The following is a 286,511-nucleotide window of genomic DNA, read 5'->3' as shown; positions in this document are numbered from 1 at the left end:
CCCGACTCCTGATAAGTTAATTTGAAAATAAAGTTAGTTTTGCCTAAATTTTGTGACCTACCTTCAGCTCAAGGATCAATTCATATGATCTTGGCACGGGTCTCGATGTGACATTCCTATCATCATTTTGGATTGTAAAGCTCCTTCATATGAGGATGGAAGATATTTCCATGATAACTAACTCCGGTTCTTACATACAGTACACTAAATGCACAAGTTATAATAATATGTCTAAGAAGAAGAGTAAGACTGTACATTGCATTTCAATCTTCAGAAATGGAATGCAATTTCCATTTATTAAAAGTTTGGCTCAGGCTGGGAAAGAAGAACACAATATTTTGTTGGGGCTAATTTCTTTAGTTGGAAGTTAGTCTCTTTAGTTAGTTTAGTTAGTCTCTGTGTTAATAAAAAAAACACCTTCGTTAAGTCCACAAACGTTCTCCCATATGACATTTCAGACTCATTGGTAGGAACATACTGTGACTCCATTACTTAAAAGAAAAATTCAGGGTTTTGGCCACAGCATGACTTGAGCTGACATTTGAGCTGCCATATACAAACAAACAAAAAACGATTTTATACAAGCCTAGTAAAAATAGACATACTAAATGTAATGCAAGTGTTTTTCACCTGACAAAATATGTCATGATAATCAAATATTACATAACAAGAAAAAGAGAAGATGCTGAGGAACATTTTGGTAATACAACTCTTAAGTATTAAAGCATTAATAATCACGCATATAAATTAAAATTGCCAGGTCAATTATAGTTACAATAAAAACTGTCAGTTAAATAATTATGAGGTTCTCGACCAGATTTGACTGTCAGGGTTAACTGCACTGCAGGCTAATTGGTTATTTTGATGTATTTCTTTCATTAATTTCTATTATTTGTTAACTCTGGGGATGATTGGTGTGTATGTGTGTGTGTGTGTGTGTGTGTGTGTGTGTGTGTGTGTGTGTGTGTGTGTGTGTGTGTGTGTGTGTGTGTGTGTGTGTGTGTGTGTGTGTGTGTGTGTGTGTGTGTGTGTGTTTGTGTATGTGTGTGTAGAGATAGATAGATAGATAGATAGATAGATAGATAGATAGATAGATAGATAGATAGATAGATAGATAGATAGATAGATAGATAGATAGATAGATAGATAGATAGATAGATAGATAGATAGATAGATAGATAGATAGATAGATAGATAGATAGGTAGGTAGGTAGATAGAGGCACACAATTACCCTCCTATTCCACAACTTAACAACAGCAAGGAATGATGGGTAATGGAAAGAATTGCCTATAGCAGCTGAGGACCAAACTGCAAAACAAAACCAAGCTTCAAATTAGCTTTTGATGTCCAGTTCACTCGATTGCCAAGCTCTCTCTCTCTCTCTCACACACACACACACACACACACACACACACACACACACACACACACACACACACACACACACACACACACACACACACACACACACACACACACACACACACACACACACACACACACAAACAGGAGCGCATACATTACACTCACTGAAACACACACACAAATGCGAGGACACACGAGCGCAGCAATCACTCCTACACACACTTGCCCACACGGACTGTAGTGGAGACTCACACACACACACACACGTACACACATACAGATGCAAGCACTTGGCCCTGTTTCTGGGGAGAGGCGCCCTGGGCTGCAGGGGGGAGGAAACCAGCTCAGATCAAATACACACTGAGCCTGTCACTACTCCTTCATTCCTCTGGCTCTCTTTTTTCCCCACCTCCACCCCCTTCTCCTGCGTATTCCTCACTTTCTCTCCGCATATCCCTTTTCCTTCCTCACTCTCCGTCTCTCACTGCCGCGATCTGCTCTCCACACTGCAGTCGACAGCAGCCAGAGAGAAAAATGGGGGGAGGGGGAGGTTGTGGAGGAGGGAAGAGAAGAGAGCACAACGGAGGAGGGCCGTGAGGGGTGTAAGAGGAGGAAGAGATGGAGGAGGAAGGGGGAGTTCAGTCAGGAAGGGCTGGGGAGGAGGGGAGGAGATGAAGCGACAGGAAGAGAAGGAGCTGAGAGCATTGACCGTCCCTTTCTTTGTTCTAATACTCTCACTTCTGTCCTGATGTCCTCAGCCGGCCTCACACATGCCTCATATCTCCAACACACACACCACACCGCCCCTCACATTATCTATCAGAAACCTCCAATAATGTTCTATTGCAGCTCAATTACAATAATTACAACCCTTAAGGTGATCATTTTCCATTCATTATGTTGGCAAAATAACTATTAGTAGCAGACTGGAGGGGATGGAGGTGAGGACGGCCCTCATTTTCCTCCCTGAACCAGAGATCAGCGCCTGCTCCAATTCTATACATCCAATTAACATTGTAACTATAACTATGTTGAATCTAACTAACAGTGTTTTCATTGTCAATCTGCTGTTTGTCATTAATTAATTGTGTGTTGTAGTAAATTTCTGAAAGTAGTAAAAAAATAAATAAATCAGTTTGCACATCAGACAGAGAAAAGGAGCAATTAATCACAATTCAGAGGCCGGAAAGAGGGAATTTCATTATCAATAAATCAATTATCAAAATAATTGCTTTTTTATTGTTTGTTGAATTACTAATCAATCAATCAACTTATCAACTAATTGTTCAAGACCTGTAGACTCAAGAAATGACCCAGTGGGAAACAGGATAGTGCATTTCAAGAGGTTTATACTGTATATTAAAACAATAAAGTCACATATAATGCACCACCAGGTTATATTTCACAAATATGTTAGTCCTCATACTTAAGCAAAACAAAACAAACAAAAAAATATATATATATATATTGTCAAAGCAAAAACAATTCTAGTTAAATTACACTGACACAGACTTTTAGCTAGATGGGAGAGAGTATAGTCAGACACCTGAGACCAAGAAGAGCTTTAACAACACAAGGTGAAAGAAATGTAGCCTGTTTAGTTTAAGCAGAAGAAATACAGTTGAGTGTTTTTGTACTGATGGAAGAATTTTCTGAGAATTGTTCACACTGCTACAATGAACTGTAACATACGAACAAGTGGCTCAACCAGCTTTAAATGGAGGCTACTGAGAGAGAAGCAGGAGAGCTCTTCAGTTAACAATGATAGACTGTTGAGCATCAGTTATCTTTGGCTGAAATGTGGAGGGCTTCAAAATTACAGATCTGTCCAGTGTTAATTACTAAACAGTAAATGTGAATCTACAGCTGAGTGCTTTGAATGAAGATCAGTAGTACAAACTGTTATTAAAAGGTTTAGCCTGGAAATTAATTTATCTAATTTTTTTTTCTTGGAGCAGAAGAATAAACATTTTTCACTAAATTCCACTAGACTCTCTTTTTCACTCCTCTTTGAGTCTCTTCAACACAGAACATCCAGGACATAAATTAAATTCAAAGTTGGTCTTCGTAGAAGCTTTTTTATGCACCACAGTCCACCAAGGTGCCCTTCAGCAATGCGGGACAATATGTTTACTCAAACCAATAACTGACCATTGCATCTACCTACCACAGCTTTAAGCGTAAATAAATGAACAATCCATTTTCAGAAGATGACTAAGATCTCTTTTGGACACCTGAGATGCAGACTGGAGAGCCGGAGATGAGACAGCCTACAAATATAGAAAAGCCTCCCACATACAGGAACAGTGCCTTCTGATAACATCTATTTCCTGATGTGAAAGTTCAGATATTGTGTGCGTGCATTGAGCAAATTAGTGATTCCAAACATTTAGAACATTTCTGTTTGGGAAATGGCCGTATCTTGAATGAAGAGAAACCTGCTGGCCTGAGAAGAAACCATGTTGCTTTAGAGGATCTCAGGCTTCCATACGTGTGTCAAAGCCCTTCCCTTCATATTTTGATATCAGTCCTGGCTCAATGTTAGGCTTGAGCATATGTGTCTCTGCGTGTGTGTGTGTGTGTGTGTGTGTGTGTGTGTGTGTGTGTGTGTGTGTGTGTGTGTGTGTGTGTGTGTGTGTGTGTGTGTGTGTGTGTGTGTGTGTGTGTGTGTGTGTGGTACTGTATGTGTGTGCTGTGAGTATAAAAAGGTAAATGCTTGAGGGTTAATGAATAGAACAAGTTTGTGCATGTATGTGTTTGTGGACACCTGAAAACTGTGTTGCAGATGTGTGTGTGGGTGTGTGTACTCGCATGCCTCCATGAATGATCGTGTAGCAGGTGTGTATACATGCATGGGTGTGTGCATCCATCTGTCCTATTCTCTCTATTCTCTCCCTCTCCATCAATAGAATAAAAAACACCACCACTGTGCTTTTCAGCAAAAGCGTCTCAGCGCCAAAACACACACACACACAAAACACACACACACACACACACACACACACACACACACACACACACACACACACACACACACACACACACACACGCACGCACGCACACACACACGCACACACACACACACACACACACACACACACAGGCTGGCTAAAGGCCAATCAATAATTCACATAGTGCAGATTGAATGTAGATCAGTGACTCAACATGGGGGGAAAACACTATAGCTCTCCACCTCTACCACTCCTCAACTCTCCTCCTTTCTCCACATTTCAGTCTCTTTGTATTTGTCTCCACCTCTTTCTTCTTCTCTTCACCGCTCACTGCTTTGCCGACCTTTTTTCAGCTTTCCTCTTCTTCTCTCTACCTCTGTTTTGTCCCATTTTTCTCAACCTCTACGTTACTTCATGAAAGGCCTAAATAGTTCTGGTTGATGGTACACAAGCTGCAGTTCTCTTTTGTCAGATAGCTGTTTCAGAGAAACAGACACCAGTCTACAGGCGCAGGTGGACTGTGTTTTAGTCCAACAAGACCAACACGAGTCTTCACTGTTAAACACTGTTGGGGAGTCACATGTAATTCAATTACAAAATATAAGTACTTGGAATCTGTTGCAGTTAGTGAGAAAAAAACATGTAAGCTAGTTGAATTACAATTACTATTAGAAATGTTGGTGACTCCAAGGAGGGGAAATCTTCTATTTATTGCTTTTCGTAAGAAGCTAACATGTGGAATATAATCATAGTTGTAAGAACATAATTTTGTTGGTTTGCTTCCACATCCACAGAGAGCTTAATTCATTCGTCAGGATGTGGTTGAAGTTTGAGTGTTGTTTTTGATTGGTTCTCTTGTTTGAATTTGCCTCTCGTCTGTCAATCAAATCAATGTGCATTGCTCTAAACAACCATGCAGACAGTTGGCCTTGTCATTGGACAATAATAGTTTCATCCTAAAATGAGTGAAAGATGAACATTACTGTACAGTTCACCAGAGGACAAAATACTGTTAACATCGAAACGCTCTAAATCAAACCCGAGAAAACATCTGTGCAGTCAGTCACAAATAAAGAACCTTCCTCCCCTTCATGTTATTTATGTGTTCAGAACATAGTGTAGGATAAATATCTATACAATATAATATGCATCCTGCAGGTTTGCATGGAATAGTTCAAATCTTTTCAATTTCATTGTTGCTGTATTTATTGTTGGGAAAGTAATCTTTGTTTACTTGGATGACGTAATTGAAGCAGTTACATTACATCATGCAATTTTGACAGTGCTATTAGTGAACTGTAGATATTCAAAGTAACCCTCTTAAAACTGCTGTTAAAACACTCCAACTAATCATGACAGTTTCAGTGTTTGAAACTTACCAGTTAAACTTCTGTGTACCATATTTCATCTCTCATCTCTCTCTTTATGAACATCTTCATTTAGCTCTCCGTATCGGCCACTATATCCTCCTGTTTTCTGTTTCTCTTGATCTCTACTTTTTCCTTCTCTTCTTCATACATCTGTCTTTTTACTTACCTCTTAACACTGCTTTATTTTTCTCTTTCCTCATTGCTCTCCACCTCTCACATATCCATGTCTGAATCTTTTTCACTCACTCTCTGTCCTTCTCTTCCTCTTGTCACCATATTCTTCTTGCTTCACTCTCCCCATCTCCTCTTCCTTGGCCTCCCTCATCTGCTGTTCTCTCCTTCATTTCCCTTCCTCCCAGCTTCATGCTACACGTTTCCTTTCTTTCCATAACCATCTTCTCTATGGTTGATTTACATGATGATTTTCCCTGTCCGAAACCTCTTCAAACACATAACACATGATCATAATATGCAACACATTTATAAACACACACACACACACACACACACACACACACACACACACACACACACACACACACACACACACACACACACACACACACACACACACACACACACACACACACACACACACACACACACACATGGGGATGGCAGCCCACAATCAGAGTTGAGTAGAGGACAGCAGGGGCATCACATTTCACCATAGTGAGCTCCATCCACGCACACACACACACACACACACACACACACACACACACACACACACACACACACACACACACACACACACACACACACACACACACACTGAGGGAATTGACTGAGGATCACATATCTGGAGTGGAGTTCAGTCAAAACAAGCCTTTCTGTGGTGCTTGTTTGTCTGTCAGCATATGAACATCTGTATGTGGCTGTATACATGAAGGATGTAAGTATTACATCAAGACATCAAGTCGAGTTGTTCCTCTGGATCAAGTGTCATGCTTTTGTTTCCTTCTATAAAAATGCATTTTGGACAAATAGACAACTTGTTTTGATATTTTGTCATTGTCAATATGTTTTGATGGAGTTTTGTTTTGGTTATTCATCCATTTTCACTGTTATATAATGTTGTCATTATTATCAAATGTGCCATTATGTCACAGCGTTGTATTACAGCAAATGAGAGACAGACAAAGACAGACAGAGAAGAGAGATTGCACATTGAAGTGTGAACATCCCAAATGGTGCTTTTTCTGCCAACCACTGGGCTGCACTGACTATGCATGTGTGTGTGTGTGTGTGTGTGTGTGTGTGTGTGTGTGTGTGTGTGTGTGTGTGTGTGTGTGTGTGTGTGTGTGTGTGTGTGTGTGTGTGTGTGTGTGTGTGTGTGTGTGAGAGTTTTGGGATGCAGTAAAGCCCCCTGAGGTAAGTGATCCTGCTGAACAGGTGTTATAGTATCACCTGCCCCCACCCACTCACAAACACACACACACACACACACACACACACACACACACACACACACACACACACACACACACACACACACACACACACACACACACACACACACACACACACACACACACACACACACACACACACACACACACAGCTATCAGAGCCTCTGTCAGCCGTGACTGATCTGCACAGATCTGCTTGCTCCACGCCAGACGAATGAAGCCAAGCCACCAGCTGATCTGTCAGTGTGTGCGTGTGGGTCCATGCATCATGTATGTGTTTATTTACGCATGCATAAGTGTTAAATCAAAATGATTTCAGCAGCAGAACAGTGTGCATGTTACTGACTTCCAGTCTTTATCTGCGTAACTGTAACTGTATCTGTGTGGAGTGTGTGTGTGTGTGTGTGTGTGTGTGTGTGTGTGTGTGTGTGTGTGTGTGTGTGTGTGTGTGTGTGTGTGTGTGTGTGTGTGTGTGTGTGTGTGTGTGTGTGTGTGTGTGTGTGAGGTTGTTCATGTGTCCTTCCAGTACCTTATCTGATTATATGGGTCTCATATTCATCATTATTCTGTAACAGCCGTACTTACTGTACATATTCTCAACACACAAAATCTCTCAGACAAATTGTCAACGTTTTCTAGTCAACTGGTCATTCTCATTGTCACAATGTCATATCTTCTCAAATACACAACAACATCTGTAAACATCGTACCAGCCGCTTCAACCCCAAGCATCATTTTCTTGAAACTGATGCAGTCATCTTCAGCCTGGTTCAGAGATAATGATGCTGACTATTCTAGTTGGCAGCTTGAAAGAGCTTGAACTATCCCAACTGGCAGATTCTGATCTTGTTTGGCCGTTTTTGTCTTGTTTTAAAGGCTGAATATGAATCAAAATGACTTGTTGAGACAAATATTGCATCCACTTGCAAACAAGAAGTTGCTCATTTACAGACACATTTAGATGAACAAAATCTCAAATCAAAGCTTTCATGAGTCGATTTATTAGTGGAACAACAGAACATGTTTCAATAATTCATATACAAATATAATAAACCCATGAAGTGACAATAAAATGACCATTGTGTTTTGGGAGTAGGGTGTAGGTCTGTCTTTAATCTCTTCTTTAATCTCTCTTGCCGCCCCACACTGCCCACCTCTCTCCACCCGTCTTCCCTCACATGACGCCAGGCAGTGCAGCCAGAACCCAGCCGGGAAAGTGTGAAACTCACACAGACAACGAACGCCCAGGACAGATGGTCAGAGAGAGAGAGAGAGAGAGAGAGAGAGAGAGAGAGAGAGAGAGAGAGAGAGAGAGAGAGAGAGAGAGAGAGAGAGAGAGAGAGAGAGAGAGAGAGAGAGAGAGAGAGAGAGAGAGATAGCCATGTGGAATATATTAGTATTGTCACCTTATTTGAAAGTATGCTGCTTTGGCAACATATATAAATGTACTTCTTTTTAGGCAGATTTGAAAAAAAAAAAAAAAAAACTAATAGAAAAAGTAAAGGAAATCATGTTGGACATTTTTTTCACCAAAATTTGGACTTGTTATATAGAAGCACAGGTGTTGTTGATAACATTAAAAATGACTGCAGTCCATTTAGGTTAAGCTCGTTGCAGGATCTTTGTTTTGTTATGTCTAACTGGGTCACTCGATTTCATTAACAAAGAAAAATGAAAAATGAATGGAAAAATCTAAATAACTGAGTGGAGACAAATAAGAAATGTAGATGTTGTCAAGTATCGAAGGTGATGATGTGGATGATTGGGTTGTCTGTTTTGTTGTTGTTGTTTCTTTATTTTTTTGTTTTTTTGTCTTTATTAGGTTCCAATAAATAGCTTGATCAAAATGTATACGAACGCATCCCACATAACCCAGTTCTAAGCTATGTGGTAGTATTGACAAAGTTTTGTTCATTTTTGAAGCCTCCACTGTATTATTGGTGGGACAAGCTAATATTACAGTAAGATAGTTGCCTTATTTTTTTATGGATGGTGCTAAATCCAAAATACTATTTCATGGTTTGGTGATGATGATCATCCGTTCAGAGAGCCTATTGAGGAATCGATGGTTTGGACCAGTGTAGCTGTTCTGGAGGCTTGTGGTGGAACACCTCACTGTAAGTGTGTTGCCATCCATCTGTTTTCATGCATATCATCAATTTGCTCAAAAGGTGGTATATTGAGAAAAAGTTAATGCAATGGAAACGGTATAGAATTTGGCTATCATGTGTGATAAAAAAAATAGTGGTAGATGAAAAAATAAACACACAATGTGTGTGGAGCAGCCAGAAGGCCATCACCTTCCTAAAATGAACACATGAAACCAACAGAAAGGCCACGTCCATCATGTTTTCAACACACTTTTCATTTGTCCACTGCCTCTATTAAACTACATCATTCTGTAGTGACCTTTTTGTCTGAGTAGGGTTAATGACACGACAGCAGAGAACTGGGGCATCACCAGTTTTTCACTTTGATGTTTAGAACTCCTGAAGATGCACGAGTTTCCTTTTTTTCCCTTCATTTTACAGATTTTCTGTTAAACTTGTGTTACATTTGGATGGAAACTCAGTTTTGTGGCACGTTATGTTGGTTTTTGTCTTCCATTTGTCAGCTATTTCTATTTTTTATGTTTTGTATGACAATACTGCCCCTACAGTAAACTCAATTAAATTGAGAGTGACAGTTGTGTAAAGATAAAATGGGCAAGAGGAGAGAGAGAGAGAGAGAGAGAGAGAGAGAGAGAGAGAGAGAGAGAGAGAGAGAGAGAAGATGGAGGACAGAAGATTTAAAACAGGATTGCAGGGAGAGAAGACCAGTGGGGAGAAGGAGATGAAAGCAGTGCAGAGAAAGACTGCGAGAGGGAATGGGGAAGTGCAGGCGGAGGGAGGGAAGGGAGGTATAATGAAGTCCTCTGGGTCTCTGGTGGAAGAAGCCACAGCGCCTGCCAGCCAACACAGCCTGGCTCTGTACAGATGGCAGCATGCTGGGATATGCTCAGTTCACTTTCAAATCAGGAAGTGGATGCTCTTTACATTTGAAACTGTTTTGCAATAAAACTTCCCTCATACTGAGCAATAACTGTGCAGATTCCACTTTATGCTGATGTTTTAAAGGCTATTCCACATCCACAATATTTGGACTGAATACTTAAATCTATGAGTTGTTTTGTTGGTTCAGGTCAAGATGATGCTTTTTGAACTCAGGTGGGACCAGCCAATAATGCTTCAATGAGAATCTAATGTGAAATTACAAGTAACTTTTTTTCCCATGAGAAAACAACTGTGATCTCTCGTATTTTCATTTTTACAAACATATTGAGGGAACTTTGAGATTTGTGTACTGTTAACTGCCAATGCAAAAGATTCATACTTCACGTACATGCATAACACTCACTGCTAACAAATGTTTTAGCCGCTGAATACAGGTTAGAGAGCTCATGGTCTTCATTTCTTGTTGAAAAGCTCTAACCTATATATGAAGCATTCAGGACTCCAATCCTGGTCTTCAGCATCATAGTCGTGTGTTTGTACAACCAAGCTTCCGGCACAACATCCTCCCAGCTACATCTCTGAGCTACAGAAACACTACACTTCCTGAAACGGAAGTGAACGTGATTTGGCTATACTCCAGGCACGAGTTCTGTGCCCCAATCACCACAAACACATACTTGGAAAAGCAAATGTACCATATAGAAAACTATTTTGTTGCAAAACTGGCATAAAAATGTCACAGAAGAGGCATGCAGATTCATCCATTCATACATTTTGCTAAGAACTCTCTTCTATCTAGTAAACAGGTTACGAAAACCCTGAGACATTTTAAACCTTGTTAATCAGTCAGCTTGGAACTGAATTAACTCCATCCAAAAATCACTGGTATAAACTCCAAATGTTTCACCCTTAAGCATGTGTGATTGTAAATATATGATTTTAATGATGTCTTTGTTTAACCCTTTAAAGGCCAACTGATCAGCTGTGGTTTCTGCCACTGTGGCTGTTTATCAGATATCTTGGGCGACCAAAGTGCTTTGTTTCCTTACGAGCTCCCATGTGACCATGTTGAGAGTTGTAAGTGACATTGATTCTTTGATACTGCCACCAGCCTTGCAGCCTGGACACTAACATTAGTTCTAGGAGCTGTACGAGTAAAACTTTTCTTTTTGTTTTTTTATTTGTTCCATCTGTATTTAAGTCCATTTGTTCAAATTTTTTTATTTTTGATATATTTGTCAACTGAATAACATTTGATCACTAATAACAGCTCATCCTTAGTTCATCGTAGCTTAGGTATTACAACAGTCATTGGAAAATGTATCAAAGGCAAAACAAGATGTTCAGCATTATGAGTCACACATTCATCGTCTCACAAAAATACCCCTGAGCATATCACTCACCAACCGTTTTAGACCCTGAATCATGAGTGTGAGGTTTAAAGCAAAAACAATTTCACCTTTCAACCAACATGAAGATCAAATTCAGCTATTTTTTTTAACAATTGTGGAATTCCTAAAAAAAAACATTTTATTTTCTGCAGTAAGCCAAAACATTTTGGCAGAAAAATGAAGAACCTTTACGAAGGCTCTCGGCCAAAACGCAAAGTGCTCTCTATTCCAGTACAGTCGCTTTTCTAACCTGCACTCAAAAGTCTCAAAAAGTGCTTAAACCAGTAGATGAAGTTTACAAGACTGATTACAAAATGTCTTCTGATTAATTTGTTTATTTTTACCATGCTTTAAATTTTCTGGATGTACAGTATTTAAGAGTTTTATTTCCCTTCTTTAAAACTGAATTTGATCAGACCTATTCTGAAAATTTAGAAGTTTTAAATCTGCGTATGAAAGATGAATGGCAACTAAAGTGGCTGAATTGTCTCCATGTTGTATTAGGAACTCTCTGTATACGGTAAGATCACCTTAAACGACCCACCGGGGTCCAGCTCACCCTTTCTCACTGTCCCAGTGTGCCGTGTTGCCATGTAAACCGTCTCTGCATCGAAACCAGTCACACAAACTGGAATATTATAAATGTGAAGTACTGAGGTGAAATGACCTTTTCAGTAAATGATGACCACAGCTGCAACTAACAATTATTTGTGTTATTGATTAATTAGAAGATGATTATGTTTTTGATTAATCACTCCACTTGGTTCTATCAATGGCAGAAAAAAAAGAAAAATGTGCATCAAAATTCATTGATGCTTAAGAGTATGCCATTACAGATCTTGTTCTGTCAGATTAAAAATAAGAAACCCCCAAATATTCACGTTATTAAGATATAAGACAAAAGAAGTCCCCAACTTCTTGCAATTAACAGACTACAGTTTGGGATTATTTTGAATTTTTGCTTGAAAATGATTTACTTGAGTATTAGAATAGTTGGTCTGTCAATCAGCTGATTGATTAATCAAGTAATCCTTTCAGGACAGATCATAACCTTCATCATCTCTAAGGTACTTAATCTGTTCCCTACACTTCCCATAAGGCCTGGTATCGCATGCAGAGTCATTACATTTAGCTTTTGCAGTGCAGGTGGAGAAAGTGATGAATGAAATCAGGAGTGATGTTCAGCGTAGAAAAGCTTTACAAGTTGAAGAAAAACAAGCGCTACTTAAAAGCTTTCTGAAACTGCCCCGTGTCTTCTGACTAAACTCTGTTTTGAACTTGAAGTGAAGCGACAGCTGAAAGTTTCACTCTTAAAAATGTCTCTACGGTTGATGGATATTGGTGCAATGGCAGAACATACTAGCTGCCACAAACTAACAACCCCTGTGACACGGTAGCTTCAAGCACATGACTTCCAAAGTTGTTGTTTTTTAGTGAGTCAATCTATACGTGTATTTATTTGCTGTTATCAAAATCTATGGCAGCTGCTGAATATGCCTTATCTTGATGTCAAAAAGGGTATACCAATCTGATGTAAAAAAAAAAAAAAAAAAATGACACCGTTTTGCGTGCCCTGGTGCCCCTGTGGACCTAACAATGACTGTCTAACGCCCTTCGCTCAATTCAGGCCAAAAATATTGGTCACATTTCATCCTCTCGTTTCAATTCAGGTTGCGAGTATCTATACAGGGAAAAATTCCCAATAAGTACCAAATATGATGAGACCAAGACCAACATTAATTTTTTTTTTTTTCACCCGAGACTAAATACCAGGATAAATAAGTGCTCAAACAGTACTCTGACCTGTTCTCACAATTTCAGCTTTTTCCACTGCTGTCCTGTTGAAGGAGCCAAAGGCCACCCATATATGGTCAGTAGTAATTAGAGAGAGAGTTGGGAGAGAGTCATTTCCTCTCCCTTCTGGTTGCATGGTGCTTAAGCCTTCATAATGCTGACATCAGCACTCAGCTCTGACTACAACAGCCAAACATGCACATGCACGCGCGGCGCGAGCGGCGCACACACACACACACACACACACACACACACACACACACACACACACACACACACACACACACACACACACACACACACACACACACACACACACACACACAAAGGTCAGTAACAGGTTCAATGCTGTATTCAATATGCATCTTAATCAGCAGCATCAACATGCGTGTGACTACTGGTGTCATGACAACCGCCATCATCATCAACATCATCTTTCATTCCATCAGTGGAAGTGTTATCAGACGAGCCTGCGGCCGGCAGGGTTTGGACTGGGCAGAGGCAATGACATGAAAAGTCATGTATCAGTCAACATATCACACATACTGTGAGAAAAGCACATCATGTTACATTTCACAGCAGCAAAAAGAAAAGAAAAACATCACATCTTGTAAAAAAAAAAAAAAAACACAAACATACCATATAACACACTGCAAATCACAACACCAACCTCAACTTTCACAGTGCTCGCTTATTCAACACCAAACCACTCCACACATTATGCCACACCTAGGCAATCACTCCATAAACACACCGCACCACTGGTACCTTGGTAGTCTGCTTGGCAATGCTTTTGAAAGGATATGGCCATTCGGTGATCTTTTTGGCGTACTTCCTCACAAAGTTGTCTTCACTGAAGAGGAAGAGGGAGCGGTTGACCGTTAGGCAGCTCTGCCGGACGGGTATGGGGTTGTACAGGGCCATGGTCCGGGCTCTCTGGGCCATCGACTGCTTGTACATCCGCTGCGCTCCGGGGGGCCCCCCTTGCCTGCTACCGCCGCGGCCGGGCCCCCCTTGTCCGCCGGCACCCCCGCCACCACCGCCACCACCACCTCCTCCTCCTCCATACCTGTTGGGTAGCTCGTCTCCAAAACGCGCCATTCTGCAGACACCAAACGCCAGATGTTAGGAAGGAGCCGGGGGGGAACCTCAGAGCGACACCTCCACATGCCACCACCCCATCAGCCTCGGCTCCAAACACGCATGCAGAATGGAGTTGAGATTTCTCTCTGGCTCTTCTCAGTCTGTTTCTCCTTCTATCTAGCTCTGTCTCTTTCCCAGATCTTCAGCGCCGAGAAGATACCTCCATTTGTGAGTGGAGAGGGGAGGGAGGACAGGAGGGGAGGGGGGAGGAGAGGAGCGGGGAGGGAGAACAGAGCAGAGAAGAGGAAAAGCGCACGGTGTCTCTGATCGTGTGTTTGGAATTTGAATGGGAAATAGAGCAATGTATTTATGTAATTTCTGGCAAATCAGTTCTCTGACAAAAAAAAAAAAAAAGTATTTGTCAGGAATCTGTCAAAAAAATGTATATCTTGTCAGACCATCATGGTTTTTCTCTCCGTCGAAAAGCAAGGCATCCTTTTTTCAGGTTTTTGGTTGGGGAAAAACCTCTCCAAGAGTGAGCCAGTTCTTGTACTTCAGTATGCAAACAAATCGATCACTTTAAATAATGCGATAAGGATGCATAGCTGTGCGTTGAGATAAATATTGCGATCATCAAGCATCATTAAGTAGGCTATCTTAGATAGAGACTGCGTCTTTTTTCCCTCTCAACAGCATCTTGACAGGATCTGCAGTTGTCTTCCCCCCCTCCCCAGGTCCCCTTTTTCAGCGGGATAAAAATAGAAAAAGATAAGAGTGAAATCTTTAATAATTCATTTATTCTTGTGTCATATATCCGCAATATTTGACGTGGCGTGGCAGATGTCCCTGCTGCCACCTCTCACTGCCACCACACCACTTGGGTTACACGCAAACGCCAACCGAGGGGGGCTTCCCCAAAATCCGAGCCTGGTGACATTTGTTGATGTTTGGTGATGGACGGTGCGGCATTCCCCCTCCTCCTCCTCATCCCCCTCCTCCTCACCAAGGCGTCGGTCACTGATTTTGGGCGTGATTGCGCGCACTTGGAGACGCAAATACACCGGTCCTCAATCTACCGATTTAAGTCTTTCCCACTTCCCTTCGAAAAACATGAGCTGATGAAATGAAAATAAAAATAATGTCCACAACAATCATCTATAATCCAGTGTTGGGAGAACAAGAAAGCCGGACAAACAGGATCCGGAGGGGCAGAAAAAGACCACTGGGGGAGGCAGCATCATCACCATCATCAATTCTTGGTCGTCAAATAGGACGGCGGCGGTGCGGGTGCGTTGTAGCAACAGCTCGCATCTTCACCTCCGCCACCAGGCAGAAAACCGTTTCCCTTCCCCGCCCAGCAGCATCGCCCCCGAGGCTCCCCGAACCAGAGAGAGGCGGCCAGCCCCGCAGAGCCAAAGCAAGTCCAGCTTTTCTTCTCTCTCTCTCTCTCTATAGTGCTCTCTCCCTATTCCTCCCTCTTTCTGCTTTTTTTTTTCCTTTCCTCCCTCGACCCCCAAGGGGGACGTGAGCCAACGCGCAGTCGGTCCGGAGGCTGTATTCCCTAAGAGATCAGCCTTGGAAACGAAGAAACCCGACGACCGGAGCGCTTCTATGGCTCTCTTGCGTTCCGTCAGCCGTCGGGATTGAGCCGCGCACTGAGCATCTGATCAGTCTGACAGGAACCGAGCGCCGCGCGCATATCCGTGGTCAAGCCTTGCAGCGCACGACGCACGGCGCCTCCCCGGAGCCTCCCCCACTACAACCCACTCCCCATAGCGCACGATGGAGATGTATGGCCGCCACTTGGGTATGGCAAGGTATGGCACCCCGCCTTACCTTTAGCCCCAGGAAAATCTAAATCTAGTACAGTGCAAATGTGGAACCCGCAAAAACATCCAATTTCTGGAATACTGTTACCTGTGAGATTGTAGTTGGTGATCTAGAGGTCTGAAAATTAATGATTACTTCACTTATTAAAGGACTTAATAAATACTGGTCGCCGATGACATTATAGATGCATTAGACTTTAGTGAAATGAGATCTCTTGAGGAAATGCCGCTCACGGTTTCCTCTCATGGTCGCCAAGTTTCAAAAGCACTAAGAGCACAGTCCAATTCGCCCTCTTAACTGTTTACTCAAACCAACCCGGCAGAGCAGAAGGCTTTGCCATGATCAGAGGGGGTGGAGCGAGGAGGTGGGGGGCATTTACAAGACACTGTAAGCTCAATTTAAGACGATCCCTGTCAGATTTATGACGATCCTCTCAGCAAATGAGACCTAGGTTCTTTCAGTGTCTGTTGGTGAGTGTACAAAGATGATTACTGTAGATCAGAGTTTCCTGTCAACTACTTCTACCCCCCCATATGACAGTATGGACAGTTATGTAATCCTGTACCAAACCAAATCTAACATTAACTTCAAACTCAAATGGTATTACTTGGACAAGGTAAGATACAACTGTTCCCTCTTTGTCTATATGATTTTGAGTTTATTGTGGACATCTGAGAGGGTTTTGGAGCCAGTAATATATATATATTTTGTCTTTTTATCATTTTCTTTACTGATAAATGTATGAAAAAATATGTTGCAAATGAACTAAATTGGATTAACTTTTCAAATCCATGACCAGGAGGAAAGTTGAAGTCTCATGTTCTTTTGTTTGTTTTTCCAGATTTTTTAAAATGTAATTTATTATTTTGAGGACATACTGTTATTTTAAGGACAATTTGAAAGAGGTTTTATCTCCCTTCATTCCTCCCTTCCTCCATGCCGGCTGTCGGCCTGGCTCCGGCATCTGAGTAGTCTTTGATGCAGTTCAGCAAGCTGTTTGCTTGGGCTAAACCGACCAAGCTGTCACCTCTCCAGAACAGGAAAATGAAGGTGGTGGTGGAGATTGGAAGGGGATACGGGTATCGGCATGGGGGGAACATTTAATAAAACCAGTAAAAGTACAGTGGCCAAGGAGTCCCTATCAAAGTATTTTTTTTTAAGAATATATTTTCATTTTTAATGACACAGGGAAAATAGGAACAACAATAGAGTTAAATGATGCTAAAATAAACTAACTGTGGCCACGTCAGCACTTTGAAGCTGTCCTTGGTCCTGAAACAGCTACTGACATGTTTCCAATGCCTGTTGGCGCTGTCCAACGTGCTGAAACCAGAGAGTAAGGCACCAAACACCACCTGCATGCCTTTGGAAGAGATGCCCTACATTGTCCATCAGGGTGGGTTAGTTACTGTACCTCCCACCATCTGTTAAATGCTGAGAACTGTTTGCAACTTCTGCTCACTGTTTGTTTCCTCTACCAGCGACTTTGGCAGGTAACCACCCATCATTTGGAGGTCTGATTCTGTTCTAAAAAAAAAAAAAGCAGTTGGTGTAATAATATGGTGGGCCATATGGTGGATTTCTGGGATGAATCTGAAAGCAAACTGTCTAATCATACGTTGAAGCCAAAAAAGTCTCACCAAACTTTATGAAAAGGGATAACCTGGTTCATGCAACCTAAAATGTAACATGTGTATTCCTATTTTTTCTCCCAATGTTTTTTTCCTGACAAACTCTTGCGCATAATATGTTAAAAAAAAATACTTTAAAGTGCACACAAATGAAGGTTATGTTGGTCCACACACTACACAAATAAATTAAGATCATTTTGTGACAGTATTAAACTGGACATAACATTTTCACACACTTGTGACATTAGCTAATTAAAAGGTTTCAAGAAGTTATAACGAAGAAAAGAAGAAAAAAACAGGGATCTTCTGTGCTGCAGTTTAACATAGAACAGCAAAAAAAAGAAAGCCAGCTGAGTCTGTTTGTTATTTTGTTTGACTGTTTACAAGAAGTAAGTTCGGTACACAAAAAAAAGAACTGACAAAACAAATGTTAGCAATAAATAAAGCAGTTCAAATAAACCCCATCTACACTGTTAAATCCATTGTTGGGCCTTTTTGTGTTGATCTCAAATGAATCTGAGGATGGGAGAGTTCTTCAAGGGTCCAGCTCGATGCTGTGTTACCCTGAGGTCAAACAGTATGTATAACCCACCCGCTGCATTCACTCTGTAGTCTCAGAGCTATGCTCGTATTTACAGGATGCCTTTTCAATGTCATAACAGGTGTGCATCACTGGATTTACTCGTCATCTGATTCCCACAGACCAGTGGCTACTAACAGGCATGATAAAAGCCTGTTCCCGCTGACAGCATGGGAGAGCGAGTGAAAGTGAGTGAGTGTTGGGAAGAGGTGGGTGGTGGTGGAGAAATGGTGGGGTGGGGGTGGTGCTGGTGGCCAAGCCTGACTGTGATTTACGCGATCATGGAAAGCACGCTGCGGTCGGATGACAGATGACAAGCTGCCTCATCACTTATTGATAATGAGGACGGACGGAGCGGAAGGTGACGGCCGGAGACATTTTGCTCTCTGCCTCCATTCCCTTTGCGTTATTTCTATACACTGGCATGCTTCTGTTACTGCTGCTGCTGCATAGCATGCAGCTTTCCCAGGCTCTCTCCCTGTGTGTGTGTGTGTGTGTGTGTGTGTGTGTGTGTGTGTGTGTGTGTGTGTGTGTGTGTGTGTGTGTGTGTGTGTGTGTGTGTGTGTGTGTGTGTGTGTGTGTGTGTGTGTGTGTGTGTGTGTGTGTGTGTGTGTGTGTGTGTGTATGTGCTGCTGAGGGAGTCGTGCTGAGGCCCTGATGCGCAGCATTGTCATTCAGGGAGCGTTCACACAGGCAACCCCCGCAGGAAGTCCTGGCACCTCCCCCTTGAAATAACCCCCCCCCCCCATCCCTCCCCTCCCTCCCTTTCTATTCTCTGATCTCCCTCAGCAGGCCAAAGCTACCAAACTGTCTGAGAGGTAGAGAATGAGAGCAAAGAGAAACAACACAGCAGGATTTGGACCAATTCATGTTCAACTCAAACAATGAAAATAGACATTATGATTCACTCAGGATGGGCGATGAAAGTTTACTTCCAAAATTAGATTTACTTTTCCTCTTTGCAAAGGTCTTCAGCAAATAAATGTATTATGGCAAAGAGTGTAAGTGGCAATAATTATGATTCTTATGTATTGAATTTAAATTGAAAATGAAGTGGTTCCCTCAAACAGCCTGGGAGTTTCTTCGAACCGAAGGGCACTCGGAAAGATTTAGGTTCACAAAAAAGATATCCTCCATCTTTTTTCCAAAGTGAAGCTGAGTGCCAGGCTCCCAGTGCCAGCAGCTCACTGACTGCTGCAGCTGCAGCTGGTAAAATGGCAGTTTTATGTTTTCTCTCCAATGGCTACAACTTACAGTAAATCCTGCTGAAATGTAAAAAAACAACAACCACAAAACACAAAACAAATTTCCTGCACTGACCAAACAAACATATAACCAAAAAGATAACGATAAAGATTCAGTTGTTGATTCTCAGTGAGATCAGCGACCTTTGCATGTCATACAAAGTCATATTTCCTGGTTAAAGTTAAAAATACAGCATATGGAGCATATACCAAGTAAAAAAGGAAGAGAAGTCCAGTAGTATTTAAATAATGTACTACTTGATTATTATTGAACTGGAATTATAAATAACAAAAAAATTGGTAATTTGCTGTAGTAGTTGATAAAGAGAACTACAGAACAGCTGTACAACTAAGAGTACAACTCTACTCCTTACTGCAAAGGAAGCTGGAATGATATTAATCATCAAAACAACCTGTCAACATTATTGAAAACTAGTTTTGATTTCATTAGGAATACAGAAAACAAATAATAATCCCTGCAAAACAACAACGAGTTTTTAATATTTCTCATATGGGGCAATGATTTGCATCCTGTTTCTGGAGTGTTCATTGATTTCAAAAAATTAGCAAATAGAGCTTCTCATCTTTTGTGATTTTATGAAAAAAACAAAAACTTAATCTATTATAACAACCCCTGGGTTATCATGGGATTCCTTTTTTGTAGTTGAGTGAATGGATGCACAGTGAAATGGAGTCGACTGAATGATTTCAGCTGAGATGGTCACGTATCTCCGAATAACACCCACTGAACAGCTCTTATCTCAAAATGTTACGGTTACTGTATGACTGGAAGATTCCAGGTGTGAAGGTATAATCGTAGGAACATCAGGCAGGCTAGTGATAAAATCAGCCTGCATGATCAGCAGATCTCTGCCCTGGATACAGGAAGCAACATTTGTGGGGATAAGAAAGAAAAAAAGTGGTGACAACAGTAAACCCATGTGGGGTCACCGACACTAAATCAGCATGAAGACGCTGCTATAAAAAGAAAGTCACAGAGAAACGTACCCGAAGGAGTAAAAACATTTGGATTTGGTACCACAAACTATTCGCTAATACAAGTATCAACCATTACAACTGCTGTGTAGTACATGTCATGTAACTGTTGTAACATATCATATGCTGCATCACATCTTTACCAGAAATTAATCTGGTTTAATGCAAAGTTTAATGCAAATCCAATTTTGAAATGATTTGCTGACAGACAGACCAAACCAGGAAAAACTATTACCTATCATATATAAGTAGTACAACTACGACTATTAGCACATCAATTACAAAACATGTAATTTAGTAGCTGAACACAATCTGTGGTTACTGAAACCCTGACAAACATGCTTCTTCCATTACCTGTAATCAATTCACTTATTTCCAATTGAAGAAGTGTGTTTGCGACGTTATGCAAGTGGATTAAAAACGTTTGACTCTCCATATTCATGGTAGGAATTTATATTAGACACCAGACAGATTAGTAAACTTTACAGCTGAAACGCACACACACACACACACACACACACACACACACACACACACACACACACACACACACACACACACACACACACACACACACACACACACACACACACACACACACACACACACACACATTGATTTTGAAAGAAACAGGAAGATAATTTTGAAAGAAACAGGAAGATACTTGTTTTAATACCACACAAGTTACACACAAACATTAACACACTACACTTCTGTTTTTGTCATCAGTTCAAATAAATCTTCTTTGACCTAAAAGTAATCTGTCCTGAAAGGTTTTTGAAATGCTGCCAAATATGGTACTGGAAGAAATGTCCAGCAAAATACTCCCTGTAATTAATGATCTAGTTCATTCTGTGGTATCCAAATAGATGGAGACAAACTGACTGAGCATCAGAGAGCGAGCGTCCTCACAGTTTAAACTAAAGAGACTGGTTACGATTAATACTTAAAATTACAACATAACCAAAGCTCAAAATGTGACAATGAAGAAGGGATCAGTGTCTGTGAACTTTTTCTCCATGTGCTCATATTTGTGATTTTTTATTTTTATTTTGTGACACACCCCAGTTTAATCTTTTTTTGTCTTGAGCATTAACAATGTAAAAACAATGTGGCAATAATGAATTCAGAGTTGTATGATGAGTTCCAGTTTATTATTAAGCTTTACTTTTGGTTTACTGTCACGACTCTCAGCTGTACTGTACCTGCTCAGCACCAAATGGCAGATGGACACAGGTAGAGAGTAGCTTATGAACATCGCAGCCTTCAGCAGTCAAAAAGCCAAATACTTTTCTAAGGAGATGGTTAACACCAAAAACAAGTTAATGTTAGATTTCCATTATGGATTAAATAAATGATAATGCTGCTCCATCGCTGCTGTATGTGTAAATAGGCCACTGTTTGCTAGCGAGCTCTAAGAACATCCACAGAGTCACGTGGAAGAGCACAAGTATGACCACATGACAGATGATCGGTGGTTGATGGAGTTTTCCTGGATAAAGGTTGGCGCTGATCTGTTCAACAAATCAAAGCTCATAGTTCTTCCAGTTGGTCACAAACTTGCAACTTTGTCAGTGAGAACACGACAGATTAGATTTTGCTTGGACGGATTCTTAGAGCTAACACACACATGAACGCATGCACACACACACACACACACACACACACACACACACACACACACACACACACACACACACACACAAGGCTTCCACACACACACACACACACACACACACACACACACACACACACACACACACACACACACACACACACACACACACACACACACACAACATTTACAAGGCTTCCCTCATAATGCTGACTGGCTGTTTCACTAGACTTAATGTGTCAGATGAGAACAAGGAGCGTTTATGTAACATTTGGTCTCCTGGTGCTTCTTTGAAATTACAAGCCTGTGTGAGGGAGGGTCGCCGCTCAATGCTCATGATCATTATGTGAAGAGTGTGTGTGTGTGTGTGTGTGTGTGTGTGTGTGTGTGTGTGTGTGTGTGTGTGTGTGTGTGTGTGTGTGTGTGTGTGTGTGTGTGTGTGTGGTGCGGGTTATGCAGACAGGCAGAAGGATATAGCGAGCTGATGTAGCGTCTAAGCTAATTAGAGGATTGCTCTTTTTTTGGCTCGTTCTCACGCCGACTCAACCTGTATTAATTGATTGGCTGGTTAATGGAAGTGGAGAGGAGGAACGCAGGAGGGAGGAGGAGGAAGAAGAGGAAGAGGAGTGTGCTGGTCTCAGCTAATGGGCCTGGCGTGTGGAGTAAGCATTCTAGTCAAAGAATCAGCACTACAAGACGGGTTGAAAGAAATAGAGAGCGGCACAGTGATACATCCGCCCCACGCAATGGAAATCTTTGGATTATTTTAACAGTTTTGAACAAGCAAATATTCAATCCTCTTTGAAAGATCATCCATAAATATTGGTAATAAATTCTATTTATTTTTTTATTGGCATTTCCATAATTTAGGTAAATAAAAAAAAAAACTGATAAGGTCTATGAACTGCACAAAATTAGAATCACAGGTTCCAGATTAAGTGCCAATGATTAAAAGCTTCTTTCCAGAGTGACAGGTGGAATCTGTCTGTTTCAAACTGCTGACATCTCAGGTCGAGTCCTCTCTTTGCTACCGAGGTGTGTGGTGTCAGCAAGCCAAGCTCTAAAGAGCTCTCTGAGGCCTTCAGAAAAAAAAGGCTGTCAAGGCCTAATAGTCTGGAAAAAAATGATCTCCAAATTGTTTGAAATCAATCATCCCACTGTAAGGATTAACTACAAGTGGTGTAGATTTCATTAGGCTGCCAGTTTGTCCAGTACTGGCCACCCCAGCAAATTCAGCCCCTAGAAGACCCTTTGGTGCAAAAACAAGTGTTAAAGAACCCCAAGATTTTATCACAGGATCTGGAGGTAACTATTTCAGCTGCTGGAGTCAAAGTTCATGCATGTGCAATCACAAAGAGGTTGCACAAATTTGACCTGCACGGGAGACGTGCCATGAAAAAGCCCTTTCTGTCTAAAGAGAACATTAGATCAAAGCTACAGTTTGCCAGTGAGCATATGAACAAAGACCGGGCCTTAACAGAATAATGTGCTTTGGACAGACGAATCAAGGACGGTAACAGTAGACATGGTTGGCACAGACAAACGGCAATTTTTCAACTGTAAAGCACGGTGGTTTGGGACTTGGACATTTGCAGTCATATAAGCCACACAAAATAGGCCACCTTCCACAGAAAAAAATGATCTTAAACACAAGCAAATTCATCAAGGAATGGCTTAAAAACAAGAAAATGGATGGTGTTGGAACAACCAAGTCAAACCCCTGGCTTAAATCCCATTTAAAATACAAAATGTTGGGAGGATTTGAAACTGGAAGTAGCCCACATGTAAGAACATTCTCTAACATCTCGCAACTGAAGACATTTTGCACAGAAGAGTGGCCAAAATTGTCAGAAAGCTGATGTTGGATATTTCTGCTAAAGGGGGAAATATTAGCCTAGCTTCAATATCCCGGTGGAGTTACCTTTCCAAAGGGATATTACATCTATTGATATTTATGTTGAGTAGATTGGAAAACGATGTTTCTTGTATTTGCGTTCCAGTATATCAATTTTATCTGTAAGCACTGTTTCAAAGAAGATCAAGTGTTTGCTTGTCTAAATACAGAAAAAGAGCCATCAATTTCTATGAAATGTACTTATGACTGTAAGCTCTCCCACACAAAACTGAAGCCCCAACAGATAATCAATTCATTATTGGAGCCCAGCGCAAGTTCAATGAGGAAGAAGATCTATCAACCATTCAGGCTTAACTGTCTGTCTTTCTGTCTCCCCACTTCTCTGTCAGCTGACTGTGGGTGTGTCTGGTAAACCAATCAGATCTGGCAAACGATCTCAATCAGCCAATCCCGCTGTACCTGTCAAACTTTAAATATGTTCTCTTCTCTCTAAGTCAGATCTCATCTCAGAGTGTACTGCTGCGACCAACCTTCACCACATTCACCTACAGTCTCCTCATCCAGGCCCAGGCCGAGTCCATCAGAGGCCATTCCTCATCTCAGCAGATCTTCAGCACCACCAGTCACTAGACCCCTGGGGGGTGGGGGTGGGGGGGGGGGGTTCTTTTTCAACAATCAGCCTCACCCTCACAACAGGGTCTAATCACCAAAGACTTTACATTTCTCACATTCTCCTCTGTTTGTGGACTTGGCAATAAAATTACTTATTTGTTCACTCGAATAAGTGTCTTCTGATTTAATTGCTTTTGGCATGGTTGTGTGTTTTTTGAGTAAAAATGCTATCGTTCAGCTCTTTAAATTGTCTAAAACAGGACTTGGATCACATAGATTCCAAACCAAGAGCTGTAATTTGCTGACAATACTTCTTGATGGTTGCCAGAAGAAGCAGTTCTGTAACACTGTGACATAGTTCATCATCCAAATCTATGCCACTAGGAAATAACATTTAAAATAAATTAAGTTGAACAGTTGGCAGAATACACAAAACTCTTAATAACTCACTGAAAAGCAGACTTGTACTGCCCTCGTGTTGAACGTTTCAAGCCTTAATCTGCAAATTCGCCCAGCATCATTGATAGGCATGCAAATGTGTTCTATTACATCTGTACGACACTCAGCAATGATGACACCAGAAACTGGGAGATTCACTGTACATCCATTCAGCCAGTGATGCTGTCGCCATCATATTCATAATGTGCCACCTGCTGCTAGTTTACCTGAAGTATCTAGGCTCACTCTGGTGAACAGCTTTACTGTCACCTGTACAAGCTAACTAAAGCGGTCTTGCTAAACTCATATTATTCCAATTCTGCACCGTCTGTGTATCACAACCCTAACCATTTTAATCAGAATATATATCACCTTTCCATCTTGTGCACTTATAGTTTTGAGTCACAGCCTATTTCATGTCAGCTTTCTTTATTTGTCTGTATTGAAATGTTCCAAAACTAAATATTTAAAAAAAATATATATATATAATTTCTACCAATCCTGTTACTCCTATTTAATTTGGTTGCTTTGTTCTTAAAAGTTACCAAGGGAGAGGGCATGCTGGGAAATGTAAAAGGAGAAGCCTAAGAAAAGTATACGCCCCGGGGCGAAAACAATTATGTTACTCTGCAACGAAGGCGTCTACTAAGTGAGCGAGTGAGAGAGTAAGAGACATTGATACATGTTGTACAAACGTGACCATCACAACACCACCATAAAGCTCTGATTAGTCTACTTGCATTATAACGTCAGTGAGTAGATGCAGCCAAATTACGGACAGGTTCTGCTTTTAGTTAGCTGTATTAGTACTGTAATGAGGACAGAGTCTACACATTCAATAATAAGAAGTGCATATTTTCTATGAGACCATTGAAAATTAAATGCACTTAGCACGTATTTGTATGTTTTGATAAATAATAGAAAAGCTTAAACTTCTAATAAGGCTGGCATCATCTTTTACATCATTCATAATTTCTGTCACTTCTACTGTATTACATGTTGACAGTTTTCTCCAAAATGCTGCCTGTCCTTCTATAATGTAATATCCTATTTGAATATAATAATCTATTCCATTAGCTGAAATAATCCTCTCTCTCGTGTAAGGGAGTGGCAGCTTGGAGAGAGACAGAGAGACGGCTTTATCCACTGGCATAAAATCAGAGCAATATACTGTAAAGCATGCTTGCCTAAGATCACCAGTAAATACAATATAAAATCCCTCACAGGCCAATCCAAGACCCCAAACCTTTTGGGAAAGAACCCAAAATGCTCATTTCATTGCAGCACAATATGTGGCAACCTGCCAGAGTCTGAGGGAAGGCCAACAGAAAGGCAAGTCAAGCACGTCATCCCCATATGTCCACGGATGTCTAATACCCCACGAGGGGCTGCATTAGCCATCCAGTTGAATAAATGTTAAATTAACAGGAGAATCAACCCAAATAGGGCCAGTAAATATGTTTTATTCCTGTTAACTCTTTCACAGTGTTTTCGAGAGGGGCCATTTTAAAAGAGCAATCTTTGATTGATGTTAAAAATAACTCCTCAATAGAGCTGGAGCCGGTAAAGAGGTCTGCTGGAAAATCCACTAATTACGGATATGACAACCAAGAGCTACCTGGGTTCAGGAACCAGCTGGCCAATTTACTCAGACACAAATGTATTTAGATTATTAGTGAGAAACAATTTTAAGCAAACACCAAACATTATTTAACACAATTAAACTATCCTTCCGTCATGCCATTTTGACAGACCAGCATTCTGTCTTCAAGTCTAAAATTCCTTCACTATGATTACAGTTAATACGGTTACTTTAGATGATGTATACGTGAAGGAAACATCACGATTAGTCATTTTAAAGAGGCTGAATGTGGGAACTGCTGCTCCTCAATCTGAGGTAGTAAATTAGGACTCCCGATATGCTGACTGATTAGAAGAGCACAGTCAGGGCGATGATACGATCCAGTGTTTTTTCTTCCCCTAATGCATCTTTTTCATGTCCAAAATCAGCTCTGTCATTTGGGTGAGATGAAAGAGAGGAGAGGAGAGGAGAGGAGAGGAGAGGAGAGGAGAGGAGAGGAGAGGAGAGGAGAGGAGAGGAGAGGAGAGGAGAGGAGAGGAGAGGAGAGGAGAGGAGAGGAGAGGAGAGGAGAAAAAAAATAGAAAAGAAAATAGGAAGGAATAGAGGAGAATGGATGTCAATGACCCACCAGATATTTTGTAACAGAGAAGGTGATGAAGCAGGACAAGAGAGTGGAGCAAGGAGCGAGATGAGAAAGTAGATGGATGGAGTTAGATAGCCAAAGTGGGTCAGCTTGGAGTCCAGTGTCAATTAAATATCTTAACACAGACTAATGGGGCATGTTTATACAGTGCAGTCTGAGAGATTGACACAGAGAGATCCTACTTTACACAGTCGGTTGCAGGAAGCTATACTTCCCAGTTATAATTTTATACATGTAATTAACTGTCTCCACCTCTGATACTGTGTCAATGAGTTAAGCCTATTAAATAATTAACAGCATATTCGTGGCCACAGATGGAGCATTACACCTTCAAAAAAAGTAGGACAAAGCGTTGATGATCCCAGTGGTATTTTGTGCAATTTTTCTTTTCTTGACATAAACATGTGCCCAAAGCTTTGTGAGTCCCAGAAGACAAGTGTCGTCTGTGCACATTAATGAAGCTGCTGTCAGAAAAAGGTCTGTTTGTCTGAAACTGAGGAGGCATCAGGCAAAAGGAAGTCGGCAGATCATTAGTTACCTATCAACACATACGGATATAATTGTTTACAATACATTTTCTGAGATGCAAAAAATGCAGGAAATTAAATCCAAGACTATATCACTTTGTTAGGGACATGTGTGCACCTGCTTATTCAAGCAACTGATTTGATTGCTTCAGTTAATGTTCACATCAAACATCAGAATGTGGAAAAATGTCATCTCATGTCATCTGTGATTTTGCGTTTTTAGTATATCTGAAAATGCAATCTTTAGAAATGTCCCCTGGAGTTAACTGACAATGTGGCTAAACAAAAAAAAAGAGTCAGCAGCTCCGCATTCAGAAACATCTTGTTGATAAGGGAAGTCACACGGTTAAACTGATCTAAGAAGGAATGCAGTAACGCTAATGTTGTGTTCAGACCAAACGCGAAGGGAATATCCATCTTACTCACGCAAGTACAGGCGCTCAAGTCAAAATTTTCAATTTGCGCAGTCGAACTCGAGTTCTTTCGCGTCGCCCACCGTGATGTCGCGCACACTCACGTCTTTGTATGTGATCGCTCTGCAGCAACAATTTGCTTCATGTTTGGTCTGAACACACCATAATGCCTCTTTGTTCAGCAGAGAAACATCTCAAACTGCGAAACATATTAAATCTTCAAGTAGATGGGTTACAACAGCAGCAGACCACATCGCGTTCCTCAAAATAAATCTGAAGTTATGGAGGGTACAGGCTAGACACTGCCGAAGAGTGGGAAAACGTGGCCTGGTCGAACAAATTTCTCTTTCCACAAAGACACCCACCAAACTAAGGTGACTATACTTTAGTTTCATATTACAATTTCTAACCCAATCAGGTAGTATTTTTGCTGAGCTAAGTAGTTCTGGTGCCTAAACTGAACCAAACTGCAACCGTGTCACATCTAACTCGAACCACCATATTTTCCTAACCTTGACCACACATGCCTAAACCAAAACGCATCTTACTTTTCATGTCGATGTGACCGGGCAGATACCAGTCGAGCACTAGGACCCAGGGAGGAAGGGAGGAGAGGCTATAAAGGGAGACAGGAAGCTCACCTGGGCCTCTTTACGGCACACCTGAGCTCAAGCTGAGGCTCATCTTCATGGTGATTTTGATAGGCTCCCTTTATTTTAAATTGTTTGTTGAAGAACATGGTTTTACTAGATGCACTGTGCCTTTTAGACAAAATAAAAGATGTATTAATCAATTGTCTTTTTAACATATTAACTTGGCCTCTTTTATTTTTTATAAATAGTCTCCAGGCACCTGCATGCTCCCAACTGAGGGGAAGGGCTTTGTTTCAGGCCAGGACTGTATTTGCTTTTGTTTGTAAAATGTGTTTGTAAAGTTTATTTTGTATATTAATTTGTTTGTTTGTTTTCTTTCTTAGTTCTTTTTCCAGAGACTTCTGAGAAGCCAGCCACTGTTCTTTTTTCCACCATTTGTTAGGTTTTAGTTGGTTTTAAATACAAAATTGTTTGGGCCGTTTGTTGTTTCATTTCTGCCAGGAAGAACAAAATGGTGGCGGTCTTCATGCATGTTTTGTTTGAGTTCTTTTAAGTTTCAGCATATTGTAGTGCTGTGAAATAGTTTGTTTTAGCTCCAATTAGTTTGTTCTGCAGTGGTGTTTATTTGTTGTACACCTTACTTTCCACCAGTCTCCCTGTTGGTGCAGTTTTGACTCGCATTCTTTATTTCTTTGGATGTTCATTTATGATTAATTTGATTTTGTTTTTTGTATTAACCCTTGTGTTGTCCTCGTGTCAAAATGACCCGCAGCTGTGTTCAACCAATTTCTATTTTATTTTCATATTTTTTTGGATCATTGGTGGCAAGGAGGCTGTGAGGGTTTCTTTAAAGAATGATGACCAATGATCCCAAAAAATACAGAAATAAAATAGAACTTGGTTGAACACAGCTGTGGGTCATTTTGACCCGAGGACAACACGAGGGTTAAACATAGTTATTTCAACCCCTTCATCTGTCCCTGTGTTTTAGTTGGATTATCCAGTCAACTGGAGATATGTTTTATTTTTTATAAAGTAATAAAGCTCACATCTTGGTCTACTTCAGTCGTGGTTCCAGTTTATTCTGGCCCCTCAATATTATCACCTGGTCACATCGAGATGAGGTCAAATGTGACACTGACATGGTATCTTCTAGCGGACAGATATGTCTGTTAACTGCTTTCGCATGATACTGGGTTTGAAATAAAGTGAACACACGTCACTGATGTGAGCTTTTGTCTGATTCTGGTACTGTGCTGTTTATAACATTTAACTCTCCGGGTGGTTTTCCTTGACAGGTAACAAAAATAGGATTGTTACAAGTATCAACGGCAAAGAGAAAGTATAGCTACTATAATTAATAATACATTAATTCTTTATCACTGCCAAGAAGCCCACATGTACAATCACCTCTGAATTCCTCTGACAACGGAGGGAAGAGGACAGACAAGAGAGGAGTCACTGATAAAACATTTAAAGCAGAGTAGAGAGCAGGACACGAAGGATAGGAAAGAAGAGAGCATGAGGAAAGATGAAAAGAGGAGAGGTACGAAGAATAAGGAGGGCTGAAAGGACGGAGTAGGAGAAGAAAAAGGAGAGCAGTACAGAGAAGGTGAGACTAGTCGACCTAAGGAGGACAAAAACCTAAAGTGAGGAGCTACAAATTAGTCGAAAAGCAGCTGAGTGGAAGGAAAAGAGGAGGTCGAGTGGAGATGCAGAGGAGGCAGAAAATAAAGTCAGATAGGAAGTGAGAGAAGAGAGATAGTGAAATGACAGAAAGGATACAAGGAGAGGAGCAAGTGAGCGATTGAATGGGTATGATAAGGAGGTGGAGGAAGGTGAAAAGGAGGAGAACGGGACAGAGAGGGAGATAGTGAGAGGGTGAGGAGGAGGAGGACAGCAGATATGAAGGTGGGGAGGGCGGGGGAAGGAACAGACAGTTTCCTCTGTTCCCTCGCTAACCTCAGGACACATTCCTCCTTGGTATGCATGCATTGTGTATGTCTGTGCTTACTGTGCTGTTGCAGTGCATCAGTGTATTTTGTGTTTTTCCATGTCTCTCAAGCAATGTTCATGTGTCAGGGTTAAAGGACAATACCGGGTAAATTCAACCTGGTGTATTTCAGAGGAATGTGGTTGAATCATGTCCGATCCATAGTCAGTGATGTGTGTGCGCGCGCGTGTATGTGTGTGTGTGTGTGTGCGTGCGTGCGTGCGTGCGTGCGTGCGTGCGTGCGTGCGTGCGTGTGTGTGTGTGTGTGTGTGTGTGTGTGTGTGTGTGTGTGTGTGTGTGCAGTAAGTAGACCAGGACACAGAAGTAAACCAGGCAGTGATAAAGTGACTGGATCTTTCTTTTCTCCCTTCTTTCTTCTGTCTGCCCTTCTCTTCTCTTCTCTCCTCACAGTTCTCTTCAGCCTTTTCTTCTCTCTTTCGTTTTTTCTCTTTACCCTCTCTTTTTTCTTTTCCTCGCAACTTTTTAAACTTTTCTCCACTTAATTTTTCCTTCGCCATCTCTCTCCCTTCTACACTCCCCTTTACTTTCATGCCCATTTCTTCCTATTCCCACTGTGTTTCTTTCCCCATCTACTTCACTTTAATAAACCTCCCTAAGCGTCTGCCTCCATTTTCCCTCCCTGCTTCTTCCTTCCTGCCTCCTTTTTGGCTTTTTAATGTATTTTTCCTTTTCTCTGCTGCTCCTTCGAGTTCTTGGTAGGTACATGTTTTTGTCCTGGTCTTGACCTGAGCAGGACAGACTTGAAACAAACAAACAAAAAAATGGGCAACTTCAAAAATCAACATGCAAATGATCTCTACTTCATACTGCACCTCACTTATGAGGTATTACAAATCAAACACTTGAATACTAAAGCAAAACCCAAACCAGCCTCTTCGCAGAGAAATATCAGTCACTTCACATCAGCAATGTATGTAACATTTAATTTATGTTAATATGATATTACACATGAAAATAGATTTAACATTCACATGTGTGCTTGGAATTGTTCTGGGAAGTTTTTAATTTGATTTGGGAAATTTTTTTCTACACTAAATAGTAGGATTTAAGTCCAAACAATTGCAATTAAATTACACATAAAGGGGTAACGATTCAAAAGCCTTCTCACATACTCATCTGGTTTAGTAATCAAGGCAGCCATGCCAAGATCACAGAGTGTGACACTGTGTAATTTATGCTGAAAAGGTTAAAGCAATTTAAACACAACCGCTTAGGTCATTTAATGAATGAGTAACGTTTGGAGCACAGCGATCTTTATCTGTGTTGTTAATAGATTAATTGTGAGCGTAATTCAATCCTACTCCTCAACGTCGTTCCAGCACCTGATTTCACTACGAGGGTGGATCCGTATGTTCCGAGACGGCTCCTCTTGCACGCCAACGAAGCGCAGCATCGTGACGTGCACGGAGCAGAGAAGATGTGCCCATCGTCAGCAAGTTTCGTCGCTTGATCAAAATCAGCACCTGAGTTACACTTCGCCTCTGAGATGCTGATTTGATTGACCATGATTGAGGTCGGCTGTGACACACCTTCTAATTATCCATTCCTCTTACTTCGTAAGACGTGCCGTGTTGTGCCAGAGTTGCACTTGCGGCTGTGTTCACCAAAACAAGTCGTTTTAACTACTATACAGTTTTAAAGACAGGGGGGGGAAAAAACAACTGAAAGTGAAGCAGCACTGGCCAACACCCAAAAACAATGAAGACAGATAAGAGGTTGCACTTCAAAGTTCTGCAGGTTTTCTGTCAGAAGTCATGTACTGGGGAATTTGTTCTTAGTGACTGACGGTGGTAAAAATGTTTGCTGATGATGTTCACTATTTGGGGGACTGTTTGGATTTTATTCGTACTGTAAGTCTTTGTTTGTTGCCTGAATGTAATCAAATCAACCTCATCTAAAAGTGGGAACGTGACGCTCCTCTTCAATTCAGACACCATTTATTTTATTTAAGAACACAGGTGGAAATTTACATTAAAATCTTGCTTGAAGGCTGCTTTTATATGTTTAAAAGCCATTGGAAGTTTAAAGTAATTTACTAAGTCTATATATCACACCTATACAGTAAATGTGTGTGTGTCATAAATGTCTCCAGTGTAAAGAAAAGGAATGAAGGGTAAGGCGTGCCCTCACTAAACGGGAGTGGCTGGCAGCTGGCCAATCGCAAAGAGGGGGAGACTGAGAGACAGAGAGAGAGAGAGAGAGAGAGAGAGAGAGAGAGAGAGAGAGAGAGAGAGAGAGGGGGAGAAAATGTCACCTAAATGATGCAGTCACCCTTGAACCAATCAGCATGGAGTACTCCCTTTTTCACTCATTCATTATTCCCTTCATGACATGCTCTCTAGTTTACATTGTAGGGGGAAATAAATTATGAATCATCATCATTTTGCATCATCAGTTAGGCACAGTGTTGCATTACTGTAACTTTTACATCTGTCACATGCAAAGTACTGCATTCCTGCATTTACTGGAAATGACTGGAACATTCGAAAGCATCACCTGCAGACATATCTGCCGCCTTCGTTTGGTTATTTTACTTTAAAAAAAAATCAATGTGTATTAGTGCCTTCTGGTTCATTTGCACAAGAAACAAACTCATGACTGGTATCCAATAGCAGTATAATAAGACTCAAAGAAAAAAGAAAACCCCTTTTTTTTGTATTGTGCAGCGTTCTGCAACAGCTGCAGCTGCAGCTTTGTCAGCAGAAGTAATTTCTGGAAACCGTCAACGTTTGATTCTTTTAATGGTGACTCAACCCTACCTCAACAAAATCATTTCAAAAGGAGCATACTCACAACAAACCAGTTTGTGCGATATGTCCTCAGAAGACAGAAGTGCTTGTAGCCATTACAAACTGCCACATTTGAAGGCGGGCTGAAAAGCCTCCCATCCTAGATACGAAATGAGATGCAATGAATCATACAAACAGGAAGAACTGTAAACACTTTTGGTCAGTCACTTCATAGGCAGTCATTGTGTTGCTCTTGGTAATGCATGAGTCGTAGTTTTAAAAGTAGGTAAAAAAGAACTTGGCTTGAGAGAAAGGTTCAAACTCTGATTGCTAGCTCATCTCTAGCTGACATGCATGTAGTGGATGTTGCAGGTCATATTAGAGAGGAAGGATTTAGATGTTTTTCATGTATTGTTTTGTGGACATTTTTGAAGGCCTTATACAGTGAAGTAAATATAAGGTGAGAATTGAGGGTGATTTTGGAAAGGGTCTATGCCACCTAAGTTGGGACAGTAATTGTATTACCTCTCTTCAGACTGTAGTTATGTAATGAAACAACAGCAGGTTTTACAACACAACGTTTTTCAGTATGTTAACACACATTAGCATTTCAAAACTTTTAAGTGGAATTGTATGTCCTTGGAATTTTATGGCAGTTAGTTTTTGGGTTGTCTTTCCATGTATCACATAGGTCCATCCATCCATCCATCCATCCATCCATCCATCCATCCATCCATCCATCCATCCATCCACCCAAGCTTGTAACTTCTGGTGCACTGCAGCACAGTGGTGAAGTAGGAGAAATAGATCATTATAAATATATATAAATTATACATTATAATAAAAATAAAATTGAATTGAATAATTAGAAGGTGTGTCACAGTCGACTTCAATCATGGCAAATCAAATCAACTCCTCCCGTTCCTTTTAAATTACTTTGGCACAGCGTATTATCAGTTTCTACTGACTGACGAAGGAGCAGACGGGCACCGCAATCCGAACTTTATACCGGAAGAAACTGACATACTTGTAAGGAGGTTCAGGATCCAATCATCAAATTAATGGTACTATAAGTTGGCCTCCACGGGCTGATTAGCTTTAATTGGCTTAGAAAGTTGTAACTTGTATTTTAAATGGCTCTTTCCCTGGTATTGTAAGAACTGCTGCCCATGGTAGAAAGCTGTTCAATGATATAAGACAAAAACCTGCGTCTTATAGACGCCACCACTGGCATGAATTACATTTCAAAGTGAACAAAGAACACTCATCCAATATATCAAAATCAGGAGCTGGAACGATGTTGAGGAGTGAGCCTCAGTACATTACACACACTTCAAGTTCAGAATGCATTTGATTTATTCAACATAGAGAGAAATGGACTCCAAACATCACAGATGTTGTGGTGTTAATAAATAAACTGCATCGGGAGCTTTGAGTGTGCCCAATCTACTTTCCCATCATTAATGAAATGGCCTTAGCTGCCGTGTGTGAATTTTGTGCATAAATGACGTAGTGTCGGCTGGCTAGATTACTAAACCAGACCAAACCTGTCTGTGGTATTTTTAATGGGACTGTTCATGTGCGCTCTTGCCCAACAAAGCCACACAAATAGCTCTCTGTCAGCTGCACTGTGCCTGCTTTGAGTTGGTGGAGGCACAGGTGCAAGTTCACTTCAAAATCAACAACAAAATAGCAGATCCATGAAAACGGCAACTTAGCACAAGCATGGAAAATAGCCCCTTGTGCCTGGATTTGTGCTACACCAGGTACAAAAATAGGGTCCAACATCTTAAGAACCCTATGGGGAAAATTCTTCAAATTTGACACAAATGTTTACTTGGTTCCAAGGATTAAATGATTGGATTTCATTAGTCAAAGGTCAAAAGTCACTGTGACCTCACATCCTGTACAGTCTATCCATTCCATTATTGGAAATGCACAAGTAATATCTCAGGAACACCTTGATGAAATGTATTCAAACTGAAGAAAGCATCAATTACATTTTAATGGTCAAAGTTCAAGGTCACCATTACGTCACATTGGTCCCATTCTTGTGACCGAAATGACATAACTCAGGAACAGAGATTGTGACCATATTTCACATTTGATCAGATACTGGTGATACTGATCTTGGGTGTCCACATTGAAATTGTGGACAGATGATAAATGTGTAGTATGGGTTAATGTAGGTTAAGACTTGATTGATTTGATCTGTAATTGAATTGAGAAAAAAAAAGTGGCCTTCCAAATCTCCACCACTGCCATTATCACTTGCAGCCTACCCTTAAACAAATCCCCATCCAAGGCCTTTTCTCCAAGCAGAGAAATGGCTGTGTCATGACAAAGATAGGGACAAACACAATTAGCTAATTGATAGTCTAACTGTTTTGGCCACTGCCGTGGCTGTCCATCCAGGCTGACACTACAAAACGAACACACTCAGCTTCTGATATAATCATCTCAGACTCCCACAAACGTCCCGGTTTTCTTTGAGAGAAGACAAACTTGAGGAGAAAAACCTAAACTAAAAAGGATATAATTTTCTAAAATGTATATGTTGCACTAATATATTTTTTTACAGGACATTTTAACTCCTAGCACAGTGGACAAAAAAAAAAATGCTGAAGATGCAAACCTGCTCTTACAAGCCAGAATGTGGATGGGGTCTAATGGAAATAGTGTATGAAGTAGCCAAAAAAAAAGAAGAAAAAAACCTCCTCCCACAAGAATCCTCCACCTCTGAGTCCATGGTGTGATTTACCAGCACAAAAGTATTGAAAAAAAAGTTATTTTTAAGGTTCTTACTGGCAGGACACTGACTTAATATAAAGCATACAGAATTAACACATGCGAGGGATTAAATTTGTGTTTTATACAAAAATGCGTTCCTCATATGGTATGGGGTTAAGCGTTTCAGTACTGTCTGACCGTGTGTATTGAAGCATTAAGTACATATATTTCCCTCTGCGAGGTTTTGGAGGAGGATATGTGCTTAAACCGCCGCCTTGTGCAGCGTTCAATCCAGAGAGAGAACAAACATCCTCCCAGTGGATTCCTCCTCATTAAAATAAAGGATGAATCAATGATTTCTAAACCTTCTATTTATCCAGGAGAATAAAAAACTGCTGAGCTTTCATGGTTTTTCTGCACAAAAACATCAGTGTCTGCTGCTCATTTACACACTTTAATTCTCACACATATTTACATCTGAAATGTTCCCACTCTAAACAGCTGAATGTGATTGATGTAGGTGCTTTATCTTGATGGTGAAGACTGTGACAAATAACAGCAGCATTCTGTAGCTTTAAGTCTGAAAATGACTAAAAACACCTCAAGTTCACAGAAAACATGTTATGGCCTTTGTGAAGTCAGAAGTTGTCTTTTCTATCATCCCAGTCGGTATATCTTGAGAACGTGGTAGTTGTACTGTGTGTTTGTTAAAGAATCAGAACAGACTGATCTGGATGGGACTCTGCTGACACTCTGTGGTCACATGAGATGCTGCAAGTAAATGCAGACACGGCCACTTTACGTCTTCCTACATCTACATTTGTTATTACATTTTTTTTTTTTAAATCTAGCAAAATAAATAATTTTTCTCTCACATAAAACTAATGCAAAATCCTAAAACTACCTTTGCTGAAAGTACTCAGCATTTATTAACATTAAACTAATAGATGAACATTCTTTTTTTATTTTCATCAAATAACCTACAAACTGTTTGCTGGTTGAACCTTTATTAACATGAATCCCTATAACTGTTCATATGAACCCTATGAAGAAACGACTTTGTGGTCTGGTGACCTGAATATGCAGTTGTTTTAATCATCCTTTAAACCACAAAAGGATGAAAGAAAAAAACAAATTAAATATCAATGAAAATTTTCTTTGGACTTTGGATATTTTTTTCTTTGCATTGTTTCTATTATTCTACTATCAATATCGGGCGGTTGAGTGGTTAGCAGTGTCGCCTCACAGCGATAAGGTTCTGGGTTAGAACCTCGACATGGGCCTTTCTGTGTGGAGTTTGCTCTCCCTGTGCCTGCGTGGGATCTCTCTGGGTACTACGGCTGATTCTGAAAATTGCATAGGTGTGAATAGTCTTTGTTTCTCTGTCTCTATGTTTTGGCCCTGTGGTGGACTGGCGACCTGTCCATGGTGAACTCTTCCTGGGATGGGCTCCGTGTCCCTGTTCGGGATAAAGCCGGTATAGATGATGGATGGATTATCAATTTCTCATGTTTATCACCACCATGATTATTTTCGAAGATGTATTTTTAGGTGTTGTTGATTAGAGGTGTTCCTGATATTTAGCTCTCCCTCATTATTACAAATGGAGTGGAAACAGCGGTCACTACAATGCAGTGCAATTCAACCGCACAGCAAATTGCAGTCTCTACAATGACCACAGTCAAACCTCTCTGAGACAATTTCAACAGAAAAAAGACTATTTAACCTTCATAACAACAGGATTTACTGCAGACTGCATAAGGGTATTCTAATAAAATGGCAGATTACTGTAGTTTACGTTAACACAAACTCAGCTGCATGTGCAGGTGTCTGCTGGCACCTAGTGGTCTTAAAAACTACTGCAGTATTTCGTAGTTCTTTTTTCTGTACAATCACAGTTATCGGTGTATTAGCCACTGTATTGTTGCACATATGCACCCAGTCACTACACTTCCGGGTGTTAGAAAATAGATGAGTCAGCATCCATCTCCGTCACACACACATGCAGTGACTGCTAATTAACAATGGCTCTTTCTCTTTAATCCGTCTCCTCTCCCAATACTTTATCTGTTACACCACACACTTTTTCTGATTACAGCTCTGTAATTCAGTCAATTCAATCAAGTCATTCATCTTTACATCCCTGCATCTTTGCCTTCATCACTCCATTTTCCTTTACAGCAAAGAAATCAAATAAATAATAATAAATACAAAGTTTTGCAACAAACTTACCGATTTCAAGATATGAGGCCTGAAAGTTGAGGTGATTAATAAATATGTCAGTGGCAGAAGTGAAATTAGTATCTACCTATTCTAGTTTGTCCAGGCTGCAGAGTCAGCACTTTTTAAGTTAATGAAAGTAGCTCACAAGATGTAAAAGTGATGAAAACTAAAACATCGTCATGACATTCGCACTAATGAAACTAAGAAACCTGTTGAAACTAATCAATCTTACAACAAAAACAAGACCTTACTATGACAGCAGTGCTGTAACAACATGCAGCCAAGTCAGACATTTTTTTTCATTTCAGCCGCTTTGTTGAAAGTGAGATACGACACTCATTTCTGAGAGCTATGAAATCTCCCATTTGATTTTACCAATATCACATGAATGAAACATAAGTCCCACTCTGATCTAAACATCCAACAGCTCCGAACCTTTGAAACGCTTTTTTTTGTTTTTTTTTCTAAACCCTGAATCATGTCCAGTGTGTGGGCACAGAGCCCACCTGCGTCAGCGTGTGTGTCAGCATGACGCATTTAGTCTGGTATCACCTTGCTGTTACGAACACACACACACACACACACACACATTGCAAGGAACTGTGATTTATTCTCTTGAGCCCATAAAGCCAAACACACATCATCAGTAATGAGATCACTTTGTCACCATCAACACAGGAGGGCAGCAGTGTCCCACCTCAGGACTCCAGCTCCTCCTTCACACTAAGGTTTGGTCCTGTCTGCCTGTGTTGGTCTGGATGGTTGTTTGTCAAAGAACCATCAGAGCTTTGATCAAAGTGACTTGTCAGGCAGGTGTGGTGAGTGTGTGTGTTTGTAGGTGCGCAGGTGGAAGTGGAATAAAGGACAGGAAGTGAGGTGAGTCAGAGAGGATTGGGATTTGGTGACAGAAATGCAGAAAGAGAGGAGTAGATTAACAGAGATTGTAACCGCCGCAGGAGTTTTCCCTCAGACGGGACCCTTTGATGGGACACAGTTTTCTTAAAAGGAAATAGAATCTTATTTAGGTTCTCCAACGACAGTTTACCCCTGAAAAAGGCCTGGGGCAGAGTTACAACTTGGTGAAGCTTGTGGAGGTATTTGCAGTGTGAGCCTTGCAGAGCAGAATGGTTCTGATTTATTATGCTAGAATTTTCCACAGCACTGTTAAACAATCTGTATTTTCAATAAGCCACAACTGCAAACATCTTATTTTTGCCGCACTTTGTGGCAAACGATAATCCAGATTTTATGACTGATGAACTGACTGAGTTTGTGGGCTTTGGACAAAACGCTGAAACAATGAAAAGTTGTTTTGCCGGAATCATTTTTATAGTTTGTTGCGACAACAGTGTACAGCAGAAATCCTCCATTCACGTTACAAAGTCATTCACTGGAAATGTACGCTTTTAGATATCTGATTGGCCAGCAGACTGCTTTTCCAGATGAAATAATGACATCGCTCGTCGACAGACAGCGTCCTGCGTCGCTGAGTCACCAGACGTGTTCCATTCAAATGAATGAGGATGCAGCGTCAGTCTGAAGGTGACCTTAAACTCCTAAAAGTAATGGGTGTGTCAGTAATAAATTTAAGGCTCCTAAAAGTTTGGTCTGAGAGAGATTTAAATAGCATTTTAGCTCTAAAACAAGATCCAAAGCCTGAGATTCTCTCCTAAAATTCAGCAAGTCAAAGTCAAACAGGCAATGCTATTAGTTTAACAAGTTTTTCCACGCAAAGGCTGAACTCAGGACTTCCTGAGCAAAGCTTTTTGAGTAGGTCTTTAAAAAGAAGCTTGTTATGAAAGTAAAGTGACATTAGTTCAGTGTCATTTGGGAGGACTCTTTTTAGTAAAATGATTTGTGAACATGGTCTTAGGAAACCAGCAGGCGCTGCCAAACATGGCGATATATACAGTTATATGTAAACAAAGTGTCTAAATTCAAGGAAAAACTTTGACAAAGGGGTACAAAGGAAGCATTCATCTTTTCAAACTGTAAGCGACAGTCAATGAGTTTTAAGTCAAAAACTGTAACTCGTGTTTTATAGTTTTTCATTTTGGGAGAAGGAAGTCAGAAACATCTAATTATGTGTGTGAAGAGTGAAAATTGTGGGAGGCTTCATGTATAACTTTGTTACAATCACTGCAGATTTAGTAGCACCGTTCCCGACAGACTCGACCCGCCTGTGACACAGAAACAACAAACTGACGGCAGTTTGTTCAGAAGATTCATCCGGGCAGTTCATGTGAGCTCATCTGCACGTTAACAGAATGAGCCTAAATGTGAATTACTTGCTCACTTTTAAATTGAATGCAGTTAATCAGGGATCATGAATAATGCTGTAGCCTAGATTATTGTTTATTAAAAAAAAACAAAAAACAACGCAGCCACTTCATTAGATGTGGGTATTTGAACAATTAAACCATATTTTCATGTAACCAAACAACGTTTCGTGGAAAACAAATTTTACCAATATGCTGCATAGACATACGGTCACATGACTGTGTCACAAAAACGCAAATGATGGAAAACACAAATTCTCAGACTGATTGAAAAAAAAAAATAGGAAAGACAGAAAGAGAAGAGCAGACAAGTGAGGGAGGGTGATGTGCATGAAAGAGTGACAGAGAGAAAAGAAAGGATGAAAAATTGATAGAGGAAGAAGGAAACGGCGATAAGGGTTATTTGAGCGGTCGGGAGATGAGAGGAAAGAGTAGAGGATAAGAGGGGAGCGGTGGAAGGACACACGAGGAAAAGGGTGGATGGGAAAAGAACTGATGGATGAATGAGGGAAGGAGAAGTGGAGGGAGAGAGGGAGAAGGAGGAGAAGGGTAAATATTAAAATGAATGATGTGCACTCTCCAGTCAGAAGTGCAGCTGGCAGCAGAGTGGCGTCGTCAAGCCAGCGTAACAAACTGACTGATGCTGGCACTAATATAACACAACAGAAAGACAGCCACTGAGGGAGCGGCAGAGAGGGAGATGGGGGAGGAACCTTTTACTTTCTCCCTCCTTTATTAAACCCGACCCACCAAGTGGCACTCGCACAACCCCGTCTCCGAAACATTAAACGTCTGCTGCTTATGTTAATGCTTTAAACAAATGTGTTTTTGTTGAATTGTTAATGTGATCGTGCTCACTGGCAAGATTTTGTTCAGCAAAAGGTACATTTTTGTTCTGGACAGAAGCTGTAGGGAGATGCAGGCTGTAGGTCGACAACTATTCCTCCAGCATACACTGTTTGTGCGTACACTGTACATTTCAGGTTCTGTGTCACTGCACACTGACGTTATAACCTATTCAAATATTTTAATATATTAAATTGGGAACAATTCTGTGCCTTTAATGATTATCTTAAGCTTGGCACTAATGCAAAACCCCAAAACTCAACTTGTTCTCATTTGCAGGGTGTCAAATATTGCTGTTTTTTCAAAGACTTTGGCGTTAGTGAGATATGCACAATTACCTCCGGTGTTATGCACCAAAAAGCATTTTCCAAAAAGGTGAGCGTGTGTGGTGTGTTTTCAGATCCATTCGAGAAAAAAAGGTTTTCTTCAAAAGAAAATAAATCCAGCAAGGACACCTTTGAATGTGCTGGACTGAGGTCTCTTACTTTTAACCTCGATGCTGAGATATTAGTTATATGAACAAGTCATGAAAATGGTGAAGTCTGAGAACCAGGTTTCATATCGCTCCTGTGCCCAGAGTTTGCTCCTACGTAGTTAGGTTCAGTCAATTGGTACAATGACCAGGTCATACACAGTGTGTAAACATTTTCTTTCTCTTTTTTCGTAGCTTGATTTATTCCTGTAACCTTGTTTTTGTCTGCATGTAAACATATTGAACAGACCTCTGTTAATGAAAACAATAAAAACTGCACTAAACTTACAATACAATACTTTTACATGTTAATAACGTCCGTCACATTCAAGCCCTGCCAAACAAGTTCACACAATGCTGGTTCAGCCTATCAGTACCAGCTAAATCTCTCATGGACACCACAGACTACCACCAAAACTTAAATGTGAATAAAATAATTATATCGTGCGGCTCTTCTGGGCTTTCCAAATGAATGGATCAAAATGTGTTTGTAAAACGAGTGTTTTAATGGAGATCAAAACAATTTATCCACCTCTGACAGCCACAACAACAGGCTGCTTGGAGCCTCTGATGGAGGAATGTGTCAACAGTGTTTCAATATTTTACTCTCAATGAAAGAAGGGTGAGACAAAAGTTAAACTAGGTTTAACGGGTTTAACTGTCGACCTTCAAACTAAACTGGTCCCAGCATGCAAATGCAGGATGACGATTATCATGCACTTAAAAGAAATGCGTTCAACCTGATGTGTACCATCACACAGACACATTCACAAACATGCACACGCATACATAGCAAAAGTGGTTTGTGGGCGTGTGCTGGTGGTGCGACAGATTTATGTTGGACATTGTAGCTGTGGCGTGAGGGTACTGCAAATGGCTGAGGAAAAAGAGGGGGAGAGATATGAAAAAAAAAACATAGGAGGAGAGGGGAAGACAACATTTTAGAAAGTAAAAGAAAGTGAGTTTTGGTTTGGTGAATGTTGTTATTATATAATGTCATTTATTGAGTTTCTTCATAAATAACATTCAATCACTTGAAATGTCATATTTTGAACTTTCCAAATTTAATGTAATCTTTAAAATCTTATAAACTACAGACAAATAACAAATTAAACCAAACTCATTTGTGCATTCTGTAACTATGGTTAAAGCTACATTTATATATTTGTATATACAGAATATGTATTGTATATTCATATTTGTCACTTATTCGTTTAAAGGTGATCATTATTTAATTGAGTTGGAACCAGTTTCTACTCGGGACAAACTCAGTCACGTTGTGGGTGTTCTGTCTTTAAAAAGCAGGAAACAGCTGATTTCATGATGACTAAAAGCTTGTTTTGATGTCCAGTATTGCTGCTGCAGTCAACCTGAGTTCACTGAACTGAACCTGATGTGTAATTATTCTTCTAAACAATTAAAAAAAACGTGTGATTTTCATTCATACACAAACCAAACCTATTTGTTTGAATGTTACTGATATTAGGTTTGTACTGTATGCTAATTATGTTCAAAGAACAGGTTGTTGTTTTTTGTTTTTTACTTTATTTTCTGAATCAGAGTAACTACCAGGAAATGGCTGATCAATTATCAATGTTTATACTTAAACATACGTAGTGCAGTGATTCTCCTGTTTTTATATCATTTATTGTCATTCAACAAATAAAACCTTGTCTGTTGTTCCAGCATTCTTCGACAGGTCAAAACCGACAGCAGTCAACTCTTCCCTCTGACCCTCCCTTCCCCTATTTTTGCCTCATGTTTTCCAAACCACAAGCTTTCTCAGCTTACTGTGACCTTAAGCAATGTCACAACCTAAAAACACATCTACAGTAAACTGAGTGCTAGTGACAGCAGAGAGTCAGCAGGAGTTTGGCCAGGACAGCGTCTGGTTCGACTTCCAAGGTTGGCTTTATAAAAATATATAAGTTAAGGAAATGAAATGACACGTTGCTTCTCACTAACACACAAACATAAAACACATGTTTAAGCCCACAAGTTGTGCTATATTGTAAAGTGGAGATAATTATTCCATGACCTCATCTAATAAAAAAGGTTATCAGAAAAAAAATATATATATAATTGAATAAATCAATAAATAATCAACTAAAATATGAACTAAAAATACATTAAAAAATATTTATTTCTACTTCATCTTTGCCCTCCAATCAGTTAGTAAAAATAACAAGTCATGATCCCTTTGCTTTTCCTCGATAGAGGTAAAGAGCGAGTTAATAGTTATTAGTATTTAGCTTGCAGTACTGCTGTGCCTACAATCATACAGCCTCACGGAGCCACTAAAATGACCCTTGGTAAAATGATGAAAACTAATTTTTATATTTTAAATGTGTGCAAGTACAAAAAAATAGGAAGTCTGAATAATTGAGTTAAATACATATTGTATTGAGTGTTATGAGTATTGTAAATAAAACCCTCCCCACATTTTGACCTGGTGATGGTCATGAGACATGAACACCAAAGCTGATGGTCTGACAGTAGTGACCCAATCACCAGACTGACCGGAACTACCAGCCTTTGAGCCCTGCCGCTAAAAGCATCATGCTCCTTCCACTTTTGCTTCTTACAGTGAACAGTCATGATTCTCTGGCCCGTGACGGGATTCTTGTCAGGAAATCATAAATAACTGGTTGTTGATTTAAGCCTTTGAACAAACAAGTAGTGCTGAGTCAGGACAGCGACCAGATATATCTTCAATACAACAGTGACCTAGAGTCATCCTCATACATAAAAAATGAAGCTGTCAACAAGGTACCACGAGGTTACCATTACAGAAAAAACACGAGTTTCACATGTTTTCCATATGAGACACATGTGATCACGTGTATGACAACCATGTATGTTTCCCACATGTTGCAAGATGTGATAACATGGGGGAAATATGTGGAAATGGGCTTCACATATTACAAAAATGTTCCAAAACCATGTTTCCCATGGATAAAATACATGTTTCACATGTGATCACATGAGTTTCTGCACGTGAGATCCATGTGGTTTTTCTGTAAAGTAATGCAAAACAAAAATTCTGAATAGTGAAGTGGGGTCATTTATTATTTATACCTTTTTTTTAACTGTTCTTTCACTGTTGGTGAAAATAAATTGTATTTCAGAAATCTTCAGACTCAACTACCAACTCTTTAATTAACTAATATATTCGCCAACCTTTTGATTATTGGGAAGTCTGTTCTACCATTTGAGCCTTAGCCTCATACTCCTGTATTAAATCAGATTAAATTATATCCGTTTATTATATTATATTAGTGTATTTATGACCTGTAAATACTTTTCTGCCCTTAATTTTTTTGTCCTGTTTCTCATGCTGTTGTAACACTAATTTCCCTCCTGGGGTTGGTCTCACTTCTCCTCTCAGTCTAATAACCTACAGTGTTTTAATTCAATTGCGGTGTATCATTTGATGGATTTGATTAATTTTTGGCAACATATGGAAGTCTGCATTTTGCCAATGATGAACTCACTCAGTTGAACTGTTGCCAGAGAGAGTGAGATAGCAGAGACAGGTGAAGCAGCAGCGGTAAACATGCTCTTTATCACAATTAGAGGGGAATAATAACAGATGAGCTGCTATTGGTCCTGTTGCAGAATGTGGCATTTGGGTGTGATCAGCTAGTCGCCATGTGCTACCTTAGCTAAAAGAAAGGAGGAGAGGCAGTCCAACACACAGCACCAGAGGGTAATAACATCTATCTAGTCCATCGGCAACCTTTCCATCCACAGATCTACTGCTGGACAGGGTAAGTGGGGTTTTAACCTGTCATGTCTGATAAAAGTCAGCTTCATCCCCTCAGGGTTCGCTGACACACCTGGTCTGATCTGCAGCTGGGTCAGCAGCTGTCTGCCTGCCCATCATTCTGCTTGTTTCTCTGTCAAAAAAAAAACAAGGCAGTATAAAGTTTCTATCTGTCACGCCTACTGCCTCCGTTACAAATCTCAGTGCTCGGCAGGCTCAAGGACATGTGACGGACGGAAGTCAAATTTTGCCAGCGGGTGGCTGGAGGGTCAACTCAGGTAACGATTGCAGAAAGTATTCTGTACTGTTATCAGCCAGGGGGCATGGCGAGTGACGAGTCTGCGTGGTCACATTGCTGCCTCACTCACTTTCATTTCACTGATTACTTCCTCCTCTCTGAAGGTGTGTTACTCAGTGAAATCAGCTTCTGTAGTGTTTGATTGCAAGAAAAAACTGCAGACACACTTTTCTGTGAAAGAGAATTGAGAGATACAGCACAAAGAGCAATAAGGTAGCTCCAAAGTGACAGGTTTTCTTATGAAGATATACAACACTGGATTCTAATTTTAAAAAAAAAAGAGGCGCAAAAAGTGTTTTAGTGCACCAGTTCACATGACATTTTGAACCAAACAGAATTCTTAGACCGGAGTTACACTTGCTTTAAACTGGCTCACTCGCGTCTCCTGCCTGTTTGGATTATTGGTTGTGCACTTCCTCGGAAATGTACACAACACGTACGGAAGATACAATGTACACATGACCGGTAAGGGTGGTGTCGGGGCAGTATGAGACCTGCAAAACTAAATGGAAACAATTCATTGGTGCACGGTGGAAAATGTTGGAAATAAGGAGTGAAGACGGTGCTGATGGCACGTTTTCTCCCCGTGATCTCTGAATCAGCAAAGTAGTGACCACCTCAACTGTCCCCATGTTTATTGTTTACGTGAGGCTCCTCAGAATGTTCTAACAGTATCCTTGTTTCTCTGGTGTGTCATCTAGTGGAGTCCCGTCGTAACATTCAGAGTATAAAGGCTAGCGTGTGAGCAATAACGGTTGTAAATGCAAATGCAAGGCCCACAAGTATATATCCAGTCTTAAATGCTGTTTCAAGACTTTTCTGACCCACCTGGTAACAGTTTCTATGTGACGATCAAACTTATAATACAGCCTGTGTGTAAAACAACATCTTCCTCATAAACTGTGACAACAAACTTTTTAAGAAAGTATGTATTTTCTCAGGTTCACATGACTGCTGTACAATCAGTGCAGACATACAGCTATTTATTTTCTGGGTTGTTTCAATCAGGTTTTTGATGAAAACTTCCAACACCACTTGGAAGTGATGTATTGGTCTGGAAACACATTTATTCATTCCCATTCATTCTTGTTAGCCAAATTACCATTTAATGCACTCCTGAAAGGTTAGATCAAAATATTCTTAAAAGGAACCCCAGCTATTAAGATATGTATTACTTACAAAGCTCTTCATGACCAGGCTCCATCATATCTTAGAGATCTTATAGAACCATATAATCCTAGCAGAGCACTTCGCGCTCAGAACGCTTGTCTACTTGTGGTTCCCAGTTTCCAAACGTAGAATAGGAGGCAGAGCCTTCAGTTTTCAGGCTCCTCTCCTGTGGAACCAGCTGCCGTTTGTGTTCGGGGGGCAGAAACTCTCTCTAGCTTTTAAGATTAGACTCAAAACGTTCCTTCTTGATAAAGCCTATAGTTAGGGCTGGCTCAGGTGGACCTGAACCAACCCTTAGTTATGCTGTTATAGGCCGAGGCTGCTGGGGGACCTCGTTATGCACTGAGCTTCTTACCTCTCACTCTTTAACTCTCTATACACTCATATCTCACCATCACATCTTATTAACTTCATGCTTTAAAAAGTGTTTCATGGTCTGCTCGGTTCTTCTGTTTGTTTTGTCTACAACACAGAAGAGAACACTTGGTTTGTCTCCTGATCATTTCATTCTTCAAAACGTCTGCAGTGTCAATTACCACAAACAAGACATTGAAACTACAGTTAGTAGTATTTCAAATTGTGAACATTGTCTTGGTATTTTGAGCTTGTCTTCCTAAACATATTAAAAAGTTTGTTTGATGAAGCTTTAATTTGGAGCAGCTTTGTGTTGAATGCCAAACTGCTTCTATTTGACATCAACCTTATATGACCCTCCTTTGCGGCGAGTACTTCAATATTAAAATCCATGAAGGGTTTGTCTACTTATAATAACAGCTGTGATGAACTCAGAGTTTATTAATCCTTGATCCTGGATATGATTATGGCAATTAGTGATAGAACAACAATATTGGATTATGTATTATGGCTCTTCCTTGTCTCTAGGTGACCCATACAGTTTGGTTGGCAACAGATAAGCAGGAAGTGTTTTGCACATATGAGATATGAGGTGTGCAGGAGGATAAATAATGCCTCATGGGGAAACGGGAGGAAGAGGAGGAGGAAGGGTGAGAGGCAGATAGAGGGATTGACAGACAGATGCAAAGGTAGAGGGAAAGCACTCCTTCATATTCAGACTGAAGCTGATTAACTGACACCACACTGCAATTACCCTCAGTGTTATTCCCACATTGTTTTCAGCTCGTTATGTTCAGAGAGACTCGCTAAAACATTTACCTCCTTAATTAACGAATCAATCAACTAACATTTCACTTATAACAAAGACAGTGTCAGCTCGACTTTCAGACTGTTGTGGTTTTGGCCTTTCTGCCCTGAGAGTGTTGGTTCATTCCTTGTGTCACTCCCTCCACCCACCACATGTCCCAAGTCTGTAGCTGTGTCTAAAATCAGGTAAGGTATTTCTGATAATACACTTACATGTAGTACACTCGTGTAGTGTGTGAATTTCAACAGGGTGGAGTTGATTCATAACGCACACAGCCATACTGCACTTATGACTGTAATATCTGCCAACATATATTCTCTGCTTCACACACAATAAACACACTGTTGACTTCTATCCAACAGCAGAAGTGAAAAATAAACAATTGTGTGTGGATGTTTAAATCTTGTATTTGTATAGTGTGGTGTTACGCAACAGCGCAGCTTCCTCGGATGCTGCAGTTTGGTCCGTCCTATTCTGCTACGCAGATGTGATGGCACCTGTTGAGGGTAAAAAGTGTCCAGAGTTCTCTTCTTACTCAATTTGTGGACCGGTACACCATCTGGTGTTTAGATACCTGCAAGTGTATCATACCTATGTGGTACACTCACAGTATCCAAGTAGCCTTTATCCACAAGATGAGTTTTCCCTTGAGTTTATTTCTCTATAAATATTTGGTAAGCGTTGTACCTTACTTGGACTTTGGACTTTTGTTTTCTTGCTGTTGTGTTCACTTGCCTTTTCTTTCTTCTCTTTTTTTGCACCAATCATTGTAAGTTATTTGTGTTCTTCAACTTGCATGTCACACATTTGGTTCTTTTCCTCCTTGAATTGTTTCTCTGAACACTTTGGCATTGGCATTATGTTTTCAGGTTGTCCATCCGTCTGACCGCACAGCCATGAATCTGCACATCCACGAGATCTCAGAAACCTTTCAAGGGAATTTTTTTTTTTCAAATTTGGCATAAAATGTCAAACTTTCAGCAATATAGAATTTTGTGCTGTGAGGTTCAAGCTGTGTGTGAAACATCTCAAATTTGAAGCTTCTTTGCAGCAACATCCATATTTGAAGCATTGTCCACTGTCATGGCTCCAATTTTTTTGCTTGATCAGAATTAGATTTGTAGCCATGTGAACACACAAGGAATTTGAATGTGTTTTCTGTTTTTCCTCTCAATGAATTTCCACACTAATATAGTCGACATACAGCATAAATAAAAGAATAAAGCTTAATTAAGTCAAGTCAAATCAATTCCATTTATATACCCCTATATCACAAATCTTAAATTTGCCTCAAGGGGAACAACAGTCTCGACAGCAAATTACATCCTCTATTCTTAGATCCTCAACTGATGAGGAACAATTGTCATTAATGGGCAAAATAGTTTCTAAGGGAAGACAGAGTGTTTCTCAATTTTGTGATAACTTACATTTCACCACAACATGTACTAAATAGCTTTTATTACATTCCAAATTCACCACATTTAATGTATGAGTCTGGACAGATATGGATATAAACAACCACTTCACTGGTTCGTAGAGGCACACGGCTGAGGTGGTATTCTGGATGATCCTGAGTCACTGTTGTTAAAAATCAGTGACTGCGGTATAATGTTTTGATCCCAGTTACAATGAAGCATTCACAATTCAATATAGCAACAATCACCAAAGGCTAACGGGCAAAGTAATATTTAGAGCCACTTGTCATACCAAACCGACAAATAGGAAAAGTTTAACAATACCGAAGGTGGCGCAGCGGAGTGATGTGCACCGACCAGTGGGAAGCAATACCTTTTGCGAGTAAGTACTCCGAGTAACATTGCTTGACCGACATCAGCACCTGTGTAACTTGTGTTTTTTGTGACAATTGTGTGCATATTTGCATTTTCACCAAGGACATGAGCAAAGAGCACACATCAAATTCTGTGTCAAATTTCTAGAACAGAAAGGAGTTACAGAGAGCCAAATCAGGTGAGTAAGGGTGGTGGGGAGCAAGGATTGTGTTGGTATGGGCAAAACATTTTACTGAACATTTTGCGTTCGCGCCACAATTCTAGTCGTTCTCACTGAATTTCTGCTCTCAGGCTTAATTCACAGAAGGCACCCTGAGAATCTCAAAGAGATCTCGCTCCTGACCCGACATGCATCTTTGGTCTTGGACAGTGATGTTCTGCCTTCTTGAGACAGAATGGTATTCAATACCTCTTGCCTGGCTCATTGCTTCATTGATGATGAAGTCAATGAGTTTTACATCAGAAGTGATGTGCACTCTCTGCTCCATCCATGCTGAAATTGTGCTTATGTCACAAAAACGAGTGCAACTCAAGTGCTGATGTTGACCAAGGGACGTAACTTGGAAAACTTCGTCACAAAGGTTTTTGCTTCTCCCTGCTCAACGCACATCACTGTACTGCACTTTGTTCAGGGGCAACAGAAACAGTTTCAGTTTCTTTTTGATTTCCCCTCGTATTGAGGAGGAACAAATTACTTTCGGAGCCGGATACTTGCCCCACTTCAGAACCCTATAGTGACCTTTAAAAGTGAACTGTACTCACTCCCATTGTTTCCTCCTGGCCTGAGGTGTGTTGTGTCGCTTGTGTGCCTGGTGGGCCAGGATGACATCCCGGTGATCCACCAGTCCTCCCCTCCGGCGGATCAGTGGGACTGTCGGGTCATTGTTGCCGTTAACGAGAGACAGTGAGCCCCGGCTGGACCGAACCCCATATCCGTTACCTGCACCAGTGAAGGGCACTTCGCTGTACTGCTCCACCCGCATGTCATACACAGTGTGATAGTATGTCGGGTTGGGGCCGACACTGCTGCCGCTGATTGGCGGAGGATGGCAGCGTAGCGGCCGGTGGAGGCCCTGAGAGGAAGAGGAACAAACCACCGACCCGCCATGGTCCTGATAGAGGGGAGACAGCATGGAGCTGGACCAGGAGGAGAGGGAGATAAGAGAAGGACGTGCAATCGGGAAAAAGAAGAGAAGCATTGGGGGTGAAGGAGGAAGAGAGGGAAGGGAAAGAGAAGAGAGAGACAATTTAATAATCAAAACAACATTCATTATCTATGTTGTAATCAGCAGAGAATTAATTGACAACTATTTTGATAATTGATGAATTGTTTGTCAAACAAAATATCCCTCTAAAAAGCTCACATTTTATGTTTTTTGTGTGAATGTTTTGGTTTTGGATGGATAAATAAAACAGGCCATAAAACTGATCATCCTGGGCTATGGGAAATATCGTTTTACTCACATTATATAGATGGAACTTTTTGAATGAAGAAAACAATGAGAAGATTAATTTGTAATGTAAATGCATTCTGAACCAGAGTGACTGCCGTTGAGTTCAGTAACTGTATAAAATGAATAAATTGCATTTTCAACAGTCCAAGTAAACGTCAGAGCCATCTGAAGACAAACACGCTGTGCAGTAAGTGAATGCATACATTTGGCATTGCAGTGAGAATATAGTGTTGATAGAGGGAGGGCTGAAAAGATGAAATAATAATATTAAGCTTAATAAATGAGTCAATCAAAAGAAGATCAATAACATTATGAATTAATCGATTCAGTTTTGATAAATAACCAAATATTTGTATACCGCTCCAACATGAAGATTTAGAGCTGTTCTTTTAACTGTTCATCAGACGAGACAAAATTAAACAACTTACATCTCATGGACGATAACTGTCTGTAACTTTTCAAAACCAACAATTTTACAAGCACGACCACTTTGAGACAAGCTAGCTGTGCACAAATGATGGCCACATCATGAATACTTTTAAGGAAACATTGTTCAAAACTGCAAGAATATGTTATAGGCTTCATTGTGTGGAGAAAACAAAGACACAATGTTTTCTAATCTCTTCAGACCATGGCCATGATGGCAGTTTTTTTTTCAATGCTTTAAATGTGGCCATTAGAAGGTAGAAACACCTTGTGTCGACATAGTTGGACAACATGATACATGACCAAGTTTTTTTTTCAAGCATGAGGTCATATTTGATAAAATAAGAAAATGAAAGAAATGGGATTTACAATCTGAAATTAGAATGCGATGTGTTGCAGACAAACACAAAAACAGTCACGATTGAGTTTCAGTGAAAAATGAGGATTTACTAAATGCCAGGTTGGATTTCAGAGTCATTCTTGTCCCCATGTACTTTTATATTCTTGGCACAAATCTGTATGGACTAAAAATGTTTCCTCAGTAATTTAATTTAATAAAAACTACACCAAAAGTTCCAATAAACTTTTGTTTACTCAGCATAAAACAATTGTGTCTGATAACAAAATGCACTAAATCTGCAGTGTGGAGATACTCTTATTCAAACAAGGTAAGACGTCATCCCATAATCTGCTAAAACCCCATACCACAAAGCTTTAGCAGCTTCACATGTCCACTAGTGTTAAAACAAGGTCATGTCATTAGAAGCAGAATTACGGCACTTTAAGATTACACACTTGTGTAAATATAACAGAAGTAGGATGTTTTCTGTTATTTATGTTAGGGGAACAAATGATAAAACAAATTACGGGGCTGCTTTTAAGTGAAAAAATAAATAAATAAGGGAGTGAAGGTCAGTTTCAATAGGGAGATACTGTCCATTTGAAAATGTTAGCATTGAACATTAAAACCACGGTCACTGAATGTAATCAGGCCTTTTGCGGAATACGTCTTCTTTGGAGACAGGATCACTCTGACAACCAGCCAATGCTCAGCTTCCGGTTTTATTGTAACAAATATCCGCCTCAGCAGCAAAAGCAGGAATAACAGTGGGTTACATTGTGGGATTTATCAGCCACTCTACTCAATCATGTTCTCAGCTCTTTTAGTGCATTTTAGCTCCCTGTGAACCACAAGTACATATCAAGTAGTTTCAAGATGAGAAAACACGACACATTGTTCTGATGTACACTCCCTAATTCAACAGAGAAAAGGTCTCTCAACTTTCTGTCTGGAAATGAATCTACATACAGCTCCAGGGATACATTTGGACCATTTACACCTCTATAACATTTCAGTAACCTTTCTTCTTCTTCTTGTGTGACTTGACGGTAAGATGAAAATGTCGCAGGATTTGGATAGCATTAAAATACCATGCATAATAGGCTGTCAGCTCAGTTGGAGGGTTTATTCAAGGGTCCTCAGTGAAACTGCAGGTTGATTTGGTTGGGCAATGCTGTGCTTTACACTCCTAACTTTATTCATTAGAGAGAAGTATAAGCCAGAGGGAGTAAAATAATGCTCTTAGCGAAGAAAAAAAAAAGAGTGAGAAAAGGTGAAGAATATGAATCCACACAGTGAGAGAGGGCGACATTAATAAACCAGCCAATCCATAAAAGTGCAGAGGACAAACAACAATGGAAAGAATCGTAGGAAAAAAAGCGAGGGTGGACGGGAAGATAAAGGAGAAACACTCTTAATGAAATGCCTGCAGAGAGTAATGACATTAACCTGGCATTTTAATTTTTACCACATAATTACAAAAAAGATTGTCCTATTTGTGTGTGTGTGTGTGTGTGTGTGTGTGTGTGTGTGTGTGTGTGTGTGTGTGTGTGTGTGTGTGTGTGTGTGTGTGTGTGTGTGTGTGTGTGTGTGTGTGTGTGTGTGTGTGTGTGTGTGTGTGTGTGTGCATCTGTGTGCATCTGTGTCTATAGATGTGTGTAAGCGTATTGGAAACAGCATTTTTTTTCCTCACTGGCTATCTGCTGAGAGTGCATTACACATTATTTCTCCCTGACATGGTGTAAAGTGAAAACTAATTCACAGAGACAGCCGCACACACACAGATTTACGTTCACACGCTGCAGGTACAATGATGAGACATACTGCTATGGTAAGGACTTTGTTGGGTGATTGAGGGTGTGTGAGAGAGAGAGAGAGAGAGAGAGAGAGTGTGTGTGTGTGTGTGTGTGTGTGTGTGTGTGTGTGTGTGTGTGTGTGTGTGTGTGTGTGTGTGTGTGTGTGTGTGTGTGTGTGTGTGTGTGTGTGTGTGTGTGTGTGTGTGTGTGTGTGTGTGTGTGTGTGTGTGTGTGTGTGTGTGTTTGAGTGTACGCCGCGGGGCTTGAATAACACAGGTCTAGTTGTATTAGTGGTAGCAGCAGAGAACACAAACTCAGGACCATGCACATAACACGGAGCAAGGTCAAACTGCAGAACTAACAAGGACACAGAGGATTCCCAAAGAAGTGAAGTAGAAAGGGAGATTATGAAGGGAGGAAGAGAGCATGATGGACAGATAAAGAGGAGGAAAGAGGGTGAGTGGGTGCACAAATGAGAAACAAGAGGAAAGAAGAGCATCGTAGGGTAGGAAAGGAGTGAGACGGTAAAGGAAATGGGGAAAACAGGAAACCAGCAGCAGCCACCCCAAAGGCATGATGGTGGAGAGAGCACTTCAATAAAAGGTACAGAGGCAGCAAAACCCAGCAGGATGAGAGAGAAAGAGAAGGAGAGATTAGCGGGCATGACAGATGAGTGGAAAAATGACTAATTGCTGAGCGAGAAAGACAGAGCAGAGCCATGCAGATTAAGCAAAATCCTTTCTCGCTCTCACTCGTGTCTGTCTTTCTCCCCCCGGGGTTTGACAACAAGAGGAGACAAGGAGGTCTCTGCATTCCTGGTTTGGCAGGGAAATACAACAACTCTACATACAGAAGATATACAGGACAGAGAACCAGTCGAGGAAGACAAACAAAGCACAGTCTCAGTCATACATCATATCTGTCTCTCTGAGACAGTGTTAGACTGGAGACCAACACCCCCCCGCTGTCATCTGAGTACATATATGGGTTTTACAAAGTTGCTGGGTTCAGTAGGCTCAGCGCAACACAATAACTGATTGGTAACTAAAGGACCCGTTATCACACACCTAAGTGAATAAAGTCATTCATCCTGCTGACCACATTAATGAATGTTAAATCAGTATGCAGGATAGCAGGACAAAAATGAAAAGGAACACACTTCAAGGGTTCCCTGAAATGTTAAGAGACTGTCCGACTAACAACACTATTAAGGCTGCGAGCAACAAATACTATCCGGGATTGATTGCAAATTACCGCCAAAGGTAAAGTTTTCTTTAACATCATTAATTCTGTCTGTGACCCCCTAATTAAGTATGGTTCAGCACAGTGTGACATAGTTCTGAAATACTTACAAGATAAAATTGTTAAACATAGGTTGGATGGTAAGTCTGGTACCCATTCATTTTGTCCCGCCAGTCATTGTGTTGAATCAGGTTGAGCCTGTTTCCCTCTCAACCTCAACCAACATTGTTAATCAACTGAAAACCACAAAAGTGCAACTTCCATCTGGTCTCTTTAAATTGTTATTGGTGTAATCAAGTCATGTATACTAGCTTTTATAAATAGTTCTTTGGCTACTGGTTTCATCACCATCATATTTTAAACATGCAACAGTGCATCCTCTCATAGGGAAGGCTAATCTAAACCCGACAGATCAGTTCTAGCTAAATTCAGACCAATCTCTACCTTGTCTTTTTATGTAAGGTAATGGGGAGCATTGTCCAACAGCAACTTCACTTTCCATAAACACTAATGCCATCTACGAGGTTTTAAAGTCTGGTTTTAAATCACGTCATAACCCTGAATCTGCCCTTTTAAGAGTTTTTAATGATGTTCTACTCATTGCTGATGATGGTGATCTTGCTGTCATTGTGTTGCTCGATGTCACTGCTGCATTTAACACCGAGCAGCACGTCAGTATCCGTAGCAATGCTCTAAACTGGTCTAAACTCTATCTGTCTGACAAATCCTTCTCGTTTAGCATTGGTCAATACTTCTCTTAGTCGGCTCCTCTCACCTGTGGTATAACTCAGGAGTCCAGTTTGGGTCCTATTCTGGTTTCTTTTTATTTGCTGACTCTTGGGAAGCTGCCTCCTCTGTAAATGTATTAATACGTTCTTGAGCGATGTTAAAACTTGGCTCATCTGCTGTAAAATGTAAAATGTCAAGCCCTTCCTTAAAAAGTTACTAATGCTTTTATTACTTCAAGGTTGTATTTTAATTATTTTCATGTTGGAATGGGACATACACTCATATCCTGGTTGGGGTTGTTTCAGGAGGCTGAATAAGTAATAGCATAATTTACCTAACGTGGCATGTTTACTGTCTGTTCAGTACATTATTAATTTTTAAACTTTATTGTTTTTGTACAAGTGCTTAAATGGAGCATCAGTCTATCTATCTGCTCTGTTGCACCCCAACCCTCATTGTTTGCTCAGGCCACTGGATCAGCAGCTTTTAATAGTTTCTAGATCCAGACTGGCTCTTAGGGTCGACCAGTTTTAAAATCTAGATTGAAAACATACTTGCATTTCCTGATCAGGCCCAATTTATATTTTAATCTAATTTAAATTGTATTTCTATTATTATACATTTTTATATTAATGTACCGTTATTGTACATTATGTATATCCTCATGTGTTGTTTGCTTGATATTATTTACATTTTCTTTATTGGTCAATTGTTTCCATTGCATAATTTTTGCTTTTAATTACTTATTTATTTTAAAGTCATTTGATTTGTTTTAATTTCACCTGATGTTGTGCATCATTGTTCAACTTTTGTAGTGTATAAGTGTGCTATTTAAATATGTTTGACATGGCTTGACATTAAAAACAACAGTACAAATGAACAGTGAGACAGGGGCAGGGAGCTGAGGTAGTCGTGCTAATATGATCATACCTGTAATTTGTGTTACTTGTAATGAGAGCAGGCACACAGCTGCTGGAGACACTGGATGCAGAAAAAGGGAGCATGGGTTCGGTGCCAATAAGGAGCAACGCCTCAAAGTCACAGAAGTAAGTTTTGATAGGAAGGTCATTAAACTGAATCTCTGTCCAGCTCTGGAAATATCTGGCCAGAGAAAGTAGATGAGTAAAACCTTTTCCTACCCTTGAAGCAGCTATTTGGGCCATAATTCTTTCAAATGTACTGCTAAAAACACTGTCAGTACAGAAAGGAGCGGGCAGTCAGCAGCTGACTGGAAAAATGCATTTTGCATGTGTAAGTTCTAAAGAGGACAGTTTGCATAACAGTTGCATCAAAGTATCTCCAACCTAGTAGTCCACAACGTGTTGTTAATCCTTTAGCACTTCTGCTTTCATAAAAAGATCAATAAATAAACAATATATAACAAGTGCATTGAATGGGACACGTGACGCTATGGAAACTTTAGCAATTTTAATTTGTGTTTAGTTTCTTTTACAGCCAAAGAAAAAATAAGTTGGTTGGTTCCCTACAGAATTTAGTCCAAAATTGGATTAATCAAAGTGCCAATCAGTACTATCTTGCACCTATGGATTCTTCAAGTAACGGATGTGAATATTTGCTCTACTGCTGCATATCAGTGCTTTCTGATGGACAACTTGTAATGAGTGATCAACTGATTTTAGAAACAGTTTATGTCAGGATTGTGTCACCATAAAAAAAAAAACAACCATACTTTGAAGGGTTCTCAAAGAATATAGTGTTGAAATTTCTGGTTTTCATAGGAATTTGAGTTTAGGAGCGCTCCAAGCACTCCTGGCTTTAGAATACTGTATTTCCGTCTTTATAAATATGTTTACAGGTTGTACTGTCAGGATCAATTTCACATGTTTCTTTCTTTCAGGTATTTCGGGCAGTACCCTTTGGTGCTGTTTTTAGTGGCCCAAATCAGTACGGGAGAGTTGCAATGAAGATGCAGCACACAGACCTGTCTCTCAAACTCCTCAACTCTGAGAAGAACCAGCTTCAGGTACGTTACCGCAGCTGATCATTTTATTTCACAACAGCTTGTTTCAGACCTCTTTACAGTTTGTAGAATATAATATATGCTATCTGTCATTCCTCTTTCCAGCAGCTTATATTCAAAGTGGAGGGCAGCCGGAGAAGAGAGCTCAAAAGGAGCAGGAGGAGAAGAAAGAGGAAGAGGAGGAGGACCATGACAAGCAAATAGAGAGAGAAAAGACGCAAGAAGACGGGAGAGAAAAAATGGAGAACAATTATATTAAGGTCGTATATGATCAAAATCTATCAGTCAGAGGGACCACACTAGTACTTTTATTTTAGTACTAGCCCTTGCTGCTAATACTTAAGTCCTTTGTCTTCAGTAGGATTTTTCATGTGAACCTTTACTTGTATTGGAGTATTTTCACACTGCTGAAACGGTACTTATACTCAACTAAAGAAGCTGGATACCTCTTCCACCACTACTTTTTCTTGTGCAACCACATTAGCAAGTATCAAGCCAGTGACCTGGATGTAGCGTTATGTTCCTGTATCAGTATGTGCCATCATACTATCAATATCAGTTCCTGTTCAAATTTAGATAATAGATAGACAATTGGTACAGTCTACTACATGTGTTGGATTTATGTAAGTGACAGTTCATAGTACATAAAATGTCTTTCCCTTATATATACATATACTAATTATACACTGTTTAACTCCCCTTAGTGCTGACTTGAATATGACGTCAGAGCAGCTGGACATGTAAGCCCCGAGTGATTAATTATGCTAACATTTAAGAGCTCCCGTCCTAGGAAATTAACAAACAACAAGAAGCTTAAGTCACATTGAATTGAATTTAATGGATATTCAGTTTGAAAAGGGCAGGGCAATAACTTCCTATAATCATTTATCATGCCCCCACACGAACTTGTGATATTATTCAGGAGCTGTATCGCAGGTAACACTATTCGTCAGTCTTGTAAATTAGTTATAAACATACCAGACAGACAGGTGATCAACCCATCACTCATTAAGCAGTGATAAAAGTGATCCAGCCTTCCCCTTAGCAGTCAAACATAGCGTCGAGTCTGATGGTGTTCTGACTGTCTGACTGCCACTGACCTCTTTCTGCTTGTCAACCCCCTAAAAACTCTGAACTCTCAGGTCACAGCTCTCTGACTGCGACATCCATCAAGGAGCAGGTGGATTCTAACAAGCCGCACTGTTTCTCCCTTCGCATCGTGAGGCGACGTCTAAACAACACCACACAAAGTGTCTTTTTTCTTTTTACTCAAAGTGACATTAATGTGTTCAAAACAACTACTGCACTTCTATGAATACGTTTATAATATTTTGTCCATTACATTTTTATCAGAACTACTGATATTATGTGCATATTATCCATTACATCTGTACGATGACCCACAGCAGGTGTAATACTTGTGCCTTGTGTGCAATGCTATATCACATCTGCAGAAAGGTCCCAGGTGGAAACACTGAAGAATAAATGTAAAGCGCTATAGGAAGTATGAGTGTTTGTCTTGGACCACTGGACTGTGAAAAGATCTTATGTGTTGTAGAATGACTACTTATGGGTGTATGTTATCCAGACACTTGCTTGCTGCAATGGGTATGTGTGAGGGGGGGGGTGTAATTGTAGGGGGGTCCCAAGTTTTTGTGCAAGCCATTAGAACTGCCCACCACAAACACAGGAATAACATAAGCTCAGTATTCTTCTGCAGTTATAGAAGGGGACGCTACCAACAGGGATGATTCATCAGCTTTATTCTAATTTAGAAACTGAACTGGACTGAATACATTATAATTGGTTGTCACCAGATCACGCCACCAGTCTGCCACTAAACAAAACAAAAGCTGTTTCCAGTTAACAAATGGAAATCAAGCAATTTGGCTCAGAAAAGTGTAATTACATTGTAAACTGTCTCAATGAGTCACCACATCAGCTTTGGACATGAAAAAAAATTGTCTGGCAACATGTAGAGATCCATTATTCTGGCAGGAGAGGAGGCCAAAAATATGGGAGGCCGAGGTATTGTTGCAGCTTATGAATTAGAATTTCTGATAGACACACAAAAAAGGCAGACAAAAAAAACATAAGGTGGGGCAAGGTGCCTCTTCTTTTATCAAAACAGTAACAGGCATGCTGCTACTGTCCGCATCAGTGAACTGAACCCTGCAGTGGAAGTAGTTACTTTGGGTTTCACCCAAGGGTGCAGCGACACACTGACTGACTCCTGCTTTCATCCCAACTAGTGCATTAAACCCTGAACACAAGATGTTGTTTACTTCGCTGAGCCTGGTACACCCATAACAACCAGATTTGATTGACGTCATAGCAGGCAGACCTACCTGGATAGGGGATATAGATATTATTTTAAAAATAAAAAAGGCATCCAGTCATTGAGCTATAAATGTACAGTGATACGATTCAATTAAAATAAAACCTGCTCTTCAGGAAGAGTAGCAACAGCGCAGTGTGATACAAGTCCACTGAATCTGAACGATTTTCAGCACAGTTGCTACTTCAAAAAGCTTTATTTACCCCTTCATTAAAAAAAAACATGTTGGACTGTCTCAGGACTACCACATTCAACTGTAACCCAGTAGGATGTCATGCTAAAGGTTTCTCACCAGCTTTCTTGTGCTGCAGGAAATGTGAACCCGGAATTCATGCCTATTTACACTTCCTGAGAGGCGATGGCATGTATTTTGACATTTTTCCTGAAGAGGCTAGTTACATAGGTTTTTGCCTCTGAAAAGTTTTGGGTTATTTCTAGACAAACTTGTACTAAGTCTTTTTGGTAGAAACTACACTCCCCCACTATAGTTCAGTCATCTCCAATTAGACAATAAAAGGCTATATAACGGGGTGGCTGTGTGGTTGTTGGTGTTGGGCAACATCATAGTGAGGCACTGAATGCGTATCAGAGATTTAGGGTTCATCACACATTGCGTTGGCCTCAACACATTGCCATGTACCGTTTCAGCAAATAGCCTGGAAATTAATTTTCCACATTACACACAAACCCACTATTAACATTACGGCGCAAACATGGGCAGGCTATGAGAACACGTGCCCTGGGAATGGGCATCTGAAAGGCCCGTGAACACTCCTACAGAGACGCAAGAAACCCAAACTGAAAGTAACAGCTTTGCTTCCAGTTGTTTTGTGTCCTTGTGATTACGAGAGAAAATAAAAACAGAGACGGCCGCTGTCGTGCGCAAACGGTGATGTGCTCTGAACAGAGGGAAGCAATAGCATTCGTGAGTAAGTATTCCAAGTTAAGTCGCATGATTAATATCAGCAGATGTTCTCCACATGCTTTTGTGACCAGTGATTTGTGCCCATTTGCGATTTCAGAAATCAGGTGAATAGGGGTGGTGGGGAGTCACAATTTTGTCGTTACAGGCGAGAAACTCATTGTTTTTCGGTGCGCTGCGAGCCGACGCGGTGTCACGTTGGAGAACCCGAGTACCAATGTGTCATAAATTCAGTTTCCCTCAGCTGCCTCAAAACAGCTGCTGAGGCCAAGGTTGAACTGATTTTTCCACTGAAGAACATTGTATCTCTTTATAACTTCGCTTTGTGAATCTTTAGGCTCTGTTTCTAAGAGGATGGACGTTTCCAAATGTGTCTAAAAAGCCAACAGTTTCCAGTAAGTGCACTTATTTTTCCACGTGACTGTAAAGGCTAACGTGACCTTCAATCACCTTCAAACAAATAGTGTGAATGTCAACACTAAATCCACTATCTACTGTATGTTGTCTGCTTATACTTGGTGACTTTTTTTTTATTTATTTTTTTTATCTTTGTTTACCCCATGGACTGTATATTAAGTCTGTAGTTTGTCCCCACTGTGAGATATTGTTGGCTTTTCATCTTTGGCAACTTCTGTTTGTTGTTACTTTATATTGACAACTACAGGCTCTGGTAGCACCACTGTTTAGTCTCATGCCAATAAGGCAATAAGGCTCTATTCACTCGAGTAAAGCTGACAAACAGAGAGCCGGAAAACACTGGGATAAAGTGAGATATAAAGAGACGGATGCTACATAGAGACAGGAGGGTCATGAGAGTGATGACCCAGAAGCAACAGGCAAGAGTGCAGGTGTGAGTTTGCATTTGGTAAATGAGTAAACAAAGTCACATGCTCGCACATCTGTCAGAATGACTCTAATCCTCTAGCTCAGGAGGATCCAGTGACATTTAGGTCTGATGAGCTTTCACTGATGTTTGGGCCAGCACTTGCCAAAATAGTAAGGAAACAGATAGATGGGAGAATATTTTAGGTACAGTAGTACTTTCAAGTGATCCGTACATAGAGACTTTACATAACTCTCTCATCCAATAGCAGATTTGGCACTTGCTGAATGCACTCAATAATAGACTGGGAAGAAAACCTCGATGACTATCACGATCTTGACTCCTATAGAAGGAGAGAGGGATCTGAGAGTCACTGTTTTTCTCTCTTCAACAGCGGTAGGTTGGCTGTTTTTTCTTTATATAGCGATAGGATCTTCTTAGACCTGAAGCGTCGGTTCAATTTGACCCCCTCATGTGGTTATTTCATCTGAAGTAATGAATTTTATTGACAATTCAATACCGGTAAGACTAAAAAAAAATATTATTTACTAAATATTTTTTCCTTTGAAATTATTAGTGATTGTAGATTATCAAATCAATTTGACATGTTTGCATGTTTATAGTTGGTTTGACAGATCTAAAAAACAAATATATTCTCCTCAGCTCGACTGTGGCTAAGGGTAGACAAGCCTCGTGTAATGTGGTATCTGAAAATGTTATGATCCTGTGAGCTCATTCTGGCATTAGTTGTTCTGCTATAACGATTTTTGAGCAGTGAAGCGAAAAGGTGACAATATGTAAGAGCTTTATTTACAGGTTGTTCCACTAAAGATGTTTACTGATTTCTTGATATTGCATTTATGCATTTAGTGGTTACTCTTCAACTTCCATGTAAAATAGGCTTCACTCTCCTTGATCCAAGGACCAAGCAACCAATAAAAAGTCCAAAGGTCTCGGCTGTGGACGACTACAGTAAACAGACTGCTCTCTCTCCTCTGTGGGTCCTTTATCAACGGTGACTGAGCAGAAGGCAAACAGTTATTATTACATTGAGATGAAGATGCTCCAGGGTCTGTGTAGCTCACTGCTTCCTGTTTCAATCTGGTTTGAGCCTTATCCGTCAGTCAAACATCATGTCATATGGTGTGAAATCGCTCACCAACTGGTCTGATTTTGCACAAATATGGAGGTCTGATAATTCTGATGGAAAAAACGATGCAAACTTTTAATGATTTGGAAACAACCCTGGTTCATGTTAATTCAGGGCTGGTGAAAGGCTGATTTAACAATACCTACGCTTCAGTTATAGAAGAAACTAACCACAAATGTAGTCTTTCCTTATGATTTACAACAGTTGGGATGAAACAACATTAGAAGTATTGGTTACGATGTTTTGTTGCTCTCATTGCACTACTTCTGACACAAAACACGCTGACTGGCGATGCCATCAAACATTTAATAAGTAATTTCGATCTGACTGTGACATGGTGTTAATGAATACATAAGTCATTTTTAATGAGTAATGTAGGATGTTTTTCAAGAGATGAAGCAGAAACCACCAAAAATATATGTAAAAAGGTTCCAATTCCTTAACGTCAACGCCCAGAGGGCTGAGTTTGGTAGATATGTGACCATTATTGGTCTTATAATCAAACTGCAGTCCGTTATTATCAATTCAATTTCAATTCAAAACTTTAGAATGGACTCAGTGTCCAGACATTTTTGACATTTGTCCTCTTCGGTTTTAATGATGACAACACTCTTATTGGCATTGTATTTGATCTTGTATTTCATACCATACACAAAACATAGGACACCAGCATGAGGACCACAAGATCATATGGTTCACTAAAATATTACCAATCAAGCATCCAGTATAACAAGTTTTCAATCATTTGGACAGATCATCAGTATCACCACCCAATATTTTGTCCCAATGACCAAATAGCAAATCGGTTATTTTATTCATTATTTTGTTTATGTATTTAAAGATGCAAATTAGAAAATATAGGTTAAGACAAATCTTAATATTGACTAAAGAATAACCCTAATGTTAGGCTTGTTTAAGGCTAATTCATAATCACATTATTTTTCACTGAAAAATGATGTCCACGTTCATGTGTATGCATTTTCTTCACAGCAAATGATGTAAAGTTACTGAGCTGATGTTCCTCCAATAATGTGTTTAGTAAAGTGCGTTAAACGCAGCTGTCCTGCCCGGGAACATACAGTCTTACCTGCCTGTCAGGTGCTCTGCTGTCCAGGGAGCACTAAATCTGCGGGCTCCTGTGACTCCAGACCCGCCCACCGGCTCTCCGGTGGCCCCGATGACCGGCTCACCTGACGGGCGGAGGCAGCTGGAAACCAGTCAGCGGACGGACTGGGACGACTGGACCGGCGGAGGAGAAGCAGAAACGAATTCGCCGCAGGAGGGGAGGGAAACTCCATGTTCACATCCAGAACATCCCGACAAAAGTGATGTCCGCCGTTGAGTGAAAGGCAGCGTGATGCAAACTAAAGAATAAATCCGAGAATATCGGGGACGCCAACACGGAGCTGTCAGCAGGGAAACTGGGAAGATGTGAGGGCGTTTTTCGATCCAGTCGCGGTCTGTTGTTCTTTAAAGGACGTTTGGGTCAGTTCCTCTTCTCCACCGGACTGCTCTCTCTCTCTCTCTCTCTCTCTCTCGCTCTCTCTCGCTCTCTCTCTCTCTCTCTCTCTCTCTCGCTCTCTCTCTCTTCTCTCTCTCTCTCTCTCTCTCTCTCTCTCTCTCTTTCTCTCTCTCTCTCTCTCTCTCTTTCTCTCTCTCTCTCTCTCTCTCTCTCTCTCTCTCTCTCGCTCTCTCTCCTCTCTCTAATTTGCAGTCTTACTGTCTGTCTCACTCTACCTCCCTCTCCTCCTTTCACTCTACACTTCTTCATCCTCCTCCTCCTTCCTCTATATTCACATTAATTTAGCCTGATTGAAATGTTACAAGGTTTAGGTAAACTGTGTCCACACTGGTTGTCTTTATTGTATACAGAATTTGATGTTTTAAAGGTCCCATATTTCATACTTTTTCTGTCTTTTATTAGCAGTCTTTATATTCATAAGAAGAAATATTTGCAGTTTTTAGACCCAAAAGCGATCTCAATATTATTTTTACAGCTCCTCTCAATATTCTCTCAGGGGCTCAACCACTGGCAGCCTGTTTTCCTCTCATTAGTATCAGTAGCTCTCTCTTCTGATTGGTTCACCAGGCCAAGGGATTTATTTGGTCCACAGCAAAGTGACCTCGGTTAGACAGCGGGCCATGCCGAGGGCCAACATGTGACACAAGTGTTAAATCCAAACAGCTGGTACAAATGGTATAGTTGCTAAACACGGAGTATATGTATTTCTCCTCGTACTGAGCATTTTGACACTTGCACAGTATTTATACAGCACTTAGACCTACTTAATCAAAACAGCAAAAAAAAAATCTGAATTTGTACAATATAGGACCTTTAAATAATTTGCACCTTTATTGTTTGATTTACATCATATTAGTCTATATGATATATTGTCGTGCTGTAATTTGCCTACTGCTGTGTCCCTGTTACCTGTTTGTACATTCTTCAAGAGGAATATTCCACATAGTTTCTATTGAGGTTTCTCTCCCCACTTCCCCTCCCCTCAGTTATTTGTTGTTGTTAGTATTTGTTGTTAGAGGTCTGCTATTGTCTGCTCGTTTGTTGAGATTAAGAACTCTTTTTGTCACGTCAGAGCAGCCTGGTAGTTCTCACACGTAGTTTTAGTTTCTTGGTCTGATCTGGTCCGTTTACAGGGTGTGTCTTTAAAAGAGAAAGTCATGAGATTAAGGAGGCACGTAAGAGAAATACCGAGATTATTTCAGGTTACTCGGCTAAAGCTGCAGCACCAATGTCACAGAGATCTGACTTTGTTTCTATTTTTTAGATTCATCATCAAACTGTGAAGATGGAAAACTCACCTCATAATACTGGTGGCACTGTGCGCACACCAACATTTCAATGTTTTGTGCATAAGTTTGCATTTCTGTATGTCTTTGTGTATTATGATATATACATGCTGTGCTGTGTATGACAGCCTGATGATGCAGGATGCCCAACTCAGCATCTGTGTCACCAACAGTGCTGATGCTCCCGTCCAACAATGACACCTTACTCCTGAAAATTAAAGCCTCTAGCCCTCTTTTCACTCTCTAACACACACATACGGGATTCAAACATTGCAGAGCTTGAATGCAGTTTAAAGTCATTTGAGGGTGCAGGAAGCAACTTGGGTTTCAGAGACTTACATGTCAAACACGTCCACTCAAGCAGTGCAAACAGGCACATGTATGCACTCTGCAAAAATGACACAAACTGTAGAGTTGGGCTTTTCCATCATCAACACACAGATCCATAAGGAGAGATTATTAGAAGTGAATACTTAATATTTATTGAAGTAATCAAAGTTGAACAATTAAAGACTGATGATAAGAGGCTTTGTATTGAGTGACGTCCCAAATGAAGGCAGGAGATAGGACAGGACCCCCCGGAGCCGAGGCACTTGAGGTGGGAGCTGAGTAAGCAGATGTCAATTATATTTATATAGTGCCAGATCAGAACATACGTCATCTCAGGGCACTCAACAGAGTAAGGTCCTTCCAACAGAGCCTTCCAACAGTATAGACAGGAACCCAACCATTCAACATTTCCCACATGAGCAACAGCTGGAAGGAAAAACTCCCTTTTAACAGGAAGAACCCTCCAACAGAACCCGACTCAGAGGTGGGCGGTCCTTTGCCTCAGCCAGTTGGGGTGAGGGAAGAGCGCAGATGTCCGATGTAAACTTCAGTTGAGGCTCCCTGGATAATCAGAAGGATGAGGTGGTGATGGGGAGGAGGAGGGTTGCGTGTTAGGAGGTCCGAAAGTCAGAATGACAGAATTACAATGATGTTTAAAGAACAGAGACGAGAAAGTGATTGGCTCAAAAAGAGCAGACAAATCGTTGGGAAAATATGGTGGTGAAAAGATTATAAATACGAGATTTTGGCAGTTGTGCGAAAGGGGGCATGACAAAGAAAATAGAGCAGCAGGAACAGCAGATATTCACCTGAACAAAGATTAATCATGAGGGAACAGAGTTTCCTTTTTGAACTTGCCACATAAGCTTTATTAGCCTGTTCTTATGAACAGACTCCTCATTTTGTGTTGTTATGGTGATCTAAGACATGTGTACACATCAGAGTTTGGCCCTGTCTTATCAACCCTGATGAAGGAAGAGGCTCTGAAGAGTTCCCCTTTGTTATGTATTGGTTATATGCATTTACACACTGTTAGAATGGTCATTGATATTTGGCTTAAGTTAAACTGAGTAAACGTTGCTTTGAGTAAAGTTTTCTTGTAGTGTTTTTAAATTCTGGTACATCCGGCAGACTGGAGGCAGAGGTAAAACTTTTAATCTGAATGAGCATTTAACATGAAATATTTCTTTATTCTAAAAAAAACCTTGGTCCTCCTGCAAAAGGAAACCATTAATACATACCGGAGTTATTTTGACAAGCATTTAAATTATTTTTTTTCCAGTAACTGTCCTCCATTTCCCTTCAGCAAGGCATACCACTGCCTTCTACAGCCCGTTTCCAAAGCAGGATTTAAGCCAGGTGTAAAACTAAAAAAGAAAAATGTCTTGAGCAATTCACATTAGTAGGCTAAATAATTATGATTTTACAAAGCATGCCATTTTTTTTCTTTGAGAAATACTTGATAATCTTCCTTCTTTAAATCAAAGCATTGCTGTAAATGGCCTGCTTTACAATACCAATGTGACAGGTAGATTTCTAAGGTGAATTGTAAGACGAGATGTCCATGTCCTCCTGTGGTTGTCAGGGAACTAACTGCTTAACTAACCAGAGGAAAGCATAATGCACTCACTTCCTCATAAGAAGTCATCCAAACAAGGCACATACGTGATACCAAATGAAGACTTTTGTAGACCGAGTTTGAAATCTGTGGCATTTACAATAAAATTAATGATTAATGATAATGGTTTATCCTGAATGGTCAAAAACACAGTAGCGCACCACCAACTCTTCTGACTGGCAACAGGAATATGTGTCAACAGATCGGGGCAACGCGGGGGTCAAACTAGGTTTCAACAAAGTCTCTGTAAACTTCCATCTGCCACCCAACTAACCACATGTCTTCCCATCATCATTGAAGCAGTTAAAAAGGGGAAACACCACTCCAGATGATTTGTTTTAATGTTTTCATCTATACAATATTAAAACTCCTTTAAAAACCTGAACTGGTGTTATTTACTGACAATCCATTAGAGTCTCATTCATTTGTGATACCAGTGTGCCCTCTAGTGTTAGACGGAGATGGAGGCTGGTTTCCCAGCAGTCTTCCTCCACTGTTCTCACTGGGCAGATCTATCAGAACAGAATAGTTAGATTGGATTTAATTAAAATTGTCTCCAACCCGTCACCTACTGAACTTTAGATCTACATTCAGCAAACTGTGACAGTTTTTAATATCCAAATGATGCAGCCCACCGATCAATGCTGACGATAACTGCTGACTCGGATAACTTCAACAGCCTCTCCAGCCTCTGATAGCAATCAACAACAAATGCACCGTTGTGACTGGGGCAGAAAGCGTGGCAAGACCACAACAATGGGATAAAGGGCATTGTTTAAGTTGCTAAAAGAACGAGTCAGTGAGCAGTTTGAGTCAGGACAAAATCAGGACAAAATCCAGTGGAGTTGGCGTAAAATGTGGCTGCAAGCCAAGCAGCTCGGTGGCTGCAGTGGAGCCGGGCCTGGAGGGGAATGAGTTATAAGCCACTAAATCAGCCTCACATCCAGCTGACTCCCCAACTTCATGTCTGTCATCAGGGGAGAGAGAGAGAGAGAGAGAGAGACACACACACACACACACACACACACACACACACACACACACACACACAGTGAATGGTGTAGGTGTCTGCATATGTTGTAGTCAGCGCCCTTACTAAATGAGAAACTGGAGAGGGATGCTTGTGACTGATGAGCAGATGTAACAGCTCCTCAACAGAGAAGTGTGTAATCTCAACATTTATTGTCGGTAGGGTGAGCTTTATGCCAACTTTTTTTACTTGACTGCAGAGAATATTGTTAAAGATTCCCAGCTTACTAAAACATCATGTTCCCAGCTTGTGATAGTCTTGTTGCAGGTGAACATAATTTGGACCCTATCGTCTGTACATTGTTTAAATGATGAGTAAATGAAGTTAATCTTAAATAAAATTCATTTAAGATGATAAGTGAGTTTATTGTGGAGGTTTATGAGTGTCTAAGCACCAAATTAGCATTAAATAAAAGGTTTTTTTAACAAGAATTCAAAATGAATAGTATGTATCAAGTCAATTGACTAATTGTCTGTTTTATTCATGTATTTTACTATTCTGGTGAAATGAAGTAAACTGAAGTGAAATTAAGCGAGACAGTCAGTTGAAAAGAGGTCAGACGCATTAGAGTTTTCAGAAATATGAGATTCCCTGATGTAATTACCACTCTGATGTTGACATAAACAGTATATACAAGTTAAAGACTGTTAAATAATATACCATTGAATGTGATATAACATTTTTCATTCAATGATAAATAACAGCCTGCAGTGCCTTTTAAAACCATTATATTTTATTTATGAAATTATGCAACAGATCAGCTGAACAGTAAAACTTCAAAGTTTTCATCAACAAACAGAAGACTTAGAAAAGGTTAAAAACAGAGAAAAAAAAAGAACAAAGTCAAAGACATTTAATCTTTCCATCTTTGACGTAGTGTTCTCCTCATTGTCCACCTCTCCTGGACATTCGTTTCCTCTCCGTTCTTCTCTTTCTATCACATTATCTTCCTTTTTGTCTCTGCTTTTCCTCATAGATGGCCTGGGGGCTCAATCAGCTGTCTCGTCACCCCACAATTCACTTCTGCTCTTTTCTGAGATGGGCGTTTGGTTACCACGGCGGCGACATGGGCTGTGGGTTCTGGAGGTAGGACATCACAACTGCTGAGATGGATAGCCTGCACACAGAGAAAAAGAAGGGAGAAAGCATCATGTAAAGATTGTAATTTCAGTTTTAATGACATTCTTTGCCGATAAGTTGGCATATTGTAAAAATATTGCAGTTAAGCACTGGTGTGATGAGCGCTATAGTATTTCTGCATGGACCACACAAAACTGCTGTGGGGTTTATTCACCCAAATGTGTGATGGCAGATTCACCAGATGACCTGAATGACATACCTGCTTGTTTATCCAGTATAGGCACTCACCTCTGTTTAATAACACAGGGATACTTGAATCATATCTTGGCTATTGACCAATGTCCTAAAACTGGCCTTGAACCAGCGTCTACACACACACAAGGCTGGCGCATTAAGTTCATCATGTGACACCATGTGCTGAGCCAAACGTTTTGTGTCACGAAGCTTTGAGTGCATCAAGCTTCTCTTTAATAGAACCTCATCGAGACAATGGACAAGGAGAATGCTGTCTGTCTGTGAAGCCTGGACAGGTGCCCTGCAGTCGGGCTATTTTATAGGCAAATGTACCGCCCAGAGGGTTCACACAGTTAAAAGCTTTTGGACATTAGAGTTGGCTTACACAGAGTCCCAAAAGCAGGGAGAAGAAAGGTCAAGCTGACGAATACATAATTCTAGACTTTAATGTAAACACATGCACTTTTTGTCATCACAGGAAAAAGGGACACATTTGAAACCAATGAGACACTACAGAGTCTCCTAGTTTGTCCAAAATATGGATATGGAAACGTACCGACTGGCACCTCAAACGCAGCCAGCCAGCACTCTATCCAGGCAGCTGGACATACCAACGTTAAACACAATGTTAAACCTGTAGCTGCGGTGCACAGACTGCATTTAAAAAAATGGATGTACAGTGGAGGAAATCATTATTTCATCCCTTGCCGATTTTGTAAGTTTTCCCACTGACAAATAAATGAACGGTCTATAATTATAATGGTAGGTTTATTTTAACAGTGAGAGACAGAATTTTTTAAAAAAGAAAAGAAAATCACATCACATAAAATGTATAAATTGATTTGCATTTGATTGTGTGAAATAACTATTTGATCCCCGACAAACCAGCATGAATTCTGGCTCCCACAGACCAGTTAGATTAGTCCTCTCGCTGTAGGAAAGTACTCCGAATCTCAACTCGTTACCTGTATAAAAGACACCTGTCCACAGAATCAATCAATCAGATTCCAGAAGGCCGGAATGGGCTACAAGACCATCGGCAAGCAGCTCGGTGAGAAGGAGACAACTGTTGGTGAGATTATTCGGAAATGGAAAAAACACAAAATGACCATCGATCGCCCTCAGTTTGGGGCTCCACGGAGATCTGGCCTCGTGGGGTATCGATGATCGTGAGAAATGTGAGGGATCAGCCCAGAACTACATGGGACGAACTTGTTAATGATTTCAAGACAGCTGGGACCACAGTCACCAAGACAACCATCGGTAACACACTACGCTGTGATGGATTAAAATCCTGCAGCGCTTCAAGGTCCCTCTGCTTAAGAAGGCACATGTACAGGCCCGTCTGAAGTTTACTAATGAACACCTGAATGATTCAGAGAACGCTTGGGAAAAGGTGATGCGGTCAGATGAGACCAAAATCAAGCTCTTTGGCATCAACTCGACTCGTCGTGTTTGGAGGAAAAGAAATGCTGAATATAACCCCAAGAACACCGTCCCCACCATCCAGCGTGGAGGTGGACACATTATGCTTTGGGGGTGTTTCTCTGTTAAGGGGACAGGACGACTTCACCGCATCGAGGGGATGATGGACGGGGCCACGTACCGGGACATCTTGGGCGACAACCTCTTTACCTCAACTAGGACACCGCAAATGGGTCGTGGACGGGTCTTCCAGCACGACAATGACCCAAAACATACGGCCAAGGCAACAAAGGAGCATCTCAAGAAGAAGCACATTAAGGTCATTGAGTGGCCGAGACAGTCTCCGGATCTTAATCCCATAGAAATCTGTGGAGGGAGCTAAAGCTTCAAGTTGCCAAGCAACAGCCTCGAAACCTCAGGGATTTGGAGAGAATCTGCAAAGAGGAGTCGACCAAAATCCCTCCTGAGATGTGTTCAAACCTGGTGACCAACTACAAGAAATGGCGAGCAGCTTGCATGGCAGCTCATTCGTGTGTGTGAACACGACTTTCAGACCGATGAGTTGATAAAGCGCTATACAAGTGCAGACCATTTACCATTTACCAACGTCATTTGCTAAATTAACTCTCTCTATACAGTTGGTACAGTCTGGTTGTCCATCCTAAAATAATTCCCCAAATTAACAAGATATTAGGCCGTGTCCAGTTTACAGTACAGATGGACAAGTCTGGTGTCGTCTGTGTGCCAGCTTCTCTGTGCACAGCCGCTTCGCCAACATCTAGCAATAGTCTGCATGTGAGCTGAATAAGGGACATCTGTCAATTGTAGCTACAGAAAATACCCTGAACTAAGTCAGTCTCTGAATGCACATTAGTAACATGTTGTCTCACACACACCACCACGAGTAAACGATATACTGTGTTTATAAACCATACACACGTTGGTTGTATACTCACATGAAGCTGCTCATCATCTGTTTGGTGTCCTCTGAGCTTCTGGAGTTTGCGAAACTGATGAAAGAGCAGTAGACTGCGATCCAGGCGCACCACTTCAGCTGAAACACAAACACACAAGTTAGCTTTCATGGGCATCCAGACTGCTTCCGTGTTTTAAAAAAGCTTATGCATAATATTAGAAAACTAAAAATTCCTTAAAGGGGAAACGTGTTTTCTGAGAGCGGAGAGACATTTGCTTGCGGGACAGAAAGATATGTTAGCAAAGATTAACAGGAGTTGCTGAAGGGATAGATGGAGACTTAACGTCACAGCGGCTGAACAACAACAATCTGAAGCTCACATTATGATTAATTAGGGCAATGCCTCGTATCCTGGAAAGCACAAAGACACATAATGAGTGTGTCCCCCACAAACAGCACTCCAAGACAAGACTATTCTGAAAATGGTGGACCTGATACTCCATCATGGGTACCTACCCGATGTACAGTATGTTTGTTAGTTATTGTCATTGTTTTATACAGCACGTGCAAAAAAATACAGTGTTTCCTGCATAAGACACAAAATCCAAGCCAGTGCTTAATCTTTGCCACATGATGTTATTGTAAAGCAATTTTATTGTATTAAAAAAAGGAAGAAAAATGACTACGACAAATAAAAGTAGTTCTTATAAAGATATAAAGCTCGTCATTGAAATAAATTATCTACCACTGCACTGTGAAGCACAGTGTGCTGCCACCTCTTTTTTGTTGTGTTTATTGTGCCCTTGGTGCTGAAAGTCAGCAGTCACCCTTCATCCTTTCATCTAAAAAGGTGAGTTCACCTTTAATCTTCTAAATGGAACAATTGAAATGGACCAAGGTCTACCCTTAGGGGGCAACACATGTTTACTGGAGAGGACACAGGAGATGGGAGACACAGAGGTATAGTGTGTGCGTGCGTGCGTGTGTGTGTGTGTGTGCGTGCGTGCGTGTATGTGTGTGCGTGTATGTGTGTGCGTGTATGTGTGTGCATGTGTGTGTGCGTGTATGTGTGTGCGTGTATGTGTGTGTGTGTGTGTGTGGGGAGGGGGGGGGGGTCACCTTGAGCATCAGTCCACACATGCTGAAGATCATGCCGAGCAGGTTCATGTAGTCAGGAGTGGGGTCCTCCAGGGTGGGGTTGGTGTCTGTGCTGGGGGGCTTGTACCTGCCACACCACAAATATATGTCCACCAAACAGATCATGTAAGATTTTTTACCAATGACATTGGATGACATGTGGGTTCCTGTCATGGTTAAAAAAAAAACTAGTCCTAAGTTCCTACAACAATATTACATGAAACCCATCTGTGTTGGCTGACCATCTAATTCCACCTAATCTCTTCAGGTGGGCATTAAATGGAGCACTGTAACGGCCTCCACTCCTCTGGGGGAGATCTCCAACAGATTTTAGGACCTGACGACAGAGATGTTCTCCCATTCAGCCACAAGAGCATTAATACAAAGGCTAGATTGCAGTTGTCGGTACGGTTCATCCCACAGGTGCTGGATGGGGCTGAAGTCAGCGTTATGACTTCAGACTCTCAGACCCCAAACTGGGAAAAACATTGTTTGTGGACATGTAAAAAAGGGAATCGTCATATCTGGAAACTTGCAATAAATCTCGATCCTGACCTTATTATTGTATTCTGAGTTGATATTGGTCAATCAGACATATTTCTATCGGCATACATTTAATATGAAAACGTTGTATTACTGAATACAATGCAGAAACATATGCCTGGGGTAATTAAGACATTATTGTATCTGTATGTTTTTGTGTTTCTCTATAATTATTCGTCTGTTTGAATTGGTTTAATCCGGTCTGATGCTGTGCAACACTTTTTTCGACTCTTGCCGTACACGCAAAATAAATCAAACCTGACTTATTCCTTGTGAAGATCACAGTTTTAATGCGCTAATGTGATGTTGGACAACAAAGTGTAAAACATCCTACTTCCTTTGTGTTTCAGTCAATATATCTGTCACGTGTGTTTAACCTCCTAATGATGGTGTTGGTATTTCAAAGACAAACCTTAAGCAACAGGACAACCAGTCAAAAGTCAGTTTTGACAAAAAAAACCTTGAGGCTCATTGTGTTTTAGTTGATATCCAGCCGACGGTCACCGGATCTGCTGTCATTTGTTAAATGGAAAGTGTTTCTAGTTGAAGGCTCATAAATACAACAGGAAATGACAACTGGTGTCAAACACAGATGAGCGGATTTGCTTGAACATGATCCGACAACATAACAATGTAATGATGTCATGTTCACCTTTTCAAGGTGTACATGAAGTCCCAGAGCTAATGCTAATCTCTCCAGGCGACACTCCTGATCTGTGATGAAAGGGTCAGCTAGCTGTTAGCTGCCGCTAACGGAGCTCTTCGGACAGCAACATTTGTCAAATACAGATTTTTCTGTTAAATACTCACCTTAAAATCTTATTTTGCCTCCTCGGATCTGACATATTGTTTAAAGACATTATAAATCACAATGTGGAGAAATATAAACTATAGTAACCGACAGACAGCTGACTCGCCGCTCTTGAAAGTAGTGGGAGCGTGGAGGAGTCGTTTCCGGTGTACTTCAAAATAAAAGTTTAGCGTAATCCACAAGGCGACGCGAGACGGGTAAAAGACTGTCGAACTTTTATTTTGACAGGAGTTTTAATCCCAGTGTGCATTGCGCGTTGTAGTAGAAATGCTTGTTGAGGTGAATGGCAGGAGTATCTGATGGTCGCAAACTGCGAAACAACTTCTTTTACTGTTTGAATATTCGCTTCGGGAACAGCAACGAGCCACTTCCATGAAATTCATCGAGTAAGTTAACAAAATGAGTTCAATTTAATGCTGCTCAGTAAAACCCGCTCACGTGTTGTTTTGTCCACACGATGCTGTGGTTGAGCTGTGGATGTGTGAAGGAGACGTGACCGGTGTTGCCGATAAACTTCCGTCATTTTATGTTGTTGTTTATTAACGTACATGAGTTTTTATGAAAGCCGGTTGAATGCATTGATTTCTACGTGACTAGAACTTCTTCACCTAACTTGGGTTTACCGCTGAAGCACACATGGCTGGAGCAGGACGTTTCCCTGTAGCTGACAGGTGCGTGTGGTTTTATGTTATTATTATTATTATTATTATGATGATGCATTTATTTTTCCACACAGGTTATGTGATGACGTTTCCTCAGCCCAGACCTCAGGCTCCTCAGCTTCCTCAACATCTCCTCAGGACCATCGACTGTAAGCAAGGAGCTGTCAGGGCTGTCCGCTTCAACGGTGAGGCGAAATGTGTTTTATCCTAAAGTTGAGACTGTTGAGCTATTACCATTTAAATCGCTTGCTATAATAGCTGGCCCCCATATGAAAACATGTCTATTCTAACAATTGACCTGTTCAGTTAACTACAAGGGAAATACATTATCTCTCTTGTTGTCGTTGTCAGGCATTTTATTTAGTCAGAGCAGGCAGCCTGAGTATGAACCCTCTATCGTCCATTACATACCATTAGCTCATACCTTCCTCTGTCTCGTGTCTCCCTGCTTGGCCAGCTGATGGGAACTACGTGCTGTCTTGTGGCAGTGACAAATCTTTAAAGCTGTGGAGCGTGAGCCGAGGGACTCCGCTGAAGACGTACAGTGGCCACGGTTACGAGGTTCTGGATGCTGATGGGTGAGACAATCGTCACAGATACTACACTGCATCAGTGAAATGCTCATTCTGCAATATAGAGTTAAACATTGCAAAACTAATCAGTGTGAACACACAGAGAACGAAGAACTGCTGACCAATGCTGCGGAAGAGACACACACACACACACACACACATATATATATTTCCTGCATAGAAAAGTCTGAAACACCCAGACAACCTGTACCATCAAAGAGGAATTTGCTTGACTGCTATCTAATATGATATGATATGTTAAGGCTATGCTTTACTGCACCCACAAAGTCACCATCAAGTTTTGTTTTCTAACTCTGCTGCATATTATTTCCATTATTTATTTGGTCCACCACTCTACAACTCTCTCCCCCTGCATGAAATAACAGAGCATTTTTCTCATTGGCTGCCTCTTCAGTTCCTATGACAACAGCCAGATCTGCACCTGTAGCTCTGACAAGACCGTGATTCTGTGGGACGTCGCCACAGGCCAGGTCACACGCAAACTCAGAGGTCATGCTGGGGTCAGTTTGAGCTCTGTTTGTTTTTCTTTGTCATGTCATTTCATTTGAAAAGTCTTTAATGTTGTTTTGTTTTTTTGCTGCTCATGCATAGTTTAACTTGGTTCATTTGTTCAATGTCTCATTGTCTTGATTTCCTTTGACAGAAAGTTAACTGTGTGCAGTTCAATGAGGAGGCAACTGTCATCTTGTCAGGTGAGTTTTCTGTTGCATAAAATGCTCAGTAAATTTATGTACTGCACCTGTTGTACATATATTTACTTTGTGGATGTTGTAGCTTGTGTCTGGTATCGCTTCTATATTATCAGAGATTCAGTGTCATTTATGGGACATTTATTGTGCTATAATGCTCCTGAAGTCAATTTTTTACATTTCCACGCTATAATTATCTAACTTTATCCAATAACTAATCTAATGGTGTTCTAGTATTTACTCAGTACATGTGTATACTAAGTTATTAGTGGTCTGGGTATGCATGTATTTGCTGTGTGTTCTACATGGTATGTGTTTTCTCACCCTTCAGGGTCCATAGATGGGACGGTGCGCTGCTGGGACACCAGATCCAGACGATTTGAACCCATTCAGGTTCTAGACGAAGCTCGCGACAGCGTTAGCAGCATCAAGGTGGCACAGCATGAGCTGCTTACCGGGTCAGCGCAGTAGACGTAGAACTCTTTCTTACACCCACCGCAAAGCAGCACAGAGAGCAACCCGAGGGTCTTTCCTAGTTTTAGACTAATTTAGTTGTCATATTCCCATCCAATGCGCATGTTGTTTAAAAAGGAAATGTACTCGCACCCGTCTGAGTGCCCATAGGTGTGTTGGTTTTAAAATGAGGTGTGGTCCGGCACATTGTTATCTTGTGGCTGTGGAAAGTGATTCTGTTCTTAACAAACACAAACCTGATCTTAAGTTAGTGACGCAGTGTTTTACTGTTATTTTAAGGGAGCACCAAAAAGACTAAAATGTGCTTACATAGGCGGCTGCTCAAGGTACATGCACGCTGCAGATTATTATTGTAAACATCAATCTGTGCACAAGCAACTCTTCAGACAGGTGTTTTTACTTTCTACTTGACAAATCCCCAAGGTGCCCTGACAGGTTTTTTTTTTTTTTTTAAGTGAATGGGAAATGACAGTTTTATTTTCATGTTACACCCAAAACACACCCATGATTAATTTAGAGACCCCTTTAAAACACGAGACTTACTTTGTGCTCTGATTACCTGCTGTTAAACTTTCAAAAGTGGATTTTGACATGCCCTAAATGCACTCGTGCTGTGTGCTTTACACCGTGCACTTCAAAACAATGTATCCACAGTTTTATCCCTAAACTTGGCTTCCTACCACTTACGCAGAAGGGAGATTTTTTTTGTTTTTGCTCTGGCAGTTTTTAAAAATATCGATCTTGGGTTCAGGTCGGTGGACGGCAGAGTGAGGCGCTACGACCTGAGAATGGGACAGCTGCATGTTGACTTCATCAGCAGTCAGTAATCTTTTTTATGCTATCTTTTCAACATTCATGAAGCATAATGACAATAATTGTTACTGTTATTATGAATAACAGTTGCAGAAGCAGCATTAGTTAGACTCATTGTTGTAGTGATGAGAGGAAGTGAAAATGCAGAGCCCTGTGTCTTGTGTGTTTCCGTATGTTGCAGGTCCCATTACATGTGTGTGTTTCAGTCAAGACGGTCAGTGCACCCTGAGCTCCAGTTTAGATTCAGCAGTCCGACTTCTGGATAAAAGCACCGGGGAAATGCTGGGAGAGTGAGTGCTGTTCACCTGAGTTTACTGCCATCACATTGTACACTAATACAATATCATTTTGGAAGGCTGTTTGTTTCTGATATTATAAAACACCTTTGAATTGTATATACAGAAGGGTCGTGCATAAAGTAAAAAATACTGTTTGCATTGTAAAAGGTTCATAGTTTTAATTGCATTGAGGCACTTAGCAGCTCATTTGCATTTTCTTTCAATATTTCTCTTGTGGTGAACGGTGTCCTGTTGCCACAGCAACACAGCACATTTTAGATTCAATAGGACATCCCATTTTTGTGTGAATCACTTCTCACTCTAAACATGCTCTTTTGTCAAATTCCGCAAACAACAAAATCAATGGTCAACACCTTAAAAAGTAACATATCACAGTGAAAACATATTCGAGATAGAATGGTTGAATCATATTAATCTGTGTAAGACAGTTTAATCATCCAATGAGTAAAACCTTTTGAACAAATGATTTAAATACTACTAAGGGAAATCTCAGAAATTACCATCCAGTTGAACACAACTGAACATCATGGGATTCAAAAGGGTGGAATCTGCTGATTGTGAACAGGTTTCCATTATTCTGTCCACCCCCTGCGGTGTTTTATGTCTGTAAAGTTTATTGTTACGACGTTAATGTTGAAGTTTGATTGTATAGGTTTACAGGACACACGATGAAAGGCTACAAGCTGGACTGCTGCCTGTCTAATAAAGACACCCACGTCCTGAGTTGCTCCGAGGACGGACACGTTTACTGCTGGGACCTGGTGGAGGTTCGTAGGCATTTACATTTGTTTCCAAGCATAATAACACGTGGGTTAAACAGTGGACAGAAATAAACTAGAGTGCACTCAGAGCAAACCTCCCCCAGTGCTAAACAGCTCTTCATCATGCAGAACTTGCTTGATTTTATGACAGAATAACACGTGGAGTTAAATAGCGGAGTTAGTTGTCAAACACGCGAGTCCCAATCCATGGCTTAAATAAATGTATACTTACAAAAAGCTGTTTTTACACCATCTTTTACCCAAATGACGTCATTGAAAAATAAAGTGCAGTGAAATGTTTTTGCGCCTCTCACTTCCCAGGGGTCTTTGTCCTTGAAGCTGCCTGTGGGGAAAGCAGTTGTCCAGTCATTGTCCTTCCACCCCTCAGAGACCTGCCTCCTCACTGCCATGGAGGGCCGGGTCCAGGTGTGGGGGGCGGAGCCAGAGGAGACACAAGAGGATGCGATGGTTACATAGAGACGCTGGAAGTAGTCATGAGCTCCATTTGCGTCCTAGTCGGACTTTACTTCCTGTTACTCCGATAACGTCAGGTCTGCCTGATAATCCTAACGGTGGTATGAACACATCTTACAGCAACATGAACATGGAGCCATTTGAGGTTTTTGCTACTGGACTCAGCAGTAAATATTAAGCGTGTCCAGCAGAACCTGTGCGCTGACATACTTGACAAATGTGATTAGTTGTGGGTCAGAACAAAGTGCGTGTGCCACAGCCATGATTTACCGCAGGGAAAAGGAAAATAATAAAAGTTCCTACACTGATCATTGTTTCTTTTTGTGTGTTGGTTTGGTTGAAAATTTCATATTCACAAAACATGAAACTGAATCAGAAAATATCAACAGCTCAACTTGAATAAAATCATAACTGGAGTTTATTTAAACCGTACAAACAGCTAAGGCAAAAAAGATGGAAAAAAAGTTTATGATTTATTTGGTCAAAAATGAGTTACATCTGTTTTTATGGCTGTTAGTGGTACAAAGATTTAGTTCTCCAGAAAGGAAAGCAAGTCTTGAACAAACCAGCTGACACAAATACTAAAACAAAATTTTAAAAAAAGATGTTGAACTTTGGTTGACAGACGTACAAAGTATATAATCCCCAAGTGCATCTAATTTTAATTCATTAGTTAACCAGAAAAGTTTACAAAATGATCAAGGACTTGGATTTTTGTATGTGTATCAAATATTTACACATTTTTATATGAACACTGATTAAACTGTGCAAATGAAACCACATCATGTATTTTGTCTTTTTACACCAATGAAACAGCCATAAATGCTGTTGTGTTCTATACATGTTTATTTTTTTTATCAGGGACACACAATGAACATGGAAATAGCACATTATGAAATAAGTTAATCAGCATGACAAAAAAACGCATCAAATAAATAAATAACTTATCTTGCATAAATACATTTTTAACTGTGGCTGGACTGTTTAAAGTCTTAATTGTAAATAATTTCAATCAGCAGCGTTTGTGGAACCATAAGGTGTTTCTACGCAGCTCCGTACACATTTGTTCTCGTTAACCCCACAATTACACTGAAGCCTTTAATAATGACATGTCTGATTATTTACAAAAATGATCAAGTGGTTGCTGTAGAATCAGATTTAATTTTAATTAGTTACATTATAAAATAAAGGGTATTTACATTTGAAGAGCTCACTTTTATAGAGCTCATGAAATGAAGTTGCAATCAAACATTTCAGTCAACTATTGGTTTTTGAAGGTTTTCACCCCAAAAAAACCTGAAAAACTGCTTCATTTTGTGCTTATGGATTTTGACATGAGTAACTTCATAAGAACTGGTTTCAGCTTCCTCAACAGCATGTCAGATTGGAATTAAAATCTTCTTCTCCAGACGTTACAAGATAACCTGTCAGCAAAATTGTCCTGTCTGAGTAGCTTTGTCTTTTCAGACCGTCTTACACCCCGACCCCGCTCACCTCCCCTCTTTACCCGTGCACACTGAGCCGTCTATCCCACGCAGCTGCAGCCCGCAGCTGACAGCTTCTCCACCTTGTGCCAGCGATGCGAGTTATCGAGGAAGGCCATGTCCTCGTGGTGGGTGGGCCTGCAGCAGGGTGCGTTGTGCCACAGCTCCCCAGGCGCCGGGTGGGGGAGCACTCCACTGAGCAGCAGGTTGGTGAGGGTGAGGTCGTGGTTGGAGCGAACATGGGGACATGTCCCGCTGCAGTACTTGAATAGGACCGTCTCATCTGAGTCGTACCCAAGTCCCAGGTCTCGAACCTGCAGCAGGATGGAGCGCAGGCCACACTGGGAGTCGAGAGCGGAGCGACGAGACCGCACTGGGATCGGGACGATGGGATCGGGAGATGTCCCGACTCCAGAAGCTTCTGTTTGGCTCTCTTCTGCAGCTGGATGTCCGTTGCTGCTGTCCTCATCTGGAGACATGTGTGGAGATGCTGTTTCTCGTTTCTGATCTGGAAAAGAGTTATTCATACATGTGCAAAATTACTGGCATATTCATTTATATTTATGCTGTTCTCAAAGCAAAAGGTCATAGGTCAAAACCTTCCATTCAGCCTCCACTTACCAATCAGTGATCTCAGCCAGTGGCCCTCTCCACTCTGGATGCAGAAAAGAATCACAACAAGCTTCAACAGGGACATCATCACCGGAGTCTGCTCTTCGTCTTTGCTCAAAATGAACCAGACACGTCTGTGTTTCTATTTCTGCAAGGGATGCTTAAGATGCAGACGAGTCACGACCTCCAATATATAGCCCTTGGAGATGCAGGGATGAGACAGGGAGGGGTAGGGGGGGAGACAGACACTAACCCGTTACTTGCCAACAGACTATCCCACTCACCTGAGCCTGACAGGGAGCGGAGGCGGGCAGACGGGCGCGTGACCCAGAATTTGTCCTGTTGGGATTATCTCATTGATGTAAATCACTGGTTTATTGGTGAGTTTCCCCAAAATGTTTAGCCAGAGGATGCTGGACACTAGCAATATGGATTCCCATAGCTGCAGATGAGTGGACAGTGATGTCACTTTGATGATGCTGAGAAGTATGTGTGATAAAGGAATCAGCAGATATGCAGCTAGACAGACATGGTGAAAAGGCCGACAAGCAGACAGCCAAGAAGAACATTCATAGACATAATTTCAACACATAAACAGAAAATATCCTCGTAGGAAAGAAAAGAAAGAACTGAGGTGAAAACCTCCAAAAGGCAGTTTGAGACATTGTGGAAAAGATGTACTTTAGGCCTCTGCTGTGTTCTTCTTTTTGTCACTTTTCATGATCTGAATGTTACATCGTCGGGTCAAAGACTTCAGAAGGTTAAACACCAAAGAGGAAAAGAAGGTTATAATTAGAACACAACAAGCTTCAGCAGACATTCCACAAAGGGCCACTCGTCCTGAGCAGCTCCATAAATTGAGGGATTTCATCAGCAATGTGTGGCTGACATGGAGAATATGTAGAATGTGTATTATGCAATGGTTGTAGGGCAGTCAGTGGAATTTGTAATTTGTAAGTTGTAAGTGCATATTTGGACCCTGTATCTACCATCCAGGTGCAGCGCAAACACCTCTGTGCACTTTATTTAGCAACTGATATTATTCAGACTGAACATATGAAATTAGTACAAATTAATTTGTACCTTGCCAAACATTTGGATGCTATTCTGGAGGTCAGTTTGACATTTTGTCATGGCTTACCGGACCTACAAAAATGTTATTCATTTCAAATGGAAACTTGCAATATTTAACAATTACATATCATTATCCTAAATGTTTACTATGTCCAAACACTACATCTGATTGTAAACACTGATTATTGTTGACACCTATTTTTGCCTGTCCCACGAACTAAAATAGGCGACCCTCCAATTCTAATCTGTTTTCAGAATTGTTTTTATTAAGAATTGTTTTCATTAAGAATTGTTTTTAAGTGACAGTGTGCCTGCATTTGGCCTCTGCAAACAAAGAAGGGCTCCATTTTCCTTCTTGTCGCTTTTAATGTCCCTGTGAGTATTCTGGAACAAAACAATATATGGGTGATACAGGGTTATTCTTTTTTCTTCTTTTTTTTTTGCATGGGACAAAATATTTGTTAACCAGTACAATCACAGTTATCTTTCTGGGGTCACAGCTCATTTTGTTCATTCAGAGGCCATCTGCTTCTAAGTTTATCAACTCTTGGAGAAAATCAGCACTGTCTGTCTTTCACTGTAAATTCATTGAAAATTGTCCAAAGTACTGACTGGAGCTTGAGAGGGCGCCTTGTTTTGAATGTGCATTCTCTTATGTTCCAAAGAAAGGGATGCAATACATTTTGATAGCATGGCAAAGCCATTACACAGCCAGCGCTAAACCAACCTGCCTGCCTCCTGAGGGAGAGTGCAAGTACATTAAGATAAGACAAATAGATTCCGTTTTTAGTCACTGAGGGACATTTTCTTGATTCTCAAATGCTGTCCTGGCTTTGTAATGCAATTTTGCAAATTGTATTGTAATGGGATTGTTTAAAAGAAAAAGCTCACAAACAGCAAAGACGTATTAGTTATTCAGGCACACTAATTCACTCAGACTGTTCTTGTTAGACAGATAATAGCAGAGAGATGACCGGGTAAAGGAGGTTGACGCAGACCAGGACAGTGTACTACATGGTCAACTCCTAGACCTTCAAGGACTTTGATTCTGAGGACATTTAAATACATACACTGTGTAAAGGGCAACACACAATGGTCAGGATAAGTGTACATTTAGAAGACAAGTGTTTCAAGTGTTTTCCTTCAGACTGATGATGTATTCACTATTAAAATATCAAAAAAGACAACTAGTAAGATGAAAACAGGAAAAGAGAGGTCAAACAGAAACATGGGTAAAGAAAGTATGGTGAAGAAGAGTGAGTCATACAATACAAAAATAACAAAATATGCATTACAATGCAGGCAATGAATACTGTAATCATAACAAGGAGCATTCCTTCTACTGAGTTTTCCTAATACTTGAGGCCTGGCTTCACTTAGTTATATTTAGACAAGAGGAGTGTGTCAAGTGAGATTTTAACTTTATGTATTACTGTTAAACAGACCCATTTCTCATGTATTATAGCTCTGTTGATGTGAATTACAAGGAATCATCTCCAAATCTTGAACTAATAATGGCCCCAAAAATGTACTGCCAGGAATTCTTGGAAAGATAATGTTTTGCAGCCTGCACTTGATGGCTAATTTGAATGAGAAATGACTACATACTCTATTCTTAAACAAGCTTTTAAACAGTAATAACCGATACTGGACAATAATACATGATTAGTCTGGTTCTGATTATTATTTTATGCTTACAAACAATAATTATATACTGTAACTTGTCCTCGTGGACTGTCTGCTGAATGTTAATCAATAACCTTTTTATGTCTTCCCCTCCATTCATTCCCTTTTATCTCAATTCTTTAAAAGAAGTCTGTAACTGGACGTTAATTAAAACAGTTTTAATTCAATTTCAAACATGTAAATGCTCCCCTAAACACAATGCTGTACAGACAAACTGGGATATTCATAATATTCAAGGTCCTGACCTCGACCATGGTAAACAAAAGGATATCATGCAGACTCCTCTCTTTAGTGTTCTTTTCATGTGAATTTGACAAAGCTAAAGTAAAAACTGCACCAGGACTAAATTATTTCCAAAACACAGAAATTGGATTTGAGTATGAAAATCAATTCTTGACATTTGGAGCAGTGTGTGTGACAAAATAATTGTCCAGAATTCAGTGGATGGCAGAAAAAAAAACCAAAAAGGGCGCCCACACTGCTAGAACAGACTGGGGATACCATCCCCTCGGTAATTATGACCACATAATATCACACACGTGACGTTTCACACTTAATTCACACGATGACACTCGAGCCACTTCCATTCGCTGATTAAAATTATTAGATGTGGTAAAAGCTGTACTTTTACTTATTTTGTTTCACAAAATGAGATATGAAATTGTGAAATCTTTCTTTGTTCAATGAGCCGGCTGATATGTGTAATTATAACTGGATAAGTCTATATGGACTGCTTGATCTCTCCTTTACATGACGGCTGGTCCTTAGAACTTTCAAAATGCAGAAAAGTAAACACAGAACAGCTGAAAACACTTAACGCAACCCAATTTTACTCAACCATACCTGTCACATTTCTCTTGTCTAAACATATTATTATATTATATTATATTATATTATATTATATTATATTATATTATATTATATTATATTATATTATATTATATTATATTATATTATATTATATTATATTATATTATATTATATTATATTATATTATATTATATATATAAATAGTAAATTCAGGTAGCACTGTGCTCTGCTTAAGCCAGCTGTCTTCAGACAATCAAAACCCTTGTCACAGAAAGCATTTTCTGGTAATTTGCAGGGAAAACAAGCACACAAAAGGGCAAAGGACCTGACACATTCCTTTCACTTCTCAAAGAGACAGGAGGATGAAGGCCAAGTGAGAGATAAAAAGACAGAGGGAAAGCAGAGGAGGTGGTGGGAGAAATACAGTGGAGATAGAGCAATTCTTTTGGATTACGGCCTGAAGAACCAGTCTGGAATTCGACATTGCCAGAAGACAGGAATGGAAAGAACGTGACATGAGTTTCTGTAAAAGAAGAAAACAAAGATAAACAAAATGTTGACAGCATTTTTAATGCATCAGTCACATCTAGACATGCTGCCTATCCTGTTCCGGATAACCATCATTTGAAAAAGTTTAACTTACATGAACATTAAATATTGGTAATACAAAAAAAATAAGTAAAGCACCATTCCAGACGATGGATATTCCCCTCTAAATTCTCAAGAATTATACTTTAGTAATATTTTGTGGATCTAATTACTCATTTTGTCATTACAATGTATAATATTTAGTGGCATTTGACGCTAAAATGACAATAATTTTGATCGGCAAGCGAGGTCATGTGCAAAATACAATACATATTCACCTACAACCCCATTCCCCAAAAAGTTGGGACCTTGTGTAAAATGTAATTAAAAACAGAATGTGATGATATTAAACTCATGCAAACCCATATATAATTGAAAATAGTGCAAAGACAATGTCAAATGTTGAAACAGAAATGCCATTGATCTACGAAAAAAATATGCTCATTTTGAATTTAATGGGAGCAACACGTTTAAAAGAAGTTGGAACAGGAGCATGTTTACCACTGTGTTGCATCACCTCTTCTTTAAACAATACTCTGTAAATGTTTTGGAATTGAGGAGACGAGTTACTTGACTTTTGAAGGTGAAACGTTGCCCCATTCTTAACTGATATAGGATTTCAGCTGCTCAAGGGTGTTCCCTCTCTTTAGCCCAGGGGACGCAGCGTCCATGATTTTCCAAAACTATTTCACATTTTGATCTGTCAGACCACTGGACAGTTTTCCACTTCGCCTCAGTCCATCTAAAATGAGAAAGTGGAGGCGTTTCTGGATCATGTTTATTTATGGTTTCTTCCCTGCATTGTAGAGTCTTAACCAGCTTTTGTGGATGGAGCAATGAAATGTCTTCACAGACAATGGTTTTTAGAAGTGTTTCTGAGCCCCCCATGCAGTGATTTCCACGTGAGAATTGTGGCTCTTGTTAATTCAGTGCCACTGAGGGCCTAAAGATCATCACCATCCAATATCGGTTTTCAGCCTTGTCCCTTGCGTACAGAGATTTTTCCAGATTCTCTGAATGTTTTAATGATTTTATGTACTGTAGATAGTTGAATCCCCAGATTCTTTGACATTTTACGTTGTGGAACATCATTCTTAAATTGTTGCACTATTTGCCCACTCAGGCTTTCACAAAGTGGTGAACCCCTCCCCATCTTTATGGCTGAGACTCTGTCTTTCTTGGATGCTCTATTTGTGTTCAATCATGTGATCTGTTGTTAATTAACCTGATTAGTTGCGAAATGTTCCACCAGGTGTTTCTTTTAGCATTACACAACTTTTCTTGTCTTTGGTTGACCCAGTCCAAACTTTTTTTGCTGCCATCAAATTCAAGTTGAACCTATATTTTTCATAAACCAATAACATTTGTACGTTTCAACATTTCACCTGTTGTGTTTGGTCTATTTCTAAATAAATATTTGTTTACATGATTTGCTAATCATCGAATTCTGTTTTAATTTACATTTTTCACAGCGTCCCAACTTTTTTGAAAACAGATTTGTACATTTGGCATAATTCTGTAGCCTGTAAGGACGTTTTCACTCTACAATCTTTGGCAGAATCTCATGTATTCAAGAATAAGTCAGGATGTAGATTTTACAGTAGCTACTTTTAAACCCACTGCAGTCAGTTTGTGTTTCTGTTTAGACAAACTAGACTGCTAAGGTATGACTGCACACTGGGCTAAATGTGATCTGTGGAAAGACGGATGGGTACAGTATTATTAGTACAAAACTGAAAATGGATAAATATATAAAGTTACATTTTTCAAGTTAACCATGACTGGGAAACATAAAGGTTCAAAATATGATGGCATTTTCTTCTTAGTGGCCAGACAAAACCTAATAAAACCTAATAAATGACACTAGAAACTGTTAAACTGAAATGACGATTAAAGTGACATATAAGAACAGTTACTGTTATCGATCAGTGTTTCTGCCGCAGTATCATCAAGACAAATTAGTTCCACGAGTTCAGGTTTTATCACTCATGTAGTCATGTAGGAAGCTCGTAAAACAGGAAGTGACTCCAGGACATGTTACTTCGGATTATATTACTGTTAATTGGATGAGGTCGACTGCGCATTCCTGAATGAGCTGGTCAGACAGTCAGTCCATATAGGGCTCGTCTGAGCCGAGCGGGGCAGGAATGTGGGGAGCAGCCTTCCACGAACTGGAAGTATTCAGAAAGGATTTAGCCTGGGAATCTCAAACTTGCACAGAGCTCCTTCTGTTTACGCCGTAAATCTGTTGGTCAGAGCTGAGATGCTGGACCATATGTCATCAAGGCACAAGAATGTGCAGGTTTTCATTCCAGCTTATCTGTGCAGCAGGTGATTTCACAAACACACACCTCTCCTCTAGTTGAAGATATATGCAAGTCAGTGACATCAGCTGCAGAATGCTCAATGTCACCTGAAATACCAATATCATTATCAATGCAGTGTATATGTGAGCAAATATTCAACATCATTTTAAGAGGGTTTACCGAATTTCAGAGATTTTTCTCTTACGTTTCAAAATGTATTTGCAGTAGAACCTAATCTCCAAGTGTTGAACAATTACTTTTGTCTGAGTTCAATTATCAATATATCCAGCCGCAGGCATATGATTATCACTGCTTTAAAAAAAATCACATCTTGTATTAGGATTTAAACTCTAAACCACCAAAACTAGTCATTTTCAAGTTTTGCCACTTTTCTTTTCCAAGTGAGGACATAAAATGTTAACAATTCTCTTGATCCACTTCTATTTACACCGTTGAATGGTAGCAATGGTAGAGCACATTACTGCGTATGAACGTGCCACTTTTTACACAGTAGCTACACAACCTTAGAAAAAAAAATACCGTTTCCACCTTGCATCCACATGCGTCCTGGCGTGATCAGCTGACAAGTTGGCAGCTTTAAGCCGTCTGTTCCCACTTGGCACTTCATGTGTCTCCAAATAAGTCTTGAGTGACTAGATCTCACTTCCCTGCTCTATATGCAAATGAACTCGTTCTACACCACCAAAGTATACAAGTAAATAAGCACAAGAATACAAACAGACATGATAAGAGGAGTTTAAATAACAGGTATTGAACCAAACGGGACATCTTTGCTCACTGAGCCTCATTTTAATGGGCCGTCATACACACATATATGATGTATGTAAATATCTGAACACTCACGTTTGTGAGCCATGTTCACAGCCTGAAATGTGAGAACCTGATCGGCTTTGTCAGATAAATTGTTCAACAGTGTGTTCACTGCTGTGGATCTGATGTGTCGGGAAAAACACAATAAAAAAGATAAAACCAGACCAGGATTTGGTAAAACCAGCGTCATGTACAGCCTGTGTTTGAGTGGAGCTTCAGGTGAGCCGCTGAGTGGAGGAAAAAAAAAAATCACCCAAGACTTACAGACCTGCTGAAACGTAACGGTGACGTGAAAGCATCGTGTCAGATATGAACACTGGAACGTGGGGCTGCATTTATTTTCATTGTTTGTTCAGAGGACATAAACCGAGTCGACTTCCGATGTCGCCCAGGAAGGCCTGAGGATTCATACATCGCTGCTGAGCACTCAAACTGCAAGTGAGTTTGAGAGCATATAAAAAAAAAAACTGCCATTGAAAAAAGGCAGACATGAAAATAAAACTCTGATCATAAAAGTCTAATTTCTTAATGCCCGTTTTATTTTCTATGGGAAGTTGCAATGCCAATACTTGTCTCGGTGCCAATGAAGCTTTTTACAGGAGTTTCAATGTCAGTGTCATGTTTTGTTTTCAATGTCAAAATTGAATGTCGCTGTTTGAGCCCTATACAAAACGACCTAATGAATAAGAAGTGATGAAAATGGTTAAAAAGTAGGGTCCATAGAAGCCCAGGAGATTTAAAAGACCATGTAAGAGCGCTGAATTATAGAAATACCCAAGTAAGACTTTTTTTAATACAAACAAAAGAAAACTCACATTCTCATACACAATTTTACAAAATAGATTTCTCTTCAATACAAATATCATGATTGTCATGACTCAACAGCATTATTTAAAAACTAAGAAACACTGGTTTACATGATCCAGGTAGAAGAACCACCAGGAGCTGCTTTCATTCCCGGGTATGTGGACTTCATTTTGAAAGAATAAATGATCTCGGTTTGTTGTTTAGTTCCAGTTTACCAACCAAACAAAACCAAAAAGCCACAAAACGTTGTGACTTTTAAATTGTGACTTTGGATGACACCGCAGCTTTTTGTAAGGCCGAGACTTCCACTGACAATGTCAGAAATGACAACAAATCATAAACGCTCCCATCAGCATTACACAATTAACGGTGTAGTCAGGGCGTTAGTAATTCCGTGCGGGTCCACAGCAGGGCTGCACAGCAAGGCCGTGTCCTGCAGGAGGGACACCAACTCAACAGGACCAGGCCGGTCGGCGTCCTTCGGTGCAGACTCCCTGTGCGATTCAGGCTCCCGGTGCTTTTTGTACACGACTCTCTTCGTTTCACTGTAACCGCTTAACCTGGAAGCAAGAGATCGTTTGGCTTTAGGCTTCTTCAGCTTCTTCCTCGCCGGGTCGTGGACAACCCTGTGACGCTGGACGCTCTGCTTCATGGCAAAGGTCTTCCCGCAGCCCGGGTGGGTGCAGGCGAACGGCCTCAGCTCCTCGTGGAAGGAGTTGACGTGGCTCTGCAGGTTGAAGGTGGTGGTGAACGACCGGTCGCAGCCATCCCTGGGGCACTTGAGGACCACTCTTGTCTCGGAGTGGACGTGCTGATGCTGCTGCAGGAACCAGGAGTCCCTGAACACCTTATTGCAGTGTTCACACGGGAGGACGAGCCTGTGCTGCTCCCGCCTGTGACTCTGGTAGTCTGTCCAGGTCTTTCCTGTGAAGGTGCAGCCGTCCTCCTCGCAGGGATACCCTCTGTGCACCTTCTCGTGTCGCTTTAGTTTACTGGGGAAGGTGAATCGCATCCGACAGCCTTCGTAGGTGCACCGGTACGGAGGCAGCTCCGTGTGCTGCTCGCACATGTGGGACTTCAGCTGCTTGTTCTTCTTGAAGTCGAGCCCGCAGCCCTCAAATTTGCAGACGTATTTCTTCTGCTCCTCCTGGCTGTGAGCGCGGCTGACGTGTCTGGTCCGGTTGGAGTTGGTGGTGAAGGCCTCCGTGCAACCGTCGACGGTGCAGCGAAAAGGCCTCTCTCCGCTGTGACTGAGCTCGTGCCTCGACAGGTGATACGGGCTGCAGAAGGACCTCGCGCAGCCCTCGTGCTCGCACGAGTGCGGTTTCACTCCCGTGTGTTTACACAAGTGCGCGTCCAGCTTCCACTGTTTGTTGTAAGCGGCCGAGCAGCCGGGAAACGAGCAAATGTACCGTTTGTGCGGCTCCGTTTTAACGTCCATCTCTGCGGCATTGAGAAGTGACAGCTGACGTGGGTTGAGACGGTTTCCGTCCGCTCCGAGCACGTTGTCCGTCCCGACACCGGCACTTCCCACAATCCTCTTCAGCCCGACGTCACTTCCGCTTTACGTCATCGTTACCCATCGGCCCTCTGGTTGTGAGCTGTGCAGCGACGGTAACGTTTGTTTGTTTGTAAGTAGAGTTTATATTTGTCGCCACCGATTAACATGGCGGCAGAGGAGGACAAAGTACAGCGCAGCTGATTTGTGTGTCCGTCTCACATTTAGTCGCATGCTGCTCATATTTGCGCAAACGGGACGCTGACGTTACTTGGTAAGCTAATTGTTGCTAATGTTAGCGTTTCTCTGGCTGCTGTGTTGTGATCAAACATCACGATGTGACAACAACCAGCAGCTTCATGTGTCCGAGGGACGTTTCAATAACTATGACACGTGTCCTGCGTTGACCCGTCAGTCACGAGGCTGCTGCTGACTCCGTCAGGGACCTTGAACAGCTGTTTTCACGTGTTGACCAGAATCAAACCTTTTTAACGACGTTAGCTGAGCTGTTTATCAGATTTATGATGAGATCACATTAATTAGACTATCAGACTGGTTTGTTGATATTATTAGAACTCAACTACGCTTGTTTCTTGTTTGATGCAAAAGACAAACTTACTTAACCATCCTTTAAAAGTTACGATGCGCGTCTTCGTAATAAATTGGTTCAATAAATCTGCAAATCGTTTTAATTGTCTTCTAAACCCGAAAACAACAAGTAGAACATGTTCTTGTTGTTTTCTGTGGCCGGACATGTTTAATCCGAGTTCATCATTCAATGAGGACAAACTGCGCAGAGCTTCCTTCAGCAGGTTAAAGTCTGAATGCATCCAGTTACTTTTAGTCCAACTCACTGTTGTTGTGTGTTAACAGACCTGACTTCATTTATATCTGCGAAGGAGGTGAATCCACAACAGGAGAGGAGGTCCAGTCGTCGCTATGGTAACCCCTGATTGGTATTCATTGGACAATTCATCTGTCTCTGGTGGGACTGCGTGCTGAAATACACGCGTCGTATTGTTTATTAACCGAGCGTCCTGCACTGTTTCCTTGACAGGGTGAAAGAAAAGGAACAAACAAGTACTACCCTCCCGATTTTGATCCGGCAAAGGTGTGTATGATCGTGCAGACATTTGCGTGTCATTTATTCCAGTCCAGCAGGTGCTGACTTCCATCTTTGAATTCCCCGTCTTTAGCACGGATCCCTCAATGGCTACCATGGAACTCACGCCCTGCGGGAGAGGGCCAGGAAACTGTCCCAGGGTATCCTCATCATCAGGTTCGTTCACTCTCGTATGCAGAAATGGTGAACTGATGTTGGCTATCCATTAGATGCGATTAGATGATAAATGATTATCGAGTTTTCATTCAGGGCCCTCATTTAAAAACATTGCTTCGGGTCTATACTAAAACGGTACTCGTGGAAAAAAAAAGACAAAAAAATGGCGTGTGCAAAGAAAATATTTTAAGATGAACAAAACCATGTGCGTGCACACGACGCCCCTTTAATAAACCACAATCCTTGTGGAAATGTGCGTGCACAGATCCACCTCCAACCCCGCCTTCAACACGCCTGGCATTCAACCATACATGTTCAGTGCAAAGCCAATTGTAAAGGTTGATGCATAAATAATTAGCCACGTGGTTCTTTGGTGAATTGGCTCAACGACGGAGATGAAAACCTGGAAATTGAGTTTTTCTGACAGACGTTGAGGTGCTTGGTGAGGTGGTGATGCTGCTGCAGTAGTGACGGCGTTGCAACTGCAGGGTCTCCATTATGCTACGCTTTGTGCACGAAAGCGAAGCGCTTTCACACTTGAAACTTAAACTACGTACACTATTTAATAATATCTTGGTATTCTACAAAGAACTGTCGTGATTATTTGGCCACGTTAACAAGGTTTAAATAGTCTCAGAATATTCAGGCTTAATATCGGGTAAAGACCATCAGACAGTTTTGTGCGTCTATGCAACGCCTGTAAATGAGGCGTCAGGTACTGATATGTTATCACATATGTTACATTTCTATGTTTTTGTCTGTTATAATTTTCAAACAACATATTCACACAATCAAATGAAAAGTCCAGATGTTACTCTGCAACTGTGCTTTTCTCTGATCAACGTGGGTACAATTAAGGACCATACATTTAATCGCGTATTATACAACACATAATGCTGCAGTGTCATTTGAGGGGAAGAAACGGTACTTGCAGTCTTTATCAGAACCGGTGTTTTTAATTGACTGTTTTTGTTCATTAAGGTTTGAAATGCCGTACAACATCTGGTGTGATGGCTGCAAAAATCACATTGGAATGGGTAAGTTTGAAGAACAACATGTTTATTTATCTCTTACAGAATATTTTGACATTTCCATAACACTGATGTTGTGTTTGTACAGGGGTTCGTTACAATGCTGAGAAGAAGAAAGTGGGCAACTACTACACCACGCCAATCTACAGGTAAACAAAGACGGACTGCTGAACAACACGGTCTTGCTGTCGTGTCAACGAGAAATCCGAACTATACACTGTTTGGTGAAGTTGACATTCTCTCTCCAAACAATAGAAATGGATCATGAACCTTTTCACAAATGAAGAATTTTAAAATCCTGTTGTCTCCTCCACCAGGTTTAGGATGAAGTGTCACCTGTGTGTTAACCACATTGAGATGCAGACAGACCCAGCAACGTGCGACTACGTCATCGTAAGCGGTGCGAACAGGAAGGAGGAACGCTGGGACATGGCTGAAAACGAGCAGATCCTCACCACAGGTAAAAGATTCAAGTTTATTGATCAAAAATCGGATGTTTTCTCAGTTTCTATCTTCGTACTGTGACGCTCGGTGGTGGACATTAGGCAGAAAATTGTCACACCGAGATCATACAGTGGCCGTTACACAGCACACATCAGACCGGAAGATATCTGTCTTCAATTACTTGAGGTTTTAAGACGTTTTTTTGTGTCTTTCTCCGTCAGCTGCTTGACATTTTTCTTTCCCAAAACAGAGCTACTTTTATGCCACCCATTTGTTTTTTTGTTTTTTTGCTTAACCTTTCTTCTGCCACTTGGGACAGAGCGGGCAGAGAAGGAGAAGCTGGAGACGGATGCCATGTTCAAACTGGACCACGGTGGGAAAGACAAGGAGAAGCTAAAAAAGGCTCTGCCCTCTTTGGTGGAGATCCAGGACCACCAGTCTGGCTGGAAGGACGACTTCCAGCTCAACAGCACCCTCCGCAGGAAGTTCAGAGTAAGAGCTTGATCTCCCGTATTGCTGACTGGTGCATCTGAACTCATTTTTCACTGAACTAAGAAGTCCTGCACGTCACTGGAAGCAACGCAATCATGGCACAGTTGTAATGTCATGAATCATTAATGACCAAAAAAAAATACAAGTTACATTTCTTTGATAATTTATTTAAAGAAATTTGAAAAAAAGATGGAATTAATATATTGAATGTTTTTCCAAGTACCCACAAGTGTTACCAATATTGGATTAAAAAAAGAGCCCCACATGTTCTACTTATTGAACTATTTCCATTTCTACAACCACTACAAACTACCGTTGAGTCATTCAGCTTCCCGGCTGTGCCGAGCTGTTTTTTTTTTTTTTTTTTTACACAATATCTGTCGTGCAAATTTCAAATGAGACTTGTAGAATAAGGTGATTTTGATACAACAGCTTAGATTTGGTCATGTTTCCTGACCACAGCGTCACACGATCAGTTCAAGGAAAAAGGTTTTTACAGTTTCTGATAAATGGTGTAATTTTATTTTTCACCAGTGACATGCAAAACGGATCTGCAGAAGATCAAATTGAATCCTAGCAGCAAATGAAGCGTCCGACCATGTCAACAATTCTTTTTAAAGTCTTGACATGTCTTGAGAAGCTTTTGCAGAACGTTACTGAGCCGACAGCTCTGCTTACATCCACGTTGCAGACGGAGAAGAAAGTCCAGGCTGAGCAGGAGGAGAAGGACGATGCAGTCAGGATGAGGACCAACCTGTCCATCCCACTGCTGCCAGAGAAGGAGGAGGACAAGAAGCTGGCAGCACTACTCACCTACCAGACACCTGACTGTAAGCACAAGTACACCGGTTAAACTGGTTCAGTGTCTCATGATTTTTGAAGAAAGTTTAAAAAAAATATATTTACTGTATGCATTTGAATTGTGGCTGGCAGACAGTAGCAACTCTTTTGGTGCTATAATTGGCGGGCCAGCTTTCTGTGGGTCCTTGCGAACAATTCATCAACATTAAACCCTCTTTAGTCTTCATGCACTGTATATGAAAAAGAGCAATCTTTGAATTGCCTCAAAAAATTAACTTCCTCATTATCCCCCTCCCCTTCCTGTTCAGCCTTTGAGGACAAGCAGCACAGCAAGCGGAAAGAGATCTCCTCGCGTTCATGGTTCAACTCCCCCTCAGCGCCAGCAGGAGGTGCTGCAGGCAGTCTGCTCCACAAGCTCGGTCTGCAGGGTAAAGAAGCGGCGGTGGCCAAAGCGCTGGCCTCCTCACGCAGTCCCCTGATCCGCAAACGCACAGGAGCACCTGGAATTAAAAGTGAACACGGCGGCAACATCACGCGCAGAAAGTCCCACCCTGAAGTTGACACATGTGGTGGGGAGATTTTGAAGGTCACGCTGAGAGAGGAGGGTCCGTGTATAGCACCGATGCAAGGAAGTCGGAAAGTAGCAGAGACAAATGGCAGCGGCGTCAAGGAGATACACGATAAAACCAAAGAGGGACCGGACAGAGAACTAATACTTGCAAAGGATTCTGGGAACGAGAGAGAACACGGCAAACGTTCAGGAGGACTCGCATCTCTGGTGGCAGACTACAGCGACTCGGATTCAGACCCTGGACAATGAAAAGCTTAATGGGACAGTTTCTGTTTTCAGTGAATGGTCATGAAGATGGAGATCTAACTGGAGAAGCTCCTCACAGCTGCAGACATCTACTGTTTATGTGTTCTGCTTGTCACTTGTCGACAAAACAGCTGTGTACGATTTTAATTTTGAACTTGGTGGCATGCGTGTGTTATATGATGCCCGTGTTTATTTGGCCCAGCTTAAATTATTTGGTCATTTTGATTTTCTGATGCCCAAAATGTCAGATTAAATATAAAATACTGTGTAAACTACATGTTTTTTGTTGGGTTTTAGTTCAGTACCAAAACAGATTGTTGCAACTGTCGCTCTACGGTGAATCGACACGATAAGGAACACGTTGATTTTACAGTGTGCAGTTCACACTGTCTTTTTTTCCTGCTAAAAATAACGAGGATTAAATAAACATGGCTCCCTATTGTACTACCACAGCATAGCAGTACCAGGTGCAGGAAGAGTCTTCACTAGTTTCAGACCAACACAGTTGTCATTTTCTGCTCTCAGAAATGAGGTGTGGTCAAGTGCATTGTTGATGCAAATTTATCTTGGGGCAGCGGGAATCGATTGCACGACTGATCACCGAAAACCTGGTCTGAAGCCAACAGTACAACACTGTTATTCTAAGGGCATAATATGCAGGTACACAATGAACATACACATACAGCCACACAAGAACATGCCGGAAAAAAAATAAAAAAAATAAGATGACAATGTGGAAGTCTTAATTGTCCTTTTCTTCTGCAGAGAAAAGTTCTTTCCGACAACTTAACAAATCCACTTTTAAAATAGCAATGTGCCGAGGTGCAAGCACACCTTGCTTTTAAGGGAACAGGAAATGACACCGCCATTGGGTTATTTCATATTAGGCCCAAAACACACCGATGATTATTGAGAGACTGAGTACAGCCCATTCGTATTCATGCACCTGACTTCGCTCAAATGATCCACCGTTAAACCTGCAACAGGCCGTGCACTTTAGACTGTGCTTAGATTGTTCAAGTACAGCTCATGATCTCACCAGTCTGCGCACTAATATGAATGATGAACTTACAGTGCATCCGGAAAGTATTCACAACGCTTCACTTTTTCCACATTTTGTTATTACAGCCTTATTCCAAAATGGATTAACTTCAACTCAAAATTCTACACATAATACCCCATAATGATAATGTGAAATTTTTTTTTTTTTTTTTTTAATTTGTACAAATCTATTAAAAATAAAAAAAAGGGGGAAAAAAAATCACAAGTACATAAGTATTCACAGCCTTTTCCATCACATTCAAAATTGAGCTCAGGTGCATCCTGTTTCCACTGATCATCCTTGAGATGTTTCTACAACTTGATTGGAGTCCACCTGGTAAATTCAGTTGATTGGACATGATTTGGAAAGACACACCGTCTATATAAGGTCCCACAGTTGACAGTGCATGTCAGAGCACAAAGGGCCTTAGTCGGGGAGGTGACCAAGAACCCGATGGTCACTCTGACAGAGCTCCAACGTTGCTCTGTGAAGAGAGGAGAACCTTCCAGAAGTACAACCATCTCTGCAGCACTCCACCAAGCAGGCCTGTATGGTAGAGTGGCCAGATGGAAGACACTCCTCAGTAAAAGGCTCATGACAGCTCACCTGGAGTTTACCAAAAGGCACCTGAAGGACTCTCAGACCATGAGAAACTAAATTCTCTGGTCTGATGAAACAAAGATTGAACTCTTTGGCCTGAATGCCAAGCGTCATGTTTGGAGGAAACCAGGCACCGCTCATCACCTGACCAACACCATCTCTACGGTGAAGCATGGTGGTGGCAGCATCATGCTGTGGGGATGTTTTTCAGTGGCAGGAACTGGGAGACTAGTCAGGATGGAGGGAAAGATGAATGCAGCAATGTACAGAGACATCCTTGATGAAAACCTGCTCCAGAGCGCTCTGGACCTCAGACTGGGCCGAAGGTTCATCTTCCAACAGGACAACGACCCGAAGCACACAGCCAAGATAACAAAGGAATGGCTTCGGGACAACTCTGTGAATGTCCTTGAGTGGCCCAGCCAGAGCCCAGACTTCAACCTGATTGAACATCTCTGGAGAGATCTGAAAATGGCTGTGCACCGACGCTCCCCATCCAACCTGATGGAGCTTGAGAGGTCCTGCAAAGAAGAATGGGAGAAACTGCCCAAGAATAGGAGCCAAGCTTGTAGCATCATACTCAAAAAGACTTGAGGCTGTAATTTCTGCCAAAGGTGCTTCAACAAAATATTGAGCAAAGGCTGTGAATACTTATGTACGCGTTATATTTTCCTTCCTTATTTTTAATAGATTTGCAAAAATTTTAAACAAACTTTTTTCACTTTGTCATTATGGGGTGTTGTGTGTAGAATTTTGAGGACACAAGTTAATTTAATCCATTTTGGAATAAAGCTGTAACATAAAATGTGGAATAAGTGAAGCGCTGTGAATACTTTCTGGATGCACTGTATACGTTATCTCGGTAGCATATTAAACAAAGCTAACTTGACATTCATATACATGGTTGAGCACATGTCCTAATCCTCATCAGACAAACTAAATGAAGAGCTGCTGTGTGGGTGTGCTCGGGGTCTGCAGGGGCTTAAACAGATGTAGTTTCCTAAGTGACGACACCTTAAAAGCTCCAGATAACTGCTGAAATGGTCTTTGTGGGATTTTGTACTGACAGAATCATCAGCAAATGTAACTGTACCGACCTCTAATACACACTGTTGTCAGCACCATACAAATGTAACTGAAAACCAAGAGGTCCTGTATGTAAAATACTTTTTCTCTCTTTTCCAATGAAGATGGTGGTAATAGTTCATGTCTTAGCTTTAGCTAACTAGACGGTCGTCATAATAACATTTAAATTAGTTTAGGTTCGACAAAATTAAAAGAACTTTTCGTAAGTATTTTTCCTTTTAAAAGTGGGAAGGACAGCGTGTGGATCGATGTCAGTTTCCCCCATTTTTAAACGGACACTTTGTCATGCTCGTTGGCCAAAAAACCTGGAGTTTGTTTTTGCGTCAGTTATTGATCAGAAACTACAGCCCTCCCCTTCCCGTTTAGTGTACCGTGTGCGTGATGAAGCTTCGGGCTCTGTTATAGTAGCTGATCTCTCACTGGTGGCCACAGTTCACTGAGAATCCAGCCAGTCAACATGGCTCGGTGGAAGCTCCACAACATTTTATTTCTCATGCTCCTCTGCCACTCAAATGGACAGTTTAACCCTGGGAGAAGGTAAACTGTTCTACTTCTTCACTTTCTGCTGACTGTGGGACTTTATATATCTTTGAAGGTTTGTTTACTAATCAAGCTGTGTTCATTACAGACGCCACTGGACTGAAAGGTATGTGTGTGGTTCACCGTCTTCATACAATACAGACAGTTAACAACATTTAACCTCTGACAGCTTCAGTTGTTATTTCTGAATCTGATCCCTAGATTTGTATCATCAGACACATACTTGGACAGACATCGGTAAGTAACCAAAGCTGCACTACACATTACGTTATGAAAAATAATACGGTTTTGTCACCACATCAGTCAAAAAACATTTGCAGATAAAACTCTCTTCTTGTGTTGGGACAGACAGTAAAAACCAGTAAAATCATCTAGTTTTTTGTAGTTTAAGCTTGTCATTTGTGGGATAAATAGTTGGATACACTGTGTTTGACATTAAACATATAAATTAATGCTTCCCTTTTTTAGTTGATATATGCCACATATGTAACCCCACATTACTGCTCCAACTCCCCGTCCTCGTTTTGATTTTAATGTGTAATATAAACACCAAGTGACATACTATATTAATCCATGTCCTGATACCACATGTTGTTTATTTTATCTCTGTTTTCAAATTGAAATGAATACTTGTCTTGTTTTGTTTTTTCAGTTCACCAAAATCAATGGAAGCAATTAGTCCTTCGCCGAGGTACAGTCACTAATCAAATTCAAAGTTGTACTGCCATCAAAGCAACAGTCAAACTAAGTTGTATTTGATGGATTGGTCAAGTTTAATGATGATATTGTCAAACCTCTGATTTTTTGAATCCGTTTTTATATTTCTCTTCTTGCAAATAATCTCTCCTACCTTTCAGCCTCTCCTGCCTTCAGTTTGAATCAATTACACATCATTAATATAATTTCATTTTCTGATGTCCCAATAAAAAGATCTAAACACAGGTTTTAAAGTCTTCCTCACTCTGCCAGGGGAAGTACTAGAATATGCAACAATATATATAGTTCTAGTAGTCAGCTTTTTACATGTACAGCAGATGTTTTGTACTCTAAAAGCAAAAGATAAATTGTTAATAAATATAATTAATTCACTTTTATATACAAACCGCATCTCCATTTATGATTTGTGCAACCCTGCAGGACATGGTTTCTTTCCTGAAATGACAGTCACTTGTATTTGGTTGCAATAGAACATGTGATTACAATAATAGCAGTGGTAGCAGTAGCAACACACATTGCAGTAAAGGTGGTAATATAGGCTGTGATAATGTTACTAAATGGAAATGTCAATAACAAAAATAGAATATAAAACATTTTGACTTCTTCCCTCCCGCATGCGTTCTGCAGGTTCACCCTGCTGGCTCCAGACCTGCTGAGGACAGACAGCCAGGAGAACATCTACTTACAGGCCGACGGACAGTCCAACCCCGTCACCGTCTCCATCACCATCCAGGACTTCAGCAAGTCCATAACGCTCCTCCAGGACTCTGTCACACTCAACGTGGAAAACAAATTCAACGCTATCAAGACTATACAGGTGACTCAGCAGGGTAATAGAGGGTGACCTGCTTCTAAAATATGGACTTAATAGCCTCAAATATTTGTAAAAGGAACATTGCAAAATATTAGAGGTGAGGGTGGATTTTTTTTTTTTTTCTTTTAAGATGGTTTTAATATCATATCCTCGTTGTAGTTTTTTTGGTATGACTTCTTGAAAGTAAAACATAATTCTGATTGTGTTCATGAAACTGTTCATGCTCTATGTTGGTTTTTTTTGCCTGTCATTGCTAAAATATAATGCCAAATGTTTGCCGGTGCATATAAACAGCAAGTGAAGCAGAAAGCAGAACAGAGAGAAAAGATGAGCCACCTGTTTGAATATACCCCCAAATAGTTCTCCCACATTGGGTTTATAGATTTGAGCTCTCTGTAGCGGCTAGCATACCTAAATATGAAACTAGTGAAAATAACAGGTTTTATAGGGAAAGAACACACAGATTGAGCACATACAAAAAACATATTCATGGAAAATAAGATATTATTTTGTTATTCATTTCTCTGATCATGTGTGTGCACGCAGACCCACTAATTCACTGATTGATGTCACATGAGTTTAACAAACGAAAAACTGAATATACAAATGACCAAATGTCGGTTTAAGATAAACTGTCTTCATCATGATTAATTGTGATGTCATTCCTGTGTCTCAATCTCATTTCATTCCAGCTTTCCTCAGATCTTTTGAATCGTGAAGAGAAAAAGAACAAGTTTGTGTATTTAACAGTGAACTTTGTGGGTCAACACATTGAGGAGAGAATACTGATGGTGTCCTTTCAGTCCGGGTACATCTTCATCCAGACAGACAAACCCATCTACAACCCCGGTGATACTGGTGAGAACTGAAGATACTGATGGAACATAAAAGATCATAGTGCATGAATTACTTTAATGAAATCAAAATAACCACGAGTATGACAGCCAACAATTGTGGTTGAAACAATTTGAAAAAAAACACTTCAATGTAAAAAAAAAATGTGTGACCATTTTGTCCTTCCAGTGTGGTGGTCTAAGAAACTGAACTAATAATAGCACTATTATTACTAATAATGATGCATCTTAGATATAAGCCTGAATAATGTTTGATTGAAATGATCATTTTCAAACTGTTTTCCTCACTCACTCCTTTTCTACCAGTTCGATTTAGAGCCTTTGTGTCCTCGCCATCCTTTCAGGCCTTTGACAGCTCCATCACAATAGACATCCAGGTAAACAAAGGACAAATCATCAGTTGTACATGTGAAATCATTTGATGTATGCTGAGTGAACCAAAGGATGTTGTTGAGGCAAAACGAATGCACATAATGAAAAAAAAGAGGCTCATGTTGTAAAAAGTCGCATTTGAAAAACAATGTTTTATTTGAAGATATCAGTTAGATCAGCTGGACGAGGATCAGTGCAATGTCTTCGTAGAAAATAGGACAATATGAGTTCTGTCAATATCATAGTGATTCATAGGTTGTATTAATTTAAATGACTGGCGTCTCTGTATGTTTTAGAATCCAGATGGGGTGGTGGTTAAACAGATCTCCAGGACGAGAGCTGCTGATGGCGTCTATGTGGACATGTTTCCTCTCTATGAAATTGCCAAGTAAGATCAGCTTTTTTTTTGGCTCATCTCTTATCACGTTCCAGACAGTGTAAAAATTCAATCACAATCCTCGAGAGATAGACTCCTGACTGTTGGTTATCTCAGCCTAATATGTTGAGGAAGCGCAACAGGTGCAGGTTCATGCAGTCAATATTTCTGTCTGAATTTACAGAGAAATGACCTTGAAAATGAAATGTCGCCGGTCACAAAGCGTGTTTATTTTAGGCCGCCACCTGCCCCAGTTTAAGTTGTGTAATGTGGCTAAAAACACATCACTAAAATACCAGGAAGTTTTTAACTAAAATTCTAATGAATTAAAAGTATTCATAGTTTTCATTTTGGAAAGTCAGGAATGAAACGGATGATGTGTTGAATGGTAAGCAACAGAATTTATAGGGAATGTGGTTTAAATTTCAAGGTGCATGATGTGAGAAACTACCAGAGGCTACCATGAAGGGATTCATGTTAATTTGCCACACAAGACACTTAAGAGACAAGAAATCTGTTTCCTTTGTTTTATGAACTCTCTGTAATATGAGTGAATGTCTTGCAGTGAGGGAACATGGTTGGTGACTGCAAAGTTTGACCACTGGCAGCAAAACACATTCACCTCCCAGTTTGAGGTGAAGAAATATGGTAGGTGAAGTTAAATTGCCTTTTTTAATAAAATGAGGAGCAGTTTTCTCTATGTTTCCTAAATGTTATATTTTGGAGCAGCTTTCCTGTCATGTAATACAGCCATGCTTCATTTTCATGGTATGCTGTTTCAGTGCTCCCTGCCTTCAATGTGACCTTGACCCCAAAGAAGTCCTTCCTCAGCCTGGATGACACTGAACTAACAGTAGAGATCTCAGCCAGGTTGTACACACAAACACACTTGCAGCTGTTGACAGTTAACTTTAAAGTCCTGTTATACTTGTCCTAAGTTTCACCTAAAACTAATTATTATCCTGAAAACAACATCCTAACCCAGAAACAGTCTCTTAAAATAGACAGATTGGCAACATGTTGTAACAACATAAAAACAACTACACATACAGTGCATCCGGAAAGTATTCACAGCTCTTCACTTTGTCCACATTTTGTTGTTAAAACCTTATTCCAAAATGGATTAAATACATTTTTTCCCTCAAAATTCTACAAACAACACCCCATAATGATGATGTGAAAAAAATTTTTTTTTTGAAATTTTTGCAAATCTATTAAAAATAAAAAAAATGAAAAAATCACAAGTACATACGTATTCACAGCCTTTTCCATCACATTCAAAATTGAGCTCAGGTGCATCCTGTTTCCACTGATCATCCTTGAGATGTTTCTACAACTTGATTGGAGTCCACCTGTGGTAAATTCAGTTGATTGGACATGATTTGGAAAGACACACACGTCTATATAAGGTCCCACAGTTGACAGTGCATGTCAGAGCACAAAGGGCCTTAGTCGGGGAGGTGACCAAGAACCCGATGGTCACTCTGACAGAGCTCCAACGTTGCTCTGTAAAGAGAGGAGAACCTTCCAGAAGGACAACCATCTCTGCAGCACTCCACCAAGCAGGCCTGTATGGTAGAGTGGCCAGACGGAAGCCACTCCTCAGTAAAAGGCTCATGACAGCCCACCTGGAGTTTACCAAAAGGAACCTGAAGGACTCTCAGACCAGGAGAAACTAAATTCTCTGGTCTGATGAAACAAAGATTGAACTCTTTGGCCTGAATGCCAAGCGTCATGTTTGGAGGAAACCAGGCACCGCTCATCACCTGGCCAACACCATCTCTACAGTGAAGCATGGTGGTGGCAGCATCATGCTGTGGGGATGTTTTTCAGTGGCAGGAACTGGAGACTAGTCAGGATGGAGGGAAAGATGAATGCAGCAATGTACAGAGACATCCTTGATGAAAACCTGCTCCGGAGCGCTCTGGACCTCAGACTGGGGCGAAAGTTCATCTTCCAACAGGACAACGACCCGAAGCACACAGCCAAGATAACAAAGGAGTGGCTTCGGGACAACTGTGAATGTCCTTGAGTGGCCCAGCCAGAGCCCAGACTTCAACCTGATTGAACATCTCTGGAGAGATCTGAAAATGGCTGTGCACCGACGCTTCCCATCCAACCTGATGGAGCCTGAGAGGTCCTGCAAAGAAGAATGGGAGAAACCGCCCAAGAATAGGTGCCAAGCTTGTAGCATCATACTCAAAAAGACTTGAGGCTGTAATTGCTGCCAAAGGTGCTTCAACAAAATATTGAGCAAAGGCTGTGAATACTTATGTACGCGTTATATTTTCCTTCCTTATTTTTAATAGATTTGCAAAAATTTTAAACAAACTTTTTTCACTTTGTCATTATGGGGTATTGTGTGTAGAATTTTGAGGACACAAGTTAATTTAATCCATTTTGGAATAAAGCTGTAACATAAAATGTGGAATAAGTGAAGCGCTGTGAATACTTTCTGGATGCACTGTACCTGCAAGAAAGGAGTACTAAGAATAAATGAAAACCGCTGAGTGCTGTGGTGACTCAGCCTTTTGGTGTATCAGGTACCTGTACGGGCAGCCGGTCCAGGGGACGGCCTACTTTGTGTTTGGAGTGAAGATCAACAAAGAGATGAAAAGATTGCCTTCAGTGAAGCAAGTGTCAATTGTAAGTTCACCCTGAAATTCATCACTTTCATTCTCTGATTTATAGTTGTTGATTTTCGCTTCTACATTTTTCAGCTGTCATAATAGTTTGCTGCCTCTCAAATATTTTGCTCCTCTTTATCATTACCTTCAGTCAGCATTCTTTGCTTTTAAGCTTTTTTTTTTTTTATTTGGACCGTCAGCTAAGAGTTTTCAGTCAAAATTAGAATAATTGGTTAAACAAAATAGTATTAAATGATTTGTAATAAAATATGCTCTGTATTTGTCTGCTACTGCAGCTGGAAGGAGGAGGAGTTGTCACACTGAGTATGGAGGAGCTCAAGAGAGCTTACCCCAACATTAGATCGTTGGTGGGCAACTCTGTGTATGTCAAGGCCTCTGTCCTCACCAAGACAGGTAAGCACCTCCCATCCATCATAATTCAGGACAAACAAAAGAGCGTCGACCGTAATATGTAATTAACAAAATTGATAATTAATCATTTAAATAAATGTGGAGTAAAATTGTGTTTTAAAACAAAAACATTTTCTTTTATCTTTCTTTCTTTATCTTTACTCAATAAATATTTGACAATTTTGAACAGATTGTGAAGTTGGCTATGTAATGTTTTTGTATTGCTGCCTGTGATCTTAATTGTTAATGCTCAGCTTGTTATGTGTTCTTTGGTCAAAACTCTCCAATGTGTTGTAATCAGACCAGAATTTGTCAGGATTTATACTGTCATTCGTGTGACGCCACAATGTAAACCAGGGTCAGATGTGTACCAACATGCCCTTTAGTCCTGCGGACAAGCCAAAGTCATCAGAAACTGGAACATGTTGGTGTTGGGGGGAAAAGAAGATCATGGCCATCAAATATTGATTTTCGGTCTTGTCCCTTGCATACAGAGATTTCTCCAGATTCTCTGAATCGTTTATTGAAATGATGTACTGTAGATGATGAAATCCCCAAATTCTTTGTCATTTTATGCTGAGGAACATTATTCTTAGATTGTTGCACTATTTGCACACACAATCTTTTATAGAGTGGTTTAGACTAGACTAGAATAACAGGGACCTGATTGGATAGTTCAGGGCTTCAGCCCTTTTCTAATCATGTTAGGTTCACTTTGTTGGTGGAGGGAGAACTCGGGAGGTGAGGTAGCAACACATGTGGACCAAGGCACAAAACCAAACAAAGGTTGTGCTCAGGTTATGAAGATTATCGGGGGTGCAGTTATGGTTCAGCTGTGAGAAAGTGATTAGGGAGGTGACAGGTTCAGGGTTTCGATAGTTTAGTGCTGTTCTTCAGGTGCAGGATGGATGACAGAGGAGTGTTGAGTGTTTCCTTTCATCCTTTTCTGGTTTTCTGGAGGGCAGGGTTGTTTGTGGCTGATTTCATGTATTTCCGGGGGGGAGGGGGGGGGTAATAGATGTCAGAGATATACAGAAGGAAGGGGAGTGGACTGAGGACTGCACTTTGGGGGGTGAAAGGTGTTCAGATGGCGGAACCAACTTTGACTTTGATTTGGCGGTTGTTGAGGACGCTGGAGACGATGGATTGGGTGGGTTTTGGGAGTTTCAGGTTGGTGTCCAGTAATCTGTATTTGAGTTCGTTGTGCTATACTTTGTCGAATGCTTTTTCAATGTCGAAGAATATTGCAAGGGTTATTTATTTTTTGTTTAAGTTTCGGTGGATGTCTTCTGATAGGCAGAGGGTGTTGTCTGTGGTGGCTCTTCCTTTCCTAAAATCAGCTTGGTGAATTCCTAAGAGTCCCATATGTTCGATGTGGGTGGTGAGGCGTGCTGTGAGTTTACCAATGTGGCTGAGGAGGCTTGTGGCGATGTGTGGGTCTTTACCTGGTTCATTAATCATGGTGATAACTGCAGTTTTCCAGGGTTGGGGAAATGGCCGGTTGTGAGGCAGGTGGAGAAGAGCTGTCCAAGGTGCTGAAGGTAGGTGACTGGTGCCTGTTTGATGAGGATGATGTCAACGCCGTCTTCTCCGGGTGCTTTGTTTTTCATCTTTTTGAGGTGTAGTTGTATTTCGTGAGTAGTGACATGTTTTGTGAGTGGATGGTTTTCTGGAGCAGGGTTGGCTGTGTTAGTAACTGTTGTGTCCAGAGTGATGTTCTTGAGATTGTTTTCTATGTTTGATCAGTATGTGTTCCATTTGTATTGTGATACATTCGTTTCCTTTTAGTTGTTGGGATGATAGGCCAAAATCCAGTTCGATGAAGTCTATGGATGTTTTAATGAGAATTGCTACTCCTCCTCCGGGTCCTGTTTGTCGTTCTTTTCAGACGATGTTGAAACCGGGTATCGGGATTTTTGCCTGTTGTGTCAGAAGTCTTTTCTTTATTGAGGTGACAGATGTTTTTATTGTTGAGCAGGTGGACATGTTATTCTTTGCTTTCTCTGATGTTTATGTGTAGAAAGGTTGTGAGAGCCGTTTTGGGAGTGAGTACAGATGAGGTGATGTGTTGGTCCTGGAGATGAGAGAGAGAGAGGGGGGGGGTTACAGGCTGAGTTGTGTGTGCTTCCTGATACTTCTCCGGCTTCCTCCCATCATCCAAAAACATGCACCTCAGGTCAGGTTACCTGGCGCCGCGCTAGTGGCAGCCTGCTGCAGCATCTCCCCCCTGAGAGACCCCCTGCTGTAGTGAAGAAATTTCCCCTCGGGGATTAATAAAGTGTATAAAATCAAATCAAAATCAAACTTTTGAGTATGTCCTCTATTTAATTGTCATCCATGGCGAGTTTCTTGCGGTCATCACGGAGGTGATTGGGGTGTGATCTGGGGGGGGGGCTTTCTGGCAGATGATGGTTTCCTGGTTGATGGGGTCATGTGTGAAATGTATACTGGACATGATTTGGCAGCAGCAGAGTGTTCGCCTGCACAGTCGGCACATTTTGCTTCTCTTTTGTCTTTGGCGCATGGCGGTGGTTTTGTCCGCATCTGAGGCATGTGACCGGGTTGGTGCAGTTGGTGGATATGTGATTGAACTGTTGCCATTGCTAACATTGTTTGATGGTCAGTGGAGGCCGAAGCCTTCTTTACTCTGTACTGGAAGAAGTCCACGTAGAAGCCTTCGTGGAGAAGTGGCAGCTTGGTCTGGGTTGGTGAGGAGGATCTTGATGGAGGTGATGGGTTGTTGTGTGGTTCTACTGGTGATTCTGTGGAGTTTAAAGATAGTTATGCCTTGTTTATCCAGTTCAGGAGGGAGGGGGGTACAACATTAGTTATACCTTGGTTCCTCTCCGTTGTTCTCCATGGATGATGTTAGGAAATAATCTGCCTCTCTGAAATGCTCTTTTTAAATATAGGTTTACATGATTTGCATATCAATGCATTTATGCACTTTGTTTTATTTACATTTTACACAGCGTCTCAACTTTTTTGGACTGGAATTGCAAAAAAAAAAAAAAATGTATTCCTTTGTAATGCTGCAACAAATGGTAATACAAGTTCAAATCCCACTTGTGCAGGAAGTGATCTGGTTGAGGCTGAAAAGTCCGGCATTAAAATTGTGGAGTCTCCCTATGTTGTATTCTTCAAAGACACACTGAAATACTTCAAACCGGGCCTGCCTTTGGATATCACAGTAAGGACTATCCAATGTGTTTTAAGTCAATTGCAATGGTTTAATTTTGAGTAAAAATGTCAGTAAAATATAATGCATGAAATCACAGAGAGAAATTATCTCCAATCTGTCCAGATCCAGGTGCTCCACCATGATGGTTCCCCAGCCCATAACGTTCCAGTCAAGCTGAATATGCTGGACACACCATTGGTTGTCACCTACGGCACCACCGTAGCTGCCATTAACATGCCCAGCACGCAACACATACAAACCATCACTGTTAGTATGACTGCAAGCTACTTTTAAACAATCACCTTTCTACCAATGTGGATTTTTCATATCCATATTGGACATGAGGTCTTACAATCTTGACCAGTGCAGCACTGTGGACTGCAAATGGCTGTTGGACAACAGAACATCCATTTTTGGGTTATAAAGTCAAAACTATCACAAATCTTTTGACAGTAAAGTTTTTTTAATTTTTTTTATTTCCCAGGCTGAAACCACACAAGCTGGCCTGAGACCAGAGCAGCAGGCCAGACATCAGATCACTGTTCAGCCCTACGTCTCCTTTGACCGGCGCGATAAGAACTTCCTTTACATCTCCACAGGAGCCAACACAGTGTCTGTAGGTGACACAGTGTCCCTGAATCTCAATATCGTTACTGCACAGCAGGAACTCAGAGAAGTCATCAAACAGATCACCTACCTGGTGAGACGAACCGCACATCATATTTCCAGTACAGTATATCAAATAAAATGGAGAAGTGTAACAATCAGCTGTCAGACAAAATCAAAGAAAAAAACCACAAAAAAAAATCAAAGAAATAAAAAAAATATGATTTCCTGTCGTTCTCCCTAAATCTCTGTCAGGTCCTCAATAAAGGCAAAATCATAACTGCTGAGCGCGTGGATGTAACTGGTCAGGTGATCAACACCGTTGGGCTGACAGTAACACCAGAGATGATGCCATCGTTTCGTTTCGTGGCGTTCTACGGCATTAACTGGTTTGGACTTGAGGAGGTGGTGTCGGACTCCATCTGGATAGATGTGGCCGATTCTTGTGCCCGAGGGGTGAGTCTGCAGTTTTATCTCAGACGTGACAGACAGAGCTTACAGTGGTGGTTCCATATTTGGAAAAGTCACAGTATTGATCACAGCCAGGTACAGCAGGTATGTGTGAAGATAGGTCAAGTTTGGCTCTGTGAGGCTTGAGTTGTAATAATGTTAATATGCTGTACTTTCTGTTAATTTATCTTATGGAAAGACCAAAACCGACCAATCAGAGCGCATAAAACATCTATATTAAATATTGTATAATTATTCAATGTTATATAATTATTAAATATATAAAATTATAATGTCAGCCTTTTTCTTACATTCTGAGTTGCATCCTTTTTAATGCAGCTGATCCTAAGCTGAAGCAAGAAAGGCCGTACGAAGATGCACATTAAAAATTATCCTCTGATTTCAGTCTTTTGTTTATTGCTGTGTTGATTTCTTTTTTTTTTCCGTGTATTCTCTCTTACAGCTTAAAGTTGGTCCGGTGGACGGCAGAGACAGAGACCACACGCCCGGGGAAACATTTAGTTTTCAGGTCAGAGGTGACCCGGGGGCAAAGGTCAGCCTGGTGGCTGTGGACAACGCTGTGTATCTTCTCAAAAGGGACAGACTAACACAGACGAAGGTTTGTATATGTATACCTGTTTATGGGTGGAAGTGTTTTATAATATCCATTAATGTAAGACTGAAAAAAATGACAAAGGCGTTTAGTAAATAAATATTACATAATATGTTTATGTTCTTCTTATGAATATTATACAGAGAGAGATTTATGCTTAACATGACAAGCTAGTTAAAATAACTATGAGAACATAAAAGCAAGTTCTTCATTTTGCACATTGCAATATTGTAGCCACAAAAGTGACAACAATAAGAAGCAACCCTTTCTTTTCAAATAATTTTGAACATTAGTTAATACAATTTGTGTGACATGATATGGTGTCACCAATCACGAGGTTATGTTTGGATGTGTACCAACAAAACATAATTTTAAAGTGTTACCACTCCTCTGAAATGCAAAACAAAACAAAATAAAAACTACAAAAATAACCTTTTGCTCAGATGTGGGACGTGGTTGAGCATGGAGACATTGGGTGCACACGAGGGGGAGGCCGAGATGCCAAGGGGGTGTTTACAGATGCAGGACTACTTTACGCCTCCAGTGCTGGGTTCAAAACACAAACCAGACAAGGTATGTACGAGTCTGTTCCTGTGATAGGAGAATCTCAACTTCATACTGTAAAACAAACAAACAGGAAAACACTTTTTTTTTTTTTAAACATTACATTACATTTCATTTAGCTGACGCTTTTATCCAAAGCGACTTACAATAAGTGTATTTCAACCATGAGGGTACAAAACCCAGAACAACAAGAATCAAGAAAATACAATTTCTTCAAGAAAGCCAAACTACAAAGTGCTAAAAGTAAGTGCCATTTTAAGCGCTACTAAAGTTCTACGATTCAAGGTAAAATATAAATAAACATAAGTTGATATCACTTTGCATATTGTTCACATATTGCGGGTGAAGGCAGATGTTCACTTATTCTACCTTCTCCAGTCGGGCTGTTAAGCAAAACACTGATTAGTTTATGTCATAGAAATCGAGGATCTGGCCTACTCTACAAAATGAAGTCCGTGGAGACCAACTTGATTATGTCAAATAGCGATGTATATTGACAGACTCGTCCAAGGACAAACAGAATATCAAATGCTCTTGTGTGTGGCTGTTGTCTCTCTTTTCACAAGAAGGATATGCCTATCCTGGTCTTCAAACTCAGGTATTCTGGGAATCCTGGACTGTCTGCATCTATACTTGTAACAAAGCTTGCATAACAGACGTTACGAGCCAAAGTTCAGGACGCCATTGTAATGCCCCGACAATCACATTCCTACACTGAGACGGAAAAATACAGTCAGAGAAACTAGTCAAATCAAGTCAAATTTATTCATATAGCACATTTATCAAACAGTCAAATAGACTTGCAAAAATGTAGGATCAGTACATAAAAACTTAAATAGGTTTTCAACGGCTTTTGAACGCTGGTTCAAAGCAGACAAGAGGTTGACAACCTGATATGAAGGGGAAGGTTGTTCCAAAGCTTAGGAACTGCGCGGTCAGCTTGGGCAGTCATACAGATTTTTCATTTAAACACTTGTAAACAAATAATACACATTTCTGAATCAATCCTATACTGGACAGGTAGCCAATGTAGACATTTGAAGATCAGTGAAATGTGTTTACACTTATGTGTACCGGTCAGAAGCTTTCCTGCAGCGTTCTGCAGAAACCGACAAGCTGATAAAATCCAATTCATTCACATTTTCTTTGTTTCATTTCTCATTTTTTATGATCAGGGACCCACACTGCAACTTTAAACACTCAAGATTGGGTGAAGATAGATTTCAAAGGGAAAGCGACAAAAAAAAAATATATATAAGTAATAAACAGTTTGTAATTTAAAGTTGCATCAAAAGTCTTCCAAAAAGAGATGTGAAAGGTTTTAATCAAACACATGCTTACATGTGCACACATCAAAGGGTCACCACAGGCCAAACATCTCCCCCTACTGTTGATACAACTTTACGTAACCGGACTGGAGTAGAGGAAAATACACTGTGACCAGGCCATTTAAAGGTACAAGGTTTAACACAACACACAAAGTGCCAAATTCACAGTAATAGGATGAAACAGTTATTGAGAAGAGACATCAAATACTACAAAAAACAAACAACCGCAAAACATATTGCAAGGGAATGCAATATTGCAAGAGAATGCTAAACTTATTTTATAAGCTAAATATTACAAGGTACAGCAAAACATTGCCAGGGAACGAAACATACTGCAAGAGAACGCAAAATCTATTGCAAAGGATGGCAAAATATTGTGAAGGTATGCAAGAGAACACAAAATCTATTAAGAGGGAACAAAAGAAGTCCTCAAAAAAATTCTCGCTATAACCCCTCAGGGATCTGTGTCAGTGACTCACAGCTTGGATTTACATGAGATTCACATTCAAAGTAACCAATAATTAAAAGTGCAGAACCCAAAGCTGCTGTGGAAAACAGTAACAAATACTGAAGGTTGATATAATGCCATTAGTTCTAAACTGTGAGCTTGCCTTTAATAGCAGTTATTGTGCCTGTACTATCCATGTTGATTATATACAAAAGGGAAGAGACACTAACATCATTTAAACTTCCATTGATACCATAACTCTCAACTGAAAACCCTGAATATGTTCTGCTAAAAATTAAAATAATCATAAGTAGATATTTCAGCTTGTTTTGAATTAGTTTAAACTGTATCCATTAACTTATCCATTGAACTCTATATCTATTAGTGGTAATTCTGATTTACCAAATCAAAATTGCTCTACTTATGCAATGTTCATTTTTAAAAGGATAGTTTGTGATATAGGTAAAATGATTATGGATTTGTACATCAAGGTTAAAGGTATTTTCTCCTCTCCTGTCCTCAGCCCTGCAGTGTCCAGGCAGTGTCAGAAGGAGGCGCTCTGCTGAACTGTTGCAGCGGAAAGCACAGCTGGGTGAGTGTCCTCTCTTTACAGAATATTTTTTTTTTATCAAACAGCTATGCTGGAGCACTTCTCAGACTGCCTGGAGATGTGTTCTGACTGAGAGTCCTTTTGGTTACTTTAGTTTAACTTCACTTTCAATACTGAGTACTGGATTACTCGTCCTGATGACTCTGCTGGCCTCCTCTCTCCCACCTCTCTGCTTCCAGAGGGTCACTACAAGGAGAAGCTGCAGAGTCGCTGCTGTAAAGATGGCCTCAGGGGGATCCCGATGCCGTACTCCTGCATGCGCCGCTCCCTCTACATCACTGAAGGCTGGGAGTGCATCCTGGCTTTCCGCTACTGCTGCGCCACTTACAAGGACCAGGTGTTTAACACCGAGATTCCCACCACCCCTCCACCCATCACCACAGCGCCCTACACCACCCCCCGTCCATCCAGGCCCAACATTCCTTTCGATCCTGACGCAAGAGAGACATTACTTTCCTCCGGCTTTGACTTTGGTAATTATTGCACCTCAGCTTTGCTTTGCAGTGCTAAACACAAAACGCAGCTGAGGCAGATGGTGATGTCATTACTTCAACAGGTGTTTGGTCATAAATCAAAGTATTATAAATGAAACATTTATTCTGATGACAAACTGGGAATTCAAAGTATTAATTAGAGATAAGTAATAATAGGTAAACACCTGCTAATCATATGAATGTATTCAAATAGATTGGGAATCACTATCTCAAGAATTTGTACAATATGGACTACCTGGACTACCTGGACTACCTGGACTACCTGGACTACCTGGACTACCCGGAGGAGCTGGATCAGTTATGCGAGAGCGTGGATCTCCTGATTCTGGAGTGAGCTATAGTAAAATGCATGTAGACACAATGGTGGAAGGAGCAATGACGCAGGCCTGGGTGGAGGAAGAGGAGGAAGAGGGGGAGTACCTGCACGAGACTGAAGTGTATCTGCGTAACAAGTTCTACGAGTCTTGGCTGTGGATAGACTTTAACCTGCCCAGCCAGGCAGACACAGACGGGTGAGTAAGACACCACAGCGCGGGTTACATCTGAGGCACAAAATTCTCACTAGTTTACTGAAACTGCATCTTCCTCTTGGAGCAGCTTCACTCTTCATGTTTGGTCTATATTGATATGTTTCGTTCATACTTGTACAGTGAATAGGTTCTTATAGGAGCAAAAACTGGTGGGAATCAGTCTGAAGATAAAGACATAGCAATTTATATACATAAATAGAATTTAGAAAAATGGTGGGATTCTGGGAAAAGTCTGCATTCTTGATACGAAATGCTTGTCAGATCATCAAACAACAGTACAGAGTCAAAGTAAATCTTAAGGCAGCGCACCACAAAAATCCAAGTAATCTATGTGTACGGTATTTGTTGAGAGGGCAGGTTTTGAGAAGGTGTTTCCACCTGCATATAAATAACATCTGACCTAAATTATCACAGTGTGAAGCCGCAGAATAGCTGGATTCTGAATTCTGATGAAAGTGCTTCACAATAAACAGACATTAGAGTTTAACTTCTGTTCTTTCTGCTGTTTTTTAAAACTCAGGAGTCCATGATGCTTGTTGGGGAGTTTGAATTCAGGGGACCAGGAATATGTAGATGAAACAATAGCCTGTGTGTGTAAAATAAAATGCAACATCCAAATATAATACAGATTAAATGGTGCATAAACCTAAACGTTTATGTAACAGAGAAATGTTGTCTTATGACCTCATTATGAAATCACCTCGACACAGACAGAAAAAAGCAGCAAAATATTCTGTTTTAAAGATGTTGTTTTTTGTTTTAAACATGTCTATTGGGTACTTAAAAAAACAGCAACAAATCTGACTAGTACAAAACATCATCTTACCTTCAAACTTGTAAAATACCTGATATTAACCTCAAAACATCCATAAAGACATAAATGCATGCTTTAAGTGTGTTTTGGCTACTTAACAGGTGAACCTGAAAATAGTCTTTGCTGAGAAGCTTCAGTGCGATATGGGTGTCAGTGTAAAGGTCGCAACTGAAGTTCAGTGTGTTCAATTGACTGCAGTTTACTCTCTGCTGGCAGTGTGTGACTCAGTTTGTTTGGGTTTGTAATTCATTTGGTGAACAAGTTTTTCCTTACAGATGATGTAGAGATTTGGTGGGGCAACAGGAGCACACAATGTAGTTTCCAACGTCACTAAAACTGAACTCTGCAATTTGACAGATTCTGTAAAACAGCACGGGGGAGTGTCTACAAAACTCAGACTTGACAAGTTTTTTTTTGTTTTCATGCTCGTTTTAAAAAATTCATAGCCAAAGTATGTTGCTTTGATAAATATATATATTTTTTCCTCTTATACGGACACTGACGAGCAGAAAACAGTCATTTGCAATTTTTTTTTTTAAATAACGGGGCATCATCAGATTTTAAGCTGTGTGTGCACCTCAAATTTCTTTGTGTATCCAGTGTCTGGACATTTATCCAAGTTGCACAGTATACCTTCTAAAATGCTGGAACGGACTAATTGGGTGCATCATTTGGGTTTATCTAAATCCAGCCATTGATATTTGCTGCACTATGACTGACTGATGATTCATTGAGTTGCATCATGTCTGCTCAGTGATAACAGCTGAACAAACAGCTTCAAGTGCAGAACAAATCAACACAACATTGATCTGAGTTATTCTGTGTGTGTGTGTGTGTGTGTGTGTGTGTGTGTGTGTGTGTGTGTGTGTGTGTGTGTGTGTGTGTGTGTGTGTGTGTGTGTGTGTGTGTGTGTGTGTGTGTGTGTGTGTGATTTCTGTACTATCTGTGTCATGTCTTTGTTTGCGTTGTGAAATCAGTGGACAGTTATTGTTTATAACCAAGTTAATGTTTTACAAGTTGTTTGCTGAAACTTTGTAACCCAAACTGCAGTTTCCTGAGTCATTTGATTTGTTTATTTTTATTTCCAAATTCAATTTTTATTTGTTCTGTGTCTTATTGTAAATTCATATTTAGCCAGCTCTTCAATAGAAGTAGTCATGTTTCATTTATTGAAATGAAGCAGTGGTTTTGGACCAAATTGCTGGTGACAGAAACATGATTTGACCAACAGGTTGGCCACTAAGAACATGCATAACGCCTTACCTGACAGCATCACCGAGTGGGGAGTCCTGGCTATCAGTTCATCACCTCAAACAGGTAGGAGGACGAGGAGGGTGGTAGTCAAGATGCCCAATCATAGAGAGACTCTTACAAATCTTACAACACTTTCCAAAGTCTGGCTCATGATGCCAAATCTGCCTTTTAAGCTATTCAAATAGCATGCAACATTATTTGCAGAAAAAAATATGGGGTGTCCCACATTCATTTTTGACAGCCCCTAAATACAGAACCCCTACATGTACGTGGCAAAGTTGCCATGTTCTAAGATCATTTTGGGACTCTCTTTCTTTTTGGTATTGTTTTAAATTGAACATCAATTTAATACGTTATAATGTACTTGTAGCAACAATAGTTGATTCAAACCAAAAAGGACTTGAAACAAATTGAATTGTTGATTATTAACGGATATTTCTGTAGATCTGTAAATGAAAAATGGTGAACAGTAAACTTCAGTGAGGCCTAATAATTGCACTGCTTCGCAATGTCTACAGGTTTCTGCGCTGCGGAGCCTTACAATGTCAGAGCATGGAAACCTTTCTTTGTGGACCTGAAGCTGCCATATTCAGTGGCGAGGAATGAGCAGGTCGAAATCAAAGCTGTGGTCCATAACTACGGCAAAATTGACATGCATGTAAGATATGTGCCTTCTTTGCATTTCCTTTTTCTTCAGTAAATAATAGGTTTCTTCAGAACTTTCTGACAGTTCTCTGACCGGTTTCTGTTCAGGTAAGAGTTGTGCTGATGAAGACAGAAGACATGTGCAGCATCGCTTTTAAGGAGAGAAACACACAGGAAGTGACGGTGCTGGCCGGCTCTTCTGTAGTGGTGCCGTATACCATCGTGCCGTTGGTGGTTGGGAAACTTCCTCTGGAGGTAATGGTGGTTGGCAGAGGCTTGACGGGAGGAGACCGCATCCAGAAATCTCTTCGGGTGGTGGTGAGTCAGTCTTTATGAAGAAAATATTATTGCAATGTAATCTGGGTAAAACGTTAATGAGAGTTTGTCCCCTCTATCAATCAATTAAACATTCTTTGTTTGTACATAAATAGAATCAGCTACTAGAATAGAAAAGTTGATATAATGTAATATAAAAAGGTATGATACCCTCCTTCAATGAAGCCGTGATTTCCTGTATATGTATTTCTATGTAGGTATTAAGAAAGTGATTTAATGATTAAAGAGACTTTCCAAACTTCTGCTTTTTTAAGAACTCTTTTCTTGACCCAAACAGATGGATGGAGTGCAGAAGACTGAAGTGTGGAGTGTAGTGTTGAGCCCGTCTGCTGAGGGAGGTAAGTAGTGGTAGATTGCAGAAATCTCCTGTTTCCTACTCTGAATCAGCCACGAATGGGTTACAAACCTCTATTAACAATGTGAAGTTAAGATTTCTGTCCTGAAGCTCCACAAACTTAAGGATCTATTCTGACCTGAACTAGAACTTTCTAGTCCATCTCAGTTTGGTTTCTGACTTAAACTCCAAGTTTTGGGTTAAAGTGTTATTGGTTCAATTGGTCCAGTCTGAGTCTTTTAACAAAGGCACCCAATGTTTTTTTTTTTTTTAAATCATGTAAACACAATTACAAACTACAAAAACTTTTATTTGGTGTCATTATGTTTCACTACAGGAACGCAGACGGTTCGTTTTGGCAAAATCGAACTAGAATCAGTCGTGCCAAACTCTGTGCCAGAGACGTTAATCAATGTCAGAGGTCAGTCGGTAATAAAGATTAAAAATAAACCTCAGAGAATGAACCAATTTCTGATTCCTCCTCTCTTGTCCTTTCAGGAAATGTGTTGGCAGACAGCATTGATAACTCCATCAGTGAGGACTCTCTAGCGTCTCTGATCCGGATGCCTGGCGGCTGTGTGGAGCAGAACTTGGCCTCTATTACGCTGCCGCTCATTGCCACCCTCTACCTGGAACGAAGCAACAGCTGGGAGAGTGTAGGGGTGCAGCGCAAGGATGAGGCCATCCGATACATCAGGAGAGGTGAGACAGGAGGAAAGGAAACATGGATATCTAGTGTTTATTATTGTAAACCAGGATATCTATAACACAATGAAAATAACCAAATAGATAGGGAGGGAGGGAGGGAGGGATGGATGGATGGATGGATGGATGGATGGATGGATGGATGGATGGATGGATGGATGGATGGATGGATGGATGGATGGATGGATGGATGGATGGATGGATGGATGGATGGATGGATGGATGGATGGATGGATGGATGGATGGATGGATGGATGGATGGATGGATGGATGGATGGATGGATGGATGGATGGATGGATGGATGGATGGACAAATGGGTAGTTCAATTGAAGGATGGATGGATGGATGATGTAAGCAGGTAACTAAATGCTATTTACATGAATGACCTAGATCAGTGGATGGACTGATGCCACTCATCATGAGTCAATATGCAGAGTGATTAATGGCGAGTCAGATTCATAGGTTGATGGCTAATAAGCTAACTGGATAATAGATGGGTGTGTTTTTGGAACAAGTTGTGTTTTCAATCGGAGTAAGTTCAAACGTCTCGCTCCTTCCTTCCCATCTTTAATGTCTTCATGTTGTCAGGTTATGAGAACCAGCTAGCATACAGAAAGACTGATGGCTCCTACCCACCCTACAGTCGCGAAGGACCAAGTACCTGGTACTGTTTTAACATCCCATTTTACATTTCTAATTACACCTCTAAAACCATTGAGCTGATTACAAGAAAATCTACCAGACAGGCAACAATTATTTCACTTTCAGTGGTGATGTGGAAAACCAATGAGGAAGGGGGCTTGGGCTTTCTAATGTGGATTATTACACAACAACCATAAGATATTAGGTGACTAGATAAATAGAAATAATACAAAAAAAGTTTGAATACATCCATGCAATCATCTTTGACCGTGCTAGATTTTAAATGAAATACCATAGAAAAGCAAATGAAATGTATTGAATCATTACTTCATATATCAGATACAAAGAGCAAGTCACATAACATGAGTGACCCAGTTGGAGGCTAATCGGAGTCTCACTGAATGTCAGGATCACAGCGTACGTGGTGAAGGTGTTCTCCATGGCTCACTCCATCGTCGGCATCAACGAGCAGCAAGTGTGCGACCCTCTGCTCTACCTGGTGAAGAACAAACACCAGATCGGTACCGGAAGATTCAGAGAGGACAACCCAGTTTACACTACAACCATGACTGTGAGACACTGAAAGGCACACACACACACACACACACACACACACACACACACACACACACACACACACACACACACACACACACACACACACACACACACACACACACACACACACACACACACACACACACACACACACACACACACACACACACATTTGTGTTTCCCTGTTAATTCATTCAAATTAACTATTACCATAATACCTGCCTCGAGGCAGAGTATAAACTGAATTTATGATTCAATCGTTTTGTATCTTGGAGTCCTAAATATTTTGTTAAATGATGACATGATGAAACAGCTGTGATATCTGGGTAACCAATAGACAGCTGGCTTCATTATGCTCCTACATGTCACATCAAAACAGGTTGAACATAACTAATGAAACCCTGAATGAGGAAATCCAATCATCACTCAAGAATTTGTAAATTTATGGATATTTTACATTTTTCTTTTACTTAATTGTACAAACTACTTGATTTTACTAATTTAAAACAGACTTTCTAAACTAGCTCTTTTGTTTACTGATTATGATTAAACATCAACAAATTCCATAATTATTCTGGAGCTTGCACCAGACTAAGTATATATTCATTTTAAAGGCATTATGGGAAACAAAAACAAAAAAATTCAAACAAAACAAAAACAGGGTGATCAATAAATATACAATACAGTAAATTACAGCAGCTATTCAGAGATTACACTTCACGTTGTGGTATGTGGTTTTACAGTTTCAAGATTTTTATACAACCCCTTTCTCCTAGGGCGGTCTCCGTGGTGACGACCCAGAGACAACGCTGACCTCCTTCGTCCTCATAGCACTCGCTGAGGCCAAGCAGGCTGCGATCCGCTGCAGCGATCCAGATGTGGATATGGAGGTAATTTACACAAGAAAAAGAAACGGTATTGTTTGTTGAGAAGTTGCTTTCTATTTTCAGTTTTCTGTTGATTTGTTGCTTGAAAAGTCCTTGTTTATGATTGGTGCTCTACCCTGCCTGTCTGCTGTAGCTGGCGATGCGTAGGACAGCAGAGTACCTGAAAAGAGCTCTGGTGATGACTGGGAGGAGGCCGTACACGGTAGCCATCGCCTCCTATGCGCTGGCTCTGCTGGGGCCGCCTTATCCCTCGACCCTAACACCGGCTTTATTCAGAGCTGCAGCTCCAGGTATCCTGTATACTTTATTTCATTTGTACAATAACTTTTTAAAGTCCAGCTTATATATTTTTTTTCTATTCCTTCAGGATTTCTGGTATTGTTTTTTTTTTTTTAGCCTTTATGCTAAACTAGTGAAATCGCCTACTGGCTCTGGCCTAATATCATGACAGCAGAATTCATCTTCATATCTGAGTCTGAGCATGAAAGCAAACTTCTGTTTTACCAAAATGTCAAACTATCCTTTTAAGTTACTTATTTTCCTCACATGCTTTTTTTCTTATGAATTTTGTTTAAAGTAAATAAAACGCTGAGTCATTAGTTATTTTAAGTTATTCCCTGCTCCTCTTTTACTGTATCCCACCTTTCTCTGTCGTCGTTGTCTCCAGGTTTCTGTACAGCTTAGGCTTGTAGATGATGCACACGTATTAATAGAGGAGTTAGACAGATATTGAACTCGTGGCAGTTACCCAAAAGGCCATGTTGCACATGTCAGGGATCATTTCTGGTTGTATTAAATTAGCTGCAGAGGTCTTTTTGTTCATTTGTTCAAGGTTAACAAGGTTGTTTCACATCAGAAAGTTCCTGGATTTTAATTGGTTAGCACAGTGAGTGAAAGTGTCTGAAGGAGAGAGAAGGTCTAAGGCTCCATGTTGGTGCAATGATCTAACATTGTAATATGTGCGGCCTCTATTAGAACAGATGGTAGTGTATCGCCCCTTTCATTAACTTACACAGAGAGTCTCTCTGGTCCTCTCTGTCTCCTCCAGGTGGCAGCCAGTGGCCCGACAGAGAAAACACCTTGTTCACGCTGGAGGCGACTGGCTATGCCCTGCTGGCTCTGGTGAAGTTGGGACACATGAAGGAAGCAGCAGCACCTTTCAAATGGCTGAACAGCCAGCGAAGAATAGGAGGAGGCTTTGGCTCGACTCAGGTACGAGCAGGGGAAGGCTCAGCGGAAAGATATTCTGCAGATTAACTTTACTTTTTAAAATCATACCAAATGGTAAAAATAAATAAAGAGCTATCATTTTGTTAATCAAATAGCACTGATCAAATGACAATATATTCCTTTAGGTAAAAAGATGACAATGTTATCAAAATGTGTCATGTGTTCCTCTGTTTTCCTTCTCTGGCCTCTCCCAGTCCACCATGGTGGTTCTGCAGGCGCTGTCAGAGTACCTGATCAACAAGCCTCCTCCTGACGACATCAGTCTGGATGTGGACATCAGGATAAAAGGACGCAGGCAAATCTCCTACCATTTCAACCCCAAGACAGCCTACGCTGCTCGCTCCTCCAGGGTGAGAGACAATACAAGACTGTCAACCCTGACAAGTTCAAGAGACTCAGTGCAGCTCAGGGATGAGTTTTATAACCTCAAACTGTGAGCTTAGAGGACATATGGAGTACTACTGGGTGAAATGAGACCAGGTTGTGTACTTTTGCTGTATCTTTATTAGATGTGTTTCACTGACACTTTCCTCTTCTTCTCTTTTGCTTTTGTTCTGTAGTTGCCTGCTGATCTTGATTTGGAAGTGGAGGCTCGAGGAAACGGAGAGGGAATACTGGAGGTACAGTAACATTGTAGAGGTCAAAGGATTTAGTTTTTTTACAGACATGCAAATAAATGGACAATCACCTGAATTATGTGATTCCATATTGGGCTTATTCACTTAGTTTCATGGCATGGGGAAACAGAAATGCAGAAAGATGTAGTTTTGAACTGCTTGATTTACTTATGTTAATACTTACATTTGCCCATGATGCATTTTAGATTCATCTATTTCTGTTCTGTGTCTTTTGCTCTTTTGTTATTTGAATTTCCTCCAAGGTGGTGACCTATTACAACCAGCTCCATGAGGTGGACGAGAAAATGCCCTGCAGGGACTTTGAACTCAGCGTCACTATCGAAGAATCCAGCGGTAGCTCAAGTTATCACACTCACTTATGCAGGATGTCTAAGGTCCTCAGTGTTGTTTTTCTTTCCATCTCAGATGACGTAAAGTCACTTTTATCGTCAAAAAGTCGTGAAATAGAATTATCCTTTTCATTTATGTTAGAAACAAAGAGCATAAAACAGTCCGCGATTACAACTTGACAGAATAGCATGATGCAGAGAGACTTTTAAACTGATACGCTGTATTACATGCGTTCAAGTAAAGCAGATAGGATTTAAAACTATGCATTAACTAAAGCTTTGTTTCTGCCTCATAACAGAAAAGCCTCCAGCAGATGTAGAGAAGTCCTACCAGATGACCATCAAAGTGAGGTAAGTTGTTGTTATAGATGTTCAGCTCTGTGGAAACTTTCAGGGACCAATAAATGTGAATAGTCTCTATTTATCAATAACCAATAACAGAATAAATCATTTTGGTGTGGTCACCCTTTATCTTTTCCAAAGTACACATGCACAGTTTTTCAAGATTGGTCAAAGCCTCTTTTGAGAAAACTTGCTACAGTTCTTCTGTGGATTTAGTCCATCTGAGTGTCTTCTGTCTCTTCGTGTAATCCCAGACTGACTCCATGATGTTGAGGTCAGGACTCTGTGGGCAATATTCTTGTCACTCAAAATAGCTCTTTATGACTCTGACTCTATATTTGAAGGGTGAAGTATCACCATGATAACTAGTACCTCCATTGTTCATGATAGATGTGTCTGTTTTTCTGACTCCATTTGATAACGCTGTTACTCACATACATGAGGAGTCACATCAGATCTGTGGCTGATGTGTTGTGTGTTGATGTTCTCTCAGATTTACTGTCCTTCACAGTGCTGTTCTCTCCCTCTTGTGCAGGGCTTTAGGACCCAGAGATGTCAGGATGGTGGTTCTTGATATCAGTCTGCCCACAGGTTTCACCCCAGAAAACTCAGACCTGGAGATGGTAATCAGTTTTAGTACTAGTACTTGAATAATCTGAAGGTTTACGTGGATACAAATTATCCAGGTTAAGTTTTAGCTTTCTTGTGTCCTGGAGATCTCCACTTATTTTACATTTAGTTCTTGTGTAAGAAAAACAATTAAGTTGTTATAATTGAAGCAAAAACAAGTCCTTTCCTTTATCAATATTAAACCTATTGAGCAGGTTGCAAATGCTTTACTAATTGTGATATATGTGTTTCCAGTTGTCCAATTCAGTGGACCGTTACATCAATAACTTCCAGATTGTGGATAACCTGAGTGACAGAGGCTCCCTGATCATCCACCTGTTTAAGGTAACAACACTCCTAACCAAAGTCTGATTCATTTCAGTGCAGCCAGACAGAGCTTTACTTACAAAAGTATTCCTCCGTTAAAAATTGATCAGTTTAATTCTGTTTTTGCATTTATATATGTCTCTATTTATGTGCATCTTCGAGGAAGTAGATTTACAGCATTATCTGGGTAACTTTTACCGAGTCTTCTGGGTGTAACTCAGTCAACACGTCTTTTACACAGTGCTGGCTATTTGGTAGCTTTGAGAGCTCTGGCTTGTTAAACTAAAAAAAAATAATGTTACTGCTTCTTTGCTTTGTTGCACTAAATCATCCCTCCCTCTCTTCCTCTCAGGTTTCTCACAAAGAGTCAGAGATCCTGATCTTCAGGCTTCAGCAGAGCTTCAGAGTTGGCCTCCTGCAGCCATCCTCAGTTACAGTCTATGAGTATTACAACCCAGGTAGGCTAAAACAACCTTAGATATAAAAATAGATATCCACATGATAATAGAAGAAATACTTCGTGGAGCAGTGAATTTGTGCATCAACCTTGAGTCCCACCTTCGTCCCTTCCAGTCTTTCAAGATCAATTTTGGATGAAATCATTGTGAGGCTTTTTAAAATGTAGTTCAATCCCAGAATCTCGAAAACATCCGTAAAAAGCCTGAAATGAGACAATATAATCAGATTTGGCCCTTACCATACACACCTATAATGTGGAATATGTACTGTTTGACTTGTAAGGTTGGAAACTAATTGTATATCGCTCCCCTGTCTCTGACCACAGACCACCGCTGCAGTCGTACTTACACTCCCAGCGAGGACAAGGAGGCGCTCACTCAGATCTGCAGAGACAACGTCTGCCGCTGCACGCAGGGTAAAGCGTACATCCGTCTGCAGCGGCACGTCGGTGCTTGTGTTTGTGTTTAGGTTGACTGTTATTGTCTGTTTACTGTCTGTGCGCTCACAATCTGCAGGTGACTGCTGTGTCTCCAAAGCCGACAGCAACAATTTCCCCAACGCAGAAAGAGAGACATTCGCCTGCAAGAGTTTACACCACGGTACGATACACTCTATCACACACACAGCTTTAACACGCGTGCGTGCAAATGGCAGAGGTGTCAAAACCACCTCTATATATTTATTTTTAAATATTTCTGATGAAAAGAAAACTAGTGCATTAAACATGCAACAATGCAGCTATGAAGGTTAAACTTCATTTGGCATGAAATGAGCTCCACAGAGAATCAATGGCTTTTTGGAACACTGGTTTTTTTTTTTTTTTTAATCACTGCATGTGATGTTAAAGATCGCCAGGGGGTTTTATCATTAATATATTTTCTTTATTGATAACGCCAGCATTATTGAGAAGATAAGACGAGATGAATGATTTACAAGTCTTGGTACAATGTACAGATAAATTAATCAACCGTAGTCTTCAGCTCTGAGAGGGTGGAAACACGTTGAGCTCCTCTTTTACTGAACTTGTATTTTTTTTTTATAGTAACAGTGACATTATTTATTGTCATTATTGTCGGGCTAGGGAAACACCCATACACATTACATGATTGGTCCACTTTACGGCATGATGTGAACGTTCAGCTGTGCTTCAGTTTTCCAGGTGAAGGTGCTGAATGTCAGTCAGAGTTACTACGACAAGTATGAGATGGAGATTACACAAGTTATCAAACTGGGTGAGTCTCAGCAACAATCCTTACTTTCTGTCTTGCAGGTTCATGCTTTTACACCGAATGTCACACTGTATGTGTAACGTTAGCTGGCCAACATGCTTTTCAGTGGAAGCCATGCGAGAACTACTGTACATGCTCCTGTTTATTCTCATTCAGACCCTGTTTTTGGTTGTTACTTGTTATCACAATGTCCAAATTTACAGTAAACAACAATTTATACGTTGTAACTGGGATCTTTAGAAGCAGGAATTACCACAGTATTTTTACCCAGACAGCACTTATAATTGGTTTTAGTATATAATCTGATTAACAAAAGTACTCTCTGTATCTTTGCTCCCTAATTTCCTTCTTTAATGGGGATACACTCTTGAAGGAACATCATCACCAATGACATTTTTTTTTCAAATGGTGAAGAAAAATAAGATCAGATCAGCTTGACCCAAATTCTCACTTGATTCTTGTCAGGGTTTATTGTTGAGTTATGCAAACATAATTAAGATATACATTGTTTCATATCTCCTTTTTATCTACCACCCAGGTGTGGAGGCAGATGTTGAAGTGGGTCAGAAGAGGTTTTTCATGTCTCATGGAGGCTGCAGAGATGGACTCAGCCTGCAGCAGGACTCCCGGTACCTCATCATCGGCCCCAAAGAGGACCAGTGGAACATCGACACTGAAACCAACAAGTGAGGACAGAAAAAAAATATTTACTTTCAAAAAACAATGTTTTGCTAGCAGTGAGAGGGAAGTGTGGGACGACCTGCTCTTTACCTGCAGTGTAAGAGACAGTTGGATATTCTGACTTTGTGCATGGGTGGAAAAATAATGGGACACCTGGGGCATGTAAAACGAAGCAGGTTCCAAATAGCCTGGTTACCTTAACGTTATGTGGCTTAATCAAGCCTAAAAAAATGTATCGCACTAAGCAGAAAAATAGAGGTGGTTATCAATGCGCTAAGTCAACCCAGAGTGTCTCAATCTAGCCATGTGCATGTTCATAAAAAGAGCGGTGTTTGCAGACTCTTGCTATCAGCACACCGAGCTCCATCTTCTACAATTGATGATGCCATTTTCCAAGAGGATGGTTCGGTTTTTAGCAGTAATTTTATGTTTCGATCCATTATGTTAAGCAGGGTAGGCCTGCAGCGTCAGTAACCATGGCGATGTAGGAAGCAAACTGCCTCTGTAACTCTTAAGCCTGGAGTTAAACCTGAAGTTACCCTGCTCACCCCAAATCCTGCTCCGTAATGCAGACCTCTGCAGGAGGCTGTCTGGCTGCTCACAGCACCTCAAGAGTCTTTCAGTTTAGAGGTTATTGTAGCAGTGATGGTATGACGGCGTGTTGCTACCTCGAGGCGGCGATCGATTGTGTAATCGACTAACAAAAACCTGATTTTATGTCAATGCTACAGCATTTCACTCATTTTAAGGGCACATTATTAAGATGCACCCTTAAAATGATGTGCCTATACTGTACGTAGGTAAGTGCACATTGACTCTCTTGTTACAAGGACATGCAGCAATGCAGAAACATGCAAGAGATTAAAAACAATACGATTACAAAGGGAAACATTTTTATTGTGCGCATCATTCTGTTGAATCTGTGAATGAGGAAAACGTGTTCCTTCTGGAGACGAGGTTTATTTCATGTTACAGCCCAAAAAACACACCCATGTTTGATTAAGAGAATAAGTTCAACCCATTTGAACCATGCACTTAACTTTGCTATTGTATTGTCAGCAACTTTGGATTTGGACACGTCATACATGCACTTCCATCATGCGCTTTAGACCGTGTACTTAGATTAGAGCCTGATATGACTGCTTTGTGTTCACAAATAGCTTCTGCTGCCCCCAAAAGGCCAAATCAAGAGATCGCATCCAACTTGAGGCAATGATCACTAACAGGGTTCTGATATCTTAAAAGCATATCCTAAACATAGCTTCTCTCTTTCCTCCCTTTTTCACTTTGTGTCAGATTCATTTACATGTTGGGGAAAGACACCTGGGTGGAACTCTGGCCGGCGACTGCAGAGTGCTCCGGTAATCACAGTCTGCAAGCGAAGTGCGACAGTCTTAATGCTGCGGTGAATGAACTGTCTGTCAACAGCTGCAGGCTGTAGAGGCGTCTGAGCAGCAATCACCCACCGTGCTCCTGGGCCACCGTGTTGCTAAGATGGCAAATAACAGTATTCGATGATTCTTTTCATCCCAGTCTACTAAAAGTGGAGTCGGTTATAAAAACAAACGTTAAAGGTTACTGTCTACCGTGAAGATATAATAAGGAGGAGGAAGAAGTAAAACCAAACTGAATGCAGCACACATAACAGCTCCTTCATGGGTTGTACCTATCTCTTTTATAGAAGCATCAACAATACAAAGCAAGACCGTTGTTTGCTCATAATATACTGGAGAAAAACAAGTTGACAAGTGTTTACAGTATATAAGTCTATATATCGATGAATTTGACTGATTCATATGCAGATGATACTGATGGCTATCCATGACATAACTTTGTGACCTTGAAAAGTTAAAACACTTCAAATGACCTTCTGCTACTACATATGTGTCTACAACACTTTCTATTGCTGAAGGTTATCTAACTGCTGGGTGTTTAGTTTTTCTACCTGAAGAACAATCTTTACTATTGATTCTAAAAAAATATATGATATAAATTGTTTACAGTTAAAGGCACTAAATAATAAAACATTTTCAAGCTGACCTGTTGTGTTCTCATGAATTTATGTTTGTATGTAAGATCTTTCAAAACAAATGATGGAAGATTCGTATAGCCTACATTATTCTGAAAAAAAAAAGATATGTCATAAATGGCTGGAACCAATAATGACCAAGAAATGATCTTACGTGTGAAGGCAGTGAAGTTACCCTGAAAATAAAAAATGCAAAGTCAATTAATTTTTTCCACAACTGAGAATCGTGTCATAAAGTCCCTTCTCAGGAAGTAATCCCATCATTATTTAATTATTAGGCCTCAAAAAGTGGTACATTTAGCTGCATGTCTATTTGATTGACAGGCCTGTAGTGCAATCAGGTTTCCTCTATATGTGGGTGAGTGAAGTGTCGTCAGGTTTGCTATCAGATCGAGTGAGATCCACCGCTCGCTCCTCTCCAGCTCATCCAAATGTCACTACTGGCTCCAAAATAGAGAAATCTGAACTCGAGGATTCAGAATGGCAGTTTACAAAAAAAAACAATTGGTGACGTCCCTGTTGGTTACCGCTTGGCTTCTGCCCTTCGGTTTGTTCCTCATATCACTCCCTTGACCACCCTGAGGTTCCCGTGTCTCCGGCCTGCCACGCCCACCTCACCTGTTACCAGTTCCTCAATCTGCCCCACCTGCAGTCACTCTGCAACCAGCCAGTCACTATAGATGGGCTACTCCGAGTCAGTTAATGCACGTTGCTGGAGAATAAGTCTTAGAGTTTGTTTCAATGCTGTGTGGAAAATACTTTTTTTTTTTTTTTTTTTTTATCCCCGCTGAGATCTGGATCCAGCCAAGACTCTCACCTGTCTTTACTTTGGTGTTGTATTTTACTTGCTGGACAGAACACACATTTGAAATGCTGTTGCAGGACACCTACCCGCCTCCTGAGGCTGGTGTCAACCGAGACCAACAGCAGGTGGATAAAACATTTCAGGGACCCCAGCTTCCTTTCCAGAATATCAAACCCGGCTTGCTGAGGGTCTAAGAAGGGACGGTCATCCAAGTGAATCCCTCTGAACCAACCGCAACCAGGATATGAGTGTTTGACTCATTACGAAGAAGTCTAGAAGTACTTAAAGCATAAACCCCATAAATGTTTGACCTCAGTTAAAACTCTAAGCTGAGATGAAAAATGGCATGAACAACAGATTTAAGAAGCAGGTCTAATTTAAAAGAAGAGTTGAATATAAGACAGGTGTTTTAACTGAGATGTACAGGACGCTTTCATAGATAATGAAATATTATAAAGAGACACTTTAAGGGAGAGAGACAGAGCACCAAAAAAAAACAAAGTTTTATATTCACTGAGACTGAGATAATTTCCTAAGAGCCTCTATTAATATAAGCAAAGCAACCTATTAAATCATTTATAGAATAGTCATTGTCAGGTTTCAACCAATAAAACTGATATGCAACATTAAGGGGAAGAGAGGAATACGGATATGTGTCTGCTTTTGTCACACAACTGTGCTGATACATTACTTTAAATGGGAAAAAAAAAGTACTTGTTATAATCAAAAAGATGGGAACAAATAAAAAAAATGTTAAGTGAATATGCAAACTCCACATCTGTAAGAGATGTGCCACATACATGGACAGTAAAAGAAAGGTTTAATATGAACCTTATTTCTTCCAAAGTGGTATAAATGAGGCAAAACATTGTTAATTGTTGTAAACAAATATCCTCCCACTCTACAGAACTCAGCAGCACGTCAGCACCCTGTCTGCTGAGAACAAACTGGATCACCATCCGCGCCAATTTTAACAGGCAGGTTTCAGCGGCAACAAGCACGATCCTCCCCCTTCAACACAGTGAGCAGCTCAACCAATCACAGGAGGGGGAGCTCACAGCCTCATTTGCATGGAGCCTCTATTAATACCAGGTTTCTCCAGACAGTAGTTCATTCGTTGCTGTTAGTACCGAGAAAACAAGATGCCTGAACCCGCAAAGTCTGCACCCAAGAAGGGCTCCAAGAAAGCCGTCGCCAAGACCGCCGGAAAGACCGGCAAGAAGAGGCGAAAGACCAGGAAGGAGAGCTACGCCATCTACGTGTACAAGGTGATGAAGCAGGTCCACCCGGACACCGGCATCTCCTCCAAGGCCATGGGCATCATGAACTCCTTCGTGAACGACATCTTCGAGCGCATCGCCGGTGAGGCCTCTCGTCTGGCTCACTACAACAAGCGCTCCACCATCACTTCCAGGGAGATCCAGACCGCCGTGCGCCTCCTGCTGCCCGGTGAGCTGGCCAAGCACGCCGTGTCCGAGGGCACCAAGGCCGTCACCAAGTACACCAGCTCCAAGTAAACACGTCTGACCGTTAACAACCCAAAGGCTCTTTTAAGAGCCACCCACTAAATCTGAGAACAAACTATCCGGAGCTGTTTGAAATGTCAATTATATAATCTGTTGAAATACAGTAGTTTATAAATAGTGGGAAAGGAATTGCACACTATAATTATTTCTGGGGTGGTAATTATTTGCACCATAAACTGCCTCGATAACTGGTATGAGGCAAACTACTATAATCTGCAGAGATTTTGTGAAATATGACTTGTAATGAAAACCCTAAATAAATAAAAAATACTTCAATCCCTGTTGTGAATTCTATTTATTTATTTTTTAATTTGAATTCTTCCAAAATAGATGACTCGATGATGCTGCACACATCAGACAGTGTTTGGGATCAAGGCGTTATCCAGTCAGACACTCAATTGGGCTTTTGTGCAGCTCCAACCTGTTTACTGTTGCTGAACTGACCATGATGCTTCAACCAGATGATCCCACTGGGTTGAAAATTGTGGCCAAATTAAACAAATCAATCCTTAAATGCAACTTCCCCAGCTCACTGACATCATCCCATCCTATACCAAAGTATCCCAGGAAATACATCCGCATAAGATCAGAGTGTTCAGAGAAACACGAGTCCATTAATAGATGTACAAGAAGCAGAGGACAACAATCAATGGCCAGTAATGGAGTTTCTCCCTCTGTCCTCCTCAGGGAAGGTATAAACTGACTGGTACCTCGTCTGTGTCATGTGATTAAACTCTGATGCTGCTTTTGTTGCGCTCAAATAAATAAATAAATAAAGAGAAGCTGCTTTCATGATCTCCACACTTTCAGATATTTCTCAGACACTTTCCAGAAGCTTCAACTAAAGCTCTTCACTGAGTCCTGCTTTGCCTGCATTACTGCTTTCGACCAGCTGGTGGCGCTGACGCACCGAAGTTCTTCATCGACCTCCATGAAGAAGCAGAGAAGAAGAAGAGGCCCGCCTCTGTCTCCTATCACGTCCTCAGTCAAGAGTTAAATGTGCGGCGCTTCTGTCTCTGGTATCGTCTGTTGTGAACTCTTACGCAGTGAAGATGAGCGGCAGAGGAAAAGGAGGAAAAGGACTCGGCAAAGGAGGCGCCAAGCGGCACCGGAAAGTTCTCCGCGATAACATCCAGGGAATCACCAAGCCCGCCATCCGCCGTCTGGCTCGCCGCGGCGGAGTGAAGCGTATCTCCGGTCTGATCTACGAGGAGACCCGCGGTGTGCTGAAGGTGTTCCTGGAGAACGTGATCCGGGACGCCGTCACCTACACCGAGCACGCCAAGAGGAAGACGGTGACCGCCATGGATGTGGTTTATGCTCTGAAGAGGCAGGGACGCACCCTGTACGGCTTCGGGGGTTAAACAGCCTTCAACACCCAAAACAAAGGCCCTTTTCAGGGCCACTCATCTCCTCCGTGAGGAGCTGATTTCCGTTCAGACTTGAAACCGTATTTAATCTGTGAATGACCAAATGTGCATTTTTATTTTCCTCTAATCATTTACAGTTCGGTGTAATAAACCTACGAAACAATAAAAAGATGTTTGCCAGAAATAAGTGTTCATCTCACATTTTACTGGAACAGATTTATCTGGTAGTTCAGAGATGATTCTTCTCTTCAGGGTTGAGAGACTTTCCTCTGATCTGGTGCAGGATGGACAATAAAAGAAGAAACTTCGAAGTGCTTCCTTAAACAAACCTCATTTACAGTATAATTACATTTTTAACACAAATAATATTCAAAATCTGTTTTCTCTCCATAATTAAAACATTACTCTATAATTACATTTATTTTGTGGAGAATGCCTTTAACATTTTGATCATTATTTTTTATACTTTCTCATCTCATTTTCGTTCCCTTTCCAAAGTTAGTGACTAAAGACACTAAGTGTATAAGCATTAGGAGATAATAAATAATAATTTTGTGTATCTATAATACATTAAATATAATAGGGAATCTTAACAGCACTTTTCTGTCCAGTTTAGCCACACAAAATGTACTTTATAGTCATTATTCAGGATTTTACAGGAACAAAAAGAAGGTTTGACTGCTTTGTTTTCTACATTAGACTTCCAGATGTGACACTACTGGCACGATCAGTCTTAATTTATGGGGCCTGAAAATAATAAACTTTTGCAGTAATTTGTAGAACAAGGAAAACACCATTGTTTTATGTAACATCTGTACAGTGATGTGCTGAACACAAGTCCATTTATTCCAGTCCTGTTTGTCTCCGACTGAATCACATCACTAACAGCAGAGTTGAGTCTCCTTAGTGAACTTTGATAAATGCTCTTTGTAGTATCTGAATGTTTGATGGGGAGCAAAGGAGAGTCTTTATGTTGATTCATGCATGAACCCCCCAAACCTCCCCTTCAATACAGTGAGCAGCTCAACCAATCACAGGAGGGGGATTTCACAGCCTCATTTGCATGGAGCCTCTATTAAGACCAGGTTTCTCCAGACAGTAGTTCATTCGTTGCTGTTCGTACCGAGAAAACAAGATGCCTGAACCCGCCAAGTCTGCACCCAAGAAGGGCTCCAAGAAAGCCGTGACCAAGACCGCCGGAAAGACCGGCAAGAAGAGGCGAAAGACCAGGAAGGAGAGCTACGCCATCTACGTGTACAAGGTGCTGAAGCAGGTCCACCCGGACACCGGCATCTCCTCCAAGGCCATGGGCATCATGAACTCCTTCGTGAACGACATCTTCGAGCGCATCGCCGGTGAGGCTTCTCGTCTGACTCACTACAACAAGCGCTCCACCATCACTTCCAGGGAGATCCAGACCGCCGTGCGCCTCCTGCTGCCCGGGGAGCTGGCCAAGCACGCCGTGTCCGAGGGCACCAAGGCCGTCACCAAGTACACCAGCTCCAAGTAAACACGTCTGGAACTCGAGCATCAATCCAAAGGCTCTTTTAAGAGCCACACACTTCATCTGAGAGAAACTATCCGAAACTCATTTTTGGCTATAAATCCTTGATTTTAGTTTGACTTTAAGATTCTTGGATGTAGTATAACTTATGAATCATTTTCAAGTAATTTTTCTAAGATGAAAATTTATTGCAGCTTATTCTGAAAAGTTGCAATCAAAAGTATTTATGATCCACTGATGTTCAAGAAGAAAACGTGTTGCTATTTGCACAGCTGCACCCTCTTTCATTAGATTGTATTGAACCTTTTGGGGAAAAAAATATATTCTAAATGTTATCCTCTACAACTTTCATTATAGGCATTTATGGGGAGGAAGAATGCGTTTTGATATGAAAGTCATGTCTTTAAACTTTTATACATTGTTGAGTTTTCAAAGAGGAAGGAGCAAATTGAAGGCATTGAACTTATTTCTAGATATGTAATTAAACCTTTCTTAATGGAAGAACATATTACACATGCATTATTGTCTTCTACTAAAGTGCGAACACCGCTTTGATTAATGAATGGTCTTTAAAACATGCTTCTACACCCGGTGGTACATGATCAGATCTAAATCAGTACAAAGCCTGATGGGATTTAAATGAAGCCCTCATGGAGTTCTCCATATTAATAAATTAAGAATAAGTGTTGTGGAAGACACACTTTCCTCATGAAATTAGTAATTATTCACACTCCTGATTTTTCATGTTAGTTTTCAATTTCAGATGTTTTTTCATCAACATCACAATGTTTCAAACACAATGTATGGAAGTTCAGAAAAAACCTGACAGCATCTGAGTTTATGCATTAATAAGCTGGGTTTTGATCTGATTTTAGGTTTATAACTACTTATAAATCTATAAGCATTTCATATTTAGTCAGTATTAGAAACAAAATAAGAGCCATAAAAACAATAACAACTAGGTTTATTATTTAAACTGCATGTGATAGTTATTTTTCCTTTTGATTTAAACTGAAAACAGTAAATGTGTAAATAGTAAATAATTAATTCACCAAGTTGCATCACAGCTGATAAACTGTCATTATTAAACATGAACCGGGCATTAATCAGATGTACCATTGATTACGGATGTATAGTGTACGCAGACGCAGGTACAACACCACGTCCGTTGTTCCTATAACAAGAGGCACACTTACACACTCATTAAACATGAATGGAAAACTATGGTTGAGAACATTTACAGAATGAAACCTTGAGCCACGAGTTCCAGTGACCAAACAATTGTGATCACACACTCACACAATGTTCCCTTCATTTGTAGTTGCTGCAGAGGGCAACGTGACCTCCTGTTTGACTTGATCAGAACCTCCTCCTGCCTGACCTCCTGTTAGACTTGATCAGAACCTCCTCCTGCGTGACCTCCTGTTAGACTTGATCAGAACCTCCTCCTGCGTGACCTCCTGTTTGACTTGATCAGAACCTCCTCCTGCGTGACCTCCTGTTTGACTTGATCAGAACCTCCTCCTGCGTGACCTCCTGTTTGACTTGATCAGAACCTCCTCCTGCGTGACCTCCTGTTAGACTTGATCAGAACCTCCTCCTGCGTGACCTCCTGTTTGACTTGATCAGAACCTCCTCCTGCGTGACCTCCTGTTTGACTTGATCAGAACCTCCTCCTGCGTGACCTCCTGTTAGACTTGATCAGAACCTCCTCCTGCGTGACCTCCTGTTTGACTTGATCAGAACCTCCTCCTGCGTGACCTCCTGTCCTGCGTGACCTCCTGTTTGACTTGATCAGAACCTCCTCCTGCGTGACCTCCTGTTTGACTTGATCAGAACCTCCTCCTGCGTGACCTCCTGTTTGACTTGATCAGAACCTCCTCCTGCGTGACCTCCTGTTTGACTTGATCAGAACCTCCTCCTGAGTGACCTCCTGTTAGACTTGATCAGAACCTCCTCCTGAGTGACCTCCTGTTAGACTTGATCAGAACCTCCTCCTGCGTGACCTCCTGTTAGACTTGATCAGAACCTCCTGAGCAATGATGCGATCAGCAACAAGACAGAGCAACCTTCCTCTAGCTGCTCCTTTTAAAGCCGAAGAAGGAAGAGTAGGATCACCTGTTGTCAATCCGTTTTTACCAGATGTGGCAGGAATCACAAAAGGAAGTCTCATTCATCACAAATCCATTTACAGATTAAATCAAATCCTTATCAGGATGATCTGGTGACATCATCTCTTTTCCTCTCCACGTCCTCCTCTCTGTTTCTACAAGCCGAGCACCAACATCGATCACCGGTGCTGTGGAAGGTCCTGTTGTTGAATCTGTTCAAAAAATACTCGACTGCAACTCTTAACAGATTTGATGCAACAAAAAAAAAAAGGAGCACATGCTGCACACATTTGGTGGGAAACAACTCGTGCAGAGAAAAGACACGAGCAGAATGAAGCACTTTGCATTTTAAAGACTCATTGTTGGGTAAGATGAGTTCATTATGTGCAGAAGACAATCACAGACTTTAGAAGAAGTCGTTTTATTCAACATACTACATGTTTTGATGCTTTGCTGTGTATCTTGTTTGTTCTTATCATTTCATTGAGTCGTTCAGCCAATTAACCTTTTTAAAGTAGTGTTGATGAGCCACTGCTCTTAACTCACACGTAGCACGTTAACACTAACTTATGCTACTGCACCAGTTTCTGTTGATCCATGTCGGTTCATGTTACACTCACGTGTTATTGTCATGTTATTGTTTCCCAGATACCCGCAAGTATTCAGAGTGAGTTACGACACATGGCAAACAACAGGGGCTGTCTTAAATAACCCGGACAGAAATATTTGGAATTAACCTCTCACCACATTACATGACACGTATTACGTGACGCGTGAGGTTGTAATAGAGGTGATGCTCATTTCACATATTTCTGTGACATCGTTTCATTTGTGATGTTACATTTACTGTTGAGAAATATATATGCTTGTGACTTTAAATGATCCCTTAAAAGGTGGTGTGGGTTGTATAAATGCCCATGAAACATGTTAACACAAAAGAGCTCTGGATTTTATTGTTGTCAAAATACTTATTGAATAATGTATATTTGAATCGAAGGTTATTTGTTTAGCATCCGTTCAATAAAGCCTTGAAACTATCTGCAAATTCCAATGATCTAAAAATTATATTAGAAAGAATAAATAAGATGTAATATGACAGCTGGTGTACTGTTAGATTATGACTGGATCATTTTGACAAAATAACGTAACAGGAACTGAAGAGAATCCAAAGTTTAGACAGCAGCGCTCTCTTGTGGATAAACTCTGTAACTGCAACATATGAGCTACAACACACATCAGTAAAGGAAATACTGAGTTCATGACATGTTTGAGAAATTGGACATCAGAAACCAGCAGTGAGTGACGCGATGTACAAAATAAAAACATGTTTGGGAAATGCTGATGATTTCGGGATGAAACCAACGGAGGTTGCTTGTGACAATATATATATATATATTGATTTCTGGGGAGCGGAGGGAAACAACGGTGCGACACATCTGTAATTATTGTTGTTCCACGTGCGTAAATGCACACAGCAGCTCGGTTTGAAGACGCACATATAGATCATGCTGCTGCTTGATGCCACTGCTTAATGAATCTAGTGTAGGAAATACAATTAAAATAAAAGCAGCAGCTCCCGCGGACTCTAAAATGTAGACATTTCTGTTTATAATGAATGGAGGTCCGTGTGCCCGCAACCACACAAACATTCTCCGGGGTTCAGTGTAACAATCTGGGGTTGAACGATCATTTACCTGCAAATAGAAACGTGCCCGACAGAAAAGAGGAAGAAGTTCTTCAGTAGGGTGAGGTGGCTCTGAAAAGAGCCGTTAGTTTGAGGAGCAGGTTAAGCCCTCTCTCCGCGGATGCGGCGGGCCAGCTGGATGTCTTTGGGCATGATGGTGACCCTCTTGGCGTGGATGGCGCACAGGTTGGTGTCCTCGAACAGGCCGACCAGGTAGGCCTCGCTGGCCTCCTGCAGCGCCATGACGGCGGAGCTCTGGAAGCGCAGGTCGGTCTTGAAGTCCTGAGCGATCTCTCTCACCAGGCGCTGGAAGGGCAGCTTGCGGATCAGCAGCTCCGTGGACTTCTGGTAGCGGCGGATCTCTCTCAGAGCCACGGTACCGGGCCTGTAACGGTGAGGCTTCTTCACGCCGCCGGTGGCCGGGGCGCTCTTACGGGCGGCCTTGGTGGCCAGCTGCTTCCTGGGGGCTTTGCCTCCGGTGGACTTACGGGCAGTCTGCTTGGTTCTGGCCATGATTTCTCTCTCTGAACAGGAGGTATGTGAACCAAACAGGAGACGCGCCGCTCTTAAACTGTGTGGCCGGCTGCGACACAGTGACGCGGTTTCAAACCTCCGGCTCCTGATTGGTGAGCGGCCCCTCCCGGAGCTCAGCGCCGCCTTGAGCTGCGGGTCCCGCCGGAATCTGCGCTGCTTATTGGAGCAAAGTCCTTTCAAAATGTCCGCTAAAGCAGAGAGCCAGAGGGCGGGCCGTTACAATTTACCTGCAGTGACAGATGATCCCCATCTGTGTGATGCACTGATTAAGTGTAAAATATAAATAAGTATAAATAAATCGTTATTTTTGTGGCAATTAGTTTAAATTACCACAAAAATAACAGACTGTACATACTCTTTTGGTATTGGATAAACTATAATCCTCATTTCTTTGCCCAGGCAGAACATGTACTTTCTAAAAGTAATGAATTAATACTGACTAAATATTTAAAAAAAAAAAAATGTGATTATAAACCTAAAATATGATAAAAACCCAGCTTTTTAAAGCATAAACTCGGATGTTTTTTTCCCTGAACTTCCAGACACATTAATATGATCACGTGTCTTAAAAATGGATTTGAAACATCGTTATATACAATTCTGAAAAATAATTTTCACCATTATCATAACATCCAACATTTATGTGTTCAGTGGAGGTGAAGATGGAGAGATCAGCAGCATGTACAGGGTGAAGCAATAAAATATGCTCAAAACTAGAGGAAAACGAATCAAAACGTCACTAAGTGGAGCTGGATGGAAACAGTTCAATAAAAGGTGCAATACAATCGTATTAAAGTGCAGCTGTTGAAATAATGTTTTCTCCTTGAAAATTGTTCAAATCATCATAAACCTTCCTGCTTTCTGACATTAAAGCTACGATCACTGCAGGTAGATTATAACTAGACAATAAGCAGCAAGTGAGACAACATGAAAGCATTTGATCATCGAATATAAATACATGTAGAAAAAGATGGAGGATTTGCTTCTTTGAGATGAAGTGTGTGGCTCTTAAAAGAGCCTTTGGGTTGTTAACGGTCAGACGTGTTTACTTGGAGCTGGTGTACTTGGTGACGGCCTTGGTGCCCTCGGACACGGCGTGCTTGGCCAGCTCACCGGGCAGCAGGAGGCGCACGGCGGTCTGGATCTCCCTGGAAGTGATGGTGGAGCGCTTGTTGTAGTGAGCCAGACGAGAGGCCTCACCGGCGATGCGCTCGAAGATGTCGTTCACGAAGGAGTTCATGATGCCCATGGCCTTGGAGGAGATGCCGGTGTCCGGGTGGACCTGCTTCATCACCTTGTACACGTAGATGGCGTAGCTCTCCTTCCTGGTCTTTCGCCTTTTCTTGCCGGTCTTTCCGGCGGTCTTGGTCACGGCTTTCTTGGAGCCCTTCTTGGGTGCAGACTTTGCGGGTTCAGGCATCTTGTTTTTTCGGTACTAACAGCAACGAATGAACTACTGTCTGGCGAAACCTGGTATTAATAGAGGCTCCATGCAAATGAGGCTGTGAGCTCCCCCTCCTGTGATTGGTTGAGCTGCTCACTGTGTTGAAGAGGGAGGATCGTGCTTGTTGCCGCTGAAACCTGCCTGTTAAAATTGGCGCGGATGGTGATCCAGTTTGTTCTCAGCAGACAAATAAAGATTACAAATTTATTAAAAAATAAAGTGAGCAGAACCAACAGGATGAAAATAAACTGGAAGATTTCTTCAGATTTCTCTAAACTGGCTCTAATCTGGTTTTCAGCAGAATCACAACACAGTTTCAACTCATCTTCTGGCTGCATTAAGTTCACAGGATGTTTGTTTCCAAATACTTTCTACAGAAACTAATAAGATCTCTGAGTCGACTGCCAGATGTCTGAGTCGTTGTTTGCGGTCATGAATCCTTAATTATGAACAACTGGTTTGTTTTCTGTAGATACACATTGTTGAAATAATCTACCAAGTGTGCAATTTAGTTTCCATCACACAGAAGTAGGTCCAACGTACAACGATGTCGTCCAGTGACCCAGTCTCATGGTGGCTCAAGGTATGTTCATGTAGAATATTGGTTCTGTAACTCCAGATTATGAGTACAGACGTAGCAGCCAAACCTTCGTGGTTTATTATTATTAGGGCCCGAACACGTAATGCTGCAAAAGCCCTGTTGTTATTATTTCCAAGTGCTCATATAGTTATTGTGTCTTCAGTCACTGACTCTGTACTGACATTCAAAATGAGAGATTAAGGCAGCAGCACTGTTTATGAAGCTCTTCATGAAATGAAGTTTAGATTAGAGATTATTCGTTTAATCGTTTTTCACATCAGGTTTATAACGTTACATCCATGTAATGGTCAATTATATTTTAAGGACATGTAATTATATATTTACAAGTTTATTTCTGACCCACATTAAACTGATAGTTTGTAGCAATTAATAGAAAACCTTTAGAAAAGATGAGTAGTTTCATGTTTGTATGGAAATCAGCTCCTCATCCAGTAGATGTGTTTCCCTGAAAAGTGCCTTTGTTTTGTGGCATGAAGTCTGTTTAACCCCTGAAGACTTCCAGGCTCTTCAGAGCAACTTCATGTGTTGGCAAACAGAGAATATGTGTATCACAGAATATAATGAGAACTTCCATTACAGTTCTGTAATCCCAGATTATGAGTACAGACCTAGCAGCCAAACCTGCTTTGTTTATTATTATTATGACACATAATGCTACAAAAGCCTCATCCTTATGTATTTATTTATTATCTCCTAATGTGTATATAGTTATTGTGTCTTTAGTCACTGACTCTACTGTCCTTCAAAGGGAGATTAAGGCAGCAGTTTATGAAACACTTCATGAAGTTTAGATTAGTAGTTTTATTTTTTTCACATCAGGTTTCTAATGTTACATTTATATAAACTGGGCCACATGCAGCTAATAAGAAACAGAAGACATCTAATCTGGTTTGTTTGACGTTCATATAGAAATCAGCTCCTCACGGAGGAGATGAGTGGCCCTGAAAAGGGCCTTTGTTTTGGGTGTTGAAGGCTGTTTAACCCCCGAAGCCGTACAGGGTGCGTCCCTGCCTCTTCAGAGCATAAACCACATCCATGGCGGTCACCGTCTTCCTCTTGGCGTGCTCGGTGTAGGTGACGGCGTCCCGGATCACGTTCTCCAGGAACACCTTCAGCACACCGCGGGTCTCCTCGTAGATCAGACCGGAGATACGCTTCACGCCGCCGCGGCGAGCCAGACGGCGGATGGCGGGCTTGGTGATTCCCTGGATGTTATCGCGGAGAACTTTCCGGTGCCGCTTGGCGCCTCCTTTGCCGAGTCCTTTTCCTCCTTTTCCTCTGCCGCTCATCTTCACTGCGTAAGAGTTCACAACAGACGATACCAGAGACAGAAGCGCCGCACATTTAACTCTTGACTGAGGACGTGATAGGAGACAGAGGCGGGCCTCTTCTTCTTCTCTGCTTCTTCATGGAGGTCGATGAAGAACTTCGGTGCGTCAGCGCCACCAGCAGGTCGAAAGCAGTAATGCAGGCAAAGCAGGACTCAGTGAAGAGCTTTAGTTGAAGCTTCTGTAAAGTGTGTCTGAGAAATATCTGAAAGTGTGGAGATCATGAAAGCAGCTTCATGTCCTCTTGTTCTGTCTGACCGGACACCAACAGAGCTGCTGTCTCTGTCCAGGGTGCTGAACCTGTGATGCTGCTGCTGAGCTCTGTGGAGCCGACTGGGAGGACCTTTGTTTACAAGTCAGACAACAACAATCAATAATGTGCTGCCACATGTATTCATGTCTGCTGACAATTTATACTTCTCTTTATTTATTTATTTATTTATTTGAGGACAATAAACGCAGCATGATGGACTGTATCACAGAATACATCAGATTCTGTGAACACTCCACCGTACCATCCTGGACTGTACACTGCTTCCCCAACAACAATATATTATATTGTATATAATATATATAGATATATACTGTACTGTATATACTGTGCATTTTATATTTTTACTGCTGTTTTACTGCTATTTTATTGATTTTCTATTATTATCTATTGCTTCCTATATGCTGCTTTAGTGAAAAAAATTCCCCTCGGGGATTAATAAAGTAACTACTTAACCTAACCTAACAAGCTGTGGATCACCAGTGACCTGAAGGTGCTTCTTAATAAGAAGAAAGTAGCCTTCAGGTCTGGGGACAGGGACGAGCTCAGGAGAGTGCAGCGCCACCTGAAGGAGAAGCTGAGAGAGTGCAAGGACTCCTACAGGAGGAAGCTGTAGGCCAAACTCCAGCAGAACAAAGTGAGGGAGGTGTGGACCGGTATGAAGGAGATTACTGGGTTCGAGGGGAGAGAGAGACAACCAGGGGGAACCTGGAGAGGAACAACCAGGGGGAACCTGGAGAGGGCCAATGAGCTAAACTGTTTCTTCAACAGGTTTAGTTCACCACCCTCATCTGTCTCCTCCACACGTTACACCTCCCAAACACCTCTGCTGCCTCTCCCCCTCCCCCCTCTCCCCCCCTGGTGAGCTGCATGGACACAGAGCCCTCAACTCCAAAGGGCTCTTCCTCCATCGACCCCCCCCCACACCCCTTACCCCCCTCTCTGTAACAACTAGCCAGGTTAGGAGACAGCTGAAGAGACTCCACCAGCTCCAGGCTGCAGGACCTGACGGCATCAGCCCCGGGGTCCTGAAGACCTGCGCCGTCCAGCTGGCTGAGGTCCTACAACACCTCTTCAACCTGAGCCTGAAGCAGGAGGAGGTCCAGGTGCTGTGGAAGACGTCCTGCCTGGTTCCTGTCCCCAAGAAGACGACTCCATCTGGCCTCAAAGACTACCGACCAGTTGCCCTCACATCTCATGTGATGAAGGTGCTGGAGAGACTGGTCTTGGCCCACCTCAGGCCGCTGGTGAAATCTTCTCTGGACCCTCTGCAATTTGCGTACCAGCCTCATGTGGGAGTGGACGATGACATCATCTACCTGCTGCAACGAGCTCAGTCTCACCTGGATGGAACCGGTGAATCTGTGAGAATCACCTTCTTTGATTTCTCCAGTGCATTCAACACCATCCAACCACTGCTGCTGAGGGAGAAGCTGCAGGTGGTGGTGGTGGGGGTGGACGCGTTGTTGGAATTCACCAATTGATTCCACCGAGTTGTTTTGATCAGAGACACCAATAGGCAGATTCAATCAGCAAGTTGATTTATTCAGCAACTTCAGCATACATGATATCATGGAGAGCCCAACATCAACCAGAGGTCTCTCTGTTGGAGTCTGATCTGAGCACTTGATATTACATACTTTATACACAGTAGGGCGGGACTTTAGTCTCGGATGTTCCACAAGAGGAGTAACAACTCCTTATAGAGAGTTGGTACCGTGACCTCCTGAATCTGAGTTCAGCTCGCGTGTGAGTTATCACGTACCGAAACTTACTTCGTGTTTTCATGACCTTGGGCACACAGCTGTGTGCAGTATATATTAATGCTGAGTCGACAGGGTTACATATAGTATCATAATAGCATTTGATTAAAGACTGGATTAAACATATATATATATATATATATATATATATATATATATATATATATATATATATATGGGCATAGCATAAGCATAATCCACCACAATTTAAGCATAATTTACCACAACGTCCACCGTCTCCTGGATCAATGACTACCTGACAGACAGACCACAGTTTGTCCGTCTGGGCAGTGTGCTGTCTGATACGGTGGTCAGTGGTACTGGAGCTCCTCAGGGAACTGTTCTGTCTCCCTTCCTGTTCACCTTATACACCACTGACTTCCAGTACAACTCAGAGTCCTGCCATCTGCAGAAGTTCTCTGATGACTCTGCAGTGGTAGGATGTATAAGGGATGGACGGGAGGATGAGTACAGGGCAGTAGTGGAGGACTTTGTGGAGTGGGCGGGAAGAAATCACCTGCTCCTGAACGTGGCCAAGACCAGAGAGATGGTGGTCGACTTCAGGAGGAAGACGACGGCTCCACAACCGCTGAGAGTTCTGGGAGAGGAGGTGGACATGGTGGAGGAGGACAAGTATCTGGTGTCTCCATGACAACAGACTGAACTGGAAGACCAACATCAACGCTGTCTACAAGAAGGGGATGAGTCGACTCTTTTTCTTGAGGAAACTTCGATCCTTCAATGTGTGCAGCAAGATGTTGGAGATGTTCTACCATCTGTTGTGGCCAGTGCTTTGTACTTCTCTGTGGTCTGCTGGGGGAGCAGCATTAGAGCCGGTGACACCAACAGACTTAACAAACTGGTTAAGAAGGCCGGCTCCATCATCGGCTGCAAACTGGATAGTCTGGAAAAGGTGTTGAAGAGGAGGACGCTGAACAAACTGTTATCCATATTGGATAATCCTGTCCACCCTCTCCACCACCTGCTGCAGGGACAGAGGAGGACGTTCTCCAAAGACTCCTTCAGCTGCTGTCACAAGGACAGATACAGGAGATCATTCCTGCCCACTGCAATAATACAATAACTCACCTCTGGTCAAATCCATCACACAACAATAACACTGTTGTCTGTTTTCCTTGTTTGTTTAAATATAAAAAAAATTAAAAAAAACTGCACTATTGTTCAGTTAGTTTGAATTTAATTATTCTATTTTATTTTATTGTATATACTGTGCATTTTTATATTTAATATGTTTTACTGTTATGTTATTGCTTTCCTGTATCTATAAATGCTGCTGTAGCAAAAACAATCCCCCTTGGGGATTAAGAAAGTAACTACCTACCTGATCACATGACAGTGGAGAACAGATCTGTTTTTACAAAACATGTAAATAATGACACACAACTCATTCAAAACAGCCTTAAAATAACATGTACAGCATCTTTCAGCATTAGTTTATTTATTCATTCATTTTTAGATGGAATTCCTATTTAACAAAATAAAGAAATAATCACATTGATATTTGACCAGAAATAATTGAATGACATGTCAACAGCATCCCTGCAGACTAGTGGTGAGTTAGCTGTAGTGATAGTTGGTCTAAACATCACTTATGTGGGTATTTATTTGTGAATTATAACCTCTGAAATAGTGTGAAATTAATTTTCCACTATTTATAAACTACTGGATTTCAACAGATTATATAATTGACATCTCAAACAGTTCCGGATAGTTTGTTCTCAGATTTAGTGGGTGGCTCTTAAAAGAGCCTTTGGGTTGTTAACGGTCAGACGTGTCTACTTGGAGCTGGTGTACTTGGTGACGGCCTTGGTGCCCTCGGACACGGCGTGCTTGGCCAGCTCCCCGGGCAGCAGGAGGCGCACGGCGGTCTGGATCTCCCTGGAAGTGATGGTGGAGCGCTTGTTGTAGTGAGCCAGACGAGAGGCCTCACCGGCGATGCGCTCGAAGATGTCGTTCACGAAGGAGTTCATGATGCCCATGGCCTTGGAGGAGATGCCGGTGTCCGGGTGGACCTGCTTCATCACCTTGTACACGTAGATGGCGTAGCTCTCCTTCCTGGTCTTTCGCCTCTTCTTGCCGGTCTTTCCGGCGGTCTTGGTCACGGCTTTCTTGGAGCCCTTCTTGGGTGCAGACTTGGCGGGTTCAGGCATCTTGTTTTTTCGGTACTAACAGCAACGAATGAACTACTGTCTGGCGAAACCTGGTATTAATAGAGGCTCCATGCAAATGAGGCTGTGAGCTCCCCCTCCTGTGATTGGTTGAGCTGCTCACTGTGTTGAAGGGGGAGGATCGTGCTTGTTGCCGCTGAAACCTGCCTGTTAAAATTGGCGCGGATGGTGATCCAGTTTGTTCTCAGCAGACAAATAAAGATTAAAAGTTTATTAAAAAATAAAGTGAGCAGAACCAACAGGATGAAAATAAACTGGAAGATTTCTTCAGATTTCTCTAAACTGGTTCTAATCTGGTTTTCAGCAGAATCACAACACAGTTTCAACTCATCTGGCTGCATTAAGTTCACAGGATGTTTGTTTCCAAATACTTTCTACAGAAACTAATAAGATCTCACTGATCATATGAATTAAAAACTGCTCAGTCAAAGATCAGTCTGATCGATGTAATACAGTTTTATACACATTAGAGAAGAACATGTTGTTGTGCTTCTGGATTAATTCAAATCAACATAAAGACTCTCCTTTGCTCCCCATCAAACATTCAGATACTACAAAGAGCATTTATCAAAGTTCACTAACGAGACTCAACTCTGCTGTTAGTGATGTGATTCAGTCGGAGACAAACAGGACTGGAATAAATGGACTTGTGTTCAGCACATCACTGTACAGATGTTACATAAAACAATGGTGTTTTCCTTGTTCTACAAATTACTGCAAAAGTGTATTATTTCAGGCCCCATAAATTAAGACTGATCGTGCCAGTAGTGTCACATCTGGAAGTCTAATGTAGAAAACAAAGCAGTCAAACCTTCTTTTTGTTCCTGTAAAATCCTGAATAATGACTATAAAGTACATTTTGTGTGGCTAAACTGGACAGAAAAGTGCTGTTAAGATTCCCTATTATATTTAATGTATTATAGATACACAAAATTATTATTTATTATCTCCTAATGCTTATACACTTAGTGTCTTTAGTCACTAACTTTGGATGAGATGAGAAAGTATAAAAAATAATCAAAATGTTCTCCACAAAGTACATTTAATTATAGAGTAATGTTTGAATTATGAAGGAGAGAGAACAGATTTTGAATATTATTTGTTAAAAATGTAATTATACTGTAAATGAGGTTTGTCTAATGAAGCACTTCGAAGTTTCTTCTTTTATTGTCCATCCTGCACCAGATCAGAGGAAAGTCTCTCAACCCTGAAGAGAAGAATCATCTCTGAACTACCAGATAAATCTGTTCCAGTAAAATGTGTTGAAATGGAACCTAATTAGAGATGAACACTTATTTCTGGCAAACATCTTTTTATTGTTTCGTAGGTTTATTACACCGAACTGTAAATGATTAGAGGAAAATAAAAATGCACATTTGGTCATTCACAGATTAAATACGGTTTCAAGTCTGAACGGAAATCAGCTCCTCACGGAGGAGATGAGTGGCCCTGAAAAGGGCCTTTGTTTTGGGTGTTGAAGGCTGTTTAACCCCCGAAGCCGTACAGGGTGCGTCCCTGCCTCTTCAGAGCATAAACCACATCCATGGCGGTCACCGTCTTCCTCTTGGCGTGCTCGGTGTAGGTGACGGCGTCCCGGATCACGTTCTCCAGGAACACCTTCAGCACACCGCGGGTCTCCTCGTAGATCAGACCGGAGATACGCTTCACTCCGCCGCGGCGAGCCAGACGGCGGATGGCGGGCTTGGTGATTCCCTGGATGTTATCGCGGAGAACTTTCCGGTGCCGCTTGGCGCCTCCTTTGCCGAGTCCTTTTCCTCCTTTTCCTCTGCCGCTCATCTTCACTGCGTAAGAGTTCACAACAGACGATACCAGAGACAGAAGCGCCGCACATTTAACTCTTGACTGAGGACGTGATAGGAGACAGAGGCGGGCCTCTTCTTCTTCTCTGCTTCTTCATGGAGGTCGATGAAGAACTTCGGTGCGTCAGCGCCACCAGCTGGTCGAAAGCAGTAATGCAGGCAAAGCAGGACTCAGTGAAGAGCTTTAGTTGAAGCTTCTGGAAAGTGTCTGAGAAATATCTGAAAGTGTGGAGATCATGAAAGCAGCTTCATGTCCTCTTGTTCTGTCTGACCGGACACCAACAGAGCTGCTGTCTCTGTCCAGGGTGCTGAACCTGTGATGCTGCTGCTGAGCTCTGTGGAGCCAACTGGGAGGACTTTTGTTTACAAGTCAGACAACAACAATCAATAATGTGCTGCCACATGTATTCATGTCTGCTGACAATTCATGTCTGTGCTACACAGTGAAGCACAGACGAGGTAACAGACAGTTTATACCTTTTCTGAGGAGGACGGATCAAAATCACATTCGTAGGTGGTTTGAATCGGAGGATCGGATTTCTTCATCCTCAGTTCAGACTCTGCTGGCTCAGATTGATGACTTCATTTTCAGAGACAGATGGAGCAGAATCTACGCTAACGAACAAGATGTATATGTTCACACTGTGGAGGACAACGATAACAAGTCCACAGACAGAAGGCCAAATAAACTGTCAGCTGCCACGTCTGCATCGTCAGCGTAACTGGTTCAAATCCTCTTCCAGTGAAAACAGTATTTGATCCTGTGCAGAAAAAAACTGTTTCCAATTAATCCGCTGAATTCACATCTGATTTTTCATTCAGTCCTTTGTGTTGAACTTCTTCACAGTAAAGTCATAGTTTCAGTGGAAACTGTCGGGTGTTCAATTAGTATTGAATTATTTCACTCAGATCGATAAAGTAGAATATGATGAGATTTATAGATGTCGGAGGGAAATTGGTGTTTGTAATTTACTAACTTTGACAGACTGATGCAGTCTGATCACAATATTGACTTTTTCCACAGAAAACGACTCACTAACACAACTATTACCTCACGTATCCCTTCCAGTCCCTTTTAGTGTGGATATGCTGTATGTTTGACGCCCTCGACCACTTATGTTGGTGTGAGAAGGGAATTATAAAGTATGAACATAAACTTTATAAGCTGCACTTTTCAGGTGATGGTCAGCGAGAGCAGTGTAACAATCCTACAGGGTTTTAATATCAATGAAGCTCGCTAGTTGTGGCTGTACGCATGTCATATCAAGCAGCCAACAAAGGGAACAAAAGTGTTATTGTCTCCTCTTTCGATGACATTTTAAGAGTGACATCTGATTTTGCAGTCTCATTTTCCTAATTAATGATTGACCTACAGCCACAGCTGTTAATGAGGTTAAGGCGCCCTGCAGTCAATGAAACACAGGAGAGGAGTCATCCTCCTTTTCCTCCACAGGACGAGCTGTCTGCAGAATAAAACCTGTCTGAATAATAATAATAGTGTTTCTGTTGTTCAGCTGTTGCTCCCTTGTATAATCAGACACAAGAGGACAGTCAGCAATCTGTTCCCTCAACAGGTTTGGCTTCTTAGCGTGAAGGAGAACATTTCCAACCACAACACAGTCACACATATACAGCTGGATCCATTATGTCTGATTTTATTTTAAGCTTTAAAAAAAAAAATACTGTGTAAAATGTGTAAAATCAAACATTACACCCGTTCTGCCTCTATGACAGGAGATCATCATAACATAAGTCGAAGCAAAATCTCATTCCTTAATGGAAAACAAAATATTCCAGTGGGAAGTGTCTGTTTTGTTTGAGAGCTGTGATTTCTCAAAGTAAAATAAATTTGGACAGCGGCTTTGATCGATTAACCGTGATATTAGTACGTTGACTGGGAAAGTTTAGGTTCATGTTTGGAGAAAACAGTATGTTGAAGTCCACAACCGTTCTAGTTCCACTACTACAATGTTTGTACTTTCATTTTACATCAGGTTATTGTTATTCAGGTTATTCAACAGCACCTGATCACAATCACATCACACGAGGGGATGACACAAACAAAAAGTGAATTTGAACAAGGCCTCTCCATGCAGGAGGCTGAGCGGACTTCGCCCCGGGTCTTCCTGCTGTTTGTTCTGCATTGTCTGGGATTTCATTTATTGCATGTCACTCTCGACTGTCATCGTGTTGCACTAAAGAGGAACATCACTTTAGGACATATTGCACAACCTGACAGACACGCTGTGAGAGAGTTTTTCCTCCGATTTGTCTGAACTGTCCTCTGGGAGCTGAGGACACGTGGATGTTTCTATAGTTTGTGGAAGAGGACGAGGACATGTTTCTATCCTCTTCTTTGAATGTTTAGTTTTTCTTTTCTTGTCTTTTAGGGGCAAGACAGAGGGTGTTCATGGACCGTTCAGTTTTGGGGGAAAAAAAGGAGATTGTCGCATCATAGAAAGTGTTTCTGCTGAATGAAGCAAACACAAACAGGAAAACACATTTTCTAATAAAAGGTGGTCAGAAAACTGAAACATTGTGAACTGAATGCAGCCAGATGTTGAGTTGAACCGTGTTGTGATTCTGCTGAGAACCAGATTAGAGACATTTAAATTAAATCTGATGGAAACTTCCAGTTTGTTTTCATCCTGCTGGTTCTGCTCACATTCATTTTTCTTTTTCCTTCTTATTGTTCTTCAGAACAAACTGTTCTGACCTGACTGTCCTTCAACTTTAACAAAGGCAGGTTTCCATGTGAACTTGCGCATTCCGCCCCCTCCAGTCATGTGAGCAACTCAACCAATCACCGATGAGGGAATCTGCACTGTTATTTGCATAGAGTCAATATAAGAAGAGTGACTCGCTACTTCTCGGTAGATTACTTCTCACACAGTAACGCGCTAAACAAGATGCCTGAACCCGCCAAGGCCGCACCCAAGAAGGGCTCCAAGAAAGCCGTGACCAAGACCGCTGCCAAGACCGGCAAGAAGAGGCGAAAGACCAGGAAGGAGAGCTACGCCATCTACGTGTACAAGGTGATGAAGCAGGTCCACCCGGACACCGGCATCTCCTCCAAGGCCATGGGCATCATGAACTCCTTCGTGAACGACATCTTCGAGCGCATCGCCGGTGAGGCCTCTCGTCTGACTCACTACAACAAGCGCTCCACCATCACTTCCAGGGAGATCCAGACCGCCGTGCGCCTCCTGCTGCCCGGTGAGCTGGCCAAGCACGCCGTGTCCGAGGGCACCAAGGCCGTCACCAAGTACACCAGCTCCAAGTAAACACGTCTGACCGTTAACAACCCAAAGGCTCTTTTAAGAGCCACCCACTAAATCTGAGAACAAACTATCCACATCTCTGTGATGATGTAACCTTTTTAACTACTTTGTGATTGTATACATAAGAATGTGTGTATATCATGATAAATGTACTTTGGGCCACATTTGCAAATGTCAGACATCATTTGTATGAGAGGTCCATACTGATTATAACATTATGTCTACTGTGGTGTGTATACAGAAAACAAACCATCCACAAGTGATATTATAAACCAACTATCTACTATAATCAATGTAACACTGTACCTACTTTCTCTGGTGAAAGATTACATCGAAGAACTGAATAAATATAATTTATTATATAATCTCGGACATGAAGCTGCTTTCATGATCTCCACACTTTCAGATATTTCTCAGACACTTTCCAGAAGCTTCAACTAAAGCTCTTCACTGAGTCCTGCTTTGCCTGCATTACTGCTTTCGACCAGCTGGTGGCGCTGACGCACCGAAGTTCTTCATCGACCTCCATGAAGAAGAAGAAGAGGCCCGCCTCTGTCTCCTATCACGTCCTCAGTCAAGAGTTAAATGTGCGGCGCTTCTGTCTCTGGTATCGTCTGTTGTGAACTCTTACGCAGTGAAGATGAGCGGCAGAGGAAAAGGAGGAAAAGGACTCGGCAAAGGAGGCGCCAAGCGGCACCGGAAAGTTCTCCGCGATAACATCCAGGGAATCACCAAGCCCGCCATCCGCCGTCTGGCTCGCCGCGGCGGAGTGAAGCGTATCTCCGGTCTGATCTACGAGGAGACCCGCGGTGTGCTGAAGGTGTTCCTGGAGAACGTGATCCGGGACGCCGTCACCTACACCGAGCACGCCAAGAGGAAGACGGTGACCGCCATGGATGTGGTTTACGCTCTGAAGAGGCAGGGACGCACCCTGTACGGCTTCGGGGGTTAAACAGCCTTCAAGACCCAAAACAAAGGCCCTTTTCAGGGCCACTCATCTCCTCCGTGAGGAGCTGATTTCCGTATAAAAATATAACGACAAACTGAATAAGTTCATCCTTCTTTTATGACTCACTTCCTAAACACTGGTTTAATAAATGTCTTGTCTCAGTTCTGTAAATGTCGGTGAAACTATTTAAACTATAATATATATGTATATATTTTATAGTTTAAATATAATATATCAGACAGATTTGCCTGAACATTAAAATATAACACTGATCTCTGCAGCTGCTCTCGTTCAAATCAAAATGAAATAACGAGTCTACTCTGCTTCTCAGCCTCCTTTCAACAAACCGCAAAATAAATGATCATGGAAGTTTGATCAGTGGAAATTAACAGTTCAATTAATTTGGTGATTATTGATGTTCATTTAGTGCCACGTGTGAAGAATATGGATGTAAAGTCAGGAACAACAAGGAGCTGAAAATCATTGATTAAACAAACTGGTCGTTCAGATGTCTTCATTCAGCCGAGGAGGTTTTCCAGGTTTCCATTCACCAACATAGATAGATATATATATATCTCTATATATATATATATATATATATATATATATATAGATATAGATATCTATATATATATATAGATATAGATATCTATATATATATATAGATATATCTATATATATATATATCTGGGACTAGAAAACAGGCTTTTATTCTATTAAACAACCTGATTACTAGTATTCATATTAATTAACCCTCACACGTCATCTCCATGTGTTCTTCTAGTCCTGCCTCTCTGTTACAACCTGATTTTATTTGCCACATTAAGTCTTTTTCATCACATAACTGAACTTACTTTTCACAGGAGAACCAATGTTTTACAGAACCGCCTTTTATTTCTCCCTCTAACGATCTGCTCTGACTCGTCGCTGTTCTGCAGTATTTTCTGTTTTATTTTCCAAGTTTTCTGTCAAAGTTCCAAATATTTCTCTTTTGATTTAAATGAAATGGAAAATATGATGTATGTTATAAAATTATGTTTGTTGCAAGTTTCTTTATAAACACTGAAAACAAGCAAATCTTAGATCTTCTCTATTTGACTTCATGAACTGCAAACGTCGCTGCAGAGTCAGTAAACAGCACCACGAACACACACTGAGTCACATGAGCAGCTCAACCAATCACAGGCAGGGGGCTCTACAGTTATATTTGCATGAAGCCTTGTTAAGAGCAGCGAGTCTCTCGGTGACCTTCATCCGTTTCGTTGCTGTTAGTACCGAGAAAACAAGATGCCTGAACCCGCCAAGTCTGCACCCAAGAAGGGCTCCAAGAAAGCCGTCGCCAAGACCGCCGGAAAGACCGGCAAGAAGAGGCGAAAGACCAGGAAGGAGAGCTACGCCATCTACGTGTACAAGGTGCTGAAGCAGGTCCACCCGGACACCGGCATCTCCTCCAAGGCCATGGGCATCATGAACTCCTTCGTGAACGACATCTTCGAGCGCATCGCCGCGGAGGCGTCTCGTCTGACTCACTACAACAAGCGCTCCACCATCACTTCCAGGGAGATCCAGACCGCCGTGCGCCTCCTGCTGCCCGGGGAGCTGGCCAAGCACGCCGTGTCCGAGGGCACCAAGGCCGTCACCAAGTACACCAGCTCCAAGTAGAAAGATCTCCAGCTGGAGTATCAACCCAAAGGCTCTTTTAAGAGCCACACACTTCATCTGAGAACAAACTATCCACAGAGATGGTGACTCACTGTACTTCTGATTAATCTAGTTCACGTCCAAGGAGCCTCTCCAAGCCTGACTTTGTCCTGAGATTATTTCTGAGATTTTTATATTATACAAGAGTTCCATAATTTAAAATTACATCTTTATTATCCATTAACACATGTAGGTTATGATAAAAAAGGTGATCTCATCTCGTTCTTTAAAAGTAATGGTGTGAAATAGGAGCCTGTCACCTACTTCACTTCCTTACATGCTTTAAACTGTCATCCTGACATGACTTGAATATCTTCCTGTTGTCAAGCGTATTCATGATAAACAGGATTGGTCATTAAGTGGAAGAATACAAATGAAAGAGGTATACAAGCCTAAATAAAAACTCAAACCGTTTGTGTCCAGTTACTGAGACTTGCTGTTATGACTTAAATGAAATCAATGAATGTTATGATAAGATATCATAAACCAGGCGAGACATTTTGAAATAATCTGTTGGAACAAACGAGGCTGGTCAGTGAACTTCATTGGCTGCTCACAGGTACATTTAATAGATGTGTGTTGCTCATTGAATGGAGATACATTAATATTAAAATTGATAAAACAGCTGCTCAGCATCAGGACTTTGAAGGTAATTAAATACTGAGGAATATTTTATAAGGGTTGCTGCCTTTAGCTTTACAGCTGTTTATTGGACTGTGGACACTGAAAGCCTCAACAAACTATTAGCAGCAGTGATGGACGAGACTTCCTCCACCTGGACGTCTCCTCCCACTGACCAGCCGCGTTTCACCTCTAATGTTCAAGATGCTGAAGAAGGTGTGTTGTGCTTTTCAAACTGAAACACATCCCCATGTGACTGTTGTCATTAAGGCCGACACTCATTGATAAGATATTTCTGGAGTCGAGATGCAATGAAAATGTGGCACCGACAGCCGAAATCCTCCGTTGCATGTCCGCGGAGCGCAGGACGGTTCCTGGCAGACCAACCAGGCGTCCAGCAGAGGACGGCAGAGGACGGCCCGCCCTCTGGCTCTCTGCTTTAGCGGACATTTTGAAAGGACTTTGCTCCAATAAGCAGCGCAGATTCCGGCGGGACCCGCAGCTCAAGGCGGCGCTGAGCTCCGGGAGGGGCCGCTCACCAATCAGGAGCCGGAGGTTTGAAACCGCGTCACTGTGTCGCAGCCGGCCACACTTTGTTTTCTTCTCTGGAACATCTTTTCATTCAAGCTATTGTTACTGTACTGACACAAAGTCCACATAAAAATGTAAAGTGAGGTGTTGTGGTTATTTTTAAATGTGTATTTAGCATCTGTAGTTATGGATCAAACTGAAGAGACAAAAAGGAAACAAATCAGACCTAAAAAAAAAAAAAAAATGCTTTCTAAGGCTCAGTGGTTTGATGGAGATCCTGGCTGCTGGCTGAAGCAGTAGATCACTACATGGGTGCAACACAAACAATACGTCCCATTAGAGTGCCAGAGAGCACCCAGACCCAAACTCCATCTGACTCTTCAGAACGCAAATGTGCAAAAGAAATAGGTTTCACATAAAGTTTACTCACATTTCAACCTCTAAATCTGTTGCATTAACAGAATAGCCCAGGAAAAATATATATTCAATTGATCCCTTTATTCAGTATCGTATTACAAATAAATCAGTGCAATCAGCATCTTAACACATTATTTCCAGAGGGCTAAAGCAGTATTAAATACCTAACATGCTTAAAAGACCGATAACAAAATAAAACACAGTTAATAAAACTCAATTTCCGTTTTGTCGATTACCAAAACAGTTTGACAAATTGTAACTTCTTCATGGAAACGTCAAACATGCAGGCTGAGGCGAGGGAACAGATTTGTGTTGTGTTCGTACTCTGTGGGTTTTGCCGACTGTGCTGTACAGTGCAGACGGGTCATCTACAGACTGACGTCCTAATCTGTAACGGGTCAAGCGTGCTCAGAGAATTATAAAGGAAATAATATCTTGACATAAAAACTCGCAATAATGGAAACAAATGTTTTTATTTTGTACCAAGAAAATGGACTCACCCTGGGGTGCCGCTGGTAAAAGTGACAACAGTGTACTCTGCATCTTCCTCATCCTCCTCTTCATTCTTCTTTCTGTTGGGCTGAGGTGTCATAACGTTGGAGTAGAGAGGATCTCATCCAAAGTGTTATTGTCAACCTGTTCCTGCAAATGCTTCACAATAAAAGCTTTGTCAAAAATTATTTTTAAATGCTAAACAGCTTTTAATTTGAAATGGTGGTACTGTGCACAGGAAGATCTGAAGAATAATGTGTGTATGTATTTAAATTAATGTATTAATAGATCTATCTTCATGACATGTGTGAACGTTTTAGTCTTATTATTTCACCTGCAGTGCTGGAGGTGTCAAACGGACCGAGGAGCAAATAAGAAATAAATATAAAATCATAATTCAAAGCGTGAGGTAGGTTTGCTGTCAGATCTTATAAGTGCAAGTGCAACACTTTTAGTGCATCAATCAGGGCCTGTTGCTGAATGATAGCAGTAAAAAACAGTGAAATTAATCTATACCGCATACAAATCACCGGGGGAATGACACATAGGTTTGTCAGTCTCTGAACACTGAACCTCTGCAGAGGTCTCACACCGCGTACCGAGATCCACTGGATCTTCTCCAATTGGTAATAACACCTTTGTTCAGAGAGATCTGATTGGTCAGCAGTCGGTACTTTCTTACGTTTTGATCCGATGTCTCCTACAATAACCTCCTCCGGACCGGGTTAAGTTTGCAGCATCAGTTACCATGGTGATCTAGCCATCTTAAAAGAGCGACACCTTCGTGACACTGACAACCCTGGCTTTAGAGTCAACATACCTCGCTAACCCACTAATCTCACTTCGTAGTACACCTCTCAGGGGAAGGCAAATAGACACAGGTGGGAAAACACGAGGACAGGAAGTTAAGACAACAGAAGTGAGACAAGGAGGTGAGTTATCAAAATAAAACAGGAGCTGATCATGAAAGACTTCGGACAGATAGGACCAAAAGATGAAGAAAATACATATTGACAGAACTAAACAACGAGAACAGACTGAAATGGACAAGAAGAAAACGGATACGACGAAAGACATAACTCAACAACAATGAACTGTGACAAAGTTACTGTGGGCCACGATTTAGCAAAAACAGGACACAAGCACTGTTCAAATTAGTTTTTAGATGATGAGGTAATAATACCAAAACTCTTCTTCCTTACCCGTGTAGTGCTGTGTGATCTCTCTGATTTGTTTCAAGGGCCTCTTTGTTCTGGATAAAATTATAATTGAACAAAAAACTCATCTGATGAAATTATGAATCAGCTGCTTGAATGTAAGATATATTAGAAAATACAGTAAACTGACATACTCACCTAATCAATAGGAAGGCAGACAGGAATATCATGGCCAGAAAAATACCAGTGATTGAGCCAATGGCAGTTGTTTTCATTGAACCTGGGAGACAGTGATCAAATAGAAGTACTGGTATTAACCTCTAAATTACAGGATTCCAGAGTCCATTAGAGACAGATCACTTCACATTAAATCACAGATTGTCAGACAGACATTAAGGGCATTTATGGAACTTTCTTTCTTTGATTTGAGCTACATTCGTTTGTGCTGCTGTGTCAAAGTAAATGTACTCTTCGGGGATCCATAAAGGTACATCTTTTCTAATTTGCATAGTTTGAGTTTGTTCTCAGATCTGTATCCCATAATTTCATAAACCAGAATGTTTTCTCAACTAGTATCGCGGCCATTCATTCTCTCTGGGTATCTGTAGGTGCGTTGGATATCCACTGTTGATCCTTGTACGGCACAGATGTGAGTAGAAGTGGAAGTCATTCCCCAATCATTCGGACCACATATCACTGTAACATCAGAAAACACAGATTAGTAACAATATTAGACATGAGCGTTAACATGGGCTAGTTTCAAAAACCTTTTTTTACTGAAACATCTTTAATAGCTTGACATAATTCAGATTTAGGCTTGGACGATAAGGTATGCACGACTGATGCCACACAATACATGGCCCTATTATCCATATATTGACAATGACTGGCCCATCAACACAAATAATGGATTATTTGTTTTGATGTGGACATCAAGGTTATGACAACAAATTTCAGAAATCTGACTGAATTCTAAAACATCCCTGACGACTGGAGAATTACAATCTTCATTGCACTTTTACTGGAGAAAATAAGAAGAACGTTATAAACCGCTAGAAAGGTGCGGGGTGTGAAGGAACTGCCAGTTTGCTTGGTTTATTTCCTGTCTGTGTTCTCTGTAGTGTGAAAGCTACTGATGAAAATGTCTTCAACGCCAGCGTGTGAAGTCTTGCTAACATGAAGTGTTGTTAATGTTGCAGAACCATATTTATAGGAAGCAGTGTTGCGGGGATTAAAAGGTAAATATCACATTTCATCACAACACAATAAACAAAATGTTCAGTACCTGACGCAGAGAGAATGATGACAACATATTCACACACATCTGCTGCTAAACTCATCGCTGCTTCTCTCTCTATTAGAACATGTCGGAAAGTAGATGCTGTTCAGAAGAAGGAGTTATTCAGTAAATAGCTCTGCTCACAAGCCTGTGGTCTTAAAAGAGAACTTGTGACTTCAGTGGTTTCCACCTAGGTAACGTAGCTGTTAAGATGTGTCTTTGCTTCCTTCCTGTTTATATTATCACCAAGCTTTTACTTTTGACTATCTGTGTATCCCCAAGATGAAATGAAAACCTCACGTGAACTTTTTCAAAATACTGTAGCTGGTGGAAGAAACAATTTACATCTAAATAGTAAAACATATTCTTTGACGCACCTGTTGTCAGTTTTCAATTTCAGCTCATAAATGCAGATTCTCATCCAGATTTATCTTTTGTCTTAAAAGTTGAAAAACATGACCCAGTTTGCTTTGTAATATAGTGCATAGCAGCTGACTTGCATTAAGTATAGTAAGTGTTCTTATACTGTACATGTTCTACATGTCCTCTTTTGATCTGAGAAGATCCCCTACGTCTTGAGCCATATTCTAAAATATATTAGAATATCTCAAAAATACCTTGTCGTGAAGCTGGAAACAGTTGCTTTTCTATCCTTATGAATAGCTGATGTTTTGGAGACAGATGTAGTTTTAAAAGTGAAGCAATACATTGCTCTCAGTGGGTTAGGATTCATTGTGGTGTACAGTAAGGAGTTAGTTTTGAGCCAGTATTACAGGTGGGATTTATTTCTAAAATGTCACTGCTTCCTGTGTGTCCTTCCGCCTGTCCTCTAAATCAAAGCAACAGTGTTGAGTCTTGATGAATGATTTATTGCATTGAAATGTGCCTTCCTGGTCCCAGACATTGAAAAATCTCTTGTGGCCAAACTGATGGTAAATATAAATGCATTTCACTCTGTGGTGTTCTGGCACCTGCATTTTACCAGTGCAACCCATAATAAGTTCTCATTTTCAGTTTCAATGATAGTGTACCACCTAATGTAATTGCTTCTCCAGCTGAGTACATTGAGAAACCAGCCCCAGTGCATACATGAGTCCAGCACTACGTTCTCCCTTAATGAAGCTTCTAATGATGAGGTGTGATGGGCATATTTCAACCCAGTATCACAGCAAAGCATGCATAGACAGTTCACTACATGAACAGCCACACTTTGGGCGTGAAAGTTACACGTTTTGAACGTGCGAAATTTACACGCATGTAAATGTCATGTGATGCGGGATGATGTGACCAAGGTCCCGCAACAGAGGCAAGAAAGGACATTTGTAGGAGGTGTGGCTTGTTGGCAACAGCAACAGACCATGTGGGATGATGAGGTTTGAATCCAGGAGGGGACAATGTTTCTGTAGAGTTGTTTTTGGTTTCCTAATCCCAACCATGTGTTTATTTAGTAACCCCAACCATGTGTTTATTTAGTAACCCCAACCATGTGTTTATTTAGTAACCCCAACCATGTATTTATTTAGTAACCCCAACCATGTGTATATTTAGTAACCTCAACCATGTATTTATTTAGTAACCCCAACCATGTGTTTATTTAGTAACCCCAACCATGTGTTTATTTAGTAACCAACCATGTGTTTATTTAGTAACCCCAACCATGTGTATATTTAGTAACCTCAACCATGTATTTATTTAGTAACCCCAACCATGTGTTTATTTAGTAACCCCAACCATGTGTTTATTTAGTAACCCCAACCATGTGTTTATTTAGTAACCCCAACCATGTGTATATTTAGTGACCCCAACCATGTATTTATTTAGTAACCCCAACCATGTGTTTATTTAGTAACCCCAACCATGTGTATATTTAGTAACCCCAACCATGTGTTTATTTAGTAACCCCAACCATGTGTATATTTAGTAACCCCAACCATGTGTTTATTTAGTAACCCCAACCATGTGTTTATTTAGTAACCCCAACCATGTGTTTATTTAGTAACCCCAACCATGTGTATATTTAGTGACCCCAACCATGTATTTATTTAGTAACCCCAACCATGTGTATATTTAGTAACCCCAACCATGTGTATATTTAGTAACCCCAACCATGTATTTATTTAGTAACCCCAACCATGTGTTTATTTAGTAACCCCAACCATGTGTTTATTTAGTAACCCCAACCATGTGTTTATTTAGTAACCCCAACCATGTGTATATTTAGTGACCCCAACCATGTATTTATTTAGTAACCCCAACCATGTGTATATTTAGTAACCCCAACCATGTGTATATTTAGTAACCCCAACCATGTGTTTATTTAGTAACCCCAACCATGTGTTTATTTAGTGCATTATGTATTTATTTAGTAACCCCAACCATGTGTATATTTAGTAACCCCAACCATGTATTTTCATTTAGTAAATCCCAAAGCATGTTATTTATTTAGTAACCCCAACCATGTGTTTATTTCATGCCTAAACAGCCCAACCGGGTATTATATTTGAGTTGTATATTTACCATGTGTTTCATTTAGTTACTTATGGACCAAGTGAATATTTAGTGACCCCAACCATGTATTTATTTAGTTATTGCTTTCTAAGGATCAGTTGTTTGGAGAGAGACTGCTGCAGAAATAAGTGGTTTAATACGTGGGTGCAACACAAAGAAAGGATGAAGTAGAAACAATAAAAGTTCTGAATATGGACATGGCTAAAACGTCTTCCTGCTCTTCCTGCAAAGAGCTAGAAAAAAACACAATATGGGATCTTTGCTGAAAATACCAACATATGTATTTAGCTCAGGAATTTGATTCTGTTTCTTCACAGCTAATCTGTCATACTGTGGAATAATTGCTCGAGTTGTGAGCAGACCAGAGGTGTGGCTGCTCACACTGTCAAGAAGCAGCAGTGGAAGAGATTCTAGTCCGCTAACAACTTTAACACAACATATTCAGAGACTTTTATCAGAGATTAACTCTCTTTCAAAATATCGGTGTCCCCTGGTTGTCCTTTAATGCATCCTTGCATTAACATGACATCTGGATTTAATGATTTATTAAATGAATACTTTTATTATATTTATCATAATAACATATCAACACATATAACAGAATCAATCAGTGCAATCATCATCGTAACAAATTATTGCTAGAAGGTGAAAACGGTGTGAAAGAAGTAACAGGCTTAAATGACAAACAAAACCACAGTAAATAAAAATCCATTAAAGTTATGAGACGACTACTTGATGAGTATTGTCTCATCAGTGCCCCCACTGACTCTGAACGTAATATACTTGAATTAACAACTGAGAAACTGAACACAGGACTGGCAGAATAACAATACTTGTAGAGAAATGTACATGACAAGACATTAGAAATTATTTAATGGCACTCTTCACCTTTTGTGAAGGACATTTTGTATTGGGATGTATTTAGTTTACCATCTGTTAGCTAACTGACTTAACTACAATAATTCAGAGACGTTTTTAAGGATTTTACAAGAATGATTTACACCTGAATGTAAAACTGGTGACACTGATATTAAAAGTAAGATCAATTTTGTAAGAAACTGCTGACTAGGGTTGTAATGGATTCCTGAGACGATGATCACTGTCTTGTATGTATAATAGCAGTTTGTAGTATCGTGTGTCATCAGATAGATGTGCCCCTTTAATGTTTGGTTCTCAACAAACTGCAATGTCTTTATGTCAAACAAGCAGGCTGAGGCGGGGAACAGATTTATGTTGTGTTCATACTCTGGTTTTTGCTGACTGTGCTGTACAGTGCAGACATATCCTCCACAGACTCTTGACGTCTTAATCTGTAACGGGGAAAATATTCAACGTGAAATTAAGTTGTATAATATGAAGAAACTCAGAATAATAATTTATACCATTAAGAAAGAACAGATTTCAGTATCACAAGGATGAAACAGCAGTCATTTTCTATTTCTAATTTGGCACAAAGAAAATGGACTCACCCTGGGGTGACACTGGTAAAATTGACAACAGTGTACTCTGCATCTTCCTCCTCCTCCACTTCATTATTGTTTCTGTTGGGCTGAGGTAGCATAACGTTGGAGTAGATAGGATCGTCCTGGTCCTTACGGAAACGTACACTGGCATAGTGAAGGTCGTCCTGTTGCACTGCTAGTTTTTTCTGCGCTGCAGCTGAAGGTTTGTCTTCTTCTGGACCCACATGTTGCTGAAGGGTAAATATTTCAACGACAACAGTACTTAGTTAAGTGGGTAACACTATTTTTATAGCCCTGTAACACAAGATAACCACACAGTGAAACATCAGGGGGATGAAGGGTGGACATCCAGCTCTACCTGCTGAGCCACAACCTCAAGCTTTAAATACCAAACACGTATGAGTGTGTTGATGAAGGAATATATATCACCAGGAATGAAGGGACAACGGCACATTACAACAGTGTTGATCGGAACATTGTCCCTCAGCGCATGATCATTTATGACAGTATGGCTGTCTGAATGGAAAACAGTAGAGGGATTCAAATATACGGCGTATGGTTTGTCAGATAGAAATGAACAGGATGAAAGAAGAGAGGCTGACAGGGACAGTTACACTTGCTGATGATTTGATGGACGAATACCAAAACTCTTCTTCCTTACCTGTGCGATGTTGTGTGATCTCTCTCTGGACTCTGAGGATTGTTTCAAAGACCTCTTTCTTCTGAATAGGACAATAAATGAACAAACAAATCATCAGATGAAATCACTTAACAACTGCCTGAATTTAAGATGCATTACTGAATACCGTAAAACTCATCTGCTCACCGAATCAACAGGAAGAGAGACAGAAACACGATAATCACAAAAATAACCGAAATCGATCCAGCAGCTGCTGCTTTCACTGAACCTGGGAAACAGTGATGAAATACAAAAGATTAATTATTGAATTACAGGATTTTTGAGTCCATTAGTAGCAGATATTTGGGTATAAAAATCACAGTGTCAGACTGAAGCCTTTTAATTTACGACTCGTGAACTGTTTTTCATTTTGATTTTGTCTAAAAACATAACTCTGTTAGCAGCAGCACAGCAGTTCAACATCCCTTGTGCCATTATGTTGGTTCCTCCTGATGCTGAGAGAGCAGCTTTGTGTTTTTATATGTGTGCACCCGAGGCTACAAATTAATGACTGACTTTGCTTTGAATTACTAATATCCAAAATGTATTTCTTTGATGTTATCCACATTCCTTTGCGTTACTCTCTCAAATTTAAATTGAATTTCCTCAAAGGGGGATCAGTGAAGGTGAATCTTATATTCTTTGAGGTTAATCAGGATGACTTACTTGCCAAAATGATCAAATGTAAGGTGGAATTTTTGTGTCCTCTCGTGTTCTTGGCTTCACAGTAATAATGGCCGCTGTGTTCAGGTCTAAAGTAATTGATGGTGAAAATCTGTTCTGAACTTTTTGGTGTGGCGTCATTCTCCTTGTACCACCTGTACTTGGCTGCTGGGTTAGCGTCACTTTCACAGGTCAGAGTCACTGAACCGCCCTCCACTATCTCACCAGAGGGACTCAGCGACACAGTAGGATTTTTTGGAGCGTCTGGAGGACAATGGAGACAATTGAAACAATATTTATTTGGATGTCGAAGGCAAACAAAGTACAGGAATCCAAAAGAGGCACCAAAGGACACAGAGAAACAAAACACACCTCTGTAACAAAACACACATTTAATGTATTGCTTATGCTAACTTCATACTCACGATGACAACATTAACATGATGTTTAGCGTAATATTCATCACGTTTACCAGTGATGGAAAGAAGCTCAGTAACATTTACTTAAGAACAATTTTCAGGTAGCCTTCTACACTTCGCTTGAGTATTTCCATTCAATGTCACTATATACTTCCACCCCGCTACATGTCATTTATATGACATTTTTAGTTACCAGTTACTTTTAAGACAATGATTTGACATTAAATGCCGGTAGATCTGGATGTATTTCCATGACAAATAACTTATACCAGCCGGAGGCCAGACATTGTATCGTGGGAAGATGATATTGATGAGGGGTAAAAGAGGAAAACAGAAAGATATTCTGAACTAGCGAGTGAGGTAGAGAGGCGTGAGTGTTGTTGAGGGGTCATTGCGGGGTCAACAACAGCATAGATAGGGGACAGAGCCTGCAGCGGGCAGTGAGAGATATTGCAGAAGCAGATGAACAGCGCAGTCTTTGAATGTGGTGGAAAAGAAATGGGATTGGTGGTCATGTGTAGCAGGTATGATCTTGTGCCTTTGAGCAAAGATAACGCTGCCAAAGAATGTAGGCACACGTCATGTTAGTTGAGATGTAAACCAGGTCAAGCAGCGGTCGTGGTGGTTGAGACAACCTGATGGTCGACTGGAAGCAAAGTCAAAGGATCACAAAGTAATTAACAAGGATGAATTCGTTGGGAAGTGTCTACCAAAGTGGTTTGTGAACACTTACACTGGACATCAATGAGTAGAGATGAAGAGTTGGTCTGTCCGTATAGATTCTCAGATGTGCAGTAGTATTTCCCTGTGTCCTCAGGGCTGATGGAAAGAAAAGCACATTCTCCCCCCAGTGCTTTAGACAGTGTTTGGTTCTCTTTGTACCAGCTGTACTTAGCTGCTGGGTTAGCATCACTGTGACAGGTCAGAGTCACTAAACCTCCCTCCACTATCTCACCAGAGGGACTCGCTGTCACCGACGGAAGCTTTGGAGCATCTGGAGAAAAAGTAAGAACATAGATTATTGTACAAAAAGTTAGCAGGAGCGCTAAGAGTCTAATTACATTGTCAACCTAAAACAAAAAGAAAGTGTCATGACTTTAAATATTGATGCATGATTTAGCTCGCTGTACTCGATGTTTTGCCACTAGAGTTCCAAGGACTCATGTCTTTGCTGTTCCTTTACTCTGCCTCTGTTGTTACGTGGGGTTAACACACCTAACTGCGTGTGGTCTGCTGTACACGTGTTGAATTGAAGAAATAACTGGATTGCCAAGATGAAAAAATGCCTGAACAGACTGAAACTGTCTATTCACTCACATTTCACTTGTAAAAGGATGTTTTCAGATGTTTTCGTCCCCAGCTCGTTCTCAGCTTTGCAATAATACTCTCCAGATTGATTGGACTGGATGGACCTGAAGACCAGCTGTGGTTCTTTGCTGAGCTGTGTTTGCTCCTTGTACCAGGTGTAGTTCGCTGCTGGGTTAGCATCACTACTACAGGTCAGATTCACTAGACTTCCCTCCATTATCGCACCAGAGGGACTCATGACTGCTGAAGCAGCCCTTGGAGCATCTAGAGGAAAGAATATTAACATTAAGATAAGTAAACTGCTTTGCAGCTAAACACCTAAAACAAATAGAACAGACTTCCAACCATACACAAAAATAATCAAAATTAATATTCTCTTTTAATAATGTATTTATATGTTTGTCCATAGTTCTGGTCCTGGAGCTTCCCTCAGTACTTTGTGTTATAACCCTCTGTTGGATGGGAACTAATAAGAATAACAAGCCTTTGATCATTGGTCATTTCCTAAACCTCTTGTCCTGAATACGTTGTACATGCTTTGTGTGTTTGCTGGGTTTTTCAGTCCTGCTTCTCCTGTTGCTAAAAATACTTTAGAAATATCCTCCTATTATTATCCTTCAGGAATAATCACTGTGGTAGAACGATCATGGTCACGTTTTAAAGATAAAAAAAAAAGATCTGGTAATTGGAAAAGGAAACAATGAGTGATCTCCCAGATTAAAGTCTAATATTCTGATGACCCATCCAGTGCAACCTGTTTCCCACAGTCACTCTTATTTCATCATAAGAAGTGTTTTGGTCTCGTAAGCATAAATATGTTGTTTTGGGGAACTTGCTCAAACTCAAGTCATTCTTCTGAAAAGGAAAAGATGTCTTTACTAACTCGGTTGCATGACTTTGGTGAAAGCCCAGAAAGCAGTGAAGCAAACTGCTTCTTCCTTTCCTCAATGATCAAACACAACACTCAACACAACCTTTCTGTTCCTTTTGCTTTGTTCATTTGGTTTCATCTTTACATCCTTTTGTATTATTGGGAATTATGCTGAATAACTGAAACAATATTTTAGTCAGTGAAAAGAACATCCTGAGTCATATATTCAATCATGCTGACAACATCACAAAGAGAAGTAACTCACACACTGAAGGAGAGCGGTAACCCTCGTGTCCTATGAAAGCACAGGAGATGTTGTCTCCAGTATTGAACCAGCCTTCATAGGAAGCTTTTCCAGGTGTCCGTTCTTCATTCTTGATCCACACAATAGAAGGACGACCAGCTGGACTGCAGCTGCTGAGACACTTCAGCTCTGCCTTAGTGAAAGACTGATAAACATCTCTCCTGGTCACCTGCACCCACAGAGCTGCATACATGAAAACAAAACAGAAATGTTGAATGTGACTGAATACTCAAAGAACAAATGCATCCACAAAAGTATTTAAAACATTTAATCAATGGATCAATGCAGAAGGAAACAAAGTAACATGAGAATAAATCACACTTGCACAAACTTAGGGAGTCAAATTAGGTAACGCAGTTACTGGAAGCCAAAGATGGTTCCTAACAATAAAACAAACAGTGTAACACTCTCACATTAAGAAATCAGTTTGTGTTCATCAGTACCTGTGACGGTCAGAGTTGTTCCAGGTAAACTACGGCCCCATTCAAAGCTTTGTGTTTTGAATTTGAAGCGATAATCAGCTGAATCGGCGTCTGTCAGGTCACTGATTCTCAGAGTGGAGCGGCCTCTCTCTGTTTCTAAGACTTGGACACGACCGGCGTACCGGGAGTCTTCACTGAGGTCTTTGGAGCTGTAACGTGACTGATGAACATCAAACCAGAATTTGGATTGTATTGGATTGTTGTAACTGTTGTAAGTACAAGAAATGTCCACTGATGAGCCTTTGAAGGCACAGATCCTTCTGTTGCTGTAATTCACTCTGTTGCATGAATCACCATGGAGACCTGAAAGATAAAATTATTCTTAAGCTAGAGTTGGAAAGTAATCATGATTACATGATTTGGTTAAAATACACAGAGGGCCCGATTTACTAAAAGTCTGTGTGTGTAAAATCACGTGTAAACTCCACACCACCCGCAAAAACATGTCCAAGCTGATCTACCGACGACGTGCAGTGAGGGTTGCGTCTTTCAAATGTGCAATTTAACACACTGCGTCCATTTTGCATGTTTGCCCTCATGCATATGTAATATTTGGTGTTTAGCACACGCAACGATATTTACTAAACCTGAAAGTAGAAATAGGAGAAGTGATTTTGTGTATTTTAGTACGACTGAAAGGAACGTATTAATCAGATGTACATCAGGAGAGACGGATGATCTTATTGTTGTGAGAAGAAGACGCAGAGAAACCAAAGAATATGTAGAGAACGAGGTTTTACGCCCGTGAAAAAAAATTTAGATGACAGAGGGAAAAAATAATCAGACATATCGTCTGTCCAGCGATGACATTTCTGAGTTATTGAATGATTGACAGCCAACAACAAGGAGGAGCCACGAAATACCAGCAATTAAAAAACGTCTTACGACTCAGCATTGTCCTGCCTCTGGGTCGTTCCAGCGTATCGCTGCTTGGATATCCTGCCCAGTCCTGTTATTCAAGGTGAGCTGTCACAGGTCCTGAATGTGTCCCGCAGAATTCACAGGAAGCTTCATAAGGTTCACGAGCACTCGTGAGACACTGAATGAAACTAATTCACCAACTCATCACAGAAAGATCTGGACCTGCTGATCGGTGTTTGATAGAGCATCTCATCCACCGTCCCAACGTTTTATTGTGAAGCCTTTTTTTCACGTTTTTATTTTTCCCACAGTATCGACTTTCTCGCTAATAATCTCCTATAAAGCGTTTTGTTCTTGTTTTATTTATATTTCTTAATTTCAATGGGATCAGATTTCCTTTTGCGGTCGCTCTGTTTTCCATTGCTGGAATCACTTTAACACACGTAAACCCTCATTTAAATACAGCGATTTGCACCTGATTTCAATGACGCAGTTACTCTTAGTAAATCACCCTCAAAACGGGTGCAAAACAAATGTGCAAACTTTTGGAAGGAACACACAATTTAGTATCCTCTATTTGAGATCTTAGTAAATCAGGCCCTTAGTGTCTCTACCAGGTTGGTGTTACGTTAGTAGAATATACTCACACATTGAAGGAGACGTTGAATGCTTAAGTCCATTTACAGCACAGGAATAGCTGTCTGAAGGATTTGGGTTGCGTGATTCAATATATGGTTGTGTGTATTCTCTCTGTCCATTTTTGTACCAGATGTAGGAGGGATTCTTATTTGGCCAACAACTGCTTCGACAACTCAACTTTTTCCGGTTGTAACTTGAAGGTACTACGTGCACCTGGAGAGCTGAAATGTGAAGAGAATAAAAACACAACAGAAATGTAGATGCCCTGTCTCAATATGTACTCTCACGCTGGTTGTTGATTTTATGAATAAAAAAGTTACCTGCAACAGACAAAGTGACTCCAGGGGAACCAGTCCATCTCCCATCTGGTTGGTTTGTTATGAACCTGAACTTGTACTCAGCTGAGTCGCTCTCTCTCAGGTCTGTGATTGTCAGACTGCAAGACGTCCAATAAGAATGAGAACTGAACTGACACGACCCACGTACAATGAGTCTGTTGTCAGATCATCACTTTGTTCAGTGAACCAAACTTTTTGATTCACAACTATAGTAACACCATTCATTGTGGCTGGGTATGTGTAGGAGCATCTTATGGTCACTGAGGATCCTTTTACTGCACAAATCTTAGAAGGTGTGTAAGTCACTCTCCAGTCATCATACGCCTGTACCACTGTAACAGAGCACATCAGAAAACAGTCAGACAACAACAACAACAAACAGTCTTTCATCTGTATTTTAGGGAAAGATAATCTCAGCTGAGGTTCGAAATTTCTCCGAATGGTAATCGCTGATTTATTTCAGCGACTGTTTCTGAAATTACTGATAATCAGGAAAATTATTATAATATATTTTTTAAATATAGATATAAAATTATAACTGCTGGATTACTCATTCAGTAGATTTCTACTGTTGCCTCCACTGGTGCTGTTAAAAGTGTCAGCCAGTCGTGACCTGAGAGCTGAGTGGGAGGAGTGTGTTCGCTCCCCCTTATTTCCTGTTCATTAATGTTCTATCAAATAAAAGCATAAAATGCCTAAAAATAATCTTTAAAAAAGTGTCAGCCAAATGTCTAAACTGTGTATCTGAGGAAAATCTACTGACAAAGTGGAGAGTTGTACATCAATTGAAAAAGGTGATCAGTCAGCAAAGTATGTTCACTGCTTGAAATCATTTCCTCCAAAAGTCAAACAATGTGTTACTGCAGGTTTGGGTTATAGAAAACAAGTTGGCAGAGTTTCTGATTCACAAATTAAGACACAAAGCCACTTTATGATCACTGACATCGTGTGTGTCAACTTTACATGTGAGATGGAAATATTAAACTTTGAAAGGACCAGAAAACTCTGATCCTTTATCATGTCACTTTCTGTCATATCAACTCTATGACAGAGTTAAGAGTGAACCAGAACAGCAAAGTTTCAGGCCACAAAACTAAACTTCTCTGTGTTCATTTTTACAACAACATTTATGTTACATATTTGACTTATTGTGTTAAAAAATGTGTTGTGACACGATACTTAATGATAGTATTTTCAATTTCAGTACTCAATGCAGGCAGATGATCCCTGTGAGTTCTATTCTTACCATAATTTCCGGACTATAAGCCGCTACTTTTTTCCCACGCTTTGAACCTCGCAGCTTAAACAACTACGCGGGTAATTTATGGATTTTTCCCGCTTACACAAACTTCATGCCGCCAAAAAACTGAGCAAAAAAACACATTCTGTGACGGTGCTCAGTTTTTTGGCGGCATGAAGCTTTCATTGGACCAATGAAATTGCCGAACAGGTTAAAGTGAAACAATGTAACTTTTTAGTTTACTGTTGAGATTAAATCCAGCGCGCTCAAACTTCCCATCGTTCTGATTACGGTCGTCATTTTGTCACCCTCATCATGGCAAAGACACCAAGAAATGAACATGATGCAGCTTTCAAGTTGAAGGCGATTAGATCTGGCTGTTGGAAAAGGAAATAGAGCCGACTCAACACAGAGAGAGCAGACGGCCGAGGTGTTTCAATCGTGCAGAGCCGACTGAAAGCCAAAACAATCGCCACCACAATGAAGTTGGAGGATTTTAGAGGTGGACCGTCGTGGTGTCTCAGATTTATAAAGGCCTGTCCATCAGGGTACGGACGAGTCTGTGTCAGCAGCTCCCTCCCGACTACGAGGAAAAAGTTTCAAACTTCCGCAAATTCACTGATGCAAAGATAGCGGAGCATCCCATTGGCCCGCACGACATCATAAATATGGATGAGGTTCCTCTGACCTTTGACCTGCCTCTCACTCGGACTGTCAACAGGAAAGGCGAATCATCCGTCACGCTGACATTTTTATTTTTGTTACAAGCCGTGTTTCATAAAAGTCTGTGTAAAGTTCATTTGTTTCAATATACCGGTAGGCACCTCGGCTTATAGACATGTGCGGCTTATTTATGTTCAAAATAATTATTTTTTTAAAATTCAGTGGGTGCGGCTTATATTCAGGTGCGCTCAATAGTCCGGAAATTACGGTATATTAATATGCTATTATTATTGATGTTCACCTTTTTAAGCAGCACCGTCATTTTTATGTGGATCAAGTTCAATCTTGTCATCAATTGTTCAGTAAAAAAATGGTGAACTGCTACAAATCCTCCAATTTAAAAAGCTGCAACCATGAAATGTTGTCATTTCTGTACAAAAAATGTGATGGAGGAAGTTGCCTACTAATTTTCTCAGAACTGACTGATTGCTTATTAAGATCTACTTATGTAATGTTAGCAAGTTTCATTACTAAGAAGTCATCATCACACCGTGTGTTTTGTATGCACGACTCTTAATTTGTACAGTAACTAATAGCTGTCAGATAAATATAAATGATTATAAAGTTTAAAAAAAAAATCTCTGAATTGTAAAGAAGCTTTCTGATGGTGTTTGTTTTGAGACTTGATCTTTTAGTTAGGAAGTGAATGTCTGGTGTTGCAGGATTCAGACCACATAGCACAACATCAAATTAGCTGCATCGATTTACTCAGAGAAAAAATCCTCTGAGTTTCTTAAGTGCTGTAACCACATAGCAATGAACAATGTACAGTACCTGGTAGAGAGAGAAGGATGAAAACAAATCCACTTGCTGCTGCAGTTACACTCATGCTGCTTCTCTTGTCTCTGTTAAATCACATCAGCAGGTAGATCACATACATGAGAATTGCTGTAAATCAGTCGTAAACATGTCTTGGTCAAAACAGGACGATGTGGCCTTTGCACACAGTTTCCTCTGTGGTTGGAAAAGTTGATTTTAACAGAGATAAGGATTGAGCCGTTAAGCGCCGTCCTCCTTCCTCTTTTCATGATTAATGTGCATGAATAGACGGATGACTGTAAACCCTGCAACTCATCCCAGTTGCTAAGTTACCGATAACATAGGACTGTGTAATTTTGAAGGTGTAATTTGTACATTTCATGCCACAAAGAGAACTTGTGCGTCAAATGTAACATGTGACAAAGTACAGGAACTCTACATCAAATAAAATACAATTAGATAAGATGAGGTAAAACAATAACTATTACTTTTTTTTTTTTTAACTAATTGGAGGCTAACCTCTTAATGATTTTTGACAGTGATCTCTAAAATATAGCATGATAAACCTCAGGGATAAATATGTAATAAATGTAATAAAAATGTTCAACATTCTACAAACTAACTGATCAGAGTGCAACTGAACTTGTGTCGCTATGAAATATTTAAATGTTTAAATCACCACCACAATCAACCCTGACATATTTGAAATGTTTTTTTTTTTCTGCTTGCTAACATTCAGTGTTTTACAGTTCTCAGTCTTACTAACGTACAAACACTCTCTACACTATTTTGCATGAATGCATTAACACTGACAAGTGTGTGTAGCCCCTCTACTATGCAAATCGGTAGATAGAGCCCTGAGTTCTTTACTTAATTTAATTGTGTTCAGATAACTAATTATCTCAGTATTATTAGTCTTGGATCAATAAAGAAACCTGGTACCTCACAGATATAACTTAACAGACTGATATCGCAATGTAGCTACTAAATGTGTATACAAACCCTTTAACCTTTAAAAATAATGAACACACCCAGAAACCGTTTTAAAATTAAATACAACAGTTTTTCACTTTATTTTAAGGCAAAATCAATCAAATAATAACAAAAAGGAAACAAGTGTGTTCTTCACTTTTTGTTACAATATGTAGCTTTAACCCAAATAACTTACTTTCCACACACTTTTTACGATGACCGTGGTATACAAATACAAATGCACACACCGATACTAATACTTAACTAAGCCGGCAAATTAACTTTTAAAAATAACAAACGTTGCAGGCCTGGTTCGATGCTCGGGCACGTGGAGGCCAAAACCTTCACGGTCGTTTCACTCAACTGGAGCCAAAACAAATAAGACAGGGCGGTACCTTTTCCTGAAGTAATGCAGTCCTGCAGAAAGGGTAACCGGGCCATTGGCCTCAATCCAGGAGCAGGATGATGCAGGTGGGTATGTTCACGGAGCGGGGTGGTTATCCAGCGTTGCCAGAGGAACTGTGAGTCTTCCCGGGTGGCTCAGAGCTCAGAGCGCTATCTGGTGGTCCTCTCTCAGTTCACCGTCACAAAGAGTCCAGATGAAGCCACCAGTGGAGCTGGTCACAGCGATGTCAAACTTCGTGTGGAACTTCACTGCTACTTCTCAAACAGGTAGTTTTACAGATTATCTTTCTGATGATTCAAAATTTAAGGAAATATTATACTTTTCCTGACCAAAACTACGCCAAGACACGCTTTGCTCATTAACCCCTCTGTCCTCTTCTTTTGCTCACCTCTCTCTCTATCACACCTCTCTCTCTGCTCTCTATCACCTCTCTCTCTCTATCACCTCTCTCTCTCTCCTCTCTCTCTCTCTATCACACCTCTCTCTCTATCACACCCCTCTCTCTCTGTCACACCCCTCTCTCTCTATCACACCCTCTCTCTCTATCACACCACTCTCTCTCTATCACACCCCTCTCTCTCTATCACACCCTCTCTCTCTATCTCTACACCCCTCTCTCTCTATCACTCTCTCTCTCTCTCTCTACACACCCTCTCTCTCTCTCTCTCTACCACACCCTCTCTCTCTATCTCTCTCTACACCCTCTCTCTCTACTCTCTCTACTCTCTCTACACCCTCTCTCTCTCTCTCTACCACACCCTCTCTCTCTCTCTCTCTCTCTCTCTCTATCACACACTCTCTCTCTACCCTCTCTCTCTCTCTCTATCTCTCTATCACACCCTCTCTCTCTACCACACCCTCTCTCTCTATCACACCCTCTCTCTACCACACCCTCTCTCTCTATCACACCCTCTCTCTCTACCACACCCTCTCTCTCTACCACACCCTCTCTCTCTATCACACCCTCTCTGCATGTCCACATGTCAGCACAATCATGTGACTGCATACACCTCTCCACAGAAATCACTCAATCAAATGAACTGCTTTTATCAAAAAGGAAAACATAAAATACATCAATGCACTTTTAGATAGATAGATAGATAGATAGATAGATAGATAGATAGATAGATAGATAGATAGATAGATAGATAGATAGATAGATAGATAGATAGATAGATAGATAGATAGATAGATAGATAGATAGATAGACATATAAAACTGTAAAAATGCACAATATATACAAATACAAATCTAATAATATTAAATTAAACTAAATAACAATGCAAACAATAAAAAAATAATAATAATAATAATAAAAAAAAACAGTGCAACAATACCTGACACAGAGAGGAGGATGTCAACAAATCCATTCATTGCTGCTGTAAAACTCATATCTGCTTTCTCACCTCTGCTAAAGCACATCTGAAAATACATTGTGGACGGAGCAAATACAGTTGGTGACAACAAACAGCACTTCTTCGATGTGCAGAGGATGTGGTCATGAAAAAAACTTTTCTTTAGATTGTGGTTGGCAGAGTTCTACAAAGCAGGTAAGATTCAGACAGCATCGCTGTCTTCCGTTTCACGTTACTTCAAAACAAAGCTTATGATGAACAATTGATGGCCGACAAGCATCCAGATTGCACAATTCAAAGCACCTCACCCTAAAACCTCAAGACAGAAGAGGGTGCGACCTGCCAGATGAGCGGTCAGGGGCCATGCAACGTGGGCACAAATGAATTTAGCCGTGAATCCCGCTTATAATACCTGACTGTCCTGCTCTTTGCTGCATGTCAAGTCCTCTGCAATCTTTCACAACATTCTCGGTTTGTCAACACTGCACATATTTAATTAATTTTAAAAAAACTAATGGGAAAATGTGTTTTTATTCTCTCCTTGTGTATCTGTTGTATCAGTTTAGATCCCATGTAGTTCAACATGTATGTTTACTGGTGTGTTGAAACAAAAATGTGACAAACAAAAGAAGAGCAGCACATGGTAGGCTACTGTAGACACGAGTCAAAATCTCAGATATTAAAATAATAAATGAAACATTATTAGCCAGTGTGTATGTTTATAGGCACTTCGCTGGTGTGTCAGTGTTAATAAACATGAACAGATGGCTTCATTCTGCACCATTTCACATCAAAGACAGATGGCTCATATAACATGAAAGGTCACGGTACAGTCTTTCAAACATTTCGGACACTTTTATATTTCTTACACCGGCGAAAGATTTCATCATGTGTAAATGGCAAAATGTAAAGGACCCACAAAAACACGACCTTTAACTTTTAAAGGTAATTTCACCCCCACTGCAGCGTTTACGAGTCGGTCGACAGTTCCAACGAGGTCTCCACAAACTTTTCAGTTCCTGACTGTTCATTTCTGGGCAATTCTCCCCATCAAAGCTACGCAGCTCTGAGGTTCTGGGTGAGGTCCAACAACACAAGGCACACTCAGGCTTACATGTCAAATAAAATCATCCATTACATCTGAGGATGATGTTGTTATCCAGAGTGACCCACAGCTTTATTTTTAAGGCTTTATAAATATCATTATTAGCATTGTTACTTGGCACAGACAAAAGAATGGACTCGGATCCTCTGTGGAACATTTTAGAACCTCTACCAGCACCACAGTGCTCAGCATCATCGTTCAAAGATGTCGGAGACTCCCATCCTAGAGGAGATCCTGGATGGGGAGGAGGAGGAGGAGGAGGAGGAGGAGGAGGAAGAGGAAGAGGAAGAGGAAGAGGAAGAGGAAGAGGAAGAGGAAGAGTACAATGGTGAGAGAATCAAAATAGTCTCAACAGAGACCAATATACTTTACTGTCAAAATAAAAATATACAGAACAGATACTCTGACTTTCTCAGTCTTGACATGTAGATCATTTTCATTAATAAATGAAACATGTACCATAAAGCATAAAGAAAGCAGGTGGTAAAATATGGCAAGAATATTTTGCATATTGTTCAGTAAATAAAAAATAAAGATAATAATTAAAAAATAAAATTAGAAATCACAGTGGATAATAAATATTAAAATCTCTTTTGATGATGATGACAATGATGGTGATGATGATGATGATGATGATGACGATGATGATGATGATGATGAGGCTAATAGTGATGGTGATGGTAATTGTGATGGTGATGATGATGATGATGATGGTGATGATGATGGTGATGATGATGGTGGTCTTAATCAACGTACCATGCCACAGTGACTATGGAGACCAGGGCTGTGATGGTCCAGATGAAGCTGATTGACAGACGATGCTTAAGATATGAATGTTGCTGCAAAGAAGCTACAAGTTCTAAAACACGGATGCTTTCCAGACGTTGTAAAGCTGAGAGCACAGAAGATCTCTACAATCAGCCCAGTTTCAATGTGGACACTCGAGATGAGTGTCGCAATTCAGTATTCGACCAAACGTGGAATATGGTCACAATCTTCTGTTCCTCAGTTAGGGTGTTGAATAATGGTTTGTGCAGAACACGTGGATGTCAAAGTGAAGCTGACCTTTGACCTTTTATATCCAAAAGGATACAAAACTTCATCATTTATCCTGCTAGATATTATACCATGTGAAATTGTGATAGTGAGTGTATGAATGCTTGAGTTATGGCCACAAACATAATTTACGAGGTAACAGTGACCTTTGACCCGCAACTACCAAACTCTTATTACTTCATCTTTGGGACCAACTGAACTTTTGTATCAACTTTGAAGAATTTCCCTGAAGGTGTTGAATTGATACCTTGTTTAAACCTGGAGACGGTGAATGCTTTAATAAAGGACATTTTATTTTTATTTACATAAGTACATGTAAAATAAGCTAAAGGGTTTTTTTTGCTATTAGTTAGAGTTGTCATGGTTTCTTGTCTCGACCTTGCTGGTCTGGTATGTGTTTGAAGCGGCACTTGTCGCCGTAGAAACAGCCCGTGGTCCGCCAGAAGAAGCACTCATCTCCATTTATCAGACCCCTCCGTCTGGACCTGTGTGAACAGAACCAGAACAGATCACAGACAAATGAACACGTGGTACACAAAGGCAAATAATCAGCTGCTGAAAGAGACACAGTACCCAAGAAAACACATCATTGTATGTCAGTCAGTCAGTCATTGGTTTTTGTTTTGGACAAGTACTGTGTTTTTCATGTTCCTTTTTTTCTACTGCGGAAGCACAAAATGTCAGTATTGTAATAGTAAATCATCTTTGTTTCTCTTCGGGGTCATCTGTGATCATAACACATTCTCAAAACCAAAACCTTGTGTCAGACATACTGTATGTAACATTGATATGTCCCCTAACTGACAGGTATGATGAGTGGTAAATTGGTTCTCCTTTGTTAATGGACAATGTGGAAAGCATCACACCACACAGATACTTATTAGTGAGTCCCTCAGTACCCTGCGGCAGCTGAACTTGCCGGAGTCTCCACTGTGTTGGAGCCGACGCTGGTGTTGGTCTTTTGCTGGATCCAACGATCTGGATACCTCATCACCAGCTTGGTGCTCTCCAGCTCCACCCCCTGGACAGGAAGACACAGTACAGCTGATAAAACTATATATAACCTAGTTTTGGACCAGCGAATTTACAATTTTGTACTGCTCAAAACTTTATTGCACGCTTGTGTCAAGTGGCTATTTTAATGGAATGAGTATGCGAGAGCAAACATGAACAGACCTATCTGAAACCCCACAGACAGGATATCCTGCACAATTAAAACAATATTTTTTGAATGTAACCTACTGATTCAATTAATCACATAAAAATCAAGATGACTCTCGTCTACTGTTGGGTTATCCACAAATGACTTGTAATGAAATTACACATAACAGGGTAACAATTCAAAAGCGTTTTCATCTTCCCATCTGGTTTCATGATCTACACAGCCGTGCAAAGCCAGAGTGTGGCACTGCATCATTAATTAATGATTGGAAAGTAAATTAGGTGCACTCAAGGCCTCCGATGTAATTAATTTATTCACACCAACACATCAGTGACATTTTGCAGAGCGTGGTTAATAAATGAATTGCATGAGGAGCTTTGAGTGTGTGTAATTTACTCATGCTCACTCCTTAACATCATTCTAGCACCTGATTTCATTATGTTGGGTGAGTATTGTTTGTTTCTTTGTTCACTTTGACATAATTAACAATGAAATAGCTAATATAGCTTTGATTTGAATTATCCACATTACCAATGCATCAGCTGATGACATGCAGACCCCAACGGACCGAAAACCCTCAACGCTCTAAGCTGAGACTGTTGAGGCTGCTACATCTTCCACCTCCCCCCCCCCCACACACACACCCCCCACACCCCACCCCACACACACACACACTCCCCCTCCAGAAATGAGCCTGTCACTCACCTGCAGCTTCTCCAGGGCTTTCGCAGCCATGTTTGCATTTTTGAAGTTGACGAAGGCACAGAAGCGTTCATGAAGAACTCTGATGCTTTCGATCTCACCATACCTGTAACCACGGAAACACAAAGCTTCTAATGTACAGTGATGCAGTGTTGCACCAATCGTAATGTATTGATGACACGACAACTAGAGGCATCAGTGCTTCTCATGTTACAACTACTTCTCAACCTACAGCTCCTACTATCACTTTTACTATCTGCACTAATACTAATTTAACATAAAGAAATATTCATATTTTTTTCGATCTAAAGCAAAAATATTTTGGGTGATACAGAAAACACTGTTTAGTCTCCACCATGTGTCTTTATCAGCACAATTTAGCAACTGTACATGTGATGCTTCACGCAATATTGTCAAGCTTTTCATGACGTTAAGGACTGGAACGTATTTTGGATAGAATTTTGGAACCAAATGAACTGAACAATATCTGAAACTGGAATCCTTTCTACCACTGCTGGCTGTACTGTTGCTAAGACTAACAATACCACAATTAGTATGACCTGTGTTTGCTGTACTTGTCTGGAAAAGCTCTTTATTGCTTTATTGTCTTCACACACACACAAACACACATCGACTTCTTACATTTTGAAGAGATCCCAGAGGTCTTTCTCTGTAACTTCCAGTGTAATATTCCCAATCCACAGGGAGCAACAGCTTCTGGAAAATATGACAACAGGGGGGCAAAAAGAAGGCGGGGGAGGTGGGAAGGGAGAGACATGAGGAAGGAAGGAGAAGTTGAGGATGCGAATAGGAAGAGAAAAAGAAAAGAAAAGTTCACAAGAGAGGAATACGTAGAAAAGAGTGATTACTTTTTTTATTCATTGGACAGATGGTATTAGACAGACCCAAAAGCAATTTTCTTTACATTTATGTACATTTTACTTCATTTTTTATTTTACCCACAGTGGACATGTTTTATTGAAAGATATATGCTGTATTATATTCATGTAAAAATATAACAGGAAATTGTTTTGTTGTGTTTGACACAACTAGTAGGTTATACCGAGCATTCAAGGTCCAAAATATACTCCCCAAAACAAAGTCTTTATTTCTGAAAATTTTTAAGAGACGAGTGTGATAACGTGTATTTCATATAGTCATAAAACGTACCCACTGTGGTCCAGCTGAGATGTTTGCTTCAGTGCTAAAAGTCAGACGAAAGAGGAAAAAGATCACAAAACGTTCAAACGAGAGCATCGATGAAATGACATTAAAGTTCTGTGGTCTGCTGTGAATTGTGAATTGTGAATTGCTGTGAACATCTTTTTGGAAAGTTCATGTCATTATGTTATTTTTCACAGGACCTCCTTAATGGTGGCTTTAACCCCTTTACAGTTGACTATGTGTGCATTTTTTATTTATAGAGAACTAAATGTCTATAAGTCTCAAGTGAAAATTGCTATTCTGACTTTTTATGTTTTTACAGTACAGTATTCCCAATATGATTTCACTGTCAAACTATATATGTATCAACCCATTAATAATAACTTCAGAGTACTGGCTGATGTAAAAATGTAATATTCATGTGTTTGGTAATGCCTCTTTGTATTTAAGTCATTATGGAGCTAATTTCCTGCCAAAACAAACAAAACAAAAATGCCCAACAATTTACAAACCAATGCAGAAGGTTTGCAAATACATACACCATACCTTGGAAGTCATTTGTAAAACATGTTTTGTTTATTTGTTGACATTATGTACCGTCATTTTTCTCAGCAAGTTTCTGCTGTCAAACACTTGCTCACTGCCACATTGTAAATAGAAGTAGAACTGCAGGTGGTTCTGACCTTTGCCCTCAGGTGAGGTGATGACTGCCTGAACAGTGGTGAACTTCTCAAGCAGCAGTTTACTCTGCTCTTTCTCAAAACCCATCTCCTACAGCAAAACAAAAAGAAGCACTTTAAAATCACCACATACTGTATATGTGTCTTTTTTCCCCCTCCGAAATGCTCTAAAAGACCATAAATCATTTGGACGGGGGAAACAGTCAGCTCTGGCCAATAGAGAAGTGAGTTGACTTCCACTTCCCCTAGGCCTGTAGTTTAGAAACTTGAACTGATGAAGCCTTGGAGAAAGCTGAGCCTTTTGGTTGCTTGTGAAGCTTCTCACCATGAGCTGCAGGACCCGGCAGGTAAAAAGTTTGCTGGAAGCTTCCTTACAGCTCTGATCCAACTTCAACACCTGCTGCAGGGCCTTCTCAGCATCAGTGTACTGCTGTAATACACACACATATGACACCAGCGAGAAATGTTACAGGGCACATATCTACACTTATGATGTTACATCACTTGAGGATGACAGATTGGAGGTCGTAAAAAGGGATTATAGTCACGTAGCTTTTGATTTTCCTGCCACTATTATACAGGATTTGCTGACCTTTAACCCCATCAAAGCACAACCCTTGCGAAAGTATCCCTTTGGCCAATCAGGAGTCAGCTGAATGGACCTCTGAGCATCGGTTAGGGCAGAAGAGTACTTCTCTAGAAACCAGTGACAGTAAGACCGATTTCCATAGAACCTGAGAGTCAAGAAGAGACAGACATGTAGAGCAATGGCAGGAGACATATTCATTGAAACTAAAGTGACTGTGAAAGAAACAGGAGAAGAAGGTATGACTGAGCTGGAGTCAGAGTTGACAGGTGAGCTCACCTGTGGTCATTGGGATCACAGAAGATGGCTTCTGTAAACATGTCCACAGCCTGGCTGTACTGGCCTCGGCCAAACATCTGAATGCCCTGCACTGGAGAAAGTACACACACATTTGTTCAAATCAAGGTTTTTTGCCTTCATTCCCAATCAGAGTCCTTCAAAGTCCAATTTGATACCAGTAACACGGCAGACAGGGAAAAAGACATGCCCATCCACGACAGCAAAACGTGAGATAGCCAAGCTTTGGGCTGTGTTGGTGGGAAAGTTACACGTTTTGAAAACGGGAAACTTACACTCACGTAAATGTCGTGTGGCGTGGGATCATGTGACCAAACTCCCACATCAGAGGTTTTGAGACCAAGTACAAAGGACAGTTTTTGCCTGTATTAGGAGACAGGAGGGATGGCTCCTAACACGATAAGGTTCGAATCCAGGAGCTGACAACATTTTTTGTGTCTTAATATAATCTTAATTGTTATTTTTCCTAACTCCAACCATGTTTTTTGTCACAAACCCCAACCATGTGCTTATTTAGGAACTCCAACCACATATTTTGCCAAATAGTTGAGTTTTCCTATAACTTGCATAGCAGTCAGTAGGTTTCATTTTCGTCCACCACACGAAAAAGTGTAACTTTCACATCCTGTTTACAAATTATTATGTTTACAATCTAAAACTTTACAACGTAAATCAAATATGAACTGAGAAACTGCGACTCCTGAAATACTCCGTATCCGCTTCAGAGAAGTTGTCATGAGCAGTGATGTGGGAATTACAATAAATTTAGGCCCAACGTATGGAATCTGATTGACTGAACTTAATTAAACAGTTTAATGATGGTATCTTGTGCATTAGAGTTATTAAAAAGCCACAAGGTAGATCTTAAAGACAGAAAATAGTAGATCCACCTGTCAGAGACTCCCCCCTCCTCTTCATTTCTTCTGTATTCTCCACCTGGAATCACAACAGACTGTTTTGTTACTGCAGTGATTTCACTGGTTTCTAAAACTTCAACAAAATAACTGGCACCAGTTGTGGTGATCCCAGAGAAAGACCTTGAAAGAGGTTCAGTCAGTGACAACAAACTGGATAATAATAGTGTGTGTGTGTGTGTGTGTGTGTGTGTGTGTGTGTGTGTGTGTGTGTGTGTGTGTGTGTGTGTGTGTGTGTGTGTGTGTGTGTGTGTGTGTGTGTGTGTGTGTGTGTGTGTGTGTGTGTGTACCTGGATGCTCCCAGCCTCGTTCTCCTTGTTCTCTCTGGAGATGTGTATTGCTCTGTTCTTCAGGCCTTTCAGTTTGATGTTGCTGGCAGCATTGGCAACAAATGCACTGCTGATATCCCACTCTGGCTCCTGAAACAGCAGGATGCAGTACAAAACATTCACATTCAAAACATTCACAAAATGTGATTATGATGGTTTGAAAAACAAAGAAAAACCGGCCCGGACCAAATGCTGCTCTGATTTAAATAAGGGTGGATCAATAAGTTCAGAGACTGCTCTTGTTGCACGCAAAATGACTCGCAGCATCATAACGTGCACGTAACAGGAGGAAGGTATAACTTTAATGAGTAAGGGGTACAAATTCCATCACTTGATCTCAATCAGCATCTGAGTTACACACATTTTTGAGAACGCTTGTCCGTCATTTTTCTGTGGACATTTTGTGCCAAACTGAGCACATTACCTCTTAAAATGTTTCAGGAAGCCTCTGGCAATGAAGCAATGAGCCTGAAGAGATGTTTTGAGAGATATTTGCATTTCGCATGAGGGGTGTAAGGTTACTGTCCAAAATCGAAAAAAAGGGGCATCAGGTAAGGCACGCTGCCAGTTGGGTTTTCTGGGCCTTCGCGGGGTGGTGCACCGTGAATTTGTCCCGTACGGTCAAACAGTCAACAGAGTTTTACTGTGATATTCTAACGCATGTGAAGGAAAACATTCAGAGTAAATGACCTGAACTGTGGCAAGAGGGCACTTGGGTTCTTGGGTTCTTGGGTTCTCCAAAATGACAATGTGCCCGCCTGCCATTGAAAACGCACAGGTTTCTTACCCACAACAACACAAAGGGAACTCCCTATCACTGAGCAGATTTGGCTCCTTGCTACTTCTTTCTGTTCCCATTTGACACAAACTTTGATGTGTGCTCTCAGGTCAAGTTTCAGCTGCATAGATAATTGCAGATGCACCCAGACCAGCGCTCACGAAAATGTGTGGAACTGGGGGTGCTGATTTTGGTCAACGGATAAAACTTGTAACAGTAACTCATAAGGGTTGTACCTTCCTCCTGCTCAGTGCACAACCCACGTTGATTTACTCTAGTACATAGTAAATCAATTTGGGTTGTTTCTGAACATTCATGTAAATTATCCAGGTAATATTAACTCTGAAGGGGAGTTGAATCCAAAACACTGTGCAGTCATTTTAAGTGAACGATGTCTCACTGTTAGTGTGCACAGATTTCTAAGTTATGGTCAAAGAAGTACCAGCAAGTCCTCGCAGTAGCTGTCAAAGTCAGGGTGTGTCCATACATCATAACCAGCCTACATTTACAACTTATGGCTTCAAAATGTTTTCCGAGGACTGAGTTATGTTTGTGCATGTTTGTGTGTGTGTGTGTAGTGTGTTTGTGTGTGCCTCAAGTAGCAATGTGTAATACCTGTCCAAAACATGTACATGTATCTAGTATTGAAACACACATCTGAGAGGTCAGCGTGCAGGTTGAGTCCCTCTGGAGAGGGCAGGGCTCAGGGTATCAGTCATGGACACTGCAGATGTGGCTGACGAGTTTGCTATGATAATATATGACCTTGCGTCACCTTGCAACAAGGACTGACATGATGCGAAGGCTGTTGCGCTGTCATTTCTGAAACCAGCACTCAGAATGTATATTGGCTGCATGGCAGTGCTGTTTTTATGGTGCTAATTAGGGGTGTGTTCATACCAAACATGTTTGGAGCACTTTATTGAAACTCTGCGGTGTCTACTTCTCTAGTTTGATTCGTTTTAGCAGAGGAGCCAACCAGAAGGCAGGTGCTACAAAGTAAGTGCACCGAGATACCTTAAAATAGAGGTCTTGGTCCTCTTCCAAGGAAAGTGTGGTGCTCTTCATTCAGCATCATTCATGTTCTTAACTGATATGAACATAAGAGATGGTAAATTATGGCAGAGTATAGACAGATCTATTAATGATTAGCTGATGTGATAAGTGCAGGAACTTTAGGTCCAAAATCTCCACACCAACAGTTTTACAAAACCTATGAGATGATTTGATTGTCCTGTAATTTAGCAGTGCAAACAAACCACATACAGTAAGTCATTGTGACATTTTACACTCTGGACGAAACAACAACAAAAAAGGGGTCCCATGCACAGCTCAGACCCCTGGGCTTAAAAAGCTGTTTGTACTCCAGGGCAGGGTCTGATGCCCTCCTGCGTTGAACACCGGCATGATTAACGAGATCCTTGGATCATGGGGGTGTTGAAGTACCAGTCTGCACAAAAGCACTGTTCGTTTCATTTACTTCTTCCTTCACAGCAGTTTATTGAGAGTATAAATCCATATTCACAATGAGTGAGGACAGAACGATGATATGTGTTGCACATGACGGTTTTAGCAGGATATCTTACTCTTCCAGAGCATTTTTCAGGACTGATAAAACCACCAAGTTGCTCTGGTGGCTTAAATACACAGTCTGATACTTTGTTTTATTATTATTTGAGTATGCCAGCCTGGCTTCAACCCACCTCCTCTGACGTCCTGTTGAGCAGCTGACGGTTGCTCTTGTTCTCTGATGTCACGAGGGCAGGGACTGATTCAGGGCTGCATTTCTTTCTGGGACAAGCTGCAGTCCACTGCTCGTCCTCTCTCACCTTCTCCTCCTCCTCCTCCTCCTCCTCCTCGCTGTCGCTCTCTGATACTGCTACAGACGCTTCCTCTTCCTGTTACAAAATTAAAGCATTATATTAAAAATGTTATAAAAGATTAGGTCACTTGTAGCTCTTCTCCTGTGCAGTAACCAAATAACCTCAAACCATCATCTGGACTTATATGACCCTTGTAAGCGTTTGGGATTAGGTTCCTCTTTATCTAACTGAGGACATTTTGTTGCTCTGACACAAAACAACAAGCTAACGCAAGAACCAACAAGAGAATAAGTGATGCTGGTATCATTTTTAATTTTTCTCTGACATTCCCCTCCATACAGGGCACCACTGGCTGGCACAAGAAAGATGGCGTCCCACAAATGGCACTGAGCTCATCTAACAACTTCTTAGTTCTTCAAAGTGCTCCACAGCACCAAATGCTGCCTTTATTTTTCTATAATCTCGTTTTATAGATGTTGCTTTTTATATTCTAGCTAGTCTTATATAGCATTATAACATGAAGCAAAAGCTATCACAATTACCGTTTTTAAAATGAAATACTGAGTGATTAGAATCTAAGCAGAGATCAATGGGTGCTGGTGCATCATTTGGTAAGTTGTATATGTGGTAAGACCATAAATTCATGTTTGACTGGTGCTGCACTGTTTGAATTCAATTGTAAAGCTTTATGCTCCACAGAAGAACCAAATCCAACAGAACATGTTTTTAGGCATGTTCAGGCATCTCGACTACACAGTTCTGATTTTACAGTATTTGTTATTACAAATAATATTAATTAAAAAAAAAGATGTAGCTTTCTTCATAATGTGTAATTCTTCCATTTTCCTCTTTCTATGCATAAAAATAGAATTACGCCATCGCTGTGGTGTGCCTCCGCCAACCACTCAGGTTGTGGTTTACCTCCATATATGTCCCAACTGATATAATATACGTAGGGAAGAATTAATACGTGTTCATACGCTTGTACAATAAAGCTGATTGACAGTAGAAGGCTTCAAATATGGATGTTGCTGGAAGAAGCTACATATTGTAAAACATGGATGCTTCCTGACAGCACAGAAGATCAATACAGTCAGCACAGGGGGGCTCACTGTGCCACTCCGCTGTTGCCATTAAGCATTTATGTTGGTTTTGTGAAGTTTGCTGAACATGAAAAATGAGAGAAGATGTAACGGAGGCTGGACAAAACAAGTAGAGACCTCAACTGCACGAGAACTGCCTCTGAATTATGGACATTTGCACTTTTTCATGGTATTTATAAATATTATAACAATAGCGTAAAACTTGTACAATAAAAACACACAATTTTAGTTGGTTTATAAGCAGACAGACAAACACGTACACATCCTAAACACCTGAAGATAATTAAAGACATACAAACTCTGCAAGTCTTTGCACATTAAAATAAATAAGGAAATCATAGCTCAGGAGTTCAGAAACATGCCCTTTAACACTTTATGTTTGCACCTGCTCTGAAGCATCCTCCATCTTCTCCTTTCTCTCCAGCTTCTTCCGTTCCTTCTGCCTCTGAAAGGAGAGCGTGGACACAGTGGCTGAGGGATGGCACACAGACAGGTGTGGAAGCAGATGCACAGTCAGGTTTAAAAGGTGAGGAGGCAGGTGGGTGTAGTAAAATGTATGGAAACAGTGTTTGAACACAGTTGATGTAATTAAATGAGGGTGTGGTGACGTATTAAATGGAGCAGATATTGGCCGTTTCAGTAAAAGACATGAGCAGCTCCACAGACAACATGTTTGTGTATCCTTACATTTCTAGTGTGTTATGTTAAGTGCACTCTGATGTCTATCAGACGGTTTTTGTTTTTTCACATACTCTCCTTTTGGCTCTCCTTCGTTCAGCTTTCCTCCTTGTTCTCTCCTCATCATCCTCCTCATTGTTCAGCGTGGCCTGTTCAAGACACAGTAATGCACACATTATTTAGGCAACTGACAGATTTCTTTCAGAAGGAGCATTGAGGAACTTCTTAACTAGCCTGACCATAAATATCAGATTCAGCTTCATGAGACATAAAATGTGCTTGTTTGTGCCTTTACATGAATCCAGCATGTTTCTTAGTGTTTTTATGACAAAGTAACCGAAACTTTCAGTCTACCTGTGATGAGCTTTGATCTTTTCTTCTGTCAGTGGGATCAGGAGCTCCATCCTGAACCTCCATGTCTTCCTCACCAGACCCATCTGGACGCACAAAGAAGAATATGTTCATTGCATTATACGGTAAAGAGACAAAACACAACATGGAAGACGAACATCCCTTCTGCTGCTGTCAGTTTCACTGGGAAGTTTAAACGCGGCTGTTAATTTTCCATTTGGGTACAGTGTGTGTGTGTGTGTGTGTGTGTGTGTGTGTGTGTGTGTGTGTGTGTGTGTGTGTGTGTGTGTGTGTGTGTGTGTGTGTGTGTGTGTGTGTGTGTGTGTGTGTGTGTGTGTGTGTGTGTGTGTGTGTGTGTGTGTGTGTGTGTGTGTGTGTGTGTGTGTGTGTGTGTGTGTGTGTGTGTGTATGAGCTGAATGCATGACTAACTAATTTCCCATGCAAAATTTCACAGGTGTTCTGATGGCAGCTCCGGACAGGCATCAGCTAAGAAAGCAAAAGAAGGAGTGTGACTGTTCATTTGTTCTGATGTTTCTGAACGATGTAGACATTTCGTTTTATCAGTAGAAGTTTGGCTATCAGAGCAGGAACACACCATTTAACCAAATATTTATTGACCACTATGTTTTTAACAAAAGCCAACATAGTCAAATATTGGCCATAACATACAAATATAATCCAGGGGTGTGGTGTGTTCAGGTACAGGTAGACATGTGTCCCAAACAAAGGCAGTGAATTAATGGGTCCATGTGCTATGACAGCACATAGTGATACATACATCAGCGGGAGCCCTGAGTGTTTTTAAACAAGACAAACTTTGGTTGGAAAACGTTTTTTTACATCCAGTTCATGGTATACATTTCTAGCAGCACACTCCGGTTTAATTTTCTCATCTGTGGGACATTTTATCTGATTCATTTTACATCAAATAATAATACAATTACAAGTAGAATGAGAAAACATTGGAAAACCTTGGATAAAGGCTAAAGTTTATTGAGAAAGGAGGAATTAAATGGGCAGACTTAAGCACATATCACACATTATTATTACTTGTTTAAATGTGCTATGAAGAACTACTACAGATTCATGTAGTTCTTGGCTAAAATATTTGTAAAAAAAAAAGGCACAGACAGGTTTTATTTCTAGGGCCCAGGATTTTGTGCTACACCCGGTCATAAACGCAGTTTGTTAAATGTGGTTTAAGTCTGATCAGTCGGGATGTTTTACAGATATTATCTTGGGTACCTTTAAGACCATTTAACAACCAACTCATCAAAGTGAGACCTATGAGTTGTAAAGAAAAGATTGGCGGGGTGTCTCTGTGGCCTCCAGGCGATGTGTGTTGAAAAAAGGGAAATCCACCCCCCTCTTACTACACAAGACGTCACCATGCCTGAAATATCTTAGTGGATCTGGACCGAAATAGTGCTGAAGTACCCGGAAGCATTCTAGAAAAATCCCCCAAGAAATGTTTCCCTTACTCATGTTTAAATTTCAAGTGAACGTTAACACACTGACAGTAACTTTTTAAGATGGAGAGATGACACGTTTACCTTTCAGTCTTCAGTTAAAAAAGAATAATAATAATAATAATAACAGCCACAATATCAGAACTGGGATAGGAGTAACTTTTACATTCAGCTGATGAGCCCTCACTTTGCTGAAACAGATCAGTTACCATGCGCTCAAACAGGTCACAGCGAGAAGGAAAACAGCATGTAGTTTTTCATTTCAAGTGACTGCAAGAGGATGCATCTGTCTTACTTGCAGTAATTGACATGCTGTTGTTTATTTGCAGGGCTATCAGTTAACATGAGTTCAGCGTGGAGGATTTCAGAGGTTGTACAACTGAGAGATCCTCCAAGGGTTTATTTAAAAACATTAGACACTCGTTAAAGAATATATTAACAAAGGCCATGGAACCTAACATTTGCTAGCAGAATACATATAAATTGTGTCTACATGTGAATTAACAGTTAGGGGCTACTACTGAGGTTTGTGGGCTTCCTTAAAAACTGAAACAAACAAGGTTGCTTCCTTGTTTCTCAATTTGCTGCAATCATGATGTTCAATAACAGCAGTGGACACATTTGTGGGGGATTTTCCCAATTTTCTGGAAATGCAGATACAATTTCTGTTACATTTGAATGGAAACCTTTCAGCATTACATAGTTTATCTAACACTTCTTCAACTGTAAATCTCCAACTATAAACATATGTTGCTCAGGATTTTTTGAATGACTCCTTGTCAAAAGTCATCAGATTTTTTAATTCTCAAATGTAAATGTGAGAATTAAAAATCCAGAATCTATTAGTGAATCTGGCTGAATGCTAACATGTATCTGTATGACAACATATTTTACTACAATCAGTAGATTATACAGACTAAAGCAGTGATTAGCCTTGAGACTAGTTAAAGAGAAAGAGGCAAAACTGTATATAGGCTCTCGATGAGGTTTTATACATCCAGCATGCTAAAAATGAAAGAGCTTTCTCTCGCTCCTTCATGATGTCTTCTTTGTTCACTTGAACTCTGCTAGAAGATCACAATGAAAACAGGGAGACGCAGGCTGTGTGATACACAGTCTGAGGAACAATGTGAGCTGCAGCACCACTGAAATTCTGATTGAAAACTTTATGACTAATGTTAACGAAGGTGGATTGAATAGTGTCAAAAGGCTGGTGCCGATGCATGTGTCTAAAATATGCAGCAGAGTGAGGTGTGGTGAAGAGTTCCAGTTGTACATGTTTTTCTAAGGTATTTCATGAGAAGGCGGGGACATGCTGAGTAAACAAAATCCGACATGCAAACCTGGACTAATTTAAATAACTGCAACTTTTAAGAACCTTCTCTCCGGAGATCAATGCCCGCCTGTTGTCCTCTTTATCTCCAACTGCTCGGTCATTTTCTCCCAGTGAAAAAGAAGAAGCATTGCAAACAAGAACAATATGTGCTGCTGAACATTGTCAAACACTTAAAAGTTATAAGGATTTGGGCACTAACATAGCAAAATCTGAATTAACTGGGGATGTAAATGACAGATTGATGCTTTGTTTTGTTCATCTCCTGCCAAATATGAACTAACTTATAGTGGATGTGTGCTCCAAAGAAACCCAGAACAGCTCCAGAACAGTCTGAAAACAAATGTGTATTGTCTTGCCCTTGGGATAATAGTCAGGAAACAAGCTGGCAGATCAGGAGTTTAGTCAGGAAGTATTCTCCATTTCATGACACATCTTATCTTATCAACCACCTGCACAAAACACTCTGAAACTGGCTGTTCTTGCGGGGTGGAGAATTGCAAAGCTCGGGGCCAGAGACACTTTTGCCAGCCAAGTCATCCCTGCCATGTAGCCTCATCTTTACTGTGACTATTTTATTCTATTATGTTTGTAAACCATCTAAGTGTGCAAAAATCTGGCTTTAAACAACAATAACAATCTAGTTGAGATTCTGTAAACTCTGCCATCTTGCAGCTTGCAGCCAAAATAATCACATGGCATTAATTTAGTTTCAGTTTTTTATGACTGCTGCGAATATGGATATGAATGTTCAAATGTTTCCTGACACTGAAATAGTGACATCGATGATCACGGTCCCTGCGTTTAGAGCAGTGGGGAGTATTTGTTTACTCTCTAATGTAGCCGTATGCGCACGGGTTTTGCGACAGGTTCCAGTGCTTTAATGAAATAAAACTGCTGATACAGAAAAATCTGTTGCAGGTTCAGGATAAATGTAGCTGTAGAGTGAATAGTGTATGTTCTCTGGCCAACATGTTCTCCCTTCAAACACAACATGCTGACAGATGAAAGGCGAGGGGCGAAAACTCCGTCCAGGAATAGACCGTCTGTTCAGAAACCTTTGGAGTGAGCAGTAACGGGATCTGTTTGGCATTAAGTCACAACACCGCCTGACGAAAGGCAGGCAAAAAGTTGAAATGACTGCAGAGGGAAAGGGTTTTGGATAATCATGCATACTTAGGCGATGTGAAATTACAGGTTGGAAACTGAAACACGTTCCCCATCAGCACGACATGAAGATCACGTGCAGGAAGACGGCCTATAGACGACTCCACAGGCTGATTTACAGTACAGTGTGTTGTGCTGCTCTTCATGCACGCTTTTAGAAGAGCAACATCTTTACAGTGTCTTAATATAATGAGTTTTTAATACATCTGTGTGGCTACATCAGCATTTATTTAGTCCTTAAATGAGGTCATTACTGTGCAGATAATTTTCGTATTATCATTACTATTACTATGATTGAAAAATACAGCAATTCAAAGATACCAATCCTATTGTAAGCAGCAGCAGATATGATGGCATGTTACTAAGAGGAGGTTGTGTGTGCAGTGAAGTTGGTGTGAGGGCGATCTGTGCCCTCTGTGCTTCAGCAGATAAATGGTTCTATATGTTTCCAGGCAGGTGAACAGCCAGCAGAGTTTTCATTCAGAGATTTAGCACTCTGCTGCATTCACACTCTTTTTAAATATTTCTCATACAACTAAACAGTAGGTTGCAACTTTAGCGAGAAAAAGGATTGTAATAGACTACGATAGCTAAAAAATGGATTCGGTTATATTGCCGCAACAATGGCATTTTGTTGGGCTCACGACGACAGATGTTTGGGTGACTCCTGTGTTTCATTACTCAATAGTCTCCAGCACTCAGAGACACACACATACAAGTAAACACATGTAAAAAAATATATAAAATATTGTAAAAAATCGCAAGTGTTCTAAGCTGGTAAGAGCAGGAGGTTTTGCTGAAGCAAGCAGCAAATACCAGGATCTTTATTCTGAGTATTCCCGTTCTTCAGGTAGGAACATGTGGACTCCAGAGCTAATTCACCGAACACAAGGGGAATGTTTGGTCTCGTATTTTTCATATCAACGGACAATGTTTAATTGTTTCTTGCTTTTTGCAGTCTGTCTGTGTACTATGTCAGATTTTAGTTTCCAAAAATGCACCAACTGTGTGTTGATGTGTTTGTGTGTAACACACCTCGTGACATGTCTTAAAATTTGCCACGTGTCCACAGCGTCCATAGCTTTCCTGAGAACTCCTGGGTTCAAAAAAAGGCAACACGTCGTATCTAACATCTCAGTAAAAAAGATTTGATCTCTACTCTTTGATTTTAACTACAAACAGGCTGAGGGGGAGACCATGTGTTACTGTTTGAACTGAAAACCACATGCAGTGAAATCTGCTTCTCCGACAGGGTGGCATTGAAGGAAAACTTCAGTATTTGTCAACCTGGACTCTGTTTTAGTTTTAGGTCAAAGTGACTAATGGAGACAACCATTATTTAACTCCGTCCAGTACTGAGCTTTAGCCTGGAGCTGCCCCATCAATCCATGTCTACTAAAAGTACTTGTTTCTGCCATTGACAGGCTCAGATTCTCAATATAATTTTCTGAGTATGTTACGAAAAGGATCACTGACCAGGGACAGAAGTCTCGTTCTGAAATCACAAGACGTGATGTCGGAGGACAACAGTTGAAACTTGAGAGTTAAAGAGAAACGTGTCGGGAAGAGATTGTTGTGTTAGAGCAATATACATGTTTAATGGTTTACACATTTCTGATATTGTGCAGACAAAATGTTCCACAGCTTTCATAGATTATGTCTATTCGATAATGACATACTGAAATTGTGGCTAGTCGCTTTACAAATAGATGCTCACACTACTGTCCAAACACTACATACAGTAGCTGACTAATGTATCTCAGTCACCTTTTTGACCGGGATAACATCAACTTTATTGTCAATCGGTGGATTGACAATAATAAGAGAGATCAAAATAGTGTTTCTCACAGTCCCACGGTGTGCAAAAATAAAAGATAAAACAAGAAAAGTATAAATATGTAACAATAAAAACAATAAAACAGACAACAACCACAGTGACGCTTAACTGCAATATATATAAGTACAATGTGGTGAAAATCCGGGCCCATAGTGGAAAGACTGTACCTCAGTCTATTTTTATGAAGTGCTGGAGCTGGATATGGGTGTGCTTTGTGTGATGAAAGGAGAGGGGTGACAGTGGGGGACAATGTTCAGACTTTAGGGGGGGAGAGGGGAGAGAGTTCAGCAGGGTTCTCCTGAAGTCTATAACAATCCCCTTTGTTTTTGTCACGTTGAGGTACATTTTTATCCCTGCACCACGTGGTCGGTTCACCTCATTCCTGTAGTTTGCCTCATCGTTGTTGCGATGCGTTGTTGTTGAGACCCGCCACAGTTGTGTCATCCGCGAGCTTTACGATGTGATTGGTGCTATACAGTGGTGCACAGTCATGGATAGCAAGGTGAAGAGCAGGGGGCTGAGCACACCTCCTTGGTAAGCCTCCATGCTCAGTCTGATGGTTCCTGATGTATTGTTTCCAACCTGCACTGCTTGTGGTCTCCGGACTCTGTTTTTCCCTTTCTGTGTTCCCCCTCCTTTCCCTGCTCTTGTCCTGTGTTCTTGTGTTTGCCCTTGTTTGGTCATTGTCCTGTCCGTCTGTGTCTGTGTCTGTGTGGGCTCAGTCACCTTCTGCAGGCTCCTCCCTGGATCACTCCCCTGGATGGCTGGTGCAGCTGTTCAACACCATCTGTGTCGCTGTCACAGAGTTTGGAGGTCTACTCTCCCGACCAGAAAGTGTGGCTCTCCACCAGAGACATCCCACTCCGGACCAAATCCCATAAAATCTCTCCCCGCTACATTGGTCCATTTCCTGTCATTGAAATCATTAATCCTGTCTCAGTAAAGCTCAAGCTCCCCAGCCCCATGAAGATCCTCCCTATGTTCCACGTCTCCCTCCTGAAACCTGTTACCACCAGTACTCTTGCCAAGTCCGCCAAGACTGCACTCACCTCATCGAACCTTGGATCCTCTGGACTACTGGCTCCAGGCCTGACGGTACTCACCTACACTCATCTGGCCACCTGCATTCACCAACCTTGCCCTCGAGTCTGTCCCTGCTCAGCAGTAACCCTGGTGGCCACCCTGCAAACAGAATTCCCAGCTGGATTCCCCCCTGAGGACTCAGCCACTGACTCACTGCTGCCCCGCAGCCTCTGCTCGATCACGCTAGTGGGGAGCTTTGAACAGGACATGGACTGTTCGAACATTCTGTCCGTCCGTCCTTGGACATTAACCACACCACCGTCCGTTTTTCAATAAACCTGGTTTTATCATTCAACTCTGTGTTCTGCTGTTGGGTCCGTTTCCTGATCCACCCCTAACACAATTACAGAGAGAAGAGCTCAGGCCCAGACGGGCCAGTTTCCATATTAACTGCTGAGGGATGATGGTGTTGAATGCTGAACCAAAGTCTATGAACAACATTCTCACGTAGGAGTCACTAGTGTCCAGGTGGGTGCCGGCTGAGTGGAGGGAACAGGTATGAAATTGTTGAGGTTGTTGAGCAGAGAGGTGTCACTGTCACAGGTCTGTATGTAGTCTGTGATGGTCTTGATGTCCTGCCACTGTCTCTGCCGTCTCTGAAATGGCAGGTAATCTTTTTGGTGTATTGATGTTTCGCTTTCCTGATTCCACGGGACAGGTTGGCTCCCTGCTGTTCTCAGGCCGCCTGCGTCCTGGCTCTGGAGGCGGCGTTCCGGATCCTCAGCAGCCTGTCGAACTGCCCATCAGCCCTGGTTTCTGGTGAGACTACGTGGTGATGGTTTTCATGTGGGTCACATCATCAGTGCATTTGGCAGACTAACAGTCTCTGTGTATTCCTGGATGTTTGTGTGGTTGTTGTAGGTGGCCGCCTGCTTAAAACATGTCCCAGTCTGTGGTGTCAAAGAGTATTGAAGTGCAGCGGTACCATTTTCTGGCCACACCCGTACCTGCTTCTGAGCTGGTCTGGTGATTTTAACCCTCGGTCTGTATGCTGGTTTTAGCATAACGGTGATGTGGTCAGAGAGGCCGAGGTGCTGGAGGGGTGGAGCCTTGTATGCTGCTTTAAAGGTTGCGTAGACCAGGTCCAGTGTGTTATTTCCCCTTGTTGGAAAATTGGGACACTGCTCGATCAAGTGGTCTCTCATTTTCACAGTTTAATCACCAAAAGAACATATTTATTAAACTGCAATTACTTTCAGTAAATATGTTTGTTCACTTCTAATGATCTCTCCATATTAAAATAAAGGTTGGCAACACAGTCATACAACACCCACCACTCTGAGTTTATCTAGATGTAATGTTCTCACCCACAGTTTACTCTTTGCTTCTGTTATTGTAACTGAGCACTTTCTGTAACTCATGTATGACACAGATCTTCATGGAAAGTGAAGGAATTCTGTCTCCCGGGTGGCTGGAAGAGTTTTAATGTAACAAATTAAAAAAAATAAAAAAACCAGCAAGAGTGAATGGAAGCACTTCAGAACACAGGGAAGCCTCTTCCTCATAAAAAAAAAACTTCTAGATTAGAGGGCACTACTCGGATGTCCTGCAGTTTGTTTTTTCACACAGATTACACATCTACTAACATCCATTATTATAAATGTTAGTACATGACAGCCTAAATATAGCCAAACTATAACTAGCACACATGTAATTTTGCTTTGAAGATTAATGCAATGTTTTATAAAAGTCACACTAGCAGAGGTCTTTGTTCTGCAGGAAACTCAGATGTAGGCCTGAATGGTTCGAACTTAAATTAACATTAATTGGCCATTCCTTAATAAATACACTGAGATATATATATATATATATATATATATATATGTCATTTATATATAACATATATATATAATTATAATATATATATATATAATTATATATTTATATATAATTATATGTCATTTATATATAACATATATATATAATATATATATAATTATATATTTTTAATATATATATAATTATATGTCATTTATATATAACAATTAATAATTATATATATATTATATAATTATATATATGTTATATATAAATGACATATAATTATATAATATATATATAATTATATATTTTTAATATATATATATTTAATAGAATCGTGTTAAAATATCAAACTTTTAAATTCCATTTTAGATCCTAATTATTTTAAATGTGGTAGCCCTGTACATGTTTTCTGAGGTGGTATGTTTAGAGTGGTGCAAAACTGCTCTCCATTTTTCAGACAAAAACACAAGTCAGCAATTTTTCACTCAAAATTGAAACTCGAGAAATAATGTGAAAGTCTGTAGTCTAGTCAACACAGCAATGAAATTAACACTCTTTCTCTTCTCTCATTACCAAAATCATTTCCAGGAAAACAAAACTGAAGGTGAATGAATGAGAACTGGATCAAGCTGCTTCTCTGGCCTGTGCACTGATAAAAAATTTAAAAAAATCCCACGCACACATAGACACAGTCAAAGACTCACAAACACAAACATACAAGAACATGAAACACACACATGAAAGCATGTAGGAGCAAAGTGAAGTGCTCTTCCTCTGAGTCATCACCAGTTACCGAAGCAACCGAGAATCCTCGAGTGTGTTGAGATCAAATGAGGTCACCTGATGTCTGCTCAGGCTCTGCATTTAAAAGAAAAACTGCACATTTACTTTTATACTTCTGATTTACTTTACTAGAATTATACAGTGTTAAGACCAGCATTAATCATGATTACTGATTTTACCAAATACATTTTTCTTTCAGTCTTATTCATGTTATCTTGAGCTTTCATCTGCGTCTCAAAGTCTTCAGGAGACCAAATCCTATTTGCTTAGCGGGATTTGATATAATTGGTATGATAAATGCAAGGAAACTGGTGTTTGTGTTGTTTTAAAAGGGAAGAAACTAAACTCCGCTCACTGATGAAGAGTGTGAGATGTGGCCGAAAGCTTGCAAGCACACTTTGAGTCAAGACTGCCAAAGAAAAAAACTAAAATCAGGAAATATATCCATGCACCTAATTGATTTAAAAGTAAATAAATACAAAGACTGTAAAGTGAGAGGAATGACGTACCAGAGTGACAGTCGAAGACACGAGGTGTGATGAATACGGTAAGAAACTCATACTGATGTGAAATAAACTGAATTTATTGTCTAGGGGAAAGATGACGGGAAGAGAAAATTGTGTTCGACATAAAAGTGTTTGTTTCGCCTGAAATATGTCCGGTGGCCACAATTTGAAAGATTTTCTATTGTTTCTTAGGATAAGGTAGGATGTTACTGACATATTTCTACCAATTTTTTTTGTTTGGCTTCCAGTACATTTTTTATTTTTTTTAATTTAACCTTTTTTTAACCAGGAGAGTCCCATTGAGATTAAAAATCTCTTTTTCAAGGGAGACACGGCCAAGACAGGCAGCAACATAAGAAACACATAGTTACAGACAGAAGAACACAGAATGAGACAAGTTAAAAGAAACTAGAAGTTACAGTTACGTAACCTGGTTAATTTAAAAACATTGACCTTTTTGGGAACCTGCCTCTATTTCTTTCATTTTAGATTTAAAAGCAGTAAGTGGTATCAGTTCTTTGAGTTTTAAATCATTCTGCAACATATTCCATGATGAGGGTGCAGACAAAAGCCCCTTTTCCCATTTCCGTTCTGGCATTTGGGACAGCGAGCATAAAGAAGTCCTGAGAACGAAAGGAGTATTGTCCGGCACTTTTCTGCATGATGAAGACACACAGGTAGTTTGGGAGCAGACCAAGGATTGCCTTATAAATGAAGGTATACCAATGACAGAGCCTACGGGTGACCAAAGCAGGCCATCCTACCTGAGAGTATAACTCACAGTGGTGAGTCAGAGCTTTACAATTGGTAATGAACGGCAGTGAAGCATGATAAGCTGTGTCCACCATACGAAGACAGTTAGCAGAAGCATGCATATATAGAAGATCAGCATAGTCCAACACAGGTAAAAAAAAAAAAAAAAAAAAACTAGCAGCAACTAGTCGCTTTTTTACATTAATTGAAAAACACAGCTTATTTCGAAAATAAAAACCCAGTTTTAACCTCAACTTTTTCACCAGGTACTGCACATGTGGCTGAAAAGTGAGGGAGTCATCAATCAAAATACCCAGATATTTATAAGAGTCAACAACCTCTATTTCACTTCCTTCAAGAGTGACCACCGAAGACATATTCTGTGGCCTACTCTGAGAGTTTGAAAACAATATAAGTTTTGTCTTATCTGCATTTAGAACAAGTTTCAGTTGAAAAGGGGTATTTTGAACAACATTAAAAGCATTTTGCAAGAGATCAATTGCCTGCACAAGAGTTGACGCACAGCAATATATCACAGTGTCATCAGCATTGAAGTGAAAGTTAGCGTCCAACACATTTTGGCCCAGATTATTTATATAAACAGTAAATAAAAGTGGACCTAATACAGAGCCTTGTGGCACACCTTTGCAGACGGTTGCAATATCAGAGCATAGGCCATCATATCTGATGCACTCAGACCTATTTTCAAGATAGCTCGTGAACCAAGCGACTGCTTGCTCCGAGAGCCCTGAGTTGAGGAGCCTTAAAACATCATGGTCAACTGTGTCAAATGCTTTAGACAGATCGATAAACAGGGACACACAATGTTGCTTCTTGTCAAGAGCAACAGAAATGTCATTTACCACTTGCAGTGCAGCTGTAATAGTGCTATGTTTTTTCCTAAAGCCTGACTGATAGGTTGATAAAATGGCATTGGTATATAAGAACTCCTTAAGTTGTTTGCTCACAAGAGCTTCAATAATTTTAGCAAGTACAGATAAATTAGATATTGGCCTATAGTTATTTAAAATAGCTGGGTCACCACCTTTAAACTATGGGAGAACAAAGGCAAATATCCATTCCCTTGGTATTTCCTTATTTTTCATTGTCAGATTAAAACGATATGCAAGAGGCTCTGCAACAAAATCAGCAGCCAATGTAAAACAAATAAGGGTCTATACAGTCAGGCCCTGAAGGGTTCCTATGATCTAAGCTTTTTAGGGCTTTATGAACTTCTTGCACAGAAAATGGGATAAAATAAAAAGGCTGGCCAGTATAAACTGGAACACCAGTACAGGGTTTCACAGACCTTGGACAACAAGAGTCAAACAGAGAGCCAGAAGATGTGAAGTGTTTGTTAAAACAATTCAATATCTCTGTTTTGTCATGAACAGCGACAGAACCCTTCATAATAAAAGCAGGTAAAGCTTGTGAGTTCTTCATCACAGAGAGGGATTTTATAGTTTTCCAAAAATCTCCTCGGATTATTTACATTTTCAGCAGTAACAGATAAATAATATTCAAATTTTGCTTTCTTGATAAAAGAGGAACATTTGTTTCTTAGTTGCCTAAAAACAAGCCAGTCAGTGGCAGAACGTGTTGTTCTTGCCTTAGCCCAAGCCAGGTTTCACTCATGAATACTGTCTGCTAGATCAGAGGAGAACCAAAGGTTGTCACCTCCCTGTACTCTGTATCTCCTGAAAGGGGTATGTGTATTTATGATTTGTGTAAAACCATCATTAAAAAAAGAGCAGGATGTCTCCACATCAGGGATCAGCTCTATCCTTTTCCAATTAAAATTAAACAAATCATGATAAAAACCCTTGTTCATTAGCATGTTTAAGATTCCTCTTACAAATGATACATGGTTTTAATTTAGGGACTTTAGTGTTCCTGTTAGCAGTAACAACACAATGATCACTTAGGTCATTGCAGAAAACACCAACAGTGTTTTATATATATATGTACATATTACCCAACATACCGCACAACTACTAACTAAGACTACTGATGTTATAAGAAGTGGCTTTTCAGATAAATTGTTTAATATATTAAAATATCATACTGTATCTGAGTATACAGTAGAAACAGATTTTTCATGCCAATACAGATTATTGATATTTCTAGAGTTTTTAAAAATCTATTTCTTTACACATCAGGGTTCGGTTGCCCATCCGTTTTGTTTTAAACATTTTTGACCAAGAAATATTCGGGGCGAGACATTTCACAGCTAAAAAAAAAAAAAAAAAAAAAAGGCTTCACAACTATCTGTTAGACAAACAAAAGTTAGGGATCTGTTGATTGACAGTGAAAACAACAATCACAGCAGCATAGATTTAAGAATGTGCTTCCTTCCGGCTGATCTAATCTAACTCGACTCCTGTTCTCGCTTGCTGCTTTTCTGGCAGTGACAAGTTTAAGTAAGTTTATACAAACTTACTTAATGTTGGCCTGTCTCCCAAACCTTCACAATGAGAACAGTCAGATAGGGAACCAGCATGCTTTTAAAAGTCATATCTTACCCAACCAGTACTAAATGCAGGCTGGCCGCAGTAAGCTAATGTTTCCTGTTGATGAGCATCAGCAAAAATATGGAATTCATTGCAGATCAAATTGTTTGGCCGACTGCAGCAACTTCCTGTATTTGTTTCAAATTAAGAGCCCTCCAGCTTTCTATAGACAATCCAGACATATACAAGGTTTTAAACTCCACAGGTCACTCTAATAATTGAGATGGTTATCCCCTTGATTAAATACATTGCTGTTGTAAACATCAGCAATATCTCCTCGTATCTTTTATTCACTGCAGAGATTCTGAATGTAATACTTAATGTTTTGCTAAAACTCAAACGTAAACATGTGATTCAGGGAAGTACTCCTAAAAAAACAAGAAACAAGGTTTATGCAATACTAACTGGTTTGGCTGTGATATAAATAAAGCTTTAATTCAACCGTTGTTACTTGGATACCAGCGTTATTTTCACTCAGGGTTAACCATAGACTTAAAGCTGCAGTTGTGGTCAAACCAGTTTCTGTACATTCTTGCATGGTTGGTGCACGACTCCTTTGCCATTCAAATTTTTTTGGTTGGGTTAATGACCTGTTGCCAGCTCAGTCTATATTAAACACAAACACAAGTTATCGCTGTTCACATTCTATTTCGTTGCTGTTGTTAATGTAGCCCTTTATTTTTTACACGCACTAAAGTGCTGTAAAAAATAAAGGGCTAAAAAAGGAACTGTGTGGCATCCAAAATTACAATTTGAGAGTAAATGCATTGTAAGAAATGCAGACCTTCTTTATTAGTTTCCATTTATAGTTTAGCCCTTGAGTTTGTTGGATATAGATTTTGCCCAGCAGCTTAACTTCAGGAAAAGCATTCACTAAAATTAGCACATGGCTCAGTCAAGGTCTGCAGTGAAGAGATCATGTCTCAAAATGTCATTTGTTTTCCTTTTCAGCCACTTCACCACTGATATAGTTGACTTTCCCAGTAGTGATTATGACTTATGACTGTTCATGTGAGCACTATTCAAGAGCCAGAACCAATTCAGTACACATATGACCGAAATTAGTGATGCACCAGTCCTGTTTCACTCATTTGACATTTCATTGGTCACACCAGGCATGTAGCAGGTCTGGGGATGCCGATATTGGCCTGATTACAAACATATTCTTTCTGAGTTTTCATGCAGTTTTAAGATGTTTCTGTGTCGTGAACCCGTCCGATATTAGAGCAGACACACGGAGAAAGAGGTGGTCGGGTATCGGGATGTGTTTTGAGTTGTGGAGGCTGGCAGCTCAGCTGTCTGTAGGAGGGTTAAGACTGTTTAAACAAACGCACTGGCTGGCACACGCTAGTGTGCGGGACATCTTACTGCGTGGTGTCATTTCATTTCGGCGTCCGTGTTAATGACTCAGCTGTGTCTGATGCCTCGTGGGTGCGTCGCGTCATTTATTAAATCGATTTTTGAAGCGAGCCGGGCTCGCTTGTCCCAGCTTGTCCTGGTTAAAATATACAGGTCTGTGATCACATTATTACTGTATGATCATAGCAGAAACACAGTGTAGACTTCAAATATATCATTCAGACACCTCACCAGGTGTGGAGGGAGGAGGGGGGGGGGTTCTCCACTGCTCTCCTTCTCTCTCTCTCTCTCTCTCTCTCTCTCTCTCTCTCTCTCTCTCTATCTCTGTATCTCTCCTCTGTGTAGGTGTGAGTACTTGTGTGTGTGTCTGTGTGTCTAATAATGTAAACAATAATAATATCAAGTAATATAAATGTAAACCACCTGCCTGCTTTTTGGTTAAAACTCATCACTTGTCTTCTATAAAAAAAAAAAAAAGTTATACTATATATTATAAGGCCATTATCAAAGAGAAACTCATTGAATGGAAGGACCTGCAGCCGGTGTGGACCGGGCCTTATGTTGGTAACTACAAGTTGAGGAGGACAGGCCGTTTTGTTGACGGGCATTTAGACGTTTTTTTTTTTTTTTTTTTACAGTTTAAGGCACCAATAGTGTTTTAGCTGCAGTGTGCAGGTGAATAACTAACTGGCTAACAGTAAGCTGGAGTGAGAGAGTTCGCTGTGGAACTCCTTAAAAACATAAATGAAGAGGAGCTGCGGGACAAAACTCTGCAGGTACAGCTGGCAAATAAGTCTGAAGTCGATGAAGCACCAAGCAAATGAATCAATGGCCAGACAAAGTGTTGGGCGTGCACAGCAAACAGCAGCCCTCACCTTAACAGATGAAGCTAAAGATGCTTCTCATCAGATTTGTACAAGGCGTTAGTTTTAGAGGTTAGGTGGCTTTTATTGAGCCAAAGTTTACAGAGCAAGTCTTTCTGTCTCTTTGTGTGTGTGTTTGTGTGTGTTTGTGTGTTTTGGCTTGTCATGCCCAACCCTAGTAGCAGCAGTCTATGGCCAAATCTGAGCCCGGGGACATTTGTAGCATGTCTCGCTTTCTCTGCCCTTGTTTCCTTTCTATCTAGACACTGTTAAATAAGGGCCAAATATCAGGCCACAAAAACAATATGTCTGTAGATATCACCACACTAAACTTATTTGAAAATGTTTTATGTCATCCACACTTCACTGTTAGGCCACAGTGTGACTTAATGTCCTTAAATCATGGTGGAAACATTGCATTGCCTAACTGCCATGAAAATGATCTGAATATGAATCGATCGTGTCATAGCTGAAAACAAACTTCAGCTCCGGTAATGACTGGCTCCAAAAACAATATCGTATTCTTGATGGCCTTTTTCTTTTTGATATTTCAGAACCCAACAGAAATGAATAACAGTCAGGGATATTTACCGGGATAGTTTTTTCCATCCAAGATATTTGAAACTATTTGAAAATATATAAACTCAGTAGGCTATAATAAAAACTAAAAATACACATTTTAATATTGTTTAATCAGACATGATTCAAAAACCATATATATATATAAAAAAAAAGGGCCAAAATATCATTGATATCCATTCATGTTAGCTGTTTTATTGGTAGTTGGCTTTGTTTCAGTTTCCAATAGAGGAGCTTTTATTTGATATATTTCATGTTGTATGTGTTTGTAACATATTAAAGGTTATTACATCTTTAGGATTTCAGATGGGAGTTACTTTTGCTAGCAGAACTTGGAAGACTTTGACATGATAAAGTTTTGGATAAAAAAAATCGAGGATAAACTCCACGCGTCATCCAAGCGTCACCGGCTCATCTGATTAAAAAGGCAAAAGTTGGGAAAAGTTTGACTCACCGCGTCCTAAGCCGAACAGCCGGCAGATATCTCTGGTGAACTTCATCAGGTTTTACTATCCAGACATTATCGGCCAGAACGCACAGCATCAACTTTCTACTGGACAAAAGGACCCGTTTTCCGCCTTCGTTTAGCGACTCCAACTCCCCGGTGGGACTCCCGGTTAATGTGAAATATCGCCCGTTGATGCTCCTCCGCCTGTCCGGTCACCGATGTCACGCAAACTGTCGTTAAATCCAACTGTTGGTTATCGCTTTCAACAATAAAACCATTGACAGAATTTGAGCACTTCCGGCTGTGACCGTCAAAATAAAACACCGAGACGATTGAAATTAGACTTCTGATCAAAGCTTTCATTACGGTGTAATAACAAATTAATTCAGATTTAGATACCAACTGTAGTTCAAAACAAAGTATTAATTAAATCGCTCTTTCTAAATTCAAACTACCCAGTTATTCTGTGCATTGCATTGATTAAGGTTACTATTACATACCTGCAATGAAACTAGGCATAATATGTTGATTTCACTTTTTTTTTTCTTTTTTTTAAAGTTTCATTCATCTTATTTTTATCACTCCCAACTCTTTAGGCTATTTCAATTTCCTGTCAGAGCTTTGATATGTTCTGGATAAAAGACTGTGTTTGATATAAATTGGTATTTATTTTAAGAAACTTTTTTTTAGATGATTTACTTAAAATGTATCAGTTCCAGTTGGTGCTGGGCAAGTAGGCTTTCCAATAAATATATTTGCCTGACATCCTCTCATGGAAACTATTACGAAATCTAAAATACCTATAAACGGTTACACCTGTTTCAGAACGTTGGTTCTATTTTATCGTGACAGCTCTATTAGTCTTGCCAATTAATGAGAAATATACTGAGAACATATGTATTTCCTGGCAAGTTGACCAAGTTAAAACTGGAAAGCAGTGGTCTCTAATTGCGGCCATAACCACCATCAACTGAAGGAAACTGCACAAGGGGATGCAGACAGACACCTTTGTCCACTTTGAGGCAGTAAGCAACAGGAACATCAACAATAGCATTTAATCTGTTAAATTGTTTTGATATTCTGAGGCAGCTTTAGGCATAAATATGTCACAAAAACCAGAAAACAGATTTCTAAATACATGTATATGTATTACTTTCACACTGATTCACCTGAGTAAAGTTAAATGGCGAGAGTGGCAGTGCTAATACAGGAAGGCAGGTTACTTGCTGTCGCCTTTTTGGCAAATTAATGTAGCATTCTCTCTGCACATAACTTGCATGTCTTAAATTTGTAGCCCATGTGCAGCCATTTATATGTGTATGTATGGTCTTGGGTGCATAAAGACTTAAAACATGAAATATAAGGCTTGCTGCTTCTATGTCAAAACCCACAATATTGATTACTTTAACACCAACATACACTACTGTTTGGATTTATTTTAACACGTTTTTCTTTGCTTATTATTGTTTAATTGATAAAGGAAGAAAATAAGACCCTAAAACCTTTCTTACCAGTAACTGAAACTTAAATTAAAACAAAAAATGTATTACCGGCTAATCAGGCTTAGCAGGTGTATGTGTTACAATAGTAACTGAGTATTGTCTCTCTGAATAATTGCATATGTATATACACATCATTGGTTTTAAAATAATTATTTCATAATTATTCCATTATTTTATCACTTTGTTTTATAACTTAATACTGCTGACAATAAAAAAGGAAAATGTTTTCATTTACTCTAAAATGATTCTAATTTTTTATTTTTTTATTTGGTAATAGTAAAACTAAAAGCTGTGCTTTAATTTTTTTGTTTGTCTTTTTTCTTAGTTCCTTTGCCTGCTCTATAAATAACATTAATGGTGAACAGCAAAGGATGGTTCAAAGTATTCGGGTTGAAAATGAAAAAAACTACACTGGCCTACAATCTGCTGGCGCAACCATCCATCCAATCCCTCTCACTGTAATACTGAAAGGCAGCTGGCTGCACGAATCAGACTCCACTGTCTCCGGAGTCTGGACCAATCATACACCGCGTCGGCTTAGATGGGCGGGAACATCGCGGAAGCGACGGGCTGGCTCAGCAGCCATTGATGCGCTTTATTTCTAAGAGGACAAACCCACAATAATTCTTCCATTTGTACCTGTTTCTGCCAGCTGAAGCCATGGTGTCCCACTCTCTCGCCCTGCCGATGATCTGCTTCACCACGTTATGGGGACTGGTGGGAGTCGTGGCCCCGTTTTTAGTGCCCAAAGGACCCAACCGGGGGTAGGTGCTGTAGCGGCCGTTAATTAACTGCAATTAACGGCGTTTACTTTGGTTTTGTTCAGAAGCATTTTAATTGAGATATACATTTTTATTTAATTACTATTCATTGTTAGTCTTTTCGCTGGGCTCAGTGGCATTTTATGTTCAGAAATACATGAGCGCACGAGCGTACTCCTGTTTATGTGATGAAGGCCCTGCGTCATCCCCCCCCCCCCTCACCCCTCTCCCCCCCTCTCCTCCTCTCCTCCATACGGTCTCTACAGGGTTAAATCAACAGAGGCAAGCGTGGAAAGATAATTTGGTTTCAATATTTATGCACCTGTATTGTACGATATAAACATATATATACAAGACAACATTGATTTGTTGTGCAGGTGTGCAAAGTAAAGTGTCTCCAGTGTCCATAGGTGTTGTGATGGTTGTCATGACATTTTGTGTCAGTTTTTATTTTATTTTTTATTTTTTTGGGGGGAGCCCAGTTAAACGAACACAAATAAATAGCCTACATAAAATAAACAGTTCTCCAAAGCAGTCCTCACTCACTTATGGGAAACTTTGCCCACAAATGCCTCAAACAGGTCACATAACCACTTCAGCACAGTGGTCTTGACAGTTGACATCTGTTTTTCATAGCGTGTGTTGTCATATGGCAAAACAACCACAAGCTCATGTAATTTGGTTTCTACTTTAAGTTACATATTAGTGCTCAGTTCATTCAATAATCTGTGCAGACGTTAGTGAACGTTAGATATATAAACTGTGAACCGCTGTATTTGAATATGAAGTATGACAGTAATACTGGGCCGGCGTGTGACTGACTGCTCTCTCCTCTTTGACAGTGTGATTGTCACCAGTCTCATCCTCACAGCAGTCTGCTGCTACTTATTGTAAGTACAAACTGTCTTCCTCTTCTTCTGACGTTTGAAGCTTCGCGTGTCCGGGTGACTCTGCTGTATTAATCTGCTGCTTAATGACACCTGAGTAGTGAAACTTGAAACCGCTGAGCAGACTAGTCGTTTGCTTTGTCCAGCGCTTTCAAATAAAACGGCTTCTGAGGTTGTTGCGTGTCACGGACGGCAAACAGTGGTTTACAAACGCACTTGAAGATCGACGTGGATGATAGGAATGGGAAGGGAAGATCGATAACAAGTCACAAGGTTGAGACAAACAAACAAACAAACAGGAACATCGGCGACTAATCGACAAAAATACTTGCAAAGAGAGCACGCTGCCGGGAGAACAGGAAGAGATGGGCAACTCGCTTCACTCGTTAAATATCAGCTGGACGTGCGTAAAGCAAAGAGACGTGAAGGAGAATGTAAATGCACTGAAACAAGATATTATTCAGGGTCTTATTGGCCGAGACCGCAACAACGCAGAGCAGAATAGTTGTAATAATAATTACAGCAGCTTCTCTACTTCTACCAAAAGAACCTGCCAGAGAAAATGACAGATCTGCACAGCCGATGCAAGAGAAATATGAAATAGACTTATGATAAATGAAAAGATAGATGATAAAGATACAAACAACCTGGTCTTCTCAGCACTGAGGTCTATCATCATGAGTTGCTAGTTTGAAATCCTCCTAAAACCAGCTGGGAAAAAGATCCCCCCCCCCCCATATCACTTTTTGAGGTGATAAAAAAACATGAAGAGTGGGAGGAAGTGCCTGCAGAATTATTATTCTACCACTAGAGGGAGCTCCAGCTCCTCCAAGAGACACCTCCATAAATACAACAGCAGCAGCATGAGATTCACAAACCTGTACACGTTTCTGTAATGAAAACTTGACTTCCTCCGTTTTAGCTCTTAGTTTGAAAATGATGTCGCTGGATGAGTTGGAGGAGCTTGAACATAAAAACGGGTAGAAAGAATTACGCGTACAAGACTGATGAGCAGATTGACCTCATAGGCAGATGTTCTCCACCTCTGAGCCTGGTTCTGTCGGAGGTTTCTTCCTGTTAAGAGGGAGTTTTCCTTCCCTCTGTTGGAGGTTTTTCTCCCTTAAAGAGGAGTTTTTCCCTCCTAGTTTATGTGGGACTTGTTGAATTGTTGGGTTTCTCTGTATAATATTGTAAAGTCTTGCTGTAAGGACTTTAATGTGTTAAGTGCCATGAAATAACCTGTGTTGTGATTTGGCGCTTTATAAATAAAGCTGAATTGAATGTGCCGGGTATATACAATTTTAGAGATGACTTACAATTTGAGAACTCTGGATTAAAATGGATAATACGGATCACGTTTATGGATTGTCTGTGTGTTTCAGTATGATTCTGTTTTATATCTTAACAACCATATGTCTCCTCTGTTGTGTAAGTGTGTGAGTGTTTTATTTGCTGTACGTTCAGCCATTAAATCTAAAGTCCAGTAATCAGCCATTACCTCAAGAGCCAGTTCAACCAGAGGGGGTTCAGCAGTTGTAAAGGAGAGTTCATGTTTTAACCTTTACACGCTATAAACTCAAACTTTATTTATTTCAGAAATACACCCAATAAACCGACCAAGCTAGCACATAAGTTGCTACCAGCTGGTAGCTGTAATCAAACGACTAAAATTATCCCTACTGAAGGTAAATGTGGACAAAAGCGGTGAAAGCTCTTCCACCCTTTTGCACAAACACTTTATTGATAATTACAAACCACAGCGGGACCAAACTTTACCAGAAGATAACTTGTTGTCATGATCAAAGGGTCCTTTCTGGATTAACAGTCCACCTGATTTAAAGTCCAGTAAACAGGGACAAAGTTCATACTAATCTTTTTGAAGAACACATTCTGATTATCAGAGTTGCATCCATCACTGTTATTGTGGAGACTCTGGACACAAAGCGCAGGATGCTGCTTACAACAGTAAGTCAAAAGAACGTCAGCCCCTTAAAACGGGTTCCTTCATTCACACCGTCTCGTTGTGCGTCTTTATGAAGACACAGATCCATCCGGCTCATTGCAAGCTGCGCAAACCAGCAAACAATCGAGCTGAATTAAAAGGGTGATAAAACAACATTCACCTTCGTTTAGACCCACGAATAACAGCTTCAGAGCTGCTTCAAGTTGGACCTCCTTTAAGTCGGCAGCTCCTCTTGTGGCCTCGGCCTGTTTGGACTCGTTGTGAAGCTGTTTCCTGCTCTGTTTACGGTGATGGTTGTTTTCACAGCAGGGTGATATATCGCTGTGATGCTCAGCAATAAGACGCAGGCTGCGGGAAATTAAAAAAAAAAAAAAAAAGCCGTACTTTTCTTTGAATTCCGTGATTGTGAATGTGCCTGTGTACACATGAGGTCACCGTGTTGACAATCCTTCTTTTCTCTCCCTGTTTGTGCAGTTGGTTGGTAGCCATTCTGGCCCAGGCCAACCCGCTGTTTGGCCCTCAGCTGAAGAATGAAACGATTTGGTATCTGCGCTACTTCTGGGAGTAAAGACGGTGAGTTTGTCAGAGCAACACTTACAACCTGTGATCCAGAGCAAACAATCAGAACAAACGGAAAGGTCCGTTTAAGATGAATACCATGACCCACTTACCGGGTGGCATCAATATGGGCTTGTATAAATAGCTCCCAAAAAAATCTGGTAAACCCTTCACATGTAACGGTGCCGTAACGGTTATTTTCCGCTGGTTCCGTCTCCGACGCGGCCACCGGAGTGAATTTAAGTCGATGCTTCATATCCCACCAGCTGCGCCGCGCTGCTCCGCTGAAGATAGGCAGCGAGTCTATTTTTGGCGGAAGCCGCTCGGAGCAGATCGGCCGAGCGGAGTCGGTTGAGAAAATAAAATAAAATTCCGCTCAATTTTCAAAAATAAAACACCCCATGTGCAAATTTCTGGCGGTAGAACAAATCTCTACATCAACCGTCCGCCCCCGCCGTCTTACAATTTGGACAAGAAATGCTGCGTTCTCCTCCCGCCACAGACACAGTGTGGGAAATAGTTACGCCAAAAAAAATTTAATCAGAAGGTTCCTGTTTTTAATGACTAAAATACAGCTGGCTGTGTTAACTTTGTCTGTAGGCTGCAGCACAAAGTAGGAAATGACAACAATAACCACAAAACAGACGAAAGAAGCCGTTTAACGACGTTAACCGACGACAGCAGCACAGAAATCATGGAAAGATGACCGATCCAGGACGTCTGACGCGCTGCCGACATGGCGGACCCGTGTTCAGTGGAACATGCAGCTTATCATGTCCCGAAAATGCAGTGAAATCTCAAAAGTCCCTGCAGAGTCCCAGATGTTTACCTACACCCTCCTACTGATCCCCACCCTTCAAAATAAAAGCTCACTATCTGCTTTTCTTTTATCCAGAAGGACCGGTTTAAGTTGACGTTAAGGAGTTTCTCACTCGCTCACATTTGAATTGTTTATTGTGTGAAAAATTTGAATACAAGTGATTCATTCTATTTCACTTCATTAAAACCAGACCTTTATTCTGAATTCGGATGTTGTCCATGCTGGAAGGATTCTTCTGTTGGCACACGTTTTTGTTTTTTTCCTTTTCTGTCGGCTCCTCAGCACCGACAGTATCTCCTCCTTCATTTGCAGTTTGCAAATCAAAAACTGCTCAATTTGTCTCCCAGAATGCAGTGGGTGAACAAACCTGCTACTAAACTGCCTACGGTGACAGAAGTGGCGTTCAGGCGTTATTATTTGTCAACTCCTCCAAAATATGAGCCGGCTGAAATGTACGGGGGACATTTTTATGAATTTTCCGAGGCGTGTTTGCATCACGCAGTAATCTAAATTTCTGTAGCGGGGTGTCTTTGACTTCCTCACCTCTCTTTGCATCTTCACAGTCAATATTAGGGATTGTAAGTAATGTTCATTTGTTTATCTCTCTGTTCCAGGACTGCGAGCTGTGATGTCTCCCATCATTCCTCTCCCCCGGTTTGCTGGACTTAATTTTAACATTTCTCCATTAAGCACACACACACCCCCACAATCTGCAGAATTGATGGATTATTTTATAACTTGCAGCATTTTGCAACCCAAAAGTCCGTGTCAGCTTTCTTTGTGACCTTGGGGAATATTAAGAATAATGTACAGTATCTGCAATTTAAGATTCAATGTTTATTAAGACACATGTTGTGTGTTTTAAAACAAGCCGAGTGCAACATGCCCTGTTTGTAGTTGTGACTTACAGTAACTCAAAATGAGGAAAGTCAAACCACAACATCATCTGTTTGGAGTAGATGTTAATCTTCCATCTCTATAATGTGCAATCCTTTAGTTTACCCCATGTTTGTTTACATTTGTTGATTTTTTTTTTTGTGTTGCTGCCATCAGGGAACAGGGATTTTGAAGTGTTTGTATTTATTTTGGCTTGCGGACACTGATGTAAGGTTGCTGTGATCACTCGGTGTCCACACGGCCTTGTTATATAACTGTTATTATCTGTGATGTAATGGTGTGTGTGTGTGTGTGTGTGTGTGTGTGTGTGTGTGTGTGTGTGTGTGTGTGTGTGTGTGTGTGTGTGTGTGTGTGTGTGTGTGTGAGTGTGAGAGAGTGTGAGAGTGTGTGAAGAGTTCATTAGTGTGAGTGCTTGAACCGCCGCCATGAGAATCTCCTGAAACCGTAAAAGTGAAGAGCGATTCCCTCCACTTTAGATCACTTCAGCATGAAACTCCCTCCCACATTCCCCTCATGCTCCTCACCACGGAGGTCCTCGTTGCCATGGTGATCTCATCACCCAATTCAGTCCCTCTCCACTCGACCCCTTTTGATGAAATCCTGCCCATTTTCGCCTGCTTGTGTACAGCTGTACCGTAGGTTGGACTGTAGGGACCAGCATGATTGTAGAGTGAAGCTGCTGCTTGCTGCTGATAGATTTGGTGTTAACGTCCACTCTCTTTAAATTGAATGTTCACTTGTAATCAGGCTTTTAAACATCTTAATTCCTAATTTAAACTTTTTGCAAATGAATTCTTCCCCCACAGCTTTCAGGTAGCAGGGAGAGATCGCTCTCATTCACCACAACATTTCATGAAAAGAAAAAGTGACAGCTTTTCACACTGTTCCAGTAGCCAAGAGTCAGAAGAAACCTTTCATAACAAGGAGGGTTGAATTCAAGTCCAGCAGTCACATTCTGTGTGACATCAGTCTGCCAATGGTTTTCTGCAGTTCCAGGTCAGTCAGGTGACATTTTAAACAAGATGCAGGAAATTATGAAGTGCATTTTAAAATATTCTCTCAAATGAAACGGGGATTCATTTAGTCACAAACAGACATCCTTGCAGTTCATAAATATGATCATGTTTGCACCAAAATATGTAAGATGGGTAATCTTAACAGTAACAACGATGCTGCTCTGCGGCATATAGTGCAGTATTTAACCTCTCTTTGGGCAGTCTTCTGTCGTTATCCATTCATAACCCATCATCATTATCACACTGGCTCTACACCACCATCCAAAGTGGACCGTGAGATGATGATGTGCTTCATCTGAGCGCAAGGTTGCTTGGGTACGATGGTCTAAAAAACGATTTCACCCCTTTCACCTGGGAGACCAAACTGGCCTCCAACATGTTTCCTCTTTTGTCACCTGAACATTTTCTTCGTATGAGTTGCAGTTCTGTTGTCACTCTGACACTATTGCCTCCTCCTGATGCTTTAAGAGTCTCATACCAGCCACTACCACAATTACACCTCCACCCCGGAGCACCCCTCCTTCCCTCCCTCCTTACCACTCACCCTCCTTGTCCTTCTCTCTAAAACCACTTTGCTTCAGCCAAAAAGAATCAAAATCAAAATACAGCTACTTTTTAGAAAGACCAAATTGCGTTGTATCTTTTCCCCCAGCCCTTTTCTGTAGTTGTGGTGGTGGCATGTGTCTAGAAGTGGATATACAACAGTATAGTGTAAAGTCATTTACAAATAGGGACCCGCATTAAATGGAGTGCGATTATGCCTGATTACACCAACAAAGACTTTCCTCACCAGTAAAGTTGACTTTGTTGCAGTGGGTATTTAGTTTCACTCTAAGTGAGCCAGGACTTGTAAGCACAAGTCACATGGGCTCACGAATAGCTCACTCATTGGACAGACTTTTGTAAACCTGTCAACCTGCAAGGTTAGAAATGTTGGTGTTGGCAGAGTCAAAACAAATCTGAAGCCAGGTCAAGGGAACTTTAGCTCCGTGTTGTGTTTGTAGCAGTTGAGAGCACACGAAGAGAAAGTTAAACATGAGCAGCAGTCCTCCAGACTGAAGTTTTGCTCTCACTCTCAGACTTTCTGACCAATAAGAGCCAGTTATCAGATTTACCTTTTAAACCCTTGAGTTTTGGGGTCTGTTTCCTGTAGTTGCGTAGGATTTCATTCCTCAGCCTACTCATCATGAAGCACGCCACAGTTTGCTTGCAGAAGGACAGTCACATTTCCAGTGTCAGTGAATCATCAGACACCAAATGGCATTTTTCTCAGCCAGCCAAGCAAACTTTACTAAAGCAGGGAACACTTGTGACTTCAGATTACCACTTCTAAACATTCTGGTTGTGAACGCACCCTGAAAATGTTCCCTTTTCTTTTGTGATGAATCTGTTCAGTCCTTTTGATAACTGGCCCACATTCATCTGTTAAATATTCCTGGCAGCATGAATGGAGATTGAAATATTTGGTGTGTAAAGAGTCACCATGGTAACACAATTCTAAAAAAAAAAAAAACACAAATTTAACTGTTGATGGAGATGAGATCCTGTATGTGACCTTGTATTAGTGTGAAGTAAACGCTTCTATGTGAGTGGCATTGTATGTGAAATACCCAATAAAGAGTGATGTCTCATACAGTACAACTGTGCTTTTCACATCATTCACGTTCTTACCGGAGCAGGCAGAAATGTAATCTAGATTCTTGGTCATACTTAGTGCTTTCAAACGCCTACCTGCTTAATCTTATCTCACAAGTATACAGTGATAATTACACGCATGCACACAAAAACACACCCATGTTAAAACCTTGCCCGAAATTATTTTTAGTTCAGGTAAAAAGGAATTTAAGTGGGTTATGGGTTATATAATTTAAAGTGCTGTTTGTTTGTACAAATCAAATAAAAATGACTTAAGTGTGGACCTTCCTGTTGCATATCTGCCAATGTTGTTGCACTGCCTGTGAGAGGAAGGGGCCCCTGCTGTGGAGCTGAGGCAGTTTTATCAAGTTACCTTGGCAATCAAGGACAAGGTTGACTCTTACGCAAGATTCTCACAATGGCATCAGCAGTAAGGCAGGCATGATTCATACCTACTCAGTTAACCCACCTCATCCATCAGGTGTGAGCAGATTGTAGGAAGAACCTGCAGTGCTTTACAATGAAGACCTGAAAACCGATTCGGGATACTTCCTTGTCTCATCGAGGAACTGAGGAAGTTTAAGAAACGTACTTTTTTCATGTGAAGAGTTGGAAAGTGAAGGACTAAAAGGTAAGGCACATTTGCATGCTCATCAAATCGCTGAAACTGATAGCTGCGTTACTTGACCAAAGCTCAAAGAAACCTCATCCCAGGCCCAGACAACACTGTCCAACTGCAGAGCTCCACACTAGTGCAAGTCTAACCTGTGCCACCTACAAAAACTGCAGTTATGGCATCGGCAGTGATGCAAAAAATAACCTTTTATAGGCTGGATAAGAAATAGCTCCTCATTTTTTTAATTTTATTTTTAAAGTGTTTTATATTTTTGGATAACAGGAACATATTTTTTTGCTAAATATCTCAGAGAATCCACAGAGTTGTGGAGTATGTTTCTCAAAACATGATTATTTTCCCTTGTCATTCTGAAAGTTAGTATCTAATTTTTTTAAGAGAAAAAAATAGCTGTTGAACTGAGTTGCCAAAGAAAATGAATATGTGTTTGTGTTGAGTGCAGACTATTCAGCTTGGGGGTTAATAAATCGATTGCTTCTTGGTGGAATGTTTGGTTAGGAAACGGTTTTAACAATTTGCCGTTAGGTCAATTTGACTGTTAAAGAAGTACCTGGTAAAACGCTCTAGTCCCACTCCATTAATGGGAAATGATTTCATTTATGAAGTTACTAAACGCTGCCATTTAGATAGATGGAGTGAAATATCTACCATAGTGTCTTGTTGTAATACAGTTCCCAGTCATCAGTGGCAGCGCTGAGCACAAGGCTGCTGGGGAATACCCAGTCTGTGAACAAGGAAGAAATAACACCCCATCTTGAATTTTACATCTTACTCTGACTTTATACTGGATACTGTACATCACCCTCATTCCATCAGAGTAATTTATTATGTTTTTAATCAATTTACACTTGCCTGTGTTCATAATTTTTTTTCTCTCGGATCACTTTACAGGATCACACTAAGTATGATGGTTTTGTATAAGGACTAGCTGAACACATGAACTTAACCTCAACCTATGACACAGCAATGTTTTTTCAATGCGCAAGAGAACAATTATTTTTGTTTAAATTCAAGACTAAGTCATAGCTGTGTGATGAGTCATTGAAAAAAAGTTTCAAGCGCAGGCAACATGTTCAGACACAAAATGGCATTATCACACTTTGCATGTGAGAAATTATTATTAATTACTGAGAAAAAAGGGAGCAGTACTGTACCTACAGGTGCAGCACAAATTCTTGTGCTGGGTTATAAATATTCTTATTTCATTGCCCTCCAAAAAGGACAAATATCAATCGATAAATCTCTGCAGCAAATAAATTAATGGTGGTGCAGCACTGCAATCTCGAATGATCCATTAAATCTGCACGACCTTTTGAAAAAGCAGCGTTGTTTTTGTGAATGTTTGACTAGCAGAATGATTTGTACTATTCTCTGGTCACAACAGAAATAGAAACATAAGGGAGTGGTAATACGGTGAACCGCATAAAAACTGTCACTATTATCCTTTAAGTATGATATATACCAGCCTTGGCCTACATTTCGGTTTGAACAGATTTATACCAAATTAATACACATTATTTAAGGTCACACACACACACACACACACACACACACACACACACACACACACACACACACACACACACACACACACACACACACACACAAACAGCCTTCAGGCCTTCACATATGGGCTTTAACCGACAGATAAAAACAAACACCCCACAGCTTATCTCCTGTAATATTCATAAAACGTGGCTTAATGAGGCTCATGCACCATGACAACCTACTTTCCTCTGCGAGTACATTAAGATTTAACCATCTTTATGCAAGCAGCTATATGAGCTGACCTATATAACACTGGCTGTGCTATAGATGGGTTTCTTTCAAAAGAAGGGAGCAGCTGCTCATCCATATTTTCATCTGTCTGCACACAGCCAAAACTATTACAGATACTTGTTTTAAGGCAGGTAGTACAGATAAATGACAGCTAAATATAACCCATTATTATCATATTCATCAATATTGTTTCAAATTAAACATTATTGATAATGATCCATTTTTTTCTATGAATTCCCTGCATCTATTTGGTTCACAGTTACAACACTTCACAGACTCATTTTTACGTTGTTTAAAAAGAAGAAGATTAATAGCCTACTATTGAATTCAGTCCCTACAGCTGTACATGAACAATTTAATAAATGTCCTACAAATAACCTCATATGTTGTCTTATATATTGACTGGAATATAAAGGGACTACAGCTACATGTACATCCTCAGGCCAAATGAAAAATACAACAAATTAATAATGCAAAGCGAGTTTGCTTACCTCTTGATTCCTGAAAAGGCCACTGGTTTATTAAATGTATTTTCTTCAATGAAATTAATTAATTTTCTGAAGTTCACCTAATTTAAGTCTGCTGGTTTCATATAAAAACTCATAAAATGACTGAACAACTTCTTCAACCTGATATTTGACTTTATATTTTATTTACAGAGATGTGATGCAATACATATTTTTGAAAAATGCCTGTGTCATTGTTTATGGATAAAATAATCACGGTAAACCTTTTATCGTCAAAAGGTAAACCACAAGCCCCAACATCTTGGAGTTTACAGAGTGTGAAGAAGGCTGTGAAGTTGTAGTAAACCCGCTGTGGAGGCCGCGTGCCAGCGTCTGCTCCTCCGTTAACAGGTCAGTAAGGAGGTGAAGGGTTTCCAGCGGGTCTCAGCTCAAAAGCAGCCCGGGACCCCGCTGGGGTCAACGGGTTTGAAGCTTTAGTCCTCCCGGTGTCCTTAAAGACGGGTCGTGTGACCCCGCCCCTCTGACGATACTGTGTCGTAGACACAAACCATATCCGTTTTCACTGCCTTCATTTCGAGTCAAGTTACAATTAGTGAATAACTGCAAAACCGGAAATGTGTTAGTAGGCTTTTCATAATAAGAGATGAATACTCGTGGAGCGCTGACTGCTCTGAGGATTTCCTGCCTTGATGCACAGATAAACACAACTAAACAGACATCCGACAGAGAGTCTGTTGTGTATTACTCTCAATGGCAGTATTCTGTATTTGCACATTCAAGTGATTCAATATTTTTGAAGTGCGGCAGAGCTTGTTTAGCTTTTTGTTTTGTTGTGATGGTTTAGCATATTGTAATGTAGGCTACCTAAAAAAAGATTTCATCATTCCAATGTAATCTATGCAAGCCATACAAACCATTTACATACAATGAGTTACATCTGATAACCTATCGCGATAACAGTTTTTCATTCAACTGTTTGCCTGTAACAAATAGCCTATTAATACATTCAGATTAATAAGAAAATAAAATGTGTTTAAATGTGTTGCTGTTCAGATGTAAGTAAAATGTTCTTTGTTCTCTGTACTTTGGCAACTTTAAGTTTGTGCCACTAAAAATCAAGTTTTCAAATACTATTTTAGTGTAAAATGTATTTAAGTTTTTTTTTTTATCATTTTGATTTGATGATGTTTGAACCTAATTGATTTAAGATGGTATCTACAATGTAAAAACATGTTCATAAAAGATGATGAAAAAAAGTAAAATATAGCAGACATTAGTCAAGTAAAAACATATTTTAGATTACATCAGACTGAAATATTCTTCCAATATTTGTAAAACTTCAACTAATTCATTAATTGAGAGCATATCAACGGAATCAACACGGTTTCCGAAAAATTTGGGACACTGTAAAAAAAGTTTTTTTTTAAATGCAATGATTTGCAAATCACAAAAATCCAAATTTAACTGCAAACAAACCAAAGACAACACGTTGAAACAAAGACATTTTTATTGTTTATTGTTTATTTTATTGTTTGATATAAAATTATAAAATAAAAAGTTTTGTCTCGTCTGTCCAAAGGAAGTTTTCCCCAGAGCACTGAAGTTTTGTCAATATGCATTTTAGCAAATTACATTCGCTTTGTAAAACGTTTTTCTTTCAACAGTGATGTTTTCCTGGGTCATCCTGCCCATCCAGCCCACTGTGCTCAAAAAGCTGCAATGAGACACAGATGTACCTAGACCTCGGAATTCAGTTTATATCACTTGGAAGTTTTCCCTGGCTCTTTGTTTCCTCTGTTCAACCTGGGGTTGATTTTCCTCTTGCAGCTGCATTCAGCCGGTTTGACTACAGTCCCAGGGACCTTAAACGTGCTAATAACATGTGCAGGAACCACGAGCTGCTTGGAGATGGTCTTATGGTCTTTATCTTTAACAGGCTTGTCTGTAATTTTCTTTCCGCTTTTCTCAGACAACTCTTCGTTTTGCTTTCTCCGGTCCATGTTCAGTGTGGTGCACACAATGACACTAAGCAGCTCTGTGACACAGCCTACCAAAGGCATACATGACAAAATAGCTTTTCATTTCATTTTTTTTCAGGAAAATTTGAAAAAAAAAAAAAAATTCATTGAGCTGCTCGGGGTCGCAACAAATTCACCCACGACTGTTGTAAAACCACCCATTTAAATTGTACACCTTCCTTCGCAACGCGAGTTTTATTTTGAAACCCCCGGCCAGAAGTCTGACACTCTAATTTTACAACATTTATATTCTCCCTGCGGGATTATTCGTAAACTCAAGTGCCCCCCAATTCGCCGATGAGAGCTGCAACTGTTTTTACAGCTGACACACTTCCCAATCAGGTCAGTCACTCACAGCTCCTTTCTTTACCTTTACGGTCCGCTGAACCCTGAAACATGCAGCTAAACACGGCGTAACCAACAACAACAACAACAACAACAATAACAACAACAACAACAACAACAACAACGCTAGGACACAGTGGCAGCATGAGACTCGGAGCATAAAACACATCCAGGCGCGCGGATCCACGCCCTCCATCTCTCTCTTTATGTTTATGTCTCTTTCCCTGCCCCAAAAAAAGTGGATTAAACCCGCGCAGCCGCCACAGAAAGTGTCCTCGTCTTGTTTTAAGAGTCCCGCGGACGGCACCAACTCAAAGACAGGGGGGGAGAGGGGGGGAGCTGTACAAGCTGTACAAGCCTGTAAAACTTTATTAATAAAGGAATTAGCTTCAGGGGAGAGATGACTGCCTTTATTCTCCCACCCTCTCATCTCCAAAACGGTAGGCTTCTGCACCAATGGAGGGGAGGGAGAGGCATGAGGAGAAGGAGGAGGAGGAGGTGGTGGAGGAGAAGGGGGTGTTCAGCAGTCCTACAACCATCTTTTCTGTCCCGTTTATCCGCCATATAGCCCAGCTCGGCACTGCTGTAAACAAACTTCCCGCATGTGGCCGTAGGTGAAGCGGGATTCCCGGGCTGAGGGGCTGCTGCTCACGCGGTGATCCTCCTCTGTCCTCCGTGGATGGTGCGGGATAATATCATCTGGAGAGGCCGAGGCCGACATTTTACCCCGGTCCGGAGGAGCCTCAACTCGGAGGGGACATCCGAGGACACGCGCTAAGGTAAAGCCAGTCTCTCAGTTTGGGGCAAATAAACAACTGTTTACTTTAAGATTAACAACAGAGAAGTCTTTGATAACATGTTTAGGAACAGACAGATACAATATGAAGGCTTTTAACGGTCTTCTAGGATGAAAATGGCTACTTTCACTTGGAATTAAACACAGGAGCACGCATGGTACAGAACTACATGGGGAATATTTGGATTAATAAATGCAATTGCACCGTACTCTAAGGTTATTTGAAGATTAATCACTAATATCCATAAAATGTGACACTCAAAACAGGTGCCTTATTTCCCTTCTACAACCTCTTTCACAGTACATTGATATTTCTACATTATTGCACATTTATCCTTTGTAATTGCGAATATGCAGGCGGACAACATTGCTCGCTCTGTGAGTGTGTGTGGTTTTTTTTTCCTTTAATGGCCTAAATTGGACAGTTTACGACAGCAAATGTACATTTGTGCGGAGACGGACTCGCATTAGCCTGTAACTACCGCCGATCGGCGGCAGCACCTGCAGGTGGACAAACAGCAGCCAAAGTTGTTCTGTGATTTGTTCTTCGCTTCAACTTTAATGTTTAACGAGAGTCCGAGGCAGTGTGCGCAGAAAGCAGCTCCTCCAGCCGAATTCATCTGGAGCCTTTAAAAAGCTGAAGCCGATCCACATGCTCAGAAATCGGCCGTATTAACAATTAATATTGGACATCCGGTGGCACTGCCAGCTGCGCCCCATTTTTATTGTTGTCTGTGCGCCGAGCGGATCCCTGTTGTCTCGGCTGGATACTCCGCGATGCTCGCTGGCTGCTTTTGGTAGGAATTTATGTTTTTGTTTGTACGAAAGGGAAATGCATGAAATGCGAACGTGCAGTGTGAAATAGCGGAGTGAGAGTGGATGTGGAAGCGCAGCTCTTCGGCTCGCCGTGCCATGCGGGACACACTGCTGGCTGCCACCATGGCACCTTCCCTTCGTGCTCCGGCTCTGTGTGCAGCTGTTGTTGTAACCAGCTGTGCGGACACACAGCACCGACGTGCCTCATCAGATCGGTTGCACCGATCGGTTCCCTGTTTGATTGAAAGGTTTTTGGTTTTTTCCGGGATATAGCGGACGCGCACTGGATGGAGAGGGAGCGAGGCGAGGGGCGGCAAACGGGGCCACTTTGGCTCTCCATCGTTACGGGAAACGAAGCTCCAAGGACACAGAGAGGCGGGGGCGCATCCAGCTCGTTTAGGGTGTTTGTTCATTTTGATTCCTTGAAGTAATTCAAATGTTTTTATGTGATTAGAGGAGAAACGGAGATTTCCCAGGCGAGACGGAGCTTTTGTTTGCCCGCTCAGATTTTTTTGGAGCTTTAATTTGGCAAATTGTTTCCCCAGACAGACTGACAGTGACTGTCTCTCCTCGCTGCTCTCCCGCCTCCTCCTCGCGGTTTTCGGCCACACTCTCTGCCATCACAGCCTCTTCGTGGGCATGCTGAATTTACTTTTCTTCCCAGTCCTTTCCTCTTCGTGCGTAACCTGCATCCATCCGTGACAGCGGTGTCCGCTATCATGCTGGAGTTGTTCCTCCTGAAGAGGCCTCCAGCTGCTCAAGGTTCATTGTCTGGTCAGACTGCTCATGCTCTGAATTTGCCTCTTGGTCCACTGTCAGAATGACTTGCTTGCGCACTCAGAAGTGTTTGACACATGTTTGGATGAGAAGGTTCGTGCGGTAAAACCAGCCAGCAAAGCTATACCTTTATTTTGAAAGTTACGTAGAAGTTTTTATGAAGCAGTGACATTACATGAGACAGAACAACTTTAAAAATACGATACTCTTTTAAGATCTACTAACACATCAGATTCCTAATGATAAAAAAATAAAAGTGGTGTTGAAACAATTTAGTTGATTAAACAATTAGTTGATCAACAGAAAATAAACAGCAAACCTCGATGAGTCATTTTCTTTGGCAAAAACTACAACTGTCTTTATTCTAGCTTCTGATCAGTGAGGATTGTCTTGATTGTATATTGCTATTTGTTATTTATTTATTTATATAAATACATTTATTTATTTTATATATGGTTCCTTTTTCTATCCCAGCAGCTGTGAGTGATTGTCGCTTTGCACTTTCCCTGTGGGGATTAATAAAGTGTTTCTGATGCTGATTCTGATTTGCTGCATGGGATCGTGTTGGGATTATACATGTTGGCTGGACAAAAGGAGTACTTTAAAGCCGTATTAACGGAAATTTCAAATTTAGGAAACCATGAATATTATTTTTACTATTTTGGGACCAAACAGTTCAGAAAATAAATGTCAGGTGAATCGATAATAAAGTAAATAATTTAATCTGGTTCTTTTGAACCCTCCGCCCCGTGTCACACATAACCGTCTGTTTCAAAGACATTCGTTTATTTTTGTTTAGCATTTTCTGGGCACCACATAGTGTTCAGGAGAATGGCTTCAGGGCAATAATAGTATATACACACATATATGGCTGGAAATGACTGTTATTATTTTCGTTACTGCGGTTCGGTGTACGTGACAGGGAAAGTAACAAACTGCACCTCACGCAGCGTAATGTCCTCACTGAGTGTCAGGATATACGGTGTGTTTTCTTTGTCGGTGTGTGTGTGTTCGGTGTTGCTACATGAGCTGCAGTTGTGTTGGCATCCACTTTGCTTGCAGAGACTTGTTTACAGAGAACTAAATGGATCGTTGGCTGAATGTAAATCCGATGCTTATTGGTGGTTATTGACCCACGGTGGTTTGAGACGAAGTGCTTTCATTTTGTTTCCGGTTACCTTACTTTGAACTCTCCCTGTCAGAGTGTGTTTATGAGAACAGAGACCTTTGGACCGAGCCCTGTGTTGAACCAACACACACGACGCTATTGCGAGGTTGTTATTGCTCGAAGGCAAGCCGGGCTTCTATACGAGCTGCAGGATGAGCAAACACCAATAAGAATCTGCTCAGCGCATCGGTTTACCTTGTAAATGCAGCAAACACAGAGGAGAGAACTGTGCTGAAGTGAAGCAGATCAAAGGAAAATGGTAAATGCTCCATCTTAGGTGAACAGAATGTACTTGTGTGTTATGTTCTTGTTTGCGCTACGAAACAAAGTATAAAGACGCTTTTTTTTGTTCTTCTGTGAAGGGGAAGAAACACAAATCAGCACTTGTGCAAGTTTTATTGTTGCTCCAAGCAAACAACTGACATAAAAAGGTACATGACCTTAACCCTCACGTAAACCCAGGGTGCTTTGTATCTCAAGGACTCCTGCTCTCGGTGCTACTGCCGAAAATGCATGATAAAGAAATGTATCCCCGGTGTGTTCGTAGCTCGCTGGGATTATTACATTTGTTCCACCCGTTTGTTATCTACTTTAAAACTCTGTATGTGTCTGATAAGTGTTTGTGTATGCGGTGTGTTGGTAGCTGGCTTGCTTCGTGTGCCAAATACCAGTTTTCCATGTGGCGTGCCAAGGCAGTGTCATAACCGCCCAGCCAATCCTCATTTCCTCATTCTTGTGTGCCTGAGGTCAATCCACAGAGACCATACTATGCCATTGTTCTCCAATCACTGAACCAGCCTCTCTGCGAGCTGCTTTCTTTGGTTTTCCACAGGTAGACCTGTATTGTTCCCACAGTTTGTGTGTGTGTGTGTGTGTGTGTGTGTGTGTGTGTGTGTGTGTGTGTGTGTGTGTGTGTGTGTGTGTGTGTGTGTGTGTGTGTGTGTGTGTGTGTGTGTGTGTGTGTGTGTGTGTGTATGTGAGGGCTAATGTTGCTCGCTGTTTCATCATGTTGCCATGTGAAAGGAGCCCCGTCTGTGATCAGTACTCTCTTCCCCTGGAAGGCAGAGTTGGAGTTTTGGTTTCCCAAACATTAACGAATCAGTCTCCGCTCATGTCATTGGTGGAGTTTAACCGTAGTGGGCGGAGGTAAAGAAGCAGTTCTTTGGAGGGCAAGTTAGCTAGGTGGAAGGCTATATAAAGCTGGCTATAATTTTCTTATTGAGAGCAACTCCCATAAAAAGGACAGCGCCAATGATGAATTGATCCTAGAAGGACATTTTATGTGTGTGTGTCCAAAACTGGAAATATCTTTGTTGCACCATTGTTGTTAAAAACCCTGATTAAAAACATATCAGTGAGTTACACTGTTACACTTGGTGACGTGTCTTCATCATCATGAACACACACTGTTGTTGATTTGGTCTCACGTGCTGTATATTTTGTGTATCAATCCACGGCTGAAAATAATCCTCCTGTAAGCTAAAACTAAAGGGCTCATCTGTTCTAGGATATTTCTGAGCTTTTGTAAAATGTATTTGTGACTCTTTTATTATCACAAATACGAACAGCCAGCAAGCCGGAGAGTGTTAGCGAGATGGACGAAGGCCTTTTCATTGGTAGATGAAGATACATGTTACAACAGTTTTATCCACTAAAACTTTGTTTCAAAAAGGCACAGAAGACAAATTAGGAATAATAATGACTTTTCTTTTTTGTTCATTTATGACCGTGGCAATGATACAAGCTACTCAATGTGTCAGCTCATTTACCAGGTAACTGGAGGAGAGCTCATTTTTAGCCATGAGAATATGCGCTTCCTTCTTCCTGACTCCGTGACCCTTTGATTGGTCAACATTACACAGCAGGAAAACCGGCCTATTGACTCCTTCCAGACAGTTTTAACCCGACTTGCAAGGAGACAAATGTTTCACTTTAGCTTTAATCTGTTTTCACGACTTTGCTTTTCCCTCTAAACTCTTCTCGTCTCCAGCTTGTTGTTTTTTCCTGTACAGGTCATGTCATTTTTAACAAATTAACATTTCTATCTGAAGTTATCCTTCGATGCATCTTGTGAGATAACGACACACTGTACCAAAATAACAAATGATAGTTGGTAATTATCCACACTTGAATTCACAAATGCCACATGAATACTTTGCAACACAATAAGATTCAACCTTTATCTCGTGCATGACAGCGTTTGCTATTTTATGCTCGTAGCTGGCAGAGCTTTCTCAGGAACTGATATGTCCTACATTTTTGGCAGCAGCATGTTTTTATTTTTTTCATGTTGAATAAATGGATTTATTAATAGAAAAACCAAGCAGCTAATGTAAGCAACAATAGCCACCATGGTTGAAGTCCAAACACATTCATGTTTCCCTTCTCGAAACATAAGAAACATGTTCACATCACATCACGATAAACAACGAAAAAAAAGAAAACAGAATTTCACCGATAATTATTTCGTCTTCAGTTAAAGAATGAATTCATTTAAACGAACAGACTGTATTTTGTTATTAAAATGACACATTTAAAACCTGCAGTTTGTCATCTGAACTGCTGTCATCTCTTCTCATTGTGCCGATCACACAAACCAAATACAATAGCGAGCAACTTGTGCTGCATTGTGCCAAGAAAACAATACAAGTGTTACATAACAACGTGACAATATGCTTATTATGCTCATACTCGACACACGCTAAAGATATGCATTACATCCTCATATATCTTTAGCAGTGTGTTGAATTTCACGCTCTCATTGTTGTTGAACTCCTATCCTGTCCTCTGTTAAACTCATGTGGGACGGTCTCTATGCTGTTTTGTCCTCCAGGGTGAGAGACTGAGGGCGGCAGGGCTGCGACATGTGATAACAGCTCGACCCCTTCACCCTCTCAACCTCAGGTCAGTGGCATCTTTCTCTTCGTCTCCTCTCATCTTCCTTGTATGAAACTCCTCTTTGCCTCTCATGCCTCCTCTTTGTTGCATCTCCGCTCAGTTCTGAACTCGGTTGTGTTTTTTTGCGACAGAACTCTCTTAAGCTGACGTTGTGACCGCGACCCGACACCCTCCTGCCTTGGGCATGCCTCAGGTAAAGTAGAAACACAGATTCTCCTCCATCACCTCTGACTTACGGTCCTCCCATGTAGGAGTCCATGTTGGATTTGTTTCCAACTCGTTGTCTGTGTGTTTCAGCCGGGTATGAATGGGATGGAGCCTGCGTTTGGCGAGGCCTACGGGATACACAGGGGTCTGTTGAGCCCCTACCCTCTGGCCATGTCGCCACAGGGGGGCAGGACTGAGTACGACCAGGTGAGAGACCACATGACATCGAGATCATTTGTAAGCATCACGTCTTACTTTGAAAAAGAGGAATGCTTGGCTTGGATTCACCTGACCTCTCAGGTATGAATCAGTACATGTGGGCCAGGTGTGAAAACATCCTTGTTAAGCTCCATTCTGAGGGGATTTGTGCACTGGATGAGGTTAGGTGACTCACAGGAGTCATTTTGACTTGTTATAGTAGGAGAAGCACGTTCTCCGTAGGAATTATGATATAATTAATATTACAAGAAAATGTTGAAATGAACCTGAGGAGTAATGTCCAAAATGCAGTATGTTTTGTAAAATCCAAATTTGCTCAATTTAAGCATGTCTCTGCCCCCCTTTAGAGCGTGCTCCTTATGCTGGGCTCCCCAGCATCGCCAAGGAAACGGCCCTTTGAGTTGCTAAGCGACCTGGTGGACGACGGAGGCTTTGGCGAGGACCTGCACCCGGAGCGCTGGGATGTGTCTGCGCTGGACGAGATGGCTCGCTACACCAAGCTGGGCCTCGGGGTCGGGGGGGAGCTGCTGGCCTGCTCCGAGGAGGCGGTCCTGATAGGCCGCTGGGGGAGGAGCCGGGAGGAGGAGGAGGAGGAAGAGGAGGAGAGGAGGAGGAGGAACAGGCACGCAGCTCCTCCCATCACCAAGGAAGCCCAGGGCCCTGCTGCAGGCAAGGAGGAGGATCGTATCTCTGTTTCCGCGACAACGGAGAGGGAGTTATGTGTTGCAGGAAGAGGAGGAGGACAGGATGGGGGGATGGCGAGGGAGTGTACGGTGGTGGAGGTGTATCAGGTGGCACAGGAGGAAGAGGAAGTGGCGGCGGCAGCAGCGGCGGGCCTCGCTCTGGAGCACTGCAGCGAGGAGCACAACTACTCCCTGAGCCAGGGGGGGGAGCTGGGGGCGGGGCCTGGCCACAACTCCCAGTCAGAGGAGGTGCAGGTGGCGGAGGAGCAGCAGGAGGTACGGGGCGGGGAGGAAAGCCAGGCCAAGACTGAGCTGGAGCTGGAGGAAGAGTACGAGGAGCAGGAGGACGACGAGGAGGACGACGAGGAGGAAGAGGAGGAAGACGGAGAGGACGGAGCGGAGGAGACGGCGGTGGAAGCCGAACTCTCGAGCTCCTCGGAAACTGAATGTGGTGAGTTTCGGTGCGAGTGTGTCTGCGTCTGTGCGGGGAGGACATGTCGGCTCATCCCAGCGCTGCCAGCAGCCCGTCTGCCCACACAAAAAACATTTCAATCTGTCTCCGGTCCAGATGAGGCCTCGGACCGCCTCGTCCGACTGGGTTTGGCTGAGCGGAGGCATATTAAATACCAAATATGCGAGTATAAGTCTCAGACATGAAACTGTTTCAGTGGCTACGGTGTTGATGTCATGAAATGGCTGTCAGGGTTGGAGTGTTGTCTTTAGGGCTCGTATATGGACATGTTAAATAGGATATGAAAGTTGGTGCTGACTGTTAAACAACCGTCAAAGAAGAACTGGATTTCAGCAGCTTCAAAAGCAACACAAACAAGCCAGCAACAGGCTGCAGCATTCAGCTGGCGGGTCGTTAGATAGAGTTTGCTTTCCTTATTATTTCTTTACACCTCACTTATTGCTCATTCACAAATGTTGAAGGAACTGAGACACTGAAACAATAACTTGAGCAGTTAAACTACTGTGATTGTTGAACAAACGTGTTTGTTACAGCTTCTTTATTGTGAGGATTTTATATAGTAAACTGATTATCGTTGGTTTTTGGAGAAAACACGATATTTGAAGCTGTCAATTTTGGCTAATACCTCATTACTGTCTGACATTTTACAAATCAACAGTCATTCAGTTAATTGAAAGGTAATTGGCAGATGAATTCACAATGAAAACAATCATCAGTTGCTCCCGTCGAACTGGTGCCGTAGTTTTGACCTTTGACCTCATTACTCACTATGCATTTCGAGGAGGGACTTGTCTTCCAAACAAACCTTATTTTCACATTTGTGGAGGAACAAGTAGGCCGAGAAGATGAGACAGGCGTAGACGGCGAACTTAGTGACTAACTTCCATTCTTGAATCATTCCGAAAGCGCCGTCTCTGAGGCACGAAGACACGCAGACAGCAGATGTACCTCCGTGTCCCTGCTCAAACAGTGCATGGGTGCTGTAGGAGGTCTCTGTGGTGGGACTGGCTCGGTGTCTGCTTTTGTAATACAATTCGGCAGCATTTTTTTAAAAGGTTGCCGAGCGGCTCACATTCAGCGAAGAGGCTGCGTCGCACCACTGTGATTAAAATAGAAGTAGCATTTGTTCTGTTTCATTTCTGTTGCATCAGATTCATCTTGAGTTGCAGTTGTGAATTTGTAGAGCTGGTTCAATAACAACAGTGTTTACCGACTCATTGTTAAATGAGGCTGTTATTTACGCTCTTATTTTTATTTTTTTTAGATGTCAGTAGAAATGCCAGTTTTTGCTGCAGTTTTTCCCTTATTTTGTTTCCAAATGACCCTCGGTCTCTTATCAATAGAGCCCTGGGTTTTTAATTTTGTCCTTGGAGCTGTGGAGCTTTTACTGACTAAATTTGGAGATGCTTTTTTAAGTTGAAAATTCAAAACAATTTCAGGGTTTAAAGGGTTAACAACATCCAAATGATTTCCTTCATTCACATTTGTAACACCTTGAAGTAAAATTAAGGGCAGTAGTTGCCATGGAGGCCTCAGTATTTTCCCCAGGAAATTGGGTGTTTTTAAAACCTGGAGTAGAGATTTTTAGACTCAATATATCAAGTACCAAAACCTTCTGTTGACCAAAAATAAATGAAGAATTCAGTATTTTTCCAGCAGAATTTTTGTGTGTCTCTGGTGCAGAGTAGGAATTGGTCCTATGACCTAAATATTTCTAAAATCCTGTCTACGACGTTGAGAGTAAATACCTCCCTCAGACCTGCAGAAATAAGAATAGTGATGGAAAATAATTGGACAAATACTAATAATAATGTTTGGACTTTACATATATTTACAAGCCAGTGGCTGGAGTGTTTTATTAGAAAATAGTGAAAGAAGGATCTATATTACCCAGTGCTCCTAAGAAAAAAACAGCCACTTTGTCTATTGCAGAAGTCACATTTTTTTTAATCTAATTTTGATTAAATGTGAACGAACTTGGAGTTTATAATTATGTTAATGTACATTTGATTCTTTGGCCTGTGAAGAGTGTTGTATAATGTCCGTGTTGGCTCTGGACTTCATTTTCAACAGATTGCTGAAAGACTTCTGTGTTTACCAGGCATGCGAGGGCCGGTGAAAACTTCTGTCGGGTTGATTGTGGGAAGTGCAGGATTTAGGGTTTTCAGAGCTCGATGACTGTCTTTTTGTCAGGTTTCCAGACTAATTTTACATAGAAAATAAATAGCTAGGGTGCTCCTTCAATTTATTTCTTGTTAATTAACATTCAGACATAAACTGGACTGAACTGGAGGCTTCTTGGCAGAGTGAATAAAATGTTCTAATGTAACCATTAGCACATTAAAGCAGCCAGATCCCACATTGATGAACAGAAGGTCCAGATGAAGTCGCAGGTTGCTGCCAGCGTAGACCAATCAGCTACTCCGCTCAAATGTGAAAGCAAATTTAATGTCCAGACTACAGGACATCAAATATAAACATGTATACTAGATAACACACACTTCACTTCAGATTACCGTGGTTTCCCAGGCTCTTTGTGCCGCCGATCGTCCCCCTGTTAGATAAACAAATCTCAGGCCTCTTGTTGTAAGGTAATGGAGAGGTCGCTGGCTCGCTCTCAAAGACCCGTCTGGGTCATATTTCCACAGTCGTGAGACACCATTGTTGCTCGCCATTGTTATGGTCGTGGGTGTTTGTGTGTGTGTGTGTGTGTGTGTGTGTGTGTGTGTGTGTGTGTGTGTGTGTGTGTGTGTGTGTGTGTGTGTGTGTGTGTGTGTGTGTGTGTGTGTGTGTGTGTGTGTGTGTGTGTGTGTGTGTGTGCATTTGCCCAGTTGAGCTATTCTTACCATTTGCCCCTGGTGATCACAAAGGGCTGCATGACAGAGCCAAAGTGAGTGTGTTAGATGTTGGTTGAGTTTAGGTGTGTGTGTGTGTGTGTGTGTGTGTGTGTGTGTGTGTGTGTGTGTGTGTGTGTGTGTGTGTGTGTGTGTGTGTGTGTGTGTGTGTGTGTGTGTGTGTGTGTGTGTGTGTGTGTGTGTGTGGACTGGCCATAGTGACGCTAGGACTTCATGATTAAGACTGAATCTGATTTAATCCCACTAGAAATGACTATTTTCTCGTATTGTTTATTTTCTGAACGCTGCTCTGGTTGATTTGAAGGAGCGTCTCGTCTCTCCTCCTGTTGGTGCAGCTTTGCATGTTGTATTATTTATGATGCCATTATTCATGGCTCTGCCTGCCTGAGGCCAGTCTTCAGTGACGTCTTACGTTTGAAACTGCATACGTGCATACAGTTTTGGCTGGTGGTGGCTTTATCTTTAGGACATACAGCATATGTTTGTGAATCAGGGCTCACAGCATGATTTCATAAACATTAATACCTGTCAGTTATGATTATGGTTCATCTGTCCTTTTAAATTGCAGGGTATTTATTCTCCTAATAAATCTCCTATATACGGCTGTCAATGTCGTCCCATTTCTGTAGTAATGACATTATTATTCATTAAATAATGATAAAGTGGGCTGGAGTATTGATTCGGTATTGGATTCATGAATTACTGCTTCTCTGCAGTTGGTTCCAAATCTCGATGATTCTGTGGCAACATCTGGACCAGATGATGTTCAGTATTTGTCATTTCTTTTGTTAAAATAATAGAGGTCAATGGGATGTTACATTTTTTCAATGCTAAGGCTTTCAATTTCTAAGGAAGTACACTACCTACATTACAGGCCATGAAGAAGTGTTAAAACCCTTTCTGTTTCACTCTTATTATTAAAATGTGACAATCAAAATGATTACAGCTGCACCAGAGTATTTCTGCTGAGATTAATCTGAGGGAGATTAAAAAAAAAAAGTGTAAATACCGACATTGCTAAAACATGTTAACACATGTATTATTACAAGTTAGTCAGTGTTTAAACAAACTCTTTGATGGTTCAGTTACAGTATATTTGGAGTTACGTGTTCCTTCACAGTGAAATGAAACCAGAATATATATTCGGGCCACATCAGCGAAACTGAACAAAAGAGAGACGAGCATGTGCACACTGCTGTTAGTAAGGCCTCGTGAGAACACGTTTTTGTTTACCCAGATGAGCAGCGATGTGTCTGTTTGGGGCGCAACACCAGAGGGCATTCATGCTGCCCGGAGGCAGTGGTGCCGGCTTCCACTCACTAATGATGTGATGCAAATCGGCTCATCAGAGTTTTTTGCAAACAAACATAAATTTCCACCTCGCTCTCTCTTCCTCGCCCGCCGTGTCAACTTGCTGGATGATACAGAGCAACGTAAATCTGATCGGTCCCAGTGCTTACAAATACGACTTGTATATTTTTTGGGCCCGCCCCTCTCACCTCTAACGCCTTCTACACATGACAACTCACAAGGACGTAAGAATAAGGTCATTGGATAAAAAGAAATACCATTTCCCAGCATGCTTTCTTCCTGTGTAAATATTAAAAATATATTGTATATTCTACTCATCATTTATTCACTTCATTTTCCATATTTTATATATTTAATAAAACATGCAGTCTTCGAACATTTGAATATAGGAAAATAAATATAGCCTACATAAAATAGGCTAAGACTCTCAAGCAAAAGTGTATATATGCCCGTCACAATCAGCCGAGGTTGTGCGGTGCTGGATGTGTGGATCGAACATTGAAACGTGTCTTTGAGTACCAGGACTTCTCTTAAAGTTGCTCCTGTCAGCTCAATCCTTGGTTACACTGCAGGTTGTTCTGTGGTGGGTTGTGCATGTTCCCCTGGGGGAACCCTGCAGGTGGGCGGGCCGGGCCTCGTATGAAATATGATCCTGCTGCCACCGCTGCCCGGAGGAGGACCTCTGATTGTTCTCAAGATACAAAAGCTTTTTTCGTTCTTACCTTTGCACACTCATTTAGTTTTTTCATCAAATATTTGTTGGTGTGTGAATTGAGGTATGTTGAGTGGCTCACGGGGCTGTACTATCAGGATTAATGAATTACTTACAAAGTCGTGTTAGATTGTATCATTGAAGGGCAGTTTTCCTCAGCGGTTTCCAGTTTGTTTGCTAGAAGGACCCGAAGCCTTTATTGCATTTGTATTAACCCTTTAAGTCCCAGTTGGGGGCCAGGGAGAAGACGTAGCAAAACCATTATTAAAATATGGACATATATACTGATATTTACACAGCTGAACAAATCTCACAAGTGTTCCCTTTATTATAAAATTGTTGTTTTTTTTATACGTTTTTATTGTGGTTGCAGAGATATACTCTTTTTATTATGGTTATGCAATTTTTGAGCAGAGGCCTAAAAAATAGGTGTGTTTTTAAAAGGTTAATGTACAAATGAATAATTCTGTGTGTGTTTGTACCTCTAGAGGTGGAGGCCGAGCCGGCCAGGCAGCCGGGCGAGCGGCCCTCGAAGCGTCGCTGTTTCTGGGAGTACCGACGCGCTCGGGAGTCGGCCACGAAGAAGAAACTGGGCGGGGACGTCCACTGGTCTCTGTCCTGGAGCTCCAGCACTCTACCCAGCACACTGTACCGCCGAGAGGGTGAGGAAGCCGTGTCAACACTCACTGCTGAAGTGATGAGGCCAATCATGTGTCAGTCAATGAACAAAACAATGTACTATCGGGATTATTATTAATTATCATAAAATTTCAAAAAAATGCACAGTTTATGAAGTAAAGACTGTTTTTTATTTGGGTCAGACAGAGGAAGCCATTTGGGGATGATCTAAAATAGTTGTTGATCAGTAAGTGCAGACCCTAAATCACAAAGAGGTGAAGCCGGAGCTGAAAGTTTAAAGATCCACTGAATGAGAGCCTTTTAGCAGCATGAGTCATCTAACAGCCGACATTCACGCTGCCACTGAACGCGTCGCATTTCTTTTCTGTCATGTGAAACGAATCAGATCGGGACCCTCGGGCGGGTGTCCTACATACAACTTTGATGTCAAATTGTGAATTTTTCAACATTCCCCTGATAAGTGAATCTTACATCAGGCACAACCTTGGCTCTGCAGCAGTCTGGCAGCCTGTGTTCTGCAGTACAAGCTAATATGACACAGTCCATTAACCTAATCCAGTGCAGTTACATCACAAAGTACGACTACTAAAATCTAGGATGTTGTTTTTGTGGCTACACTGTTACAGCAAATAGAAAAATATCCGCCTTGTGCATTCTTATGTATACATATATGTATGTATATGTACTAAGGGTGCTCCGATCAGGATTATTTTTGAGGCCGATCACAGCAAAACTCCGTATTTACTGTGGAGCATTCATTTATTCAACTAATCTTAACAACACTGGTGTGTTAAAATTAAGAGATGATGAAGCATTGACTGACAAATGTTTATTTATCGGCGGGCAACATGTGCAGCATATTCCACTCTCTCTCTTAGAGACCAAACTTAAACCACAGCAGCCTCTGCTTGATTATTGGGATCAGTGAGGGACATCAGTATCATTCACATATCATTCATATCATTCATACCTCTCAAAGCTTACTTCTTTAGCATGGGTGCATGTTTCTTTATAAACACAAGCAGCTCAGCCTGTTCCTCTTCTCATCGATGATATTCCCTGCTCTGCTATAAAGTTTGCTCACCATCTACATTTGCATGCTCAAGCTCATGTTGCTTTCGCGGACCGGGGAAAGCGCCTTTTATTGTCCTGCCAAAAAAAAACAAGCAGCTGTCGGCTTCGTGTGACAACTGGCTCTGATAGGTAGCAGTTCATCGGTCTTCCATCTTCATCCAACAAGCAGGCCTCCTCGTATCTGGGGCTTCAGTGTGTCGGGGAAATCTCTCTCTTTACCCTTTTTTATCAATAAGGAAAATTAAAAAAAATTCCAGTCACCTGGATGCACTTGCCAGACCGGTGAAGCCACTTTAGCTGCGCACACAGAGTCTTGCGTCATGTGATCGGCTTCCTCTGATTGGCCCTTTCAGAGACTGCCGATCAAACCTTTTGGAGCTAATATTGACCGGACTCCCCTAATATACACAGAACACACGTTTGTCCCTGAAACAGATCATAGTTTGGATTTGGTAGATCTGAACATCATAAATTTGGAATTACAGACACATTGGTGAGTTAAGTGTTGTTAAACAGACTTTTACGGATGGGTATGGAGTTTATTTTACCGTCCCTTGTTCAGGTAAAAAAGGCCGCCGCAAAGCCCGCAAAACAGACGCCAGCGACCTGACGCCGAACCCCCAGAAGCTCCACAACATCGGGGAGCAGCTGCAGAAGCTCAGCGCCGCGATCGATGGCATGGGTCCGGTCAACGACCTGCCCGCCGTGGCCCGAGCACGGTCCCGCAAGGAGAAGAACAAGCTGGCGTCCAGGTACCACACGTCCTCCTACATCTTCTGCACTAAGTCAGAGCCCGGGAAACCGTCCGTATCGATTCATCAGTCATGTGAGGGAATTCTGAGAGGTTTTTAGTGTTTGGTAAATTGTTGGCAGAGAAGAGACTCCTGCAGGGTTTCATATCTGCAGTCTTCAGCCTTGTCGAGATTGGCTTTCAAATGTGTGCATTTAATGGCTGACCTTGTGGAACTGTTTTCGGAGGCGATGGTCAGAGAAGAATACGCTGAGAAAAACATCTTTTCTGTGTGGAGTTTAACTCGTGAGTTGAATTCAGAGGTTAGAAAAGGATGCAATCTGAGGAAGATGATCTCGCTTTCGATGCCTCGCGTTTTTGGTTGAACGTGTCAGGAAGGATTTTATTGGTGGAACACAGTGCACAATAGAGCGGATGACCTTTAAAGACGAACCTCTGAAGAAACTGCCGCAGTAAGCTTTTATTCATCTAAAATGTACTTTTAAAGACATTTTAAAATGTCCTTGAGGATGACGTATACAACGTAGATAATTTGAAAAAGGCAGATCGCGAGTGTGTTTGTGAGCTCATTGGCCGTCTTACCTTGGACATGATCATGAGAGAGTACAGGAAGGAAGGATGGAGGGAAGCAGAGGGAAACAACAGAAGAGGGGGGTGGGGGGGGATGGAGGGAAGCAGGATGATGAGCTGAATAGAAGGAAGTCGGGCAGCACCGAGGAGGCAGACATGGAGTTGGATGCAGAAGGAAAGATGGGTCATACAAAGTTCATCCGTGCAGGGAGGGAGGGAGGGAGGGAGGGAGAGAGGGGAGAATCCGAATTCAGGACATTATTACAGGCAGTTTAAAGAGGAGGGGGACTCTGGGAATATCTTGTTATTCCAAACATACAGTTTAAACATAACACAAACACGCCATCTGATAGAAAACTGGCAGAGACAGAAGAAAAACTTGACAGAGAAAGACAGAAGCAGTGAGGAGGAAGTTTACTTAAATCGTGTATATTTCACTCATACCGTAGCGTGACCGAGTTCATGTTTGAATTTAATATGCAGGAATGTCATCTGTGAAGATTTACTCCTTTTATACTGTCATACTTGTGGCTGCCTGAGTCCCGGTCGGGGTCAGCAGTGGGACTAACCAGACCGCCTCCAGACCGTCCATCTCATTCTCTTCCACAATTTCATCGAAAAACAACCTCCCCGAGGCGTTCAGGCGGCGCGGGGGGGAAAAAAACGCTCGCCGGGTTCTTGGCGACGGCCGCTCCAACAAACACAGTTCGCAGTGGAGAGATCACGACCCGGACGCTGACCTACTGACGACACTGCACACGAATTCTCTATCATTTTGGAAATCGTAGTTTACTTTCTTCCTGAAAGTTACATGAGCAAAACGATATCAGATTTTTCCGCTGTGTGTTCAACACAAAGACCGATAGGTTCAACCTGGGAGTGTGTGCGGGGAAAAAAAGACCTCCATGTCCACTTTTAAGCTTTTATTATAAGCATTTTGTGAGAGTTTTATTTAGTCTAAAAGACTGAAAGGCTCCGTCTAAGGTACATCATACATTTGTACGTTTGACTTACAAGTTTGACTTGAAGAAACAGAGATTTAGAGATGTTGGAAGTCGTCTGTTAGTGGAGGTAAAGCCTGGATCACTGGAGCCGGCTGCGTCGCGTTACGACTCCGACAGTCACGGGAGCCGATCGCTGCCACTCCAGACGATGTCGGTGTTTCAGGAGCGCCTCTCTCCTCTGCTAAAAAAAAACATGCTAAAGACACAGGAAGGGCAGAGAACCCAGTCAATTTTCAAAATAAGACGCCTCGACAAACTCATATACGTCAATGTCTCGACCCCTGGTCTTTCAAGTAGGACAAGAAATCCGTTCTCCTCCTGCTAACGGGCTGTATGTGAAATAGTCACAAAATAATTAGGAGAATAACACAGCCGTCTGTATTGTCTTTGTCTGTAGGTTATAGCACAAAGTAGGAAACAACAACAATAAACACCACCAAAAAAAGAAATCCTCGAACAACGTAGCCCACTTTCCCACGCCAGAAGCGGAAAGATCAAGGAAAAATGACCATATCGGGAAGATGACAAAAGCAGGCAGACAAAACGCTTCTCTTGTGAAAAGCTAGCGGTGGAATATGAAGCCTCGCAGAGGACGGAACACAAAGTGTAGAAGTCATTCCCTGCCTCCAGTCTCTAAGATTAGCTCACATAGTAAGTGCTTCGGAGCATAATCTTTTCGGTGAAAGTAAATCCAGGCAGAGCTTTTGCAGCTCGGGTGAACTTTGATGACATGATAAATCCAATAACTCCCGTTCAGACGGCAAATAAGCATGTTTCTGAAAATGTTCCTTTCAAGTATATGAATGAAAATCATCGATCACAGAGCCCCAAAGTCAATCATCAAGAATTTCTCCCTGCAGCCTCGTCCACAACCCAGTGACGCTTTCCTAAAGACGGTCGCTGTTCCTCGTGTGATGGTTTGTGATATTTTGATGCTAAAAGCAGGTACAGCCTGGTTTGCATACGTTTCCTCCTCAACCCATCAAAATGACCCGCAGCTGCGTTCAACCAAAGTCTTATTTCATTTCTAGATTTTTGTATTTTTTGGGATCATTGGTCATCATTCTTTAAAGAAACCCTCACAGCCTCCTTGTCACCGATGATCCCAAAAAATATGAAAATAAAATAGAACTTGGTTGAACACAGCTGCGGGTCATTTTGACCCGAGGATAACGGGAGGGTTAAAAACGACCCTCTGCAGCCGCTTTCCAAAACCTTGAACGTACCAGAAGCTTTTAACCTGCTCAGCGTGTCTTTTATTCCTTCAGAAAGCTGCCGGTTTCTTTTCATTCACAACACTAATTAAATAAATTTGCAGCTGTAGGTGACCCATCACAACGAACAGCACGTCTTCTGTGGGGCTATTTTTGGACTTGCATGACGAACAGGGTCTGTTTAAAAAACTCTACAATCACACGTACAAATCTAAAAACCTCAACGTCAGCTGCGTCCTTGCAATGATCAGAAACAGTCGCCGTATGGTCGTCCACATCCTCCTCAGAACCAGCAGGGACTGTGGTACGAACAGAAAAACCCGGCTGACGCCAAATCCGACACGTGGAGGAACGCGGAGGGAATAGTCTGTCCAGCACGAATGACCTGCAAGTGTTTAGTTTCCTTAAGTTGGATTTCGCTGACTCAGCTGCAGGAAAAGAGAAATTCTGTTCATGCTGCAGAGAATCGTGCCCGTGAGACGCATTCACACTTAACATGCAGCGGTTGTTGTATTCTCGACCGCCTTTTCATCGACACCAAACACGGTGAAAGCGGCCCGCCCGCGTCCCCCCGGTGAAATCACATCCTCCACCCGTTGCTCTCCAGCTGCTCTCAGTTTGAGCCGGTCGACTCGGTAACAGGATCACGCGGAGAACGGGATTACTGGAGTTTCCCGTTCCGGAAGATGACCGTGTTTTATTGTCTTCTGTTTTCAGGGCCTGCCGGCTGAAGAAGAAGGCGCAGCACGAAGCCAACAAGATCAAGCTGTGGGGGCTCAACCAGGAGTACGGTCAGTGCTGCAGCCACGGCTACTTCCCTTCGTGGTGATTTCACCACCGGAGGATCGTGTGCTGCTCAGACTCACCTGGTTTCATAAAACCTTTTAGAAATTCTGTTGAATAAACCTAGCTGTTCTTCCAATTTCAAAAAAGCTCACATTAATGAGGGAGAGTTGTCATTGTGAGAGCACAGAATTATGAGACATGAATAGGTTGGCCACGACAGAACGGGATTCAGCTCAACGAGGTGAGGCTGTGAATTGAGTTCATATTACGCTTCTCCACAGGGTTTCCTGCAGTTTATTATACTGGAGGTGCTCCACATGCCTGTAATGTAGCCCACCTCTGCTTTAATGAAATATTGCATGACATAATCACATTAAATGGCAATTTACTGGAGAGGAACATCACAGCGCTGGAGGAAAAATAGAAAACCACCTCTTACATATTTTCAGAGGAGGCTGAGCTGAGCTCTTATTTTTCTCTTTTCAACATCTGGAGCTCCATTTTTTTTCGGAGCTGTCGATGTCGTCCAGTTCACCAGCGAGGCCAGTACATGGCTGAATAATTAGTTTGAGACTTTGAACTTGTTTTATAGTAACTGTTGGCAAACCAGTAAAAATGCCAACACAGGCAACAGAGCCCTGATTGGTTGTGAGACGAAGGGTTTGTTGACAGAAGTTTAGCAACTTTTTAGTTGTTGTTTTCTATAAAAATCATCTGTGCAAGTTTCACAAGTGAGTTCGGGCTCCATCAGTCACAGCGGACCACCTCCACCAACCGACAAATACATGTGAATAATAGTGATATTATTTATTACTATGCACCATCCCAAAACGATTCTGATCTTTGAGCCATGTTTACTTTTCTCTGTTTATTTTTCCAGCTCAGGTTTTTTTAAATTTTTTAAATTTTTTTATTTCAGACACTGTTGCTCTTATTCATTCCTACAAAGGCAAAGCCAATGTACAGAAAGATCAATGAGTCATCGTCACCTGCTGAGCAGAAGCAGGCTGGTACTATCTGCACCTCGTCTTGTTATCGCTGCAGTTACTAGATGTCAAGTTGTATTTCATAAATGTAGAGGAGATGATTTTTACTCCAGCGGAGTCGATGTAGGTTGAGCTGTGGAAACGGACGTGTTCAGACTTCAGGGTTGTGCCAACATTGAGCTGCTGCAACGACTCGTCCAGTGACACGAACCAAGTTCAGGTGTTTGAGTGAAGGATGAATTTATGTCTCGCTCAGCAGCGGTTACAGAATAAGATCACAACAAAGCTTTTGTTCCTCAAACCGAGCTGAAGTCGACATGTTCAATGTGCTCCCTAATTATAAAGATGAAATGAAATTGAAGGCAAATTACTGAGAAACCGTCTTTTCGAGACACTTAGAGGATGTTCTGTTTAGGAGATCAGGTTAATGCAGGAAGCTGCGAGTAACAAGACCACTGAAGAGCATGTAAACACTCCGACTGAGGAAAAACCGGAGAAGTGTGACTTCACCTCCTTCTTCATCATCAACACCTCTCTTCTGCCAAATCTGTCGGCCCGGTCCTGCCTCCCCCTCCTCCTCGTTTTCTTCTGCCTTCTCCTCTTCCTCCTCCTCCTCCTTCTCCTCCTTTTTCACCTCATCCCCCTCTGCCTCCTCCTCTTCGTCCTCCTCCTCCTCTTCAGCCTCCTCCTCGTCTTCTTCCGCCTCCCCCTCCTCCTTTTCCTCTTCCTCCTCCACCTCCTCTTCCGCCTCCTCCCTCCTCTTCCGCCTCCTCCACCTCCGCCTCCTCTTCTTCGGTCTCCTCCTCTTCAGCCTCCTCGTCCTCCGCCTCCTCCTCCTCCTCCTGTTCCGCTTCCTCCTCTTCCCCCTCCTCCGCCTCCTCCTCCTCCTCTGCCTCCTCCTCCTCCCTCTCTTCCTCCTCCTCTTCCTCAGCCTCTTTGAATTCCAACCAAACCAGCATCCAACTTCCTTTGTTCTTTTCTTCTTGTATTTTTTAACATTCCAGTCATTCCTGATGCCTGCCCAACATTTCAGTGCAAAGGCTTTAGTTGTGGCTCCCACAATTTCTTCTCCTCCTGGCAGGAAGTCAAAACACACATGGCTTAACCTCATGCATTCCCTTGCTTCCTCTTTCCTTCCTCTCCCTCCTCTCCTCCTGTGATTCTTTTTTTTTTAAACTCTCCCTCATTCACTCACTCTCTTCACTGTCATTTGCATCTACACAACACACTTTGCATACTTAGCTGCAGATTCAACAGGAAACTTCAAACAAATGGGACTTTGGCACCACGCCAGCGTTCAGAAACCTCCAGACTGGTGTGTGTGTGTGTGTGTGTGTGTGTGTGTGTGTGTGTGTGTGTGTGTGTGTGTGTGTGTGTGTGTGTGTGTGTGTGTGTGTGTGTGTGTGTGTGTGTGTGTGTGTGTGTTATAGAAACATATGGGGGCAGCTGGTCGGACCCACCGTAGCCCTTCTTCGCCCACACACAATCTCCCCGCTGAGCAAAAGCAAAAGTGAAATCACATCAATACCAGAATAACTTACACTGACAGAAGGCGTGTCATGGTGCCGCCAGGTCACGTGACCCGCCAGGAAGAGGAGCCAGAATCAGTGGCGTTGCAGATGATTCACACCGCCAGCATCACAGTTAAACCTCAAACCATTTCTGTTCAGGAGACATGAAAACCGCTGATGTGGAGAACATACATCTGTAAAAGTTGTCTGTAGTGCAGACAGCAGAGCGAACCATGAAGCTGCCACGTTAGAAAATACTGTAATATGCATTAAATGTTCCTCCACCGTTCTACCTTTGAGATACATGACGTAAAATATTGGTTTATCGGTGAATAAATATAAACAAATAAATGCAGACAAAGCAGAAAGGTTGCATGAAGTCATTTTCAGGTGATCAATTAGTCGTTTAAATACGTTCTTAAGCTCTAATGTGAGCATGAAAAAGCTGAACTTTTTCAGAAGGAAGAATGCCAGACTTCTTTTTACAGGAAACCTGTCTGCTGGACCAGAGAAGTGGTGTTGTCTTTAGTCTGAAACGCATCAGCTCATGTGGAAGTCTTATCTCTCCCAGTTAGGGGTTAATGGTCTCGCCCAAGACATAATGTCAGTAATGAGGGAGGACACGTCTCCAGCATGCTTGCCCTTATTTCACTTCCATTCCTCCCTAGTTTTCAAGCCTTTTTTTTTCTGCTATTCTTTTTTCTCTTTAAAACAAACATCCTCTCCCGTGGAGCACCCGGCTTTTTGGGAAATGTCGTCTTAATCTTGGCGTAGCCAGGGCTTGAATCAAAACGTGTCCCAACCAGACCCTGAAAACGTGAAACACTGCAGACTGATCTGCGCAGGAGATTGATTAAAGCACGGTTTGGTCACGAGTGGTGAATAATTCCTCAGCCCTCGTCATTGTGGGAGTGTGGCATCACTTTTTCTGACTTGATTTTTAGTTTGCTTTTCGTTGCACAGAAAACCTGTTGGGGGCTCTGCTGCGTATTAAGGAGGTGATCAGAAGGCGAGTGGAGAGCAGCGAGGAAGAGGACACAGATGAACGAGGGATGACCCAACGCCTGGAAGACATCCTCAAAGAGTCCAGCGGTAAGAAGCACGCTGAGACAACACTGTCCAGGCTAACCATGCTAACATGTTAGCATATCATTGTGTTTACTGAGATCTGGCAGTCTGAAGGAGATCTATTGAGGAAACTTTCATGTTTAAACACTGGATGTTTTTCATCTTGTCCTCATTTCCTGTTTGTATTTTCTGTCCTGTGTTACGTTATTTGTAACAGATGATTTATTTCCATGACAACCTCAGGTCCCTTAGTCGCTGGGCGGACCAAAGACTTTGTGCAGAGGATTTTGGCTGCCAGTGCGGGAGGTCAGAACCAGCGCAAAGATCCCCCGCAGGGAGATGAGGCGGCGGGGTAAACCCACCCGGCACCCGCCTCCTCCCTCTGTACCCCTTCTTCTTCCGCGCCCTCTGATCCCAGCACCACCGACCCGACCGAGCTTCTCCGCACCTCCTCCACTCTCACGCCGTGCACGTTCGAACGCGAGCAAAGAGTCTGGGAAAGATGAGGAGGAGGAGGAGGAGGAGGAAGGAGGAGGAAGGAGTAGCCTAAACAAGTAAATTGCCACCCTGCTCCAGGTCCTCTCCTGTCAGCCCTCCAAACAGCAGCCGTCTTCACCGCCCTGTCTCTGCAGGCTGCACCACGACCACCACCAGGCCAGAGCTGCTGCTGATGTCTCTGTATTCCGTGTTCTGTCTGTGTGTGTGTGTCTGTGCGTGCGTGTAACATACTGTATGAGCGTGCATAGTGCTCCTCTCTCCCTATGTGTGCTGTATTTGTATCCCATTGTGCCTATGAATAGACATTGCACTGTTTTGTAGATGGTCGTAGTTGTCGGCAGGGGACCGGTAGTGAGCCGAGGGCGAGGGGGCATTCGAGGATAGAGGAAGTTCTGAAACAAGGAAGTGGGAGGAGCCTGGAAAACAAAGAAGCTGGTGTGTGCTTTTTTTTTTTATATATTTGGCTGGGCTCCTATAGAAGCACTGCATACCATTTGGATTGCATCGGCATCTGAAATGTCAGTAGGTGTTGTGATACGCAACAAATCATGAATGCCGGTCCATCTGTTAGTTGAAACAACAGTGTGTTTGTTGTGGAAAAGTTCTCTGAGCTTTAATAGAACCCCACCCCTCTTTAATCCCCCCCCTTCACCCAATCAAAATGTCAGCAAAGTTTATAATCGAAAGAGAAAACTGCACCTTAGTTCGAACTGACCAAAGATAACTGATACTGCTGAACTACTCGGACACCAAAACCTCTCACTGCTTCAGATGCTGCCAACCATTAACACCACATTTTGTTTTACAAAGTGAGAGAGAAAGTGACCGAACTACTTTGATTGCTGTCATGTGTACCCGCATCGATCCTTTAAAGTTAATATTTCTGATTTCCTTCACCTAAATGCACTACCATCGCAGATCTGAGAGGCCGTGGTGCGGCAGGCGAGAAACGGCTGACGGGTCATGATGTGGTCAGCCGTCCTGCTCTGCAGCCTGGTGCTCGTTTCGCTTATCTGCAGTGGCTTTATTTTTACCCACAAAAGGGAAGTGTCCTCAGTGTTGTTCCCCAAGCCCTCTCCTCAACCCCTGACCTGATTATGTAGCGCAACTTCCTTACTTGCAATGACAAATAGAGAAAAAAAAACACTTGTAGATCTAGAAAGCAAATAAGTCTGACTTGTTTTTTTATGATGATTTTGTTGTTATTTGGTAACGCCACAACCCACGAAGTGGGTGGTAGTCCTGAGAGTTATGAAATCTGCCTTTCTTCTGTGGTCTTTGCTGAAGCTGCAGACCAACCTGTCCACGCTCTCTAAATGTTGTTGGACATTAAAAAGTCAAGGACCCTTTGAATTGCACTGTGGTAAGAGCAACTAAGCACCTTCGAAGAGGGCTTCAGATCCTCCAAAAAAAAAAAAAGACTCTTGGCACCTTTTTCTAAAGACAGATGTTGATTGAGAGACTTGAGGGCGCCTAGCGCTTTGTGACCGACTGGTTTGTGTCAGCGTGGTGCTAAATGATGACAAAATAAAAAGCAATGCAAACCTGCATGGAGGCATCAGGCAGTAACTGCTGACTGGGTTTTGGCCTGCGAGCATGTACTGTTGTAATAGGCAGTTTGTTTGCATAATGATGCCTTTCTAAAGTGCCTGGAGCTTAAAGCCACAGGGACCTGTGTTATTATGCCTGATCTGAAATCCTATTACAAGGTAAAACTGAACCCATGACTACTGCTCAAAGCTTGGCCTCACTTGACTTTCCGAAAAAAAAAAAAAAAAAAAAAAAAAAAGCAGGCTCGTTCAGGGTCTTCTCACATTTTCAGCCAAAAAACGTGAACCAAAATATTTTCCTTTCAGATTAAACCTTTACATGGAAACAGTAGCTGGCACTGGTTTCCGTGGTTCTGGGATGGAGGAGTGGCTGTTAGCAAAGCAATTCCCTTTTGTTTTTCAACCTTGATGAGCGCCCGACTGGGCTGCGTTCCAAAGCTGCTGTTCGATAACACGCGGTTCCCCTCTTATGGAAAATCTAGTTACTGTCTCAAGCAAGAGTGAAGCGGTTAACCTCCAACTCCTCTCCTCCTGGAGGTCGCGCTCGTGGTCCCGCTGAAAGCTGTGGATACGAGAGGTCAGAGCAGTTTCGCGTTTCTGTGATGTTGCTCATTGGTTGGATGAGTAGAAACTGTTCCGTAAACACCGGATTCCTGTCGCTCAGCTGGAACGGTTTCATCGTGGAGTTCTGCCGCTGGTCAACAGAGCTTTTAAGAGCCATCTGAAGACAGATAGTCTGTGGCTCTGTAAAAACAAACCATGCCTAATTCAGCAGCAGGAGGCTCTGATGTCACCGAGGCCTCTTACTCATTACCACAGGGTCGGGCGGACGAGCCAGGACGAGGTCATTTGAGTCAATGGAAGCAAACGGTGTGATTAAAGGTGTGCACGACGACGCCGGTCCTGCTGCTGAGACGTGCGCGCCTCCCTCCGCCCACTTTCCCTTTGAGGGTTGCGATGCTGCCAGCGCAGTCACAGGGTCTTGTGCTGGCAGCAGCTCGTGAAACAACAAACCCGAAGAAAGGAAGCAGCAGGAAACAACTGTACATATCGCAAAATGTTTTACCACCCATCTGCCACGTCAGAGGAGGACGACGTCTCCGGGTTTAAGAGAGATTCCACTTAGAGTGCACGAGTTTGTCTTGATACTTTCCTTCCTCCAAAATGATGTTACGTAACACACGACACCATCTGCTGTGTACATTCATCTATATGCCAAAAACTGAGCTGAAGAGAAAACCGTTGTAACACAAGGAGTTTCTGCCTCAGATCCAAACAACAAACAGGACACGATGGTGAGCCCCGAATCTGGACCTTTACCGACACCGTAGCATTTGTCTTCTTAAAAAAAAGTATTTAGACACTTTTGTATCGTGGAATATCCCTTTAACTATCAAGCTTTAATGGGGAGTGGCCAGTCTTGGCAACGCCACTTGTCTCTGCTCACATTCCTGATTCAGTTTCCTAGAACGTTTCTGTTTATGTGCACCTGGAAGCGGGAAGCAGATATGTGAGGAGGAAACTGAAAGGACCCACAGACGTCAGCTGTTCGGTGCCTATTTCTGGAGCTTGGCCCGGGTCAACCTAGTAACAGCTCGGGTTTAATGAAAACAAAACTAATGCTCTCAACTTACAACATTTGGCCTGCACTGACCTAATAGGGACAATGACTCAGCAGAAACTGGGCGATTCTAATCCGAGTTACTTCCTGGTTGGGTGTCACCGTCTGCCGGACACAGAGAGAAGTAAACAGTCCTGAAACTGTTTCTGATGTGCTCCCTGGAGAAAGAGAAAGTATGTAATGGATCTCACAGTGAAAGCTGGATGAGGGGAAGGTGATAGTTTGAAACCTTCCCGAGCGCTCTGACTGTCGCAGCCTGAGCTCACAGTCTTCTTCAATAATCTCCCGCGGCTCTGCTTCCATTGTTGCCAGCATTCAAATGTCCACTGGACGCATCTCACTCTTTTTTTTTTTCCATTACGTCATAGTCTCACACCGACTCTGTCTTTGAAGTGTGAAATTCACTTTTGAACGTATTCCAGTGGCTCTATTTATTGACAGATGACGTGAATTCCAGGTTTTATCACGTGTTACTAAATCTGAGATGACTTGCAGGAAATACAGACACAAAATAACTCGAAGATGACGCACCGCGTACAGCAATTAAGACAAGTAAAGTATATTTATACCTGATAATAAAACAAAAATAAACCAGGGACAAACTCTCCATTCAATAGGCTTGTAAAGCGCAGTAGAACAACCGCAGTTGATGTTGAAGGCTCTTCTGCCAGGAGACGCTCTGCTTTGAAATGCCTCTGGTGGATATTTGAACTGCGACAAAGACACGACAAAATGAATCAACAACTCTGATAATCAAACAACTAATTTTACGAGCAAACGTACTGAACAGTATCTGTTTCAGCCTCCGCGGACGGGATTTCCATTGAAAATCGTGGGCTCCCATTTTTTTTTTTTTTTTTTTTTTTTTTTTACTAATTGCTGACATTTTCTAGACTAAATAATTGACAGGTAAATGGATGGTTTCCCCCCCGGCCGGCTGCCTGTATTGAAGTCTTACCTTACAAAGAGGCATTAAACTTCATTTGTGCCCATGCTGTGTTTAGGTTGAGATACCCGACATCTAAGAATGTCCCAGTTTGGAAAACACCATGTTGACTCTGGGTACACCAATGGAGCAGCAGTAGAACAGTTCGCCTTGCCCAGCTTTCAATGTGACCACTGTGGGTTTTTGCTTTGAGGCGTTGTGGACCCGTCGGTCTGAATAGACCCGTCAGTAAGCCTACACTGGTGGGACGCCGCTGACCTCCGGGTGCCCGTCCCCTCTGCTCCACTGCCCACATTGTCGGAGACACTTGGGCTTCTCCGGTTTCAAAGGGGACGGGCCTCCGGGCGGAGGAGGCCAGGGAAACAGCACTTAGCCAGGGGCCCCGGAGTAGTTTATCCGAAAACCTTTTAATCCCCACCACCACCACCTCCGCCCGCTGTCACACTCTGACAGCTGCAGAGGAGGACTCCAGCGGAGTCGCTGCCGCCCGCTGTGCCGGCCCACGCCGTGTAGCTCCTCTGTCACTGACCTGGAAACCTCCGTCTTGGGAAGGAGCCACATGGGCCGGGGTGTCACTTCAGACATAGCAGCGGCTCCGTAGTTTGCTTATCAGTCAAGCTGAGGCGGAGGAAGCTGGCTGAAGTTCTCACTTGTTAGTGCCTCGCATACTTTATCGTTACATTGAACCCACAGACGGATGAATCTCTTTCAACTCCAGACGGTCGTTCAAGTACCCCGAACAAATATTTCCTTAATCAGCTTCTGACTTTCCAACACGGTCCAACATGTGCGCGCCAAGTTCGAGCAGTTTATGTCTTTCAACTTGACAGATTATATACTGGGATGGAAAACATTTGATTCGTGCATCCCAGTGAATTGCATTGATTTGCATAAACGAGACGCTATCGTTGTAAGGTTTAAAGGAACAGGTCAACATTTTGGTAATCCTCTTTTGCACCTACCTGACAACAGTTATGAGAAGATTTGTACCAAATCTCTACAACCAGCCGCAAGGTGACTTTGCTTAGCTTAGCTTCTTGTTGCCCGGGACTACAAACAGCCTGACTCTGTCTAAAGGTCCCAAACTCTGCCGACCAGCACCTTTCTAAATAATGCACTATTTTTCATTTGTTGAATCCCTTAAGGACGCAGTTCCACAATCAGATGTCTGCAGCGACCAAAAACATGGAAGTCTAATCTACCCATACAGTACGTCTTCATAACCTTTCATACTAGTAGCAGTCTGTTTAGTTTTGCACAGTGGTAGCATCTCATGGGTTAACAGTGGGTGGCCTGAGATTTGCAGGTGCACCGATAATACGTGACGGCAGCTGAGACGCACCTCGTGGCTTTAACCAAAACCAAGTCAGTCGGTTCTGCCGTGATCGACGATGAGTCGAAACCAAAGGCCGGTCCCGAGCAGGAAAAAACAAAACAAACATGATGTCTCATTAGAAATGAAACGATACTTTGGTATTCAAAAGAGAAATCCCGCAGAGAGAATAAAGACTGAATAATCACATCCCTGCTGGTTCTTCAATCTGTCTGAAAACATGCTGAACGATGGGAGGAAAAGAAAAGCAAGAGACGAGCAAACATTCCACAACGCCATGTCGTATACTGTACAGCAGCCCTTCTTCTCCTCCTCCCCGCTCCTCTGTCTGTCTCTCAATAATCAGTAATCACATTACTACAGTAATACTTTGGACCTGTTAACACATTAACACATCTTTATGTACAACTCCTTCGTCAGTAAGTAACCTTTAAGAAAATAGTAAAAAAAAAAAAAAAAAAAAAATACAAGAAGTGCCGTACAAATAGAAGCCTAATATTTTTTGTTTTTGTTTTGTGTGAGTGTACTGTACACCTGTATAATGTATATTTTAATATTTATATGCAGCTGTTGTATTAAAGTATATTTTTAAAATAAATATGTGTCTGTCTTATTTTAAGATCAGAACAGACTGAGGAGCTGCTGGCAGAATTATGTGGAAATAGTTCCCTTGTTGTAATTACCGTGAAACCGAAGGAAAATGATCCAAATCCACCCTTTCGAGACATTCTCTGACACTCGATAACTGTTTTTGCAACTTCTAAGTGTTAACCGAGAGGTGAAGGTGTGAGCAATTTAAGGTGTTGCTTTTTGTCTCTTCATCCCATTTTGTGGCAGCTGGATTTGCATTTCTATTTGGGGCTCAACAGTTCAGAAATGCTGCACAGCACCTCCAGCAGGTCTCTCAGGGTTACAGCATCCTGAAGGCGAGGGGTATTTCTGTTTGGGTTTTGTCGTGTACCGTCAACGGTGGCATTGCGTGCTACCATGATTCTCACTGCAAGATTCAACTCGCAGCGGCGTTGTACGGACGAACACCCAACTGCTGAGCAGTCTCCTCCTTCAGCTCGTGGGGCGATTTAGCCCTCAACTGTTACTCTTAACGCCCAGGTTTTGTTCCATCAAGTAGAAAAATCACAATCTCGTGTGAACTGATTTAGTACACGGTCTGTAAATGACCTTCGAGTTTCAAGAGGAAAAAGTCAAGCATCAATCCTTCTGCGTTCCCTCTCCCGTCCTCCTCTGTCAGGTATGTTGTCAGCAGTTCAAAAATGGAGGCCTTGTGACAGAGAACAGAGAGCGCAGGCAGACGCAGGAAGACCGGCAGCTGATTGGATCGCACAACTGTGTGAGGAAAGCAGGCGAACAACGTCAGCGAGCACCGCTTCAGAGATCAACGAGATTAAGCAGCCGTAGCTGTGTTCAGAGAGAGGTGGAAATAGAATCACCGAGGACGGGTGCAGAGGGAGAGTGATGCAGTTAAATCCATACATAAGCCCAAAGAACCAGACAGCTCGGATTAAATTTGACAAAGGAGATGGCCAGAAAGACAGCGGCTCTTAGAGATGCGTGTTATTCGTTGATGAGCCTGCATTGATCTGATGGTGGAAAGTTGGACGTCTGGGGCTGCTTCTCTTCCTGTGGTGGAGCTGAACTTGTATTTATTTGATGGAATCGTGGACTCTGAAGTGTAAAGAGGTATTTAGGATGCAATTTGTAATAATCAGAACGAAACATATTCAAGCAACACACACACAGGGCAAACGAGCCGAAAACCCATCCGATCTAAATCCTACAGAACACCCGAGAAAAGAAAATGCCAGCTCATCGACTCTATACGTCCATGAAGTCAAAGCTCCTCTTGTCCAAACGCGGAGGAATTGTTCACCACAGCCGTCATAGAAACTGGTTCATTCAAAGCCTCAACGTTCTGAAAATGTCTTCAGTGAATGGGTCTCCACATACTTTTTTTTCTTCATTTTGACCTGAATATCTTTAGTTTCAGATGTTTTTGTGGAATACTTTGCTCGATAAGTTAGCTTGTGCTATCGTTCTTTGAGATGAATGCCTTTTGCCGAGACATTTTCTAATTTTCTTTTCCATTTAGACATTTTTGAGAGTTACTTCCGAATCCAAATCCTACGGCCGCTGCTCAGATCCGCCACACTCACAAATCCTGCCGTCACTGAAGGAAGGGGACGACTCCTCAAGCTCTAAAACCCGAAATAAAAACATTCCTAATGAAACATTTCCTCCTCGAAACAAGCAGCATTGCTGAGCCTCATTGTTCAGTCTTGACTGCAAAACAATCTCCCTTCTTGGTCTTACTGCTCATGAGTTCTCTAATTGTAGATTTTCCCAACAGCTACACAACACGCAGAACTAACAACAAACAACCATTTGTATTACAAAAGGACCTTTTTATTGGATTGGAAATGATCTCGTTCACATTTGTTAAAGGTACCTCAATTAAAAACATAAAAATCAAGTGTCCATTCAGTGAATTACTGTTCAACATTGCACAATGCCCAGCTCTGGAAAAAAACAAAAACAAAAAACAGTCAACGATTGGTCCTTTACCAGGAGTCAGAACAAGAGAGAAGCAGCAGGAATCGTAAAATCCACATCAGGATGGATCACAAAGAGGTTTGCATCTTGTTTTCTGGAAGGTATGTGAAGAGACCAGAGATAAGACAGAAATAACTCTGTCGGGACTCTGGTTGCAGACTTCTGGCTGCAGTGTCAGAAGCTCCTGTTGGATTCCCGAGTGGAAAAAGGATTTCTGAAGATAAAGGTTACAAACGCACACCGACAGTCTGACAACTACACGTCAGAACTCATCTGCGTCAGGAGAAGAAAAGAGGACGAGTGTGTCTACAAGATATTTACATTTTCAAATTTCACAAACCGTTTCTCTTACCGACAAAACATTCACATGAGCACCACAGCACAGCTTCCGCTGCACCCGTTTCTGTTGAAGCAATGGAGTCGTCATCGTTAAGTTCGATGAGTCATGTCCCACGTCTCTGACTGAAGCCACTTCGATTAACACTGAATCGCAAATTTGAGCATTAAAAACCATCTCCCGCTGTGGGATTGACGCGTTCTATAACTCCTCGAGAAGTTTCAGCTGAATCCGTCCGTCGGCACGTGATGCCGAGACTCCCGAAAACAAAACAGTGGCTTCTTTTTACAGCTGTAGAATACAGTAGACTGAAACAAAAAGGACTCTTTTTCCTCAGAGTAAGGCTTTTATCCTCAAAAAATGGCTTTCAAGTAGTTCATCTGGAAAAGCATATTGGATACACGTACTGAGATCTGTTCTGTACTTTTTTTTGCCATGACCGAGCGTCCAGTTCAGCCGGAGGCACAAGTTGCATCCCATTCTCTGAGTTATTGTGTCGACATCTGTTTAAATCAGGCCCCCGGGGTTCTTGATCTGCTTTCAGCGCCTTCAACTAGACGCCGAGCAGATCACCCGGCTTGTTTCAGATAAAACGCCTCTCTCTCTCTTGTGTTTTTTTTTTTTTCCTGTGATAACGATCTGCGCGGTCTTGGTAGGACAAATGTGGCGTTCAAGTATCAAAGCACAAATCTGGGGCCGGAGCTCAGCAGATGACATCATCGGTCTGCAGGATTGCTTTCGAGGAATCTGTCCCATCTGGATAGACAGAAGTGTGCGTGAAATACTATCTGAGGGCAGAAAGGTGCTGCTGAGCTCATGAGGCCGGCCCGCTGTGGTGTCACCTCACACTCAGCTGCAACGCCACCCGATAGCCACCATTTAAGAAAACAGCTTCTTCACCTTTGCTTTCTTTGTTTTACGTCATGTTGGGGATGTGATTTTGCAGATAGCAAAGAGTCGCATGCTCTGTACTTGTGAAAGGGAAGGAAACACTGGCCCGTGAGACACGAGTCGACGCAAATGATGGATTAAGAGGCCTGGGAAAGTGCAGTTTAGCAAATATAAAAAGACATCGGTCAAAGTCTTCATAAACTGACAGATTGTGACAGATTCTCTGGCAGCCAACAACTGACCAAAGAGATGTTTGCCGTTTTACAATTTGACGACCAAGATTGTCTTCAGCGTGCCGCCGAAGGGAAACGACTCATTGTAGTTTAAATCAAAGGCGAGTCGGTCTCAGCTCCTTCAAGTCAGCGGGGCTTTAAATCGAAAGGCTAACATGAGCATGGTAACATGCCAACAACCCCATTACGCCTCCATTTTAGTCCCATCACCGTGCTAACATGCAAATATGAGCATGCTAATGTTTCGCTTGTTATGTTGCGTTGGTGTGATATCGGAGTCACTTGTAAACGACACCGTCATCATTCCTCTTTTTCTTTTTTTTCTTTTTTCGGGGAGGGTGGGGGGGTGGGGGGGCTCTCAGAAATCCCAGTTCAAAAGTAAATGAGGCATGGAGGTCGCTGTACAGTCGCATGTTCTGTACGCCATCCAGTGGTTAATGTACCACAATGGGTGGTCCACATAAACATCTGGCGCTCCAGCGCAACACGGACGTCCTGCCGGGATTACACTTAAACTGGGCACGAGCTCAACTCTGTTTTAATGTGCGGTCATGTTCATTAAATGTCTGTAAACAAATACGGATGACTCGGTTCAGCCAAAGTCCATTACTGAAGATAATTAAACCTAAAATGAACAACTGTGCAGCCAGTCATCTGTCTGGAGTTGTCAAATGACATGAACACGCGGGAGTCTCTGATGTCATGTGACGTGTGCGCAGCTTATACCAGCAGGGTAGCATGCCTTAATCTTAATCAGTACAGCTGAGACTGGGTTTGTCTGGAGGTCGTGAGGTGAAGTTGCGATACTTTAAACAAGAGATCCTAACGGGGTCAGAGGCGAACAGGTGGCTGCTTTTGCTCCCTTTCGGTGAAATTTCCTGAAAATCCCGAACACCTCTGAAAGTGCCTCCGCCGGACATCGTCGCCACGTGTGCCTCCTCGCTGTGCGGCGGAGACGTCCCGTCGCGCGACGCCCAGACTGTCGTGATTCCAGAAACAAGATCCGCGAGAGCGGTTTGATCCCGTCACGCTCGGCGACTCTTTTCATCCGAAGCTGTCACGGAAAAGAAGAAAGTGAATTCCAGAGAACATCTTCCCAGCGTGAGGCGGGCTCCGCGTTTAAAGCTGCACGATCAAAGAACACAGGAGTTTGATTTGCAGGCTCATTAAACAGGCTCTGCGCTGACATGTTTTTCCACACTATCGAGTCACCCGCGTCTCTGGTGAATAAATTCTGGGTTCCTTATCTGTCCTTCCACGCTCCCGTTCTTTAGTCCGTCCCGCTGGGATTCGGATGCGAGCGAGTCGAACGCGGTGCGGAGGACGTAGCTCGCTGCGGGTCGTCCGTCTGGAGCCTCCCGTCGCCAACAGGGCGTCGGTCAGGGGAGGAGCGCCTCTCCCTCCTCCGCCCAGAGGAGGTTGAGTGCGTCGGCCTGCCGCTGCTCCCGCTGGTGGATCCTCCGCAGGCGCAGGATGTAGAGCAGGATGGCCAGCACCACCACCAGGATGCAGAGCGAGAACAGGTGGTGGTTGTAGACGAACGAAGAGCGCAGCCAGCTGGGGTGGTTCTGACGCAACGTCTCCTGCTGCAGGTCCCTGGAGAAACACGGGGGTGGGGAGGGGGAGGTGGGGGGGGGCAGAGGAAGACGTGAACAGACAGACCAGCACATGTTCCAGCCAAAAACAAATCCTGACTAATGGACGTGACGGCAGAAGCAGCGTTCTGCTTCTCTTTTTTGGGGAGGGTGCATTCAAAACCACTTCAAAACGGAGAGATCAGTTGGACGGGATACGTCACGCACGGCCTGATTAAATATTTACCGTTTCATTTCAGTCCCATCGTGAAATATAAAAGCGCTAAAAGTTGATTTTAGTGGATAGGAAGGATAAAGGCAGAATGTGGACCTGAGCTAGGTTTTCTTTGTGGATGTCCATATTTGTGATCCGTTTCACGGACAAACCCACAGCTGGAAAGGACAACAGGAGAAGTTGACGTCCAACTAATGAGCTCACAGAGTCAAAGCATGATACATTTGATGGGAAGATTTTTGTAAATGTCGAGTCACCTGAGAGGCAGGAAGCGGGTTTTGAACAAAATGGCCCCCAGAGTCCACTGGACCTCCTTGTCATAAACCAGCTGGGCAGTTTTCAGGCTCGGGTAGTCGGGGGGGAAACGGAAACCGGAGTGCAGCACTTCGTACATCCAGGCCGACTTGAAGCACTGATACCTGGCGTAACAGGAGCGGAAACAGTGGGTCAGCGAGAGCGAGCATCTGGAAATGCACAGCTGCACCTGCAGCAGCTCCAGCTGCAGCATCTTTAGGCAGCAGGTCAGATTTGCAGCTGCGGATGGAACCGTGCAAAAGTGCACCACCTACAGGCAAAGAACAAGTTGCAATTTTGACATTTGCCACCAGCAGTTGCGTTTCTTTTTTAAAGCTGCAGTTTGTGTGTGTTTAAAGCACAATGTTTGACATTGTATTACAGATTAACAGATTTTAAAACATGGTAAACTCATTTAGAGCCAGCAGCTACACTGAATGAATATTTGAGTGTTTTACATCCACTTGTGACGTCCATTTTTTAAACTGAGTTTTGCGAACATTTGTTACAGTTATACAAATCTAGACACAACAGTTGTCGTTCTTACGTCTGTGGTTGTTGTTTGCTTTCTTATCGGCGCTGGAGGGGTCTGATAATGGCTGAACTGCGCCTCCTTGTGGAGAATCTGCAGACGGTTTAAAGTCCAACTATTGACTTGAGGACTAAATAAATGCACAGCATCAACGTAATCTGCAGGGCTTAAAATAAAAAATAAAAACTGTTTAACTTTAAGATGATAAGATTTATAACTGATATAGGAACAATAATTCAACCTACTATTGAGATATCAAGTTCATGAAAGCTGTTGTTCGTCATTTCCAGGGTAAAAACTCGAGACACACAGGGGACATATTCTCAGAGGACGCCACAGTTGAGGTGTGTGTTTTTCTGGTTATATAAACATAAAGAAGTTGAACTCGGTATTTAGCATAACGAGGGCCAACCGCCAAAGCTGGACAGAGAACATGAAGCGGGCTCACCTGCAGAAACCCAAACTCAACAGAACGCAATGAAAGCTTTGCTTCGTTCACACGCTGTATTGTTTTGTAGCAGCGACTCTGAGTCCAGATGAAGACAGACGGTGAACTTACTTCAGTCTGGTGATGTCGGCCTGCTGAGAGAAAAGCTGGTTGTCCAGACGCTGTTTCAGTGTCGACCACTTGGTGGAGCAGTAGTCCTGTTAATGAACCAAAACCAATGAAACAAAAATCAGTAAAACACCATATTTCCTACAATTGTCTTCCAAGTTAATCACGGAGAAGCCGGTGTGTGTTGGGTACCTTCGCAGCTTGGGAGTATTTCTCACTGCTGTACGGTCCTCCGATCCGCAGCACGTCCTCCATGCAGTAATAAAACTCGGAGAAGCCGTAGAACTCGCTGTTGCTGAAGTTGATGGGAGCCTGAAAAAAATCATCAAACGTTATTTTTTGGCCTTTCTGCTTTGTGAAGGATTCATTTAATGACTGTTTAATGAGCTGTGACTTCAATACGAGTTCATCAATACAGCGCTCACTTTTAAAACGGAATATTTAATGAAGGCGATGCATCACAATGAACACGGTTTTGTTTAGACTTCCTAACAGCCCACTTGTTTCAAGGTCTAATCTGCGTTTCATTATTTATTTATTTTTTTGGCAACATTATGCACTTCAGTGACATTACTTGCACCAAACCTCGAATAGCTCATGCTTCATAAAAGCTTTGTATTGGTATAAAGCTTCCTACCTGGTAGACGCCCCCTGGTGACATGGTGCCATTGTGGAGGCCCAGGAAGGGTCGTACAGCCTCCTGACACCGGGTCCAGTCACCCTGACCCCTCAGGTACGTCGTGTGGTTGCCGCGGACAGCTGTGTCTGACAGGCCGACCGGCAGGCAGGGGTCCAGGTACGGTTTGTCCTCGCCGAGGCCTGTCTGACTGGTGAGAAACCTAAGAAAAGAAAATTCTGCTGACCAATCCACATGAGAGCAAATGAACTAAACCAGGGAGAAAGAAGTTTAGAAGTTACAATCTGTCTTTAGCAGAGATTTTAAAGGAAATCACTTCATCGGTTCAAGACTCAATAACCATATCTATTCATATAATTGTCATAATCCACTGACTGCCGGCACTACCCTGCATGTAAACTATATTTTACATAATGTGACACCTGGTTGGATTTCAAAGACAATAAGTGTTCGTCTGGCATGAACCAGGAGGAGAGTTCTGGAAGTTCTAGTCTCTCACACCGCCTGATGTTGGAAGCAATAAAATGCCCAAAGAAAAGTAACAACATTTTTACAAGCTTCAGTTAAGACTAAAAGAAATACAGAAGTAAACATTGACTGTGAGAGATGAAGTCCTGATTTTGAATAACATGAAATGAAATAAATGGCTTGAGAGGCGACCAATCATCTAGACTTTGCTCTCTAATTATAATAAGCAAGTTATCAAAGGTCGAGTTTTTAAATGTTTCGCGTAGCAGTTCGAATATAAAAAAGTAGCCCTACGTGACACAAAATATGTGTGCGTGTCTGACCTGTTCTTGCCGTGTGTGTTGTTGACCAGCTGGTCCTCGTAGCGCTGCCTGGCCATGTTTCCTCCGAAGCCGAGGAACGTGGTGACGTAGACTCGGTAGACGTGCTGCGTGTGCTCCACATCGCAGCCCAGGTTAAACTCCGCCAGGACGCTCTTCCCCGCCTCCTCCTGAAAAACACACGGGACGGCTTTCACCACCGCAGACGAGAGCAGCTCTCCGGACGGACACGCAGACTGAACACGTCAAGAGGAAGAAATCGCTTTCACAGTTTCTCCTCGTAGGGACTGAGGTCTCCCTGCACGTCCGCACCTCCTGAGGCGAGTTGAAGGTGATGGCACCGGGCACCTCGTAGGCGATCTGAAGTGAAGCGCCGCCCATATCCATGATGCCCACTGTGCGCCGCCTGCTGATTGGCTGCTGGTTCTGTGAACCTGTTGTCACCTCGACCGTGGCGTCCTCTGAAAAAACATTTGAACAATTTTGAATCAAGCGCAACATAAAACAAACGTTAAGTGTCTTAATCTTTTGCAGATGTCCCGTCATGGAGCTGCATGTCTCGGCCCTGCGCTTGTCGTCTCCACCAACAGTTCTTCTCTTGGATCTCTATGCTGTCCTTTTCTTTCTCTGCTCTCCTCTCACCCCAACCGGTCGAGGCAGATGCTCCGCCCACCTCTGAGTCTGGTTCTGTCGGAGGTTTCTTCCTGTTAAGAGGGAGTTTTTCTTCCCTCTGTTGGAGGTTTTTCTCCCTTAAAGAGGAGGGTTTTCTTTCCCTCCTAGCTTATGTGGGAATTGTTGAATTGTTGGGTTTCTCTGTATAATATTGTAAAGTCTTGCTGTAAGGACTTTAATGTGTTAAGTGCCATGAAATAACCTGTGTTGTGATTTGGCGCTATATAAATAAAGTTGAATTGAATTGAAAGTGTCAGTTTCAGACGCGCTTTCACACTCACCCTCATCAGCATGATCGAAGCGGCCCAACACGAAGTTAATGCCAATCCATGCGTACACTCCTTCAGAGGAACAGGAGCGCGTCATCACAAACATGATGGGGAGACACACAAAAAAACAGGCAGGCAACAGTTAGAAATGCCAGGTTGAAGAATAATTCATCGTAGAGTGACTCTTTCATTCCCATAATTCTTGATCTACTGACCAAAACCATATTCAGGCACAAATAACGCACGACAGTAACCAAGCATCACCTCACCTTCCTGTTTCCCAGAGATGACCTCAGCATGCGAACGGGAGAACAGGAAGTCAAAGTCCACGGGAACATCAGTGACCAGGTCCTCCAAGATGGCCGCCTGCTGGCTACATATAGAAGTAAAGCATGAAACTTAGAGATTTAAAGCATATAAAACATTTAGTTGGAGAACAGGGAAGTTGAAAATAATAGCTTTACATTAAATACCAAACTCATAAATCATTTTTTGTTGAGACCGATTCTTAAAAAATCAATAAAGTATTTTAAGAAGATGTTATATTTCCATGTTCTGTAATTTGTTTTATGATAAAATATGATATTTATGACCTAAAATAAGGTGAAAGTTGACTTTCGAACACTTTTAAATCAAAGACACAAACACTTCAGTCACACAAAGAGAACATGACACACGAAGAGAAGAACAAAGAGGCAAGTTTTCATCACCAAATTCACAAATTAAAAAATGAATGTCTTTTAAAAGACAAAACCACAAACTGATGGAAAAAAAAAACTCTACAATTTACGTGAAGTGATCGGTGGGTTAAAAACTGGTGCCCACTGCAGTATCACATGCCGCTGTGTCTACCTCTCGGGCAGCAGCCGCATGCCCGCGGTGCAGAGGATGTAGAGCGGCGTCTCTTTGTGTTTGTTCTTTGGGACGTGAGCAGCAGCGAAGCTGAGGAGAGGTTGGAGGTAGCCGCTGGCGTGGGTCGGTGTGTTTGCCAGCGTGGAGATGCCTGACAGAACACACACATGTATGAGTGCGGTACAACCAGCTACAAAACAGACAGAAGACGTCCAATTATATAGATAAAGCTGGAACCATAGGAAGCTCATTAAAATGCCTCATTTATGATTCGTTTCCTCTAATTATTTGTTATCTTTTCTGTTCATTTTTCTTTGACCGTCATCTTCTTGCCGCAAATCTGACAAATTGCATCCCCCGAGTTATCGGACCTTTTGTTTCATTTGGCTGAAAATTTTAAATTGTGCTCCCAGCGGTGCCGTGAACACCAAGATGTTAATCCAAGATGTGAAGGTCAGCAGATGCTCATTGAAATGCGGTCGGTCGAATATCAGTAGTTAAACAAAACAATCGATATCACAGGTGCTACATTTCCACCTCTGTTCCACCAGACAAGAGAAGGAGAGAGATGAGCTTATTAAAACGCGCCAGTCAAACCTTGAAATTGTTGAAAACAACGCAAAACTCGTGATGGAAATATGAAATACGTGTCAGTTCACATCCAGAAGTTTTTATATCGATTAAATTAAACCATTCTAATGATTCGGCAAAATGATTGTAGTCAGCTCAATTTATGTAAGAATTATAAAGCACACATTGAAATAAAAACTCTATTTAGTGGTGTCAAGATAAGATGAGAGTGAACTGGGGTCGATGAGTCGTAAAAAGACACAAATGTAAAACAGACAAATCTGTTCCCATTTCATCTTGTGTATTCACGAACACATTTTCATTCCTAGTTTCTCTGAAAACACAGAAATGTCTGTGATAAGTTAATAATAATAACGATAACAATAATAATATCAGGCAACCTGGTTTATCAGCTGGGCATTTATTAAAATAAAAGGAAAAATAACAACCAATTAATGTAGATTCTTGACCTGCCAAAACTAATGACGGTGATATTGATATCTCACTAACAGCATTATCATGCTGACCTCACTGTGAGCAATGAAAACGTGAACATCCATAACGATCGTGACAGAATGTAATGTTCCAGGGTTCAAAGTGCCACGTAGCCTTTAACCGCTGCCCTCCCCCCTCCCCCCCCGAGCTAAACTTGTGTATCTAATCTGAGATTAAAGCCATTGGGACTGAGCTGATCCCTGATCTGATTAATTAATGAAAAGAAAAAGTACTCATGACAAATATCGGATCACAAGATTTAACGAGCAACTTCAAAACAGTTGAAGGTAAAAATCTGTAAAATAAAACAGCTATCAGAGTCGTTCTACTTTCTGTTTTCCATGCGTGTTCTCTCTTATCTCTTTCTCACACTCTGTCTTTCACCTCGGTGGCAGCGAGCCCAAAGGGCCGGCGGTGAACAGTAACAGTCCTCCTGCGGGCGGACAAATGTTCGACAGCACTGAGGAGGTTGTGAGTACCCGACGGCGTCTCAGTGGTTTCATTGTGCTCAATGAAATCTGTTAAAAAAAAAAAGCTGGGACGGTTCCAACGAGTTTCAGAGACAATGTTTCACCAAATCACTGCAGAACTTTGTAATTTTTCACCATCGCTTTTGCTGCACATATATTTATGGTATGAGGTTTCATCAGTACTGAAATATAAACACACCAACTGAGAGCTGCTGCTTTTGGTTCGACTGAGTCTTGATTAAAAAGTGCTCTCTATTCTCTCACAGCGTGCAGTGGGAATGATGAGTCAGCGCTGCACAAAGGAACTACAGTTGAAGACAGTAGACACATTCATGGATGAATGTACACATTAAAGTCCTCAGCAAGCCGAGAGCAAAGCTCTGTCTGCCTATCGCTTATTGCACAACAAGATGTTAAAGGATGGATTTGTAAAATCTTACATATTTTAACTAGAAAGGACAAACGCAGTTTTATAGAAATATAACTACAGAAATGTTAGAATGATGATATAAGAAAAAAAAGAAAATGCTGCTACAACTGAGCTCCACTTCCTCACCGGGTTTGATCTTTTTGACGACAGGTTTGCGGTCACGGTCCCTCATCTGTCGGATGTCCAGCAGGGTGTGGGGGTTCCCGTTGTGGGGGGGCCAGTAGTACACGAAGACCCTGGAGCCACTGCTGCCACAATCCACCACGATCCCATAATTCAGAGCAGAGTTGAGGATGTCGGTGGCCTCCATGGACTCACCGATGGAGAGGTATCTGAAGGAGAACAGACACATTGAGACATGAAGAACATCCTGGACTCCTGCACAGCGAACAGAGTCGGCACGAGAGACCAGAACAACACACAAAAGCCGGATGGTGTTTATTAGCAGTCGGGCAGTATCTCGACTCCTTTCTACACAAATCAAGACAGCAACAAACCCTAAAATAGAAATGTTTCATATCCGTGAACATCACAGTGAATGTTCTTTCGCAAAATGATCCTCCTATTCAGGCCTAAATGTATTTTGTCGTTCATAGATGTTACATTTTCAAACCATCCTCTGTATCTTGTGAAAAAAAGTGCGTTCCTGTGCAGCACCACAACAGTCAGGCGTACATGTTTAACTCACACTGTGCGTTATAATGCTCCTCGAGCAAAAGCAGATATAAAAACATCTGAGGTGCCAGGAGATCTAGAAGTGATCACACATCTCAGTGTTTATGTAAAAGCGTGAAAAACACATGTCCCGTCTCCTCCCTTTAAACTTTACTTCAACTAAATGTTGTAAAATTCATACAAAAAAACTACACAGCGTGTTTACATCTTTCTCAGTCATCGGTGTATTTATATTTAGGGCACTGCAATGAATCAATATAATAATCAACATCATGATTTGAGACTGGATATCATCTCAGAATTTGGATATTGGAATATTACGATGTGACATAAGGGTTGTTTTTTCCTGGAGTTGAAAGTCCCCCTCCTGCCATTTATTAACCCTCTAAACTCTCGCTTCATCAAAAAGTTTTTCTAAAAGGAAAAAAACCCTCCACCACTGTAAAGTTGAACTTTTACCTACACAGGAACACGTGACGAGTGTTTACGTCTGGTGTGACATTATGGATGCTCACTGCCTTGATGATGATCTCGGGGTAGGACATGGACAGCGGAGACTTCCACCGGCTGAGCCACACAACTTCGCTTTGCTAACTGAAATGGGGATAAATAAACCCATCGTGCAGATCCTCTAGACATTCGAAATGTTATCAGTCGAAGTGGATCAAATTCTTATCGAGTCATTTTGCCGGGAATGTGATGCCTTTTATTTCAATGCTCCATATTTGTATCCATTGTTTTACAGCTAAAACAGCAATTGAAGTCTCCACGGCAGAGAATACAAATAGTCCTCAGTGCTCGCCTGCACCTCGTGATATGGAAAGCCCCGCAACCTGTTCTATTATTTATCTTTTCCCACTAAGCCATTCTTTCCACATTACGAATGATTTTTTTTTTTAATCAAAAATCTCATTGTGTAAATATTTTGTATGCAGCAAGAGTCATCCCTATAATATTAATATATATATATTTGGTCAAAAGTGTTGCGATATTTTATTCCGTCTATATCAAACCGCCCTGTTCCTGTTGTTCTCTGGTTACTGAAGGGAACACCTGCAGTCAGTCTCTCTGACAACATCTATCATGAAGCTGGTTATCAGCTGGGACTGTTTACCAGCAATGTTCCAGTCCAGCTACGAGTGTTTTCAGGTTCACATGGAAGAGAGGCCAAGTTTAATTTGAGCTGAAACAGAAGGTGGTCAACATGACTACATTATATCATCTCCTCAGTGTTTGTTTCAGATTAATGGAAATGCACCTACACTTACAGCACGTTACTGCACGTCGCCTCACCTTCTTGCAAGATGACATACTCGTTTACTCTGACGGTGTTTTCGTGCTGCTTCTTTAAAACACAACACTGACTGGAAGATCATTTCACTTTCAGAATCCTCCAAATGAAACTCTCGAACAAGTTAAAACATCAGCAGAAAACAAATCTGTTCAAACCAAATCAACTCTGGGATCTTTAAATCATTGTCAATGGAAACAGTCAACATGCACAAAGTAGGTTAGGTTAGGTTAGGTTAGGTTAGGTTAGGTTAGGTTAGGTTAGGTTAGGTTAGGTTAGGTTAGGTTAGGTTAGGTAGTTACTTTATTAATCCCCAAGGGGAATTTTTTTTAAGTAGCATACAAGTGAAAAGCTTTTATATACTAGAAAACCTTTAAGCACTTTAAAACTCTGTCTGCCTCAAACTTAATGACCTGAAAGACAGACGGTTACACCGAAGAACCGGGCACGTGCCGGATTCTCCAGCTGTTTGTTTCATCGTTAGTAAATACAATATCCATCCACTCACTTATTGAGTCGGGCCACGGGCCGTCGCTGGGTGACCCACAGCTGCCTCTGGTAGGTTCCCAGGAGAAGGAGGGCGGAGGTGAAGAACAGCAGCAGAAGAAGCAGCAGCCTCTGCCTGGGTGCACAGCCCAGAGACAGCAGGGACACGCTGCAGTACCAAGAGGCCGGCAGGCAGGACAGAGTGATCCTGCGGAGGAAGGAAACACAACGCAGAACTGCATTAAGGACTGTAGAGTGTAGCTGAGTTTAATCAGGCGAGGTATTTTTGTCAACAGCAGCTTCAGTGTCGTTAGCAGTTTATTACCTTGCCATGTGTCCACGTCAGCTAAAATACAAGAATCCACGGTTGTCACCTCATGGTGGCTGCAGTCTGATCAGGATCCTGTCCAGACTTTTGACTTCTCTTCTGCCCAAAAGGAATAAGATGGAGAAAAGGCTTCTTAACAAAGACACACATTTTATTGACCACATATTCTGAAAATGAAGGAGATGAAAATATAACATCAGTATCACCCTAAATAAAAAATAAAAAAAGGCCAATGATAACCTATTAGTCCAGAGCTTTCAGAGTGTGTCTCAGCTCTCTCAGGCGGGTTTTATTGACTGTTGTGATAAGAACCGCTCAATTAAGTCATTCCCAAATATTTATACATATATGTTTGTTGATTGTACAGTTATTTGCATTGTAATACAGTCTAGAAACTGTGAAACTGCTTTCACTACAGTATTTACAGAAATTTGACAGGCAATACAATACATAGACAAATCCATATGAACTCAATCACGAGTTGAAGTCTCTATGATTGCAGACCGAACTACTACTGCCCAGTGCATATGCGTTTTATTTGCCTTAATTATTTTTGTTGTTTTACTCTTAATATGGAAAAGAATATAATTTTGTTTTATGATTTATGTGACTTTGCTGCTGCATCAGTAAACTGATCTACTCCTCTGGCCTGTCAATCTGTGCAACGAGCATAATGTACTTATAGTGTCCTCTTTATCCCGAACTTGCGTATGGTATTTGTATATCTACAGGCTGAAGAAGATAAAGAAGGGAACTCGCTAATCTCCCAGTTATATAAGCAAAAACGGTGTCATAAGAACAAAATAGCCATCAGTCTAAACAAACAACAGAGAAAATACATTGAATATGTGTCCACGTTGACTACAACAGTGGCTACTCTTAAATCTATAGATAATGATCCGTCACAAACCGGTTAACGGTGTTTTTATGAACGAGTAATAACGCTGCCACAGGATCCATATGGTGTCATTCTCTCCTCCAAACTTACCTACAGGAGCCTCTTCTCCGCCATGACAACAATGGCCGTCTGTGATATTTGTCGTTTCTTCAACAGAAAAGATTATACAAATGTTTCCCCTTTTTCTGTATCTCACAGAGATTCATTTAAAAGAAGACGACGGCTCGAAGCAGAGGAAATGACCGAAATATCCAACTGGCTTCCGGTCGGCCCGCTGGGTACGTCATCATATACGTAACGGGCTGGAGGGAGCGAGGCGAACGTATGTTGCCTTCAGGTACTCTCGGAATATTCACCACTACGTGACCAACATGTTTACAATACATAGCCTATTGCCCAGATTTGTCCATTTCTGAGTGGATTTTACATTTTCGCATGGGCAGTATTTCTTTCTATTATTATCATCATCATTTTTGTTTGTTTTCATTTAAATATTCCCAAGAGCTTTTACAGGAGGTCATTGTAGAAGCATAAACAATGATTAGTTAAGCATGTTAGCAGTGGGTTCTGAATATATTTCCAAGCCGTGGATGACCAACAGCGCAACTCCAAACCCAAACGAACCGTGTTGACCTTCTTAAATGCAGTTTATGTATAGAAGAAGCTTTTTATCTCCCCAACAATCCTGCGCAAACTCATGGGCTCGTATAAAAGTGTATTTGTAAGCATGTGCGAGTGTGTCTTTGGGTAAATATAGGCTAATATTTTTAACAATGGATTTTGAATTTGGATTTGATTAATAAGAGTCACATTAGTGATATGGATACTATTTATGACACACTCAAAATATCCAGCTGCTTCACTGCTTTGGACATTTTTAATTTGAAAGATTAACTGATATGACTGATCAGAGGCATCTGTATCATTTAGCCAAGGGGCGACACATTTTGGGATTAATCAATAATTCAATAGTTTAATGGGTTATGTATTTGAACACTCACATATTATTGTTCTTTAAAGTACGTTCTTCAGTGAAGAAAATAAAGTAAATCTTGGCTTTAACTTGAGTAGGTTTATGGCAATGTTGAAAGGTATGCCCAAATTATAAAATGCTCTACAGTAATGGTGTGGATTGCCACACGGTCACTTGTCACTTTATCCAGCCCAGTCACAAAACATTGACAAAAAAAATAAATAAATAGCCTTTTCAAGAAAACAAATAGATTAGACTGTTGAACTTATCAACAAGACGAATTCTAATGTGTTTGAGTAAAGAATATTTCCCCTGGCTTATATTTTGCTATGCTAGAGCCTAACTAAGAAGATGGGGTTAGCCCATCATGAAACAAGTCAATCAGCTGAAACTGTTATCATATAGGCTCCTGATCAAACATCAGATTGCCATCAGAAAACAGTTTTCTTATATCTGATTAAAAATATTCTGTATATAACCACTTATAGCGTACAGTTAGGCTATTTTGTCTTAATTTAACTTTGCACTAAGAACTTTGCATAAGAGCGTGAACTCTCAGATAATTAAGTGGGCAAGTTAGCCTGTTATATTTTTGACTTTTAACTCTAAAGCCTAATTCCAGTCCTAAATTAAGAATTGTTGAAGGGTTTTATGAACCATAGACACATGTCAACGTTTTTAACCATGTTCACAGCCCTTTTGTATAGCCAGCCTGGGACGTCCTGTTTAAAACTCTACCGGTACATGTGACTTCCTGATGTTACAAAATCGGCAAACTCCAGCGAGGTTGAACTCCGCCCATTTTACCCTCCCCCTTCATTTTAATACTGAATTAGCCAATTAAATTAGGCTATTATTGATTGACAGTTAGACTGTCGAATCAATTTTAACTTCAAAATATGACGCGAAGTCTCCGGGTTCCTGGACTCCTCCACAGCCGCTTGCCGCGCAGTTAAACTGCCGGGAGGAGTGTACCAACAGACGGGCCGTCGGAGTTGTCTGTCCGTGTTGATCTGACGGACTAAACTCGTCTTCATTTGATGGAAGCGGACGGTTTCGTGTCCCGGCGAACGTCCATGGAAACACCGGCTGTCGACAGCCGGGTCGCGGGTGCTGCAGCGGGGGCAGAGTTTCGATGGCTGAGCGGAAGGCTCTTGGACACCACAGGGGGATTCGCTGGGTCTTTTTCACCGAGGATGGCGGGGCAGCAGGAGTTTGCCCCGGTGTTGCTTCGGACCACTGCGGAGACTTCGACCTCTGCCGAGCCAGAAATAGACTATGAAGGACTTCCAAGAGGAGTAGCGACCAGCACACACATGCTGGCAGGAGCCGTGGCTGGGATCATGGAGCACTGCCTCATGTACCCCATCGACTGTGTGAAGGTACCGAAGCACCGAAACACAACACACCGCGTGTTTTCCGCGTGTCCGGGTCCTGTTTATGTCTCTTTGAACGCGCTCACCGGCTTCATAAACCTGCAGCCGACGGAGGCCTGAACACGAGCCCGGACTCAATTAGCGTTAGCTAACAGGGGGTAACCTGGCTAACAGAGGTCAGTTTGCCAACTAACGTCACCTAAACAGCAATCAATGCAACACGAGGTGGTCTAAACCAAAATTGAAAGCGATGTGTTTATTTTCGACCTCCGCTCAGCATTCAATTTAGACAAATATCGGTGTAATCAACTCTTATGTTTGGCAGTTGAGTTGTCTCTGAGCTAGCTGTCTGTCTAAACTAGCCTGTTGGGTAAAAAGCAGTAGTATCCTTTTTGGCTAGCATGCCTCCATTATCGGACATGGTTATAAATAATGTTTCATGGTGTTTTTCTCTCAGATGTGATGCTGAATCAACTCTTTACGATACCGCAGGCAAAAGCGGCTTGGGAAGGAATACGCAAAAGTTTTAAGATGGATGGACTTTTTCCACAGATCCAGTTTCATTATATTGAGCCACGTATCGTTAATCTTTGTCCGACCACTTTCATCTGTGGTTTTGTAACTAAATAATTGTATAATATTGGCGACGACGCAATATGTATGTACTACAAATGAAGCAGAAGCTTGTCAAAGACAGAAATCAACAGGTTATGTTAAAAAGAAAGAGGGATACTTGTGGTCTGTTGAACATTGCTGATTTTTATTTTATTTGTTTTACTTTAGAGAAACTGTCATTGGAGATCATGTGGATAAAGTTCAACGTGAGGACAGGTTAGAAGTTGAGTAACTCAGATGGGTAATCGATAACTAAACCAACATTAAACACTCTGGACCAATTCATTTTTGGAAATGAAACACGTTGGCTTGGCAGAGGAGGTGTGGTAGTGTACAGTTACTTTCTGACATAACTGGACAGCTTCATGATCACCCAACAAAAGTCAAACCTGACCGTACCGTCTGCACCAAACCATTTGAATGGACTCGGTTCAGGTTCAACGTTCAACCTGCTCATTTAAATCACCTGTATCACGACTAGTAATCTGAACTCTTTAATTGTTGTGTTGCATGACAACAATTATTGTTTATTTACATTGACGTGTCGAATACCCAGTTTCCCACAGGGCAGTGAAAAATATAAAAAGTAAAGCCTCTTAACAGTGTAAGAAAATCAACCCGATTGTAGACGGTGCTGACGAGAGGAACATTCTGGGGAAACAAGTTTTTCTGGCATATGTGGGTTTCTGTTTATTTTGTGTTGTGGGAAATGGAACACAATTTCATGCACTCCAACTGTGAAGATAAATTTATGAAAATAAGTATTGTGAATTGTAGCACCAAACTAACAACTCAGCCTCAGTCTTTCTGGATTTTGTACAATAACCTCAAACTTAACTCAACCCAAGAGTGCTTTGTGAAAAGCTCTTAAACTGGCACTTTAACACACTTTCTTACCATGAACACATGAATTATAATTCAAATGTTTGAATGATTATATAATTAGTGTTACCAGTCAAAAGGCTTGCAGCAATCAAGACAAAGCCGTTATTTCTGTAAATACTCTAGCGCTCTTAATGCAGCCGGTTATTTTGGACGTCCTGTCCTCAAAAGCTAAGGACCAAATAGTTCTGTGGTTTCCCGGAGCAGTTGATTAATCAAACAAAGCTCTCGTTCACTACAAATTCCTTCTCGATTAGCTCTTCTGTTTCCTAGAAATGTTTGGGCATTCACGAGGACAGACTTATAGTTATTTCTAATTCTCATTCAGTATATGTCTATAAGACTAATTAGTCACAAGCAGTTATAAGCAGATATTATTTGAAATGTTCCCACTGTAATTATTACTTCTCAGTTTCTCATTTTTTTGAAACCTGGTAACAAAAGGATAAAGAAAGACTCTAAAATTCAAGATAAATCTTTAAGCTGGGTGGGAGGTTCTAAAACCTCTACCCGGAAAACATTGGCAAAATGAAGGAAAGCCATTACAAGTAAACTGTAGGTGTAATTATCACTCAAATAGAGGCGAGTGGTTTTTTTTAAAGATGTTTTTTTTTTGTTTTTCTTCAGTAAGACTGGCTCGCTGCCTCAGCCACAAAGTTGAAGTAGGAGGAGGAAGTTTAAGCTCAAGGAAGTCAGTTTGGAATTTGATTACAGTAAAGTTTTGCAGACAACTTCCTGTATGCCATAGTTTTTTTTTCACAAGGTTAGTTTCCTGTTGCCATCTCACCCAGTTGGCTAACACTGTAAATTAATGATCCTTGGTTTGTTCTTTTTTACTTGAATGAGCCCGTGTTAACTCATCCTCTTGAATATGACCAAAAGCCCATTTTAGATCATACAAGTACAATTTAGAAGCTTAGTATTGGAATTTAGTTTACATTTCCACAATTACTTTGGACTGTACTAGATATTTGTTGCGAGGATGTATTTCAATATCCTCATTTATTTTTTTTCCTGTGTAATCATACCATGACCCAGTTTATGTGTCTGTTATTTATCACATCAACACATGACTTCTTTTCGGGCAGTGGTGGTAGACAAAAACAATTTTTAGTCTTGAAAAGCAGTAACTGAGTGCAAACACACTGATTTGCCATTAAAACCCCAATTCGTTCACATTTTTGTATGAAATCATCAAAAGCTTAAGTAGTGGATCAACCTGTCTGGTTTTGATTAGCACTAATCACCCAGTCATTACTAAAGCGAAGTTTGTACCTATACTACTTTTTTTCAAGAATAATTTTATAAATAATGAATTGTTTCTAACCTACGAGGAAATGAAATGAAGATCGGTTCCTGCTAATGAGAAACAGTTCATCGAAGGCAGATCACATGACAATAATGTCAGCAAAAACCCGTCTGTTTAGGGGGCGGATTTCCTTGAATATTTGTTAGACATTTATTGCCTTACAGATAAATGTGTTTTCTACTTCTCACAGTGGACTTACCATCAAACAGAGACGAATGCAATGTTGCTCTTGTATAAAACTTTGGGAGTAACATCTGCAGAAAACACGTCGATTAAGCGAGTTGTATACGTTGTGATTGGTTCTCTTGCTATGTAGAGACAAAACTCGTCAGGCTGTATAGACGTTAGATGTTAACGGTATTAATTCTTTGTCATCCAATCAGTGATCATTTGTTACTAAGCAACGTCCAAACCAGATTGACGATTAGTCTCCAGAGATTAATGTGTTGATAGCTGAAGTTGGTGTCTGTTATTCAGATAGACAACATTTGTGAAACAGACACACCAAGCAAGTTTAAAAGTCATTACTTGAACACATAACCCTCTGTATTATTTAGTTTTATTACGAACCCCTGATTCTGTGTTTTGATAGAAACCTCCAGACTGATTTGTGTGTTGTGTTGAGCAGTCTCTCTCCCACTCAAGTGCTCTAAACACATAAATAACACAAGACTTGAATACACCATTTATTTTGTGAATGACTGAGCACATTCCATGTGAGTTACTATTTCCCAGAAGCAGCGGCTGGAAATGTCCACATCAAACCTGCAGGAGGCAGCTGTGCTCGCTGCTCTGCTGTATTACAGCCGAGGGGGAGGGTGCATGCCCGGCACTTCACCTATTGCATGTTATGACAAATTTCAGCCTTGCGCAAGTTTCTTCACTGTTCTGGTAATCTGTTCCTTTAGTCAGCCATGTGCAGATTCAATGATGTTTGTTGTACATTTAGCAAATAGTTCTGCTTATCCATGAGTGTTTGGATTAGCACCACTTCCTGGTTCCACACTGCACTCGGTTCTCGTATGTTGTCTGCTACGTTGGTGACTTGAATATAGTCAGATGTCAGTAATGAACTCTTTAAGGCTCAATACCATTTTCCCATCCTGTGGCCCGACCCCTCATTTAGGAGCGCCCTCTGCTGGTTAATGGCCCTTCAGAACAGAGCCAGAAGGGTTTACAATCTTGACCTAAAGAAATGGGACACCACTCGTACTAGTGGTACTAGTTCAGTAGCCACAATTCTCCTGAATTAATTATTAAAAGGCTTGTAATTCTTATAAATTTGATTATGACATTTATGGAAATATACAGTATAATGGCATAATACTCAACACTCATTCTCAGAGTCAGTTATTCATGTTCACAAACAAGACTTTGTTTAATCTGTTTAAACCAGAAATAACTTAATTATCCCAAAGCTGCTCTTTCGGATTACAACATTTATTTTGTGTCTTTATGTTGCTCGTGTAGTTTACTGTAATAGGAGTTCTAATTCTCGTAAGGATTCCCATCATGTCAGTGCCGGCAGCTGGAGCTTTTTTAAATCAAAACACAAGTTGACAGTGAAAGATCCTCTTTTGTGATTATATCTTGTCATTAACGCTGCGACTTGCAGAATCACAAAATGTAAAAATTCTGCTTCTTCCCCAACAACAACATAAAGTTTGGTATTGCTCTCATCCTTTTTTTATTTTTGCTCATCACTCAATTCATCATGTGGTTGGTAGAGTATCAGGACTTGTGTTTGAACACTTCTGATTTGTACCTGTATGTGTTTCAATGATGCTGGTAATGAAGGTGATCCTGCTCTCATTGCAAAAGCCGGTTACCTAATTTACAAAGTTCACTAATTCTTCACCGTTGGGGAATTACGGCTCAGAGCCCTGCAGACTATCTATGAACATAATTTGGATCGTTGTCTGATTTACTTACGTATCTGTTACCTCAGACTCGCATGCAGAGCCTCCACCCCGAGCCGGGAGCGCGCTACAGGAACGTGATGGACGCCCTGAGGCAGATCGTGCGGACCGAGGGAGTGTGGCGGCCAATCAGAGGTGTGAATGTGCTGGCGGTGGGGGCGGGACCTGCTCACGCTCTCTACTTCGCTTGCTACGAGAAGATCAAGTTCTCCCTCAGTGACGCTATTCATCCCGGCACCAACAGCCACTTTGCAAACGGTAAGATGCTCCCCAACAGACACGAACACATCCAGATGAATGTTTTACTTTTTATTCATGACGCTACAATTTTTAGTGTTCTCGCTTACATTTTTGGCTCCAAGATATTTAATTTAAAAGAAAATGATTGAGGGAGAGAGAAAATGAATAGAAGGGAGTGAACGGCAGAGTAAAATACCAACAGACAACACATTTTTATGTTTAATGAAGCAAATTTGGATATGGATGTTTATTTGAGTTAGGTGATGAAACTTGATCTCCTTGTTGTTACATCTTTTAAGTTTTCTGTGTTCTGCAGGAGTGGCAGGCTGCATGGCCACAGTGCTCCACGATGCCATGATGAACCCAGCTGAAGGTAAAACCTCCTCCTCTTCCTCCTCTTCTTTGCGTGTGTCGGCTCACCTGACGTGTACACTAAGGGCCTGATTTACTAAGATCTCAAATAAAGGCTACTAAATGGTGTGTTTTTTCTAAAAGTTTTCACATTTATTTTGCACCCGTTTTGCGGGTGATTTACAAAGAGTCATTTTATCTTTGATATCAGGTAAATTAAATTAAAGTGATTCCAGCTGTTTGAACAGAACGACCGCAAAAGGAAATCTGATAACGTTGAAATTAATGAATCTAAATATAACAAGAAGGAAACGCTTTATAGGAAATGATCAGCGAGCAAGTCAATGTCGTGGGAAAAACAAAAGGATTAATAGATGAAATTATGAGTAGATGACAAGATGTTAGACGGAAAAAAAGACCTTACAATAAAACGTTGCCAAATAAAAGGAGGGCCGGTGGGTGAGATCCTCTAACAAACACTGATCAGCAGGTCCAGATGAAATGTCATCGCTGGAGAGACGATAATGTCTTAATAATTTCTGCGTCTGTCATCTCCAAAAATGTTTCCACGGATGTAAAACCTCGTTCTCTACGTATTCTTTGGTTTCTCTGCGTTCTCACGCAGAAGTTCTCACCACAATAAGAGCATCCGTCTCTCCTGATGTACATCTGATTAATACCTTCCTTTCAGTCGTACTAAAATACACACAATCACTTCTCCTATTTCTACTTCCAGGTTTAGTAAATATCTTTGCTGGTGCTAAATTTATGTATTTGCTTTTCCCCTCCGAGTATTTAAGTACAAACACCCAATATTACATATGCATGCAGGCAAACATGCAAAATGGACGACGTGTGTTAAATTGCACATTTGAAAGACGCAACCCTCACTGCACGTCGTCGGTAGATCAGCTTGGACATTTTTTTTGCGGCTGGTGTGGAGTTTGCACGTGATTTTACACACGCAGACTTTTAGTAAATCGGACCTTCAGTCGTGTTCGGTACATTTTTCACAGTAAAGACTGTTTGTGTATTTGTCGAAGCTTTCGACCTCCTTCAAAGACTATTATAGAAAATGTGTGTGAAGCGTTTTTGTGATGAAGACACTTGGTGGAGCTACAGGCTCAGCTGAGACCATCAACCTTTTACGACAGCAACCCAGTGACAAAGTTACATTAAGGAAAAGTTTGTTTTTCATTTATTGAAAAAAATAACCAGATTTGCAATACAAATATAAACATTTTCACATGATTTTAATATATAATCACCTTTAATTATCATCTGCATTGTTTTGCCTTGTTCGAACAAAAGAACATTGAAGATGGCTCTACAGTTATCCCTTCATTTATCTCATCTCAAGCTAAACATCGTAGTTCTGCAACTCCGCACAGGATTTGTGAATACAGAAACTGGAGGGAGGGAGTTTGATCATTATCTTATTGAATGGGATTAATTGACGTGTGCTTCCTCCTTTTTCCCTGTAGTTGTGAAACAACGCATGCAGATGTTCAACTCGCCGTACCGCGGCGTGTTGGACTGTATGGGATCTTTGCTGAGGCACGAGGGCTCGGCCGCTTTCTACCGAAGCTACACCACCCAGCTGACAATGAACGTGCCCTTCCAGGCGCTCCACTTCATGACCTACGAGTACCTCCAGGAGCTCCTCAACCCTCACAGACAGTACAACCCTTCCTCCCACGTGGTGTCCGGTGCTCTCGCCGGAGCGCTGGCTGCTGCTGCCACCACTCCCCTGGACGTCTGCAAGACCCTCCTCAACACACAGGAGGCTCAAGCTATTCACGTGATCCAGGCTGAGGCCCCGGCCGCAGCGGTGGGAGCAGCCACCGCCTCGGCCCCCAGCAGCCGCCACATCTCCGGTCTGGGCGAGGCTTTTCGGACGGTGTACAGGATGGGCGGCATGTCCGCCTTTTTTAAGGGTGTCCAAGCCAGGATCATCTACCAGATGCCCTCCACTGCCATCAGCTGGTCCGTCTACGAGTTCTTCAAATACATCATCACCAAACGGCAGCACGAGAGACGGCTGCGTGGCGATCGAGACGGAGACAAATAAACGCCCGGCAACAAGATTGGGTATCGGCAACAAAAAGGTCTCGCGCACCTCGCTGATCACTGGTATCGGTATTGATTTTTAAACATCTGAAGGTTTAAATAGCTCTCTTAGATTCTTTGAGCAAAAAGTCAATTGTCTGATCTAGTTCATGGCAGGTGAGGGCAAGTACAACAGAGAAAACTAGCCTTTCAGTAGATCAGGGGTTGACAAGGTCCATCAGTACCCATCTGTAAAAAGAAAACCTTGAAATGGCAGGAGGTTCCGGATACAACCATTTTTTTTAATATAGTGTTCAACTTGACAAATTTCCTGCATCAGCTTTCAAAAAGGAAACAATTTATGGCGGCTAAATAAGTCCTTATGAATAAGAAATGCTCTTGCAGTGCATTTGGTAAGAATTTAGATGTTTCTATTTTGTCCTTTAAGGCCAACACACTGGATTAAAAAAACGAGAGATACAAATGATGATTTAGAGATTGAAGTGTTTTCTTTGAGCTTTAGTTGGAGGGTGTATACATTAACTTCTAATTAACTGAATAGTAATTGGTTTAAACATACCCACAAAAGGATAAAAAGTCCTTCACTGATGGGAAAATGCTTGAATGTCCTTTTAAGCTCTGTAACGATGAGGTTCAGTGATTCTATGTGTTTGAGCAGAGTCAGAAAATGTCCCTGACCCGAAATAATAATGAACTGCTCTGTAAACTTCATTTACTCCTCTCTTTTAACTGAAGTTGTGAATTACATGGAAAGTATTACTACATCCTGACCACACGGGGGCGCACTGTTCAACCACTATCTAAACAATGGAAAAACAGTTGGAGGATCCAGAATCATTCTGTTAATACAAGAACTTGTGGCTGCAGAGCTTCCACCCTTTAAACATATTTTCTTTTTATCACTCTGACATTTGGAAAGAGTTCAATGTTTGGAACCCAAACTGTTTATCAAATTAAGAAGCATCTGAATTTGATTCCTCTGTTCCAAGAATGTTTACTATTTATAAATGTCCAAATAATATAGAAGGATACATTTTAAAGGGAGCGTGTGCAGTGTGGCGAGTTGCTCTTTTGCACAGTGCTTGATTACAAAATCAGTAATATCAAGTCAGTTTGGATACTTGTGCAGGTAAACTGTAACTCTACTCAGAGCAAGAAACAAAGACCGTTATAACAAGGTTTGTTTAGAACGAAAGGAGGACTTACCTGAGATTCCTCAATTCCTTCTATCACGTGGATGACAGGTTATTTTCTCAATAATAGAAAGTCAGAATTGGTTTTGGATTGGAAATACTCAAATATTCGTGTGTGTGTGTGTGTGTGTGTGTGTGTGTGTGTGTGTGTGTGTGTGTGTGTGTGTGTGTGTGTGTGTGTGTGTGTGTGTGTGTGTGTGAGTGAGTGAGTGAGTGAGTGAGTGAGTGAGTGAGTGAGTGAGAGAGAGAGAGAGAGAGAGAGAGTGAGTGAGTGAGTGAGTGAGTGAGTGAGTGAGAGAGAGAGAGAGAGAGAGAGAGCTTCAGTTTCATAGAGCTACGCAGTGACTCTGAGCAGATTTGTTCTTGGCACAGCTTCACCATGTTGTCCGCTGGCTGCTTGTGTTGTTCTTCAAAGGAAAAACAAACGCAGTGACAAAGTAGATGGTTGAAATACAAATGAGTACGTATAAGAGTTCATTAAAGGACAGTAGGAATCTTTACACTAGCTAAGTGCTTATTCGGCACACGTGTGCATTTCCTCCGAGTGTGAACCATTAGTGACGTATTGATGCAGTTACATTTTGAATTAGATAACTTCTCAAAACCAGCCGAATGTATGACCTATTGAGCTCTTTAACATCCAGTGCAGCAAAATATAGTTTAATTTACAAAATGCAACAAACTGGAAATGTTCCTATTTCATTCAGCAGGCTGTTTAGAAACTAACTCCGTAGTGCAATGCGTATTTACAGTTTCGGAAAAACATTGTTTGTTTTGTTTCAGACAAAACGGAACAAGCAAAAGTGTTCACCTTAGATGGAAATTCGTTTTAAAATATATGTTCAAACTACACAGCATCCTAGTACTTAAAAGCAGCTTCTTTATCAAATTTAGGACAAGAATGTAAAAAAAGAACCGAGTACAGAAAATGAGTTTACTACTTCTATACATGCCTTCAGTTAGCCGCCATAACAGCCAACGCACAACTATTACAGAGATCCTCGGATAGAAATGTATTTTATGTTTTCAAGCCATAAGACTTAAGGAAATTGTACATAACATAAACAACTGTGGGCAAATATAGATAAACCCAAAATCTCTACCCAGCTAAGTTTTGAAGCTAACTTGTATTTTAAATTATACAAATATGAAATGGTAAAAAGTTTATTAAAACTGTGCTGTAAAAACGCAAATTTGGTAGCTCATGAAATCCTCACCTGGATGATAGCAAAAAAGGAAAACCCGGATCATCTTAAAGTCAAACAAAGCATATGTATGTAGGGGAAAAAAGGAACCGCGTGAAGGGTATTTAAAAATGATTGGGGTGTTTCTCATGTGAAGCAAAGTTTCAAAATTGGGAAACCAAAGACGAGAGCAAGGCAGAGAGAAAACGGGAGAGAAAACGGTGGTTTTGTCCGACGACAACACTAATGTGAAATGCTGGAACACTGTTGGAAAGCGACACCTGTATTTTGTGAATTGTAAATAAACTCGCTAAGGCAGCTCCTCGCAGAAGCAGGGTCTTCTCTTGGTGCTGGCTCTCCAAGCGCTGAGAGATCATTAACTTGTCTGCTTGTCGTACTTTTCCTCACCCTCTTTCCTTTCAGAGATGCAACAAAAACATCCACACGCACCACCTGAGAAGACGGTGAACTTTTTTTTTTTTTTTTTTTTTTTAAGTGTTTTAAGTTGAAGGAACCGAGTGGACGGATTTGAACGGACTTCAGTCTGTTTTAATTTATATTTAAAAAAAAGTGTACAATAACGAGTGACGTCATTGGCTCCAGCAGAATGTGGGAGTAATTGTCTGGTCGTGGCAGCTATTTTATTTTATTCATCATTCATAAAAAATGTTGGAAGCTTCCAAATGTTCTAAAATGAAGAAAGCATCTACATTTTTCCAGAAGTTGACCGTCTCTGACTTCCCACCAACGAACACTATGATTTCTGTTAGCCATGTTATTATAAAAGTGTTTCCGTTGAGGTAGGAAACCTTGGAAGGTCATAGTCAACATGATGTCTTCTTAAATTTAGTTTTTCTTTTACTGTTACTTTGACCTTTTATTTGTTTACACTGATGTAACAATTATACACAGAAACCAAGTTGATATATGCAGAAATGACAAATAATGTAATGGAGAGATTAAAGAAATAGTTTCTTGATTAGAGGACTATCTAATCCATACCTTACTAAAAAAAAACTGATTAAAAACAGAGGATGGGAAAGAAGGAAAACAAAAGGTAAGATTGTAAACCTTAATTACAAATAATTTAAATATCAAAAATACTAATAACTAACTGGTAGTTTATTGATATAATCCAAAAGGGTGTCATTACAACTAGATAGACAAGTCTGTTATGGCTTTTCTAAAGACTCCATCCAATTTAAATCAAGTTTCTAACCTTTAAATGTCCACATTGGTGTTTATTATGCCATAAACTAAAAAAAAAAAACATGAGCAGAGCATTTTTGTTTTGGAACTGCAGCGACAGTCTCAAAACCAGTCAGGCAGTCGGGGTTTCATAGGTCACAAACCTCAAGAGCCAATCCTGTTGACTTACAGGTGGAGCTTTTCATATCATCGAGCTGCAGGCAAGTGGGAAAAGTTTGGGTGGAGATAGAGGCGGAGACTATAAGCATAAAGATCAGCATGTACTGAAAGGGATTTTTCTTAGGGATTTTCTTCTTGGAATAAAGTTTTAAACGTAATGTTGATGAACAAATATGAGTTTTTAAGGTCTGATTATTGCCAAGAGAGGAACTTTAAATTGTATAGGTGCTCAATTATAGATAAGAGATAGTAGAGTATTCAATATGATTGAACATATGTACATTGAACCAAACTAACCGAGATGTTTGACAGATGGGAGGTCTGAGTTTGTAATTAAGAGTGGTATGATAGTGGAATTGATGATTTTGGAAAACAATTGATGAAATTAATAACATTTATTTTTTTGTTCCAATGTTTAGATTTATAAAAAATAGAAGAAATGACATATATTGTTGGCTACATATTTACATACATATTTATATTTACATAAATAAGTAAAACTCTTGTGATCCATTCTCCAAACAACTTGCAATTAACTGAATCAAGAAGTTGTCTGTATTAGAAAAAACAAATATTGTATTGGCATCCAAGAGAAAAATACTTTTTTTAAATTTTGCAATTAAATGCCTTTGATTGGACACGGGTAAATATTTGCATTTATATATTTTTTTGATTTTGTATAACATCCTTCGCTCATCTCGGCACAACAAAGAGTCAGTAAAATTCCGCAGAAGAATTAATTAGCAGTAACAGGACAAACAAAAACGTCCACGATTTTAAAGTAATTATTCTGTTATTAGAAATAAACATGGCATGTTGTCCCTACTTTCAATATCTAAACTCTCTGAGGTTGGTACAGGTGAAGCTTCCATGCTACCCGGGTGAAAGCTGACAGGCAGCACCACCACCTCCACCTTCCCTCTGCATCAGATCCTGTTTCACTCGAGGCCCCGTGTTTGTTGTCATTCCCCGCGGCCTACAAGCTAAAATGTTGTCTTTTCATGTCTCTCGTCTCACTTTACCCCCTGCCATCCCGCCCCCCTCCTCTGTTGTTCCTTTTCTGCGTCGGTGCTCTGAAATGTAAGGGGATACTTTTAGTCGAACAGGAAGGTCTTGGGAAGTGAGGTCAGGCCCTCGTCTTGAGGGCACACGGCAGCAGGCCTGGTCAGAGCCAAGGTCAACATCAGGCGTGTGTGTCGATGAAATACGAAGACAAATGAGGCGAAGGTGACCCATCTCACATTCTGCAAATCCTTCAAATGATCACCGAGAGAATATAGTTGCCCTGCTCTCCTCCTCTTGATAAATGGTGTGTCGTTGGTGTTTAAATGTGGGATGAGATCCTAATCTCTTCATGGGTGATGCTCCACCTGCAGGTCACACAAATACAGACGATGCCACACTTCACATAACTGGAAAGATGAGTATAAACAGCATTAATCATAATTCAATTTGGCAATGTGGCATGAGGGACCCCACGTGCTCGCTGTTTTATGAAGTGCCATGTTTTACAGTTGGAGGGCTCTGGAGGAACACACCCTGAAACCCACTGAGGATGATAAATGTGTGCGCTCATGCAGTGATATATTACACTTCGTGGACGACGTCCACTTAAAACTAAAAACTACAATTTAAGCAAAGTGTTGCTTTTTACTAAATAATTTAACATACATTGAATGTGGTTTTCCACCTGTTGCTATTCGCTTGTGAGATTTGAATCATCTGTAACAAAAGATAAAGATTGAGGCTGCAGCTGATTTGCCAACTTGCTTGCCTTACAATAGACTTTTCTTGATCATTTGATATTAGTGTTTTTAGCTCTTCATCATTATAGACGTTGAGTCCCACTAGCAGCGCATCTGGAACATGCTACACACAAACGTAGACTCTTCAAGCCACAGAAGATCCATTTTACATGTTGCACTCTGGAGTGTGCCACGTGACACATCTTCCTCAGCCTCGGCTACTGTGGCATGAAACAACAAGAAAAGGTGGAAATCCTTCCGTCTGGGTTCACTTCCAAACTCAAAACAATCATCTTGACCACTTCCATGAAGCTCGACCTCCTAATTCAGAGTGATTCGAAGGTCCCACGCCATCTGCTGCTCAGAATCTGTTGCAAATCAATTGTGTGACCATCTGCAAAGGGAGGTTTTGTTAAAAGATTTTCAGCCAGGTTTTAGAGTGTATCATAGCACAGAAACAGCACTGATGAAAGATATCAATGATCTTATTGTCCCAGGTGATGTATGCGTCTCAGTACTTGTCCTTCTAGAGCTTATTTCATACCAGCGATCACCACATTTTATTACAAATACAGGAACATGTCATAAGGATTAATGGAACTGCACCAGGCTGGTTTAAATAACATTCATCAGATGGATTTCAATTTCAACAAACAAAATTAAACAAACGAGGACTTGTCCATGTAGACAAAAGTTAGTCGTGGTGTTCCGCAGGGTCCAATGCTTTTGAAGTTATACTTGCTTCCCTTAGGCAACATTATTAGGAAGCACAGCAATAAATTGACATCGCTTTGCAGATGACACCCAACTATTCAGCTGGTCGAAATAAATCATTCGACATCAAGCAAGACAGAAGCTTGGATGACCAAGCTGACTAATTATTAGTGTGTGTGTGCGTGTGCGTGTGCGTGTGTATATGGTACGAGCCCATTTTTCAGCTAATGCATATAAAAATACACCAGTTCAAAAACAAGTATGCATGGGTCCCTCAGAGAATCTCCGTCTATGTATTAGTCTATATTTACTAAAGGATTTGTATTCATAACTGCCCACTTGAGTGCCTTGAGTTGGATTTTTGTGCCACACCCTGCCCTTGGATGCAGGCCTAGTTTCTTTCTCTTAAATCTAACCATTTGCCAATCCAACCATTATCTTGTACTGTTAGCTAATCAGATTTTTCAGCTTTGAGTTAAGTGCCTTGTTCAAGAGCACCTGGATATCAAATGCTGATGGAAGCATTACTCATTCGCTTCTCTTGCCCAGATTTTCCCAGCTGGTGCAGGGCTGAAAATGAATGTTTCTAATGATTTTTAGTGAGACACACACATACGCACACACCACAATTTATGTGTGTTATTTCAAACCCTGACAGTTCTGGATAAATCTCCGCGGGTAGCATTGGATAAACACTGTATACTCGTGTATCTTCCCAGAAACATAATGTTTTAGACCCAGAAGGCTGCACCAGTGAATGGATAAATGTGGATCACAGGATAAATATTTAGATATCTTGGGCTGATGGACGAGCCAAAACCGTTCTCCTAGCTGGCCCTCCTCTCATCTCCCACCCCAGGACACGGGAAAACCAGTTAAAAAGACATTTTCAAACATCCACATCCATCGTAAAATCTATTATGCTGACGTCAGGGAGCATTACATGTACATGAGCTGACTGAGAAGACATTGAGCAGTCTCTAAAGAGCACTTATAATCTAAAGCTTGTAGGTGTCAACTTTTCAATTGGTGAATATCTCATTTTAGAGCCAAACTCCCACAAACTGTGATTATAGATTTTAGCACAAAAGAGTCTCAAAGGATATTTAGCAGTTGACAAATCTAGTTTTCTACTACTATATACTATATGTATATATATTTATTTTTGACTTTTTTTTATTGTCCAATGTTTATGTAAAATATATAAGAAACAACAATTGGCTACTGAATTCCTCAGTCATATTGGGTCTATAAACCTGCACTGCTCTTTATACTCCAGACAACAAATCATTGGATGGCTGAAATATAGATTAAATAGGCATTTTGGGAATCGACTTAGAAAGTTCATTGGTCTGCTGGTGAGGGCCAAATAAATCTACAGTAAACTTTAATATTCACATCTCGACATTGTTGATGACGGAGACCCACAAAATGGAGGACGTTATTGTAGCTTATTATCTACTGTCTGCCAACCATTTCTGATACAGGAGAAGTTTGGGTTTTCTGAATAAGGCCAGGTGTGACGCAAGCAACAACCAATAGTGACGTCACCAATTGGTTTGTGAACGGCCGTTATGAAGCCTCAAGTTCGGATTTTGGCCGACGCCATCTTGCTAATTACGGGCAGTTTGGAGCCAGAAGTGACCATATTTGGGCGAGCCAGGCAGGGGAGTGAGCGGGTGATCTGACTCGACAATCTGATTGAAAATCAGAGAATGGTACATCCCACCCACAGATAGCCGTAACCTAACTGCACCACAGGGCTGTCAATCAAACAGACACGCCCCCCAAAACACAACTTTTTGAAATGTATTTTCTCATAAATGACGGGATTATTTTTAGATGGACTGCCAGAAAACTAATAAGAAGGGATGACTTTCGCTAGCAAAACTGAAATAACTCATGGAGAAATTTTATTGACTTTATTTTATGAGACTAGTTGAATGGTAGTCTATGGCATAAAAGGCTTTTTGGATCCAACCTCTAGTGGCACTCAGTGGTATTGCAGCTTAAGGCACTTCCGCATCTTCCTCATTTTTTAGACCCGGAAGCTACGTCACTTGACAATCTATGGTGTGAAGCACCGTTCTTAGAGCTGGCCACTTGTAGGGATTGTTGATGTCAGGTGTGCCTTCCATCAAAGATTCTTTAAAGGCTGCATTGAGATCAGATCTGCACAGACCTCATTAGGATGTGGTCTCAGACAACTATAGCCACATTCATTAAGTAGCGTGAATGCAAATGCACCCTAAAGACCACAACTTACGTTTTCTGAATAATCAATAGGAATATACAATAGAAGAAATATCCAGCATGATTCTGCCAAGTGCAGCTGAACTGTAGAGTAAGTAGCAAGCTGAACTGGTGAGCATAAAGCAGCTGTTTACTGAGAAGACAGCCTGTCTGCCTGACACTTGTTTCACCAAAGCCCCCTCTGAGTTTAGCTTTTTTTTCAATCGGTTTTCCCACAACTATGGAAGAGCTCCACCTCCTCGCACTGTTCCTTTATCCACAGTGCAGAATCAAACCCTCTCAAACATGCAGCGTATACTTAGAAAATCCGAACCTGAACTGATGTGATCAGGTCGCACGTGACAGTTCAAGTTGTGAATTACAAACTCGAAGGTTCAGACAAGAGGCCAAATTTCATGTTACATATTCCTGAAGTTCATTTTGGATTCATTAAACTCAACAGACAGAAAATCTGGTCCAATGATCGTTTCAAAGGTGACGGTGTTGTTAAGGGGGACCATTTTTGCCCCAGGGTCCCCCTAATAAGTTGATCCGCCCGTGCACAGTTGTAGTACCAGCAGTAGTTTTTACAGCTGAGCAGCTATTAGAAAAGTGTTGGTAGAATCAGTTAAATAGTAGTAGGATCAACAGTAGGGGTAAATTGATACTGTTGGTTGTTATATTAAAGATGCAGTAGTTGCAGGAGCTGTAGTTGTAGTAGCTCTAAAAGTACTGTGCTTTGCATTCAGATCCCCCCTCTGCTATAAGCTGAAGAGTTTCTGTTTGTGAACGCAGCCTGTCTGGGCCTGTCAGCTGGCAGCACTGCAGCCTGAGTGGATCATTGATCGTCCCCTGATGGGAGGAGTGTTGCTCCTTAATGACCAATTGTAAGAGCTGTGTGACTGGAAGCAGCAGCATATACAGCACCTTCTGCAACAACATGTGGGTGTTGTGACAGAAGCAGAGAGCAAGCCAAAAAACACTCTCCAAACTGATAACGATACACAGACGGCCATGAGCTCATAGAAAATGTTTTTGGTAATGCCGGTTGACACCTTTTAGCAACGTTGACCTCAACTTACAAAGATTTATAGCTCTTTAATAGGTCAATATGAGTCATACTCAGCTGATATTTGGTTGTAATTTTTTGTTTTATTGCTACTGAGTCAAACTTGGGCAACTTTTAGAGCATTTTCCAACTTACAAAATGGGTTTTGTCATTTTTGACCTTAAACAAAAACAACTCTATGATAAGTTGTGGTTTTGTGTTACTTTGTGATCTTGTTTTTCAAACCAAATCCCACAAATCTGACACAAAATATATAAACTATCATTTCACACACTCTTGGATTGGGCTAAAGCCTAACACAATGAGGAGACGTGAGGAGGACATCAGAGGAAATAAGAATGTTGTAGCATATGTTGCTTCTTCTGCTTTTCGAGAGCTCAGTAAAGTTAATTTTATTTTTAAATGAATTGCTGTGACTGACTTTCAACATTTGATCACATTTTTTTTTAATGTCTTTCGGGTCGTTTTCACATTTAATGTTTTCGTTGGTGTTTGCTCTTCGTGGCATGGATTCGAAATAGTAATATTAATGCACTGTTTGGCCTAATGTGTGTACATATCGACTCCCACACAGTGTCAGGATGACTAAATCTACCCTCAAGGTGTGTGACTAGTGAGCAGCTTGCGGCTGATGTTTGTGAAAATAACATTCTGTAAATATTACTGGTTTATTGGAAATAGAAAATCCAAGGTACACAGAAAATAATTTCAGTTAATGACAAACATTTGCCAAAGTCCTTAGAGCAGAGGTGTAAAAAGCAGATGTCAGAAACGTGTTGGTAGAAGTTAAATTGAGAGATTGGATGCAGTCATTTACATGTATCAGTTTGATCCTGGACTCCATGCAAACTTTCACCATTCTCCAAACTGAAAATTAACATCTCTCTGGAAAGTTCATCTGAGGAATAAGTAGCCAGCGTTAAAGCATCAAACATATTAACACACACACACACACACACACACACACACACACACACACACACACACACACACACACACACACACACACACACACACACACACACACACACACACACACACACACACACACACACACACACACACACACACACACACACGTAGTGTGATGACCGTCAGAGAGCAGCTGTTGGCTTAAACCAAACAAATCAGCAAGCCAACACACGGAGCAAATGATCAAATGTGTGACGCAAGTGTGTGTGTGAGTAGGAGTGTGTAAAGAGGAATGGCTCTCAGCATCCAATTTACAGTCATTTACCACCATTTGTTTTCTTGTGATAATGGAGCTGAAGAAAAAACACTGGATGCATAATTCACATTAGCACAACTAAAGCAGTTACTGGTGTATTATTACCACTGGATTAATGTACAATAAGTACAGGTTTGAGATACCTATTTACTTCTTGCATTCATTTTAGCTTTCGCATTAGTTAAATAAAATAAGATACAACGTAAAACGTTTGACTGTCTTATGATACATTGTTTTTTTGATTAATTTTTTTTTCTATTCATTAAGCTTCCAAATATTATAATATAAACTACTTGAAATTGTTTACCCTTTGATACCATGAAAATTGATGCGTACATGTTAAAGCATCACTAATAATCCAGTATTCTGACAGGGTGGTACAATGGGTATATATTTTTTTATATTAAAACATGACATTTCATTTTTGCTAATATTTCTTAAATTGTATTAAAGTAAAGTTTGTAATACAGAATATTACTAGATTTTTTTTTTTTAGTTATGGTGTTTTTTCTTTAACTTTATTTGAATACTCTGAATAGCAGCAGTAACAGAGGTTATACTGAAGTACCGCATAAGCATGAAGTTATATATTTAGATACTTCTGATGATACTGATAATCTGGGGATCAACAGAATATCAGGGACACCTGTGAATTTTCATGTAAACCAACACAAACAAAGTAATATGTATCAAAGGCAGAGAATTATAAGTTTTTTTTAATTTTTCAGCATTTGAAGTGTCTTTTATATTCTATTGTTGTGTATTTAAAATATATATTTATATCAGATAAAATATGATTAATCATCTATTATTATTATTATTATTATTTGTATTGTTATCGTTGTTGTTGTGTGAGATAATACCTGCCCCAGCAGGTGGTGCGTCTACCTGCCAGACGCCTCTGTGTCTCGTCTTTATTTGCCTCCATCAGTCTCTGTCCTGCGGCCCGGCAGCACTTCAGAGCGTAGAGCTTATCAGCTTTCTGTGTTTACCTCTCAATTAATCCCCATTAGTAAGGAGAAGGCATCAGGACGCTCCGGAGGACTTTAACTTTGTTTTGTCCCAAACAGGAGATCATCTGGTTAATAGCTCAGACGGACAGATCTCAATCTGAGCACAGAGACCGGCAGTCTGGCAGAAAAGGAGCCTCAGAGACGCAGCGATCACTGCAGATAGCAATCATATTGTGTAGATATGGGTTGTGTCAGGTCTTAATAAATCACCTTTTGCATTAGAACAGTTAAGTACAGTAAATTACTTATGCAGTTAAAGATCAGTAAACAATAACTTGTATATTTCAAAATATTTCATCATGTTCCTTCCTAAAATAACCATTAAGCATATTGACGGTCGACTGAACTCAATTATCAACTGCTCCACTTTAACCAGGAACTGAGTGAGTGACGAGGTCCGGGGGTTTTAGGGGTTGATGTTAAATGTGGCTCCTGCTGTTTGTTCTCAGTCTTAGCTGTTGTCTCACATCGGGACATGAGTGTGTGGGTGTAATTATAGAAGAATGGGTTTGGGAAACAACTGTTCTCAGGCCGGAGGAACAATTACGCTCAGAGAAAAAAAAAAAAGCAATTGATGCTTTCTCTCTCTAATTTTCACAAAACTTCCACGACAATTGATCTTCCTAAAAATTAATTCAGCAAATAAGGTAGTCCTCCCATAAACGAAAACATATACATTTGACGTGAGATTAATCAGAAATTGACCCACCATGTGGTGTAACTCCCATTTGTGCACCATCGCTAATTATAGCGACTGTTAATTAGCGCCGAAGTTGGGACTTAATTCTCACCCAAGCCATTATTTAACTAAATTAAAGTGATCCTTTGGTCTGGCAGTTCATTTTGGGAATAATCAGGTCATGAGTTTCTTTGTGAAAATACGCATCTAGAAAATACTCTTGAACCCAATGTGACATCTGTCCATTTAGTTTTTCATTGTCTTGTTAAAAACACAAACATATTCAGTTTACTCTTATGTAAATCGGAAAAAAAAAACCATTGAAAATACTTATACATACTTATATTTGACATTTTGCTGGATAAACGACTGAAATCCAATTATTTTGCGAACAATTCATTCACTAGTAATTCGTTTGCACTAACTTAAACGCTGACCAATTCTAAAATGTAAATTAGATTTGGTTTGGAATAATTGAACCAACAACTGACCATTCCAATTCGATTTTTGTTTTGCGCCCTTGTTTCCACTGAATCCGTAGACTATTCTTATCAGAACTTCACTTTCACCAGTGGTGCGTAGTAAGGACCTTTGCCCTGCGACATCACTGGAATATTACAGTCTGTCTGTAATATTTTTTTTTTAAATATCCTTCCAAATAGGCATTCTAAGATCAGGGTAGTCGTTTTTCCGACCAGGATTACAATCACTTGTAAGAATAACATCGGTCTGGGTTGAAATAACACCCTTCCAGTGAAATAATAGGCTACAGGACTCGAACATCCTTCCCTCCTACCCACCAGG

At 41.2% G+C, this 286,511-nt stretch overlaps 23 protein-coding genes across 29 annotated transcripts; 12 read left to right on the top strand and 11 right to left on the bottom strand.

Annotated features, from left to right (window-relative positions):
* Nucleotides 1–70,106: 70,106 nt before the first annotated feature.
* On the bottom strand, nt 70,107–75,665 carry wdr83os (WD repeat domain 83 opposite strand). Its single transcript, XM_069689488.1, has 4 exons — nt 75,531–75,665; nt 74,160–74,265; nt 73,081–73,178; nt 70,107–70,502 (listed from the first exon to the last, which is right to left on the bottom strand). The coding sequence occupies exons 1-4, from the start codon at nt 75,578–75,580 to the stop codon at nt 70,436–70,438; spliced, it is 321 nt and encodes a 106-aa protein (XP_069545589.1). The 5' UTR covers nt 75,581–75,665; the 3' UTR covers nt 70,107–70,435.
* Nucleotides 75,666–75,798: 133 nt separating this feature from the next.
* Nucleotides 75,799–81,062, top strand: wdr83 (WD repeat domain containing 83). The gene is made up of 10 exons (XM_069689487.1): nt 75,799–75,917; nt 76,268–76,378; nt 76,651–76,771; nt 77,181–77,286; nt 77,430–77,478; nt 77,807–77,933; nt 78,701–78,768; nt 78,944–79,052; nt 79,714–79,828; nt 80,144–81,062. Exons 2-10 carry the CDS (start codon nt 76,276–76,278, stop codon nt 80,297–80,299), a joined length of 954 nt encoding a protein of 317 aa, XP_069545588.1. The 5' UTR covers nt 75,799–75,917; nt 76,268–76,275; the 3' UTR covers nt 80,300–81,062.
* Nucleotides 81,063–81,821: 759 nt separating this feature from the next.
* On the bottom strand, nt 81,822–82,259 carry LOC138615673 (persephin-like). The gene has a single exon (XM_069689430.1). The coding sequence runs from the start codon at nt 82,257–82,259 to the stop codon at nt 81,822–81,824; it is 438 nt and encodes a 145-aa protein (XP_069545531.1).
* An 8,190-nt stretch (nt 82,260–90,449) lies between these two features.
* gtf3aa (general transcription factor IIIAa) lies at nt 90,450–92,024 on the bottom strand. The gene has a single exon (XM_069689525.1). It carries the CDS (start codon nt 91,933–91,935, stop codon nt 90,850–90,852), a length of 1,086 nt encoding a protein of 361 aa, XP_069545626.1. The 5' UTR covers nt 91,936–92,024; the 3' UTR covers nt 90,450–90,849.
* A 12-nt stretch (nt 92,025–92,036) lies between these two features.
* On the top strand, nt 92,037–97,131 carry yju2b (YJU2 splicing factor homolog B). 3 transcript variants are annotated; one of them, XM_069689522.1, is made up of 10 exons: nt 92,037–92,121; nt 92,866–92,934; nt 93,050–93,103; nt 93,189–93,271; nt 94,253–94,308; nt 94,391–94,451; nt 94,620–94,762; nt 95,066–95,238; nt 95,930–96,068; nt 96,348–97,131. In XM_069689522.1, exons 2-10 carry the CDS (start codon nt 92,932–92,934, stop codon nt 96,857–96,859), a joined length of 1,224 nt encoding a protein of 407 aa, XP_069545623.1. In that variant the 5' UTR covers nt 92,037–92,121; nt 92,866–92,931; the 3' UTR covers nt 96,860–97,131. The 3 variants fall into 3 exon arrangements, with proteins under 3 accessions (XP_069545623.1, XP_069545625.1, XP_069545622.1); XM_069689524.1 differs by having other exon boundaries at nt 92,104–92,121; nt 92,892–92,934; XM_069689521.1 differs by lacking the exon at nt 92,037–92,121 and adding an exon at nt 92,130–92,266.
* A 2,873-nt stretch (nt 97,132–100,004) lies between these two features.
* LOC138615717 (venom factor-like) lies at nt 100,005–128,669 on the top strand. The gene is made up of 44 exons (XM_069689485.1): nt 100,005–100,121; nt 100,213–100,230; nt 100,326–100,361; nt 100,777–100,815; nt 101,469–101,658; nt 102,348–102,513; nt 102,816–102,886; nt 103,178–103,269; nt 103,823–103,905; nt 104,040–104,127; nt 105,801–105,903; nt 106,181–106,298; nt 109,370–109,485; nt 109,600–109,743; nt 109,961–110,176; nt 110,338–110,538; nt 110,996–111,151; nt 111,589–111,718; nt 114,009–114,077; nt 114,275–114,568; nt 114,783–115,101; nt 117,165–117,250; nt 117,706–117,845; nt 117,941–118,150; nt 118,446–118,506; nt 118,840–118,923; nt 119,001–119,204; nt 119,797–119,872; nt 120,259–120,421; nt 121,185–121,298; nt 121,429–121,585; nt 122,344–122,507; nt 122,720–122,875; nt 123,086–123,145; nt 123,406–123,496; nt 123,792–123,843; nt 124,370–124,457; nt 124,699–124,788; nt 125,123–125,228; nt 125,555–125,644; nt 125,745–125,828; nt 126,381–126,461; nt 126,997–127,144; nt 128,436–128,669. The coding sequence occupies exons 1-44, from the start codon at nt 100,042–100,044 to the stop codon at nt 128,578–128,580; spliced, it is 5,379 nt and encodes a 1,792-aa protein (XP_069545586.1). The 5' UTR covers nt 100,005–100,041; the 3' UTR covers nt 128,581–128,669.
* A 2,432-nt stretch (nt 128,670–131,101) lies between these two features.
* LOC138615637 (histone H2B 1/2-like) lies at nt 131,102–131,769 on the top strand. The gene has a single exon (XM_069689389.1). The coding sequence runs from the start codon at nt 131,116–131,118 to the stop codon at nt 131,488–131,490; it is 375 nt and encodes a 124-aa protein (XP_069545490.1). The 5' UTR covers nt 131,102–131,115; the 3' UTR covers nt 131,491–131,769.
* Nucleotides 131,770–132,507: 738 nt separating this feature from the next.
* On the top strand, nt 132,508–133,044 carry LOC138615636 (histone H4). The gene has a single exon (XM_069689388.1). The coding sequence runs from the start codon at nt 132,552–132,554 to the stop codon at nt 132,861–132,863; it is 312 nt and encodes a 103-aa protein (XP_069545489.1). The 5' UTR covers nt 132,508–132,551; the 3' UTR covers nt 132,864–133,044.
* Nucleotides 133,045–133,983: 939 nt separating this feature from the next.
* Nucleotides 133,984–134,436, top strand: LOC138615635 (histone H2B 1/2-like). The gene has a single exon (XM_069689386.1). It carries the CDS (start codon nt 134,005–134,007, stop codon nt 134,377–134,379), a length of 375 nt encoding a protein of 124 aa, XP_069545487.1. The 5' UTR covers nt 133,984–134,004; the 3' UTR covers nt 134,380–134,436.
* Nucleotides 134,437–138,269: 3,833 nt separating this feature from the next.
* LOC138615634 (histone H3) lies at nt 138,270–138,681 on the bottom strand. The gene has a single exon (XM_069689385.1). The coding sequence runs from the start codon at nt 138,679–138,681 to the stop codon at nt 138,271–138,273; it is 411 nt and encodes a 136-aa protein (XP_069545486.1). The 3' UTR covers nt 138,270.
* Nucleotides 138,682–139,407: 726 nt separating this feature from the next.
* LOC138615633 (histone H2B 1/2) lies at nt 139,408–140,122 on the bottom strand. Its single transcript, XM_069689384.1, has one exon. It carries the CDS (start codon nt 140,120–140,122, stop codon nt 139,748–139,750), a length of 375 nt encoding a protein of 124 aa, XP_069545485.1. The 3' UTR covers nt 139,408–139,747.
* Nucleotides 140,123–141,573: 1,451 nt separating this feature from the next.
* Nucleotides 141,574–142,083, bottom strand: LOC138615631 (histone H4). Its single transcript, XM_069689383.1, has one exon. The coding sequence runs from the start codon at nt 142,034–142,036 to the stop codon at nt 141,725–141,727; it is 312 nt and encodes a 103-aa protein (XP_069545484.1). The 5' UTR covers nt 142,037–142,083; the 3' UTR covers nt 141,574–141,724.
* Nucleotides 142,084–145,762: 3,679 nt separating this feature from the next.
* LOC138615630 (histone H2B 1/2) lies at nt 145,763–146,290 on the bottom strand. Its single transcript, XM_069689382.1, has one exon. It carries the CDS (start codon nt 146,278–146,280, stop codon nt 145,906–145,908), a length of 375 nt encoding a protein of 124 aa, XP_069545483.1. The 5' UTR covers nt 146,281–146,290; the 3' UTR covers nt 145,763–145,905.
* Nucleotides 146,291–147,578: 1,288 nt separating this feature from the next.
* Nucleotides 147,579–148,142, bottom strand: LOC138615629 (histone H4). The gene has a single exon (XM_069689381.1). It carries the CDS (start codon nt 148,093–148,095, stop codon nt 147,784–147,786), a length of 312 nt encoding a protein of 103 aa, XP_069545482.1. The 5' UTR covers nt 148,096–148,142; the 3' UTR covers nt 147,579–147,783.
* Nucleotides 148,143–151,014: 2,872 nt separating this feature from the next.
* LOC138615628 (histone H2B 1/2-like) lies at nt 151,015–151,744 on the top strand. The gene has a single exon (XM_069689380.1). The coding sequence runs from the start codon at nt 151,028–151,030 to the stop codon at nt 151,400–151,402; it is 375 nt and encodes a 124-aa protein (XP_069545481.1). The 5' UTR covers nt 151,015–151,027; the 3' UTR covers nt 151,403–151,744.
* Nucleotides 151,745–151,992: 248 nt separating this feature from the next.
* On the top strand, nt 151,993–152,396 carry LOC138615627 (histone H4). The gene has a single exon (XM_069689379.1). The coding sequence runs from the start codon at nt 152,040–152,042 to the stop codon at nt 152,349–152,351; it is 312 nt and encodes a 103-aa protein (XP_069545480.1). The 5' UTR covers nt 151,993–152,039; the 3' UTR covers nt 152,352–152,396.
* Nucleotides 152,397–153,618: 1,222 nt separating this feature from the next.
* LOC138615626 (histone H2B 1/2-like) lies at nt 153,619–154,082 on the top strand. Its single transcript, XM_069689378.1, has one exon. It carries the CDS (start codon nt 153,636–153,638, stop codon nt 154,008–154,010), a length of 375 nt encoding a protein of 124 aa, XP_069545479.1. The 5' UTR covers nt 153,619–153,635; the 3' UTR covers nt 154,011–154,082.
* A 7,506-nt stretch (nt 154,083–161,588) lies between these two features.
* LOC138615716 (B-cell receptor CD22-like) lies at nt 161,589–173,783 on the bottom strand. 2 transcript variants are annotated; one of them, XM_069689483.1, is made up of 14 exons: nt 173,626–173,783; nt 173,171–173,586; nt 171,819–171,889; nt 169,064–169,413; nt 168,752–168,964; nt 167,205–167,546; nt 166,723–166,944; nt 165,596–165,850; nt 165,012–165,272; nt 163,863–164,123; nt 163,344–163,425; nt 163,179–163,239; nt 162,524–162,747; nt 161,589–162,364 (listed from the first exon to the last, which is right to left on the bottom strand). In XM_069689483.1, the coding sequence occupies exons 5-14, from the start codon at nt 168,753–168,755 to the stop codon at nt 162,283–162,285; spliced, it is 1,794 nt and encodes a 597-aa protein (XP_069545584.1). In that variant the 5' UTR covers nt 168,756–168,964; nt 169,064–169,413; nt 171,819–171,889; nt 173,171–173,586; nt 173,626–173,783; the 3' UTR covers nt 161,589–162,282. The 2 variants fall into 2 exon arrangements, with proteins under 2 accessions (XP_069545584.1, XP_069545585.1); XM_069689484.1 differs by lacking the exons at nt 169,064–169,413; nt 171,819–171,889; nt 173,171–173,586; nt 173,626–173,783 and having other exon boundaries at nt 168,752–169,053.
* A 706-nt stretch (nt 173,784–174,489) lies between these two features.
* Nucleotides 174,490–203,987, bottom strand: LOC138615714 (stress-induced-phosphoprotein 1-like). Of its 2 annotated transcripts, none has more exons than XM_069689481.1 (16): nt 203,726–203,987; nt 187,268–187,350; nt 186,988–187,062; nt 186,621–186,680; nt 185,013–185,207; nt 182,493–182,621; nt 182,179–182,224; nt 181,271–181,361; nt 180,998–181,139; nt 180,731–180,835; nt 180,409–180,496; nt 179,732–179,765; nt 179,204–179,278; nt 178,565–178,667; nt 177,597–177,718; nt 174,490–177,182 (listed from the first exon to the last, which is right to left on the bottom strand). In XM_069689481.1, exons 1-16 carry the CDS (start codon nt 203,769–203,771, stop codon nt 177,056–177,058), a joined length of 1,521 nt encoding a protein of 506 aa, XP_069545582.1. In that variant the 5' UTR covers nt 203,772–203,987; the 3' UTR covers nt 174,490–177,055. The 2 variants fall into 2 exon arrangements, with proteins under 2 accessions (XP_069545582.1, XP_069545583.1); XM_069689482.1 differs by having other exon boundaries at nt 177,048–177,182; nt 177,617–177,718.
* Nucleotides 203,988–205,767: 1,780 nt separating this feature from the next.
* Nucleotides 205,768–213,642, top strand: atpv0e2 (ATPase H+ transporting V0 subunit e2). The gene is made up of 4 exons (XM_069689480.1): nt 205,768–205,985; nt 206,825–206,872; nt 209,307–209,405; nt 210,825–213,642. Exons 1-3 carry the CDS (start codon nt 205,882–205,884, stop codon nt 209,398–209,400), a joined length of 246 nt encoding a protein of 81 aa, XP_069545581.1. The 5' UTR covers nt 205,768–205,881; the 3' UTR covers nt 209,401–209,405; nt 210,825–213,642.
* A 5,876-nt stretch (nt 213,643–219,518) lies between these two features.
* Nucleotides 219,519–248,064, top strand: LOC138615711 (CREB3 regulatory factor-like). 2 transcript variants are annotated; one of them, XM_069689476.1, is made up of 10 exons: nt 219,519–219,780; nt 225,392–225,462; nt 225,588–225,649; nt 225,754–225,870; nt 226,230–227,016; nt 232,404–232,577; nt 234,191–234,380; nt 237,885–237,958; nt 241,414–241,542; nt 241,762–248,064. In XM_069689476.1, the coding sequence occupies exons 3-10, from the start codon at nt 225,641–225,643 to the stop codon at nt 241,872–241,874; spliced, it is 1,593 nt and encodes a 530-aa protein (XP_069545577.1). In that variant the 5' UTR covers nt 219,519–219,780; nt 225,392–225,462; nt 225,588–225,640; the 3' UTR covers nt 241,875–248,064. The 2 variants fall into 2 exon arrangements, with proteins under 2 accessions (XP_069545577.1, XP_069545578.1); XM_069689477.1 differs by lacking the exon at nt 219,519–219,780 and adding an exon at nt 220,411–220,594.
* Nucleotides 248,065–249,865: 1,801 nt separating this feature from the next.
* LOC138615712 (ectonucleoside triphosphate diphosphohydrolase 7-like) lies at nt 249,866–263,806 on the bottom strand. 2 transcript variants are annotated; one of them, XM_069689478.1, is made up of 14 exons: nt 263,638–263,806; nt 262,647–262,748; nt 262,344–262,529; nt 259,996–260,201; nt 257,905–258,055; nt 257,322–257,425; nt 257,065–257,124; nt 256,424–256,572; nt 256,115–256,281; nt 255,324–255,525; nt 254,879–254,998; nt 254,690–254,775; nt 253,562–253,723; nt 249,866–253,091 (listed from the first exon to the last, which is right to left on the bottom strand). In XM_069689478.1, exons 2-14 carry the CDS (start codon nt 262,652–262,654, stop codon nt 252,875–252,877), a joined length of 1,818 nt encoding a protein of 605 aa, XP_069545579.1. In that variant the 5' UTR covers nt 262,655–262,748; nt 263,638–263,806; the 3' UTR covers nt 249,866–252,874. The 2 variants fall into 2 exon arrangements, with proteins under 2 accessions (XP_069545579.1, XP_069545580.1); XM_069689479.1 differs by having other exon boundaries at nt 262,647–262,745.
* A 1,682-nt stretch (nt 263,807–265,488) lies between these two features.
* Nucleotides 265,489–276,039, top strand: LOC138615710 (mitoferrin-2-like). Its single transcript, XM_069689475.1, has 4 exons — nt 265,489–265,902; nt 270,651–270,879; nt 271,178–271,234; nt 272,697–276,039. The coding sequence occupies exons 1-4, from the start codon at nt 265,561–265,563 to the stop codon at nt 273,281–273,283; spliced, it is 1,215 nt and encodes a 404-aa protein (XP_069545576.1). The 5' UTR covers nt 265,489–265,560; the 3' UTR covers nt 273,284–276,039.
* The last annotated feature ends 10,472 nt before the right edge of the window (nt 276,040–286,511 follow it).

This window comes from Brachyistius frenatus, unplaced genomic scaffold (assembly GCF_029030835.1).
Source record: "Brachyistius frenatus isolate BFR_SWC_R1_liver_20210118 unplaced genomic scaffold, ASM2903083v1 Contig_7, whole genome shotgun sequence".
Lineage (NCBI taxonomy): Eukaryota > Metazoa > Chordata > Actinopteri > Embiotocidae > Brachyistius > Brachyistius frenatus.
The sequence above is the reverse complement of the archived record's forward strand: the minus strand, read 5'-3'. Positions and strand labels throughout refer to the sequence as shown.

What these genes read in the sequence shown, in the direction of transcription:
- wdr83os (XM_069689488.1), bottom strand. Translation starts at nt 75,580, where the DNA reads ATGTCTTTAAACAATATGTCAGATCCGAGGAGGCAAAATAAGATTTTA. An exon ending in AGGCAAAATAAGATTTTAAG is followed by an intron (nt 74,266 to 75,530) that starts GTGAGTATTTAA and finishes GTGGTGTGGCAG; the next exon opens with GTACAAGCCCCCCAGCACAG. An exon ending in CAGATGATGAGCAGCTTCAT is followed by an intron (nt 70,503 to 73,080) that starts GTGAGTATACAA and finishes CTCTGTGTGCAG; the next exon opens with GCTATCCATCTCAGCAGTTG.
- wdr83 (XM_069689487.1), top strand. Translation starts at nt 76,276, where the DNA reads ATGACGTTTCCTCAGCCCAGACCTCAGGCTCCTCAGCTTCCTCAACAT. An exon ending in GAGGTTCTGGATGCTGATGG is followed by an intron (nt 76,772 to 77,180) that starts GTGAGACAATCG and finishes CTGCCTCTTCAG; the next exon opens with TTCCTATGACAACAGCCAGA. An exon ending in GGCAACTGTCATCTTGTCAG is followed by an intron (nt 77,479 to 77,806) that starts GTGAGTTTTCTG and finishes CTCACCCTTCAG; the next exon opens with GGTCCATAGATGGGACGGTG.
- LOC138615673 (XM_069689430.1), bottom strand. Translation starts at nt 82,259, where the DNA reads ATGTCTCCAGATGAGGACAGCAGCAACGGACATCCAGCTGCAGAAGAG.
- gtf3aa (XM_069689525.1), bottom strand. Translation starts at nt 91,935, where the DNA reads ATGGACGTTAAAACGGAGCCGCACAAACGGTACATTTGCTCGTTTCCC.
- yju2b (XM_069689522.1), top strand. An exon ending in CAAAAATCACATTGGAATGG is followed by an intron (nt 94,309 to 94,390) that starts GTAAGTTTGAAG and finishes GTGTTTGTACAG; the next exon opens with GGGTTCGTTACAATGCTGAG. An exon ending in CGAGCAGATCCTCACCACAG is followed by an intron (nt 94,763 to 95,065) that starts GTAAAAGATTCA and finishes CACTTGGGACAG; the next exon opens with AGCGGGCAGAGAAGGAGAAG.
- LOC138615717 (XM_069689485.1), top strand. Translation starts at nt 100,042, where the DNA reads ATGGCTCGGTGGAAGCTCCACAACATTTTATTTCTCATGCTCCTCTGC. An exon ending in GTTTGAGGTGAAGAAATATG is followed by an intron (nt 103,906 to 104,039) that starts GTAGGTGAAGTT and finishes ATGCTGTTTCAG; the next exon opens with TGCTCCCTGCCTTCAATGTG. An exon ending in CGTCTGCCGCTGCACGCAGG is followed by an intron (nt 125,645 to 125,744) that starts GTAAAGCGTACA and finishes CACAATCTGCAG; the next exon opens with GTGACTGCTGTGTCTCCAAA.
- LOC138615637 (XM_069689389.1), top strand. Translation starts at nt 131,116, where the DNA reads ATGCCTGAACCCGCAAAGTCTGCACCCAAGAAGGGCTCCAAGAAAGCC.
- LOC138615636 (XM_069689388.1), top strand. Translation starts at nt 132,552, where the DNA reads ATGAGCGGCAGAGGAAAAGGAGGAAAAGGACTCGGCAAAGGAGGCGCC.
- LOC138615635 (XM_069689386.1), top strand. Translation starts at nt 134,005, where the DNA reads ATGCCTGAACCCGCCAAGTCTGCACCCAAGAAGGGCTCCAAGAAAGCC.
- LOC138615634 (XM_069689385.1), bottom strand. Translation starts at nt 138,681, where the DNA reads ATGGCCAGAACCAAGCAGACTGCCCGTAAGTCCACCGGAGGCAAAGCC.
- LOC138615633 (XM_069689384.1), bottom strand. Translation starts at nt 140,122, where the DNA reads ATGCCTGAACCCGCAAAGTCTGCACCCAAGAAGGGCTCCAAGAAAGCC.
- LOC138615631 (XM_069689383.1), bottom strand. Translation starts at nt 142,036, where the DNA reads ATGAGCGGCAGAGGAAAAGGAGGAAAAGGACTCGGCAAAGGAGGCGCC.
- LOC138615630 (XM_069689382.1), bottom strand. Translation starts at nt 146,280, where the DNA reads ATGCCTGAACCCGCCAAGTCTGCACCCAAGAAGGGCTCCAAGAAAGCC.
- LOC138615629 (XM_069689381.1), bottom strand. Translation starts at nt 148,095, where the DNA reads ATGAGCGGCAGAGGAAAAGGAGGAAAAGGACTCGGCAAAGGAGGCGCC.
- LOC138615628 (XM_069689380.1), top strand. Translation starts at nt 151,028, where the DNA reads ATGCCTGAACCCGCCAAGGCCGCACCCAAGAAGGGCTCCAAGAAAGCC.
- LOC138615627 (XM_069689379.1), top strand. Translation starts at nt 152,040, where the DNA reads ATGAGCGGCAGAGGAAAAGGAGGAAAAGGACTCGGCAAAGGAGGCGCC.
- LOC138615626 (XM_069689378.1), top strand. Translation starts at nt 153,636, where the DNA reads ATGCCTGAACCCGCCAAGTCTGCACCCAAGAAGGGCTCCAAGAAAGCC.
- LOC138615716 (XM_069689483.1), bottom strand. An exon ending in AACAACTCTGACCGTCACAG is followed by an intron (nt 166,945 to 167,204) that starts GTACTGATGAAC and finishes TCATGTATGCAG; the next exon opens with CTCTGTGGGTGCAGGTGACC. An exon ending in TTTACCAGTGTCACCCCAGG is followed by an intron (nt 162,365 to 162,523) that starts GTGAGTCCATTT and finishes TCCCCGTTACAG; the next exon opens with ATTAAGACGTCAAGAGTCTG.
- LOC138615714 (XM_069689481.1), bottom strand. Translation starts at nt 203,771, where the DNA reads ATGAAGTTCACCAGAGATATCTGCCGGCTGTTCGGCTTAGGACGCG. An exon ending in GAGGGGGGAGTCTCTGACAG is followed by an intron (nt 181,362 to 182,178) that starts GTGGATCTACTA and finishes TACTTTCTCCAG; the next exon opens with TGCAGGGCATTCAGATGTTT. An exon ending in CACCTCACCTGAGGGCAAAG is followed by an intron (nt 179,766 to 180,408) that starts GTCAGAACCACC and finishes TCTGACTTTTAG; the next exon opens with CACTGAAGCAAACATCTCAG.
- atpv0e2 (XM_069689480.1), top strand. Translation starts at nt 205,882, where the DNA reads ATGGTGTCCCACTCTCTCGCCCTGCCGATGATCTGCTTCACCACGTTA. An exon ending in CCCAAAGGACCCAACCGGGG is followed by an intron (nt 205,986 to 206,824) that starts GTAGGTGCTGTA and finishes CCTCTTTGACAG; the next exon opens with TGTGATTGTCACCAGTCTCA. An exon ending in GCAGTCTGCTGCTACTTATT is followed by an intron (nt 206,873 to 209,306) that starts GTAAGTACAAAC and finishes CTGTTTGTGCAG; the next exon opens with TTGGTTGGTAGCCATTCTGG.
- LOC138615711 (XM_069689476.1), top strand. An exon ending in GCAGGACTGAGTACGACCAG is followed by an intron (nt 225,871 to 226,229) that starts GTGAGAGACCAC and finishes GCCCCCCTTTAG; the next exon opens with AGCGTGCTCCTTATGCTGGG. An exon ending in GGGGCTCAACCAGGAGTACG is followed by an intron (nt 237,959 to 241,413) that starts GTCAGTGCTGCA and finishes TTCGTTGCACAG; the next exon opens with AAAACCTGTTGGGGGCTCTG.
- LOC138615712 (XM_069689478.1), bottom strand. An exon ending in CATCTCTGGGAAACAGGAAG is followed by an intron (nt 257,125 to 257,321) that starts GTGAGGTGATGC and finishes GTTCCTCTGAAG; the next exon opens with GAGTGTACGCATGGATTGGC. An exon ending in CCTTCAACTCGCCTCAGGAG is followed by an intron (nt 256,282 to 256,423) that starts GTGCGGACGTGC and finishes TGTGTTTTTCAG; the next exon opens with GAGGAGGCGGGGAAGAGCGT.
- LOC138615710 (XM_069689475.1), top strand. Translation starts at nt 265,561, where the DNA reads ATGGAAGCGGACGGTTTCGTGTCCCGGCGAACGTCCATGGAAACACCG. An exon ending in ACCCCATCGACTGTGTGAAG is followed by an intron (nt 265,903 to 270,650) that starts GTACCGAAGCAC and finishes CTGTTACCTCAG; the next exon opens with ACTCGCATGCAGAGCCTCCA. An exon ending in CAACAGCCACTTTGCAAACG is followed by an intron (nt 270,880 to 271,177) that starts GTAAGATGCTCC and finishes TGTGTTCTGCAG; the next exon opens with GAGTGGCAGGCTGCATGGCC.